This window comes from Microcaecilia unicolor, chromosome 1 (genome assembly GCF_901765095.1).
Source record: "Microcaecilia unicolor chromosome 1, aMicUni1.1, whole genome shotgun sequence".
Taxonomy (NCBI): Eukaryota; Metazoa; Chordata; class Amphibia; order Gymnophiona; family Siphonopidae; genus Microcaecilia; species Microcaecilia unicolor.
This window is the reverse complement of record NC_044031.1, coordinates 342,494,372-342,753,328: the sequence shown is the minus strand read 5'-3', so window position 1 is coordinate 342,753,328 and position 258,957 is coordinate 342,494,372. Positions and strand designations below refer to the sequence as shown.

Sequence of the window (258,957 nt, the reverse complement as noted above, 5' to 3'; positions counted from 1 at the left end):
TCTCCTGTTCTCAAAGAACAGGAGAGGAATAAAAACTAAATTTGGATAATTCTTGAACTGAAAAGACACCAGACTTTTAAAGCAAACCCAACAATGTTTATTTAAGTACAAAATGTGAACAAATAAAACTTGTAAATTCTTTTGTCCTATAATGGTACCATTTGTATTAATCAACTTTTCTAATTGTTAACATGTTAAGGTATTATCATTCTAGACAAAACACGACCTATAATATAGTAATTACCTTTCCCTTTGTTTACAGAACCTCCTTATCAGCAACGACTTTCACTAAAGATATCAGATAAGTATTAGATTTTTATCTATTTATTATAGTATACCCCAGATTCAATTTATAGAATTTTACTACTAAAAAAATGAATTGATTCTTTGTGTTTCCTTTTTATCTCTCTCAGGATTTCCAAGCGTTTCTGTCCCTGTTCAGGTAAGTATAAGTTCTTTCTTTTTATTTTATTTGTGTCCACTGTCACTTAGCTGAAGCTTCACTTCCAAATCGTTCCTCGTATTCTTTCTTGCGTCGGGGCCCTTAAACTCCTTCACCACCCACGGCTGTCCGAATTCTTCGCAGGTTTAACTTCTCCCTTCACCTCTCTTAATAAACATAAAAGGGAGCAAAACCCTAGCTGCCTGTCTGCGTTAAATTTCCCTTTTTCTTGGTGAGATTTTAATTATCACACTGTGGCCCAACACTAACTCAAAAGAAATAATTCAATCATCCTTTCTTTGAATCCTAATCTTTTATTTTGCATTCCCTGTGCTAATGAAGGAGTGCCTTCAGCGGTTCCCAGAACCCAACCACACAAGACACTTACACTCTTATTTCTATCCTTATTACTATTTTCTTATCTTTTAATAATATAATATAATCCCTTCCTTCCCCTCAACACCCACTAACACTACTCTCACCCCTTCTGAACCCAATTAATCACTAATGAAATTGTATCCCTATTTCTATTAACTAGTTAAAAAAACTTTATTCCTAAATAGTAACACAATCACTCTTCCCCTCTTTCATTCCTTACTTTATACTCCTTTCCAAAAAATCCTCCCTTATTCCCTATTGTCTCTCACTTATCCTCCTTTCTCTCCAATAGCACCAGCCTCTCCTACACCACATCCACACTCACCGCACTCCCAACTCCTTCTGATAACTGCCAGCGACTCCGTATCCTAGGTTACGGAACTTCCGCTGGCAGTTCCGAAGACCCTGAGCCAATCCGTCACCACTTCCAAGATTCCAAGACTCACTGCTGACCAACGGAATGTTGGCCAGCAGTGCTAAATCTCCATTTTGTTTAGTGAAATCCCATAGGAATTAATGGAAATTTCTTCCATTAATCTAAATCCCCTCTTAACCTTAATTAATTTACCCCAAAATTTCCACACTAATAAAACTTCCCGTCCCCTATCAAATCATGTTTTAAAATTTAAAAATACCCCTTTTTACTATCCGCCTACCCTTATTCCACTTAAATCCCCTTTTAAAAATCCAAATTCCATAAAAACCCGACCAAAAATTAAATTAACCCTTCCTTCACATACCCCGTCGAATAAATTAAATTAACCCTTTATTAACCCCTTCAAACTAGCACCCCTCCAAAATACCCCCTAAAAATATTTAAATTTAAAAACTAACCCACCCAAAAATCCAGAAAAATTCCCCGATCACGAATATGCAAACCAAATTTAAATAACTTAAACCCCTGATTTTTTAAAAATAAAAAACGCTATTTTCACATTTTAAAAATAAATAAATTAAAATTTTTAGTCAAACGACCCCTTACCTTAAAGAATGGATCGGGTGGATGTGAAGCGACTGTTCACGCTATCCCAAAAATACGAGGACTAGAGGGCATGAGTTGAAGCTACAGTGTGGTAAATTTAAAACGAATCGGAGAAAATTTTTCTTCACCCAACGTGTAATTAGACTCTGGAATTCGTTGCCGGAGAACGTGGTACGGGCGGTTAGCTTGACGGAGTTTAAAAAGGGGTTAGATAGATTCCTAAAGGACAAGTCCATAGACCGCTATTAAATGGACTTGGAAAAATTCCGCATTTTTAGGTATAACTTGTCTGGAATGTTTTTACGTTGGGGAGCGTGCCAGGTGCCCTTGACCTGGATTGGCCACTGTCGGTGACAGGATGCTGGGCTAGATGGACCTTTGGTCTTTCCCAGTATGGCACTACTTATGTACTTATGAAGATTTTCTGCTCTCTCGACCTCTCCCGTCATTTTCGGTCCAGCTTGTCTCCCGACGAAAACAGAGCCCAAAATAAAAATAACCCCAAAAACCGGCGAATCTTCCGAAGCTCCGGCAAAAAATCGAGGCCCAGGCTTCTAGGCCTCGCCGGAGCTCCTTTTTTTAAAAAAAACAAAACGGGCATGCGCAAGCAGGCGACGCATCCCAAACTCACCGCCCCTTCAACCTGCACTCCTCCTTCGCCGGAAGCGGCCCTGCTGCATCTTCGACTCCCGGGGACTCGATCCTTCGCCCCGGGAGTACAAACACTTCCACGCTGCCTTCAGCAGTGTCTCCAGCCACGGCACCGGCCCCGAAAGCATCTTCACTCCCGGGGACTTGCCGAATCGTCCCCGGGAGTCAGGAAATGAAAATGCTGCCTCAGGCAGCGTCCCCCTCGGCCCCAAAACTGAATTTTAAAAAAAAAACCCGCCGCTCCTGGCAGCCCTGCCATGGCCCCAAAGCTGCCACAGTTCACTCACCCTGGAGCAGCTCCCGGACCCTCCAGAGCCCCCCAGGTAAGTATTTTTTTTTATTTGTTTTCCTTCTTAACCCCTTGTTACATTATATTTAAAGCGGCAGAAAACAGGCACCACTGTGTTTTTTAGGTTTGCTAGGCGCATGCGCACAGGAGCTGCGTTTACTGCAAAACTCTACTGTACATGCGCCAAGCACGCTTCCCTTTGCTTTTAATGCACACATATAATTTGAATACCATGTCCTTGAGCACTGGCAAGCAAATTTCTGTGCTGTTCCAGTGGTATGGTTTCTGCGCTGTTGGCTTATCATGGGAGTTCTGAACATCAACCCAAAAAAGAGCTCTTGCACAATGACGTTGCACTTTGCTCCCTATGTGTAAATATAGGCAACTATAATATTAATGAGGTATTCCACTGGCATCATCCTTTCACTAAGGGCCCTGTTTACTAAAGCATGTTAGCCTTTTTAATGCACCTACAGTTAACAATGTGCGCTAATCATGTAAGCACCTATAGGGATATTGTAGGCACATACACGGTTAACGAGCGTTTAAAAATGCTAATGTGCCTATAACATGGCTTAGTAAACAGGGCCCTAAGAATGGAACACAAATCCCTGGATGAAAAGGAAACTGGAAGCTAGATTTCTATTTATGAAAAAAAAAATCTCCAGGAATAGTGTTTAGGCTCATTCTGTAAAATGTGTGCATATTGCTTCAGATATTAACTCAGTGCCTAATGGCTTATGATGGTTTGAATTGCAGGGCTAGCACTTGCCCTAATAACTTTACAATGCATTATGTGGAAGTGAGTAGGTGATGGCTTTTCCTACTGGAAATGGCCATAGGAGATTAGGTGATGTCATAGATGGGTATAAGAATCTCTAGGAAGCAAAATTGTCTTCTGCCCTCTGAGCACAGAAACCCACAGCCTCAAGTCTTGGAAGGGTTGGACCCTAAGTATAAAACAGTCATGGGGTCAAGGAAAAAGAGAACAGATTTAGTCTTTGTGCATTTTCTGTCAAGCACTCAAAGAGGGAATGTAGGGTTCCTGAGAGGCTGGATCCTGGGTTGTACCAAGGACCATGGACAAAGGAAAAGCAGTAGGGTGTTGCAGTTGCTGCCATCCTAAGACAGCTGGAGAGCTTGCAGAAGCCAGAGCTTCAGAACCTTGAAATATTGGGCGTCTGTAAATTGTTTCATTTATGGTAGTGAGGCCCAGGAAGAAGTTATATGTATTGGGAGATAAGAATTCCTAATTCTGAAAATCAGATTAGGGTCAGTAACTTAAGGGTTGAAGTGGCTAGAGTACTGGTAATCAAGCATTCTGACCAGCAGGACTGAAGAAGCTAGATGACTAGAGGCCCAGGGAAGTAGTAATCCAATTGCCCCATTGAGTTGGTGAGTCAGTGCCAAAATATGTGACTGGGATGATTTGGAAGTGTGCCTATTCAGAGCTCCCCCCATGAAGAAGAAGGTTTTTTGCCTTCTAAAAGCTAGTCAAAACATTTTGTTAGTCCAATAAAAAGTTGGTATTTCATTTTATTATTTTTTTTTTATTTCTATTTATTGTCCATGGGTAAAAGATATAAATACAAATAAATAAATAAAGTTGGTCTTTTTATCAGACTAACAATATATTTTTTGACTAGCTTTTGAAAGCATATCTTTTTCTTTTTTCAGAATGAGCAAATGATGACACATATTGTGAAACATAAAAGCATTCCAATGACAGCCTCACAGGGAAAGATAGAGGTAGGTGATGAGAAACAAGGAGAGATGGATAGGTGATCAGAGGGTGACAAAGCAGTATACCTTTATAGTTTATAATGTGATTGAAAACCCAGATCTTTGTTAAGACCTGTGGATGACTTTATGGTGACAACAGAAAGAGGAAATTTTAAAACAATCCAGGGACATACGACCTTTTGAAGTTAAAACCAGAAAGGTCTTAACAAAGATCTGGGCTTCCAATCACATTATAACCATGGGTCCAGCATTTCAGCTGACAGGGATCAACGTTTTGCTGACCACTGTTGGTATTATGGACTAGATTCTATAATGGTGATGAAAAAATCGTTGCTGAAAAATGTAAGCACTGACCTGTATTCTATAAAGGATCTATGCCCTTATAGAATAGTAGCTAAGCACATAAATGGAGCCTAACTTAAGGTGCCAGCAATTATGCCTGCTGAATTTACATGCTATAGAATTTATGTGTGGATCATTATAGAATACGATCTGTGTGTAAATCCCAATTAAGGCCAAGCAATGCCAATAATTGGTCATTAGCCACCAGTTATTGGAAACTGATTGCCTCATTAAGCAATTAAGTTGTGCATGCAAATGAACAATGTATATTGATTTGCGTGTACAACTTTAGTCGTCATATATAGAACTGGGGGGTATATCACAGAAATTCAGTGCTGGACTATGTCTTGGGCTCTGCTATTAAATTTCCGGGTATAAGGAGACAGCAAATTATAGCCAGTTTAAGTGCGATATTCGGCACTTAATCAGCTATAACTGGTTAAGTGCCGCTTGAAAATGTCCAGTTAGCCCCAGACAGCAATTTTAAATGACTAGGAGCTTCTCCGGCTGTTTAAATCATTTTGAATTAGGGTCCCATAAATTATACTGCTTTGTCACCTGATCACCCACCCCATCTCTCCCTGTTTCTTACCCCTAAACTCCACCCCTATTTTCCCTCTAGGACTGTCATTTGAATGCTTCTATGTTTATCTGCTTGATTAATATGTGTTGTGATCACATTGTTTCTATTATTCATACAGTATACAAGAGCACACAACCTACAGCACAAGAGGACAAGTAGACGCAAAAAACATTCTGGCAACAGATATACAGTAGCAATTGGACAGCACAAATGACTCCATATACTACTCCTAGAATGGGACAAAAAGTGCAAAAATACTAGATGAAATAGCACCCTTACGAGCACGAACCTCATGTAAGCTTAACTCGATACCAGGGTTCAACGATGATCTGACCAGCTAAAAAACACAAACCAGGAAAACTTGAACGAGCATGGAAAAAAAAACAAATGAACATACACTCAACACATGGAAACAAACCCAAAGGAAATACATATATGCAATAAGACAGACCAAAAGATCATACTATAAAACTAAATAGGGACAGATTCCAAAGACTCAAAGAAATTATACCACTCGTGACAAACACTCTACCTCAGGACAAACATCACATCGAAAACTTCCTTAATGGGTTACACCCTCCCTCTGGGAGAATACCCAGCTGATCGAACCTGGACAAACTTCGTTCTCCTTACCATCGAAACAGTTACTAGTCGATTAGTAGGTTCTCCAACACTCATGTCAACTAGATACCTGTCCCAGCTACCTAATAAAATCCACCCCTGACCGCTTCATTGCAGACCTCACATCCCACCTAAATTATATGCTTCAGCAAGGCCTCTTCCCTAAGGAAAATGGTAATATCCTACTCATGCCAATACCAAAAGATACCAAGAAAAAAACAAATGAAATCACTAACTACCATCCAGTAGCATCCATCCCGCTGGTAATCAAACTGATGGAAAGCTTAGTAACCAACAACTCACAGATTACATAACAAATTCTCAATACTACACACAATCACAATCAGGGTTTCCGCCCCTCCACAGCACTGAAACAGTACTAATCACTCTCCTAGCCAAATTCAAGCAGGAAATAGCAACAGGCAAAGGCATCCTTCTCCTCCAATTCGACATGTCTAGTACATTTGGCATGGTAAACCATAATATACTACTAAGACTAATAGACTACTACGGGATTGGTGGAAATATACTTAGCTGGATCAATGGTTTCCTAACCACGAGAACATATCAAGTGAAATCAAACTCAAACATATCACCGTGGAAAACAGACTGCAGAGTACCTCAAGGATCACCGTTATCATCAATCCTCTTCAATCTAATGATGACCCCACTAGCCAAGTCCTCATCCAACCAAGGCCTCAACCCTTTCATCTATGCAGACGATATCACAATATACATTCCTTATAAACACAAACTGACAGAAATCACCAACAAAATCAAGCTCAGTTTGAACATCATGGACTCATGGGCAAATGCATTTCAACTAAAGCTCAATAAAGAAAAAACACACTGCTCATCCTCCTCATCCCAATACAGCGCGGACAACCCCACAATTATCAACACCCCAGACTACACCCTCCCTATCTCAGACAGCCTGAAAATCCTCGGAGTTACACTGGACTGTAACTTAATACTAGAGAGCCAAGTTAAATCCACAACAAGAAAATGTTCCATTCAATGTGAAACTCAAATGCGTGAAACCATTCTTCCTGAGGGAAACTTTCACAACCTGATACAATCAATGGTACTAGCCACGTAGACTACTGTAATGGAATTTACGTGGGATGCAAAGAGCCAAATTTTAAAGAAGCTTCAAACAGCCCAAAACACAGCAGCCAGACTTATATTTGGAAAAACATGATTTGAAAGCGCAAAACCCCTCTGTGAAAAACTACACTGGCTCCCAATCAAAAAACGCATTGCCTTCAAAATCTGTACCTTGGTCCACAAAACTATTTATGGCAAAGCCCTGGGATACATGACAGACCTATTGACCCTACCAATCAGAAACACGTCCAGATCAACACAAACATATCTAAATCTGCACTACCCAAACTGCAAAGGTCTTAATACAAATCAACTTACGCATCCCAGCTTTTTCCTGCATAAGCATACAACTGTGGAACGCATTACCAAAAGCCTTGAAAACAGCGTACGACCACCTAAACTTCCGGAAATTACTAAAGACTAACCTGTTTGAAAAGGCATACCCTACTGATCCAACCTAAATGCCTGATCTCTGCAACACAACAAAAGTAAAATACGTAATGGCCATAACACATCTCTTTCGCTGACTGTTCCACATGAACTTTTTATTACCACATCACCACCTTGTATTTGTTCACACCGGAGTCTGCAAATGCCTCTCCGGTACTATGTAAGCCACATTGAGCCTTCAAATAGGTGGGAAAATACGGGATACAAATGTAACAAATAAATAAAATAAATAAATAAATTATCCTGTGTATCTTCTACTTACCTAACCCAAGAGAGGAAATAAAAATGTGGTCTAGTATTTCCTACTACCCTCCCTTCTTGCAATAACATTCACTATTTATTCCAGCACCAGTTCCTTGTCCGTACCTCCAGGGAAACCTTGCGTGATCATCTATAGTAACATCTTGGAGGGATAGTGAAGGATCTGGAACTGAAGTATGCTACTGGTGACCCTCTTTTCAGAGACGGGGAGTCTGTTCTGCCTGTCCTGCTCTGGTTGAAATGAAGGATGCATAAATATAGCCTTCCCTGCTGTAATAAGTATTTGTTAAGCCTTCATACACATATTTTGCAGGTCCTTTTGGCAGTGAGAGGGTTAATGCTGTGTAATTATTTTGTGTGTGCATTTGTGTTGTGTGCTCTGGGTTATTTATTTTAAGGTGCAGTGTGGTATGTTTCTTTATTTCTGCCTACTAATACTTAAGGAATGCATAAAACCATTTTGGAAAGGTAATAAATAAATGATCCTAATAAAACAAACTAGGAGAAAATGGCACAATTTCCTTTTGATCTTCACTCATGCAACACAACAGGTTTTTCATGAAACTAATAAAGAAAACCAATTTTAGCTGACAAAAGAACCTCAGGGCAGCTGGTAAAGAGGATACGGCAGGGATGTAGGCAAATTAGAGGAAAGCTCAGGGAGTAGGAAATGAGACGGATGAGCGAGATGGTGATTGGGATATTGTACAATGGACAGATAAAAGAGAGACAGATGATTGAGAAAGGAAAGACATAACATTCAGAGGGAGCAGTTGGGAAAGAGAAAAAGGTCAATGGCTGGAGAAGGGGGAATAAAACAGTAGGAGAGATCAATGAGGGAGAGAGACATGGAGGGGCATAATCAAACGGGGCCCCCAAGTTTTCCTGAGGACATCCTCGCAGGATGTCCTGGTGAAGGGGCGGGGAAACCCATATTATTGAGACAAGATGGGCGTCCATCTTTCGTTTCGATAATACGGTCGGGGGCACCCAAATCTCAACATTTAGGTCGACCTTAGAGATGGTCGTCCCCGGTTTTCGGCGATAATGGAAACCGAGGACTCCCATCTCAGAAACAATCAAATCCAAGTAATTTGGTCGTGGGAGGAGCCAGCATTCATAGTGCATTAGTCCCCCTCACATGCCAGGACACTAACCAGGCACCCTAGGGGGCACTGCAGTGGACTTCAGAAATTGCTCCCAGGTACATAGCTCCCTTACCTTGTGTGCTGAGCCCCCCAAAACCCACTCCCCACAACTGTACAACACTACCATAGCCCTAAGGGGTGAAGGGGGGTACCTACATGTGGGTACAGTAGGTTTGTGGTGGGTTTTGAAGGGCTCACATTACCACCACAAGTGTAACAGGTAGGGGGGGGGGGGGTTGGGCCTGGGTCCGCCTGACAAGTGCACTGCACCCACTAAAACTGCTCCAGGGACCTGCATACTGCTGTCAGGGAGCTGGATATGACATTTGAGGCTGGCATAGAGGTTGGATATTTTTTAAGTTGGTTTTTTTTTTGGGTGGGAGGGGGTTGGTGACCACTGGGGGAGTAAGGGGAGGTGATCCCCGATTCCCTCCGGTGGTCATCTGGTCAGTTCGGGCACCTTTTTGAGGCTTGGTCGCAAGAAAAAATGAACCAAGTAAAGTTGGCCAAGTGCTGGTCAGGGATGCCCTTCTTTTTTCCATTATTGGCTGAGGACGCCCATGTGTTAAGCACGCCCCAGTCCCGCCTTCGCTATGCTTCCGACACGCCCCCCAGGAACTTTGGTCATCCCCACGACGGAAAGCAGTTGAGGACCATAGGCGTAGTTTGACTGTTTCATTTGGGGGGGCCAAGGAAGGGGCGGGGCATATTCATTTGCATATATGTATATGCAAATTGTGCTAATATGGAGGAAGGAAGGAAAGGAGCAAGAGCTGGCTGTTTTTTGGGAATAACCATCATAGAAGGTGGGACCGGAAGAGCTGTCAGCGCTGCCATGCGGCGCTCTATGGCTCCGTACACAGTGCTCGTTTGCTGATGGATGGCCACTGAATCGGAGAGGCAGCGGGTTTGGCGGCAGGCAGTGGTGTGCTGGTAAATGTTTAACAACAGGCTCTCCCCCCGGTCCCCCTCTGCCCCCCCCCCAAATTGCAGAGCTGGCTATAGCCGGGGAGAGAGCCTGGGGGGGGGGGTATAAATAAGTAAATATAAACTTTTAATGTTGAGCACCTGATTCTCAAAGTGAACACATTCCAAACACTATAATGAAAATAAAATGATTTTTTTCTACCTTTGTTGTCTGGTGACAGTTTTTCTGATCATGCTGGCCCAGTATCCGATTCTGCTGCTATCTCTCCTCTTAACTCCATTTCCAGGGCTTCCTTTCCATTTATTTCTTTCCTTGCCTCCTTTCTTCTTCATTTCTGGTCCTCAGCTTCTGCCTATTTTCTTCATCCATGTGCAGTTTTTCTCCTCTCTTCCTTTTCCCTCATCTCATCTCCTTCCTCACTCTTCCCTCCCCTCCATCCATGTCCAGCATTTCTTCTCTCTCTCCTCCTCTCCCCTGCCCTCCATCCACCCATGTCCAGCGACCCTTCTCTCCCCCTGCCCTGCATGCACCCATACCCAGCGACCCTCCTCTCTCCTGCCCTGCATGCACCCATACCCAGCGACCCTCCTTTCCCCTGCCCTCCATCCACCCATGTCCAGCAATGACCCTCCTTTCCCCTGCCCTCCATCCACCCATGTCCAGCAGCGACCCTCCTTTCCCCTGCCCTGCATGCACCCATACCCAGCAACCCTCCTCTCCCCTGCCCTGCATGCACCCATACCCAGTGGCCCTCCTTTCCCCTGCCGTCCATCCACCCATGTCCAGCAGTGACCCTCCTCTCCCCTGCCCTGCATGCACCCATACCCAGCGACCCTTCTTTCCCCTCCATGATCCACCCATGCCCAGGGACTCCCTTCTCTCCCCTGCCACCCCTCCCGAGTTGTTCAGTGGCATCTTCTCCTCCTCCCTCCCTCCCTCCGGATCCGCCCCTCACCCTGTTCTTCAAATTCTTCGGGGCAGGCAGTCTTGCCTGCCCGCTGCCAGCGCTGACTCTCCCCTGCCGGTTCACGCTTCAAAATGGCCGCTGAGACTTCAGCAGAAGTCTCGCGAGGCTGCCTCTGGAAGTCTCGGTGGCCATTTTTAAAGTGCAAACCGGCAGCGGGGTAGAGTCAGCGCTGGCAGTGGGCAGGCAAGACTGCCTGCCCCGAAGAATTCAAAGGACAGGTCAGTGAGGGACGGATCCGGAGGGAGGGAGGAGTGAGGGAGGCGAGCTGGCTCGCGGGGGGGGGGGGAGAAGGAACGGGGAGCTCTGAGGCTGGGATGAAGGGAGAGCTGCCTGCCGTGCCAGCCCTGCGTTTGGGGGGGCATTGCCCCCCTCACCCCCCCAAACTACGCCCATGTTGAGGACGCCCAAAATTGGCTTTCGATTATGCCGATTTGGGTGACCCTGTGAGAATGATGCCCATCTCCCAATTTGTGTCGAAAAATGGGCGCCCTTCTCTTTCGAAAATAAGACTGATAGGGAGCTGATGAAAGCTTCTTTTGAGCCTCTGGATGCCTTCCATCTGAAGTTTTTGATCTGGAAAGTTGTATGTCTGGTGGCGGTCACTTCAGCTCACAGTCAGTAAGCTCCAAGCCCTAGTAGCTCACCCACCAGACATTAAGTTCTATCACAATAGAGTAGTCCTCTGCACACACACTCCAAGTTCCTTCCTAAGGTCATGTCGGAGTTCCATCTTAACCAGTCAAATGTTCTTCCAACATTTTTTCCCAGACCTCATGTCCATCCTGGCAAAAGTGTACTGTATACCTTAGACTGCAAGCAAGCCTTAGCCTTCTGTCTGGAGCAGACTAAAGCCCATAGACAGTCCACCCAGCTTTTAGTTTCTTTTGACCCCAATAGGTTGGGGGTGGCCATCGGCAAACACACACTTTCAAATTGGATAGCAGACTGCATCTCCTTTGCTTATGCCCATGCTGGGCTGTCTTTTGAGGGTCATGTCATGGCTCACAATGTCAGAGCCATGGCTGCATTGGTAGCCCACTTGAGATCAGCCTCCATAAAAGAGATTTGCAAGGCTGTAACGTGGTCTTCAGTCCACACATTCACATCCCACTACTATTTGGATCAGGACACATGATGCGATAGTTGGTTCGGACAGGCAGTTCTGCAGACTTTGTTCGGTGTCTAGAATCCAACTCCACCCTCCTGTTCCAGGCTGTGCCTACACCTAGTATATATACAGTTTCAGGTTGATTGAAGCTTTAGTCTTGTCTTTTCAATACTCTATTATGCTAGCTTTCTTGTTTTTGGTGAGCCTGGTAGCTAGGGATTCCCACATGTGGGAATAACACAGCCTGCTTGTCCTCGGAGAAAGCAAAGATACCTGTAGCTGGTGTTCTCCAAGGACAGCAGGCTGCTTATTCTCACACACCCTCCCATCTCCCTTAGGAGTTGTTTTTAGTTGTACCTTTTATGCTTTTCACCTGACTGAGGGACCTGCGCTCGCTCATAGGATGGGAAGGTACCAGCTCATGTAAGGTGGGATGCTGCTAGAATTTTCGTTATTACTAGCGATTCATCATTCACACCGGGACTCTGATGGATGACATCACCTGCATGTGAGAATAAGTGGCCTGCTGTCCTCAGATAACACCAGCTACAGGAAGCATCTTTGCCTTATTGGACTAACTAAATACATGTTTCTTTGCCATTTGCTTGTGTAACGTATACATTTCTCAAAGAAATACAAGTAAAATAGGTAGTAACAAATACTAATGAACTAAAACACAGAAAAGGAAACAAAAACTTTAACCACTAGCCCACATTTTGATTAGTTTTTGGAGGCCAAAACCTCATTCTTCATATCAGAATAGATGCTGCTGTTATGGTATTCAGTCTTAACATGAGGAAAGAGGTTTATATTCTTATCCGTCCCTTCATCAAAATTAATGGACTGTCTTCTCCAGTCTGGCTTAAGCAAGAGTTCTCAACTCAGTCTTGAGGACACACCTGGCCACTGTATGCAATTGCAAATCTATTTCATGCATATTCTTGATGGGCATCCTGAACCATGATTGGCTAGGTGTATCCTGAGGACTGGGATGAGAAACATTAGTCAAAAGGAAAGCAAACCAGTTTATTCCATTCTCAAGTACTTTGGTATTCATTCCCAGTCTTGGAGGGCTACCAAGAGGTCACATTTTCAAGATACCCTTCTGAATATGCATGAGAGAGATTTGCATGCAAATTGTTCTCCTGAATATTCATTAGGGGTATCCTTGGCGTGACTATCATGCTCTAGTATCTTGTTTTATGATATGTGTTCTTCACCTTAAGCTTCCTATTAAGTCATCTATACTGGTCTGGAATGTCAATGTGATTATATTTACAGAGTCCATAAATATTTGCTTCCTCAGGCATTTTATCTGAGAATTGATCACCTCAGTTTTAACCTTCACTTAATTCATAAAATTGACAATGCACTCCTGTTTGTCCTGCATGCTAAATTTTTGTGTATTCACTTAGTGGGGGAGGGGTGTCAATATTCAAACAAGTTATCCAGTTAATTTGCCTCTGAAATAAATCATCATTCTTGAACCAGTTACAAAGTAGTAGGGGCAGAATGTAGCCAAACCCCGGCACACTTTTAAGTAGATAATGTTTGTATTCAATGCTATCCAGTTAGCAATATTCAGGTAAGTTGGGCCACACAATAGCAGATACTAATATAGTCTAATAACTTGTCTGATTATGTTTATCCAACTACATTCAGCAGCATTAGCTTAATCAGTTATGTCAAAATATCCAGTTAACCTTAAACTGGACAAGACACCACTGAATATTGATCTGTTGCATTCTTGTTGTAACTATTAATTCTTTGAAATGCTTTAAAATGTAACAGTATATTCTCAGAATCGGCATATGCTCTAAAATGATTCATTCAATCAGTCTGTACATTTTATGATTCTGCTATCAGGTGACTAAACCTTAAGACATGATTGGGCTGTGAATAACGTGAGTCATTTATTACTGTTTTATTAAGATTTATTTACAACCTTTTTGAAGAAATTCACCCACGGCGGTGTACAGCAAGAATAAGCTGAACATTGGCAATAGACAGAGCAGTAAACGTATTCAAATAACAATACACATTATGGCATGGTATACTGCTTCTAATGTCAATACAATACACATTAAAACAGCTTGATAGCATGGGTGTAAGCAGCAGGGGCGTAGTCAAGCCACTTTTGCTCCAGGCCTGCCCACCCTAACTAGCCCCAACCCAACAACATCCCTCACTGCCTTTTCTCCTGCGGGTCTGGCCGTCCGGGAGTGTTGCCTGCCTGAAATTCTTCTCCTCCCCGCCGCTGCCTCAGTCCCTACAACATTCTTTTTTTCACCCATCGCCTGCAGCGCTGCGATTCACACAGGCAGCTCCGCTCCACCCTGCTGCATCCATCTGGCCCTACATAAACAGGAAGTGCATCAGAGAGGGCCGGATGTGAATCGCAGTGCTGCCGGCGATGGGCGAAAAAAGATTGCTGCAGGGACCGAGCAGTGGAAGACGCTGAAGCAGAAGTTCTTCAGGGAGGGAGACATGTTGCATGGAGAGGGGATAGGTGGTGAGAAAGGGAGACATGTTGAATATAGGGAAGGAGAGAGGGAGAAATGGTACATGAAGAGGGAGGGAGAAATGTTGGACATAGGGGTGGAGGAAAGGGATAAATGTTAGACAAAGGGTGGAGGGGAGGGAGACATGTTGGACATGATGGTAGAGGGGAGGAAAGAGATGCTGCATGGGAGGGGGAGAGAGATGTTGGACCCAGAACACAAGGGAGGGGGAGAGAGAGATGGTGGACAGTGGGAATGAGAGGGGGAGATGTTGGACATGGGGGTGGATGAGAGGGAGGGAGAGGTACATAGGAGGTGGAGAGGGGAGAAAAAGAGAAAAATGCTGGACTATGGGGGCAGGAAGGAAGATAGAAGGGACAGAGAAATGTCAGGCTATGAGGGTTGGGTGGGGAGGGGAGGAAGAGGGATCAGATGCTGGGCTAGAAGGGTGGATGGAGGAAGATAATGAGAATGGTAGAACCCTGTGGAAGAGGCCGGGGGGGTGGGGGGGGGGGGTGGCAAGGAAATGAATGAGAGGATAGTGATTACAGAGGGTAGAATTATGGTAATGAGTAGTAGATTAAAGATGAAAGTGAATGTAGGGCTGGGGAAGGAGTGAGATGGGGAATGGAAGAGCTAGTGAGTGAAAGAAGAAGATGGAAATTTGATAGGTAGTTGAAAAGAAAAAGGAGGAGAAGAAGAGCGAGAGAGAGGCAGAAAAGAGCTAAAAAGGAATGATCAATATGTCAGAGGCAGGTGTAGTGAGGGAAAAGACAGGAGACAGGAGAAAAAACATGGACTGCAGCCGCTTAAAGGAGAATTAGCAGACACACAGGAAAGCAGAGAAGAGAAATTGGAACCAGCAAGATGGAAAAATAAAAATGTCCAGACAACAAAGGTAGAAATAAAGCATTTTATTTTGAATGTTTTAAATGGAATGTGTTAGCTTTTGGAAATGTGCCTAGCAAATGTCTTTGCATTGTGTTCAGTAGAAAAGGAAATGCATTTCTGTTTTATGTCTCCAGTGTTGCATTAATGCGAAGTTTAACTTGTGGGGTTCCCATTTAAGTCTTGTCTAAAAATTTTTATTTCTAATTTGTGATCCCTTGTTCTGTATTTGGTGAGGGTCTGTTGGTGTGATAGTAATGGCAGGTGGGAAATCGGAGCGGAGGCAGAGAGGAGAGAGAATCGAGGAGGGGGGCCCTCCTTTATTTTCTGATCTGGGCTCAAGCAGGTCTAACACCAGTCCTGACCCTTGCTGTATAGCTGGTGAGGATCCCCAATTATCCCCAGCTAAGGACCTCCTCCAAAGACAGCCAGAACTCTCTTCTACCAAGCTCTGCATTTGGCAACAGCATCCTTGAACCATCAACAACTAAGCATGTGTGGAGTACAGGCATCAGTGGCTTACGGTCATTGCTGCTGCCTGCCACGCTTGGTAAAAGAGAGTTCTGGCCACCTTCAGAGAAGTCTTCAGCTGACAGAGCTTGGGAATCCTTATTAGCTAAAGTATATATATTTTGAGGTGGGAGTAGGGCGGGACAGAGAAAATTTTGTGCCCACCCACTTTGGGCTCAGGCCCACCAAAACTGGCAGTCTGGCTACGCCACTGGTAAATGGAGGTAGAACATATAGACAGATAAGAGAGTAACAGGAAAAATGATTTTGGCTAATGTAGGAGTGGCTAAGCAAGACCAGATACAGTATATGCAACTGGTGTTAATCCTTGTGTGTGACTAGATAATTGCTTCTTTCACTAAAAGCTTGAGAGAAAAGCCAAGCTTTTATCTGCTTCCTGAAGTGGAAATAGTCTCAAGACTTTCAGGGAGTGAATTCCAGAGTAGGGGGGGGGGGGGCTACACTAGAGAAGGCTCGTTGCTGGATGTCACATCGCATGATGTCCTTCGGAGAGGGTGTGATTAGAGATACTCGGTGACCTTGGAGGTATGTAGAGGGAGATCCTGTTCTTCCAATATTCTAGACCATTTCCTTTAAGGGCCCTGAAAATCAGACATAAGACTTTTAAATGTAGATCTGTGTTGTACTAGTAGCCGCAAAAGGTTTTCCAGAAATGGTGTGATGTCATCACATGATTGACTTCTATCAATGTTGCTGCAACATTCAGTATAAATTGCAGCTGGTGCAAACCTCTTATAGTCACACCAATGTAGAGGGCATTACAGTAATCTGTGACAAGACTTGCCTTCTCAATGCATAGAGAGAGACAGTGTAGAAAAGAAGCAGTAGATCTCAAAAAAACTCCAAAATGTTCAATTTATTCACCACTAAAATAATAAATGCATAATAATTAAAAACCCAACACAGCCATATTTCGCCCTCTCAAAGGGCTGTGTCAGGGGCTTGAAACAGAAGCATAAGGAGAGAGTAGTTTAAAACCAGTAGGTGAAGCATTCTGTCAACACCATTGGATTCTGTTTCAAACCCCTGATGCAGCCCTTTGAGAGGGCAAAATATGGCCATGTTGAGCTTTTGATTATTTAAGTATTTATTATTTCAATGGGAATAAATTGAACATTTTGGAGTTTTTGTTAGATCTACTGGATCTTGTAGATCAATTGCCTTTTTGTTTTCTTAGAGAAACCATATAGAACCTATTCTACAAAGAAAAGTTGATGCCTACTTTCCTTTTCAGAATACTAGCATAATTGGGTATATACATGTGTACATTTTAGGTCTTATCTAGCCATAGAGCCAGGATAAGATCACCTATGCTAGGATATACATGTGTAACTTGTATTCTCCGAGGACAAGCAGGCTGCTTGTTCTCACTGATGGGTGACGTCCACGGCAGCCCCTCCAATCGGAAACTTCACTAGCAAAGGCCTTTGCTAGTCCTCGCGCGCCCATGCGCACCAAGCATGCGCGGGCCGTCTTCCCGCCCGAACCGGCTCGTGTTCGTCAGTCTTCTTTTGTCCGCGCTCGGTACGGTCATGTTTTTCGCCGTGTCGTGCCCCGCAAAGTCGACCTCGCGCGTTCTTCGTGTGAATCTAAAAAAACAAAACAAAAAAAACCAACCCATTCTGTGTGGAAAGGGACCCTTCGGTCTTTTTTCCTCCCGCTATTTCCAGCTTTTTCACCCCGGTAAGTTTTATTTCGTCGTCGGGGTAGGCCGCTTTTAGGCCTCGGGTCGAAGTTTTCTTCCCCTTGTTTTTGTGGTGCCTTTTTCGCCATTTCGACTTTTGATCTTGCCGGCGTGATTTTTCCGCCCATGACATCGAAGTCTCCCAGCGGCTTCAAAAAGTGCACCCAGTGCGCCCGGGTCATCTCGCTCACTGACAGGCATGCGTCGTGTCTTCAGTGCTTGGGGGCTGGGCACCGCCCGCAGGCCTGTAGTCTGTGTTCCCTTTTACAAAAGCGGACTCAGGTAGCGAGATTGGCCCAGTGGAACGTTTTGTTCTCGAGCTCTTCGTCGGCATCGGCACCGGGGGTATCGAGTGCATCGACGTCTTCAGCGTCCAGACCTTCTTCCTCGGCCGCCGGTGCATCGAGTGCATCGAGGCATCGGCCCTCTGCATCGGCGCTGAGACATCGGACAGCTGCGTCGACGTCGGTGGTACCGGGACCTCGTCTGCTGATGTCGTCGGACGGTGGTGCTTCGTCTGGAGTGCAGGTGAGGGCTGTCCATTCCCCTGCTGGTGGCGGTGAGCCTTCGGGTGGGTCTCCCCCTACCCTGAGGGCTCCTGCGGTACAGCCCCCCCGAGACCGACCTCCTTCGGCCTCGGCCCCGAGGAAGCGACGGCTGGATTCTACGTCCTCCTCGTCGGTGCCGGGAAGCTCCGGTGACATGCTTCGTTCCAAGAAGTCGAAGAAGCATCATCACCGGTCTCCTTCCCGTGTCGGCACCGAGAGCTCTGGGTCGCCAAGGGAGTCGGCACCCAGTAGACATCGGCACCGAGAGGACCGCTCACCCTCTGTTCAGGAGGTGTCAATGCGCTCCACTCTGGACAGCCCGGAACAGCCTCCTCGCCCGGAACAGGTTCTGACGTCGACGCCTGCATCGACCTCCATGCCTTTCTCTGCAGCTGCTCTGAATGAGAGCCTCCGGGCCGTTCTCCCAGAGATTCTAGGGGAGCTGTTGCGCCCTACCCCTCCGGTACCGGCGGTGCTTGCGCCTCCGGTACCGTCGAGTGAGGCGCCGGCTGGCCCATCGCCCGGGGTGAGGTCTCCGGCATCGGTACCGCGTGTGGTACCGGCTGCCGTCGCCTCCCAGGAGGGCTCCCCGACTACGTCGGCGGAGGGAGCTTCGCCGATGCTGGCGAGGGAGTCTACCTCTCGACGCCCCCATCGTGGACGTGGTTCCACAGAGTCGAGTCGGGCACGGTTGCAGACACAGGTCCGTGAACTTGTGTCTGACACCGAGGGTGAGGCCTCGTGGGAAGAGGAAGAAGACATCAGATATTTCTCTGACGAGGAGTCTGAGGGTCTTCCTTCCGATCCCACTCCCTCTCCTGAGAGACAACTTTCTCCCCCCGAGAGTCTGTCTTTCGCTTCCTTTGTCCGGGAGATGTCTACGGCCATCCCCTTCCCGGTGGTTGTGGAGGACGAGCCCAGGGCTGAAATGTTTGAGCTCCTGGACTATCCTTCTCCACCTAAGGAAGCGTCCACTGTACCCATGCACCATGTCCTAAAAAAGACATTGCTGGCGAACTGGACCAAGCCTCTAACTAACCCCCACATTCCCAAGAAGATCGAGTCCCAGTACCGGATCCATGGGGACCCAGAGCTGATGCGCACCCAGTTGCCTCACGATTCTGGAGTTGTGGATTTGGCCCTAAAGAAGGCTAAGAGTTCTAGGGAGCATGCTTCGGCGCCCCCGGGCAAAGACTCTAGAACCTTAGACTCCTTTGGGAGGAAGGCCTACCATTCTTCTATGCTCGTGGCCAAAATTCAGTCTTACCAGCTCTACACGAGCATACACATGCGGAACAATGTGCGGCAGTTGGCGGGCTTGGTGGATGCGCTCCCCCCTGAGCAAGCCAAGCCATTTCAGGAGGTGGTCAAGCAGCTGAAGGCGTGCAGAAAATTCCTGGCCAGAGGGGTGTATGACACCTTTGATGTTGCGTCCAGGGCCGCTGCTCAAGGTGTGGTGATGCGCAGACTCTCATGGCTGCGTGCCTCCGACCTGGAGAATAGGATCCAGCAGCGGATTGCGGACTCGCCTTGCCGTGCGGATAACATTTTTGGAGAAAAAGTCGAACAGGTGGTAGAGCAGCTCCACCAGCGGGACACCGCATTCGACAAGTTCTCCCGCCGGCAGCCTTCAGCCTCTACCTCTACAGGTAGAAGATTTTTTTGGGGAAGGAAGACTGTTCCCTACTCTTCTGGTAAGCGTAGGTACAATCCTCCTTCTCATCAGCCTGCGGCCCAGGCTAAGCCCCAGCGCGCTCGCTCTCGTCAGCAGCGTGCGCCTCAGCAAGGCCCCTCGGCTCCCCAGCAAAAGCAAGGGGCGAGCTTTTGACTGGCTCCAGCAGAGCATAGCCGACATCCAAGTGTCAGTGCCGGGCGACCTGCCAGTCGGAGGGAGGTTGAAAGCTTTTCACCAAAGGTGGCCTCTCATAACCTCCGATCAGTGGGTTCTCCAAATAGTCCGGCAAGGATACACCCTCAATTTGGCCTCAAAACCTCCAAATTGCCCACCGGGAGCTCAGTCTTACAGCTTCCAGCACAAGCAGGTACTTGCAGAGGAACACTCCGCCCTTCTCAGCGCCAATGCGGTCGAGCCCGTGCCATCCGGGCAAGAAGGGCTGGGATTCTATTCCAGGTACTTCCTTGTGGAAAAGAAAACAGGGGGGATGCGTCCCATCCTAGACCTAAGGGCCCTGAACAAATATCTGGTCAAAGAAAAGTTCAGGATGCTTTCCCTGGGCACCCTTCTTCCCATGATTCAGGAAAACGACTGGCTATGCTCTCTGGACTTGAAGGATGCCTACACACACATCCCGATACTGCCAGCTCACAGACAGTATCTGCGATTTCAGCTGGGCACACGTCACTTCCAGTACTGTGTGCTACCCTTTGGGCTCGCCTCTGCGCCCAGGGTGTTCACAAAGTGCTTAGCTGTAGTAGCAGCGGCACTTCGCAGGCTGGGGGTGCACGTGTTCCCATATCTCGACGATTGGCTGGTGAAGAACACATCCGAGGCAGGAGGCCTGGAGTCCATGCAGATGACTATTCGCCTCCTGGAGCTACTGGGGTTTGTGATAAATTATCCAAAGTCCCATCTTCTCCCAGTGCAGAGACTAGAATTCATAGGAGCTCTGCTGGATTCTCGGACGGCTCGCGCCTATCTCCCAGAGACGAGAGCCAACAACTTGTTGTCCCTCGTCTCGCGGGTGCGAGCGTCCCAGCAGGTCACAGCTCGGCAGATGTTGAGATTGCTGGGCCACATGGCCTCCACAGTTCATGTGACTCCCATGGCCCACCTTCACATGAGATCTGCTCAATGGACCCTAGCTTCCCAGTGGTTTCAGGCTGCTGGGGATCTAGAAGACGTGATCCACCTGTCCACGAGTTTTCTCAAGTCCCTGTATTGGTGGACGATTTGGTCCAATTTGACTCTGGGACGTCCCTTCCAAATTCCTCAGCCGCAAAAAGTGCTGACCACGGATGCGTCTCTCCTGGGATGGGGAGCTCATGTCGATGGGCTTCACACCCAAGGAAGCTGGTCCCTCCAGGAACGCGATCTACAGATCAATCTCCTGGGGTTGCGAGCGATCTGGAACGCTCTGAAGGCTTTCAGAGATCGGCTGTCCCATCAAATTATCCAAATTCAGACAGACAACCAGGTTGCCATGTATTATGTCAACAAGCAGGGGGGCACCGGATCTCGCCCCCTGTGTCAGGAAGCCGTCAGCATGTGGCTCTGGGCTCGCCGTCACGGCATGGTGCTCCAAGCCACATATCTGGCAGGCGTAAACAACAGTCTGGCCGACAGGTTGAGCAGGATTATGCAACCTCACGAGTGGTCACTCAATTCCCGTGTAGTGCGACAGATCTTCCAGGTGTGGGGCACCCCCTTGGTAGATCTCTTCGCATCTCGAGCCAACCACAAAGTCCCTCAGTTCTGTTCCAGGCTTCAGGCCCACGGCAGACTGGCATCGGATGCCTTCCTCCTGGACTGGGGGGAGGGTCTGCTGTATGCTTATCCTCCCATACCTCTGGTGGGGAAGACTTTGTTGAAACTCAAGCAAGACCGAGGCACCGGCCGCGTCAGATCTGGTTCCCTCTTCTTCTGGAGTTGTCCTCCGAAGAACCGTGGAGATTGGAGTGTTTTCCGACCCTCATCACACAGGACGAAGGGGCGCTTCTGCATCCCAACCTCCGGTCCATGGCTCTCACGGCCTGGATGTTGAGAGCATAGACTTTGCCTCTTTGGGTCTGTCAGAGGGTGTCTCCCGCATCTTGCTTGCTTCCAGGAAAGATTCCACTAAGAGAAGTTACTTCTTTCTATGGAGGAGGTTTGCCATCTGGTGTGACAGCAAGGCCCTAGATCCTCGCTCTTGTCCTACACAGACCCTGCTTGAATACCTTCTGCACTTGTCTGAGTCGGGTCTCAAGACCAACTCTGTAAGGGTTCACCTTAGTGCAATCAGTGCATACCATTACCGTGTGGAAGGTAAGCCGATCTCAGGACAGCCTTTAGTTGTTCGCTTCATGAGAGGTTTGCTTTTGTCAAAGCCCCCTGTCAAGCCTCCTACAGTGTCATGGGATCTCAATGTCGTTCTCACCCAGCTGATGAAACCTCCTTTTGAGCCACTGAATTCCTGCCATCTGAAGTACTTGACCTGGAAGGTCATTTTCTTGGTGGCAGTTACTTCAGCTCGTAGAGTCAGTGAGCTTCAGGCCCTGGTAGCCCAGGCCCCTTACACCAAATTTCATCATAACAGAGTAGTCCTCCGCACTCACCCTAAGTTCTTGCCAAAGGTTGTGTCGGAGTTCCATCTGAACCAGTCAATTGTCTTGCCAACATTCTTTCCCCGTCCTCATTCCTGCCCTGCTGAACGTCAGCTGCACACATTGGACTGCAAGAGAGCATTGGCCTTCTATCTGGAGCGGACACAGCCCAACAGACAGTCCGCCCAATTGTTTGTTTCTTTTGATCCCAATAGGAGGGGAGTGGCTGTGGGGAAACGCACCATTTCTAATTGGCTAGCAGATTGCATTTCCTTCACTTACGCCCAGGCTGGGCTGGCTCTTGAGGGTCATGTCACGGCTCATAATGTTAGAGCCATAGCAGCGTCGGTGGCCCACTTGAAGTCAGCCACTATTGAAGAGATTTGCAAAGCTGCGACGTGGTCATCTGTCCACACATTCACATCTCATTACTGCCTGCAGCAGGATACCCGACGCGACAGTTGGTTCGGGCAGTCAGTGCTTCAGAACCTGTTTGGGCTTTAGGATCCAACTCCACCCCCCGAGGGCCCTGTTTGTTCTGTTCCAGGCTGCACTCTCAGTTAGTTGGTAAATTTTTTAGGTCAATCTCAGTTATGTCCTCGCCGTTGCGAGGCCCAATTGACCATGGTTGTTGTTTTGAGTGAGCCTGGGGGCTAGGGATACCCCATCAGTGAGAACAAGCAGCCTGCTTGTCCTCGGAGAAAGCGAATGCTACATACCTGTAGAAGGTATTCTCCGAGGACAGCAGGCTGATTGTTCTCACAAACCCGCCCGCCTCCTCTTTTGGAGTTGTGTCTTCCCTTGCTTTGTTTTGCTACATATGGGACTGACGAACACGAGCCGGTTCGGGCGGGAAGACGGCCGCGCATGCGCGGTGCGCATGGGCGCGCGAGGACTAGCAAAGGCCTTTGCTAGTGAAGTTTCCGATTGGAGGGGCTGCCGTGGACATCACCCATCAGTGAGAACAATCAGCCTGCTGTCCTCGGAGAATATCTTCTACAGGTATGTAGCATTCGCTTTCGATAACATGTATATAAATATGAGCCTACCCAGACTCCACCTATGTTAAATAGGCACTTAGGCAGCATTTTGCCATTTACCAATGTATATGCCATTATTGTATTCATTTACACATGTATTTGATATGTAAATGATAGCACCTACTTTATAGAATTATTCCCTAACTGTCGAGACCTCTCCCTTACCATTTTATCTTAAGAGATTAAGGTATAAGGAACTCTACCAGTGAGAAGGGCCATGTTAGTGTTATTGTCATGTGACTTCTACAGGTGAATACAGCAATGGCAGCTGGCAATAGAAGGGCTGACGCCAAGGCAGAGTAGCAGTAACAGGAGCAGTAGGCAGAGAGGACATAAACAGGGCATTTGGGGCCACAAGACTAACTCAAATCAAAGTGCATCTTCTGCTGGTCAATCAGGGTCATGTGGCATCCATTCCATGTTAGGGAATTTAATTGAGAATGCCAGAGGGAAATTTGAATGTGTGGCTGATTTAAATTGCATTAATCAGATATTTGTGGGTGTGGGGTTTTTCTGTGTAGATTTACACTCTATAAAGTATATATATATATATATATATATATATATAGCTACCAAAGTTAAAGGAGATTCTGCAAATCCTAAAGCATGAAAATCCCCATTTCTAACATAGAGAAAAAACAAGAATGATTGGTCTTTTATTTTTTTTGTTTGTAGATGTGGAGGAATTTATTCAGATATGTTCTTGTTCAATAACAGACTACTCTCTGTTATTAGCCTTGAATCAATATTTGCACTGCATATTTGTACTAACCTTATCAGCACCCTACTAATCTGGTGATTAGAGAACACTTATGTTTGTTTATGGTGGTGTTTACTTTTTTAAAAGCTTATTTATTGCATTTGTATCCCACATTTTCCCACTTTTTTGCGGGCTCAGTATGGCTTACAATATGATATGAATAATGGAAATACAATTTGTTACAACTTGGTTATGAATTACATTGTGCAGAGTTATGCGAGACAATCGAAGTATCGTTGAGGAATATAACAATGGAACACAAACCTTGAAACATAGGAAGGAGACAATGGGAAGCTTAAAGGGCAATATTAAGACACGAAGACATATGGTATACATATTCTGTGAGTGAAGGTATGAGTGATGTGAGATTATGTGTTAGGCGGTGAGAGTCTAATAGGTGCTGAGGGGGAGAGGGATCTTGGGGTGATAGTATCCGACAATCTGAAGGCGACGAAACAGTGTGACAAAGCGGTGGCCGTAGCGAGAAGGTTGCTAGGCTGTATAGAGAGAGGTGTGAGCAGCAGAAGAAAGGTTGATGCCTCTGTACAAGTCGTTGGTGAAGCCCCACCTGGAGTATTGTGTTCAGTTTTGGAGGCCGTACCTTGCGAAGGATGTTAAAAAAATGGAAGCACTGCAAAGAAAAGCTATGAGAATGGTATGGGATTTGCGTTCCAAGACGTATGAGCAGAGACTTGCTGACCTGAACATGTATACCCTGGAGGAAAGGCGGAACAGGGGTGATATGATACTATTCATCTTCTACCATATTTTGCCCCCCAAGTCGACAAGTAGCATATACACAGCAACTTGTAAAAATCTTCACATCTTTGTACATTTTTCACATTCTTTCTACAAAATACAATTCAACATGTATAAATTATCACACCCCATGACTCAATACTTGGTGGAAGCCTCCTTTGCAGCACTGACCACTATGAGTAGATTAGGATATATCTGTCAACTTTGCATAGCATGATTGTGCAGTTTTTTCCTGTTGTTGACAACACAGTTCAAACACTTTCAGGTTGGCTGAAGATTGTCTCTGGGCTTCAGTCATAGAGTCATGCCACAGATTTTCTAATTAGTCAGGTGTGGGCTTTGAATGGGCCGTTTCACTTTCTTCTTGCTGAGCCGCACCTGTTTTGCTTTGGTTTTGTGTGCTTTGGTTTTGTGCTTACAGTCATTGTCCTGCTGAAAGCTGAATCTTCTCTCCAGTCCTTGGTCTTTGGAATGCTGAATCAGGTTCTTCAGGATCTGTCTATACTTTTACACCATCCATCTTCCCCTTGTTCTCAAGCCTCTCTGTCTCTCCTACTGCAAAGCAACCCCATAACATAATGCTGCCACAACCATGCTTTACTGCAGGGATGGTGTTAGTGAGTGATGTGGTCTGTTTGTGTTATGCTGTCGGGTCACACACGTAATTGGTGCAAATAAAGTTACTTCAATCAACCCTTGTCTGGAGAGACTTCTTGGTCCACCCCTACTTCTTTGTTTTTACTGCCTTTAGCATTGAGACATGCAAGTTCCACTTTGGTATCTTGTCTTCTGACCACAAATCTTCATGCATGTATGCAGTGGCCTGTCTCTTTTCAAATTCCATGCAGAATACAATATGGCTTTTTTTTTATCAGTGGCTTCCTTCTTGTTAACCTTTTCATATAGACCATGTTTGTGGCATAATCTTGAAATTATTAAACAGTCAACATCTGCATTACCTATTGTGCGTGCAGCGCTTCTGACGAACTTTTTCAAATAGTCTTTCTAAAGACTACTACGCTATTTCTGAAGAATCAATCTTATTAGCATTCAGTAATTCTCCGTGTAAGAGACTTCTGCATAATCTTCAGAGGATTTCCATTGGCATTATCCTGCAGAACTCTGCATAGTAGACTCCTGATGCAGGCCTGATGGCCGAAACACGACGTGTCGAGTCTTCAAACCCTTAATAAAGTTTTATTTAAGAACATCTTCCAGTTTCTGGTATCCTTGGTCGTACTCCCACTCTTTATACATTTTTAACCTTTTCATATAGACCATGTTTGTGGCATAATCTTGAAATTATTAAACAGTCAACATTTTCCCCAGCTTCAGCCACAGATCTCTGTAATAAAAACATAGAAAATGATAACCAATAAAGAGCATATGGTCTATCCAGTCTATCCATCCAAACTACTAATTTTCACTATCCTTTCCTCTCCTTTAGAGATCCTCTGTGCCTGTTCCATGCTTTTTAAAATTCAGATACAGTCTTTGGGGCCGAAATTCAGACTGTGGGAGTTAGACCAGCTAACTCCCGTGGTCAGCACTGAGCCTGGATATTCAATGCTGGGCCGTTTCCGGTGACCAGCACTGAATATCCGGTTTATTTTTGGCCAATTTAAAGTTAACTGGCTAAGTCGATATTCAGACTTAGCTGGTTATCTTTAAACTGGTCAAAGATATCCCACCTTTTCACATGGCCATATATGACTGCTAAACCAGCTTTTAAAATACGTGGCTAGCTGCTAACCAGGGATATTCAGAGAGGGATAGTTGGTTATCCCCCACTGAATATCGGCGGATAGCTGGATAAGCACTATTTAACTGGTCAGCAGCCATTTTGGCCAGTTAAATAGCGCTGAATATTGGGTGGTTTGTCTCTACCACCTCCACCAGAAGGCCATTCAATGCTTCTACTACCCTCTCTGTAAAGAAGCATTCTCCAAGGACAAACAGGCCATAATTCTTACAAGTGGGTAACGTGACCTGCGATGCCCAGTCCGGAGCTTATTCCAAGCTTGAAAGAGCTTTCTGGAGCATGAGCCATGCTCCACTGCTCATTCGTGAGTGCCTTCATGCCTGCCGCGAAAGTATGGTACTCACAGTTGTTCTTTTACCACAGTGAGGAGTGGGTACCATTTTCATCTTCTACTCACTTTCTGAGTGCTTTTTTGGTGTTTTTACACAGCAGTTTTTCTTCTTTCCATATTCAGGTTTGCCCTTACTCCTTTCCTTTATATTTTTATGTTCTTTTTTCCCTGCTTTTAAGCTTCCTTTATTTTTCCGTGCCACTAAGCTGTATTTAAGCCTTGACTTTGGTCAGGTTCTCCCTTTCATTTTTCTGGTGCTGTGCCCACTTTTTCGGCACCATTGTGTGTTTGATTTGGCCACGGAAATTTTTCCTTCCATGTCCACAAAAGTTTCCAGTGGCTTTAAGCGCTGCTCCCAGTGCAATAGGACCGTCTCTAGTACAGACATTCATTCTTGGTGTCTTCAGTATTTGGGGCCTGATCATAGCCCTTCCAACTGTATCCTGTGTCTTCGTATGGACTTAGTTGGCCAGGAAGGCTCAACACGAAAAGATTTTTGGAGCCCGGTCTGAATCCTCAGCGTCAGCATCTATGGTGTTGGCATTGGCGTCAGATGTTGCATCAGGAACAGTGGTCCATATGGCTGCTAGACCTATTGACACTGGGAGCAGTTGTGCATCAAGTGGATCTCCATCTGCCTTGACGTCAACGGCTGTGTAGGGTCCTCGGGACCGACCTGCATCAGACCTGACCCTGAGGTCATGGGAGGATTCAACATTGTCCTCTGGCTCTGAGGAGCCTCAGTTACCGGCTTCAGGCAAAGACCAAGAAGCATCGGCATCGATCCCCCTCGATGCACAATTCTGGGAGCTCCGGGGTGCTGAGGGATTTAGCATCCGAGAAGCATCGGCTCTGGGAGAATCACTCCCCCTCCATACAAGAGGTGCCATGTGGATGTCTCCAACCAGTCAGGACTGCAGACTGTCTCTGAGTCGACGCCCCCAACCTTTCCCAGTGTTGGCCCTCGATGAGCACATCCAGGCCTTGTTCCCTGAGCTGCTGGCTGGCTTTATCCAACAGACTGCATCATCATCGAGAGTACTTGCATCTGCCATGCCTCTAGTTGCAGCCCCACTTGGCCCTCAGCCTGTGTTGAGGCCTCCGGTGTTGACTGCCGCCCAATACTTCTCGGAGGAGGAGTCCTATGGGGTCCCATCTGACCCCTCTCCTCCACAGGAAAGGAGAATCTCCCCCAGAGAACCATTCCTTCCCCTCTTTTGTTAAGGAAATGGCGGCTTCCATTCCATTTCCTTTAGAAGTGGAGGACAAGCCCATGGTCAAGATGCTCGAGATCCTGGACTACGAGTCCCCTCCTAGAGAGGCTGTAATGGTCCTGCTTCACAAGATCTTGCGGGATGTTCTTGTGCAGAATTGGAAGTCCCCTCTGTCTGTCCCGGTACTACCCAAAAAGATTGACACCATGTACCAGATTCAGAGTACTCCTCAGTTGGATAAGCCTCAGCTGTCTCATCATTCCCTGGTGGTTGAATCCACCCTCAAAAGGGCCAAGAGTTCTAGAAACTATGCTTTGGTGCCCCTGGGCAGGGAAGCTAAAACCTTGGACTTTTTTGGGCATAAGATGTTTCAGGCCTCTATGCTTGTGTCCCATATTCAATCTTACCAGATCTTCATGAACGTATACTTGCGGGTCTTGGTGCACAAGCTGCTAGATTTGGCAGACACTCTTCCTCCGAAGCAGGTTGAATCACTTCGCCAGTTGGCCAAGCAGCAGAAGGCATGTCATAAGTTCTTGGCCAGGGGCGCCTATGACACTTTTGATGTGGCTTCCAGGATCTCTGCCCAAGGTATAGTGATGCGCAGACTCTCATGGCTGCATGTCTCTGACTTGGAACCGGTGCTTCAGCAGAGGTTGGCGGATGCCACATGCCAAGGGGATAATTTTTTTTTGAGAGAAGATGGAGGTCACTGACCAAATCAAGAAACACACTGATACCATCCATTCTTTCTCTCGCTGGGTGCCTTCTGTATCTGCCTCCCCGTCTAGGAAGTATTTTGGCAAGTTGAGGAAGGGTGCCTACTACTACTTGCAGAGGCATAGGTACGATACTTCCTGTCGCCCGCCTCAGTAGGGTCAACTCCAGCGTGCTCTTTCCCATCAACAGCATACACCTAAGGCTCCCGTAGCTCCCCAGTTGAAGCAGGGGGTGAGCTTTTGACTGGCTCCAGCAGAGCATAGCCACAGTAACAGTGACCGTACTGGACAACTTGCCGGTCAGGCGGTTGCTGAAGTTTTTCCACAAAAGGTTACCCTTGTAACCTCCAACCGGTGTATTCTTCAAATAGTCCATCTCGGTTACACCCTGCATTGGTGAAAAAAAACACCAATTTGCCCACTAAGTGCTCAGTACTTCAGCTGTCAGCATGAACAGGTACTTGCAGAGGAACTCTCAACCTTTCTGAATGCCAATGCAGGTGAGCCTGTTCCACGAGGGGAAGAAGGGTGGGATTCTATTCCAGGTACTTCCTTGTGCAAAAAAAGACAGGGGGATGCGTCCCATCCTAGACCTAAGGGCCCTGAACAAATTCCTGGTCAAAAAAAAGTTCAGGATGGTTTCCCTGGGTACCCTTTTCCCCATGATTCAGGAAAATGATTGGCTATGCTCTCTGGAGCTGAAGGATGCTTATACTCGCATCCCAATACTTTTAGCTCACAGGAAGTATCTACGAGTTTGGCTGGAAACACAGCACTTCCAGTACCGTGTGTTACCCATTGGCCTCATGTCAGCTCCCAGGGTATTTACGAAATGTCTAGTGGTAGTTGCAGCATCACTACACAGAGTGGGAGTCCATGTGTTCCCTTACCTGGACAATTGGCTAGTAAAGAGCATGTTGGAGGATGGTGCTCAGGAGTCCATGTGGAGGACTATTCAGGTGCTCGAGCAACTAGAGTTCGTTTAAACTACCCCAAGTCCCCTCTCCACCCTGTCCAGCAGAAGGTTTGAGCCTTCCTCCCGGAGCTGAGAGCGGATGCTTTAGTTGCATTGGCTTCTCGTGTTCAATCATCTCAGCAGGTCACGGCTCGGTAGATGTTGAGGTTGTTGGGCCACATGGCGTCCACAGTTTATGTGATGCCTATGACACGTCTTCACATGAGAACTGTGCAATGGACCCCAGCTTCTCAGTGGTACCAAGCCACAGGGAATCTGGAAGATGGTATCTGGATGTCCCCGGAGCTAGCTTGCTCCCTGTTGTGGTGGACAATTTGATCCAATTTGACTCTGGGACTTTCATTCCAAATTTCTCAGTTGCAAAAAGTGCTGATGATGGATGCTTCTTGCCTGGGGTGGGGAGCTCATGTAGATGGGCTCTACACTCAAGGTGTTTGGTCCTCCAAGGAAACAGATCTCTAGATCAATCTCCTGGAGCTTCTGGCTATTTGGAACATTCTAAAGACTTTCAGGAATCAGCTGTTGGTACCAAATTGTACTCATTCAAACAGACAATCAGGTTGTGATGTATTACATCAACAAGCAAGGAGGCACTAGATCATGCCTGTGTGTCAGCAGACCATTTGGATGTGGCATTGGGCACACCAACATGGTATGCTTTTCTGCGCCACTTTTATCTGGCAGGCAAAAACAACAGCCTGGCCAACAAACTGAGCAGGGTCATGCAACCACAAGAGTGGTCTCTCAACATGGGCGTAACCTGGGAGATCTTCTAAGTGTGGGGCACCCCCTTGGTGGATCTCTTTGCCACTTACATCAATCACAAAGTCCCTCAGTTCTGTTCCAGGCTGTAGGCCCATGACAGACTAGCATCGAATGCCTTCCTTCTTCATTGGGGGACAAGACTCCTGTATGCATATCCTCTCATACCTCAGAAAACTTTGCTGAAACTCAAGCAAGACCATGATTCTGATTGCTCCTTACTGGCCCCAACAGATCTGGTTCCTTCTTCTGGAGTTATCCTCCAAAGAGTGGAGTTTGGAGTGTTTTCTGACCCTTATCACACAGAACGAGGCCTTGCTTCGACATCCCAACCTCCAGTCTCTGGCTTTCACGGCCTGTATGTTGAGAGCCTAGAATTTTCTTCCTTGACTTCTGCCTGAGGGTGTCTCCTGGGTCTTGCTGGCTTCCAGGAAAGATTTCATCAAGAGGTGTTACTCTTTTAAATGGAGGAGGTTTGCCGTCTGGTATGAGGGCAAGGCCTTAGATCCTATTTCATGCCCTACACACCCTGATTGAATACCTTCTGCACCTTTCAGAGTCTGGTCTTAAGACCAACTCTGTAAGGGTTCAATTCAGTGCCATTAGTGCATCTCTGAAGCTGCAGGTATTTAAAATCTTCCTCAGAACTGTGTCATCTGATCTTTGTGCTGGAAGTGCCTGGCGGTCTGTGTTTCCTGAATTGGTATGTTTCGCTGGGCATGGGAGAAAGCTCCACTTACCTTATTAGCATCTCTGAAGCCGCAGGTATTTAGCCACAGCATCTAGAGGTGTGGCGCTGCTTGACGCATTGCCTAAAGCGCAAGCTAAAGGCGCCTGGCATGGGTCTGGTGTGTGGATTTAATATTTCTTCCTCTCAAAGAGATTACAACAAATACATTTAGGAATCTTCAGGCTATTGACCCTTCTATTCTGTCCTCCAGTATTTCAAATCTCTTCTCAACCACTGTGCTATCCAAGTCTGTCAGTGAGGCTGTCTGTTCCTATAATATTACTCTCTCCTCTGCTCTGGATATTCTCGCTCCTCCCTTTCCCTGTTCTGTAAGGCGTACCAAACCCCAACCTTGGCTGACCTTTAGAATCCACTACCTACGTTCCTGTGCCTGCTCTGTCGAACGCCTTTGGATGAAATCCTGTGCCCATGCTGACTTCATACATTTCAAATTCTTGATGACCTCCTTCCAGTTTACTCTTTCACTTGCCAAACAGGACTACTGCATCCAGTTGACAAATTCTCTTGGCTCATACTCGACTTCTCTTTGTCACACTGAACTCTCTCCTCAAAGTGCCTTCACCTTCAACTCCCCCTTCATTTTCTCCCCCGACACTGGCTGAGTACTTTCATGATAAGGTTCACAAGATTTATTTCAAATTTGTTTTATTATTTTCCATTAGAAACATAACAGTATCCACACTATATCCTTGTACAGAGATTAGAATCTTTCAACTAACATGTTTCCAACTAATACCCTCCCTCCCCTATTATATTCCCCCCTCTTAGGTAGTTTTGTGACCAATTCTCTTTAGACTTGTCCATGTGACACATTGATCAGGAGTGTCCGAGAGGATAACCATTGTTCATAGGGATTCCACGTTTTATGGTACTGCGGAATACGGCCAGTGCGTAAAGCTGTCAACTTCGACATCAGATGAATATAGTCCAGCTTCTGCAACACTGACCGCAGTTCAGGAAGTGTGGGTTGCTTCCATGCCGCAGCCAGCACCAATTTGGCGGCCACAAATAGTTGTACGGCAAAGCGGTGTATGGAATTAGGAATTCCTGCAGGTCTAAAGTGGAGTAAGCAGTAGTCCATTCTCATCGGATAGTTCGCTCCTGTAACTTCACCCAGAAATTTCAATATCTCCCCCCAGTACTCCTGCGCATGCTTGCATGCCCACCACACATGAGTCATATCCCCCACTACCCCACATTGCCTCCAACACAGAGCTGACCCTGTTTTAAACATTTTAACCAAGCGATGGGGAGTATAGTACCAGCTATATAGTATTTTATGACCGTTTTCAATTAGGGCACTAGACACCGAGACTGCTAGCAGAGATCTAAGTGCCACTTTCCACTGAGGCTTTGTATAGGTTTCCCCCATGGCCTTCTCCCATCTTGATAGATATCGCTCCACTGGGTTAGCATGCAGAAGTAGTGCCCTATATATTCTTGAGATGCTACCCCTTCCTCCTCCCTTCATCAGCCCCTCCTCCAATTTAGTTTCCGGTAGTTTTAACTCGTCCTGCGCTCTATGAACTATAAAGTCCTTCACTTGATAGTACTGAAAAGCTTGCAGGGGAGAGAGGCCATGCTCCTGGCACAATTCCTGGAATGGCACCGTCTTATCCGTTTCCCACATTTGGCCTAATTCATAGAGCCCCATCTCCTCCCATCGCTGGAAAGCTATATCCTGCTTGCCCGGTCTGAACTGGGGAGCAAAGCGAAGGAACATATGCCTATAGTATATTCGCCCCGGGAAAAAGTGTCCCCTTATCTTACTCCACGTCAATAGAGGCCAGCGCATCATAGGTGGGCTTCCTTTGATTATTTCTCCTAAATCTTCCCGCGACAACCAGGGGATAGCTCGCAGTGGAAAAGGTCCCATCCATTTTTGCCTTCCCTGTATCCTGAAGCCATGTAGCTATCACTCTAAGGTGGGCTGCTTGTAAGTAATGTGTGAAGGAAGGAACTCCCATCCCTCCCCTCTCTTTCGATTGGTACATGACCTCTCTTTTCACCCTCGGGGGTCGTTTTCTCCAGATAAATGAGAATACCTTATTTTGGAGGCCTCGCAAAAAACTATCTGGGATGGATATGGGCAGGGCCATAAAAAGATATAGAATTCTAGGTAATATAACCATTTTAACTGCATTGATCCTCCCACTCCAAGACAGTGTCAATCCCTCCCATCGATGTAGTTCTGTAAAGAGCCTTTTTACCATTTCTGGGAAATTTGATTGGAATAGCTCATCCAAACTCCTCGGAATATTGACTCCCAGATATCTAATATGTCGTGCAGCCCATCGAAATGGGGAAGTAGCCTGCAACTGTGCTTTATGTGGCGCTGGGATATTTATATCTAACGCTTCTGACTTGTCTAGGTTAACCTTGAAGCCAGACACTCTCCCATAAGTCTGAAGCAGCTCTTGTATCTTCGGAACTGCGGGTCCTGGCTCCCGCAACATAAATAATATGTCATCCGCGAAGAGGAGCGCCCGTGTTTCCAGGCCCCCCACCCGTGGTCCCCTGATACCAGGGTGCGTACGTATCTGAATAGCCAGTGGCTCCATAACTATCGCGAAGAGCAGTGTTGATAGCGCACAACCCTGTCGGGTCCCCCTATGTAGTTGAAATGGCTTGGAGAGTCTCCCATTTACCCTTATCGACGCTAATGGTGCCTTATGGATCAGTTTAAGCCAGTGTATGAATCGTCCGGTGAAGCCCATCTTACCTAGGACTGTAAACAGGAAAGGCCAACTCACCCGGTCGAATGCCTTTTCTGCGTCAAGGGACAGCAGGCACATAGAAAGATTATGTTCCTGTGTGTGATGTATCATGTGGAGGGTCCTACGGATGTTATCAAAAGTCTGTCTCCCATGTACAAAACCCGTTTGGTCTTCATGAATTAGCGTTGGGAGGTATCTCTGGAGTCTGGTCGCTAAAATTTTTGTAAAGATCTTATAATCTACCCCCAACAGAGAAATCGGCCTGTATGATCCACATAGTTGCGGGTCTTTTCCCGGCTTAGGGATAACTGTAATGCTAGCCAAATTCCATGTGGGAGGGAGCTCCTGACTAAATTCAAGCGAGTTGAAGACCCTTAATAACAGGGGAGCCAACACCCCCCCAAACACCTTATAGAATTTGTTAGTGAATCCGTCGGGCCCTGGTGCCTTACCTATGGGAAGCTCCTTGAGAGCCCGCAGGAGCTCCTCTAGCTCAATTGGTTGTGACAGGGCTTGGTCTGCACTAACTGCTAATTTGGGGAGTTCTATGTCAGCAAAATAATTCTCCATTTCCTCCTCCGGTGCCTCCTCCCCTGCCATATATAGTGTTTTATAAAAGTCCCCGAATGCCACCTCAATATACTCGGGATCTACGTGTGCTATCCCTCCCTCATCTTTTAGACTCACCACCACACTCCGGGTTGTAGTTTGTTTAAGTTTATAAGCCACAAGCCAGCTGGCCTTATTGCCAAATTCAAAGTGGGACTGGCGGACCCGCTGAAGTTTTTCTGCCAAGTCTGCCAGCTCCAACTCATTTATCTGTTTTTGCAGTCTGTGGATTTGATCAATAACCTCCGCTGACGGCCTGGGCCCATCTCGATGAAGTGTGGTCTCCGCTTTCCCTAGTTGTCCCCGCAACTCGGTTTCTTTGGCTCTCTTCGTTCTCCCTATGTGGGTTTTTAATGCTATCAGATGTCCGCGCATGACTGCTTTAAAGCTCTCCCAGAGTACTATAGGAGTCACTTCCCCAGAATCATTAAACTGGACATATTCCTTAATATGTCGCTCTAGGCTAAGTATGTTAGCGGGCTCTTGGAGTAAAGTGTCATCTAGTCGCCAGCCCCCTTTTTCTCGTCGGGTCTTAGGGAGGATTAGTTGTAACACTATGGGGGAGTGATCTGTCCATGTGCGGGGTAAGATTTGCTGTGAACCTATAAGCCCCTGCATCGCAGCCTCTCCTAGCCAGAAGTCTATCCTCGATGAAGACTGGTGAACTGTCGAAAAATAGGAGTAGCTGCACTTGGTGTGGTTTGCCTGTCGCCAGAAATCGACCAGGTGCCAGCGCTCAATAAATTCTTGTAGCACCACCCTGTCCCTCTGGCCATATCCTGTGTGTCGTGAGGAGTTGTCTAAGTGGGGCTGCAGCGTTAGATTGAAATCCCCTCCTATCAGTAAGGAGCCCTCTAAGTGTTTTAAAATTATCTGGTCTAACTCACAAAAAAAAGATCCCTGATCTGCATTGGGTGCATAAATGTTAACTAATGTATATACCTGCTCTGCTAATGAAAAAATCACTAAGAGGTAACGTCCCCCTTTATCTTTAACAATTTTTTGTATCTTCCAGGGCTTGGCTCCGCTAAATGCTATTAATACCCCTTTATTTTTGACGTTATCCCCATTGGATGCAAAGTATATACCAGGAAATTTCTTATGTTGACATAAATGCTCATGCCTAGGTAGGAGATGTGTTTCCTGTACCAGGGCCACATCCGTCCGAAGGCGGAGTAGCTCCCTGAACAGGAGCTGCCGTTTTCTAGGAATATTCAACCCTCGTGCATTAAGCAGTAGAAAATTTATTTCAGTCATAAGTTATCTTAGACAATCGTATAAATTGCTTAGATTGAATGTCCCCTCCTGTGACTCTCTCCCTTGCTTTCGAGTCATGGTCACTGTCCTCATAGTGTTCGCTCTCTCCCTTTCGTTCCCTCTTCCCTCCCCCCACCCAACCATCCCATCCCTTCTTCTTCCCCTCCCTCCCTCCCCATCTCCCCCCCAAGAAACTATAGCTGCCCACGTTAAGTAACGTGGGTAGTGTAAGGAGAAAGTGGAAGGCGGATGGTGCCTCCCAAGTGTACCCACAGGGCCCATTATACTAATTAACAATCCTCGACTGACATTCTTTAACTATAACCCAACAATATTTATACACTGTCTCATTTTGTGTAACTCTATTAACTTTTGCAAAATATTTCAAACCTTTTTCCTGTCTTTACGTCAAGCAGTGTCCAGTGCCCAACAGTCTTTTAGTCATGTCTCTTAGTAGACTGATTAAGGGCAAAGTCAGGTTATCTTAGCAGCCGATTGCTGTCGCTGTAGGCGTCGTGGCCCCTTCCCTGCTCTCTGCCATTTTGGGGGAGCCACCGATCTTCTTTGTGGTGGTTTCAATGCCTTTAGTGACTCTCCCAAGTTTTCTTCTGGCAAAATCTCCTTGGCCTCCATCAAAGATCGGACTTGTTGCAACTTTCCCTCCTTGTAGAAGACCAGCGCGAAGGGGTGTCTCCATCTGTAGCGAATGCCCATCTCTTGCAATCGCTTGGTGACTGGTTTTAAATCCGCTCTGCGCTTTAGAGTGGCTGCCGCCAGATCTTGGTATATTTCTATTTCATACGAGTCCCATTTGAAATTTGAGGTCTGGCGCGCTACGTTTGCCACTTGCTCCTTCAGCTTATAGTCTTTGAAGCACACAATGATATCTTTGGGCAGATTCGCTCGCGGAGTTCCGAGCGCCCTGTGAGCCCGCTCTAGATGAATCGCTGACTGTTCCAGCTGGGTTCTGCTCGTCACCAGGAGGTCCCGTACTAGCCTCTGGATCGTGTCCTCACAATTTGAGTATGTTGGTGTCTCAGGCAGGCCTCTGAAGCGTAGATTACATCTCCGGCTGCGATTCTCCAAATCCTCCAGTTTGTCCAGGATTTGCTGTTGGGAGGTCTGCAAATCGTCCACTTGTTGGTCAAGCGTGCTCAGTGTTTCATCGTGGGAATCCAGCTGGGTCTCCGTATCCTCCAATCGGGCTCCCAGCTCTCGTATTTCCCCTCTAAGATCAGTACCTAAAGTTGCCAGATCGCCCCACATGGCCTTCAAGTCCGCTCTGATTTCTTGCAGCCATTGTTTCCAGTCAGGCCATTGGTCCTCCTCCTAGATTTCTGCATCCCTACCCTCCCTCTGGGGCTCTGCAGTCGATGTGCTTGCCGTTTGCTGTTCTTGGTTGTGCGCCGCGGTCGCCATTTTGTTCGCCGCTCTTGCTGTCCCCGCACCCGGGAAGGCGAATCGCGAAAGATCCACTTCTGCACTTCGCGATCAGCACAGCTGTTCGAGCCGCTAAAGTGAGCAGTGATGTTTAGCGCTGTTGCGGAGAATTTCAGCGCTCGTGCCGAGTATTATTTCTGATTTTCCCCCGTGGGTCACTCGGAGCTCTATCTTCAGGCAGCCATTCCGCTCGTGACGTCACTTCCTCCCCCAAGGTTCACAAGATTAAACTTGAATTCTTAACCAAGTCACCTCCACCTCTCCTTCCCTTAGTCCATTCTCTCAACTCTCCTTCAACCCCTGCTTCCTTTTCTGAAATCACTGAAGAGGAAACTGCACATTTTCTTTCCTCCTCCAAACTGACTACCTGTTCTTCTGATCCTATTCCTGCCCATCTACTTACCACTATCTCTCCTACTGTCATCCCTTCTATCTGTCATATCCTCAATCTTTCACTTTCCACTGCGATTGTTCCTGATGCCTTCAAACATGCCGTAGTCACACCACTCCTCAAAAAACCTTCATTGGACCCTACCAACTATCGCTGCACCTCCCTCCTCCCTTTCCTATCCAAGATACTTGAATGTGCTATTCACCGCCATTATCTTGACTTTCTTTCATCTCAAGCTATTCTTGATCCATTTCAATCTGACTTTCGCCCTTTTCATTCAAGTGAAATAGCACTTGCTAAAGTCTTCAATGACCTATTCCTGGCCAGATCTAAAGGTCTCTATTCTATCCTCATCATTCTCGATCTATCTGCTGTTTTTGACTCTGTTGATCACCGCCTACTCCTTGATACACTGTCCTCACTTGGATTTCAGGGCTCTGTTCTTTCCTGGTTTTCTTCTTATCTCTCCCATCGTACTTTTAGTGTATACTCTGGTAGATCCTCCTCCACTTCTATCCCACTATCAGGGATCTGACCTGGGACCTCTTCTTTTCTCCATCTATATGTCTTCACTTGGTACTCTGATCTCATCCCATGGTTTTCAGTATCATCTTTATGCTGATGACTCCCAGATCTACCTGTCCACACCAGAAATTTCAACAGGAATCCAGGCCAAAGTATCAGCCTGCCTGTCTGACATTGCTGCCTAGATGTCTCACCGCCATCTGAAACTAAACATGACCAAGACTGAGTTTCTTATCTTCCCCCTAAACCAACCTCTTCTCTTCCCCTATTCTTTATCCCTGTGGATAACACTCTCATCCTCCCTGTCTCATCAGCTTGTAACCTTGGGGTCATCTTCGACTCCTGTCTGTCCTCTGCACATATTAAACAGATGCTAAAACCCGTTGTTTCTTTCTCTATAATATTACCAACATTTGTCCTTTCCTTTCTGAGCACACTACTAGAACCCATATCCACACACTTATCACCTCTCGCTTAGACTATTGCAACTTGCTTCTCACAGGTTTCCCACTAAGCCATCTCTCTCCCCTTCAATCTGTTCAAAATTCTGCTGCACAACTTATATTCCACCAGTGTCGCTATGCTCATATTAGCCCTCTTCTCAAGTCACTTCATTGGCTCCCTATCTGTTTCCACATACAGTTCAATCTCCTCTTACTGACTTACAAGTGCATTCACTCTGCAGTTCCTCAGTACCTCTCCACTCTTATTTCTCCCTACTCTCCTCCCCGGGAATTCCGTTCACTGAGTAAATCTCTCTTATCTTCACTCTTTACCTCCACTGCTAACTCCAGACTCCATTCCTTTTATCTTGCTGCACCATATGCCTGGAATAGACTTCCTGAGCCGGTACGTCAAGCTCCAACTCTGGCCGTCTTCAAATCTAGGGCAAAAGTCCACCTTTTTTATGCTGCTTTTAACTCCTAACCCTTACTCACTTGTTCAGTACCCATGTTTTATCATTCCCACCTTAGTAATTCCCTTATCCCTTATTTGTCCTGTTTGTCTGTCTTAATTAGATTGTAAGGTCTGTCGAGCAGGGACTGTCTCTTCATGTCCAGTGTTCAGCGCTGCATACGTCTACTAGCACTATAGAAATGATAAGTAGTAGTAGTAGAATTTTTTCCATTATGAAGTTGCTGTTTTATTGCCTGCTATTTCTTATGTGCGTGAGTGGTTTGCAAACTGATATGGTCGAAACTTTGGGCCATCCTATTCCTGTTTTGTACTCTACTAGCCGTAAGCCTAAAATTAAGAAATGGCCAACATTTGGAAGACCGTGGTTAATTGACTGTGCCAGTTATGGATCCAGTTTTATTGAATATATAATTGGAAATAGACCTTCCAAATGTCGTGGTCATTTTCGATCTCAATAAATTTACACTTTATTGCTTATGATTATAAGTCATACTGTAATATTTCTACGGTGCCTGTGCCATGTTCTTATGTTGATCTGTAGTGAATACGCTTTTTTTTTACTCCATGATCTTATTGAAATTTCTTATTTTGGGTTTTTCTTTTTATCTGAAACATGGTTAACAGATTCTGTTTGTTCAGCAATTTCTCACTTATGCCCTTCTGGTTATAGTCTATTGCATTCTCCCAGGTTAGATAAATGAGGTGGTGGGTTGGCAATTTTTCATTTAATTTTAGCCAATTCAGCTGTTTTTTGGGTTAGAATATATATATAGGGGGAGGTGACGTGATGACGCGGAGCTGAGCGGAAGCCTCTGACACCGGCTCCGACTCGAGCGCGTAAAAATCTGCAAAATTACCTGCGATCTCCCCCCGAGGTGTTCCTCTGCTCTGTACCATCTGATGGCGGAAGGCGAGGGCTACAAAAGAATACCCCAGCTGAGAATAGCGCTGTAAGCGAAGGAGGGTATGCCCGCTAAGACCCCGCGGGGAAAGCAGAACTCCAGCGCGACGCAGGTTAAAATGGCGGCGGCCTCTGAGACGACGATGGCGGGAACGATTCCAGCAGAGGTAGTTCGAGACTTGGCGCAGCAGATCTCTGCGATGTTGGAAGAAAAATTATCAAAATTACAGTCTTCGGTAGACCAGATACGCGAGACGCTGGAACGACAAAGCGCCAGATTGCAACTCGTGGAGGAAAGAGTGTCGGGTTGTGAAGATGCAGCCGTAGGGGTGAACGAGCGCATGGCAGCGTTGGAGAGGAAATGTGAGCAGCTGACACAGAAGGCGGATGATCTTGAGAACCGCAGCAGGCGGAATAATCTTCGGATAGTGGGCATTCCAGAAGCAGTAAAAGCGACGGAGCTTCGAAAATTTGTAGAACAATGGCTACCTAAAGAACTGGGCCTGGACAGTAGCAAATATCCTTAGCAGGTGGAGAGAGTCCACAGAGTAGGAGCGGCACGTGCGAATGAAAGCAGGCCAAGGCAAGTACTGGCAAAACTGTTAAATTACATGGATAAGGAATCACTGCTGCAGGCATATAGAAGCAATCCAGGCCTTGCTTATGAGGGAGAGAAAATAATGCTTTTTCAAGACTATTCGGCCATAGTCTCGGACCAACGGAAAGCCATGGGCCGTCATTGTAAAAGGCTATATGACAAAGGAGTACGCTTTGCCTTACTGTACCCTGCGAAGGTGCGGGTACTGCATGAAAACAAAACTTTATTTTTCAATGAAGCAGCAGATCTAGAAAAGTTTGTGTCAACACTACCTTGAGAGAATGCAGCAGCAGAAAAGTCAGGCGATGGACACATTTAAAAATGGCGGAGCTAGATGGGACAGAGTTACATCTATGGAAAAACTTTGTTTTTTGGTAGCAGACAAGGCAAGATCAGAGATGAATCAACAATGATGAGTTCAAGTATCAACGTACTCAAGGATATTAGCAGATAAGCAGATTACCGGCTCATCATGTCAACATGAATGCGGAAAATCGAGAGAAGACACTGGACTATGAACTATTCAGCTACAGTTACAACAGGTTACAATGTTGGAGTATCACTTGAGCTCCTAGTTAAAATTTTTCTTCTTTTTTTAGGAGCATAAGGGCTCAATAACTAGACTATAATGTTCAGATATGTGTTGAGAGGAGAAGGAGAAAATTTGGGATAACACCAGGAGGGGGGAGGGTAGGAGAAGAGTGGGCGGAGTTCGGGAGAGTTGGTGGTGTAAAAGGGGAGTGTGAGTGTTGAGCACTGGCGTGCACAAGGGGTGTGTGTGCTCAGAGGGATAGAATTAAAGGGGTAACACAAGGGAAAGGAGGACTGGGCGGGGGAGGGGGAAGAATAGAGAAGGCAAGGGGAGGGAAGGGGGGAATGAGAGGTTCCTTACAAATACCTATGTGGAGTGTGTACAAACGAAGGGAGAGACCAGAGGGCAAGAGGAGAGGAAAGTTTGAAAAGCAACAGAGCTTGGGGCAGTATGTGTTGACTCTGAGGGCTCAGCTGGGAAGCCTTCAGATAGTATGGGGAACTATTGTGCAAGATGACAGGAGACATTATGTTATGTATGGCTTGTCCTAAGATTGTGTCGCTGAATGTGGACAGAGTACACTCTCCGGTAAAGAGAACTAAGATCCTGCAGGCTCTTAAGCGCCAGAAAGCTGACGTGGCCATGATTCAGGAAACCCACCTAAGTAAGCTAGAACACCTTAAGTTAAAGAAGGATTGGGTGGGAGATATATTCTTTGCATCATATAATGGAAGGCAGCGGGGGGTTGCCATACTGTTCCGGAAAAATGTGGCCTTTGACTTACATAATATGTACCAGGACCCAGATGGGCGATACTTGATAGTGACTGGTGAATTGCAAGGGAAAAGGGTGGGATTATGCAATGTCTATGCACCCAATGTTTATAGCCAAAAAATTTTCACTCTATTGAAAGCCAAGCTGGTAACATTAGATGATTATCAACTTATAGTTGGGGGGGGGGGGCTTTAACATCACTAGCGATCCCTCAATAGATTGCAAGCCACCACGGAGAGCAGGGAGAGATCATGAGGACAAGGGTGTGAACTTGCTGATGAGAGATTTAGATTTGGTGGACATATGGAGGCAACAACACATAACAGACACTGATTACACTTTCTTTTCTCACCCTCATGGGGTCCACTCTCGACTTGACTGTCTGCTTATATCACACTCAGTGTTACAGCAAATCGATCGGGAATTGTAGAGCCAGCTGTGTCAGACCATGCACTAGTGTGGGCAGAGTTGTCCTGGGGTAGAAGGGAAGGACCGGCCCGATGGCGGATGAACCCGGCGCTATATAGGAGCAGGAATTTCTGCTCCTATTTAAGGAAGTGCTGGTTGGATTACATAGCAGAGAATGATGCAGGGGAGGTGAGTCCTAGAATTTTCTGGGAGGCTGCAAAGGCAGTACTAAGAGGGAAAATTATCGCTTACGTTGCCTCCAAAAATAAAAAACGGGGGGAAAAAATAAAAGATCTCACAAAGAAATTGCGGGAGGTGCGTAGAGTACTTATGGGTCACTCCTCGGACGGTAATAGGAAGACATACATGGAGTGTAAGAAAGAAATACAGAATGTGCTGGAAGAGGAAGCGAGTTACAATGTTAAATTGTATAAATATAAACTACACCAATGGGGCAATAAAACGGGCAAAATGTTAGCATCTCTCGTGAGTCAGAGGACAACGAGAAAATTTATCAGAAAAATTAGAAATAAGCAAGGGAAAGTATGCGCGCAGTTAACTGATATTCAAGAGGAATTTCTTCGCTTTTTCTCATCCCTATATAAGGAGGGCTCCTTTCCAGAGGATAAATGCAGGGAATTTGTTGCAGGGATGGGTTTGGCCACTATCTCAGTAGAACAGCGGCAGATGTTAAATGCGCCAATACAGGGGGAGGAGGTTCAGAAGGTCATTAAGCGCTTAACCTTAGCAAAAGCACCGGGACCCGATGGGTTGGGAGTGGAATACTATAAAATCTTACAAGATATGATTATAGCTCCCTTTGTTGCTATGTGCGAGGACACAAGAGAAGCGGGCACTATGGGACCGGTGTTAAATCACGCACATATAGTTGTACTTCCAAAGCCTGGGAAGGACGGGGAGTTGGTGGGCTCATATAGGCCAATATCTCTGCTGAACCAGGATGTAAAGATTTTGGCAGCGGTGCTGGCGGATCGTTTGGGAAGGGTGGTCCCTTGCCTGGTGCATCTAGACCAGGTAGGCTTTGTTAAGGGCCGGTATCCGTCGGCCAACATCTTAAAAATATGCAGAGTGCTTCTGGAGGGGAAAGGGAGACCTGGGGATGCCATTCTAGCTAGCCTGGATGCCGAAAAAGCCTTCGATAAAGTGATCTGGAAATATATGTTTTGGATATTGAGGCGTTTCGGCATCCAGGGAGAATTTTTGAATTGGATTCAGGCACTGTATAGCTCCCCGACGGCTCAAATACTTGTGAACGACTCCCTGACGGATACATTCGCCCTGGGGAGGGGGACCAGGCAGGGGTGCCCGTTGTCGCCCTTATTGTTTATTTTGACACTGGAACCACTAGCAGCAAAAATTAGACAGGAGTCAAATTTGAAAGGGCTAAAAGTGGGAGGAGAGGAACATAAAATTAATCTGTTCGCAGACGACATGTTGTTGCTGATAGATGATGCGACTGAAACTCTGCCTCGGGTGATGCATACCATTCGAGAATTTGGAGAATTCTCGGGCCTCAGCATCAATTTTGAGAAATCAGAGGCGCTACCGGTCACTGCACCATGTCGCTGTAGAGAGTCGGCGACTTTTCCTCTGCGCTGGGCACCGGGAGGCATTAAATATCTGGGGGTATACCTTAGTGCAGATCAGGTCTGGACATATAAAAGAAACGTAATTGATCGTATAGAGGAGGTAAAAAAATTATGTAACCAATGGAAAGATCTACCATTAAACTTTATGGGCAGAATTGCATTAGTGAAAATGGTGTTATTACCCAAGCTCATGTATCCGCTACAAATGCTCCCGCTGTGGGTGAGAAAGGAGGAGGAGAAAAGGTATAGAAGTATTATAGGCACTTTTATCTGGCATTCAAAGCGCTCCAGGATTGCATTTACTAAATTGATTCATGGGAGAGCACAAGGAGGCCTCAGACTCCCAGACCTGAGGAGATATAACGTGGCGGCACTGATGCGGTGGATACATGAGCTGATCTCAGGGGAGGGGCATTATGCCCTCCAGGATTTTTGGGAGAGCTGGTGCAGTCCAAATGATCCTTTTACAGTATTAGAATCCTGGGCAGTGCAGGGAGCTAGGAAGATAGTGGAGAACCCATTTGTGGCGGCGCTACAGCGGGCGTGGAGGTGGTGGAGAGGACATGGAGAAGCAGGTAAGGGGGTCAGCCCATTCATGCCACTAGTAGGGAACTTGGCCTTCCCGGCAGGGCAGGGCGTGTCGGTATTTAGGAGCTGGCGGGAGAAGGGATGTCGGTTCATAGGTCAATTTAGGAAACGGGGATGACGCCTTTCCAACCTTTGATATGGTAAAGCAGGAACTGCAGATAGCTGGCTCTCAATTCTTTGCTTACTTACAGGCCCGAGACTATGTTCTGAGTGAAGAGCGCAGGACCCGGGCTATAGCTCATTTTACCAAATTGGACCTCCTGTTTATGCAGACTAATCCAATAAGCAATAGACTGACCAGGTGGCATCAAGCGATTAGAGATCATAAAAAAGCACCACACATGATACAATTGGCAGAGAAGTGGAGTGGGGATGTGGTAGAAGAAGTCACGGTGGATCGCCTAGGGGTAACATTTAGAAACCTGAGTAAGATAACCCCGAATGCAGCATTGCAAGACATCCAGTATAGGATTCTCTACAGGGTGCATATCACAAAAACAGGAGGGAAAGCATTGGGAATGTGGGAGGATGACATGTGTAATAAGTGTAAGAGGAGTGTGGGTTCATTCCTACATTCTTTTATGGAATGTCCATCATTGCACTCTCTCTGGGTGAATGCGTTGCGGTTGTTGGAAGACATTCTGCAACGCACAGTGGAGTGGCATTACTCTGTTACTCTGATGGGATGTGGGGAGGCACTGAAAGAACAGGGACTGGGTGCGGCCCAGATCCACTTTGTATTGCTGGCGTTGATAATTTTGAAGAAATGCATATTGCGGGAGTGGGTCAATGAGACACCCCCGGAGGTGGAATCATGGAAAAATAGTATGATAGAAATGGGCAGCTGGGTTAACATGACATATAAATTTGCTGTTGCTCTGAGTCTCCGTCAATACCGAGATCTGTGGTGCAAAGCCCAGACATTGCTTTCGCAACAGCACTCCAAATCCAAGTAGTAAAGAATGTGTATAGTTGGGGAACTTTCTACTCAGGGGGGGGGGGGGGGGGGAGGGGGGGAAGGGTGGGAGGTGGGGTGAGGGGGGTTAAAAAGAAACTGTCATGGAGTCCAATCAGATCAAAGGATATACTGTGTTTGTATCATGAACAATTTTATTCAGAATCTGTTACTTTTTGTTTTTGTTATAAGATGTATTAAGTCTGACTTCATACACCAATAAAAATATTAAAAAAAAAAAAAAAAGAATATATATATATATATTGTCATTTACAAGATGATCTATCTTCTATGGGTACTATAGAATTATTGCTGATTTATCGTCGTCATGGTTCGTGAGCTTCAGTTCATGATACTTAATGTGAGCTTCTGTGTTTTTATTCTCTTGGGCTCTTGTAATCTAATTTTAACACCTCAATATGTTACTCATGATAAAGGACATTCTTTAGATTGTATAATTTCCTCTTCTATTCAGATGATTTTTGATATAGGGCCCTGTTTACAAAGGTGAGCTAGTGTTTTTAGCGCACGCTAACCATATAGACACCCCTAGGAATATTATGGGCATGTACTACATTAGCGTGCACTAATTTTTAGCACGCACTAAAAAATGCTAGTGCACCTTTGTAAACAGGGCCCATGTCAGCTGTTCCCTGGTCTGATGGTTATAAAGCGGATTTTAATTTTAACATTTTATGACAGCTATTCCTAAAACACAGTTTCAGAGTGTAGTTAAATCTAGAGGAAAAATAGATGTTAATATATTCTGGCCTTTGGTTTCTAGTAAGCTTGATGCCTTAGAATGTGAACTGATTATTCAAATAACGTTGGAGCGGGCCCACAGAGTGGGGCAGATTGGATCCGTAGATAACAGACCGCGAGTGGTGCTGGCCAAGTTCCACCATTACACCCACAAGGCGTTGAGAGCTTACAAGTCCCGCACAGAGGATGTTACCAATGAAGGCAAAGTGATCTGGCTCTTTCAAGATTTTTCTACCACAGTCTTAGCACAGCGCAGAGCATTTTCAGGAGTGTGTTCACAACTGGTGGCAAAAACCATGTTTTACTCTACAATACCCGGCCACCCTGTGGATCTCACTTGCGGGGCAATGGAGATCTTTTCAGTCACAAGGCCCGGGACTGGCTCGACACACTGGATCAAGAGTTGTACTTCTTGATAGTGGTAATCTGTTGATTGTAAATCAAATGTTACATTCTCCAGAAATTGATGTTATACATAAGTGCATGTGTATGCTATGTGGGCCCTGTAAGTGCTTAGAGGGGCGACCCAACAATGCCTAGGCGTTCTCCCAAACTGAAACTGGGAGAAGGGGCACACACTATATGTATGATGATTTTTATTATTATATAAGTAGTAGGTGTGCCTGTGATAATTTGGCAACATATGGGACCCCCACTAGATCATGTTATTGGAACCAGGGAGCATGTGTAGCACCCAGGAATATGAGGTGGGTTTTTTTTTGTTACTAACAGTGGAAGATCCAGAATAGAGGGATAATTAAACCCCATAGGATTCTTCACATTTTGAAGATTAAAGGGAGGGGGGACTCCCATTATCGTTTACGTGACCAGTTCCTCACCCACGTAGTGGGATGGGAAGCTCGTTGTTTTGAGTAGGGTTTGGCGAGGTGAGGGGTGGAGTGGGAAGCAGTAGGGGGGTGAGTTTAGGCAAAGTTGGTTGTTGAAAATTTTTTGCTTCAAGTTGTAATGCATATGGTTCACTCCTCTCTTGTTGTATATGGGCATTCTGGAAATTCATCCTAGACTTATCCTGTGATCGTCTGGAGTCTCTGGTTTCTTCCCACATGTCACTGCTTGGGGTGAGGCTGGGCGCTCTGGGTCCCCAAATCAAACATTTTTGCATTATCTGAAATCTGGGTTTTCGATTATGGTTGACCCTGGGGCCCCCTTGCTTTGTCATTTGGAATGTGTCAGGGATAGGCTCTATGATTAAACATTCAAAACTTTTGGCTACCCTGAAGCGCCACAGGGTGTCGATTGCATGCCTTCAAGAGATAAAGCTTTCTGACAAGGACCATGCTAAGTTGCGCCAACAATGGGTGGGTGAATGTTTTTACTCCTCTTCTGGGAGCAGCCGTGGGGGCGTAGCAGTGCTTATCCAGAAGGGGCTGCTCTGCCAGGCCAAACTGATAGCCAAAGATGATGGGGGATGTTTCGTGCTTTTACATATACAGTGAAACCTCGGTTTTTGTTGACTTCGGATTTCGTCGGTTTCGGTTATCGTCGATTTTTTTCGAGAAATTTTCGTCTCAGTTTTCTCCGATCGCCTCAGATTTTGTCGGCGTGCCCACGCAGCTAATTTTGCGTTCTCACATGTCGTTCTTCTGGGGTGTTGTTTCCGATTGTGGGATCACACTGCTGCTGTTTTCGGACCCAAATTTCGTCGTTTTTCCACACTACTGCTGCTGCTGGTTGAGTGCCTGTATCAAAGTCCCTGCTGGTTTTTGGACCAAAATTTCTTCGTTTTGCCACACTACTACTACAGCTGTATCAAAGTCCCTGCTCTCATCATGGGACCCAAAAAAGTTTCTATGGGCAGCAGTCCTTCAAAGAAGAAGGACAGGAACACGATTGAGTTGAAGAAGGAAATCATTGAAAAATACGAGAGTGGCATTAAGATTGCTGAAATCGCCCGCATGTACGGGAAGTCACCATCCACGATAAGTTCAATCGTTGCAAAAAAGGAAACAATAAAGGAGGCAAAAGTAGCAAAAGGTGTGAATGTGATAACAAAACAGAGATCACAAACAATTGAAGATGTGGAACAGTTATTATTAATTTGGATCAATCAAAAACAGTTAGATGGCAATTCTGTTTCTGAGGCCATCATATGTGAAAAGGCCAGACTGCTGTATGCCGATCTCATAAAGAAAATGCCCAGGACGAATTCTATTCCACTAAGTGATTTTAAGGCCAGCAGAGGCTGGTTCAAAAAATTCAAGAGGCGCACTGGCAATACACAGTGTTACAAGAAGGGAAGTGACCCCCCCAGAAGCTGGTGCTAGTGGCAAAAGAAGGGAAGTGACCCCCCCCAGATAGTGTTCTTATGGAGGGGGATCCCCCTTCCAAACAATAATCTCTGCTCCTCTCTCTCCATCTTCCATACACCAAGAAGAGTCTTCAGAAAGGTAAATGCCATGTTAAATGTTCATTTATTCTATACACTAGTCTTTTTTATTCATTTAAAAGAAAAATTGCTTGTTGCCTCGGTTTTCGTTGGTTTCGGTTTTTGTCGATAGTTTTCGGACGAATTATCGATGAAAACCAAGGTTTCACTGTAAGTTACTTAGGCCTTTCTTTCTAGTTGTGTACAGTTTATGGTCCCAACAGCAATGACTTCCAGTTCTTTGTCCATCTGACAAGCTTAGGACTTAGATTTAGAGATGCACCATGTCTATGGATGGGAAACTTAAACCAAGCACTTGATTCCTCCCTCAATCGCTTGTCTTCTATCCATAGGGGAGAGGGGAGAGGCACCAGGGGATTTAATACATTTTGTACAACCCTTACCTTATTAGACCCATGGAGAACCCTGAATCCAACTGCTAGGGATTATACACATTTTTCCCGGGTCCAGCACACTTGGTCGCGTATTGTGAAGCTCCCGGCCACTGGGTGATTCTGAAATGCAGCCCTCTGCTGGCCGGGGTCTCACTTGCCAGTCTCTTCGGAGTTCCCTTGGCTCCCAAGCCAAGCTACATATTGCAATTGGCCAGGCAAACTGCTCAGCCACTGACAGTTCCCACCAAAATCCTCAGGGTAACTCCAGCAAGCACAGAAGCAAACAGTTCAACACAAAACAAAGGGGTTTTCTTTATCTTCCCCTCCTCAGGGTATTCCTGAACTAAGCCCGCTTGAGGCTCCGTGGTCCTTGGCTTCAGGACAGTCTGTAAAGACATGTGCCCTTTCTGCTCTCTACCTGGCCTCACTGGCCCCAGGCTCCTGCACAAAGTTGCCAGGTCGCAAAAAACTTTCCAGCCCAATCTCTGGCCAAAAGAAGCCCAAAAGGAGCCCAAAGTTAATATTCATGCGGAATCGTGAATAATCATGAAAAATCGTGAATATTCATGAGGAAATCATGAATATTAATGAGGAATTCGAGAATATATGTATATACTTTTCAAATTACATTTGTTAGTAGATTAATTTAAGCAAGAACTTAGCTTAAGTATCAAGAAGGTCCCGACAGGAAATGCTGAGGCAAGAGGACCAGGATACCAGCTGAGGCAGGAACAGAGCACCTGAAAAAAAAAATAGAAGCAGCACACCTGGAAACACAAGCAGCGCACCTGGAAGACACAAGCCACAATGCTGACTGAGGTAGGCCCAAGCCAGGAACAGAACACTGAGGCAGGCCCAGGAACAGGGTACACACTGAGGCCTGCCACAATCTTACTGTTCCTGGAACTGCCCTGGTGTTCCTGCTGATGGCTAGGAATAGGAACAGAAACAGTAGCAGGAACACCAAGGCATGCCCAGAGGTCCAGGAACAGGACCATCACCGTCCATCTCCAAGGCAGGAACAGGCACAGGAACACTGAAACAGAAAGAGAAAAAGAAACAGATTAGGATGGAACAGTTATAACTACACTGAGACAGATGAAAATGGAACTGTCTCACCCAATGGTCAGTCAGGCTACCCACACCCACCCCCTCCGAGCACAGTACTCACCGGGCTTTTACGGCCTGGAAACTCCGCTGCAGGAAGGTGCACAATCATCGTCGGGTATCGCGTCATCCTCCTTCTCCTCCTGGGCCTGGCTTGTAGTCACATAGATATCAGACGTGAATAAACTCAGCATCCGATCTGTTGGAACAAACTCATTGCAGCATATGCCTTTGCGCCCCATGTAGCTACGAATACGCAACAAGGCTTCCAGAGTGCCTTGTCGCATCCTGTTTCTCAGTTTGGTCTTGATAAGATTCATCTGAGAAAAGGTTCTTTCCACAGCTGCATTGCTGAAAGGCAAAGCCAACATACATAGGGCAAAATTCCCCAGCAGGAGGAAGTCATGATCTCCTGTAGCATCTGTATGATTTGCTACAGTCACCCAAAACTGCTCGATCTCATTGTCACTGTGGATTGGCCATAACACACTGCTGATCCGCAGCCACTGTTGCTCCAGATCTCCAATACGACCTTTATACAGAGGTAGAAATGACAACTTCGACAGCTGTGGTTTCAGGGCTCCAAGGACAACAGATGGCGAAAGATCAGACAGAGACTCTAGCAGGTGGACGTTTGACGGTAACCTCTGACGCATTTCCCTCAGAAGTTCAAATAGGTAATTTCTACAGTGTTCTTTAATGTGTTCTGCAGATGCGGGTTCAATTCCAGAGTCATGCAGCGCCAACTGGAATTCGATACCAAAATTCATCACTGCCAGCGGTAGATGCTTAGACCTGTCTTCCAAATCATACATGAGAGTTGCGCCCCACGATGTGAATGTGGTCGGTCTCACAAGCCGCAGCAGCATGGTGCGATACAATGTCATCAGCTCATCGAGCAAATGGACAGGGCTCGCTTTATCAGACTGAAACAGCTTGTTCACTCGGTTGACTTCCTGCAGTATGGGCCTCAAAAATGTCAAGTACAGCTTGTTTTGTGGTGTGTTGTACATCTGGTAGAGCTGGTCGGCAGTGTAGCAGTGTGCCTCATCCTTCGCTATCTGGAAGTGAAGCTTCAGTTCATCATATTGATCAAGCACACGCTGAACACAAGCAGCTATGGACAGCCAGCGAGTGTCTGACAACTTCAGGATCTTTAGTGGTTCTTGACCAACATTAATGCACTGATATATCTGTTTGTATTTCTGCTGGCGAACAGTACTATGGCAGAACCAGTTATAGGTCTCCGCAACCATGAATTCAATGTTCCTTTGCAGCACCATCAGCGCATGCGAAGAACTCAGCTGAATTGAATGGCAAATACACTTTATGTGTACAATGTTGGGGCACACTTCACGGAACCGTGTTATTACTGAATTATTTCTTCCACACATGGTACTACAGCCATCAGTTGCTAAGCCAATGCATTTGCCTATTTGAAGTTGATTTGATTGAAGAAAATTGGTTATGGCATTGAATATTCCTTCTGCAGTACCAGTCTCAAGGGCTAATATTCCTAGAAATGCAGTGGTAATACACTTCAAGGAACTGCTGTAGTAGCGCACCATCACACACAGCTGCTTCTGCAGGCCGATATCTGTGCTTTCATCGATGATCAAGGAATAAGATGTGTCATTTGTGCACAGGTCTGAAATCAATTCTTGGTGGACTGCAGGGCTAAGGACATTCTTGATGAGTGCAGAACATTTTGTGCGGTGTATAGCTATGTCTTTGCCCGAAATGTTCTTCATAACCTCGCCTAGGTGATCGATCGTTGCGATACTGGAATGGCACGCAACGTGTGCCGCCAACTTCAGCTCCGCTGTCTTGGTCGATTTGTCGATAGTGATAGACTGGCAGCCCATATCAAATAATGACCTAGCACTTGAAAATGGCGCTGCATTCCTCTTATGTTTGGCTGTATTGGCATGGTTCACTAAATCATGATGATGTGCACATATCTCAGCTTTGCAAAAACGACAATATGCTTTGTTGTCGTCTCCTGGCACACTCCTTATCCAGTCTTTTAAGAGTGCCTCTTTCTCCCAGCTCTTGCAGTATTTCTTGGTATAAGATGCCCACTTTCCCATTATAATATGAATATGAACGGTTGGGAAGTAGAAAACTATCAGCAGGGAGTGGGGACTGTCTTTTTGTCTATGGACGCTGCGTATGCCTTGTAGCGCTAAAAAAATTAAAAAAGGGAAGTGTGCGTTTTACAATATAGCAGCAGCACTGCAAATAGCAATCCACAATGCCCCCCCACCCTATTAAACCAGCCAAATCATCATGGACGGACGCACATAAATTGGCACAGCACGCGGCAATACCCAAGTTGCAAAGGACTAAAATACAAAATTATCATGTCTGTTCACTGGCCCTTTTATCAGGGGAAAACAAGAAAATTGTTTTCTCCTGATAAAAGGGACAGTAAAACAGATAAAAAAAAATCCACATGGTACCTAGGTGCCCCCCCACCTTATTAAACCAGCCTATTTCTAAAAGAAACTTTACTTACAGTTAGTAGCTGGATGGTGCTCTTCTCGGGTCCACACTTCTCTCCACGAGGCTCTTCTGCTGCAGCTGGCAGCTGCTGCTCTCCTCCTCCTGATCTCCTGCTCTTCTCTCTCTTTCCGGGGTCAGTCGCCGGGGAGTCCTCCTGAGTGATCTCCTCCTCTCTCTTCCGGGTCGGGTGGTGGTGGTGACGGTCGACGACGCTGTCGCTCTCTCTCGTCTCTCTCAGTCTCCACGTGGCGCGAGGCGGCTCTCTACTCTGCTTCTTCTCTCCTCCTCTCTCTTCTGGGATCGGATTCGAATGGGAAATCTTCCACTTGCGCATGCACATAAGAAGGGCCAGATTGGGCTGCTGATTGGTGGTTGCCGCAGCAACGCGGGGAAAACTACCCAATCACGCACCACCACGACTGCTGAAAACATCCAATTGCGCAACCCGCACAAATGGGAAATCCCCCGCAGCCGCATCCAAAAACCCACCCAATTGGGCGGGATTACCACAAACCTGGCATCTTTGCTCCTGCAAGCACCCACCTCTATATCTGGGGCTCCTGCCTTACTCAGGGTGACTGCTCAGGCATGCCTTCCTTCGGCTGGGAATCCTCCCCAGTCCTGTCCAGTGTGCCCCGGTCACCCCTCTGATCCATGGGCCGTGACCCCTCACACTCTCCTGGAACTTCAACTAGGATTCTCCAACCTTTACATACATGCAAATGAGACAGTCATCAACATGCAAATTCAATTTATTGAACTATACGGCAGTCTTGTGGAACCCACTTCTTTCCAGCCGTTAGTCATCTAGCACAAGTTCTCTCACTGAGCCCATCTACTGTGAGGAACCTGGGTCTCAGTGTCTAACAGCCTCCACCCCTGGATAGGATTTTCTTCATTCACCACAACTTTATAGTCCTATCCTCCACCCCACGGCTGTTAGTTCATTTTAAATAAGTCACAAGTCCATCACAACATGGTCTGGTTCACAAGTCCATCAACCTGGTCTGTGGTAAGTACCTTCCTAGACTTTTAGAGTCTCCTTTCCTCTCTCTTCCATCTTCCCAGTACTCCTCCTCCAGCAGGTTTTCCAGGCACTCATCTCGTTCCATCTCCCCCCTCCTTGGCTTAGAGGGTGCTTTATGTAGGGTGGCCAATAATCCACCTCACCTCTGTAGGCCTCTCCCCCCTACTTCCAGAAAGGTCCAGACCCAGAACTCTCTCCAACTTTCCAGCTTCTACTCTGAGAGTTCCCTCTGGTGGCCTCTTCAGGGAAGGACAGGTCCTATACCACGAGCACCTCCTAGCTGTCCCTTCAGGTCACTACACTGGTGTATCCCCTTTGGCTCCCTCTAGTGACCAGAATGGGCATATCCCAGGTTTTCAGGTGGAGAGCGCCCTCTGGCGGTCTCCTCAGGGTAGGGCGGTCACTGTGTTTATCACAGTATTGACTATATCTTACTGTACCCCCCTCTCTTTTTTCCCATGTAACAACAGTGGACATCGGGCCTGTGGAGGTCTCTGACCATGTGGATTTCGAATTCTCACCCAGAGATCGATGGCGATTTCCTTCCTATTTGGCCATGGATCGAAGGTTTCAGGATCACTTACTGCAAAAATGGGAACAATATGCTGAGTTCAACTTACAACATGTAGACTGTCCGATATTGTTCTGGGAAACATTGAAGGCAGTGTTGCGGGGCGAGGTTATTGCCTTTATGTGCGCCCGGGCCAAACGATTGTCTCAGGACATCTTGAATTTAGAATGCTCATACAAAGTAGCTAAATGAGCCTATCTATTAGACCCATCACAAATGAAGAGAGATGCTATGATGACATCCCTTGCAGCCCTGAACTCCCTTATCCATGAGAAAGTCAAAAGACGTTTATTCTTTCAGCAATACTAATTCCATTACTTTGGTAATAAAGCAGGTAAGCTAATAGCTCATCTGATGAGGGCCACTACCACATTTAAATTTATTCCCACTATTGTCAACAGAATAGGTACTCAGGTACACAAACTGGATGAAGTTGCACAGGTATTTTACGATTACTTCTCTGGGTTATATTCTACTTCATCAAATAGTCCAGACCCAAGGATCGGTGATTATCTATGAGATTCCGGTTTACCCCGCTTTTCCTCATCTGTACAGACAATGCTGAGCACTCCTTTACAGGCTCTGAAAATACAAAAAGCTATTGAGGCACTTCACTGGGAAAGGGCAACTGGCCCAGATGGTTTTTCAAGTGAATACTATCAAATACTCTCCCCACACATTTGTTCACCGTTGATCATTTACTATGATGTGGTGATTGCCTAAAGGGCTTTTCCTACCCATGCAAATGAGGCAGTGGTGTGCTGGTAAATTTTTAACAACAGGCTCTCTCCCCGGTCCACCTTGGCGCCCCCCCCATCTACCGCTGCGCCCACCCACCCACCTCTGCGCCCCCCCCCCCCCCCAAAATTGCAGAGCTGGCCATAGCCGGGGGAGGGGGCAATGCATTACTCTCTCCAAGAAAAAAAATTAAATGATCCCAGGTTCCAATCTAATTCATGTTTAATATGGGATAAAATGCCATAAATAAGTAAATAAATATAAACTTTTAACGTTCAGCACCTGATTCTCAAAGTGGACATATTCCAAACACTATAATGAAAATAAAATTATTTTTTTCTATCTTTGTTGTCTGGTGACTTTGTTTCTCTGATCATGCTGGTCCAGTATCTGATTCTGCTGCTCTCTATCTGTTCCCTTGACTCCATTTCCAGGGCTTCCTTTCCATTTCTTTCTTTTCTTTCCTCCTTTCTTCTTCATTTCTGATCCTCTGCAGACTTGACTGTCCAGTGGATCTAGCTTCTTCCTATTTTCTCCATCCATGTGCAGTTTCTCTCCTCAATTCCTTTTCCCTCATCTAATCTCCTTCCTCTATCTTCCCTCCATGTCCAGCATTTCTTCTCTCTCCCTTCTCTCCCCTCCATCCATGTCCAGAATTTCTCTTGCTCTCCCCTCCATCCATGCCCTGAAACTCTCCTCTCTCCCCTGCCCCCCTCTCCCCATCCATGCCCAGCAGGTCTCTCCCCATCCATGCCCAGCAAGTCTCTCCCCTGCCCCCTCACCCCATCCATGCCCAGCAAATCTCTCCCCTGCCCCCCTCTCCCCATCCATGCCCAGCAAGTCTCTCCCCTGCCCCCTCTCCCCATCCATGCCCAGCAAATCTCTCCCCTGCCCCCCCTCTCCCCATCCATGCCCAGCAGGTCTCTCCCCTGCCCCCTCTCCCCATCCATGCCCAGCAGGTCTCTCCCCTGCCCCCTCTCCCCATCCATGCTCAGCAAGTCTCTCCCCTGCCCCCCTCTCCCCATCCATGCCCAGCAAATCTCTCCCCTGCCCCCTTCTCCCCATCCATACCCAGTGATTCTCCTCCCTCCCCTGCCCTTCCCTCCCGCTCCCAAACATGTCCAGCGAACATGTCCTTCGCCCCCACCCTTCCCTCCCGCTCCCATCTGTCTTTTTAAATTACCTCCGTCGAAGCCCACGCTATTTAAAGCCCTGCTGCGTGCAGGCTGTCTCTCCAGGCTTCCCCTGCTTGCTTCGGTGATGTTCGTGCCCTTAGTCCCGCCTTCACGGAAAAAGGAAATGACATCAGAATGACGTCAGAAGGCGGGACTAAGGGCGCGAACGTCACCAAAGCAAGCAGGGGAATCCTGGAGAGACGGCCTGCATGCAGCAGGGCTTTAAATAGCGGTTTCGACGGAGGTAATTTAAAAAGTCAGATGGGAGCAGGAGGGGAGGGTGGGGGCGAAGGACATCGTTAGACATGCCTCGGAGCGGCAGGGGAGGTAAGCACGGCCTGTGATGGCGCCCTCCTGCCATGCTTACCTCCCCCAATGGAGCCGGCTCACCCCCAACAACAACCGGCTCGCAAGAGCTGTCAAAATTTAACAAGCACACCACTGAAATGAGGCCCTTATCTACTTGATACCAGACAAGCCGGCAGATCAGCCGGGGTCTTACTGGCCAATTTCATTACTAAATGTGGCTATAAAAATTCTGTCACGAAATCTTGGCTGATAGACTGGCTCCTCGTATGCCAACATTGGTAGGAGACCATCAAGCTGGTTTTGTGCATGGTTGACACACAGTTTTGAATGTACGGAAAGCGTTGTTTACTATTGCACACAGTAGGGCGACTGGGAATCCACTCTGATTGGTGAGCTTAGATGCCGAAAAAGCTTTTGATCATGTGAATTGGTCTTTTTTATTTGAGGTGCTCCACTATGTAGGATTAGACGTTGGCTGAACCAAGCAATACAGACTTTATATCATGTCCCTAGCACACGATTTCTGGTAAATGGTAGTAAAATGTCTGCTGGGGCATGCGCCAGGGTGTCCACTCTCGCCTCTCCTCTTTCTTTACCACTTTTTTATGTACTATTCATCTCGATCCATGGGGTGTCAGGTATCTCACTTCCGAATCTCACAGTTAAAGCCCTGGCATTTACTGATGATATCTTACTCACCCTGACGAATCCCCATCAAGCTATCCCGCAATTGCTCTTGATTCTAGATGAATTTCACTTTTTGGGTGGGTTTCGCTTAAATCTCATAAAATCCTTGGCACTTCCGATCCAACATTCCATTTGCAATCAGTGGCATAAGGACTTTCCATTCCAATGGGCATCAGACACATTAAAATATCTAGGGATATTGCTTTCCTTGGATCTCCATTTGCTTTACATAAAGAATATTGGCTCATTGCGAGTATCTACTCAGTGTTTGTTGTGGACCTGGAGGGGACTCTCACTTTTGTTAGCAGGTAGGGTGGCCCTCTATAATATGATTATTGTACCAAAATGTCTATACGTCCTCCAGGTTGCACCACTGTATTTAGCTTATAAGGATGATATCTTTCTACACAGGGTTTGTTCTTCCTTTTTTGTAGCAGGTGAATTGGGAAAGATGTACTTTGTCTCGTTTGCAGGTGCCTCGAACTTGGGGAGGGTTGGGCCTTCTTGATGTTAAATTGTTTTCAGTGGCTTCCTGTATGCATCACATAAGGGACTGGTTTTGCAGCTCCTCTTTCTTCTCTTGTACAGCTATGGAATGGGCTCTGCTCTACCCCCAACACTTTGGGTACTGGCTCCAGGTGGCCCCAGGAAGGATACGTGCACTGCCCCATTTTGCTACACTTTTTACACTGCATCGCAAGACCTGGTGGTGGTTTTGCAGATTGTTTTGGCTATCCAAGGAGGTGTCCTCCTTGTTACCAGTGTGGGCATTACTATTACCTTCTTCCAACAGATCCTGCTGGGCTGCGGACAGTTGCAGCTCGAGGGTTGTAGTGGCATGCCAGTTTGCATGCAGGGTGCTGTTTTCCTTCTTCCACCTAGGCACACCACAATTTGTGTGTGGGGTGTTGTTACGTCTTGGACGCTGTAGGAGTATTTACCTGCGATCTCACCTTTGCTGGTCCGGGGCCTATACAAGCCTGAACCATTCTGTTACAACAATATGGATACTACAGCCTGTGGCCTGAATACATCTTTAACCATCTGAAACCAGCTTTTCTACAAAGGAAAATTACTTCTGAGCTTACCAAGATGACTTCATCCAAGGACATAGTATTGAGAGACAGATGGCTTCAGGAGTATGGGATCCGGAAGGGAGGTTTGCATGCCATCTGATAACAGTTTCTTTGCTATAACAAAGGTCTCTCTTCATGACCATGAATCTGGCTGGACATTATTACACTGTCTGTGATTGGCCCACAGGTATCATCTGACCCTGGGATTCCAATGTTGGACTGAAGAAGGAAAACAGAAAGAGGAAGACCAGAAGACTTGCTGGAGGTTAGAAGGCTCTGTGAGAGAGAGAGACTGATTTTCTAAACACCAGTGATCTGCATACCTTGTAAGAAACTCACAAGGTTAGCTCAGCTACCATACACGGCCTTCCCCAAAAGACTGTGCTATCTGTATCCAGAGTACAGACCTTGGACTATTCCTGGACCGAGACTCGCTCAGGCTTCAACTTGAGTCTCCAAGGAGGAATCCGATTCTTCACCCTTGGAAGACTGCCACGGACCCAGGTAAATAACAGGATATACTATGGTTCTGGGTGTAGTTAGTCCACGGTTTTGTCTGTGACAGATTGGTTGGTTTTTAGGACTAGTGAATTTAGCTGCTAACAGTATTTTGCATAAGACATATTAGTTGAGTAAGTTTTCACAATCATCAGGATATCAGTATTCATTTAGATAGTCCGTTTGGATAATCATATATCATTATACTAGTAAAAAAGGCCCATTTCTGTTTGAAAGGAAACGGGCGCTAGCAAGGTTTTCCTCTGAGTGTGTATGTTTGAGAGAGTGACTGTGTGAGAGAGGCTTCTGTTCCTGCTGCTGTGCATTCCCCGTGTTGTGCTAATTCGCTGCTCCCTGTATCGTGGCTCCGCCCCTCTCCCTTCTACTGGCCAATCTGGTGTGGGTTGTGTGACATCACTATTATCTACTCCAACATGATCCACGGTTCCAGGCAGCCTCAGAATGTTGGAGGTGAGAATTATTATATAGGATATATTTTGGTGATAATCTATTTTTGGTAATGAATCTATTTTTGTAATTGCTTTGCATTTGCTATATTATTTTTCTTCCTAATAAATAATATATGTTCCATCTGTGGCATTGTTCCTTTCATTAGTACAGCTAGCTAGCTATAGGGCCAATTAGGTACAGTCATCCCTGTGCAAACGAGTCCAGAATAATTACTTTTGTGGTGATTATCTGATATAAAATGTACCTATATATATTAGGAGTTTATCCTTCTAATATATCCCTACAACACTGTGTCAGTGGCGTAGCCAGACTGCCAATTTTGGGTGGGCCTGAACCCAAAGTGGGTGGGCACAAAATTTTCTCTCTACCCCCCTCCCCCAGCAAAATTTAGTCACACTAATCAGATGCATTTGTCACACAGGGTAAAGTGCTGCTTTTCAGTGCATCAGATTTCAGACAATTTATTTAATAGCCTAACACCCTTTTCAATGAGCTTTCAGAGGCCAAAACCTCCTGCCTAAGGTCAGTATAATGCTGTTACGGTATCCTCTCCTGACCTAAGGAAGGAAGTATTGGTCTCTGAAACTTTATTAACAAAGGTACCATATTACTTTATCCTAAATTAAAAATAAATTTATTTTCTTTACCTTTGTTGTATGGCCATTTATTTTTTCTCATTGTGTTGCTCCCAGTCTCTAGATTCTGCTTTCCTTCGTTTTCACTTAACTCTTCTGCCACGGTTTCCTGGCCATTTCTCATTTTTCTCTCCTTTTTATTTGCTTTCTTCAATATTTTTCTGCCTCTCTCTCTCTCTGTCCAGATTTAATTCATTCTTACTATCCATTCTTTAATTTCCTTCATCTGCTTATGGCTTTTCATCTTTTTCTCACCCTTGTTCTCCCCATGCCCCTTCCTCTTATTCTCCAGGCTTTCACTACTCTCCTTTTCCATCCAGCAGCTCTCTTCTTTCTCTCCCCATCCTTCCAGTGTCTCCCCTCTCTCTCCCCATCCTTCCAGTAGTCTCCCCTCTTTCTTTCTGCATTCTTCCATCCAGCGTCACCTCTTTCTCCCTACCCTTCCATCCAGCGTCTTCCCTCTTTCTCCCTACCCTTCCATCCAGCGTCTCCCTCTTTCTCTCCCCATCCTTCCATCCATCTACCCTCTCTCCTGATCCTTCCATCTAATGTCTCTCTCTATCTCCTTCTAACGAGTGTCTCTCTATCTCTCTACCCTTTTCTGTTCAGTGTCCCTTCTCTCTCCACATCCTTCTAGTCTCTCCCCTTTCTCTCTGCATCCTTTCATCCATCTCCCCTCTTTCTCTCCCCATCCTTCCATCTGCTTTTTCCCTCTTTCTCTCCCCATCCTTCCATCTGCTTTTTCCCTCTCCCGATTCAGGCCCACCAGCGCCAGCCCTAGCTCCCATTACCGGCCACTGCTGCTTTTCCTATTGAGCAGCAGGGCCGGCGCTACAAAAAGAAGAAGCGCTCAGCTGACTGAGCTGAGCGCTAACAACAAAAAATATTGGGGAAAAAAAAAAGCGCAGCACCTCCGCAGGCAGCCTTGAGGCATTGGCTGCTGGCTCTGCAGCCTCCTCCCGTCTCTTACGTCACTGCCCCTGGAGCGACGCAGGGGCAGTGACGTAAGAGACGGGAGGAGCCTGCAGAGCCAGCAGCCAATGCCTCAAGGCTGCCTGCGGAGGTGCCGCGCTTTTTTTTTTCCAATATTTTTTGTTGTTAGCGCTCAGCTCAGTCAGCTGAGCGCTTCTTCTTTTTGTAGCGCCGGCCCTGCTGCTCAATAGGAAAAGCAGCAGTGGCCGGCAATGGGAGCTGGTGCTGGCGCGGGCTTGGAGGAAAAGTGGGCGGGCAGTGTCTGTGTGCTTGGGTGGGTGGGCCAGAACTGAAATTGGGTGGGCCTGGGCCCACCCAGGCCCACCCGTAGCTACGCCCCTGCTTGACTGTGTAGTCCCTATCTTTGTGCTTCTGGCTTTAGTTTGCAGCTGTATGTTTGGAACATGCTTCCTTTTTTTCTGTGGGTCTTGGCAATCCCTGTGTTTGGTCGAGTGGCATTCCTCCATCTCTCTGGGAGGTGCTCTTCTCTTGCTGTCATTCTGTGGTCTTCTTCCCTTCCTGAGTCCCTCGTTGCGGATGACAGGGCCCGTTCCTTTGGCCTTAGGGGGCCATCCAGATCTTTGGGCTGTAGCCCTCTCTGGGCACTGTTTTCTTTCTAGGATGGAGGCCATGAAGGGTGTTCGAGCATGATCAGCCACCCTGTTTGGGCAGTGAAATTTCTGGCACTGCTTAGCAGTGTAGTTTGTCGGCTGCAGTTGATGTTTGAGTTCGCTTCTTGAAATATGGTTGATATGTCATATTAATTCCTTCTTCAGCAGTTGACTTTTGGTGCTTTTGTCAATGGGAGCTTTAGATGTCCTATGCTCTCTTGCACTCCTCTGCATTATCCATGGGTTGGCACAGAATTTTTTTTTCTGGGAGATTCTCTTGTTCTTCTGGAACTCTTCAATGCTGTGGTTTCTTGCAGGAGTGCCTGGTTTTTGGGGTCCCGCCCGACAGGGTGCATTGCTTTGCTACATTGCATTGGTCTGAAATGGTCTGGTATAGATGATAAGGAATGTAAAATTATGTCTTACTGTTAGACCTGTGAGTTCTTGTACCAAGTAGAGCGCTGCCAAGCCCAGTACTTGGACCAGGTTATGCTTGGCAGCCGGACAACCCTGGGTTTCACCTGCGCTGACCGCCGTTCGCAAGAGGTTGAGCCCCTAGGTGGGGGCGGCCTTCAGGGCTTACGAGATGGAGCAAGAAGCAGGGTGATGAACGTGACGGCCAGACAGGCAGCAGGCAAGAGAGTGATCCAGGTACAGGCAGAGTCAGTAGGCAGGCAGCAGGTCAAGAGAGTAATCCAGGTACAGGCAGAGTCAGTAGGCAGGCAGCAGACACAATCCAGGTACAGGCAAGGTCAGGAGGCAGGCAGCAGACACAAGAGTAATCCAGGTACAGGCAGAGTCAGTAGGCAGGCAGCAGACACAAGAGTAATCCAGGTACAGGCAAGGTCAGGAGGCAGGCAGCAGACATAAGAGTAATCCAGGTACAGGCAGAGTCAGGAGGCAGACAGCAGACATGAGAGTAATCCAGGTACAGGCAGAGTCAGGATGCAGGCAGCAGACACGAGAGTAACCCCGGTACAGGCAGAGTCAGTAGGCAGGCAGCAGACACGAGAGTAATCCAGGTACAGGCAAGGTCAGGAGGCAGGCAGCAGACATGAGAGTAATCCAGGTACAGGCAGAATCAGGAGGCAGGCAGCAGACACGAGAGTAATCCAGCTACAGGCAGAGTCAGTAGGTAGGCAGCAGAAACAAGAGTAATCCAGGTACAGGTAGAGTCAGTATGCAGGCAGCAGACACGAGAGTAATCCAGGTACAGGCTAAGTCAGCAACGAAGAACAAAGTAGAGGAGAAGCATACTACTAAGCAAGTAACACCTACCAAAGTAGAAGTCAAAGCAAGGAATCTAGGGAGAGCTCAGTTGATGAATTGCTGCCATCTGACATCAGCAGGGAGAAGGGGCACAGCCATAGGACAAGAGCAGGGGAAGGAGGAACCAGAAGACCAATAGGAGAGAACAAGGGAAGCCAGGCAGAGGAAGAGCAGACCCAGGTGGGTGGAAGCAAAGCAATCTAGGAGCTTGGAAGCCAGGGAGAGAGAGAGAGAGAGAGAGAGCAGAGCAGAGCCAGGTGCATGGAAGCAAAGCAATCAAGGAGCCTGCAGCCAGAGAAGAACTACACACACATGGCTCAGGGCTGTGCCAGTCAAGTGTGTGTGTTGACGGGACCCTGCGCAGCCTGAGGATGCCGCTTGCATTGAGGTAGGGGACATGACACCTGATAATTTTCTTTCCTTTAGTTATACCAGACCAGTATCTTGGTACTGTCCCTATCTTGGTACTGTTGTTTTGTTTTTCTTTAGTTCTCCTAGATTCCATGCTTTGCCTCCTGCACAATAGAGTCCCATGGCTCCTGGTATAAGGTCCTTCCTGTTTGTCAGTTGAGTTTTGCCTCTTTTCCTGAATTGGTGGTTTTCTTTGCTATTACTGATTACAACTTATGGGCACCATTGCTTGGCTATTCGAAATACTGAACAATCCAGACTGCACAATGCCTTTAAGGGCAAAGTACTTGGAAATATTTGTTTTCTTTCTCCTTTCGCTGGTGGATGGACATAACCCTTTGGTCTTGACTGGTCTGGTATGACTAAAGGAAAGAAAATGATCAGGTAAGACATAATTTTCTGGACTGGTCTGGTATGACTAAAGGAAAGAAAATTATCAGGTAAGACATAATTTTACCATACTTATTTGTAGCAGGTAATCTCCGAGGTCAGTGGGCCTTATATTCTCACATTCCCCTCCACCTCCCCCTGGAGTTGTCTCCTGTTTCTAATTTTTTGTATGCTATAGTATTGTACTGCGGGTACCACGCTCTCATGGTGGGTGAAGACACTTGCGCAGGTGCAGTGGAGCATTCCTCGCACTTCACAAAGCTCTTTCAAGCTTGGAATAAGTTCTGGACTGGGCACCGCGAGTTGCATTGCCCACTTGTGAGAATATAAGGCCTGCTGTCCTTAGATTACTTCTGGGTGTATCTCCTTTTGCTTTCATCCTATGGCATCTTATTCCAGAATTTTCCTTTAATTGAAAGAGGCTGTTACAGATGTTAATTTATGCTGATGCCACCTAGTGAGTCATATCTCACTGTTTTCCTTCTTCTGTTTGCTGTCAGCTTTAAGCTTTAGTTATAATACAGCATGGTTCTTGTGCACAGCTACGTTTCATGAACCTTTATTTTTAACTCTGAAACATGGTGTCAGAAGTTTCTGAATATAGAGATAGCATGATAGATTATTTTCCTGATCGACTTAATGTGATATTTCACTAATTTTCTGTAAGGATGAGTTCCTTTACATGTAATTTAAAATTCAATTAAAAAAAAAAAAGTTTCTGAACCTGCATTGTTTTCCTGCCTATAACAGAGAGAGTTTCCAGTGCACAGCAAGGTTTGCAGTGGTATTGATCAGCCTAAGATTGCACATGCTCTTCCTGTGATTCAGAATCACAAAAAGCATTACAGCATCATGATAGCTACTAATTTTGTTACATTTGTACCCTGTGCTTTCCCACTCATGGCAGGCTCAATGCGGCAGGCAATGGAGGGTTAAGTGACTTGCCCAGAGTCACAAGGAGCTGCCTGTGCTAGGAATTGAACTCAGTTCCTCAGTTCCCCAGGACCAAAGTCCACCACCCTAACCACTAGGCCACTCCTCCACCCCCAGAGAACTTGAAGGTCAGTGGTAACTTCAATGCTGTTCTGTCTTCTCACTATGAGAAGACTTAGAACATCACTATGAGAAGACTCAGAACTCTTGAACCAGAATCTTCTTTAATCTGTCACTCATTCCACCCCCAGAGAACTTGAAGGTCAGTGGTAACTTCAATGCTGTTCTGTCTTCTCACTATGAGAAGACTTAGAACATCACTATGAGAAGACTCAGAACTCTTGAACCAGAATCTTCTTTAATCTGTCATTAAACAAGGTAAAATTAATTTACAGTTCAGATGTGCTGGGCACACATGTTTGTCTTGCAAACTAGGATTCTGTTCTCAACTAGTTCTCTCTCAATGCCAAAGAGGCAGGGAGAATGGCAGCAACATGTTATGTTATGTTACACTTTGCTTCTATTCCGCAACAACCTATCAAGTTCAGTGCGAATCACAAAATCCAAGAAATTGGACACAATAAGTCCAGGAATTACATGCTGAGTAGTGATGCTGTTTATACTTTTGCTCTGGTAAAATCTTGATAGAGTCACAGTAGCTTGAAGGGGTCATATAGCAAAATACAGCATAAGCAGTTTCAGTTCACGGAGGAGATATGCTGCAGACTAACTCTTATAGACCTGATGAAGAGAGAAAGGGGCAGGGCAACTAGCCCAGCATGCACAGAGAACAAGGCAAGCCAATAGAAAGAGTCCCATAAGTCACAGGGAGCTGGACACGTGCTGTGAAAGAGCCTATCACAGGGAACTACAGGATTGCAGGGATTTGTGTTTCAAGGGTACGACCCAATTCCCTGCCTCCATGCAAATGGGGGGCAGGCACTCTCCACCTGGTATCAGTAGATATCACTATTTAATTTACCAAACTATTGTATATTATGGGTACAGTTATGAACTATGAAATATGAACCATGGTTAAGACCTGTAAAAGCAGGCCTTGAGTGTCTCTTTTAGTTGACCTCGTTACTGAATCAGATCTCATGGTCTGCTAGCACCTAAGTAAACACTATAAACTTAGTTGTCCACCCTAAAGCGGAGTCAAAAGGGCCAAAGGCTATAAATCATGAGGCCCAGGGACTTATCATCTGATAAGACATTCCTATGTGTAAACGGGCCTGGGAAAGGTGCAATTATGGATGAACAGAAGAATGTGAGATTTAATGACGTGGGATAGATGGTGTGAATAGAAGACAGAATGATTTCTCAGGAAGATAAGTGCTAAAGCCTTGCTTAACACAAAAGGTATAAAAACAGCTGTATCAGAGCATTACATTGGGGAGAGGCAGAGCTAGACCACTTGTTTGGGTTCCCTGCGCTCCCCATGAGAAACTAGCATTTGTAATTGTAAATTACTCTTGGTAAATAATAAAAAGTATTGCCTTTCTCATTATCTTGTAGTTTTGGTTTCTTTTGCTCCTCCCAGTTGAGAATGACTGGTTTATGCTCATTCGGGAGGGGATACAAGCAGCCTAAAAACACTATCAACATTATAAGCATGCAAAGTCCATTAATAAAGTTGGATCTTGAAAGTTGACAATTCCTTGCTTGTCTCAAGTTTTATTTATACTTGATATACCACATCATAAGTATATACCATCTGAGCAGTTTACAATCATCAAAAATTTAATGGTAGAATGGAACTACAATGGTAATAGGAAAAAATTAGAGAAAATGAAGAACTAAGATGGGAGGTGGTGTTGTTCTGCAGCATCAAAGGCCATCACAGCCACACAGTCTACTAAACCGCAGGGCAGGGCTAAAGGTCAAAAGAGCTCAAACTCAAAAGCATCCTTAAACAGGAACATTTTAAGACCAGCTGAAATTTTCTAAGGTCAGTTTCCAAACCTAGGTGGAGTGGAAGGAGATTCCAAAGTTGAGGCCCAATTACATAAAAACTCTTGGAGTGGGTAGTAACAAAACAAACATGTATGAAGGAGGGAACAAGTAACACATTATGGGAAGAAGATCTCAAGCGTCTCAGTGGCACATAAGGTGTCAGCAGATGAGATAGATAAAGAGGTTATCTAGAGTGAAGCACCTTGAAAGTCAGAAGAGCCAACTTGTAAGTAACACGGAGAGAAATAGAGAGCCAGTGCTCACTATAGAGAAGGTGTAACATGGTCATACCTACAGGAATTTGTCAATAGCTTCACAGCCACATTTTGAACAAGTTGCTTCTCTTGGGCTCTGATGCCTTGAAGTAATGTATTACAATAATCGGTCTGGAAATGACCAAGGAATGAATAATAATGAGAAGTGCAGAAGTGGTGAAAAGGTGCCAAGTAAGATAAATCATGCAAAGTTTGAAGTAACTTGTTCAAAGTAATGTGTGTTATAAATGTCAGAGAACTATCAAAGGTGACACTCAGAACTTTGATGGCATCCACCACTGGGATAGTGATCCCTGAGAGCATAATTGGGGCAGAGAGGGATGGCATGCATGTGTGGCTGAATACTAGCAACTTAGACTTGAGTTTCAACTTGCTAGAGTGTAGTCAATCCATTATGTGTGCTAAGTTAAGACTAAGATCAGCTATTTCAGAAGTAGAGGGTAACATTGATAATATCTGTATGTCATTAGCATAAATGAATGGAATGAGGTCAAGTGATTGTATAAGAGTTAGTAGCGGGGACAGGTATATATTAAAAAGGGTAGAGGCAAGTATAGACCCCTATGGAACCCACAGTTGAAAGTATAAGGGTTAGAGGCTTGATCCTGCCATTGAACTACTGTATGTATTTCCTGTCATGAAAATAGGACAACAACCAATCAAGAACTGTATCTCTAAGGCAAATGGAATAAAGTTCTGCTGTTCAGGTGGCTTCTCTCTTGCATTCTCATGGGAGCTGAAATGAGAGACAGACAACACAAAAACAAAGAACACACAAAAAAAATAGAAAAAGTCTCTGGAGTGGACAGTGGTCTATGGAATTCATGTCTCTTTGTGGTGTATGCGGATCATTGGCTCAGTGATGGCTCTGCTAAAGAAGTTTTTTGTATTCCATGGCAGTCTGGTGTCAAAGTTCCCAGGTGTTGCCAAGTTGTCATTGATCATCTACAGTTTTCCATCTCTGATGACACTTTGGTGATAGGCGTCTGATCTTTCATCAGCTGATGATTGTGATGAAGATGCAATATGGATAAGGTGTGCTATGGCTCTTCTGAGTGTTACCCATCTTGAGAAATTAAAGTAATGATGAGCTACCAAGTTGCTTTTAGGCAAAATGTTAGTAGCAAGAATGGCCAGGATGAACAGATGGATGCAGAAATGTTAAAGGAAATTAGGGACGCAAACAGACTGGGCAACATAATAATAACACTGGTAAATGGCATTTTTGTTACAAAGAATGTGAATGGTGTTCTTAGCTAAGTCATGGGTGCTGAATTCGAAAATGAAATCAGTTTTTGCCTATCGGGCTCAGTTTTCTTTTGACACGCTACCCTTTTTATAAAAATCCTTGAAAACGCTGCATTTTGGTACCCTGCTGTGCAGGGCCACCGAGAGGGGGGGCGGGGGGACAAAATCCCCAGGGCCCGGGCCTTCAAGGGGGGCCCGGTGCCAGTCCCACCCGCCATCTGACCGTCTGCCACTGGGCTGGCCCCCTGTATTTAAATCACCGCGCAGTGCGACTCTCCCTCTCACCTCCCTGTGAGGCGGAACTCCTCCCTTCGGGTCTCCTTCCCTCCCTGTATCCCGCCCTCGGGGGAGCAGCAGCAGCGGCGACCTCGGAGGGGGGAGGGGAGCGGCGACCTCAGGGGCGGGGCTGCAGTGGGGGCGAGGCGGCCTTGTCCCAGGCCCGGCCAAGTTTCTCGGCGGCCCTGCTGCTGTGGATTAATTTAATTCAGCAGTTGTAATTGTTGGGAAAACAGTTGAAATATACTAGGAATTACAATACAAAACCCTTAGTTTAGAAAGCCACCACCAGGAAATAAGGGAGGTTTGGCAACATTGCCCATGAGTCATGCTCGAACATGTTCAAACACGTTCTGTTGCGTCAGTTGCCACCTGTTTCTCAGCATTGAGAGTTCAGTCAACAATTGCTGTTGGAAGTGACTGCTTGTAGTTCTACGTTTGTGAAGGTTTGTGTTTTGTGTCATTTCAGAAGAAATGCCTCGTACCTGTGCAAATAGCCGAAATTCTTTTTGTTATATCTGTGGAGAGTTTACTCTGAAATCGCAAAAACGAAAACTTAATCCTCTTGTAAAAAAGTGCTACAAACTATATTTCGGGTGTAAGGTTGGTGAACAGGACTGCAAATGGGCTCCCCACATTTGCTGTTTGATGTGTGTTACACTCCTGACAGGCTGGTTAAAAGGAAGACGTCGCATGCCCTTTGCTGTTACCATGATTTGGAGGGAACCAACGGATCACACAACAGACTGTTATTTCTGTCTGACAAAAATAGCAGGAATCACCTCAAAAACAAGGAAAACTGTGCAATATCCTAACTTACCATCTGCTATAAGACCTCTATGTCACAGTGAAGAATTGCCAGTACCAGTGCCTCCTGAGAATTTGATAGTGAGTGAAGATGAATACAGTGACGAACATGCAGAAGACAGAGAAGGGGATATGCATACCGACCCATCATTTCAGGACCTTTGTGAATCAAATGTGCCCCACTTTTTGACACAAGGGGATCTCAACGATCTTGTTCGTGATTTAAATTTGTCGAAGCAACAGGCTGAGCTTTTAGTTTCGAGATTAAAAGGATGGAATCTTCTTTCTTGCGATACGAAAGTGAGTGTTTTTCGTGACCGACATGCTATTTTTTCTGAATATTTCTCCAAGGAAGGTGACGTGGTCTTTTGTAATGATATCGAATCCGTTAGAACAGTTCCACCAGGACATTTCTCAAATGGAAAAGCGTTATCAAGGTAAATGGAATGCCGCAATGTTGTCCGACTACTGCTGGACCTTACAGAGAGACATTCCCGAGGCAAAGTATCACAGGAAATCAGGAAGGAAATCTTTTTAGGTATGTTTTTTCACTTCTCTTTATTCTTATGTTGCTTATATCTTTGATTTCTTTGTGAACTGACACAGTTTTTTTGGAACTCTTGTAGCAGAAGCATGTCGTTTTGCCAGATACATATAATAGCTACATACGCCGACACAAGCATTTTTACAAAAACCATTATCACATGAAAACTGAGGCTGATACAGAAATTCTGAAATGAGATCTGGATTCAGGGAAGAATTATCTTCCAGAAAATGTATGTTTTGTTCTTGTTACAGAAAAAAAGGGTTTTTTTGTAGACCAGTGTAATGGGTGATTTTGATTTTGACTGAGTAAATGTTACGTCAGGGCATGCTAGGGACGTAAAATTCCTTGACGAAATCAAGGACTGCTTTATGGAGCAGCTGGTACAGGAGCCGACAAGAGAAGGAATAATTCTAGACCTAGTCCTTAGTGGAGCGCATGATCTGGTGCGGGAGGTAATGGTGCTGGGGCCGCTTGATAACCGTGATCATAATATCATTTATTTATTTATTATACCGTTACTTCTTACATAGCAAATCAGAATGGTTTACATCTTTAAAATATAAATGACATATAATAATATCTTTAAAATACAAATAAAAATACAACAATATTCTAACATAAAAGAAATCCATTTATGATAGGACAGCTCTAACAAAACTTCCATACCAGAGAAAGCAAACCAATTACATATATCACTCATACATATCACATTCAAAGAATGCTGCTACCTTAACATAATATATTCCCTGTTCAAATAAAACATAATATATTCCTTGTTCAAATAAACCATATTTCATTTCCTGAGTGGTTTTCTCCAATAAATGACATTGAATTTCCCCTTACAAACAGCACTAAATATCAAAAGCTATTTGAAAGATGTAAGTTTTTAAAGCTTTACGAAAGAGCATAAATGATTCTTCTACCCTAATATATTGTGGGAGAGAATTCCACAATGATGGTGATAAGAAAAAGAAAGCTGAAGCTCGCGTTGGTTCCCACCTCGCTCTTGAAGGCGGTGGGATTACCAACCTATTATCAGTAAGTGAACGTAATGTTCGTGACGGTGTGTATGGAATAGTTAGATTTGCAAGATATGATGGTGTAGATAAATATAACACTTTGTAAGTTAGGATGAGAACCTTAAAAGAAATTCTCAAATGGATCAGAGTCCAATGTAGTTGATGTAATAAAGGCGTAGCCTTATCATATCTTGAAGCTCTACAAATTATACGAGCAGCTATGTTTTGAATAGTTTGTAAGCGTTTCAAGTTAAATTTTGTAATGCCCGCATAGCAGATGTTACAATAATGGAGCCGTGTCATAATGTATGCATAGGCCAAGATATGCAATGAGTTATTATCTATTGTATTTCTAATAGAGCGTAATTGCCTTAGATAATAAAAAGACTTTTTTACTACCTCTGATATCTGATCATTAAATGATAGAGTTGAATCTATGATCACACCTAAGTATTTGTCAGATTGTACTGGGACAATTGGCCTGTCAAACATAGTAGGAATTAAAGTCGGTATTGAACTATGACCTGTTATCCAACAAGCTATTGTCTTTTCAGGATTTACTAGTAGTTTATGCTCAAAGAGCCAGCTGGCAACCCTGCTGAGACAATCTTGTATAGGCTTTAAATCTAAGTTTATTGGATCTACATAGTAAATCAACAAGAAATCATCAGCATAAAAATATGAACTAATACCCAATGTTTGAATAAGCAACTCCAATGGACTGACAAATAAATTGAACAGCAACAGTGACAAAACTGAACCTCGTGGAACACCACAGGAAATATTATGAACTTTTGATCGGATTTGATATTAGCTTTGAAGTAAGTATACATAGGAAATCAAATACGTTAGCATTTAACTTTAAAAAAGGAGACTATGATAAAATGAGAACAACGGTGAAAAAAAACTTAGAGGAACGGCTGCGAGGGTCAAAAATTTACATCAGGCATGGATGCTGTTCAAAAACACCATCCTGGAAGCCCAGGCCAAATATATTCTGCGTATTAAAAAAGGAGGACAGAATACCAAACGGAGAATTGTTGGACATAGATGGAGGGGAGGGAAGGGAAGACAGAGGAAGGAGATGCAAATGGATGGAGGGGAAGGAAGAGAGAAGAAATGCTGGACATGGATGGAGGGAAGGGAAGAGTGAGGAAGGAGATGAGATGAGGGAAAAGGGAGAAAAACTGCACATGGATGAAGAAAATAGGCAGAAGCTGGATCCACTGGACAGTCAAGTCTGCGGAGTAGGACCCAGCTTTTACTTATGGATGTAGGGCAAGAAATGAAGAAGTAAGGCGGAAAGCAAAGAAATAAAGGGAAAGGAAGCCCTGGAAACGGAGTTAAGAGGACAGATAGCAGCAGAATCAGATACTGGGCCAGCATGATCAGAAAAACAGTCACCAGACAACAAAGGTAGAAAAAAATTATTTTATTTTCATTTTAGTGTGGAATATGTCCAATTTGAGAATTTACATCTGCTGTTACCTGTAACAGCTTACAGAAATTATTTATATTTTCAATGATGTCTGTTTATATGCGCCATGCCTGGTATAAGGTGTGTGGCTATAAGGGTGGAGCCATATGTGGTGACCCTGCCCACAATGAGTACCGGCACCTTTTTTTCTACAAAAAAAGCACTGGGCAGAACAAATACTATTCATTCAAACATCTCTTAATCACCAATACTGACAGCTCCATCCCTGTCACCTGTGATCAGTCATTGGGGCCAGTTCAAGAATTATTGGGCCTTAAGCACAAAAAATATCCAGGGCTTTTGTGCCATGTGCATTATGGTATCCTGTGAGGTTCAAAGTATGACCATGTCTAGACAGACAAAGAGCTTGCAGCCCTAGGTGCTGCACTTCAACTATTGTCCTTTTTCTTTTAAGAAGTTGAAATGCGCCAGGGCAGAGTGGGAAGAATGGAAAGGGGAAGTGCCACATGTATTAAGTGAGGACAGGCTTTTTTAACAGGTATATACTCTGCATTCTGAGGCTTCCTACATCAACTAGTCCAAAGTGCAAAAGTTGTCCCTATTCTCCTTTTCTCTTGACATGAAAACATCCTCCTGACCCATTGCTCCATCCTTCATTTATCTCTCAGTCAAAAAGCCATTTGGATCCCCTCTCACTCTTCTGGAATGCAAACTCACTTCCTGGCTAAGATTCCAAAGTCTTCCAGAACAGGAATGAGATCCAGTGATCTAGTAAATCGGTCCCTGAATCTATGGGTAAAGATCTTGATTCACAGCTCAGCTTCAAATATAGCAAACTGTTCCATTAGTACTTTTATAAATATACCAGTGGCGTAGCCACAGGTGGGCCTGGGTGGGCTGGGGCCCACCCACTTAGGGCTCAGGCCCACCCAACAGTAGCACATGTTTAGCGGTAGCTGGTGGGGATCCCAAGCTCTGCCAGCTGAAGACTTCTCCCTGATGGTAATGAAAACTCTACTCTCCATGATACCAGCACATGCACATGCTCAATTTTCAGCTCATGCCTGCTGCAGACTGCCAAGATGGAAAGAAGCGTTTTCCCACCAGCTGAGATATTTTTTGGGTGGTGGTTGGGGGAGGGAGAACACTTGGTGCCCACCCATTTCTTGCCTAGGCCCACCCAAAATCTGTTGTCTGGCTACGCCCCTGATATATACTAGTAAAAGAAGCCTGTTTCAGAGCAAATGAAACGGGCCCTAGCAAGGTTTTCGTCGCCAACACCCCCTCCTCCCTCCCTGGCCAACCCCTTGGTTGTTCTGCCATTGCTCCGCCCCCAACGTCATGACGTTTGATGCGAGGGCGGGGCCTGGAGCGATTTGCCACCCCCCCGCCTCCCTGCCTCCCTCCCTGCCAAACCCTTCATTGTTCTGCCATTGCTCCGCCCTCGAGGGCGGGGCCCGGAGCGATTTCCCACCCCCGCCTCCCTGCCTCCCTCCCTGCCAACCCCTTCGTTGTTCTGCCATTGCTCCGCCCTTGAGGGCGGGGCCTGGAGCAATTTTGGTGGCTTCACCACCACGAACCTTCGAACCTTTTTGAAGGAAGTCAGAGCTTGGCTTCACTGACGTCAGTGTCCTCAGAACGTTGAGGGTGAGTTTTATTATAGTAGATATTTTTAAATTATTTATTTATGCAATTTTAAACTTTCACAAGTATTAATCTTGTTACAAGAAATATTAGACATGTGTGAAACATATAGTACCAATGTACATCATAAAGAAAAGAAAAAAATATTAGCAATGAAAACACTTACTAATTCATTATCCAGCTTATAATCGAACGAGAATAACGCCCAAGTTCCGACCTAAATCGGGAGATGGGCGTTCTTCTCACAAAAACAAATAAAGCGGCATAATCGAAAGCCGACCTTTGGACGCTTTCAACTGCACTCCGTCGCGGATGCGGACAAAGTTGACGGGGGAGTGTCGGAGGCGTGGTGAAGGCGGAACTGGGGCGTGGTTATCACCCGAACAGAGATGGGCGCCCTTCGCCGATAATGGATGCGTTTGTAGCTAGAATTTAGGGCACTTTTCCTGGACCCTGTTTTTTGACGAATAAGGCCCCAAAAAGTGCCCTAAATGACCAGATGACCCCCAGAGGGAGTCGGGGATGACCTCCCCTGACTCCCCCAGTGGTCACTAACCCCCTCCCACCACAACAAATGATGTTTCACAACTTTTTACTTTCACCCTCAAATGTCATACCCTCCTCCCAAGCAGCAGTATGCAGGTCCCTGGAGCAGTTGTTAGAGGGTGCAGTGGACGTCAGGCAGGTGGACCCAGGCCCATCCCCCCCCTACCTGTTACAATTGTGCTGCTTAATGCTACTAGTCGTCCAACCCCCCCAAACCCCCTGTACCCACATGTAGGTGCCCCCCTTCACCCCTTAGGGCTATAGTACTGGTGTAGACTTGTGGGCAGTGGGTTTTGAGGGGGATTTGGGGGGCTCAACACCCAAGGGAAGGGTGCTATGCACCTGGGAGCTCTTTTACCTTTTTTTTTGTTTTTGTAAAAGTGCCCCCTAGGGTGCCCAGTTGGTGTCCTGGCATGTGAGGGGGACCAGTGCACTATGAATCCTGGCCCCTCCCACGAACAAATGCCTTGGATGTATTCGTTTTTGAGCTGGGCGATTTCATTTTCCATTATCGGTGAAAAGCAAAAACGCCCAGCTCACACCTTGGCGAATAAACCATGGGCGTCTATTTTTTTTTTTGAACATAAGGTTCACTCCGCCCCTTCACGGACCCGTTCTCGGAGATAAACGCCCATGGAGATAGGCGTTTCTGTTCGATTATGCCCCTCTATGTCTACCTTAGACCACAATGTTTAAGTGAGGGGGGGGGGGTACTCTATAATGATTCAGGGAATCTAAATTGAAACTTTCTAAGGAAAGGCCACCATCTCCATTTAAGTTATACTGGATTCATAGCTTAACAATCTTTTTCAGGTTTATGAACTCTCTTAATTGGTTTGGCACAAAAAACACATATTTTATACCTAGATATTTTATAATACACTTGCATGGGTAAGCGAGTAGGAATGTTGCGTCCAAAGACCTAGTTTCCTCTCTCATTTCCAGAAACTGTTTCCTTCTCTCCTGAGTAATCTTTGTTACGTCTGGAAAAATCCATATTTTCTGTCCACAAAACGTTTGCTGGATATTTTTAAAATACAATTTTAATACAGCATTAAAGTCTTGCTCAAATACAAAAGAAATTAGGAGAGTAGCTCTATCTGTTACCTCGGACAATGAGTCCTCCAGGATCAGTTAAATATCCTTCAAATCCTCAGCTTTTTCTTGATCTAAGTTAACAGGAGTCCCATCTTGATTTTTCTTAGTAGGTAAAAAGAAAATCTTGTTTATTGGCAGAATATTTTGAGAGGAAAACTTTAGATTTTACACGAGAAATTTTTTAAACATATCAAATGGTGAGATTCCTATTGGCTTTGGAAAATTAAGAATTCACATATTCAATCTTCTGTTATAGTTCTCAATTTGTTCAATCCTTTGATGCATATTTATATTCTCTTTTATTACTGCTGAAACATTTTCTTTTATTTTAACAGTTTCTTCCTGAGAGCACTTTTCCTGATCTTTTAACTCTTGCTTCAACTTTTCCATAGATTTGGAAAGTTGGTCAACAGTAATTGCAAGCTTTTTGGTTTCTTGTGTAGAGTTAATTATAAGAACTTGCATTTTCTCCGTTGCCTGCCAAAACGTGTCAAGCGTTACTACTCTGGGTGGGTCTCCCTGCGTTGGGATACTTTCTACTGCCTACTCCAGTTCCGAAGGGGGGCCCTCTCCGCTGGCCATAGCTTCTCCGACTTCCGGATTGCATGGTTCAGCTCTCCCCTCTCAAATTGTGGCAGGACAGAGTGGATTACCAGTATCTGGAGGAGACAGAGATATCTCACCCTCCAGTGATGCCTGGATCCCTGCCCCTGCGTCAAGCGGAGTTTCTCCTCCAGTCTCAATTGATGGGCGCCGAGTGGCGAAACTGTCAAGTGTTCGCTGCACCGGAGAGGACGTGCGAGCCTGGAAGGGTAAGGCTCTCACCGTCCCCTTTCTTTTAGTGTACGGCATCGTTGAAGGGGAAAAAAAAAGCAAACAAACAGCTTGCACTCTCCGGCGATTTCGCTACTCTCGGCGTGTTGGCGCCATCTTGACTCCTCCCCTCCGGAAGACTCAGTACTTTTATATTTTAAAACCAGCTACTCTTTATGAAAATAATGGTGTCTGTCCCAAATATTATAACAGGGGATGCTCAGCACTGGAAATGATGGTGCTGGCAGCGAGAGATATGGTGGTTTACATGGCTGGATCAGGCTGTTGGAGGAGGGCATATGTTCTGAGCTGATGTGAGTAGTTGTGTGCCAGGAAGGGCCAACATGGACCACAGACCCTGGCCCTCAAGGAATGCAGTGGCTCAGACACATGTAAGCAGGGTAATAGGCAGTGAAGGGTGTGGGGGGGGGGGGGGGGGGGAAGGTTGTAAATCATTCTCACTGCAACAGATCAGGCCTTTCACTAGACAGACATTATAGTATCGGGTTTGTGTTTCATTTGTGTGCTTCCTGTTTCATGTTAAAGACAAATAACAGAGCAATAACAAGTTAAAATACATTGAAAAATACTTTTCTTTCTGTTCTTCCATGAGTAAGGAGGAGAGTTATGTAGTCTTGTGCTCAACCTGTAGCATTCCACAGATATCCATGAACTCTTGTGTAAATGAATTGCCCTAGTTAACAATGGCTTCTAAAAATCTATTCTCGCCTCTGCAAACATTAGTCATAAAAGTTCTTCTTTAAGGGAGCTGCTGACATGGGTTGTTTAATTTAGCTGGGTGGCTACTGGACATGTCCAACCAGTTCCTTGTGCTGTGCTATTGACTGCTATTATACCAAGTTATCACTTTGTATTTATTTCTGTTGGTCGCCTGTCAAAATATTTGATGGATTGATTTACTGCAGTCATATTTCATCATGGTGGAATTACATTTTTCTTTAAAAATATACCATTCTTTCCTGTAACTCCCTGTTGCTAAATGTCACACCCTTGGTGGTGGCACATGCTACCACTCCAGGTCAGGATGTCAATAAAAGGAGGGTAGCTCCTTGTAAAAGAGCAGAGGCAGGGCTGCAGAACTGAACAGAAGGCAAAGTACAGATCAATCCACTGGTGAGTGCTGTAGCTTAATCACATTGTGTATGGCTTTTCCCTTAATGGTTACTGACTAGAAAGATTTTTAATCAATAAATTAAAAGAGCTTCAGGGTATGTACAAAGGAAACTCAATCTACTTCTGAGCTGGGAATTAGAGAACCAAAAAAGGATCATGCCAACTTTGAGCCAGGCAACTTAAGGTATCTAAGCACTAAAAAGCACTTCATATCACTTGTGTACGCATTTATTAACGGGCAATGTTAATGACTTGCCAATGACACCAGAAAGTAATGTATGTGTATGTGCTTCACTTATGAACTTTTATCACCCAAAATTGTACTGCACCACTCAAGTTGCAGTTAAATTTCTCACAATAACATGTTTACGAAGCAGTTTGTGTGTGTACCTCATTGATGGATGAGTAGGTAATGAGCTTTTGTTTAACTTTCCATCTCTTTACGTACTTAACATAATAATAATCATAATAATAAAAAGGCCTGTAACCCGCTCAAGTCTTGCTTTTTAGAGCGGTCAACAAAAATAAGAAACTGGTCAAAATCCAGGAATTTCAGTAATAAAACATCAACCTCCCTGTTTACTAAACTGCATTAGTGCCTGCCGTGCGCTAATGCTGACACAGCCCATTCACTTTGAATGGGCTGTATCGGCATTGCTGTGCGACTTAGTAAACAGGGGGGCAAGATTAACAGGACCTCATCAAACATAAAATTATGAAGAAGCTAAATCATACTTCTTAAACACAGTTTTAATATTTTGATGAAATTCCCCATATGAAGCAGACAGAATAATTTTAGGTGAGATTTCTTTCCCATATCTAGTGGCCTGAAAAGCCAATAGATATTCAAAATGTTTTGTCTTTTTTACACCGTTAGGTGATGGGAAGATGAAAAAAATATCATTCCCTTTCCTATATTTCTTCTTACCTTCCAATATCTTAAAATGAGCATAAAAATAAGATGGTACCAAACCATGTAAAACTGTATATAAAAAAACATGACAATTTAAATAAACTTTTCGCTTCCACCGGAAGCCAGTGTAGCCTAATGTAATACTGGGACAGTCTATCTAATTTTTTTCAAAGAAAAAAATCAAGCGAAGAGCAGTATTCTGAATGGTTTGGATCCTTTTTTTTTTTTTTTTAAATACTTTGTGCATCTTGTATAAGTAATATTACAATAATCTAGTTGACTCCAAAATTATGGACTGCACTAATATCTTAAACTGGTCTTCTTTAAAGTATTTGTGAATCTGCTGAAGTTTTCTGCAGAGCAGAAATGTTTTCCTAGCTAAAAAGTTTATTTGTTGTTCTAAGGATAGCCTACTATCCAAATAAAACCCCAGTATTTTAATAAGAGATGATAATGTGAAATCGTTCTGATTAATTGTAATCGTAATATTGTTTTTGCATGTAGACTCACAAAAGCAAATGCCTAGTTTATATATGCTAATTGTGCTTTTTACGCACACACTTGTGTTTGCGAATTTAAAAGCATTCTAGTACATTGCTGTAATAAAAACTGACCCCTGTTGTTTCTCAAGCTCTACCCCTTATGTAGAACCAGAATAAAGTTGCTCTTCAGTTTAGATACTTATGTGCCAAAAGTGGTAGATTAGCTAGGAGAAAACTTCCTGCCTGCTTCGTTCTGGATAAGCTTTGCCAAGCTAAGATGATTTACCATGGAATACATGATGATGTGTCTTAAAATTCTAGACAGAGTGCTTTAATAATTCGTAGTCAGAGTACTCAGATTATATTTGTGTCATGTTATAAGGATGTGAAAATATGAATACAAATCCAAGCCAGGAGGAAGGCTGGGTTACTGGTTCCTGATGGAGCAATACCTGCAATCAGACTCTACTATGTACAGTCAGATAATCATTAACCTGAAAATGGAGTGCAGATTCTCACAGGAGTTAACCATATCTTAATTCCCTCATAGCAAACAACAGTTTATTGCTGTTGAAGTATGTAAAAATGAATTATAAGGAAGCAGCTGGGGGTCATCGGGTTACTCACTGCAGATTTGCTCATGGTTTTTGACAGTAGCACTGTAAGAATAGCTGGAGAGTTGACATTGCTATTATAGATAGCTGATGACTCAGCTGTTTAGGAAGCCTAAAGTGGGATTGGGGGGGGGGGGGGGAATGAGTTAAAATCCTGGGGGTTTGTTCTGTGGTCTAACATTATGCAGAAATAAAGATCAGCAAAATAGTTGTAGGTAATACCTTTATTGCAATGCAGATATTACTAATGAATAAAATGGAAACAAAATTAAACCATAGGTACACAGTAAATTTCAGTATGCAACTATATTAAAACTGATTGAAAAAAGTGTGTTCATTGCTGATTATAGCTGATGTCTCTGTAGGAGAATGTATCTATGGGAGTATAGGTGGTTTTACTTAATAGCTTTAATACAACTGCTTAAGGGACCTATATCTACTATATATGAGATATTATAGGGGGGGGGTCTAATTAGCAAATTTTAAAAATGACAACTTCCAAAATGAAATACAATAAATTTGAAATACATTACAACAGAAATATAACCTCAAGTCTATGTCAAGAAGAAAAACTGAGGTCAATAAAACAACAAACTTCAAGTATATAATCAATGGAATTAACATTCACAACTTAAGCCCTAACTCTGTATCTTGATCTTGTTGTTTACTCCAGGGGGAATTCTGCACAAAAAATTGAGAATTCTGTGCAAAAAATTGAAAATTCTGCACACTTTATTTCTAATTTTTTTGTGCAGAATTCCTCTATTATAAGAGCTGGATTCTCCCCAGGCATGAAATACCCCTACCCCCACTGCATTTTCCCATGCACTTACATGCAGATCTCCATCTTATTCCTATGGCGTACACACACACCCCTCATCTACCTTTTTTCCAGCCCCCTCCCTACACTGAACCACCTCCTTGCACCGACACTCCAGCTCCCCTCCTTGCACCCACATTCCATCTACCTTTTTTCCAGGTCCCCCCTGCATACACACCTTCCATATTTTTATCCAGCTTGCATCCCTGTGCTCACACTCAATCCACATTTTTTTCCATCCCGCCTCCCTGCATCCACACCATCTACCTTTTTTCCAGCCCCCTCCCTGCATCCACACTCCACTTTTTCTCGAGCTGCCCTCCCTGCAGTCACCCTCCACCTACATTTTCCAGACCCCTCCCTCCCCTCCTGCACACTCACCAGTCCAGCGCGGTAGGAGGAGGAGGAGCTGCAGAGCTGCACATCAGGCTGCTTTTCTGTTCCTTTGAGCTGTGTAGGCCTCTGTATATCTGCGCAGCTTAAAGGAACCACCACAGCAAAGGAGGAAGTAGTCCAATCTAGGACTATGCGCTGAACCTGTGAGTATGTAGGAGGGGGTCACTTTCCGGCTGCCAGTATCTGTGCCATTCTGCCTGCAAAGGCAGACTGGACAGAATTCTGTGCAGGAAAGGAAGAATTCTGTGCAGTTTGTGGAGATGAATTCTGCACAAATTCTGCATTGCACAGTAGCGCAGAATTCCCCCAGGAGTATGTTCTTTTCTTGTTCCAAAACAAATCTCTCTAAATGCAAAATGACAAAGAAGAAAATACTGTTTCCCTTGCAGGTGAACAACATACCTGCAAGGGAAACGCAAGAAAAAAAGTAGCATTAATAACTATTACCCTAGATTTCAGAGCTAGGAACTGCTTCTTCTGCTCTTGAATTATTCTTGTCACATCAGGAAAAATCTATATTGGTTGCCCGCAAAAATTTTTTTTTATATTTCCTTTCTGGATTATACATGCTGTATTGTATATTAAAGTGTCAAGGATTCAGGATTGGTGAGTCCTTGGGCAGAAGCCGGAGCTGCGGCAGACAAGTCCCCTGGGCTGGCACAGGGCAGGTCAAGACAAGGCAAGGCTAGATAAGACAGGGCTAGAACAAATCAGATGAGACTAGACAAGGCTGGGCTAGGCTAGGCTAAAATAAGCAGGACAGAAGTAACAAGGTAAAGCAAACAAGGACCGGATCCAGATGAGGCAAGGAAAGCAAAGCAAAGGGCTAGAACCAGAAGCAGGGCAAAGGGCTAGAACTGGAACCCAGGCAGAACAAGGCAAGACTTGGAACTAGATTAAAACTGGGTCCAGAAAAGGCAAGACAAGGGCAAGGCAAGGACTGGATCTGGACAGGACTGGACAAGGCAAGGCTAGGCACAACCGGACAAAGCAGACAGGCAAGACAGACAGAAGCTGGATCCAGACAAGGCAAAGAGAGAAAAGCAACAGAGTTAAAACCTAACCCAGACAGGAACAAGGTATGACATAGAATCAAGGTTAGAACTGGGTTCAGACAAGGCAAGAGTAGGCAGGGCAAGAACTGAATTCAGACAAGAGAGAGAGCAAAACAAGGCAAGATATAGTAGACAAAGCAGGGCTGGTGCTAGGCAGAAACAGGGTAGGGCTGGATCTAGGCAACAGGAACAAACAAAAGACAAGGCAAGAACAGGGCTTAACTGCACAGGAACCAGGAACAGGGCTTGGCTGTAACAGAAACCAGGAACACAGGAACTAGGCTTCAGAAGCAAGACTCACAGGAACAAAGTTAGGCAGGGACAAGACTCATAGAGACAAGGCTTCAGGGACAAGACACAAAGGAACAAGACTAGGCAGGAAACAAGACAGGAACTCAGGAGCAAGGCTTTCAGGAATAAGGATTGCAGAAGCAAAGCTTTTAGTACAAGACTCACAGAAACACGGTTAGGCAGAATCAAAGTTACACAGAAGCAAGGCTTCAGGAACAAGGTTTGCAGGAGCAAGACTTTCAGGAACATGGTTCAGAAACAAGGAGCACAGCAACAAGGATTCAGGAACAAGCTAGGCAGGAAACAAGGCATACAAGAATAAGGCTTCAGGGACAAAGCTAGGCAGAAAACAAGGCATATAGGAATAAGGCTTCAGGGACAAGACACAGGAACAAAGCTAAGCAGGAACTGGATCCAAACAGGTAACACAAACACAAGGCTAAGAGACCTCTTGCAAAGGCAAAGCATGAAAGTCCCAGAGTTCCTTATAAAGGTCCTCTCTGATGATGTCAAAACCTCTGGTGCACTAGAATGAGGCTTGGATGCAAAAACACCAGAGTGAGGCTTGGATAGACTCTGACGTGAGTCTTGGATGCACTCTGAAGTGAGTCTTGGATGTAGGAATACCAGAGTAAGGCCTAGATAGACTGGAGTGGGGCTTGAATACAGGAACACCAGAATGAGGCTTGGATAACAGGGAAATAGTGCTGCGTACGTCTAGTAGCGCTATAGAAATGATAAGTAGTAGTAGTAGAAACAGGCAGCAGATGCATCAATGCAGGGACAAGGCCGTCTGGAGAATCCGCAGAGCCCGACCACTGGAAAAAGGTGAGTTTGGACGTGGGAGCACGGCTGTGACATAAAGTTGTAAATGAAAAAAAATACAGTAAAATCTTGATAAGCCAAGAAACAACCCCAACAAATTAGCTTAATACTATAATAAAATACAGCACTATCCATTGCTGGGAAGTGCATAAGTACATAAGTAATGCCATACTGGGAAAAGACCAAAGGCCCATCGAGCCCAGCATCCTGTCCCCAACAGCAGCCAATCCAGGTCAAGGGCACCTGGCAAGCTTCCCAAACGCACAAACATTCTATACATGTTATTCCCGAAATTGTGGATTTTTCCCAAGTCCATTTAGTAGCGGCTATGGACTTGTCCTTTAGGAAACTGTCCAAACCCTTTTTAAACTTTGCCAAGCTAACCGCCTTCACCATGCTCTCCAGCAATGAATTCCAGAGTTTAATTATGCGTTAGGTGAAGAAAAAGTTTCTCCTATTTGTTTTAAATGTACTACACTGTAGTTTCATCACATGCCCCTAGTCCTAGTATTTTTGGAAAGCATGAACAGACGCTTCACATCCACCTGTTCCACTCCACTCATTATTTTATATACCTCTATCATGTCTCCCCTCAGCCATCTCTTCTCCAAGCTGAAAAGCCCTAGCCTCCTTAGTCTTTCTTCATAGGGAAGTCGTCCCATCCCCGCTATCATTTTCGTTGCCCTTCGCTGCACCTTTTTCCAATTCCACTGTATCTTTCTTGAGATGCAGCAACCAGAATTGGACACAATACTGAAGGTGCGGTCGCACCATGGAGCGATACAATGGCATTATAACATCCTCACACCTGTTTTCTATACCTTTCCTAATAATAATAAAAACACAACCCGTAATAACTAAAATAATTGCTTGCTTTGCTTTAAATGCATGTACAGCTTCCTGCGGGGCTGGTGGTTGGGAGGCGGGGATAGGGCTGGGCAGACTTATACGGTCTGTGCCAGAGCCGGTGGTGGGAAGCAGGACTGGTGGTTGGGAGGCGGGGATAGTGCTGGACAGACTTGTATGGTCTGTGCCAGAGCCGGGGTTGGGAGGCAGGGCTGGGGAGGTGAGGATAGTGCTGGGCAGACTTATACGGTCTGTGCCTGTGCCAGAGCCGGTGGTTGGGAGGTGGGGCAGACTTATACGGTCTGTGCCCTGAAGAGCATAGGTACAATTAAAGTAAGGTATACACAAAAAGCAGCAAATATGAGTTATCTTGTTGGGCAGACTGGATGGACCGTGCAGGTCTTTTTCTGCCGTCATCTACTATGTTACTATGCTTAATTTAAAAGTCTATACTTTGCTTTGCTCGCTTTAATTGAAAGCTCTACTTTGCTTTGCTCGCTCTAATTGAAAGCTTTTACTGCATGCACCGCTTTCAACTTGGATTTAAAAGTTTATACTTTGCTTCACTGCTTTAAATAGCACCATTCCCTGTAAGGATTAATAAAGATGCTTTTAAATATCTTAAATATTATACACAGAAGGCAAATGAACTGCTCAGCCAAATATCGCTATTCCCTGTAATGATTTAATGCAATTGCCTTACTTTGCTTTAAAGACAAGGTAAGGAAATAGCTCTGTACTTGCACTGCTAACAACTTAATTTAAATGTAATTATCTCACTTGGCTTGTTCTGAACCAGACAAATGAGCCACCTTGTGCAATAAGATAATTAGATTAACATGTAACACTCACTATTATGCTCCAACAGTAAATGTAAGCTTTGCTTTGCTCTGATTATGAACCAAACATGATCAGTATGAAATGTTGCTAAGCTTAAATGCAAATGCAGGTTTTGCTTTGCTTTGAATGTAAACCAGCTAAATGTTTGCCTTATTATGCCTTATTATGCTCCAAATGTAAATACAGGTTTTGCTTTGCTCTGATTATGAGCCAAATATGATCAGTATGAAATGTCGCTAAGCTAAAACACAAATGCAAGTTTTGCTTCGCTTTGAATGTAAACCAGCTAAATGTTTGCCACAGCGCCTTAAACACAGATATGAATACCAGTAAAACACTCTTAACCATTCATTGTCTCACCCTACTCTTACACGCAAACATAATCCACAACCCAAACAATGACAACCCCATAACCCACATATCATAAAACACTCACATACACACAATGCCCACTCTAAAGAACATCCATAACAACCCACCAACATTACACCAACCCTATGTACGACCTACCAACAATTCACCAAACCAAAGTCACAACAACCAACCAAACGGAAAAATCTCCGGGTATGAACATCACCAACAAAAAGAGGAAAACAACAACAACAAATTCAACCACCGAAGAAACAGACAACTAATAAAAATAAACACATCAAACCTCCCCACAGAACCACACCGCTCAATACAACTAGGATATTGAGCGGTGCAAGATCAGCAGTAAGCAACTCAGTAGATATACTAGACTGGATCACCACAGATAATTTATTTATCACAGAAACCTGGTTCCACAGCCCCACTGACCCCGCCATCATAGAAACATGCCCACCAGAATACAAGATCACCCACTGGACAAGAAATGGTAAAAGAGGGGGCGGAATAGCCATAATTTACAAACCCGAATTCACCATCACAACCACGGGTGAATCTACCTCACCACAACTTGAAATTGCCTCGACAAGAATCAATCATCCAAACCTCATAGGACACCTTAACGCAATCCTATTCTACAGACCACCAGGAAAATGGCAAGACTCCCAAACACAACTCATGGACTTCATATCGAACACATGTGTATCTGCCTCAAACATACTTATAATAGGAGACATTAACCTACATCTTGAAGACGAAACCTCAACAGGCACACGAGAATGCAAAGAATTCTTAAAACTCTGGGACCTGCACGAACCCAACACACAGCCAACACACGAAAAAGGACACACACTAGATATCATAACACACAAATTTGACCCAGACTCAACTATCACACTTACTGACAAGATGGACACCTACATTATGGTCAGATCACCATAAAGCAAATGTCTCTCTCTACTGGCGTAAAACACACATGAACATAATCAATAAACATAAGCGAACAACATACACCACAAGAGGAAAAATAGACCCCACAACATTCTGGCAACAGATCTACCAGAACAAATGGTCAACAAATGCTGACACCATCCAATTCCTCCAAGAATGGGATGATATATATGTACAACAACACTAGACAAAATCGCCCCAATCCAAACCAGATCACCACACAGGAAAAAATCAAACCCATGGTTCACCGAAGAGCTGAAAAAACTTAAAACACAAGTCAGGAAACTGGAACGCGCATGGAACAAAAAGAAAGATGAACAAACACTAAATGACTGGAAACTACTTCGGAGGAAGTACAAATATGCCATAAAACAGACTAAAAGGCTACATTACAAAACAATAATAGGACCAAACTACAAAGACACACATAAACTCTTCTTCCTTGTGAACAAACTGTTAGACACCACACCAGTTACAAACAACAGCAAAGACATACCAGATGTTGACAACCTCGCAAAATACTTCAAAGAGAAAATTATACAACTACGACTTAAAATACCCACCAGCCCTACTGATTACGCCACACTACTAGACTGTCTAGACCCAGAAGACGGAACATACCCAGCAGACAGAACTTGGACCGAATTCGAACCACTATCAGAAGACCTCATTTCTGAATCACTTAAAAGATTTGCCAAATCCCACTGCAATCTAGACACATGCCCAAACAACCTTATGAAATCAGCTCCTCAACAATTCATAACAGACCTAATGAACCACGTAAACTTCATGCTACAAAACGGACTTTTCCCTAAAGAAAAAGGAAAAATTCTACTCACCCCAATAACCAAAGATACAAAGAAAAGCGCAAGTGAAATAACCAACTACAGACCGGTAGCATCCATACCACTAATAACCAAAATAACCCAAGGAATGGTAACTAGACAACTCACAAACTATCTAAACAAACACTCAATACTGCATGAGGCCCAATCAGGATTCCGGTCGAATCACAGCACAGAAACAGTATTAATCACCCTTATGACTAAATTTAAACAAATGATTGCAACCGGCAACAATATACTCCTCCTACAATTCGACATATCAAGTGCCTTCGACATGGTTGACCACGGAATCCTACTACACATACTTGAATATTTTGGCATTGGAGGAAATGTCCTAAACTGGTTCAAGGGGTTCCTAACCCAACGATCATATCAAGTCACATCAAATTCAATCACGTCTGCTGCATGGACACCTGAATGTGGAGTACCACAAGGATCACCCCTCTCACCAACCATTTTCAACCTAATGATGATCCCCTTGGCAAAACTCCTATCAAACCAAACCTCAACCTTTATATATACGCCGATGATGTAACAATATACATCCCTTTCAAACAAGACACTAAAGAAATCTTCAATGAAATCAACCAAAGTTTACACATCATGAACACCTGGGCAGATGCATTCCGCTTGAAACTAAATGCAGAAAAAACTCAATGCCTGATACTCACTTCCCAGTTCAACACGAATGAATTCACCGCTATAAACACACCAAAACTGAACCTTCCAATCTCAGAAACATTAAAAATCCTTGGAGTCACTATTGACCGCAATCTAACACTCGAAACTCATGCAAACAATACAACCAAAAAGATGTTCTACTGCATGTGGAAACTGAAAAGAATAAGACCATACTTCCCAAGATCCATCTTTCGCAGCTTAGTGCAATCCCTCGTACTCAGCCATCTGGATTATTGCAACTCACTATACGCAGGTTGCAAAAAGCAAATACTGAAGAAACTCCAAACGGCCCAGAATACTGTAGCCAGACTTATCTTCGGAAAACCAAAGTATGAAAGTGCAAGACCCTTACGAGAGATGCTGCACTGGCTCCCACTCAAGGAACGCATAACTTTTAAAGTATGCACATTAGTCCACAAAATCATTCACGGTGAAGCCCCAGCCTACATGTCCGATTTAATAGACTTACCACCCAGAAACGCCAAAAGATCATCCCGAACTTTCCTCAATCTCCACTTCCCCAACTGCAAGGGCTTGAAATACAAGGCGCTGCACGCATCAACCTTTTCTTACATGAGCACGCAGTTCTGGAATTCACTGCCGCGACACCTGAGAACGATCTACGAGCAAACCAACTTCTGCAAACTATTGAAGACCCATCTTTTTGAGAAAATTTACGGAACGAACCTAAACACACAAAACCCACACTCACAGTTCAGTAATGCATCAATACAGCCACTCTGAATTCTCATCCCCCGTAATCTCACCACACTCATACCTTTACTCATAGAAAATGTATACCAAATGCCTTCCTATTAGTATATATTGCCCTTTTAGTCTCCCGTTGTTTCCTTCCAAGGTCTCAATGCTCTTTACCATTGTATATTCCTTAATGATACTTTGACTTTGTCTCGCATAACTCCTCACAATGTAATCCATAACCGAGTTGTAACAATGTTTATTCCCATCATTCATAACGTATTGTAAGCCACACTGAGCCCGCAAAAAGGTGGGAAAATGTGGGATACAAATGCAATAAATAAATAAATAAATAAAAATAATACCCAACATTCTATTCGCTTTCCTAGCCGCAGCAGCACACTGAGCAGAAGGTTTCAGTGTATTATCAACTACGACACCCAGATCCCTTTCTTGGTCCGTAACTCCTAACGTGGAACCTTGTATGACGTAGCTATAATTCGGGTTCTTTTTTCCCACATGCATCACCTTGCACTTGCTCACATTAAACGTCATCTGCCATTTAGGAGAGAGAAAAATAAGCAATTTTACTTAGAGAAGAAATCAAAAAGGAAAAAGAAAAATACCTTTGTTGTGTGATTAATCACGATTACAAATTTTAATCAAATGCAGCCCTGATAAAATTAAATACTAAAGAGTAATGAAAAGATAAGAAGTGCAAAATACAAACTGAAAAATTACTAATTAAAGAATCTAAAACAGCATGCAGAACAGCTATAAACAACCTTACAGTTTTCACATCCTACTTCAGTAGAGGAGTGTGGTAGCCGTGTTAGTCCACTCTTAAGGTTATCAATAGAAATCAAACAAAATAAAACATGGAAAAGAAAATAAGATGATACCTTTTTATTGGACATAACTTAATACATTTCTTGATTAGCTTTCGAAGGTTGCCCTTCTTCGTCAGTCCGATCTGACGAAGAAGGGCAACCTTCGAAAACTAATCAAGAAATGTATTAAGTTATGTCCAATAAAAAAGGTACCATCTTTTTTTTCTTTTCCATGTTTTATTTTGTTTGATTTCTATTCACATCCTACTTCAGAAATGCAGTCCTACTTCACATTTATGCCTATATATATAAGACCCAACTTTGCCTGCTCCTACTACACTGATCATATCTTCCTATCCATTAAAACTTTTATATTTGTACAGGATCATAGAAAGTAAAATTAACATCTTGGAATTTTACCAGATACACAGGAAGATCAAAAAGAAAATAGTACCCAATGCAAGTACTCTTCCCCATGTTGCATGAACAAAAGGGGCAGGGGTGTGGCTCTTCTGGCTCCCTTCGCCTTCTTGTTGTTGGATATCTCTACTCAACTTCTTCCTTTCTACTTCGTCTCAATTCTTCCCATTTCCTTCCCTTTCTTCTTCTTTGTGTCCATCCCTCCCTCTGCAAATCCTGTTTTTCAAGATAGTCTCTTTCACTTCTTATCAGATGCAGTTACCCAGTTTGAAAATCTTCTTGTATTGGGCAATTTCAACATTCACCCTGATTTGCCTTCACCCCCATTTGATAAACTTTTGTCCCTTTTTTCTGAATTGAGCCTTACTCACTCAACTGGTCACACGCTCGACCTTGCCCTTTCTAGAGTCTCTGACCCTGTCATATTAAATAACCTTTGTGGCACTCCTGTTCCTTGGTCAGATCATGCCCTTTTATCCTTTTTATTTACTTTTAACAAACCTCTTTGCTATGCCCGTTCCTCTCTTAGGTATTCCACACCATACTACCCTGTCAATCCCAGTGCTTTCCCCCCACTCTTTTCTTCTCTCCCTGAGGATTTCCTTACCGCCCTCTTGCTGACCAAGCTACCATTTGGAGATCCTGTTTATTGGCTTTGCTCCGTAATTACTCAATGAAATCTTCTCATGCCCCATGGTAACTGCAGACCTCTTAAGAGACAGCTGCGCTTTGCAGATCGCCTTCACCAGTTGCTTTCCAGTCTTATACCAGTATCGGGCGCTCCTAAAACAGCTGCGCCATTCATGTTATTTGTCTTTTATTAAGAGATCAGTCAGTTGTCCAAAGATGCCCTTTACTGTGGTTTCTGATTTGTCAAGGCTTTCCTCCACCTCTTCACTCCCGACAGTATTTCAGCCACAAATATTTCTTCCTTCTTTGCTTCCAAAATACAAACTCTTCAAGCTTCATTCCCCTGCCACACCCTATCTGCCCCCTCGTTTTCTCTTCCATCATCCCCTATATCTCCCACCCTCTCTCCTCTTTGGTCTCCCCCATCTCCCCCCTTCTCTCCCGCCCTTGCTTCATCTTCATCTCTGTTTGCTGGCCTTTGGCTTAGTTCCAGCTTAATCTTATTTCCCTAACTGTGCTGTCCAATATCTTTGTTTGTCGAGGATGTTGGGCCACATGGCTTCTATTGTACTTGTTACACCCATGGCACGGATTCACATGAGAACTGCCCAGTGGACCCTAGCTTCCCAGTGGTGTCAGGCCACGGGCAACCTAGAGGATGTCATCTGAGTTCCGCCAGAGCTGGTTCAGTCCCTATTCTGGTGGACAAATCAAATCAATTTGTGGGATTCCCATTCCAAATTCTAAGGCTCATGAAGATGCTGACGACGGATGCATCCCACCTAAGGTGGAGAGCTCATTTAGACGGGCTTTGTACTTAAGGTGCTTGGTCAGCCCAGCAAACAGATCTCCAAATCAACCTTCTGGAACTCAGGGCAATCTGGAACGCTGTGAAGGCTTTCAGGGATTGGCTGAACAACCAAATTGTACTCATTCAAACAAGACGACAAGGTTGCCATGTACTACACGAACAAGCAGGGGGGCACTGGATCACACCCTCTGTGTCGGGAGGTCGCCCAGATGTGGCGTTGGGTGTGCCAGCTTGGGATGCTCCTCAAGGCCACTTACCTGGTGGAAAAACTCAACAGTTTGGCCAACGGACTGATCAGGGTCATGCAACCACATGAGTGGTTACTCAGCATGGGCGTTGCCCATGAGATCTTCCAAGTGTGGGGCACCCCCTTGGTGGATATCTTTGCCACTCAGTCCAATCACAAAGTCCTTCAGTTCTGTTCCAGGCTGTAGGCCCATGATAGACTATCATTGGATGCCATCCTCCTTCATTGGGAGACAGGACTTCTGTATGTGTATCCTCCCATTCCTCTTGTGGGGAAGACTTTGCTGAAACTCAAGCAAGACCACAGGACCATGATCTTGATCACTCCCTTCTGGCCTTGTCAGATCTGGTTTCCTCTTCTTCTGGAGTTATCCTCCGAAAAACCGTGGAGATTGGAGTGTTTTCCTGACCCTCATCATGCAGGACGAGAGATCTCTTCTGCATCCCAAAATTTTGTCTCTCGCCTTCACAGTCTGGATGTTGAGAGAAGAGCTTAGAATTTGCTTCCTTGCGTCTTCCAGAGGGTGTCTCCAGGGTCTTTCTGGCTTCCACGAAAGATTCCACTAAGAGATGTTACTCTTTCAAATGCAGTAGCTTTGCTGTCTGGTGTGAGGGCAAAGCCCTAGATCCTATTTCCTGCCCTACACGTACCCTGCTTGAATACCTTCTGCACCTCTTCGAGTCTTGTCACAAGACCTACTCCATAAAGGTTCACCTCAGTGCAACTTCTGCTTATCATCAATGTGTAGAGGGTAAGCCCATCTCTGGATAGCCTCTAGTTCACTTCATGCGAGGTTTGGTGTTGATAAAGCCCCCTGTCAAATCTCCACCTGTGTCGTGGAACCTCAATGTCATTCTCACCCAGCTGATGAAAGCTCCTTTTGAGCCACTTGATTCCTGTCATATGAAGTACTTGACCTGGAAGGTCATATTTTTGGTGGCTACTACTTCAGTTCACAGGGTCAGTGAGCTTCAGGCCTTAGTGGCAGATGCACTAAGGTTGTGTTGGAGTTCCATCCTAACCAGTCAGCTGTCTTGCCAACATTCTTCCCCCGATCTCCATGTCCATCCTGGCGAAAGCGCACTGAACACCTTGGACTGCAAATGAGCATTACTTGGAGCGGACTAGGCCCTAAAGACAGTCCACCAAAACTTTTAGTTTCTTTTGATCTCTTGGGGGTCATGTCAGGGCTCACAATGTCAGAGCCATAGCTTCATCTGTAGCCCACTTAAGGTCAGCCTTCGTTGAAGACATTTGCAAGGCTGCGACGTGGTCTTCAGTCCACACATTCACATCTCATTACTGCCTTGAGCAGGATATATGTGACAGTCAGTTTGGACAGACAGTTCTGCAGAATTTGTTTTGGGTCTACAGAGTCTAACTCCACCCTCCTAGGCCCATTTTGTTCTGCTTCATGCTGCACTCTCACTCAGTTTGCAGCCCGTTAGAGGAACACAAGGAATGCTTAAGGTCAATTCTCTCCAAACACATGACCTGCTCAGCTCTGTACTTATAACCATACTTCAGCAAACAAAGGAAATGAGCAACTCTATAACATGAGAGCTACACTGTGTCCTCTCACCCGATATAAACTCTCCCTACTGCTGCACATCTGACTTTGGAAGAATGGGAGCTTAAATGAGGAACCATACCTAATTACAGTAAGTCATAGAGTCATTTTGAAGTCTGCCACACTGACATATCCACACCTCCCCACCTTATGAGTTCCTGAGACACCATGACCTCTCCTCACCATCGGTAGCTTCTACCTTCAAGGAGAACTCAGTTCTGAAATCTTTAATAGCGCACATTTAAAACTGATAGAGCGCTAAACCCAACTGACTTAAACTAGCTCAAACAACTATCACCATGAAGTGGCTCACATGGGTTTGCTTAGCCCTCTTGAGCACATTGGGCGGAAACCTACCAGATAATTTAGTGCCTAATCCTATTCCCGTAATCTATAATCAGTCTAGAAAACCCTGTACTAAGAAACACCCTAATTGTATACCTGATACCTGCTAGACAATGACAGTATATTCCATCAGAATACTACTATGGTTACGGACCAGGACAAAATGGCTAAAAAAACACGATACCTTTTGCAATTAACCAAACAACTCTTCCCTTTGGAACACAAGTTTCAACTCACTCCTGTCCCAGCCATCTATATCAACACTAGATCTGTGGGAAACAAGGCTCTCTTATTCAGGGATCTGCTAGAATCTTCAGATCTGGACTTTCTGTTCAATCTCAGAAACATGGCTCACAGAAGTTGATAGTCTGATACTGCCCCACATCTATCCACCCGGTTCTGGTATTCTTCATTCTTCAAGACAGGGTGAAAAAGGAGGCGAACTTGCTTTTGTCTTTAAGAGTTTTTTCCATATGTCTTTAGTTAGTTCTGGGGTTTTCCCTGAACTGGAACACATGCTATGCAAATTCTGTGATGATTCAAAAGAGGCAGATCAAATCAACTTACTCCTCATTTACCATCCTCCGGGAGCATGGTCCAAGGCAGAACCACTACTTGTAGAGATTACTTCCTATGCCATGTCACAATTCTCAAGGATTATCTTCCTGGGAGACTTAAACCTACATTTGGAAAATGATGCAGACACCAATGTCATAAGTATATAAGTATTGCCATACTGGGACAGACCAAAGGTCCATCAAGCCCAGCATCCTGTTTCCAACAGTGGCCGGTCCAGATCACAAATACCTGGCAAGATCTCAAAAAAGTACAAAACATTTGCTTATCCCAGAAATAGTGGATTTTCCCCAAGTTCAATTTAATAATGGTCTATGGACTTTTCCTTTAGGAAACCGTCCAAATCTTTTTTAAAACTCTGCTAAGCTAACCACCTATTTACCACATTCTCTGGCAGCGAATTCCAGAGTTTAATTACAAGTTGAGTGAAGAAAAAGTTTCTCCAATTTGTTTTAAATGTACTACTTTGTAGCTTGATCACATGCCCCCTAGTCCTAGTATTTTTGGAAAGCGTAAACAGACGCTTCACATCTACCCATTCAACTCCACTCATTATTTTATAGTCCACAACTTCAAATCATTCCTGAAGGATTGCAAACTAGCTACATTGTCCAAGGGTGCAACTCATGAAAAAGGACAAATGTTAGACTTCATGACGTCCTATCCTAATAGCTTGGTTAGTTCATTCAAATGGAAGCCAGTACCATGGTCTGACCATTTCCAACTGGATTTCACCATTGATAAATCAGTATGTTAAGCTTAACCAGACACAAGTCATCCAAACTCATCTTCACCAGAGGTAAAATCAAAGAGGCCACTTTCTGGTTGGAACAAACAGATTCCCTCACTACCACATCTCCTACACATGGTTCGATCAAATCCCGCTGGGACACCATGGTGAAAGCCTAGGAGTGGCCTAGTGGTTAGGGTGGTGGACTTTGGTCCTGGGGAACTGAGGAACTGAGTTTGATTCCCACTTCAGGCATAGGCAGCTCCTTGTGATTCTGGGCAAGTCACTTAACCCTCCATTGTCCCAGGTACAAATAAGTACCTGTATACAATATGTAAGCCGCATTGAGCCTGCCATGAGTGGGAAAGCGCGGGGTACAAATGTAACAAAAAAAAATTTCAAGACATTCAGAAATTCGCCATGGTTTACAGAGGAACTATCCATCCTAAAAAAAGGAATGTCGATACCTTGAAAAGCAATGGAGAAAGAACAAAGATAATACTAATAAATCCAAATGGAAGTCAGCCTTTCGATGCTACAAAAAGAAGGTAGCGGACAAAAAAGCTCCTAATGGATACCAATGGGCAGGATAAAAACTATTATAGGCGCTGAAAAATATTTTAAAAATACACATACAACTGATGCAAACTTGAATTCTGAATAAAATGATATGTAATATTTTCCACCTTACATTTGGGCAGAAAGCTGGTCAGAGATGAGTTATCATTATTGCATGGGTGATGCAGGACTTTTGCACACCACTGTAATTTACAGGCATTTAAAAATGCTGTTTCTCTACCTTTTAATGAAGAATTTGAATGAAAGATACAAAGAACAAGGGACAACGGGAAAAGGGACAATAAAGAAAAGAGTAGACTATCAGGCTGTCTTGACTCGAGTCATCATCAGAAGGCCATGCAGACACAGAGTAATTGTATAAAGGAGCGCCTAGAAGACAAATATTTGGATCCTCCTCTGTAAAGGAAAGTAGGTGCTTACTTTTCTTCATAGTATACTACTAGTGTAATAGGACATTTTCCAAATATTTTATTAATTTTCAAAGAATACAAATAACAGGAAAACAATGATGGAAAAACCTAGGAAGCAAGAAACACAACAGGTGGGAAAGGAAAAAAAAAAAAAAAAAGAGAAAGGAAAGAAGAGAAAAAAGGAGGGGAAAGCATCCAGATGTTTAACAAATAAGTCATTTGTACTGGTTTAAGGTGTGGCCTGAATAGTTTGGAGGTAGTTGTCCAAAATAGACCAAATGTTTTTCTTAGATACTATCATCCGACTTTTCGCAGCCATGGCGAGCTCAAACTTCTGATGCTGCAGGACTGTATTCCACCAGAAATAAATATTCAGCAACTGTGCGTTTTTCCAGTTTTGCAAAATATGCCGTTGAGCAATAGTGAGGAGAATGTCCAATAGTTTTGATTGCGGGGAGGTCAAATCAAAAGTTGCATGAACGGACTTAAAAATTACAATTGAATAAGTCAGGTCATCAGTTATGGGCAAAAGTTTTTGTATAATATTCCAAACAGCCTTCCAGAATTGAAAGATCAGAGGACACTCATATAGCATATGAGAGAAAGTACCCACTTGCAGCAAACAGTGCCAACATTTGTCTGATGAGCTCAGGCCAGCAGTAGCAAGTTTGAGGAGTCCAATTGGTTTTATGATATAAAAAAAACATAGACTGCAAAACCGCTGCAGAGGAAAGAGGTTTCATAACTTTAGACCAGAAACAGAACCACATATTTTCATCTACCACAGACTCTGTATCAAGCTGCCAATTATGTTGAAGGGCAGTATTGAAGTTGTGTGTTGCGTTAATAAAAATTTTATAAATAGATGAAGCTGTGTGCCCAGCTAATACTAGTGTCTGGGCGTTGGCAAATAAAGAAGGCAGCTGAGATGACAATGATGCCAGCTCAACAGATGCCTTCACACTATGAGTAAGTTGCATCCATTGAAAGAACATAGTAGGAGGTAGAGAAAATTTGGATACCACCTCAGAAAAGGACCAAAAACTATTATCAGCATTAACAATATCAGACAGATAGAAGACTCCCTTATCTATCCACTCTTTCCAAAAGAATGGAGCTTTATTTATTAAGATATGCGGATTATACCAAAGTGACTGATGTGATGATTTACTGAGAGGTATTGCTTGAAATTTGTCGAGGTCCAATAAACATTTGACCGTGGAGACTATAATCTGATTAACTCTATGTGATGGAAATGAAGAAGCAGTAAGAAGAAGCGGTAAAGTGAGAGGAGCTACCATGGCCTCCTCCAATTGCAGCCACACGGGCTTGTATTCAGAAGTGCGGAAGAACCATCTGCACCCCTGCTGTGAAATGTAAGATTTATGATAAGTTAGGAAGTCGGGAAATAAAACTCCGCCTTTTTCCCTGGTGCATTTAAGTTTCCTCAAAGCAATCTTTGGAGGCTTATTTGACCATAGAAAGGAAGATAATAATTTGTCAACTTGTGAGTAGAATGGAAGGGGGAAGACGATTGGAAGCATGCTGTTATGATTGGGGTCTGAACCCCTCTCAAACTTACCTCTTTCCTGGGGGTCAGCTTCTTAGCTGGCTTCTGTTTCTTTTCTCTGTCCTTTCTGAGCTGGCTCTGTCTCTCTGTGCTGGCAGCTTCCAGCAGCAAGGCTCTAATTGTCTCTTCACTGCAGCTGTGGGTGTAGTCTGAGTTGCTCTAACTCTCTTTGGGTGTACTGGCTTCAAGTGTTTCACGGTTTTGCATTGGTGTGGGTTGGGCCTCTCTGGGTCAGTGTGCTTTTGCCTAGGTCTAGGGAGTGTAACATCATCAGGGAGGGCCTTGATAAGGAAGTGGGTTCTTTCCTTCAGGGCCTTTGCAACAGTGGTGTTTGCTGTAGGTAGGGTGGTGCAGTGTGCACTTCTGACGTTGTGTCTAGTTTCCCTGCTTGCTTTTGCTAAGGGCCAGGTTAGTGTTAGTGCAGTGTGTTTAGCTTTCCTGCTTTTCCCTTTTGGTTCCCTTCTGTTCCCTCTTGGTTTTGGTAGCATTGCTGTGTGTAGGGCTTTGGAAGCTCTGTTGTTGATAGAAGTACTTCAGGGTTTGGTGTTGTTAGGATCACTGCAGAGTTTGCTGTTAGAAGTACTTCTGGTGTTTGTGCTATTAGGAGCATTGCAGTCTTTGCTGTTGGTGTTTGGTGCTTTAGAAGCACTTTTGGCTTATGTGTTAGCTTCCCTCCTTGTGGCTCCCCTGTCTTCCCTTTTAGTGCTAGGAGCTCTTCTGGTTGCTTGCCAGAGTAGTGCTTAGGAAGCACCTTGTTAGTTGTATCTAGCTTGCTAGAGCAGTGCTTAGGTAGCTGGTTAGTTCTGTGTTCAGCTTATTAGTGTAAAGCTCTGCTTGTAGCTTGGTGCTTAGTAGCACCTGTGTTAGCTTTGTGTTTAGTTCCCTGCTCTGTTAGTTTAGGGCTTAGGAAGTTCCTTTCTTGAGCAGGGATTAGGAGCTCCTGTTTAGTATAGGGCTTAGGAAGTCCTTTTGTCAGTTTACTGTTAGGAACACTCCTGCTGGTTTAGGGATTGGGAGCACGTAGATCAGTTTAGGTTTAGGAGCACTTCTGTTTCCAGTCCTGGTCCCTATGTCATCCGGTATCCAGTAAGTCCTGTCGGCTACTCGAACCCAGAAGCTCAACTCCTGGGGGGCTTAGTAGCTAAGCACAGGTGAAGCTGTGCGGACCAGTCCAGTGTGCTCCAGTCCAGTGTGTTCCGGTCCAGTGTGTGTTCCAGTCTGGTGTGCTCCAGTCCAGTGTGTTCCGGTCCGGTGTGTGTTCCAGTCCTGTGTCCTCCAGTCCGGGGGATTCCAGTCCATGTGTTCCGGTTCGCTGGGCAGTGCCTGCAGTCCCTGCCGGTGTGCTTACCCAGTGTTGGTTGGTGGGTTTTGCCTGCTGCTGTCGCTCCTCGGCAGCAGCCCAAGGGCTCACGTTTGCTCCAGAGCCCGGCCCTGCGGGCTCTGAACCTGAGAACCTGACAGATTGCAAAGGCCATGAGCCCGGCAAGAACCCCTGCCCAGCTGACCCAGCTGGGGTCCAGCTCCATCGTTGTTCTTGATCCTTCTATGACTCTTCATCAGTATCGGAATAAACTGTTGTCTCATCCTGTTTTGAAGAAGACTCCTGAAGCGGCAGCTGAGAGAAAACGTGTCCGGTGGCTTGGAATCACTGAAAACCCAGTTTCAGATATGGACCCTTTCATCACGCTCTCAGAGTATCGCCGCAGCCTTGTCCTGAATCCAGCTTTGTGGGATACTCCGGAAGCTGTCGCTGAGAGGAGACGTCTTGGGAATTCCACGCTCTGGGCCCAGCAGCGGTCCAGTCCCGTTCAAGCAGTGCGCCCAGACAAGCCTCTGAATCCAGTCCGAGCAGCGCGTTCAGCCAAGCTTCAGAGTCCAGTCCGAGGGACGCTGCTGACCGAGCCTCCGATGCCAGTTCAAGTGGCGCTTCCACTCAAGCCTCCGAGTCCAGTCCGAGGGATGCTTCTGACCGAGCCTCCGAGTCCAGTCCAAGCAGCGCTTCTAGTCAAGTCTCTGCATCCAGTTCAAGTGGCACTGTCTACTGAGTCTCCTAGTACCAGTTTGGATCCCAGTTCCAACCCCATTTTTGATCTGGATCCGTTTCTGACACTCCAGGATTACCGGGTTGCACTTTTGTCTGATCCAGCCCTGAAGAATACTCCTGAAGCTGCAGTGGAAAGAAGGCGTGTCTCCTGGCTTGGGTTCGAAGAAAACCCAGTTTCTGCTATTGATCCCTCTACCAAGCTGTTCTTTTACCGCTTCCAACTCCTCTCGGAGCCAACCCTACGGGATACTCCTGAAGCCCAAGCTGAAAGAAGGTGGCTTCCTGATTTTTCCCGACAAACGTCTGAGTCCAGCCTGAAGGGCTTTGTCTGCCAAGCTTCTGAGTCCACACTGAGTTCCAGCCCAGTGCCTGAGTCTGTTTTGAGTTCCAGCCCAGATGCTGAGTCCGGAGCGAGTTGCAGCAGTGACAGCCAAGATGCTGAGTCCAGAGCGAGTTGCAGCAGTAGCAGCCAAGATGCTGAGTCCGGAGCGAGTTGCAGCAGTGGCAGTCAAGATGCGGAGTCTGGATCGAGTGCTAGTTCCAGCCAAGATGCTGAGTCTGGATTGAGTTGCAGTTCCAGTCAAGATGCTGAGTCTGGATCGAGTTGCAGTTCCAGTCAAGATGCTGAGTCTGGATCGAGTTGTAGTTCCAGTCAAGATGCTGAGAGTGGTAGTTCCAGTCAAGATGCTGAGTCTGGATCGAGTTGCAGTTCCAGTCAAGATGCTGAGTCTGGATTGAGTTGTAGTTCCAGTCAAGATGCTGAGTCTGGATCGAGTTGCAGTTCCAGTCAAGATGCTGAGTCTGGATTGAGTTGCAGTTCCAGTCAAGATGCTGGGTCTGCACTGAGTACAGAGTCCAGCCGAGACAATGAGTCCACAATGAGTGCTGAGTCTGCACTGAGTACAGAGTCCAGCCGAGATAATGAGTCCACGATGAGTGCTGAGTCTACACCGAGTGCAGAGCCCAGCCAAGATGACGAGTCCACGATGAGTGCTGAGTCTGCACCGAGTGCAGAGTTCAGCCGAGATGCCGAATCAGAATTGAGTTACAGCCCCGGGCAAGATGCTGAGTCCGGGTCAAGTTACAGTCCTGGCCAAGATGCTGAGTCCGGTGAGAGTTGCCGTCCTGGTCAAGATGCTGAGTCCAGGTCAAGTTGGAGTTCCAGTCCCAGGCAAGAGGCTGAGTCCGGGTCAAGTTACAGTCCCGGCCAAGATGCTGAGTCCGGGTCAAGTTGCACCTCCGGTCAAGATGTTGAGTCCGGTGAGAGTTGGCGTTCCAGTCCCAGGCAAGATGCTGAGTCTGGCTCAAGTTGCAGTCCTGGCCAAGATGCTGAGTCCGAGTCAAGTTGCAGTCCCGGCCAAGATGCTGAGGCCGGGTCAAGTTGGAGTTCCAGTCCCAGGCAAGATGCTGAGTCCGGGTCAAGTTGCAGTTCCGGCCAAGATGCTGAGTCCGGGTCAAGTTGGAGTTCCAGTTCCAGGCAAGATGCTGAGTCCGAGTCAAGTTGCAGTCCCGGCCAAGATGCTGAGTCTGGGTCAAGTTGGAGTTCCAGTTCCAGGCAAGATGCTGAGTCCGGGTCAAGTTGCAGTCCCGGTCAAGATGCTGAGTCCGGAGCAAGTCCCAGTGCCAGCCGAGATGCTGAGTCTACGTTGAGTACCGAGTCCAGCCAAGAGGCTGAGTCCGAATTGAGTGGCAGTTCCGGCCAAGATGCTGAGGCCGGACCAGGTTGCAGTCTCAGGCAAGATGCTGAGTCTACTCCGAGTTCCCACTTCAACCAAGACGTTGAACCCCTCCTGAGTTCCAGCTCCAGGCAAGAGGCAAGGTCCAGTCTGAAGTCCTGTTCGAGTTCCTGTCCGGCTTTAGATTCCAGGATGGGTGTGGGCTCTAGCCCAGGTCTGGCTGCTACAGTGGAGTGCCCGGAAGTCAAGGAAGTTGTGGACTCCTTCAGGAGATGGTTCCTGTTGAATAGAACTCCACTTGTTGCATCCAAGACTCTGATCCTGCCTAGCAGCCATTCTAAAGAGCCTCGTGGCGGCCAAAGCCATTCTGGTTTCCTAGTTCCAGATGTACTTGTCACGTCCTGCCCAGCCGCCCAGATTTATGTTGTGAAACCCATTGGGAGATTTCATCACAGCTACCCATGGAGACCTAAATTGTCTTTTGAGACCTGGAGCTCCCGTGGGGACACGGGAGCCTTGAGGGGGAGGTGCTGTTATGATTGGGGTCTGAACCCCTCTCAAACTTACCTCTTTCCTGGGGGTCAGCTTCTTAGCTGGCTTCTGTTTCTTTTCTCTGTCCTTTCTGAGCTGGCTCTGTCTCTCTGTGCTGGCAGCTTCCAGCAGCAAGGCTCTAATTGTCTCTTCACTGCAGCTGTGGGTGTAGTCTGAGTTGCTCTAACTCTCTTTGGGTGTACTGGCTTCAAGTGTTTCACGGTTTTGCATTGGTGTGGGTTGGGCCTCTCTGGGTCAGTGTGCTTTTGCCTAGGTCTAGGGAGTGTAACATCATCAGGGAGGGCCTTGATAAGGAAGTGGGTTCTTTCCTTCAGGGCCTTTGCAACAGTGGTGTTTGCTGTAGGTAGGGTGGTGCAGTGTGCACTTCTGACGTTGTGTCTAGTTTCCCTGCTTGCTTTTGCTAAGGGCCAGGTTAGTGTTAGTGCAGTGTGTTTAGCTTTCCTGCTTTTCCCTTTTGGTTCCCTTCTGTTCCCTCTTGGTTTTGGTAGCATTGCTGTGTGTAGGGCTTTGGAAGCTCTGTTGTTGATAGAAGTACTTCAGGGTTTGGTGTTGTTAGGATCACTGCAGAGTTTGCTGTTAGAAGTACTTCTGGTGTTTGTGCTATTAGGAGCATTGCAGTCTTTGCTGTTGGTGTTTGGTGCTTTAGAAGCACTTTTGGCTTATGTGTTAGCTTCCCTCCTTGTGGCTCCCCTGTCTTCCCTTTTAGTGCTAGGAGCTCTTCTGGTTGCTTGCCAGAGTAGTGCTTAGGAAGCACCTTGTTAGTTGTATCTAGCTTGCTAGAGCAGTGCTTAGGTAGCTGGTTAGTTCTGTGTTCAGCTTATTAGTGTAAAGCTCTGCTTGTAGCTTGGTGCTTAGTAGCACCTGTGTTAGCTTTGTGTTTAGTTCCCTGCTCTGTTAGTTTAGGGCTTAGGAAGTTCCTTTCTTGAGCAGGGATTAGGAGCTCCTGTTTAGTATAGGGCTTAGGAAGTCCTTTTGTCAGTTTACTGTTAGGAACACTCCTGCTGGTTTAGGGATTGGGAGCACGTAGATCAGTTTAGGTTTAGGAGCACTTCTGTTTCCAGTCCTGGTCCCTATGTCATCCGGTATCCAGTAAGTCCTGTCGGCTACTCGAACCCAGAAGCTCAACTCCTGGGGGGCTTAGTAGCTAAGCACAGGTGAAGCTGTGCGGACCAGTCCAGTGTGCTCCAGTCCAGTGTGTTCCGGTCCAGTGTGTGTTCCAGTCTGGTGTGCTCCAGTCCAGTGTGTTCCGGTCCGGTGTGTGTTCCAGTCCTGTGTCCTCCAGTCCGGGGGATTCCAGTCCATGTGTTCCGGTTCGCTGGGCAGTGCCTGCAGTCCCTGCCGGTGTGCTTACCCAGTGTTGGTTGGTGGGTTTTGCCTGCTGCTGTCGCTCCTCGGCAGCAGCCCAAGGGCTCACGTTTGCTCCAGAGCCCGGCCCTGCGGGCTCTGAACCTGAGAACCTGACACATACTGAGGATATAATTAATTTTTGGAGATATCATCATTTTAATAGTTTCAAGCCGGCCCCACCAGGACAAGTGTAGAGGATGCCAGGAATGCAGCAAAGCTTTAAGGGTTTTCAAGATTAAGTCGGAGTTATGATGAATAGAATCTATGGCGTTGGCGTGCAATTCTATTCCTAAGTATTTAATTTTTGGGGTGGCCCACACCAAGTTAAAAGACTGAGCTATATTCGGAAGCGCTAATGCATTGAGAGGAAATAATTCCGTCTTCTGCTGATTGATTTTGTAGCCCGAAAATTTGGAAAAGTGAGCGATTAGGTCCAGGAGCGCTGGGATAGACTGGTTCGGATCAGAAATATAAAGTAAGACATCATCTGCATAGGCAGAGTACTTAAATTCCAGATCTTTATAGACAATTCCATGTACACATGCATGAGATCTAATCGCAATTAGAAGCGGCTCTAATGCAATATTGAAGAGGTATGGGGATAATGGACAGCCTTGCCTGGTGCCACGGAGCAAAATGATGTTCTCTGACAAAAGGTTATTAGTGATTACCTTGGCTACTGGTTTTGCATAAAGAGACTGAACTTTAAGCACAAATTCAGAAGGGCAGCCGAACCAGGTTAGCACTTCAAAGAGAAAGTTCCATTCAACCCTGTCAAAGGCCTTTTCTGCATCCAATGATAAAGCCACAATTGGTTGGGGCTGGAAAGAGGCTATATGCGATAAATGAAGAAAAAGCCTTGCGTTATCGCTAATAAGTCGTCCAGGCATGAAACCTACTTGACAGGGATGAATAATTTTATGCACAACTTTTTTAAGACGGTTGGCTAGAATTTTAGCGTATAGTTTATAGTCCGCATTGAGTAAGGATATAGGCCGGTAATTAGACACCAAAAGAGGATCTCTATTCAGTTTAGGAATGACCGTTATGACTGCCTCTGCGAATCGACTGGTAGAGGTGGTTTCCGGAAACAGGTCATTGAATAAAAGTAAGAGAAAAGGAATGAGGTCAAATTTAAAGACTTTGTAAAACTCTATAGGGATCCCGTCTGGGCCTGGGGACTTCCCTAGAGGAGAGTCTTGGATGGCCACTCTAATTTCTTTTTCAGTGATGGGCTCCAGAAGGGGGATGACTTCCTGCTCTGTCCATTTAGGACATTGTAGGGGGGTTAAAAAGTTTTCCGTTAAGTGAAGTGATTGAGGGGCTTCTGACTGGTATAGTTCTGAATAAAAATGATGAAAAGCCCTGGAAATATCGGTTTGAGAGGTGACAGTGCTATGCTCAGATATTTTAATGGCAGAGATCTGCACCTTGGATCTTTTTCTTTTTAGATAATTAGCTAATAATCTACTGGATTTATCCTTTTCAGCATAATGTTTAGACTGAAAGTCAAAAATCTGCTGGCCGGCTTTAAAGCTTAATAGCTTGTTCATCTCAAATTTTAGGTGACATAGGTTATTAAGGAGGGTAGGATTAGAAGTTTGAAAACAGTTGTTTTCGATTTCTTTAATTTGTGATTCAAGCTTTAAGATTGAAGCCCTCTCTGCCCTAGCTTTATATGCAGCAATCGAAATAAGCTCACCTCTGAGGGTAGCTTTAAAGGCCTCCCAAACTGTGAGCATGCTACTTGTGAAAGAGGAATTGTCACTAAAGAAGTCTTTAATGAATGCTTTTAACCGCAATGAAATATCGTCATCAGCCAGAAGATTTAGAGGCATTCTCCATAAAGGAGATTGCCTACTATTGGTGCCGGACCAATTCAAATCTAATGAGACTGGCGCATGATCGGAGACAGTGATTGGAGAAATAGAGGAAGTAAGAATTGACTCCGTCAGAGTGTTGGAAATTAGAAAATAATCCAGCCTAGAGAAACTCTTATGAGGAGAGGAGTAAAAAGTAAATTCTTTAGCGGTCGGGTTATATAGTCTCCATGGGTCGACAAGATGCATGTGATCAATAAGAGAACACAGAGCGAGAGAAGATTTGGAGGGAGTAACCTTAGCCTGAGAATGTCTATCGAGATGATAATCTAAAGGTAAATTAAAGTTACCTGACAAAATTATGGGAAGGGGATCAAATGCCTGAATTAGCTGAAGGAGGTTAAGGAAAAACTCAGGAGCATCAGTGTTAGGAGCATATATATTAACAAGTAAAATTGAGGCATTATTACTAGATACCTTAACAATTATCCATCTACCTTGGAGATCCACCTTCTGTTCCAAAATAGTTGGATGCAAGTCTTTGTGGAATAAAATTGAAACGCCGTGCTTCCTGCCTACTGAGGGAGAGTCTATGGAAGATGAGATCCAGTTACTTTGTTTGATAAAAGCTGTCATGGAGACACAATGGGTCTCTTGTAGTAAGATCACCCCAGGTTTAAGTTTCTTAAGGTATATCAAAACCTTTTTCCTTTTAACAGGATGATGCAAACCATTAACATTCCAGGTCACAAATCTTATACGTAGGTGCGGCCATGCTAGACTGAGACATCAGAGATGAAAAGGAAAGTAAATGTGTTAATTGATGATCTTTTATTAGACAGACACCTGGGGAAATACCAAAAAGAGAAGGAAAGGGAAAGCTGGGTTAGAAGTAAGAAAAGCGGCATAAAGAACTAACAATTAGTTCAGCCTAAGAAAGTGTTATATAATAAGAGAGGTTGCGAGGAGAGATGAGAGAACACTTAAAGACAGCCCCTGCATGTTTCATATATATGCAAAAATGAAAAAGAGAAAACTTAACGCTTGTTAAACCTATACCTCATATTATAAAAAAGACATCTAAAGACAAGAACATCTTGAAGACTGCAATGTTGAGGTTCAAACATGAGGGTTATTACTGATTAGCAACTAAAACACCAGAATAAAAATAGACAGAAATGCTATACAATATCATTGAAAGACACAGCTACAGCAATAGTCCTCCATCATACAGAGAATGGCTGCTATCGGGAGAGCAGGAGCCATAGTTATTGGACACTAGAGAAGGTGTGTCATTACAAATGCAGCATAAGGGGCTAACCTGCAACCGTGGTCAAACCAAACTGCATAACTACTTTAAAAAGGAAAAACGCCTACACTGTATAGGAGAAATGCTGACTTAGTGCAGCCGAGTCAAGAGAATGGAGATACGTATCTTTAACACATTTACAGAAGAACCCTCATGTTTGAAGGATATGAGAGACTTATAGCAGACAGCATATAACAAACATATGTACAGATAGGCTATCACATAAGTGAACAGACCAGTTAGGGAGAAACATTCCCGTTACAAACAGGTGCACCAGTAACTATAAAGAAGTAAAGCTATACAGTTAACCTGAGATAACTTTCACAAACAAGGCATTTTGTGGTACAACAAAGCAACAAACTAAAACCGGAAGGAAGAGCAGGCTCAAGTATGTTTTGTATTAATTACTCTTCTCCCAAATTAGTTTGTTGCGTTTCTCTACCTTTTAATGAAGAATTTGAATGAAAGATACAAAGAACAAGGGACAACGGGAAAAGGGACAATGAAGAAAAGAGTAGAGTATCAGGCTGTCTTGACTCGAGTCATCATCAGAAGGCCATGCAGACACAGAGTAATTGTATAAAGGAGCGCCTAGAAGACAAATATTTGGATCCTCCTCTGTAAAGGAAAGTAGGTGCTTACTTTTCTTCATAGTATATTACTAGTGTAATAGGACAAATATATGCCTATATTTTAGGCATGAACTCTTACAGCAGCCATAGAGCGGGAATAAATGCTCATGCTTGCCTATGCTCCACCTATACTCTGCCCTCGTGAACACCTATCTGCAAACTACATACCATCGAAGATCAGCATGTACTTCCAGAATAGCACCTAGCCAGAATATTGTCATATGTGTCCACATATGCTCATCAACACCTTGGGTGAATTTCTTCATAAAGGCAGTCAATAAGTCCCAATCTTGCCCCCTAAATCTAAGTCAGTCACTCAGTCAGTCAACCAACCAGTAAGTCATTCACTGTGTCACTCAGTCACCAAGGCCCCCAGTCAGTCAAACATCCAGTCATTCACTCACCCCTGTCAGTCATCCAGTCACTCTTTCAATCACCCCGTCAGTCAGTCAGTTACCAAGTCCGTTGGTCTGTCATCCTGTCAGTCAGCCACCTAGTTATGCAGCCATTCACTCAGTCATCCAGTCAGTCACCTAGTCACCAGTTCAATCACCCAGTCAGTCAGAAAGTGACTCAATCGGCCACTGAGTGAGTCAATCACACAGTCAGTCACCCAGTGAGTCAGTCACGTAGTCACCCAGTGAATCAGTCACCCAGTCAGTCACCCAGTCATCCAGTAACCATAAAACCAGAAACAGAAACCTAAAGCAAATATGATAGGCCGGAGTAAGCCAATATAAGTCTGAAGACTCAAGGTAACATGGCCATATCTGGTATAACCCGTAAGCAAAGCAAATGGACAGCAATAGCTGGGAAGGCCACTTTACTACCAGCAGCCCCATGTAGATGGAATTACAGTAATCAAAGGAATGGAGAGGACAGTAGACTCAAGCTGGTGGCCGTGTGATGAACCAGTTCAGCATTCATTCATTCATTTATTGAACTTTTTATACCACCTGTACTGCCAATGCATCTAGGTGGTGTACAATATAACAGTCTAAACATCAAGTTGAAAGAACACCATTAATCCGGATAGTAAAGAAAACAAGAGCCACTGAAGACAACTCAAACAAACAAACAAAAAAAAAAAAGTAATGCCTGGACATCTAACCATTCAGTGAACAATTTTAAGTTCTATGAATAGAGAGGTGTGGTAGTCCACTTTTAAAGGTAATCAATAGAAATAAAAAACATAGAAAAGAAAATAAGATGATACCTTTTTTATTGGACATAACTTAATACTAATAATATTGTTATGTCCAATAAAAAAGGTATCATCTTATTTCTTTTCTATGTTTTATTTGGTTTTAACATAGTAACATAGTAGATGACGGCAGAAAAAGACCTGCACGGTCCATCTAGTCTGCCCAACAAGATAAACTCATATGTGCTACTTCTTGTGTATACCTTACCTTGATTTGTATCTGCCATTTTCAGGGCACAGACCATAGAAGTCTTGCCCAGCACTAGCCCCGCCTCCCAAACACCAGCCCCGCCTCCCAAACACCAGCCCCGCCTCCCAATCTTGGCTAAGCTTCTGAGGATCCATTCCTTCTGAACAGGATTCCTTTATGTTTATCCCACGCATGCTTGAATTCCGCTACCGTTTTCATCTCCACCACCTCCCGCGGGAGGGCATTCCAAGTATCTACCACTCTCTCCGTGAAAAAATACTTCCTGACATTTTTCTTGAGTCTGCCCCCCTTCAATCTCATATCATGTCCTCTAGTTCTACTGCCTTCCCATCTACGGAAAAGGTTCGTTTGCGGATTAATACCTTTCAAATATTTGAACGTCTATATCATATCACCAGACTGGTGGAGGGGTAGCATTGTATATTAACGAGAGCCTTGACTCAGATAGATTACAAATTTGAATCATTGTGGGTTGAAATTCCATGTATAAAAGGGAAAAAAATGGTGATAGGAGTGTACTACCGTCCGCCTCGCCAGGATGAGCAGGTAGACGCAGAAATGATAAAAGAAATCAGAGACGCGAACTAAATGGGCAATGTGATAATAATGGGTGACTTCAATTATCCAAATATAGACTGGGTAAATCTAGCATCGGGACACGCTACAGAGGTACAATTCCTTGATGAAATCAAGGACAGCTTTATGGAGCAGCTGGTGCAGGAGCTGACGAGAGAAGGAAAAATTCTAGACTTGGTCCTTAGTGGAGCGCATGATCTGGTGAGGGAGGTTATGGTACTGGGGCTGCTTGATAACAGTGATCATAATATGATCAGTTTTGATATCGACCTTGAAATAACTGTACACAGAAAGTCAAATACGTTAGCGTTTAACTTTAAAAAAGGAGACTATGATAAAATGAGAAGAACGGTAAAAAAAAACAACTTAGGGGGGCAACTGAGAGAGTAAAAACAGTACAACAGGCGTGGACGCTGTTCCAAAATACCATCCTGGAGGCCCAGGCCATACATATTCCGCGAATTAGAAAAGAAAGAAGGAAGTCCAAAAGACATCTGGCCTGGTTGAAAAGTGAGGTGAAGGAAGCTATTAGGGCTAAAAGAAACGCCTTCAGAAAATGGAAGAAGGAACCATCTGAAAATAACAAGAAGCAGCATAAGGAGTGTCAAAGCAAATGCAAGGCGTAGATAAAGAAGGCCAAGAGGGATTATGAAAAAAAGATAGCATTAGAGGCAAAAAAACATAGTAAAAATTTTTTTTGGTATATTAAAAGCAGGAAGCCGGCAAAAGAATCGGTTGGCCCACTGGATGACCGAGGGGTAAAAGGGGTGATCAAGGAAGACAAAGACGTAGCAGAGAGACTGAATGAATTCTTTGCTTCGGCCTTCACCGAGGAAGATTTGGGTGGGATACCGGTGTCGGAAATGGTATTTCAAGCGGACGAGTCGGAGAAACGTACTGACTTCACGGTAAACCTGGAGGACCTAATGGGGCAGTTCAGCAAACTGAAGAGTAGCAAATCTCCTGGACCGGATGGTATTCATCCTAGAATACTGATAGAACTGAAAAATGAGCTTGCGGAGCTACTGCTAGTGATATGCAACTTATCCTTAAAATCGAGCGTGGTACTGGAAGATTGGAGGGTGGCCAATGTAACACCGACTTTTAAAAAAGGCTCCAGGGGACATCCTGGAAATTATAGACTGGTGAGTCTGACGTCAGTGCCGGGGAAAATGGTAGAGGCTATTATTAAAAACAAAATTATAGAGCACATCCGAGGACATGGATTACTGAGACCAAGTCAGCACGGCTTTTGTGTGGGGAAATCTTGCCTGACCAATTTACTTCAATTCTTTGAAGGAGTAAACAAACATGTGGACAAAGGGGAACCGGTTGATATTGTGTATCTAGATTTTCAAAAGGCGTTTGACAAGGTACCTCATGAAAGGCTACAGAGGAAATTGGAGGGTCATGGGATAGGAGGAAATGTCCTATTGTGGATTAAAAACTGGTTGAAGGATAGGAAACAGAGAGTGGGGTTAAATGGGCAGTATTCACAATGGAGAAGGGTAGTTAGTGGGGTTCCTCAGGGGTCTGTGCTAGGACCGCTGCTTTTTAATATATTTTTAAATGATTTACAGAAGGGAGTAACTAGCAAGGTAATTAAATTTGCTGATGACACAAAGTTATTCAAAGTTGTTAAATCGCGACAGGATTGTGAAAAATTACAAGAGGACCTTACGAGACTGGGAGACTGGGTGGCTAAATGGCAAATGACGTTTAATGTGAGCAAGTGCAAGGTGATGCATGTGGGAAAAAAGAACCCGAATTATAGCTACGTCATGCAAGGTTCCACGTTAGGAGTTATGGACCAAGAAAGGGATCTGGGTGTCGTCGTCGATAATACACTGAAACCTTCTGCTCAGTGTGCTGCTGTGGCTAGGAAAGCGAATAGAATGTTGGGTGTTATTAGGAAAGGTATGGAAAACAGGTGTGAGGATGTTATAATGCCGTTGTATCACTCCATGGTGCGACCGCACCTTGAGTATTGTGTTCAATTCTGGTCGCCGCATCTCAAGAAAGATATAGTAGAATTGGAAAAGGTGCAGCGAAGGGCGACTAAAATGATAGCAGGGATGGGACGACTTCCCTATGAAGAAAGATTAAGGAGGCTAGGGCTATTCAGCTTGGAGAAGAGACGGCTGAGGGGAGACATGATAGAGGTATATAAAATAATGAGTGGAGTGGAACAGCTGGATGTGAAGTGTCTGTTCACGCTTTCCAAAAATACTAGGACTAGGGGGCATACGATGAAACTACAGTGTAGTAAATTTAAAACAAATCGGAGAAAATTTTTCTTCACCCAACGTATAATTAAACTCTGGAATTCGTTGCCGGAGAAAGTGGTGAAGGCGGTTAGCTTAGCAGAGTTTAGAAAGGGATTGGACGGTTTCCTAAAGGACAAGTCCATAAACCGCTACTAAATGGACTTGGGAAAAATCCACAATTCCAGGAATAACATGTATAGAATGTTTGTACATTTGGGAAGCTTGCCAGGTGCCCTTGGCCTGGATTGGCCACTGTCGTGGACAGGATGCTGGGCTCGATGGACCCTTGGTCTTTTCCCAGTATGGCATTACTTATGTACTTATGTTTCTCCTTTCCTCCAGGGTATACATGTTCAGGTGCGCAAGTCTCTCCTCATACGTCTTGTAACGCAAATCCCATACCATTCTCGTAGCTTTTCTTTGCACCGCTTCAATTCTTTTTACATCCTTAGCAAGGTACGGGCTCCAAAACTGAACACAATACTCCAGGTGGGGCCTCACCAATGACTTACAGTGGGGGAAATAAGTATTTGATCCCTTGCTGATTTTGTAAGTTTGCCCACTGACAAAGACATGAGCAGCCCATAATTGAAGGGTAGGTTATTAGTAACAGTGAGAGATAGCACATCACAAATTAAATCCGGAAAATCACATTGTGGAAAGTATATGAATTTATTTGCATTCTGCAGAGGGAAATAAGTATTTGATCCCTCTGGCAAACAAGACCTAATACTTGGTGGCAAAACCCTTGTTGGCAAGCACAGCGGTCAGACGTCTTCTGTAGTTGATGATGAGGTTTGCACACATGTCAGGAGGAATTTTGGTCCACTCCTCTTTGCAGATCATCTCTAAATCATTAAGAGTTCTGGGCTGTCGCTTGGCAACTCGCAGCTTCAGCTCCCTCCATAAGTTTTCAATGGGATTAAGGTCTGGTGACTGGCTAGGCCACTCCATGACCCTAATGTGCTTCTTCCTGAGCCACTCCTTTGTTGCCTTGGCTGTATGTTTTGGGTCATTGTCGTGCTGGAAGACCCAGCCACGACCCATTTTTAAGGCCCTGGCGGAGGGAAGGAGGTTGTCACTCAGAATTGTACGGTACATGGCCCCATCCATTCTCCCATTGATGCGGTGAAGTAGTCCTGTGCCCTTAGCAGAGAAACACCCCCAAAACATAACATTTCCACCTCCATGCTTGACAGTGGGGACGGTGTTCTTTGGGTCATAGGCAGCATTTCTCTTCCTCCAAACACGGCGAGTTGAGTTCATGCCAAAGAGCTCAATTTTTGTCTCATCTGACCACAGCACCTTCTCCCAATCACTCTCGGCATCATCCAGGTGTTCACTGGCAAACTTCAGACGGGCCGTCACATGTGCCTTCCGGAGCAGGGGGACCTTGCGGGCACTGCAGGATTGCAATCCGTTATGTCGTAATGTGTTACCAATGGTTTTCGTGGTGACAGTGGTCCCAGCTGCCTTGAGATCATTGACAAGTTCCCCCCTTGTAGTTGTAGGCTGATTTCTAACCTTCCTCATGATCAAGGATACCCCACGAGGTGAGATTTTGCGTGGAGCCCCATATCTTTGTCGATTGACAGTCATTTTGTACTTCTTCCATTTTCTTACTATGGCACCAACAGTTGTCTCCTTCTCGCCCAGGGTCTTACTGATGGTTTTGTAGCCCATTCCAGCCTTGTGCAGGTGTATGATCTTGTCCCTGACATCCTTAGACAGCTCCTTGCTCTTGGCCATTTTGTAGAGGTTAGAGTCTGACTGATTCACTGAGTCTGTGGACAGGTGTCTTTCATACAGGTGACCATTGCCGACAGCTGTCTGTCATGCAGGTAACGAGTTGATTTGGAGCATCTACCTGGTCTGTAGGGGCCAGATCTCTTACTGGTTGGTGGGGGATCAAATACTTATTTCCCTCTGCAGAATGCAAATAAATTCATATACTTTCCACAATGTGATTTTCCGGATTTAATTTGTGATGTGCTATCTCTCACTGTTACCAATAACCTACCCTTCAATTATGGGCTGCTCATGTCTTTGTCAGTGGGCAAACTTACAAAATCAGCAAGGGATCAAATACTTATTTCCCCCACTGTATACAGGGGCATTAAAACCTCTTTTTTTCTGCTGGTCACACCTCTCTCTATACAGCCTAGCAACCTTCTCACTATGGCCACCCACTTGTCACACTGTTTCGTCGCCTTCAGATCTTCAGATATTATCACCCCAAGATCCCTCTCCCCGTCGGTACCTATCAGACTCGCCCCGCCTAACACATAAGTCTAACACATAAGTCTCCTATGGATTTCTACTCCCTAAGTGCATCACTTTACATTTCTTCGCATTGAATTTTAATTGCCAAACCTTAGACCATTCTTCTAGCTTCCGCAGGTCCTTTTTCATGTTTTCCACTCCCTCCCTGGTGTCCACTCTGTTGCAAATCTTAGTATCGTCCACAAAAAGGCAAACTTTACCTTCTAACCCTTCGGCAATGTCACTCACAAATATATTGAACAGAATCGGCCCCAGCACCGATCCCTGAGGCACTCCACTACTCACCTTCCCCTCCGAGCAAATTCCATTAACCACCACCCTCTGGTTTCTGTCCGTCAACCAGTTCATAATCCAGTTAACCACTTCAGGTCCTATCTGCAGCCTGTCCAGTTTATTCAAGAGCCTCCTGTGGGGAACCATGTCAAAAGATTTGCTGAAATCTAAGTAGATTACGTCCATAGCACGTCCTTGATTCAATTCTCTGGTCACCCAGTCAAAGAATTCAATGAGATTTGTTTGACACGATTGCCCTTTGGTAAAACCATGTTGTTTCGTATCTTGCAACTTATTGGCTTCCAAGTTCTATGAAGAAATAGCCAAAGTGAAATAATGAGTTTTCAGCTAATTTTTAAATTTGGTGAATGACATTTCTCCACGTAATTGAAGAGAAAAGTCATTCCATAGTGTAGAAGCCAAAAAGAAAAACGCTAACTGATGAGTGGTCTTCTGCAATGCAAATTTTGGGCTAGGAAGGACTAATCTGTTGGAATCCATACAGTTTAATGAACTGATTGGAGTATAGAGAATAACCAAATAAGCTAAATATGCAGGTTCACCTGAATAATACATTTTGTGAGTTAAGATGAGAATTTTATACCAGATGCAATACATAATCAGCAGCCAGTAAATATGAATAAATAGAGTGATATGATCATATTTTTTCACTTTATAAAGTCAGTGGTATTGTGTAATGCTTTTAAACCACATATTTGTGATTTAGGCAAACCAGCATATATAACATTACAATAGTCAATGCGAGATGAGAGATCAAAAACTCATGACACGCAGTGTGAAGGGAAGAAAAATCCAGAAAACTACATAAATATTGAAGGATACGAAGGCTTGAGAACCCATTTTTAACTACTTCCAAAATATATTTTTTAAATGATGATTGTATGTCAAAAACCATACCCTAGATTTTTAAAAGAAACTAGCGTAATGGGGATCCCCAGACGTTGGGGCTAATATTTGCCTGTGATAAAGAGCCAGTGATCCAGCGCTTTACTATCTGGATTCAAAACTAGTCTATGAAATAACCAGTCTGCAATACTCAATAAATAATTTTATAATGGTGAAAGGGCAATATCAAATGGTGATGTAAGAAAAATAAGAACAATTTCATCCACATAAAAGAAAACTTTGATACCAAATGATTGAATGAAGAGTAGCAAGGGGGCTAACATTGATGTTGAAAACAACAGTAATAAAACAGAACCCAGTGGTACCCCACATGCAACGGAGTGCACATGAGAGACACCAAAGATGGTGTGAACTGGAAATGGTCTTGAAAGAAGGAGGTGAACCACTGAAGTGCTATTCTAGGAAGTCTAATATCTGCCAACAGTGAGAGAAGTATACAATGATCCACCCAATTAAATGCAGCCGAAAGATCAAGAGACATCTCCAGTGCAATGTTCCCTTTATCTAAGATTGCATGAAGGTCACTAAGAAGTGAAGCAGTGTTGTGAGCTTCTAAGTAGTTTTAACTCACAGAGAAACAGGACTGTCATCTAGTAGGCTCTCTCAGTTATTGCTGTTGCCTGATTGAAGCCTTTGACAATCTGCAATGGAGAGATGCAATGCCCGGAGTGAAGGCCACTGGGACTAGGAGCCAATGGATCGGCAGCCCAGCCTTAATGACCCCATGCCTGCAGCCTTGTATGGCTAGTTCTCCAATAGTGCGCAGCGTGTAGGGCTAGAGGAATCTCTGGCTGCTGCAGAGGAAGGAAGGCAGCCAAAGCTGAGTGCAACACCAGCTGAGATAGCTGCAGGACATCTAACTACTGCAGGAAGAATAAGGTTGTCTTGAGATGATGGGTAACTGCCCATGTGCTCTCTGGTGCCAAAGGAGAGGCAGAGGTAGGAGGTGTTTGAGCAATGTTGTAGAACATTTACCCAGACTTTGATTCATTACCCTCAAATATTTGGCTAAGACTTTTCTTCCCGTGGTTAGTGCTTTTTCTGCTCAGGTTAAAGTTATGGATGAAAAGGTTACTCTTCACAATATTGAAATTACTGCTGAATTTAAAAACTGTGAAACTTGCAACAATCTATTGCTCAGATATGGTCAGTACAATCACATTTGGTTAAAGATCTTTGTACTGTTTATTTCAAATTGGAAAACATAAAAATTTAATTAGAAGTGTGAATGTGAGATGTTTGAATTTTCCTCATGATTCTACGGTCTCTCCTAAAGATTTATTTAAGAACAATTTGGTGGAAATTTTACAAGTTCCTGTGAACTTTTTCTTCAGTACAGAAGGTTTATTATATACTGTAGCTGGATCACCCTTTCAGGACCCAGCCAGGCTTGACCCTGCTTAGCTTCCTTCTTCACACGTTGCCTTGCTCCACACCTCTTGGGTTGCTCTGGGACTCAGACCCCTGAGCTCACAGGGCTTCCTCCTCCCTCTATGCTTTCCACAGAGGCTCAATCAAGGCAAAACGTTTATTAAAAAAAACTTTATTTTCTTGCTTCCATTCAACATAAACAAAAAAGGAAAACACCTTACTTCCAGCTTGTTAAGATTTGCTGCCAAAGTCCCATTCAGGTTTAAACAGTCCATGTAATTTCACTCCTTTTACAAAAAAAAAAACTACTTCTCTTTGGAACAGAGCATAACCAGAAAGAAAACACAGTAGCTCTGTATTTTGTAGCCACAGCACTTTTCAGTATCAAACAGTTTAAACCGCTTCTCTTGCTTCAACTCACAGCACAGCTAAACAGTTCTTTTTCACCTTGTTCATGCTGGGGTTTGAGTTGTACTCAACCCCCGTCTCTCCCCTGAGGTCAGCACCTGTCCCCTCTTTAGCAGAGACCTCCCCCAGTGTCTCAGCCTCTCTCCTCCGGGCTTCCACCACTGTCTCCAAGGAGCTGCCAGCCACCCCCTCACAATACCTTTCCTGGTTTGGGCCAGAAGCCCAATCTCCATCTGTTCCTCCCCCAGTCCTTCAGTAACCTCCATTTTATCCTCATCCCTAGCTTCCTCCGCCCCTGCTCCCTCCAGCTGGCCCTCATTACCTTCCTCAGAAACCATTTCCCAATCTTCTATCTCCTCCCCTAGCTCCTGCACAGCTTGGTGGGGAAGCGAGGGATTCTGGGAATGGTAGTTCCTCCCCTTCTTCCTTAACCCTGCTAACCTCTCGGCCTCCAGTAACCCGACTTTCTGAATGCTGGAGTTTTGATTATGAAACCGGCCCTGCTGGGGTTCCCCTGCTCCCGGCAACCCCTTTCCTTGTGACTTTCCTGATCCCTTTTTACCTGCCTTCTCACAATACTTATAAAAAAATGGTTGAGAACTGAAGATACTACACTGGATTAATTAGATTTGCTACAAGAATCAGTGGTTAGTTCTGGAATCTCTTGTGCAACATTGATAGTAACTTTAGGTGGCAGTATTGATAGAGATTGTTTCCTAAAACTTTACTTTAGGAACAGGGAGAAGCCCTGTTTGGGTTTTAGAATGATGGGTGTTTGAAGATGTTTCTAGGGAGACCCAAAACTGGTGGAGGCAATTTTTTAGGAAAGGGATGGGATTTGATGTACTGCCTTTCTGTGGTTACAAAGTGGTATAAAAGTTTTGAAAATAAATATTATATACAAGTACTTATTTTGTACCTGGGGCAATGAAGGGTTAAGTAACCTGCCCAGAGTCACAAGGAGCTGCAGAGGGAATTGAACCCTGTTCCCTTGGTTTTTAGGCAGCTGCGCTGACCACTAGGTACTCCACTCAGTCTGGGATGCCTCCAGTTGGGAGTCTCCTTTTACCTAAAGTCTCCTTGTAAAGTATCATTAATTATCAATCTGCTAAGTATGCTTTTTACTTCTTAGCTTCTAAAAAGGTTTCTCAGGTAGCGCCCTCTTTTGGAACAACAGAGGGGTCTAGTGGGTTATATCTCTCCTTTTGGCCACATGTATTTTTTCCTAATTTTGCAAAATTGTATGCACAGGTTATAGAATATTGACACTTACGAATATAACTCAGGGCTAATTGGCACTAATTTGCAGTTATGCACGTAACTGTAATTAGTCGGTATTCCGTAACCTTAGTGGGTAATTTTTTCATGTGCAGCTGCTAGGGGGTTTGCACATGGGAGGGACATGGGCAGGTGTGCTTAAGACGTGCACTAGGGTTATAGAATGCTGTCAATTATGTACCTAACTGACAGCAGTTAGGTGCAAGTATTTACACCACCTATAAGCGCTTGCATCTAAAGTGCTTGCATCTAAAGTTAGTGCATAACTTCATGCTAGTGTTCTATAATGGAAATTATGTATGTAATTGCCATGGAGGGAGTGGAGGAGTAGCCTAGTGGTTAGTGCAGTGGACTTTGATCCTGGGGAACTGAGTTTGATTCCCACTGCAGCTCCTTGTGACTCTGGGCAAGTCACTTAACCCTCCATTGCCCCTGGTACAAAATAAGTACCTGAATATATGTAAACTGCTTTGAATGTAGTTGCAAAAACCTCAGAAAGGCGGTATATTTCCCTTTCCCGTTATAGCAGTGTTCTGTCCCATGACAGCTTGGCACTAGTTATAGTGTGACCCTAAAATGTGTTAATGCCTTCACTGCTAGGATATGTGTGTGAGCAATGCATTGTACGTAATGTAGTTCACAGACAATGCAACCCCACTTGCTTGTCTGTATAAGATCCGTTACTATTGGTTGTGATGCTGCTTAGATCACTCCTCTGTCTCAGCCAAACTTGGCTTCTTTGTTTACGTGCCAACACTTCCTGGCCATTCTTGCTATCTCTGTCCTGAGAGGTCAGCCAGGTATGACCTTTTCCTCCAATCAGGGGCTGCCCCCTAGAGCCGCCCTTGCCACTCGAGGGCAGGCTTTGTCCCTATTGGCCTTTCTACTCTTTCTTCTCTGAGTCTGTATGAGCTTCTAGCTCCGCCCCCCCCCCCCCCCCCCCCGTCCATGAGGAGGACAGTATCCATTTTGCTCCAGGACAAAGCAATGATCCTGTTGTAGCTCTGGAAAAGCACTAGTCTTTTCACCCTGAAAATACCCTCCTATAAGAGGGTACTGCACTCCCAAACACCTAACTCCAAGCTGCCTCTATCTGTGGAACTACTTTTCTTATCTCTGCAATGAGCTGATCCCACTTAAACTTCTACCTTCTCTTCACTGATACAGCTCATGAAACTACAGGGTTCCTTTGTGCTTATGAACATCTAACTGTGAGTAATCATCTATGTTATCCAATAAAGGAACTTCAGAAAAGAACAAGAGATTTAGGTGTGTTGATGTGCTAGGGGTTTATACTTCAAGATACACTTTAGCCAACCTTGTAAGATTCTACCCCCCCCCCCCCCCCCCCCATGTGTATGCTGCTGCTTCTCCTGTGTTCTGGTGGCCATCACTTGTTCATCTCTCCCTCCCTGCAATCCACTGTTGTAGATCCCCCCCCCCCCCCCCCGACCAGTTCCCTCACTTCCAGTTCTCTGTCTCCTTCCCTTTTGCTCAACTCCTTTTCCTTAACTGACTCCTGTGCCTCTATCATTCCACCCTCCCCCTTTTCATTTCTCACCTTCTCTCTTCCTACTCGCTCAAATACCCCTCCTCCTGCCATTTTCCCTACCCATGCCACTCTCATGTACCACATTCCTCATAGCTTCCATTTCACCATTCACCCACCTGATATGCTTCAGTACACACCCTGTTCTGGCACACTCCATGTTTACATCTGTTATACACACCCACTCTTTTCATAATCTAAAAACAAATCTGAACTAGAAACTGAACTAGAAAAAACTTGACAGACTATCAAACACTTTTCACACAATAGTTTGAACTCATTAAGACAAATAAAAGACTTAAGGCTGGGAAACAGAAAGGTTAAACGTGCAAGACAAGGGCATAGCAATCTGCGTGTGCAAATAACCACTAAACACCACCTCTTTCCTCTCTCAAATCTGAAATCCTACCATGCAAGCTTAAATCCACCACCACACAACACTGCAAAAACGCCCAGCTGACTGAGTTAATATTTTCTCCAGGAAGTGACAATGTAGTAACAGAAAAAAAGCAACATTTACTGCACTTTTTCATTTTACAACTGATTTTGCAATACCTCTCTGCTTTATTAGTGGTTTTGCTTCACCTCCTTACCAGGGGCAGAGCCAAGGTTTCTAAAACTGAAATCAGCATCCCTATCCACCTCCCCTTCCCTGGAGCTGATGCTACCACACAACCATAACCATCCTTCCTGCACCACAAGGCTTAAAGCTGAAGAGCCAAGCTGCATGAGGGGACAGGACTAGTGCAAGTGGTGGTCAGGGCAGGTTTTGATGTCTTGAAGGTCGATGCTTCCACTGTGATGTGTAGGCTCTGCTTTTCACTTTACTACCAATTTTACTGTTCTTCTTTGCATTGCTACTGTTTTTAGCACACCTTTTTTTACTTTACTACCACTTATCCTTTTAGCATGATTTTTTTTGTATTAACAAAGTCTTTGCATATAATTAGCTTACTTGATCATAAGTAAATTTGGTACAATAGTAAAGAAAATATGCACAGAATTTTGAATCATATTTTTTAACCAGTATTTTGTTTCTTTGGGCACACAGACCCCAGAAAAAATAGACTTCAGTATGCTAAAGTATGAGAGGAAACAAATGTTGGAGCTGTCTCTGTTAAAGGAAAGAAGGTTGTCCGACAACAAGCAGGCCTATAATTCTCACACTGCACATGCTCAAGTCTCTTCCCGCCCACTGCGAGAGCGTGGGACCAGCAGTTCTCTTTTTTCTGCGGTGAGAACACATGTTCGTTATCCACTCCTCACATCTGGTTCAGATTTGGTCTTTTTTGCCTTTTTCCACTTTTAAATACATCTTTCGGGGTTCATCTTATTTTATTCCTTTCCTGTATTTTTTTAGATTATTTTTGCCTTTTTTCTAAGTCTTCGTTGTTTTACCATGCTCGCTAGGCTGCGTTTAGGCCTGAACTCTGGTTCAGTTTTCCCTTTCTCTTTTTTGTTGCTCTTCCCTTTTTTTTTAGCACCATTGAGCAATGAGTCATTTGATTTGGCCAGAGAAGGTGGGAGGGTATGTGAGAATTATAGGCCTGCTTGTCCTCGGAGAAAGCAAAGATACTTACCTGTAGCAGGTATTCTCTGAGGACAGCAGGCCTTATATTCTCAAATACCCTCCCACCTCCCCTGGAGTTGTCTCCTTTTTTATTATGCTTTTTATTGTACTGCTGGTCCCGTGCTCTTGTGGCAGGCAGGAAGGCACTCACACATGTGCAGTGGAGCACATCTCGCATCAGAGACCTATTTTTATGCTTGTTACAAGCTCCGGACTGGCAATACGGACCCACGTTACCCATTTGTGAGAATATAAGGCCTGCTGTCCTTGGAAAATACCTGTTATAGTTAGTGGTGTAGCCAGATAGCCAATCTTGGGTGGGCCTGAGCCCAAATTGGATGGGTATGACATTTTTTCTACCTCTGCCGTACTCCCACATTTCACCCTTCCTCCAGCACCTCACAACTCAAAATATAAATACTTTAGCTCACGAAGATCCCCAAGCTCTGTCAGCAGAAGACTTCCTCTGAAGGTGACCAAAATTCCATTTTATCAAGTTTGGCAGGCAAAAGCAACATCCCTTAGTCACCGATGTCAGCACCCTATGCATGCGTAGTTGTGAGTGACTCAAGGATGCTGCTGCACTCTGCAGAGCTTTGTAGAAGGGAGTTCTGGTTGCCTTTGGAGGAGGTCCTCAGCTGGCCATGCTTGGAGATCCCCACTAGCTATAGAAAGGGTCAGAGCTGGTGTTAGACATGCTGGGGCCCAGGTCAGAAAATAAAGGAGGGGGCTCTCCTGATCCCTGCCTCCCCTCCAATCTCCCCACCTGCCATACCAACAGACCCTCACCAAATACAAAACAAGGGATTACAAAAATAGATCTGGGAACCCCAAGAAGTTAAACTTCGAATGTACTACAACACTAGAGAAACAAAAACAGATATGCACTATTCACATTTTCCAAAGCTAACATATTCCATTTAATAGATTCAAAATACATTTTTTTTGTACCTTTGTTGTCTGGATATACTTTTTCCTCCAAGTGGCTGCTGTCCATTTGTCTTTTCTCCTCTCTCCAGTCTTATTCCATTCCTTCACTACACCTACCTTTGACACATTGATATTTCTTTTTGCTAGCTCTTTCCTGTCTCTTTTGTTTCTTTACTGCCTCTCTGTTCACTCAGATTTCACCCTCGTTCTCATCCTTCTCCATTTTACTTTTCAGCTACCTATCAAATTCCATTTCCATCTCTCACCCACTAGCTGTCCCATTCCTCATTTCAGTCCTTCCCCCAGCCTTCCATTCCCTTTCTTCTTTAATCAACTCTCCATTACCATATTTCTGAGCCCCCCCCCCATAATCACTATCATTTGTTTCCTTGTCACCCCCACCCCCACCTTTGGCCTCTCCCAAATAGTTCCACCATTTACAGCATCTTCCTCCCTCCAACCTTCTAGCCCAGCACCTGCTCCCCCTTTTTCCCCTCCTCACCCTTGTACCATGATATCTCCCTGTCCCTTACACACACAACTCCCAGTATCTACCGGCCCCCTTCCCCTGTGGTCCAGCATTTATTCCTCTCTCTTCCCTCCCTCCAATTGTCCAGTATCTCTCCCTCACTCCCTTCTGTCCCTGGATCCACAATCTCCCTCTTTTTCTCTTCCCCCTCTAGTGCATATCTCTCCCTCCCTCTCCTCCACCCCATGTCCAACCTCTCCTTCCTCTCTTCCACTGTCCACATCACACTCGTTGTCTCCCTTCCTTGCACCCTGGGTCCAACATCTCTCTTTCTTCCTCCTCCTCCATACAGCATCTATCTCTCCCTTCTTCCCACTTCTATGTCCAACATTTCGTCTCTCTTCCTGTACATCTCTCCTCCTCCACATCCAGCATTTCTTCCTCTCTCTCTCCCCATGCATCTCTCCCTCCCTCCCCCCCACATCCAACATGTCTCCCTCTCTCTCCTCATGCATCTCTCCCGCCCCCTCCAACATTTTTCCCTCTCTCACCTCTACCCCCATGCAGTGTCTGTCCCCCCTACCTCATGTACAACAATTCTCCCTCCCCGTCTCCATGCAATCCATGCAGCAGCTCTTCCTCCCACCCCATCTTCAACAATTCTCTGTCTCCCCAAAAGCATGTAGCATTTCTCCCTCCCCTCCCCTGTCCAATTTTCTCCCTCACTCCCAACCCCCTATGCAGCATCTCTCCCTCCCACCCCAACTTCAATAATTCTCCCTCTCCCTCCAACCCATGCAGCAGCTCTCCCTCCCATCCCATCTCATCTCAAGTAATTCTTTTCTCTTCCCCTACACCCCATGTAGCATCTCTTCTTCTCTCACCTCCAAAAACTAACCTTCTCCCTTCCCTTCCCTATGTGTAGCACCTCTTTCCTCCACTCCATGCATTACTTTATCTGTGTGATCCTCCATCTGAATCTCCCCTCCCCTTTCACAAACAAAGCTCTGCAGCTTTGACAGTGCTGGCAGGTGAGGGAGCAAGCTGGGCTCTGGAGGCTTCTGTGGTCTTGCAGCTCCCTCCCTTCACAACTTTTCTTACATCAAAGGGTTGCCACTGGCAGTGGTAGCGATTCACATGCTCTACCCGTGGCTAACCCGGAAGCTTCCCCTCTGTTGCGTACCACTGCCCAGTCAAAAACAGGAAATTGCATTGAGTGGGAGATGTAGGACCGCTGGAGCCTCAGGAGCCCAGCTTACTCCCCACATGCCAGCACTGTCAAAGCTGCAGAGCTTCTGGGTGGGCCCGAGCCCAAATTGGGTGGACCCTTAAGTATCTTTGCAGTTGGAGGTTTTCTTGCTGAAAGCTAAGAAGAGTTGCACTTGGGATTCCAGTGAGAGAATCCCTGAAACTAGGATAAACTGAGCTAAATATGATCCTAAGTTGAAGTGAGCAGAGCTGTCTTAACCACTGGGCACACTAGGTAGTTGCCCAGGTCCACCCGTGGCTATGCCCTGCCCTAAGTATCTTTGCAGTTGGAGGTTCTCTTGCTTGTGGGAGGGGCATCTCTCCTCCTTTTTTGCTGGGTATCCCAGGCAAGCAAATTACTTCCTTACCTCTTGTTACTTCCCTGCCTTTGAAAACAAAGTGACTTTCAGGGAGAAGATGATATGTAAGGATCTTTCTGCTGTAGTAAATATGTATCAACAAAGTCTCCTGCACTGTAGGATTGTGAAGGAAGATGTCAACAGTTCAATGAGTAAAACTAATGTGGATAGCTTGTACTAACAGATGACCTGTGACTTTCTCTGGTTCTGTCTTTATGTTCTGTAACTCCTCATTGCTATAAATTACAGCAAATCACACTCCCACTGTCTAGGGCAGGAGTGTTCAACATCGGTCCTTGAGAGCTGCAACCCAAGGAATATGCATGAGATAGGAGGAGTGACCTAGTGGTTAAAGCATCGGTCTTGAAATTCAGAGGTGGTCGGTTCAAATCCCACTGCTGCTCCTTGTGATCTTGGGCAAATCACTTAACCCTCCATTGCCTCAGGTACAAAGTTAGATTGTGAGCCCTCCTGATACAGAGAAATATCCAGTGTACTTGAATGTAACTCACCTTGAGCTCCTGCTGAAAAAGGTGTGATCAAAAATCCAAAACAAATATTTGCATGCACTTCTCCACTGTATGGAAATAGATCTCATGCATATTCATTGTAGAAAACCTGGGCCGAGGTTGGACATCCCTGATTTAGAGTTTTATTTTACAGCATATATATAAAGTTCAGACTGCTTATCATCACCAAAGGGCATTAAGCAGAGTATCACTATGCCCTCTGAAATAAAGACAATTTGTAAATATTTTTTGTGACCAGTTGAACCAGGTGGATACATTTATATGTACCAAAGAAAAAGAGTAAAAAAATGAAAACAAAACAAAAATATTAAAGCCTTTTGTCATGCTTAGTTTGGCTACAATGGTTCTTTGCTACTGTTAAACGTTAGATAAAAATAAAAAAAAGATAAAGTAAAGTAACTCCTAATGCAGAAAAACAAGGCACTTAATATAGAAAAATAGAGAAAATATGTAGGACAGAAAGAAACAAAGCAGAAATGCTACAAAATAGAATGGGAACAAATGAACCTCAATGCAGCAAAGATGTGAAAAATGTTATGATGATTAAATGTTAAAACTTTCAGTGCACAATAGCAATTCCATAAAGGTCAACCAGATTTGGGCATCAAGATGCAGGGCGCTAAGCACAAATTCTAAAACAGCATCTGGGTGCCCAGATTCCATTATAAAATAGAGCGCAAGTCAGCATTTGAGTGCCAGCATTGAAGCACTGTCATTTACACCATGCCAATAGCAGGTGTAAATATTAGTATGTAAATGTTGCACTTTAGCATATCACTTATAGCATTCTATGTTACGCGCTTAAGTGTGGGACCTGCCCAAGCCCAGCCTATGCTTTGCCCATATGTATACCCTTTTGCAATTGTGTGCTATGCAGGTTCAGCACTAGGGGGTCCTTTTACCAAGCCGCGCTAAAAAGTGGCCAGCACTATTGTCAGTGCATGGGTTTTCCATGCACTGTAGCCACTTTTAGTGCAGCAGGAAAATGGCCGCCTTGCCATATTATTTTGTATTTAGGAGATGGTAAGGGCTCCCATGCTAATCAGGTAGCAAGCAGTAATGTGCCTGCACTACCTGATTATTTATTTATTTAATACATTTATACCCCACATTTTCCCACTAGTTGTAGGCTCAATGTGGCTTACAGAGAACCATAGGGTAGGCTGCAGTTCAAAAAAGCACAAACTAAACAAAGTAATAATAGGATAATAGGCATATATGTATCATATAAACAACAAAGAATAACAAGGGTAATACAAGGTAATAGGGTCCATGAATATTGCTGAATCCAGGAAGAAGTAAGATTAGATTGAGTCTGGAAAGTAAGCCTTCTTGAACAGGATGGTCTTCAATAATTTTCTGAAATTTAAATAGCACAGGCATACCTACTCTCTGCCCATGGGTATGCCTCCAATGCTGGAAAATAAAAAGATTTTTCCAGCGTAGGATTAGCGCGCACTAAGCAGAAAACTACCATGGGATATCCACAGACCACAGTAGTGCTTTTAGCGTGTAGTAGGCACACATTAGGCCTACTACGCTTTATTAAAAGGGCCCATAAGCTTGTAGAGTACCACTTAGTGCCCAACCACGTGAATTCCACTTTCACATACTTTAGTGCTAGTATTCTATAATCATAGTGTTCAAATGGGACTTATATTTAGGTGCTAAAATTGTAGAATTAGGGGATACGTGCATTCATGACCATTCTGTTTACAGTGTGTGCTGGATGTATCTAGTTTGTGTCATTGCAATAGACCAGGGGTGGATAAGGTATTCCTCAAGGGTAACCAACTAATCATGTTTCCCAGATAAATCTACGGTGCATTGATAGATTCACATGCATTGTGGCTGGTGTCTGAAGATTTATCTCATGCATATTCATTAGGTTTATCCTAGAAAACCTGACTAGTTGGTAACCCAGGCAGACCAGACTGTCTATTGCTGCTATAGATCTTGATCCAGGCAATAATTGTGGCCCTCACAATTTTTCTGGAACAGTAAAGACTCTTGGATTGATAAGTTGGACAAACCTGCCATAGGGCAAATGTGGTAGAGGGCTAAAACTTGAACAGCACAGTTGAATATGAGACATGGCGGGGAAATGAAAGTGGAAAAATTGAAGGTAGCGAATAAAGACCCTTTGAGTCCTCAGTTTCAAGTTTCTGTCAACACAGCTGGGGTTCACATTGAGCCAACTGGAGGCCTAAAAAGGAGAAGGAGGAGAAAAAGACAAGGGTTCCAGGCTAAACATGGCTTCTCTTTTCCCTCAGAGTTTAAAAATGGCTTTGAAAATTACTGAAGTTGACTTTCTTAAACAAGAGAACGCTCCATTACATCACACAGCAGGATATGATCACACAAGTCTGATTGTGAGAAGAGGACAGGAGTTTACTATTAAGCTTATTTGCTCAAGGGAGCTGAGAGACAATGAAACCATGACATTGCAGTTTGGTGTTGGTAAGAAACATTTTTGATATTTATAGAAATAAGAGTTAGCAAACAAGTTGTGGGTGATACCATTTATTTGATAATAACTCACTGTAAGCAAATGGCCGATATGGATGAATACTTTGTCCATCTTCTTCTGTTCCTCACTCTGAGTATTGTTAACTGTTTTTTGGGTTTTTTTTTCCCCAAAATATCTTTATTAAAGGCAAGGGGACATACAGAGTGCACATGACACCAGAAGGATGCAATAATACGATTGTAAAGGATAGCATAAGTGAAAAGAGAATACTATGGCTTACATCATGAATTCCACTCCAAATTGTGGGTAATTCTATCCCAGCAGTGTCATCTTACGAGCTTGATAAGGTTAAGTGCAGGTCCCCAGAACTCTCCAGGTTTTCCCTTTATATTCATATTTGTACCCTCACTCAACCATTCACACCAGACATTCTTCCACATGTACAACCAAAGACGGTCATCTTCATACATGCACTCTCACAAACACTCCAAACAGTGATCAGAACACAGGGTCATACGCTGAAGTAGCAAATGTGCCCAGTCATGGGGCCATCACGTTGCATCAGACAGGATGTGAAATGCAAGCCACAAGGATTTATAATATTCCCAGTCAGGAGTATATTTCATGGAGGTATCCCTGAGTTCATATATGCCAAGCTCATTCATTCTGTTCTGCCATTCCACAAAGCTAGGAGGGATCAAGTCCACCCAATGTCGTAAAATAACATGGAATACCAGTAGGATGGCTAAGTGTAAAAATTTAATACCCATGGGCTTTACCCCAGAATCCTTTAAGGTCGAGTCCCAGCCCAACATGAGAAAAGAGGAATTCCAGGCAATGGGGCCATCAATAGATTCCAAAGCATGCAAGGCTCTCTGCTAAAGTACGACATTATGGAAAACTATAAAGCCAAGTGCACTTCCCACATGTGTCATCCTGCCAAACCCCCAACTTCCTTCCCCTCTCCTTAGTGATATAGGATCTATGTAATAACTTAAATTGGATTTCTTGAAGGTCAACATTGGAAACCCCTGACCAAAGCTGGGAGAAGAGAGATTGAAGGGTCTCCGGAAGGATCCTCGCCCCCAAATTGTTAGACCACTCCAAAGCTAGTTGGTTAATGTAGTTTGAATTTACCTGGTCTCTAAGCAACCCATACCAATGGGAAAGTGTGTTTGTGTGAGATTTCCAAAAACGTTCTATCAGCTACTGTTCATATCAAAGGTGTATGATATAGCATTAAATGGTAAAATTATGTATCATACCTGATAATTTTCTTTCCATTAATCATAGCAGATCAATCCATAGACTGGTGGGTTGTGTCCATCTACCAGCAGGTGGAGATAGAGAGCAATCTTTTGCCTCCCTCTATGTGGTCATGTGCTGCCGGAAACTCCTCAGGATGGTCGATATCAAAGCTCCATCCGCAGGACTCACCAACATAGAGAATTACACCCACAAAGGGACACTCCTTCCAGCCCACCACTGCCGGAGCGGAGTGGCGGGGGGGGGGGGGGGGAAACATTCCAGCTCATCCCCGCCGAAGCGGGGGAGGGAAACCACACCCGCCGATGCGGGGGGATCTGGCTTATCCTGCTACCGCAACCGTGGGAGGAGCTGGATTACCCTAACACCGCCGAAGCGGGAGGGATACAAAGCTACCCTACTACCGCCCAAAGCGGGAGGGAGCGCCGGCATAATTTAGTTATCAATCCAGCCACCGTCGAAACGGGGGGAGAGGAAGCAGCAGCTCACTGTAACACAAAATTGTCTCAACTCAAGGAAAATCCAATTGGAAGAACTTGAACACAAAGTCCTCCTGAACAGGAACCGAAGACTAAACTTGAACCTGAAATATAACCAGAACACAAACAGTACAGATATCTGGGAGGGGCTATGGATTGATCTGCTATGATTAATGGAAAGAAAATTATCAGGTATGATACATAATTTTACCTTCTATATCATCAAGCAGATCAATCAATAGACTGGTGGGATGTACCGAAGCAGTACTCACCCAGGGCGGGACATGGAAATCCCAGAATGCAACACTGAAGCTCCAAACTGGGCCTCGGCCCGAGCAGCCACATCCAAGCGGTAATGTCGTGAGAAGGTATGAGCTGACGCCCAAGTTGCCGCTCTACAAATCTCTTCCAAGGAGACGGACCTGGACTCTGCCATCGAGGCCGCCTGTGCTCTAGTAGAGTGAGCCTTCAGCTGGATAGGTGACACCTTCCCTGCAGCCACATAAGCTGCCGCAATTGTCTCCTTGACCCAACGTGCCACAGTAGGCTTAGATGCCTGCAGACCCCTACGAGGGCCTGCGAACAGCACAAACAAGTGATCCGATTTCCGGAAATCATTGGTCATTTCCAAGTATCTGATGATGACTCGTCTAACATCCAGACATTTGAGAGCAGGGTACTCCTCTGGGTAATCCTCCCTATGAAAGGAGGGTAGACAAAGCTGCTGATTCACATGGAAGCGAGAAACAATCTTGGGCAAGAAGGAAGGCACTGGGTGAATCAACACTCCTGCCTCAGTGAACTGCAGGAACGGCTCTCTACACGAGAGCGCCTGGAGCTCGGAAACTCTTCTGGCTGAAGTGATAGCCACCAAAAAGACCGCTTTCAACGTTAGGTCCTTCAGCAACACCTTCGACAAGGGCTCAATGGGCGGCTTCTGCAAGGCCCGTAGCACCAGATTGAGATTCCACGTAGGCACTATCGAATGCAGAGGAGGGCGCAGGTGATTAACCCCTTTAAGAAAGCGCACCACATCAGGCTGTGAAGCCAGGGAAGCCCCCTTCAGTCGACTCCTGAAGCAAGCTAGAGCCGCTACCTGGACTTTAAGTGAACTGAGCGACAGGCCTTTCTCCAGACCTTCTTGCAGGAACGCCAACACTGAAGTAATGGGCACCGTGAAGGGTGACCTCGCACCAAGATGCAAAGGTACGCCAAACCCTGGTGTAAGTAGTAGAAGTAGAGCGCTTCCTTGCTCTCAGCATGGTGGCGATGACCTTGTCCGAGAAGCCCTTCTTCCTCAGCTGCTTCCGCTGAAGAGCCAGGCCGTAAGACCAAAGGGGGAGGGATCCTCCATCACCACGGGACCCTGATGCAATAGGCCCCGCTCCGCTGGCAGCCACAGAGGACTGTCCATGGAAAGCTGGATTAGGTCCGCATACCAAGGACATCTGGGCCAATCTGGACCCACCAGGACCACCCGGCCTGGATGCTTCGCCACCTGGCCGAGAACTCTGCCCATCATTGGCCAGGGCAGAAACACGTAGAGAAGCTCCTGTACTGGCCACTGCTGGAGAAGAGCATCGACCCCCAGAGATCGAGGGTCCTGTCTTCTGCTGAAGAACCGCGGCACTTGGCAATTGGCTGAGGTCGCCATCAGATCCAAGGTCGGCATGCCCCAGCGGTTCGTGATCTCCAAGAACGCTGGAGCAGACAGCTGCCACTCTCCGGGATCCAAGGTATGGCGACTGAGAAAGTCTGCCTTGACATTCAGGACTCCCGCAATGTGAGCCGCCGACAGCTGGTCCAGATTCGCTTCCGCCCACAGGCATAACTTCATGGCCTCCCTGGCTAGATGGGCGCTCCTGGTACCTCCCTGGTGATAGACATAGGCCACAGCCATGGCATTGTCTGACAGGACCCCGACTGGCCTCAGTGCCAGTACCTGACGAAACTCTAGAAGTGCCAACCGAATGGCTCGGAGTTCCAAGATGTTGATGGACCACTTCGCCTCCACCGGAGACCATAGCCCCTGCGCTGTCCTTCCCAGGCAGTGGGCTCCCCAGCTCGTCAAGCAGGCGTCCGTCGTGACGACAACCCACTCCGGGGTCGTAAGAGGCATTCCGGTGGACAGCTTGTCTGGCAGCAGCCACCAACTCAGTGCCTTGCGCACCGCTGGATCTAAGGGAAGGCGTATAGCGTAATCCTCCAAAACTGGAGACCAACGCCGCAGAAGAGCGTGCTGCAGTGGTCTCATATGGGCCCTGGCCCAGGGCACTACCTCCATCGTGGCCGTCATGGAGCCCAACAGTGCACATAATCCCAAGCCCGAGGAGCAGAGGTGGCTAAGAACCGGCCCACCTGGGCCCGAAGCTTGAGGCTACGGTTGTCTGGCAGGAAGACTCTGCCCACTTGGGTGTCGAACCGAACGCCCAGATACTCCAGGGACTGAGTCGGTCGCAGCTGACTTTTCTCCCGGTTGATGATCCATCCCAGGGAGCTCAGAAGAGCCATGACCCGCTCTGTAGCTCTCCCACACTCCACAAAGGAGGGGGCTCGAATCAGCCAGTCGTCCAGATAGGAATGGACTTGTACTCCTTCCTTGCGGAGATAAGCCGCGATGACCACCATTACTTTGGAGAAGGTCCGCGGAGCCGTAGCCAACCCAAACGGGAGGGCTCTGAACTGGAAGTGCCGACCCAGCACTGCAAAGCGCAGGAAGCGCTGATGAGGCGGCCAGATGGGAATGTGCAAATAAGCTTCCTTGATGTCCAAGGATGCCAGGAATTCTCCTTCTTGTACCGCAGCTATCACGGTGTGGGGAGTCTCCATTCTGAAATGCCGTACTCTCAAGGCCTGATTGACTCCCTTGAGGTCGAGGATAGGCCGAGAAGAACCTCCTATCTTTGGCACCACAAAGTAAATGGAGTAACGTCCCATGCCAAGCTGATCTACCGGCATTGGGACCACCGCCCCAAGGTGGAGCAAGTTGTCCAGAGTCTGCTGAACTGCCGCCGCCACTTTGATGGGAGACTTGCAGGGAGAGTTCACGAACCCGTCTCTCTGGGGCCGGCAGAACTCCAACTTGTAGCCGTCTCTGATGATTTCCAGAACCCAAGAGTCTGAAGTTACCCTGGTCTACTCGCCCAGAAAAGAGGACAGCCTTCCTCCTATCTGCTCTGGGCATGGACCAGGGCCCCGTCATTGGGTACGAGACCCTGGGGGAGGACTGGAGGAAGAACCTCCGGGACGGCGGTCTCTGCGAAAGGAATGCTGCTTCGGGGAGAATTTCTGCTTGAAGGCAGTGGAGAAAGAGGAGCCCGACTTGCCCGGGCGATACCAGCGGCTTCCTGAAACCGGGCTTTAGAGGAACCAGGGCGAGCACTGCCAGCCCGAGCCCTGACCTCCGGCAACCTCTTGCTTTAGAACTGCCGAGATCCGTCACGATCTTGTCCAGCTCGTCCCCAAAGAGCAGCTTGCCCTTAAAAGGCAACTTGGCTAGGCGAGCTTTAGAAGCATGGTCTGCTGACCAATGCTTAAGCCATAGCCACCGATGGGCAGAGACTGTTTGAGACGTACCTTTAGCTGAGGCTCTCAAGACATCATACAGCAAGTCTGCCAAGTAGGCCAAGCCCGACTCCAGGACCGGCCAATCCGCCCTCAAGGAAGGATCCGAGGGGGAGGCCCGCTGCAGAACGGTCAGGCAAGCCCTGGCCACATAGGAGCCGCAAACCGAAGCCTACAAACTCAGGGCGGCCGCCTCAAAGGCCAATTTTAAGGCCACCTCCAATTTCCTGTCCTGAGAATCCTTCAGGGCAGAGCCACGTTCCACTGGCAAGGCCATCTTCTTCGTCACCGCAGTGATCAGAGAATCCACTGCCGGCCAACGCAAGGCCTCTCGTTCACCCTCTGGCAGAGGGTACAGACGAGACATGGCCCTGGCTACCTTGAGGCTCGCTTCAGGAGAATCCCATTGAGCCGAGATCAAAGTTTGCATGGCTTCATGAATGTGGAAGGTTCTAGGAGGGCGCTTGGTTCCCAGCATAATAGCGGAACCGGCCGAGGCAGAGAGAGGGCCTTCCTCCGGAGAGGAAATGCTCAGGATGCCCATAGCCCAAACTAGCAGGTTGGGCAATTCCTCTGACTGAAAAAGTCGTGCTGCAGAGGGGTCATCAGCCTCCTCCAAAGAATCCCCGAAGGACCTTTGGGAAAATTCAGAAACGCTGCCCTCATCTACATCAGAGGAGACAGAGTCCCCTAAGGCCTGGAGATCCACCCGAGGGCGTTTGATCTGGGAGGCCTCCTCACCCAAATCTGACAGGGGAGCAGGAGCAGCGTTTTGCAGCAGAAAAGCCTGATGCAGCAGCAAAACAAACTCAGCAGAGAAACCCCCCTGAGTGTGCACCTCTGCAACCTGAGCCCCAGGCCTAGAGGAACTCTTCACCTCCACTCCATAGAGCGGGGGAGAGGCACGCTGCACATCCAACATGGCATCCATCGCGACACTCCGTGAAGGAGCCGCGCGGGAAGCATGGCGCTTAATTTTCGCCAACTTCTTACCGCCGCCCAAATCAAGGGTGGCCATCTTTTTGCTGTCTCCCAACTCAAGGGCGGCCCCAGCAGAAGCTGTCCGAGTCGCGTGGCCGGCCAACACCGGAAGGACAGAAATCGGGGGATGCGCGCCTAAGGCGGAACAAGCCACCGACACTCCAATGGAGAAAAAACCAGCCAAGTCCGGAAAGGCACCCAAAAAGGGCGTCTCTGCCTCCGATCCCCGCACCTCCCCGCTGGATGCGCGAACGTGGTCCGGGGAGCGCTTTTTCGCGACCTTTCCCTCCGATGCCATGAGGGGAACGTTTGGGGACCCCCTGCCCGCTAATAAAAGGTAAAATTACCTGCTTCTTGCTCCGAGCTGCGACGATTTGGGAGTCCCAGTGAGCAGCTGAAAATAAACGCCCTTCTTGAACGTTAAAAAAAATTTATTTTTTTTAAACGGAGCCAGTGGGAGGGGGAGAAAAGGAGGGACCTGGCACCACCAGGTTTGCACTTGTTCAGGAAGAGCCCTCAATCCCAGGTACTCAACAAAACCTAAATAAATAGGCTTGGAGACCTAGCCAGAGCTGCTGCTGTGTGACCACACACCTGCTGAGATAGAGAACATACTGGGGAGTTTCCAGCAGCACGTGACCACAAATAGGGATTCAAAAGATTGCTCTCTATCTCCACCTGCTGGTAGATGGACACAACCCACCAGTCTATGGATTGATCTGCTTGATGATATGGAAGTGCAATAATGTCTGACCTGTATATATTGTAAAAAATGAGAGTTGGGCAGGATCCAGTGGGACTTCACCTGATCAAAAGATGGCATCTGACCCTCATTCACCTGAAATCTCCCACAGCCGCACATCCCTTATTCTGCCATTCCTGGAATCTGGGAGAATCCAACCCAGGTGGAAACCCTGATTCCCCACAAACTGGAGGAATGGGGACATGCATGCGTTTCCTTCCATTTTTGTCCACCACCATCTCCAGGCACAACGCAGCACACGAAAGGGTTGGCATTGCTCCCCCCCCCCCCCACCAGGATGCGCCCATCTAAAAGATTGATAAAGGTAAATGGGCAACACCATCCCTCCACAAAGGCCGATGGTGCAAATTTGGAAGGCAGTCCCATTCCCTCACGAACCCATCTCAGGATAGCTGCAACATTATACATACAGAGGTCCGGGAGGCACAGGCCCCCTCCATCCCTGGACAGGATTAATTTAGCATGACTAATACGTGGACCGCGAGCCCGCCATATAAATTGGTGAATAATGCTTTTGTACTGGCACTTGTCCAAGGGTTTAATCCAGATTGGCAAAGTTTGAATAACATATAAGAGCTTTGGGAGGAGTACCATCTTCACAACTGCTACCTGCCCGAAAAGGGATAATGGGAGATCCTTCCATCGCTGGCAAAGGTCTTTAATGAGTTCTATTTTCTGGGCAATGTTTTTATAGTACATCACCTGAGGGTCTGGGCGTATGTGTATACCTAGGTATTTAATTGTGCCATGAGCCCAACCCAGAGGAAAGTCATGCCAGTGATTGGGATTGTATGTGTCATTCATGGCGAGGGTCTCAGATTTATCGTAGTTAATCTTTAACCCAGAAAAGCTACCAAAAGTCTCAAAATGATTTGTACAATTTTAGACATATTCTCTTGGGTGTTACTGACATAAAACAGCATGTCATCTGCATATATGCTGATGTGAATTTCCCGTCCTCCCACTATCACTCCCCGGATCTCTCGTGAAGCCCTGATTATAACCAACAGGGCTTTTCTGATTTTGCACAAAGTGATTCCCCAGTTCCAACACTGGCCTGTATTTTGAAAACTGCATCAGGGAAGTATGAGACAATGTATGCTTATACGTGACACGTTGCTTGTTCAAAAATAATTTCAGCATTCATTATCTTTGAACATGTATTTTCCCACACTTCCCTGATGCAGTTTTTGAAATGCAGGCCACCGTCGGAACTAGAGAATCAGTACAAAACACAGATACATTTTCTACTTATTTTGAATTTTGATAAACTTCATTGAAAGGAAAGTTTTTGCCCATGATTGAATTGCTGGAGCACATAAACATTTTGTTAGTGGTATCCAGATTGTTCTGAGGCTTTTTCCTTCCTGTTATAGTTTTACAGTCTTCGTATACTATAGGGCTGATTGTACGGTGAGTGTTGTTCTAGCACTATTCTTCTGTTAAGAGTCTACAGACCATGGCTCCCTCGAGAACCTGATATGAGTGCACTTTGGGTCTGGCTGCTAGGTGTCACTGTTGTGCGAAGGCTGGGGCTTCCTTAGTCTTCCCAGGGATTATGGACAACTTCAACTGCATCTTCTCTAGAGCCAACCAGCATGAAGAGCAGAATCTGTGCTTGAGAATTGAAAGTGCACACCATTGCCATTGATCCAATGGGTTAACTCTCTTTCCCTGTTTTACTTTAATACATTTCTCTTCATTTACACTTTTCTTTGTTGTCAATCTTTGCCTTTTTTTTCCCTAGAAAAATTTTTTTTTAAATCATTTGGAAAATAAGTTAATATGTTTTAAACATCTTTCTCTTGGATTCAGTTATGAATAAATAATACAGTAGCTTTTAAAGGTATGCAATAAATAGCTGCTATTATTTAATTTCTGGTTTAATTCAACATGAATTAACTTTTTCATTACTGTGTGTTGGAACGTTGGCAGGAGAAAAGCCAAGCCTGGCCAATGAATCCCTTGTAGGAATTGAATTGAAGTCTGCCTCAGATTCAAACCGCTGGAAAGCTGTCATCTCTAAGAAAAGCGGGAATGAGGTAATCCTTACATGTGAACTTGAAAGAGAAAGTAAAAAAAGGTTTAGGTCATTGTTTCCCTGGTCAATTTATAGAACACAGCAGTTTGGAGTCTTAACTACTGATCTTTTGAGTTACAATATCCTCTCTGCGCGACTGTATTTTTCATCTATGGAAACTTCCCCCTCTTGTGGCTCCTTTGTAGACTGCAGTTCTGTATTTCCTATGAATTTCAGTTCAGTACTGTCCAACACAGTGGCGTAGCTATGTGGGGCCTGGGGGGCCTGGGCCCTGGCCCCCCTGCCGACGACCCACTCAACTCCCCTCCCGCCGCCAACCCGCCTACCTTTGCTGGCGGGGGACCCCAACCCCCCCCGCCAGCCGAGGTCCTCCTCGCAAAAGGCTTCCTATTCTTTCTGTTTCTGACGTCCTGCACGTTGTATGTGCAGGACGTCAGACTCACAGAACGAAGCCTTGCAGATCAGCTGAGGGCAACGTTGTTAAGAGTGTGCCGTCTTTATAAATAGTGCACACAATGAAAAACACAAAATATGATTTTTTTTTTGCTCATTTTCATTTGTTAAGAACATGCAACAACAAACGATATGATGTTGAAATTTTCTATGTCCATGCATAGGACAGCCCATCCTTAACTAATGCTCAGAAGCAAACGCGGGTGCTGGAAGCCATTAGTGCCAGACTAGCGCCTATATTAGTGAACGCAGAATGCTCAGAGGCTCTAACGTGGGAAACAATGAGCATATCAAAGATTAGCACAAATAGCATGCTAATGCAGTCAAATGGTGTAAATGAGGTCATTTCCTATTCCCTCCCAATGTTCAGAGAACAGCACACAAAACAAAGCCGCCTTACCACTGTAAAAAGTAACGTCAGTTCGGAGGAGGAGTTAGGGGGTTTGAAGAGAGGATTTCTCATGATTCTTTCTTTAAAATCTGCCTTTTTTTATTTAATTTGGAAACAGAAGGAAGTGCTGGTAGTGAGAAATGAATGTACGCGAGTCAGAGCAAACCCAAAAATGAAAGCACACCAAAATTGGCACCTGTTTTCTGCTTTTAATATATAAGCCTTCCAAATAAAAAAAAATTTGAAATGCTTATATTAAAGGCGCAGAAAACAGATGACAGCATGTGCTTTGCTTTCAGGTTTTGCCAGGCACATGTGCACAAGAGATACGGTCACCACAAAACTCTGCACATATGCCAAGCCATATCCCCCTCCTTGCTTTCACTTTAACAGCGCACATATGAATTGCATACCATTTCCTTTGAGCATTGGCGAGCTAGTTTTCTGCACTGTTCTGGCAGTATAGTTTCTGCGCTATTGGCTTACTGCAGGAGTTTTGAGCATCAGCCTGCAAGTGAATAGAGATGGAGAGGTAAGAGGATAGAGAGAAAGAGGAAAGTTGAAATGCTGGGAGTTGGAGAAAAAATTAGGAGTATATTGACTGCTGCATTGTTATTCACATTTCAGTTTTCAAAGATGCATTTCTCTGATACTTAGCATTTTTCTGATTCCTGTAGTGCTTTATTAGGGTGAAAAGCCCAGCGGATGCCATCGTGGGAAGATACTGCCTTTCTGTGATAACACAGGATAATAAGTGTTACACGCCTGAAAACAATGCCTTCTACATTCTGTTCAATCCATGGTGTGCAGGTACTTCATGTTCACAGAAAGATGTTTGTTGATCAGTACACTAAGGGGTAAATTCTATAAACAAAGTGCTAACACTTTACACACCAATTATGTATGTAAATGAGTAGAATACTGGCATACTGTGTATTTGAAGGTGGGTGTATACATGGGGGGGGGGGGGCTGGGTGGATCATATTTGGGACTCACCTGCGCACAACGTACAGAAGGTGCCTACTTTCCTTTATAGGATAGGTGCTATATGGACACCCTCTAGGCACCTAAATATAGGCCTCTGGTTACAGTATTGTCCTGTAAGGGGGTAATTTTATAACAGGATGCTTATGTGAGAAGTACAAACAGGTGCCTATTTTGTAATACCTTATCAGCGGTGGCAAAACAAAAACTATCTGTGGAAATCGATCTACTCAACTGAAACCTATATGAAGATTTCCAGCTAATTAGTTACTGTATGCCTCAGCAGTACAACTCATTATTCAAATCTTTGAAAATAGCAAGAATAACAGCACGAACCTTGTCATTGGCTACACAGATGATTATCTTCTAACAATGTCTGTTATTAATTCATAAACTTTTAAATGTAAATAAACTTTAGGTATTTTAAAATACTCATCTTAAATCTTTATTTCAATTCAAATTCATAATTACTGCTGGTAGGGACTAAAGATCTGACATGTCTGCTCAAATTTAGCTTAAACGAGCTATTTCAATGGTCCCCTATTCAAAGAATTCACCAGCTTTACTGGTCAGTATTGGTGATCTCGGCAGCCATGTTGGATCTTTAGTCCTGAACCGGCAGTGATTATGAAATTTGAGTTGAAAGAAAGATTTAAGATGAATATTTTAAAATACCTTAAGTTTATCTACATTTAAAAGTTTATAAACTGGTAAAAGTTATTGTTAGAAAATAATTATCCTTGTAGCCAATGATGAGGTTGATGCTGTAATTCTCGCTATTTTCAAAGTTTTGTATAGTGAGTTGTACCACTGAGGCACACAGTAACTAATTAGTTGGAAATCTTCATATGAGTTTTATTTTATAATACCAACTTAATCACTTATGCGCCTTTATAAAATAGGCTCCCAGAACCTGCCCCAACAGTGTACAAATGCTGACACAGATATTATCTGCTGCACAGTATATGTAAATGTGTGCATGTACTCTATGGGATCCATATTCAAAATGATTTATCTGGCCAGAAACGGCCGCTGACCAGTTAAATTGCTTGTTCAGGGCTATTCACTAATTTTCAGTGGCACTAAACCGGTTATCAGTACTGAAAATTATTGGTTAGCACCTAAGTGGAAACTGGCTATGCTGGGGGTGTTCTGGGAGCAGAGTCAGCACTTGGCAGGTTAACTGCTGATATTCAGAACTTTAACCGGACAGACTAACTGCATAAATGGGACCGCATAAAAATCAGTCCTACCTGTATGCGGTAACCTATAGTCAGTTAAGTGCTGAATATCGACTTAACTGGCTGTGCAAAAACTGGAAATTCAATGCTGAAGCCCGGGCATGGCCTAGCATTGAATATCTAGGAATAACGCTGGCAGCGGACAGTAAAATGCTCACTGCCACTGGCTGAAAAAGCCCAGACAACAAAGGAGGAGAGAAGGGAATATAGTGGGCATAGAGGCATGAGGTGACAGAATGGAGATGCTGAATTGGGATGGGGGGATGAGAGGGGAAATACTGTAATGGGATAGGAGAAGTTGCTGGCTTGAAGAGAGGAAAAAGGGATATTGGAAGATGCTGGACATGGGGTGAGTAGGAAGACAGGGGGATGCTGGACATGGAGGGATAATAAAACAATGGGGATGGGGACGGAGAGGAGATATTTGGACATGCGAGGAGTAGGGAGATAAGGGAAATGGACATGGAGGAATGTTGAATAAGAGGGGGAGTAGGGTGACAGGGACAGAGGGGGTGAGAGAAAGAGAGATATGATACTGGTCAGAGGAGTGAAAATAGAGGGTGCTGTACAGAAGGGAAGAAAGAGATAGAGAAGATGCTGGAAGAAAGGGGAGAGAGTTAGTAAAAAAAACTAGGGAATAATAGGAAGAAGAGTGGGAGGGCTAGGGTGAGGGAGATGAATGAAGTAGAACAGATAAAAGTTAATCGATTTTTCACTCTTTCAAAAAGTACAAAGACAAGGGGACACTCAATGAAATTACATGGAAATACTTTTAAACAAATAGGAGGAAATATTTTTTCACTCAAAGAATAATTAAGCTCTGAAACTCATTGCTGGAGGATATAGTAACAGTGATTAATGTATGTGGGTTTAAAAAAGATTTGGACAAGTTCCTGGAGGAAAAGTCTATAGTCTGTTATTGAGATGGACATGGGGGAAGCCACTGCTTGCCCTGGGATTGATAGCATGGAATGTTGCTACTAATTGGATTTCTGTCAGGTACTTGTGACCTGGATTGGCCACTGCTGGAAGCAGAATACTGGACTAGATGGACCATTGTTCTGAATGTTAGGAGAAGTTATGAGACTCAGATTATGGAATCCACTTTGCCAGTGGCTCTATGTGTTTGGCAAGATTCTAAGCCCGATTTTCAAAGCTAATGTTTGGGTAGCAGGCATTGCTACCTGGATAACTAGTACATACTGGGGCCAGTCAGTGATTTTCAGTGGCATTGTCTAGGACAATCCATGGGCGGAGTCAAGGCAGAGCTAGAAAATAACAGTGCTGATCACTAAATTCAAACTCATAGTGGTTATTTGGAGATGTCAGGTGCAGGCACCATTTTGTAATGTCAAGTTCCCTGAAATACAACTCCTGAGTCAACGGAAAGTGAAACAAGGGTCCCTTGTCGGGTGGAATTTTGGAGACTTCAGCTTTGTGTGAATTGGAGGGAGTTTCAATAAGTGCTCCATTGTTTAGTTCGTATGTTGAAGTGTTTTTGATGTTTGTAAGAGCTGATGTCTGCCAAGGTGGTGACTTCTTTTTTTTCTGAAGGGGACTGAGATGTTTCAGACTTTTGCAGCTGGGAGATCTTTGAACTAAGTGAAATGGAAGTGGAGTTTTTGTACAGTGTTTGGCTGAATTGTAATTGGCTTTTGAAGCTTTGGAACCAATGATTGTACAGCTGTAGCCTCCAGCTTGGAACATTTTGCTCTGTGGGGTGTGTTTAGCACTGAGGTTCTGCTTCAAGCCAAAACTTTAGATAAAAGCTTCAGAACCCCCCCCCCCCCCCATACTTGCAAGGATTTTGTTGTGTATTTGGTGATTACCTGCTACATTAAGTGTGAGTGTGTTGTGAATATATTAGTGGAGACCTTTCAGTAGAGGCCCACAGTCAAGTGCTGCTGCATCCCGCCTTCCCCTTGATGCATTTCCTGTTGAGGGGAGTTGGGACATGGCTGTGCTTGAATGTGGGCTTCTAGTGAAAGGTCCCGTGTTAGTGCTGAGTACCTTTGGAGCAGCCAAGAAGATGTATAATAACAGTGACAGGGGAAAAGGAAGGGGAGATGCTGGACATTGGACCAGGGTAGAGAAGGGGTGATGAGATGCTGGATCTGGGGGGAGGGGCTAGGGAGATTCTGGACAGGGGTTGGTTAGGGAGGGGGAAAAGGAAATGCTGGCCTGTGGGGGGAAAGGAGATTCTGGTCTATGGGGGAGGTAGGCCTTGACCATCCCTGAAGGTGGGGGAGTGGCACATGGCTGAAGATTTGCCTAGGGCATCAGATACCCTTGTATTGGCCCTGCACATGATACAGCTATCCCAGTGGTGGTACCAGCAGCAAGATTTTTTGTAAGATGAGGAATAATAAGAAAAAAGGGTGGAGATCTGGTTTGTTGAGATAGGGGACAGGTTGATAGGAACTGAGACTGGCTAAGATAAGTTGAGAGAGAGTGTATGTTGGGGAGAATGTTTTCAGGGGAGTGTTTGTTGGGGGATACAAGATGGCCTCAGGGAGAGAGCAAGGCTGAGGAATCAGAATTCATTTTTGTTACACATTGATCTAAGTGTGCTTGAATAGCCAGGCTGAATTGATTGTTGTGGGGAGACCTCCTTTTGTTTCATTGCCTAGGACACTGGGCACCAGCCACTTTATTTGGTAGTGGTTCTGGATTTCATACTGACATCTTTTGCCAATGTGGCCCCTCCTTGAAAAATAGTGAAAATCACTGCATTTGTATATTGCAGACCTCTGTGAAACTGCAAATCCCCATGGCCAGCAACACTGCAATACTTGAAGTCACCCACAAATTCCTGCAGAAATCTTCAGCTGTTTAGTGGTGTACACTCAATACCAGGACAGGAAGGGTGAGCAGAGCACCTGCCCTGATGTTACACATCACACTTACCCAGTAGCTGCAGCACCATCAGTAGCAGCAGGAAACAAAATTAGTATGGGGCTTAAACACGCTCACATAAGTACATAAGCACCGCCATACTGGGAAAAGACCAAGGGTCAATCAAGCCCAGCATCCAGGCTTCAAGAACCCAGCAAACCCCCCCCCCCCAAAAAAAAAAAAAAAAATTTTTTTTTTTATAATGTTCAATGGACTTTTCCCCTCAGGAATCTGTCCAAACCCCCTTTAAATTCCTTAAGGCCAGCTGCTGTCACTACATTCTCCGGCAACGAGTTCCAGAGTCTAACTACATGCTGAGTAAAGAAAAACTTTCTCCTATTTGTTTTAAATCTACCATATTCTAGCTTCATCTTGTGTCCCCTGGTTTTGTTATTGTTTGAAAGTGTAAACAAACGCTTCACATCTAGTCCGCTCATTATCTTGTAGACGTCTATCATATCACCCCTCAGCCTCCTTTTCTCCAAGCTGAAGAGCCCTAACCTTCTCAGCCTTTCCTCATAGGGAAGTCGTTCCATTCCCGGTATCATTTTTGTCGCCCTTCTGTGCACCTTTTCTAATTCCTTTATATCTTTTTTGCGATACGGCAACCAGAATTGGGCACAATACTCGAGGTGCGGTCGCACCATGGAGCGATACAACGGCATTATAACATCCTCGTGTTTGTTTTCCATCCCTTTCCTAATAATACTCAACATTCTGTGCAATATCTTAGCCGCCGCAGCACACTGAGCAGAAGTTTTTAACGTCTTATCCACGATGACTCCCAGATCCCTTTCTAGGTCCGTAACTCCTAACGCGGAACCTTGCATGACATAGCTGTAATTCGGGTTCCTCTTACCCACATGCATCACTTTGCACTTGTCAACATTGAACTTCATCTGCCACTTGCACGCCCAATCTCCTAGTCTCGCGAGGTCCTCTTGTAATCTTTCACACTCCTCCTGCGAAGTGACGCCCCTGAATAATTTTGTGTCATCTGCGAATGTAATTACCTCACTAGTTACTCCCATCACAGATCCTGCAGCAGTTCTACAACTCAGAAGGAGTTCCTTGATAGCAGAAAACCTGTGCCATATGAAGGGGCCTGGCTGAGCCTGTGAATGTGTACTGACTCACAGACCCTACAACAATTTTATTTCCTGGTGGTGTTACTAGTATCATGGCGGTATGACTTGAAGATCTTTAGCAAACCCCAGAATATACAACCAACCTTGAAAAATAAGTACATAAGTAATGCCACACTGGGAAAAGACCAATGGTCCATCAAGCCCAGCATCCTGTCCACGACAGCGGCCAATCCAGGCCAAGGGCACCTGGCAAGCTTCCCAAACGTACAAACATTCTATACATGTTATTCCTGGAATTGTGGTTTTTTTCCCAAGTCCATTTAGTAGCGGTTTATGGACTTGTTTTTTAGGAAACCGTCTAACCCCTTTTTAAACTCTGCCAAGCTAACCGCCTTCACCACGTTCTCTGGCAACGAATTCCAGTTTAATTACACGTTGGGTGAAGAAACATTTTCTCCGATTTGTTTTAAATTTACTACAATATAGTTTCATCGCATGCCCCCTAGTCCTAGTATTTTTGGAAAGCGTGAACAGACGCTTCACATCCACCTGTTCCATTCCACTCATTATTTTATATACCTCTATCATGTCTCCCCTCATCTGTCTCTTCTCCAAGCTGAAAAGCCCTAGCCTCCTTAGTCTTTCTTCATAGGGAAGTCGTCTCATCCCCGCTATCATTTTAGTCGCCCTTCGCTGCACCTTTTCCAATTCCACTATATCTTTCTTGAGATGCGGCGACCAGAATTGAACACAATACTCAAGGTGCGGTCGTACCATGGAGCAATATTACGGCATTATAACATCCTCACACCTGTTTTCCATACCTTTCCTAATAATACCCAACATTCTATTCGCTTTCCTAGCCGCAGCAGCACACTGAGCAGAAGGTTTCAGTGTATTATCGACGACGACACCCAGATCCCTTTCTTGGTCCGTAACTCCTAATGTGGAACCTTGCATGACGTAGCTATAATTCGGATTCTTTTTTCCCTCATGCATCACCTTGCACTTGCTCACATTAAAAGTCATCTGCCATCTAGCCGCCCAGTCTCCCAGTCTCGTAAGTTCCTTCTGTAATTTTTCACAATCCTGTCGCAAGTTAACGACTTTGAATAACTTTGTGTCATCCGCAAATTTAATTACCTCGCTAGTTACTCCCATCTCTAAATCATTTATAAATATATTAAAAAGCAGCGGTCCTAGTACAGACTCCTGAGGAACCCCACTAACTACCCTTCTCCATTTTGAATACTGCCCATTTAACCCCACTCTCTGTTTCCTATCCTTCAACCAGTTTTTAAACCACAATAGGACATTTCCTCCTATCCCATGACCCTCCAATTTCCTCTGTAGCCTTTCATGAGGTACCTTGTCAAACGCCTTTTGAAAATCCAGATATACAATATCAACTGTCTCCCCTTTGTCCACATGTTTGTTTACTCCTTCAAAGAATTGAAGTAAATTGGTCAGGCAAGATTTCCCCACACAAAAGCCGTGCTGACTCAGTCTCAGTAATCCATGTCCTCGGATGTGCTCTGTAATTTTTTTTTTGTTTTGTTACATTTGTATCCCGTGCTTTCCCACTCATGGCAGGCTCAATGCGGCTTACATGGGGCAATGGAGGGTTAAGTGACTTGCCCAGAGTCACAAGGAGCTGCCTGTGCCTGAAGTGGGAATTGAACTCAGTTCCTCAGTTCCCCAGGACCAAAGTCCACCACCCTAACCACTAGGCCACTTCTCCACTGTTTTTAATAATAGCCTCTACCATTTTCCCCGGCACCGACTTCAGACTCACCGATCTATAATTTCCTGGATCTCCCCTGGAACCTTTTTTAAAAATGGGCGTTACATTGGCCACCCTGCAATCTTCTGGTACCACGCTCGATTTTAAGGATAAATTGCATATCACTAGCAGTAGCTCCGCAAGCTCATTTTTCAGTTCTATCAGTACTCTAGGATGAATACCATCCGGTCCAGGAGATTTGCTACTCTTCAGTTTGCTGAACTGCCCCATTACGTCCTCCAGGTTTACCGTGAAGTCAGTAAGTTTCTCTGACTCGTTCGCTTGAAATATTGTTTCCGACACCAGTATCCCACCCAAATCTTCCTCGGTGAAGACCGAAGCAAAGAATTCATTCAATCTCTCCGCTATGTCTTTGTCTTCCTTGATCGCCCCTTTTACCCCTTGGTCATCCAGCGGCCCAACCGATTCTTTTGCCGGCTTCCTGCTTTTAATATACCGAAAAAAATTTTACTATGTTTTTTTGCCTCTAATGCTATCTTTTTTTCGTAATCTTTCTTGGCCTTCTTTATCTGCGCCTTGCATTTGCTTTGACACTCCTTATGCTGCTTCTTGTTATTTTCAGACGGTTCCTTCTTCCATTTTCTGAAGGCATTTCTTTTAGCCCTAATAGCTTCTTTCACCTCACTTTTCAACCAGGCTAGCTGTCTTTTGGAGTTCCGTCTTTCTTTTCTAATTAGTGGAATATGTTTGGCCTGGGCCTCCAAGATGGTATTTTTGAACAGCGTCCATGCCTGTTGTACAGTTTTTACCCTCTCAGTTGTCCCCCTAAGTTTTTTTTCCACCGTTCTTCTCATTTTATCATAGTCTCCTTTTTTAAAGTTAAACGCTAACATATTTGACTTCCTGTGTATAGTTACTTCAAGGTTGATATTAAAACTGATCATATTATGATCACTGTTATCAAGCGGCCCCAGTACCATAATGTCCCTCACCAGATCATGTGCTCCACTAAGGACCAAATGGAGCAGACACTGTGAGTGTGCTGATCTCACAATGCATATCCATGCATTATTTATACAGCTGGCTAAAACAAGCCATCATCTATGGAATATTTGCTTTCTTAATTTTCAACTGTTTATTGCAAATAAGTGAAACAGATAACTTACCGCATGCTGATAGTGAAAAACAAGAGTTATACCCAGGCAGGGTGAGTCCTTGAAGCTGGATGCCAATCAAGTGGACTGCCAGACCGACTAAGTGGTTGTTGAGTGACAGCGAGATGGATTCTGAATTATTGCCGAGGTGGAAGTTGAACTTTATTGGAAAACAGACATGTTGACTAGATAGAGGCAGGGCTCAATACAAGGAGTATGTGTTTTTTTTGCCTTTTTTTTATTTTGAAATATGTTTATTAAGCCTTGATATAGCAAATTTACAGTAATGCAAATTCTGAGGTGAACACAGTAGTTTTTGTAACTTCGACACTTCTTTCAAGTAAAACATTGGATTACTCTCTATCTAAACAAGAAAATGTCATCTACAAGCTCCACTATCTAATACAGCGTAACAAAACCTAACTGTACATCGGATATTGGTTTTAGTAAAAGGACAATGGTTTAATTGCAGAGGATAATGGCCACTTTGGAGAGAGAGGGACAGAGAGCTGAGGATAGCTTGCTCTTGAGCCCAAGATGGAGATTTCTATCCATAAGAGTAGAGGCTGAAGTCAATGACCAATAAAATCAGAGCATGTGCTTGGGGGGGGGGGGGGGGGGGGGGCGGGGGGAATGAAGCATGTACCTGACAGGTCTCTACGTGACTGGAGGAAATGGGTCACATGCAACTGGCAACCTATGAAAACAGAGGTTACAAGTCCTATCAGGAAGCTGATGCTAGCTTGAACTATATAATATGAATACAAATAAATGTAAACATGCATACAAAACTGTTCAGGCAGAGCAGAGAAAAGATCAAACAGAATGATACTGTTGAGGGGGAAATGTGCAGAGCACAGACAAAAAGAAGCTTCTGGACAGGGGAAGAAAATGAAGGGATGCTGTGCAGGGGGTCAAGATAAAGAGAAGGGGATGCTAAGCAGGAGGTCGAGGGGGGGGGGGGGGGGGGTTGGGATTCTAGCATTTAAGAGCCATTTTTCTTCCTATCTCTGAATTTTAATTCTAATGTAATTATTAGAATGCTTTCAGCTGCTGCTGTGGTGCATAAAAATAAACTACTGAATGTGATAAAAAATGAAGTTTTGTTTCTGGATTTCCTTTAGATGACACTGTTTTCATGCCCAATGAGTCTGAAAGATGGGAATATATTTTAAATGACACTGGATACATTTATGTCGGTTCAGAAAATCACATCTCTGGAAGACCGTGGAACTATGGGCAGGTAAACTATGAGCAGGAAGAAATCAAATTATAAAGTATAAATATATTTGGGTTGGGAGAAGTTGTGGTGTCTCAGCTGAATATGTTGTAACCCCGGGCACACCTCCGGCTCAGCTCCACTCCAGGGTTTTGTTCCAACCTCACCTGAGTCTGGGGTCACACAGAATACTTCTGCCACACAGAGCTCCCACTGGCAGGATCACTCAAGCTGGGCGCAGGCCAGGGCCGGAATTACTCCAGTAGGCCGAAGGTACTCTTTCTCTGTGCACTCTTTCATTCTCTTGCACACCAGTCAGCAGTCCCAGTTGCAGGAAAATTCAACTTGTTTTACTAACAGCAACCTGAAAAGCAGTTCATAAATTTGATAACTTGAACTGTATAGTCTTTTAGGTGGTCAGCATGTCAGAAAACAAGTTCTTCAACGATATCAGGACATACAAATCACAGTTCAGTTCTATTTTACTTATCAATCTCTTCTGTTTACTGCCAGGTATCAGCACATAGTAATCTCCGTACTGGTTCCCTTCAGTTGCACTCTATCCCATCCTGGAACAAGGGCAGTGGTGTGCTGGAGCAGGCTCTCACAGGCTCGCAAGAGCCAGTTGTTAAGTTTTTAAGAATTTTGGGAGCCGGTTGTTAAAGTAGGGTCTTCCATGGCTACTTTAACAACTGGCTCCCAAAATGTGGGCTTGGGCCCCCTGCTGAATTCTCTTTTACTTTGCTGGTGGGGATGCTGAGCCCTGCCAGCCAAGTAAATAGACTGCTGCTGCTCCCCGCTCCTTGTTTCCAGCTCTGAGCAGCAGGCTGGGACTTCTCCAGCATGTGTGACAAGTTTCAGCATGCTGCTCAGAGCAAGTCGTTGGGAGTGGTGGCAGTCCATTTATTGGCTGCCAGCAAAGGTATGCCTAGCATGCCCGCACGAAGGGAGGGAGGAGAGAGAGGCAAGTGTTGCTCCCCCTCATCCCGGCCACCCCTAGCCCTTTCAACTGCAGAGCTGGCTACGTCCGGAGAAAGAGCCTGTTGTTAAAAATTTACCAGCACACCCCTGAACAGGGGTCATTCACGCAAGCAATGAAGGTCCTGCCAGAAGTGAGGCACACCCACTCCCACTTCTCCTACCTGAGGTGTATTGTCCCCCACATAGGAGCCAACTTTTATAAATGATTGGGGTTGCTTAACTTGGTACAAATTACCAAGTCCATATAAAGGAAATTAAAGCAGTTCAGGCTGTCTTTAAATGAAGAGCCCAGCAGGTGGCACACACACAGGGAGGACGTGGGTAAAAGAAATGCTAGAGATAGTGTAACCCTAAGGAGTTAAAATAATCTTAACTAGGCTCCTCCAGAGGGAAAAAAATAATGGTTCTATAGTGACATCACAATGGGACAACAGCTGAGCAAGCTGAGTCCTGGTTGCCTTGGCAACAGCTTGCTAGTCAGTTGAGAGTGGAGCAGAAGCAGGTGAAAGTATATGTATTTTTGAGTGTGAGAGTGGCCAGAAGGAGCTGAAGTAAGGGAGTGAGAAGGCTGAAGACTGACAGGCAGATGATCAAAAGCAAACGCTGGCACTAGAGGCTGCTAGCGCCATACTAGCGCCGGCGTTTGCTAGTGCCCCATGATCAGAGCCCTCGAGCGCATGAAACAACGCGCTCAAGGGCTCTTTGCGCAAGTAGCATGCTAATGCATGCTAAACAGGGCTTAGCGCATTCATCGCCAATGATCAGTGGTCAGCGCGCCAAAATTTGAGTCGCTGGCTGCGGCAAACCCTACGCCAGCTCCGAGCTGGCATTAGGGTTTGCAGATCATTGGGGAGGAATGGTGAGCCCTGTACAGCATGCAGTTGCATGCTGGCAGGCCCCCGTTCCCCCCAAAGCAAAACTGCCAACTGGGGGCTGGAGGTCCGGCAGACCTCCGATGCCCCCCCCAATGACGCCCCCGACGATGACCCCCCTCCCCAGGTTCAGGGAGGGCTGGAGATCCGGTGGGTCTCCAGCCCCCCCAAACCCCCAGAAAATGGTCCCTGGTGGTCCAGTGGCCGCCGGCCAAACCTCCCTCCCAGCAACGGGGGGGCTAGAGGTCTGGCAGACCTCCAGCCCACCCCAACTCCCCCCCCCCCCAGCGTTGTCGATGGAATCCCTGGTGGTCCAGCGTAAAAAAGAACCCCCTCACAGCCCCCCTACCTTTGTTGGAGGAGGGAGGTAGCCTGCCTCCCTCCTCTTCCTTGGGTTGACGCCGCCGCCCAGCCCCACCCAGTGCATCCTGGGACCATGGAAAAAACCAAAAGTCAACATGGATTTAGTGAAGGGAAATCTTGCCTCACCAATCTACTACATTTCTTTGAAGGGGTGAACAAACTTGTGGATAAAGGTGAGCCGGTTGATATTGTATATCTGGATTTTCAGAAGGCGTTTGACAAAGTACCTCATGAAAGACTCCAGAGGAAATTGGAGAGTCATGGGATAGGAGGTAGTGTTCTATTGTGGATTAAAAACTGGTTAAAAGATAGAAAACAGAGAGTAGGGTTAAACGGTCATTATTCTCAATGGAGAAGGGTAGTTAGTGGGGTTCCCCAGGGGTCTGTGCTTGGACCACTGCTTTTCAACATATTTATAAATGACCTAGAGATGGGAGTAACTAGTGAGGTAATTAAATTTGCTGTTGACACAAAGTTATTCAAAGTTGTTAAATCGTGGGAGGATTGTGAAAAATTACAAGAGGACCTTACGAGACTGGGAGACTGGGCGTCTAAATGGCAGATGACGTTTAATGTGAGGAAGTGCAAAGTGATGCATTTGGGAAAGAGGAACCCGAATTATAGCTACGTCATGCAAGGTTCCAAGTTAGGAGTCACGGACCAAGAAAGGGATCTAGATGTCGTTGTTGATGATACGTGCTCAGTGTGCTGCTGCAGCTAAGAAAGCAAATAGAATGTTAGGAATTATTAGGAAAGGAATGGAAAACAAAAATGAGGATGTTATAATGCCTTTATATTGCCCATGGTGCGACCGCACCTCGAATATTGTGTTCCAATTCTGGTCGTCGTATCTCAAAAAAGATATAGTGGAATTAGAAAAGGTGCAGAGAAGGGCGACGAAAATGATAAAGGGGATGGGACAACTTCCCTATGAGGAAAGGCTAAAGTGGTTAGGGCTCTTCAGCGTGGAGAAAAGGCGGCTGAGGGGAGATATGATAGAGGTCTATAAAATAATGAGTGGAGTTGAACGGGTAGATGTGAATGTTCACGCTTTCCAAAAATACTAGGACTAGAAGGCATGCGATGAAGCTACAGTGTAGTAAATTTAAAACAAATTGGAGAAACTTTTTCTTCACTCAACGTGTAATTAAACTCTGGAATTCGTTGCCAGAGAATGTGGTAAAGGCGGTTAGCTTAGCAGAGTTTAAAAAATGTTTGGATGACTTGCTAAAGGAAAAGTCCATAGACTGTTATTAAATGGAGTTGGGGAAAATCCACTATTTCTGGGATAAGCAGTATAAAATGTTTTGTACTTTTTTGGGATCTTGCCAGGTATTTGTGATGTGGATTGGCCAATGTTGGAAACAGGATGCTGGGCTTGATTGACCTTTGGTCTTTCCCAGTATGGCAATACTTATGTACTTATGTAATTAAAACAAGAGTCATCTCATCCCCACCTGGAGTTTCTGGAGTGTGCTTCAATACACAGGTGGGGAAGATTTTCCTGCCTGAGCATCATCAGCTCAAGCTCAAACAGCAAATTCTCAGGCTTCTCTCTCTTCCCTTCCCCTGGGTGTGGTATTAAGCTCAGGTTCTTGGTTCTATCTCGGCAACCTTGGATGTTCTGCCTTGGGCAAAATTCCACATGCGGCCCCTACATTCATCCCTGTTGAGCCAGTAGTCTTCGTTCTCGGGGACTTATTTACTTGTATTTATTTATTTGTAACACTTATACCCCATACTTTCTCACTTATTAGCAGATTCAATGCGGCTTACATAGTATAACAGGTTTACAAAGTAACATAGAATGGATAACAATTGTAATATTGTGTATGAAGAGGTGGTCAGTTAGATGTGGGTAAATAAGATGGGTAAGAGAGGAGGGTGGTAGAGGTAGGGAAGTGGGAGGAGGGTGTGTATTGGGAAAGCGTGTTGTTAATTATGGAAGAATGTATAGTGAGGGGTTGGAAGAGGGATGAATTTAGAAAGGATTAAGTAGGGGAGCATATTCCAGGTTCTGTCTTTATGGTCTGATTCGGGTAGTGCAGATGGACTCCTAATTTAAGTCAGGTCATTTGAGTAGGCTTGCTTGAAGAGGTAAGCTTTTAGCAGCTTCCGGAAGGGTAAGTGGTCATTGACTGTTCGAATAGCTCTTGGTAAGGCGTTCCAGAGTTGGTTGCCTATGACGGAGAAGTTGGATGCATAATATGTTTTGTACTTAAGTCCTTTACAGTTGGGAAGATGTAAGTTTAGATAAGTTCGAGAAGATTTAGAGCCGTTTCTGGATGGAAGGTCAATCAGATTGTACATGTAGCCTGGGGATTCTCCTTATATAATCTTATGAATCATTGTGTGGACTTTGAAATTTATTTGTTCAGTAATAGGGAGCCAATGAAATTTTACACGGAGAGGTGTTGCGCTCTCAAACCGTGACTTACCAAAAATACGTCTGGCTGCCATGTTTTGGGCGGTTCGACATTTTTTCAGCATTTGGACCTTGCATCCAATGAAAATACTATTGCAGTAATCAACTTATGACCAGCTGGTGCCATGGATGCCTCAAGCCAGACAAAGTCTGACTTGGTGGCTTCTCCCTGTGCACACTCAGGCGGGATTGCCCTTACCAACTCCAAGTTGGTGTGTTCTCACCTCCAATGCCAGCCTTTTTGGATTGGGAGCCCATTATCTCCACCACTCTGCACAGGGCTGCTGGTTGAGAGTGGAGGCTTCCTGGTCCATCAACAAATTGGAACATATCTCAAATGTTTCTTTTCCAAGCCGAAGAGCTCTAACCTCTTTAGCCCTTCCTCATATTAGAGGAGTTCCATCCCCTTTATCATTTTGGTTGTTTTTCTTTGAACCTTTTCTAAATCTGCTATATCTTTTTTGAGATATGACTACCAGAACTAAACGCAGTACTCAAGGTGAGGTTGCACCACGGAGAGAGATACAAAGGCATTATAGTATTCTCGGTCTTATTTACCATTCCTTTCCTAATAATTCCTAGCATCCTATTTGCGGTTTTGGCCATCAACAGCAGATGAATTCATTAACTGATGGGTTGTATCCGCCTACCAGCAGGTGGAGATAGAGAACACTGAAAGCACATGGTGTTCCTGGACGCCCAGCCCCCTCTGCCTTCAGTATATCTATCTCCCAGCAGGTGTGGACGTCGCTTTCTCAGCTCCTGGATTTCTGCCTGGGGTGGCTCCTGTGCTTTGCCAGTAGAGCGGGGGGTGTTGTGGCTGGTGGTGCCCACTTTAAAGGCATACTTGGTTTTCCCTGTCCCTGCCTTACCCCATTCCCCCTCCTCCCAGAGTTCCTCTGTGGCTGCCTGCCTCTAACTTTCCTCACAGTAAAAAAAAAAAAAAGAGAGAGAGACTTTCTCCAGCGTTCCTGGTTCGATGCAACTTGACCGAAGCTTGTTTGACTCGGTCTCCTGAGGTGAGAGTGGTGCCCAGCTCCTCCGGGGAGGTTCCCGCTGACAGCTCTCTGTGCAGGGTAAGTTTTGGCGCGAAGGCGCCATTATGTTTTCTGTATTTGATGGCTGCTGAAGGAGTTAAGCAATGCTCCCACTGTGGGAAACGCAGATCAGCAGCAGGGCTTTGCAGCACATACTGCCTTGATGTTAATGCTGGCACGAGCATGGCAGGCGATGATTCTTCCCGCCCAATGGAGTTGGCAGCGGGAGCCATCTTGGAGGCGCTGCGTGACTCAACCCTTGTGCTTGCGGAGGGGTCTGACTGCAGGGGGACGCCTCGTTTTGAGGTTTCTAGAGGAGCTATTGCCTCCGCTTCCCCCAATGTGGGGACGGATGCACAGGGTGAGTTTTTCTGCCCTGAATTTGCGCTGCTGATGCATAAGGCTTTTATGTTAAAAAGTGCACTGCCTGAGGCTCCTGACAATTCCTTTTGGACTGGGTTGCCTCCAGTTCTTGATAGCCCAGCGTCTGCTGGAGACTTTATTTCTTCCCCCGAGCTTTTGGCTGATGCTAAGTGTAGACAAGTGCATACCCCGTCTGAGGGGGACTGTTCACCCTGGTCTCCCCTGTGGTCTAGTTTCTGATGCCTTACAAGCCCTTTGTATTGAAGATCCTGATGAAGGCGCTGCCTCTTCTTTTAATCCTCGGATGGCTAGTACTAAGAAGCCTTCTCGGGCTTTTCCCATGCATGCTTCCATCGAAGAGCTTATTTCAGCTCAGTGGTGTGACCCTGATGGTCCCTTGAAGATGGCCAGGGCTGTGTGTCACCTTTATCCTCTGAGTGAAAGTCAGTTGGCCCTCTTTGGGATGCCTAAAGTGGATGCGTTAGTCACGGCTGTGACTAAAAAGACTACTCTCCTGGTGGAGGGAGGGGTCCCTTTGAAAGATATGCAGGACCGGCAGCTGGAATCCGCACTGAAGTGGTCCTTTGAAATCTCGGGCCTGTCCTTACGGGCGGCTATTTGCAGTTCCTATGCAGCCCAGGCCTGCCTTTCCTGGTTGCAGCAGGCGGTTGGTCAGAGCTTCGGCTTAGCAGATGTCGGTGGCAGTTGCTGCCCACCACCTTCTTTGGCTCCAGCATTGGGCGGCTGACATGGCCTCTAAACAAAGGCTGGTGAGGTTACCCTTTCAGGGCCTTCTTTTATTTGGGGAGGATTTGGAGAAGATTGTTAAGGACCTAGGGGACTCTAAGTCCCAACTGTTGCCTAAGGATAGGCTGAGGCCTTCTTCCAAAAGTCCTTCTTTTCCCTCATTTCCAGGCCATGTTTTCTCGAAGCTCGCAGGTATCGCCTGGGGCGCTCTGCGGGGCTTGGTCAATGTACCCGTTTCCAGCAGAGGAACTCCTTTCGTTCGGACAAATGCGTTGCGGCGTCCGGGCAACGTCCAGGAATTCAGGGGTGTCCTCCACAATGATGGGGCTCCTGTCCACTTGTCGGTTCCCGCAGTAGGGGGTCATCTCTCCCTCTTTCTCGAGGAGTGGACCAAGATTACTTCGGATCAGTGGGTTCTGGACCTGATCAGAGAAGGTAACCAACTAGAATTCGCTGCCCTGGTGGGAGACACGTTTTTTGGAGTCCATATGCGGCACTGCCGTCAAGCAGGCAGCGGTAAATGAGATCTTGCAGGTGTTGCTAAAGCTCGGAGCGGTGGTTTCGGTTCCTCCCGCCGAATGCAGCTGCGGTCGCTACTCCATCTATTTTGTGGTGCCTAGAAAAGGCAGGTCATTCAGACCTGTCCTCAACTTACGCAGAGTCGAGGCCTTAGGAGTGCGACACTTCCGTCTGGAAACCCTGCGCTCCATCATTGCGGCGGTACAGCCAGGAGAGTTTCTCACGTCTCTGGACCTCAAGGAAGCTTATTTGCATATTCCCATCTGGCCACCGCATCAGCGGTTTCTCCGGTTTGCGGTATTGATCCAGCATTTCCAGTTTCACACCTTGCTGTTTGGCCTGGCAACTGCCCCTGGGACTTTTTCCAAGGTGATGGTAGTGGTGCCTGCCTTTCTCAGAGTTCACCCTTATCTCGACAACTGGCTCATCAGAGCGGATTCGGCAGACGAAAGCTGACTTGCCAGCCAGAGTTGTTTTAGTTCTTCAGACTCTGGGCTGGGTAGTCAATATGCCCAAAAGTCACCTGACCCTCTCTCACTCTTGAGTATTTGGGGGTCCGGTTCGACACGGCTTTGGGGTTAATTTTTCTTCCTGACAGCAGGCGTCTCAAGCTTCAGAATCAGGTTCGCCTGCTCCTGCGGATGCCTCGCCCTCAAGCTTGGGACTTTGTTCAGCTCCTGGGATCGATGACGGCCACCATAGAGGTGGTTCCCTGGGTGAGAGCTCACATGAGGCCACTGCAGCTTGCTCTGCTTCAGCAATGGTCTCCGATTTCCCAGGTATACCAACGCAGACTAAGGTGGCTTCCTGCGGCCCAGCGCAGTATGGATTGGTGGCTTTCCGACAGCATGCTGCGGCAGGGGATGCCACTGGCTCTTCCTTTTTGGTGTCTGATGATAACGGATGCCAGCCTTTCGGGCTGGGGAGCTCATTGCCTGGGACGCTATGCTCAGGGTCTGTGGTCCACCGCGGAAGCGGGATGGTCCATCAATCGCTTAGAAATGAGAGCGATATTCTAGGCTCTTCTAGCCTTCCATAGGACGCTGAAGGGTCTTCCTGTCCAAGTTCTGTCAGACAACACGACAGCAGTGGCCTACATCAATCGTCAGGGCGGCATTCAGTGCAGGACCCTGGCTGCGGAGGCATCTCAGATCTGCGTCTGCGCTGAGCGCCACCTAGAGCTGCTGTCCACGGCTCACATAGCCAGTCAGAGCAACGTACAAGCCGATTTCCTCAGCAGACATCAGATCGACTCGGCAGAATGGGAACTAGCAGAAGAAGTTTTTCTTCAGATTTGTGCCAAATGGGGGACTCCAGGCTGGGACCTCATGGTGTCAAGCGTAAACGCCAAAGTCCCTCACTTTTTCAGCAGAAGGAGAGATCCTCGCTCGGCGGGGTTGGATGCCCTGGCTCAACCTTGACCCTTGGGCCTCCTGTATGTGTTCCCTCCTTGGCCCTTGATAGGGCAAGTACTACTTCAGATTCGCCTGCACCGATTGGTGATTCTCATTGCCCCGGATTGGCCAAGGCATCCGTGGTATGTGGATCTCCGGCGGATGCTGGTGGATGCGCCTCTTCCTTTGCCTCGGGTTCCAAACTTGTTAGTTCAGGGTCCGGTGACTATGGAAGATCCTTGCCGCTTTGGTCTTACAGCCTGGCTCTTGAGAGGGCACAATTGAGGGACAAGGGCTATTCTAATAGGTTATTGCCACACTCTTGCAGGATCGCACGCGGTCTACTTCTGCGACTTATGCTCGGACCTGGCGCACTTTTGAGGCATGGTGTACTCCAAAGTCTATCTCGCCGATTCTGGCGACAGTCTCACTTTTGCTGGACATTTTGCAGGACGGGCTACAAAAGGGCCTGGCCTACAATTCCCTTCGAGGTCAACGTGTAGCGTTGGCCTGCTTCTGGGGGGAAGTCTCCGGCTTGTCCCTTGCTGCTCATCTAGATATTGTCCGATTTCTCAGAGAGGCGCTTCATCTCCATCCTCCTTTGTGGTCGCCCTGTCTGGCTTGGAACCTGGGGCTCATGTTGTAGGCACTCCAGCGATCTCCGTTTGAGCCTCTTAAATGGGCTTCTGAGAAGGATGTCTCTCAAGACAGTTTTTTTTAGAGGCAATGACGTCGGCAAGAAGAGTGTCTGAGCTTCAGGCTCTTTCCTGTCGGGATCCTTTTCTACAGTTTTCGGTGTCCGGGGTAACTGTTCGTACGGTGCCTTCCTTTCTGCCTAAGGTGGTTTCAGCTTTTCACCTGAACCAGCCCATTTTTCTTCCTTCCTTTTGTAAGGAGGAGTTTCCGGATTCCTTTGGGCAATTGCGCCTTTTGGATGTCCGCAGGGCTCTGTGGCAGTATCTGCAGATGTCAAATGAGTTTATTTGTTCTGTTGGCAGGTCCCTGACGGGGGGTTCCGGTATCTAAGGCCACTATAGCCTGCTGGCTTAAGGAACTCATTTTTTCTGCTTATCTGCTTTCAGGGCGGTCGCCACCTGAAGCTTGTAAAGCGCACTCTACGAGGGCAATGTCCTCTTTGTGGGCTGAAACAGGTGTCTTTTCTCTTCAAGAGATCTATCGTGCGGCGACCTGGGCTTCTCAGCTCTCTTTTATGCGGCATTACAGGCTGGATGTGGCAGTGCGACAGAATGCGCATTTTGGAGCGCAAGTGCTTGCTCGCGGAGTTGCCTGTTCCCACCCTACTTAGGGAGTGCTTTGGTACATCCCATCAGTTAATGGATTCATCTGCTGTTCATGACAAGGAAGGGAAAATTAGGTTCTTACCTTGATAATTTTCTTTCCTTTAGTCATAGCAGATGAATCCATGATCCCTCCCTGTCTGACTTAAGTTTTTGTACAGATGTTGCATACAGACACTGTGCCTCATCAGGAGTACTTGAAGACAAGCTATCAGAGTTACTACATGCTGTTTTTTATTGCAGGAGGTTGATAACGTCCCTCCTTTGTTTGGTTATTGCTCTGGTTCAGGGGCGTTTCTTGTCTGTGAGGAAAGTTTATGTTATTTTGCCTTTCTTATTCACTCTGCTTTGGAAATTTCATATACTGAAGGCAGAGGGGGCTGGGCGTCCAGGAACATCTTGTGCTTTCAGTGTTCTCTATCTCCACCTGCTGGTAGGCGGATACAACCCATCAGTTAATGGATTTATCTGCTGTGACTAAAGGAAAGAAAATTATCAAGGTAAGAACCTAATTTTTGCCATCTTTTTCTTGGGTGCTGACCCCCAAGGTGGACCCTAGCATCAGGTAACTATGATTTGGATTGTTCTTGCATGGATGCGCATGAAGATCATTTCCCTGGTGAAATGATCTTGATATTTGTCTTTAAGGCTGGAAATGATATAGGCCCTCAATTATCTATGAGAAAGCGAGGGCCTATATCATTTCCAGCCTTAAAGACAAACTTTCTCATAGATAATTGAGTCCATATACCACAAATCATCTTCTTCAGTTATCCCATGGCAAATGTCTTAGCATTCCACCAGTATCACAGGTAAGCTTGGTGTGTACTAGGGCTTTCTCCGTGCCTGTATATCTTTTTAATAGCTTTTTTAAACTGTGGACTCTGAGGAGTCTGTTTTATGTGAATGTGTGAGGGCTGAATGTTGTTTAAATGTTGTGATTGTTCTTATGAAAATTAGTGTTTTATTAATTGTTGTTCATCAAGTGGGCAACATTTTTGATACTATGATTTTTATACAGTATGTTTAGAGAAATAAATACATAAAAAGGAATAGAAAAGGAATCAGGACATAGAAAAGCAAAAGGAGAAGAGAAAATGAAACAGGAAAAGAGGATGGGAAAGGTGGTAGTATAGTATTAAGCAGTGGCTGTATGATATGTGGAAAATAGGGGGGTTATAGAAAACTTGCAGGGAGAAAGCTGGCAAAACACAATGAAAAAAAGTGAAGAAATAGAGGGGGTGTCACTGAGAACCAGAGCAAGGAGAAATCCTGAATTTTTGTAGTCTGTATCAATGTTTTGTTATAAAAAAGATCACTGGACATCAGTGGCCACCAATTTTCTTATGAAGTGGTCTCACAACCAGCAAGAAAGAAATGGGGTAAATATCCAGCTGGCATGGTCAGCAAGTTTTTTTCACCACCACTGGCTTTATTCCCAGATATTCAGTGCTGGGCCTATCCAGGTATGTGTGGACAGACAGAAGTTATCTGATATTCAGCTCTTAACTGGATAGTTGCACTGGGCAAAGATAGGACTGTATTTTATGCAGTCCAATTTGTCCGGTTAACATATCTAGTTAAGTGCTGGATATCGGCACTTTACAGGATAGGTGTCAACTCCACCCTTTCTCCTCCCCCAGATCACCCACATAATAGCCGGTTTCAGCTTAATTGGTTAGAAGGGATATTCAGTGGCACTGTCTGGTTAAGTGCTGCTAAATATTCCCTGATAGCCTTGCACAGGTGATTTAACTAGCAAGAGTGGTTTAAACGCTTAGAATATTTACTCCAAATGTGTTTTCTGCTGCCCTGCCTGTGTCTAACCAGCTCACAGAAAATAGCCTCTAACTCACTATAAGGCATCCTTTTAAATGTATATCTGAGTGAGCAGAAGTTTTACAAATACTCTGCAAGACTGTGTAATCATGTGGCCTGTATGAGTGGCTTAGTGGTTAGAGCACTGGTCTTGACATCCAGAGGTAGCTGGTTAAAATCCCAGTGCTCCTTGTGATCTTGGGCAAGTGTACCTGAATGTATTTCACCATGAGCTACTATTGAAAAGGTATGAGCAAAATGTGAAAAATAAACATTGTCAGTGCTTTAAGAATTACTGAATAAAAATGTTGCAACTTATTGTTACCATTCTGCTTTCACCAAACCAGTTTGAGGAAAATGTCTTGGACGCATGTATGTTTCTGTTGGATAAGAAGAAACTCAAAGCAAGTGCCAGAAAGGATCCTGTGATTGTGTCCAGGGCCATGTCTGCTATGGTATGTCAGAAGGAATGGATTGATCTCATTCATCATCTTTCATTAGAGAAACAATCATTCTTTTCCCCCAGGGCTGCCAGTTTCAGAAGGGAGCTTTTGGTATTTGAGTTTCCTGATTCTATTCACTCAGATCTGTGCTGCACCACGGGGTTGTCAGTAATCTAGGACAGACCTATAATCTCCCTCTTGGAACGAAGTAATTTAGCAGCTCTATTTCTTTTCTCTCCTTTCTGTTACTTTCTGTTAAAACAATGTCTGAAGTTTTCTGTTATGAGCAAAAAGGTTGAATATGCTTTTCTAATAAACACTCATAATTCATTTACCTCAAAAATACCAATGTGAAATGTGTAAGTAATCCTTTCATTCTCCCACCTGATGCCTGCAGTGTTAAAGGCTGGACATACTGGCTCCGAGTCCTTTAAGGGTTTAAGTTATTGAAGTAACCATAGGGAATGGAGCTATGTAGAGGAATGTGATATTCTTGGGGGGTATTGAGGAGAGGGTGGGGGATTTGGTGAAAAGTACATTTTGTTAAAGTAGCTAGGGTTTTCCCTATCATAGCTGGCGCTGCTTTGTCCTTCTCCCAGGGACTTTGAGTCTTCATGCCACTGCTAATGACGTTTGTCCTTATTTTTGTACTATGGGTCATCCTGGCATTCTTGATACCTAGAAGTGCTGTAGCCTCTGTGGCAAATGCTTGGCAGCAAATCTTAGCAAGTGTGATTAAAAACAGATAGTACATCCCACTGCTGGAGTGCAGAATTGCTTGCTCCACTGGCTTGAATGGAGATAAGTGATCTGAGTAATTCAAAATCCGACCCCCCCACAAAAATGGTGGCTGATCCAAAAATAAACCATTCTGAAGGGTTTTTCCTGTGCACAATCCTATAAACTACATCTAACTGTGTTTTCAGACAAACCTTTGTGCACATATATTGGACATGTGAGAACAGACTCACAGATTATCTCATGTTTGAAACTTTTCATCATTAGGATCAATGGTCCAAGTTTCAACTTTACCTATGCTAGTAAGAGCTTCTGGAAATAACTTTGTATTGTTATTTGAATATTTTTACTGCTGTAATTGTCTATTGCCAATAAAGGTTTGGTTTTTTTTTTCTTGGATAGTTGCTTGTGTGGGATCTCCTTTCATAGACTCCCAGAGCGGTTACATTTGTTGACTTCTCTACTCTTTTTGTTGTTTTTGGATCTCCGTAGAGGTAGGGGCGTAGCCAGACGGCCAATTTTGGGTGGGCCTGAGCCCAAGGTGGGTGGACATGGAATTCGTCCTCCCAGCCCTCTCCAGTTTGCTCCTCTCTCCACCCTTCCCTGCCCACAAACCCCAAATATTAAATACTTGAACTGGCGGGGATCCCCAAACCCTGCCAGCTGAAGATTTCCTCCTCTTCCTCGAGCAGCCAGCACTCTTCCAAACAGCAGCCGACAGCACTTGCCTCAAACTGATGCTACTGCCAGCAGGCCGTGCATGCTCAGTGCTTTTGCATGTGCGAAAACTGAGCAAGTGTGGAAGGGCCGGTCTCAGCATCAGCTCAAGGCAAGTGCTGCTGGCTGACATTTGGAAGGAAAGAAAATCTTCAGCTGGCGAGGTTTAGGTATCCCCACCAGCCACAGCAAGAGTGTCACAATTTTGGGTGGGCCTGAGTCAAAAGTGGGTGGGCCCTGGCCCACCCAGGCCCACCTGTGGCTACGCCACTGTGTAGAGGTGTTCTTTTGTTTTTTGATTTATTCTTACTGTACACCGCCTTGAGTGAATTCTTTCAAAAAGGTGGTAAATAAATACTAATAAATAAATAAATCTGCTAAATTATAGAGCATTGACTAGATCTAAGGGCTTGTAGATGCAGAATGTTGAATGTCTTTTTATTAGTGAAGTCCTTGGATCCAGTTCAGTAAGTTGTCCATTGTTATATCCATATGTCAGAAGACAGAGTTGGAAAAAAAATCAAGAAAACAAAGTAGTATGGTAAAATGTCTTTGCTTGTGCCTGCTTCAGGAGCATATGCTGTTACTATAATATAAATCACACAAAAAATACATAATTAAAATAGTTCAGACATGACATCTTACATGAATAAAACATTTGCCACATTTTATAAGGAATACCATATTGCATTGAAGGCCTACTCTTACAAATTAATAAGCTAAAAACAAAACAAAAAAATTAATAGAATGATATGATCAAATACTGTTACATATTTGAACAGCACTTTTCCAAAACTGACCGTATTAGGCAAGTGACTTTTGTACCAGCAAATGAACTGAACATTTTTAAAGACGTCTTACCATATTGTTTTGTTTTTTTGATTTTTAAAACTCTCTCTTCTGACTGTGGACTGACTTTTGTTTTGTTTTTGCCTCTCTTTGACATTTTTTTTAAATATATTGTAATACAGAGCATAGCCAGCAGACTATTTTTGGGAGGGCCCTGGGGCAGACAGAGGGGCACTAGTTCCTCTCTGCTCTCTCCCCCCCCCACCCCCGGTTAAAAATTTTATCTTTGCTGGTGGAGATGCACAAGCCCTGCCAGCAGAAGATCTCCACAGCCCAAATTTCCCCAAGTCGGTGGCGTGCTTTCCAGTCACTGATGGTGGCACTCCTCACGCATACTCAGTATATGCACATGAGCTGAGCATGTGGGAGGAAGGCTAGCGTCGGCGGCTGGAGAGCACATCACTGACTTCCTCACACCGGGGAGGTTCAGGTCGCAGAGTTCTTCAGCTGGCAGGGTTTGGGCATCCCCACCAGCCATTCAGGGCACTGCAGTTTGGGGGAGGGGCAAGAATTATATGGTTTTAAAGAGGTAAGGGTTGAGGCATTCAGGAGGTGGTGCCAGTTATATGTATAATGTATAAATGTAAGTGGCAACATTCAACTGTTAAAAATATATATTAGATATATACAAAAACAGGTATGTGAAACATTTATTTTGAAGTTCCACTTTTATTTGTCTATTCAACAGTGCTGCCCTAAACAGATATTGCTACTGAATGTATATATAATTTGAAATTATCTAAATTGAATGTTTCAAATTATATACTGCACTTTCTGCTGTGTCACTAACATGCACATCTGTGAAGACCGATATTTGCACATCTGCTGTACCTAAGTAAACTTAGCTGAAATCCTGTAAAGAGAATAAAGTTTCTGTTCTAGGTTAATTCCAATGATGATGCAGGAGTTCTCACTGGAAATTGGGCAGGCAAGTATGTTAATGGTACTTCGCCTTTGAGCTGGACAGGAAGCGCGACCATTTTACAGAAGTACTACAAAACCCAGAAGCCTGTCAACTATGGTCAGTGTTGGGTTTTCTCAGGACTTCTTACTACAGGTAAGCATAAAACATAGTAACTTAGTAAATGTCTGCCCAACAACCACACTCTTTATCAATTCATGATTTTTTTTTGTTACATTTGTACCCCGCGCTTTCCCACTCATGGCAGGCTCAATGCGGCTTAGGTACTTATTTGTACCTGGGGCAATGGAGGGTTAAATGACTTGCCCAGAGTCACAAGGAGCTGCCTGTGCCTGAAGTGGGAATTGAACTCAGTTCCTCAAGACCAAAGTCCACCACCCTAACCACTAGGCCACTCCTCCACAAAAAGGAATGTAATATAAAATACTTGATCATGGTCTTCCTTTGGCATTTCTGGGACATAGACTGTAGCAGTCCGCCCAGCACTGTCCTTGCGTTTCAACTACTGGAGTTGCTGTTAAAGTCCACTCCAGCCTATCTGAATCCATCTTGTCATTTGCAGGACACAGAATATAAAAGTCTGCCCAGCATTGTCCTCATGTTCCAACTACTGGAGTTGCCATCGAAGCCCTCTCCAGCCCATCCCTAACCAGATTGCTATATATGGGACACAGACCATACATGTCTGCCCAGCACCCTTAACAACCATAGCAAGAAATAAGAGAGAATCTGCCAGTCAAATACAATGTTCCCTCTAAGGATTCACAGCTTGTGTACAACATTTTCATCTCATATGTAAAAACAATCTGTCAAGGCCTCTTTAAGACTTAATATCTGTAAAGCCTCAATTCTGGTCACCGCATCTCAAAAGGGTACAGTGGAATTAGAAAAGGTACAGGGAAGGGCAATGAAAATGATAAAGGGGATGGGATGACTTCCCTATGAGGAAAGGCTAGAGCAGCTGGGGTTCTTCAGCTTGGAGAAAAGACGGCTGAGGGGAGATATGATAGAGGTCTATAAAATAATGAATGGAGTGGAATGGGTAGACGTGAAGCGTCTGTTTACGCTTTCCAAAAGTATTAGGACTAGGGGGCATGTGATGAAGCTACAAAGTAGTAAATTTAAAACGAATTGGAGAAAATATTTCTTCACTCAATGTGTAATTCAACTCTGGAATTCGTTGCCAGAAAATGTGGTAAAGGCAGTTAACTTAGCAGAGTTTTCAAAAGGTTTGGACGGCTTCCTAAAGGAAAAGTCCATAGACCATTATTAAATTGGACTTGGGGAAAATCCACTATTTCTGGGATAAGCAGCATAAAATGTGTTGTATTTTTGGGGGGATCTTTCCAGGTATTTGTGACCTGGATTGACCACTGTTGGAAACAGGATGCTGGGCTTGATGGACCTTTGGTCTGTCCCAGTATGGCAATACTTACGTAATATCCTGAAGTATAACCTCAGCACACCAGCACACATGTGAAGCCTCTTTATTTTCTGAAATTTCCTATATTGAATAAATATAGATAGTTTACTCACAGTCAGATGTTCAGAAGTATTGCCCCAAGGCAACAGATACTCCATAATTCTGAGAACTGTATCAGTGGTTAGAGATAAAAATCTGAAGAAAGGCAGCTTTATTGCAGAGGTGGGAAAATAGTTAAACAGATGCAAGTAGTTCAGAGCTGGGTGGCTAGAAAGAATTATCAAGGTAAATAATGAGTTGTTATGAGGGGTTTAGCAGGACAAGTGCTGTCTGAAGCAAGATGGAGAATGCCTCATGGAGAAGGAGAGGCCAAGAAGGGGCTCACACAGGCTCAGGGAGGAGAAGGAAAAAGGACCAATAAGGACAGGTAGCAGGGGTGGTCCCAGAGGGCAGTCCTCAAATAGAGGGAAAGGTCATACCTAGCTGACCTCTCAGGACAGAGATAGTAAGACTGACCGGGAAATAATAGCAGGTAGACAAAACAGCCAAGCTTGGCTGAGAAAGAGTGGAGGTCTTTGCAGGATAAACCACTGGTAAGATTTTATACAAACAAGCAGGGGTGACTGCATTACATGTGAAACTACATTACACACAATGCATTGTTTATATATCTTTGCAGTGAGGACTGCAGCAGTAAAAATCCTTAGAAGTGAGAATAACAGTAAAGGTATTAAATACATTTTAGGGTCCACTATGAACTAGTGTAAGGCTGTCAAAGGACAGAACAACGTATGCTGACCAAATTTGTGTGTAACTGTGTGATGTGGAACTATTGATTACCATCACCATGATAACAACATGACTAAATTAGGGAAATTATTAAGGGGTCGATATTTAAAAGAATCTACTAAGAAGAGGCTCCTGCCTGGTTAAACCATGCTGACCACTGAACATTTGCTCTGACCACATGGCACTATCTGGTTAGTAGGAACGTCCAGAAGATAAAACAATGGTCTGCAAGCAACACAAAGCAGTCCACAAAAGCAGAACACGTCTTCTGTTCTAAAAAGATTTTTACTTCCACCATTTCAAAGTCCAACAATGCCCAACGTGGCCACATTTCACCTTCTTAAAGGCTGTGTCAGAGGCTACAACTATATGGCAAAACATATAACAATGTCAGTATCTTAAAAATAGTAAATGAATAGATATAGATTTAAAATATTCAATCGGAGAAAATTTTTCTTCACTCAATGTGTAATTAAACTCTGGAATTTCTTGCCACAGAATGTGGTAAAGGCAGTTAGCTTAGCGGAGTTTAAAAAGGGTTTGGACAGCTTTCTAAAGGAAAAGTCCATAGACCATTATTAAATTGACTTGGGGAAAATCCACTGCTTATTTCTGGGATAAGCAGCATAAAATGTATTGAGCTTTTTGCGATCTTGCCAGGTATTTGTGACCTGGATTGGCCACTGTTGGAAACAGGATGCTGGGCTTGATGAACCTTTGGTCTGTCCCAGTGTGGCAATAGTTATGTACTTATGTACATAACAAACTCTAGCTAAAATCGTTAATAGCAGAAGTGTTAGTGCAAAAAAAAAAAAAAAAAACACCTCATAGCACATATAAATTCAAAAAGTTTGGTTACCAGGTGGGAAATGATTTTACAGCCCAACCTATGCCCAAAAAAGAGCCCAAAGATAGCCCAAGCTGCCCAATGGGCTATCTGAGAAGTGGTGGTGGTGGTGGGGGGGGGGGGGCGGCGCACCCACGCTACCTCTGCTGCCTGCTCTTCCCATGTGGCTTCTGTGCTTTGCCTCCATCATTTCGTGGGGGCTACGTGCTCGCTCTCGCCTCCTCTTGCTGTGGCTGCTCCTTAGTGAGTGCGAGCGGGCCTGCCTATGTGCTGTATGAGAGGACAGCATATAGGCTGTCCAATAGCTTTGTTTCTGTTCTCCAGGGCTCCAGCATCCAGCTGCATGAGTGTAAGAAAATAGCCCAAATACCGCAGCCTGTGACAGGTCAAAATTTCCTGCAGATGCATTGAAAAACCCGCCCAATTGGGTGGGCAAACTGCGGAGTTGGCAGCCTGTGTAAATATATATATATATATATATACACACACACACTAGGAGTTTTATATTTTTTTGCACTAACACTTCTACTATTAATGATTTTAATATAGCTCTATTCATTTACTATTTTTAATATACTGATATTGTTATATGTTTTGCAGTAAAGTTGTAGCCCTTGATGCAGCCTCTAGGAAGGTGAAACTTGACCACATTGGGCATTATTTGACATTGACCTGGTGAAAATAAAAATCTTTTTAGTACATAAGTACATAAGTATTGCCATACTGGGAAAGACCAAAGGTCCATCAAGCCCAGCATCCTGTTTCCAACAGTGGCCAATCCAGGTCACAAATACCTGGCAAGATCCCAAAAAAGTACAAAAACATTCTATACTGCTTATCCCAGTAATAGTAGATTTTCCCCAAATCCATTTAATAATGGTCTATGGACTTTTCCTTTAGGAAGCCGTCTAAACCTTTTTAAAACTCCGCTAAGCTAACCGTCTTTACCAAATTCTCTGGCAACGAATTCCAGAGTTTAATTACACGTTGAGTAAAGAAATATTTTCTCTGATTCATTTAAATTTACTACATTATAGCTTCATTGCATGCCCCCTAGTCCTAGTATTTTTGGAAAGCATGAACAGACGCTTCACATCTACCCATTCAACTCCACTCATTATTTTATAGACCTCTATCATATCTCCCCTCAGCCACCTTTTCTCCAAGCTGAAGAGCCATAGCCACTTTAGCCTTTCCTCATAGGGAAGTTGTCCCATCCCATTTATCACTTTCATTGCCCTTCTCTGCACCTTTTCTAATTCCACTATATCTTTTTTGAGATACGGCGACCAGAATTGAACACAATATTCAAGGTGCGGTCGCACCATGGAGCGATACAAAGGCATTATAACATCCTCATTTTTGTTTTCCATTCCTTTCCTAATAATACCTAACATTCTATTTGCTTTCTTAGCCACAGTAGCACACTGAGCAGAAGGTTTCAACGTATCAACGACACCTAGATCCCTTTCTTGGTCCGTGACTCCTAATGCGGAATCTTGCATGACGTAGCTATAATTTGGGTTCCTCTTTCCCACACGCATCACTTTGCACTTGCTCACATTAAACGTCATCAGCCATTTAGACGCCCAGTCTCCCAGTCTCGTAAGGTCCTCTTGTAATTTTTCACAATCCTCCCGCGATTTAACGACTTTGAATAACTTTGTGTCATCAGCAAATTTAATTACCTCACTAGTTACTCCCATCTCTAGGTCATTTATAAATATGTTAAAAAGCAGCAGTCCGAGCACTGACCCCTGGGGAACCCCACTAACTACCCTTCTCCATTGAGAATAATGACCATTTAACCCTACTCTCTCTTTTCTAACTTTTAACCAGTTTTTAATCCACAGTAGAACACTACCTCCTATCCCATGACTCTCCAATTTCCTCTGGAGTCTTTCATGAGGTACTTTGTCAAATGCCTTCTGAAAATCCAGATACACAATATCAACCGGCTCACCTTTATCCACATGTTTGTTCACCCCTTCAAAGAAATGTAGTAGATTGGTGAGGCAAGATTTCCCTTCACTAAATCCATGTTGACTTTGTCTCATTAATCCATGCTTTTGAATATGCTCTGTAATTTTGTTCTTAATAATAGTTTCTACCAGTTTGGCCGGCACCGACGTCAGACTCACCGGTCTATAATTTCCCGGATCTCCTCTGGAATCTTTTTTAAAAATCGGCGTTACATTGGCCACCCTCCAGTCTTCCGGTACCACACTCGATTTTAAGGATAAATTACATATTTCTAACAATAGCTCTGCAAGCTCATTTTTCAGTTCTGTCAGTACTCTGGGATGAATACCATCCGGTCCAGGAGATTTGTTACTCTTCAGTTTGTAGAACTGCCCCATTACATCCTCCAGGTTTACAGAGAATTCATTAAGTTTCTCCGACTTGTCAGCTTCGAATACCATTTCCGGCACCGGTATCACTCCCAAATCTTCCTTGGTGAAGGCCGAAGCAAAGAATTCATTTAATCTCTCCGCTATGGCTTTGTCTTCCCTGATTGCCCCTTTTACTCCTCGGTCATCTAGCAGTCAAACCGATTCTTTTGCCGGCTTCCTGCTTTTAATTTGCCTAAAAACAAATTTACTATCTGTTTTTGCCTCTAATGCAGTCTTTTTAGAACAGAAGATGTGTGTTCTGCTTTTGTGGACTACTATCTGGTGGTCCTGAGGCAGAGGCAGGATAGATCCAGAACTTATCCAGGTACTACTGATATTCAATGCCGGTGCCTGGATAGCTAACCAGGCATGTCGGACAGCACAAAAATTTTCAGTCTCAGTGCCCAGATGGGGGATTGGCACTGAATATCTAAGGCTAGTTTCGCCGGTAGCGTTTAAAGAAATGGTGACTGCTGCCGGATGAATATTGCCTGTTCTCAGTTAAATTGTTTTGAATATCGAACCCTAAGAGCTTAGCACTTATTTTCAGCACTAGTCTCAGAAATTAGGCACATAAGTCTAGGCAAATGAATGGAAGTCTTATATTTATAAGAATACTGGTAAGGGCATAAAGGGGCCCTTTCACTACTTTGGAGCCTTCCTGCATATTTAACCTAGATGACCTGTTATAAAATTAACCCAGAGCCAGGGCCCAGCTAGTGGCAATTTTCAGCAGATATCTGAATAAGATATATCTATATCTATATATCTATATTTATAAATATATATATACTAGTAAAAAAGGCCCATTTCTGACACAAATGAAACGGGCGCTAGCAAGGTTTTCCTCGGAGTGTGTATGTTTGAGAGAGTGTGTGTGAGAGTGACTGTGTGAGAGAGAGTGAATGTGGTGTGTGTGACAGAGAGTGAGACTGGGTGCGTGTGTGTCTGTGAGAGAGAGAGTGTGTGTGTGAGAATGAGAGTGTGTGTGACTGCATATCTGAGACACAGTGAGTGAGAGAGAGAGAAAGTGTGTTTCACACAGATACAGTGTGTGTGAGAGAGAGAATGTGTGTGTGAGGTAGAGTGTGAGAGAGTATGTGTGCGATACACAGACTCTCTGTGAGCAGCCACCCATGTCCAGCGACACTCCTCTTTCCCCTGCCCCCTCCAGCCACCCATGTCCAGCGACCCTCCTCTCTGCCCTGCCCCCCTCCAGCCACCCTCCTCTGTCCCCTGCCCCCCTCCAGCCACCCATGTCCAGCGACTCTCCTCTCTCCCCTGCCCCCCTCCAGCCACCCAGGTTGTCCAGCGAAGTCTTTGGGGCAGGCAGGAAAGATTCCCAGTCTTGCCTGCCCACTGCCGGCGCTGACCCTCCTCCATTGCCGGATCGCTCTTCAAAATGGCCGTCGAGACTTCTGCTGGGCAGAGGAGAGAGGAGGGTCGCTGGACATGGGTGGCTGGAGGGGATTGCAATGCAGGGGGCCCGGCCGGGTGGCGGACAGAGGGGGGGAGCGGCGGTGACCTCGGGAGGGGGGTGGAGGGGTGACCTCGGGGGAGGGGGAGTGGTGGTGACCTTAGGGGGGTTGAGGGGTGAGCGGCGGTGACCTGGGGGGGCGTGGCAGTGAGGGCAGCAGGGGCGGGGCCTCATGCTGCTATCGTGCGGTCAGTGCTACGTGTGATGTCAGCCTGATGTACGAAGCCTAGCAGACCAACTCCGAAGAAAGCCACGGACACAGGCAGCAAGAATAGAACGTTGGAGGTGAGAATTATTATATAGGATAACACATATTCAGTGCTGCTCACTATGCACATGGGGTAAATTCAAGAAAGGGCGCCAAAAGTTAGGTGCAAAAATATTGAGTGTTAAGCAAGTATTTTATAATGGCAAAGATGGGCACTGAATCCGTTATAGAACGCTAGCATAAATTGTTATTTGAGCATCTAACTTTAGGCGCGTACATTTATGCCATGTCAAAGGCTGGAATAAATGCTCACGCCTAAATGCTGCCAGTTTATTTCAATCTCTTCTATACCGCTCAGTCCAGCAGTTCGTGGCAGTTTACACTTTCACATACACAATGTACAACTTACCAACATAAAAACATACTAAAAACCTAAAAACGTTTTAACTAGCTGCCATCATATTCTGTAAACTTTACAAGTAAATGCCTGACATGCCCCTGACCTGCACATGCCCCTCCCATGTTAACATCCCTTTTACAGTTACACACTATAGAACTTAGCTGCTAAGTTTATAGAATAGTGCAGTTATATGTGTAACTGTAAACTGGTGTCAATTAACACTGTTTAACAGTAATTGGCAGTTAAACCAATTAGTGCCCACTTAAATAATTAAGTTAGGTGCTATTCTATAACTTGCATGCTCAATTTTGTGCACTATTTGCAAAATTGTGCGCCCAAGTTTCTAGAATTAGAGGGATACTCCCTAATTTAAGAATTTAACCCTGGATTTTCTGTAGCGTGCCTAGAGATCCATGCCAAAATTGGTGTGGATTCTATAACAATGTGTGTAACTTAACAAGTTAATGAGTGCTGATAGCACTTAGCAAGCAATAATGAGCACTAATTGGCACTGATTAGAATTTAGACGCACAACTTGCTAAGCATATTCTGTAACAATGTGCACTGAACTTCTAACACGCAGAGGCAAAAAGGGGCATGGTTATGGATGGGGAAATGGGCATTTTGTGGGCATTTCAAAATTTACATTCCTAGTTATAGAATATGGCCCAGTGCGCCCAAATGTATTAACTGGGATTTACGCCTCATTTTCATTGATGTGAATAGATGCGCATAGATTTAGATGCTGAAATATCAACTAAGTAAATTCTATAATCGGTGCCTAAATCTAGGCACCGATTATTGAATATGCTTAGGCAGCACTGATTTCAGCGCCAATTTTTTTAGGCGCCATATAGAATCTCCCCCATAAAGTGTAGCACGCAAAGTTGTGTGTGCACATTATAGAATACTGTCAGGTATGCGCATAACTGAATTGCATAATTGGCTGCTAATTGGCTTTAACAATGAAAATGGGCTATAATATAGATACGCATCAATACACTCTCTTCTGAATTCTCTTCCCCCATATCTTCACCACTCTTAAAACTCTACCCACAGACAAAATTGTAGACCTTTATGTTCCCTGATACTGTTTTATCGCCCTCTCAATTCCCCACTGTTATACTCCATTGTTCTATTCCCTAATGATGTTCTATTCCTAAATGATATCCTGACTTTACTCTGTCTTCCCATAACTCTTCACAATGTAACCCATAATCGTACTGCAACAAATTGTAATTCCATCATTCACAATGTATTGTAAGCCACACTGAGCCCGCAAATAGATGGGAAAATGTGGGATACAAATGCAAATAAATAAATAAATAAAATAATTGGTGTTAAGTGGTGCAAAGAGGATGTAGATTTGGGAGGGGCCTAGCAGTTATGTGTGTAGGTTATAGATTACTGTCAATTATGCACCTAACTGACAGCACTTAAGGAGAGCATTTACACAGGCCATTGAGCTAATGTTAGTGCTCGCACCTAAAGTTAGGTGCATAACTGCAGACTTATGCTAGTGTTCTATAATGACAATTACATATGCACTTGCCAATATAGAATTTGTGCTTAGCACGCAGCATCCTAGCACCTGACTCTAGGAGACCTATAGAGAATTACTCCCTTAGAGGAACTGACTGCACATATTAATTTAAATGTTGCATCATTTTTAAGCACTTTGCTGCTGCCACTGAAAATTACCCCTATAGTGATGTAATAGTGACATTTTAAATTACTACTTGTCACATGTACATTTGAAATATTGAAGAGTCCTCTGAGACAACAACTTTCTGTACCAATGTTATCTTTTCTGTTTTAGTCATGCGGTGCCTGGGGATCCCAGCCAGGAGTATAACCAACTTTGCCTCAGCTCATGACACTGAGGAAAATTTAAAAGTCGACGTTTACCTGAATGAAAAGGGAGAACAACTAAATGACTGGACATCAGATTCCGTTTGGTAACTATCCTAAAATTTCACTTCATTGATACTTTTTTGCTTCAATCAAATTTTCTGAAAGAGCCGAGGATGTGGTTCTTCTGTGTCTTGCATCAGTAATTAATAATTAGAAATACAGGTTTCAAAGCTCTCTACATCCATATTTTCCCTTTGAATCTTGGTTATAAAAGGTCCAATATTCAAAATGATTTAAACAGCCAGGAGAGGCTCCTGGCCATTTAAATCACCTTTCCAGGGCCAACTGGGCACATTCTACATCACTTAACAGGATAGTGCTGCTGAAAATACCTGGTTAATGCCTAAGCCGATACCAGCTACTTTGAGGGTGTTCCAGGGGCGGAGTCGGCACTTACCAAGTGTAGTGCGATACTTGGCACATAAGTTAAAATTAACCACATAAATAGGACCACATAAAAAGCAGTTCTATCTTTGTGTGCTGTTCCTTATAACTGGTTAATTACTGAATATCGCAGTTAACCAGGCTATAATTTGTCTGGCTCTGTATACCCGGAAATTCAGTGCCAGAGCCTGGACATGGCCTGGAATTGAATTTCTGGGTATAATGCCAGCAGCAGTCAGCAAAACACTGATTGCCACTGGCTGAATATTGGACCCAAAATGCGTGGGCTAGTGCAGTTGGCTTACATGTAGGAAGCTGGAAAATTACCCCATAAGAGAATTTGCGAAATGGAATGGATATCCTGTATAAATATGTCACAGCCTAGATCAGGGCTTCTCAAACTGTGGGCCCTCCGTAAAGATTTATTGTCCTGTGCCTCCAGGGTGTTGTTTACTTTCTGTGGCCACACGAATGAGATTGCAGCCACAGAAAGATTGATAAGTGCAAGCCTAGACAGTCCCAGAACCTTGGTACTGGTATGTTATGGATTTCTTTCTGCTGTAGTCTATTCTGATCTGGATACTCTTCAGAGATTTTATTAGCATTGACAATCAGAACAAATAAATAAAAATAATAAATGAAATAAATACTGCCATATCAACCTAGGGACAATTTTACAATTGCTGCAAATTAGGCAGGTTCATTCAGTGCATGTGTAGTACTTTAGGAAATCTTTCAAATGTACTTTAAAATGCTTACAGCACTCAAATATGGTAACAATCCAACCGATATTCAGCCAGCAGTGGCCACTATATTTATAAACGTTGACCATCACCGGCTAGATTAGCTCCAGATATTTATTGCCGGGCCTAATTGGTTAATTTGTTGGCTGTCAGAGCTTATGCGGGTCCCGGCTAATATTCAACTGGGGATCACATAAGGCAGTTATGCAGGTCCCGGCTGAATATCAGGCACCATGACGAGAAGAGACTATTTCCCTAGACAATCTTTCTGAATACTGGTCCAATCAACCATACTATTGCAGCTTGACGACTGCAATGCAGCATACGTAGGGTGCAAGGAAAACACACTAAAATCAATGCAAATAGTCCAAAACATGGCAGCAAGACTGATTTTCAAGAAATCAAAATATGAAAGAGCAACCCCCCTGCTTGAAACACCACATTGGCTACTAGTCAAGGCAAGAATATTTTTCAAAGCGAGCACCCTAATTTTCAAGATACTATTCGGAACGGCACCCGAATATATGTTTAATGTGATTGAACTATCCTCAAGAAATGAATAATGTGGAGGGGCATTATCGAACGTCGCCGGCCAAATAGATCGCCAGCGATCTATGTTGGCGGCGGTGCTACAGCTGGCCGGAACCGTATTATCGAAAAAGATGGCCGGCCATCTTTTTGTTCGATAATACGGTTTAGCCCGGCTAAATGCCTTGGATTTCGCCGGGTTTGAGATGGCCGGTTTTGTTTTTCAGCAATAATGGAAAAAAATGCCGGCCATCTCCAACCCGGCGACATCCAAGGCATTTGGTCGTGGGAGGAGCCAGCATTTGTAGTGCACTGGTCCCCCTCACATGCCAGGACACCAACTGAGCACCCTAGGGGTCAGTGCGGTGGACATCAGAAAAATCTCCCACATGCATAGCTCCCTTACTTTGGGTGCTGAGCCCCCCAACCCCACTACCCACAAATGCACAACAATACCGTAGCTCTTAGGGGTGAAGGGGGCAACTACATGTGGGTACAGTGGGTTTTGGAGGGCTCCCATTACCAGCACAAGTGTTACAGGTGGGGGGGGATGGGCCTGGGTCCGCCTGCCTTAAATGCACTGCGGTACCCACTAAAAGGGCTCCAGGGACCTGCATACACACAGGCCTCTAGGACTTGTTGCTGCTGTATAACCTTGGCACACCAGTTGACACCTGAAGACTAATCTCTTTGAAAAAGTCCTTTATTTGAATATGCACGTTTACTCACAGTTAACTGCAGATCAGAGGTTGTGCCCCACTGGCAAAGAGTCTCCCTGGTACTGAGATTAGCAGTAGGTCAGAGCTGGCAGAATGGTGTACAATGCCCTCTTTCAGCCACATTCAAGGTAAGAACTAAGTTCTCTAACGTGGGTAACACATGAAAGGGATCTAAAACTGGCTTACAAAAATGGCAAATACCTCATGGACTACCAGAAGCAAAACAGGGCACACTCTGACCCAGTTAGCAGGGGGAAAAGCACCATGGGAGCAGAGCCCACTACCCTACACCCACCACAATGCATTGCTGATGTGACTCTGCAGTGCACCTAACAGAAAAGGTGTCACACTCACCCGAGAGTCAAATCACAACCACGGAAAGGCTGTCAGAGGATAGAACATATTCTGCTGTCATGGAGGTGGGTACGGCATTTGAGGCAGGCAAAAAAGGTTTTTATTTTTATTTTTTTAGTATGGGAGGGGGTTGGTGACCACTGGGGGGGTATGGGGAGGTCATCCCCCATTCCCTCCTGTGGTCATCTGGTCAGTTGGGGCACCTTTTTGAGGCTTGGTCATGAAAATAAAAGGACCAAGTAAACTCGGTGAAATACTGCTTAACGCCGGGTGTTTTTTCCATTATCCGCAAACTCCGGCCATCTGGTAGCCACGCCCATGCCCGCCAATGTCCCGCCTTTGCTTCGCCGCCGACACGCCCCTTTGAACTTTCGCTGGCTCGGCGACGGGAAAGCGGCGATGGTGTCAAAAAAGCAGCTTTCGATTATACCGATTTTGCCACTTTTCCGAGATCGCCGGCCATCTCCCGATTTGTGTTGGGAAATGGCCGGCGACCACTTTTGAAAATAAGCTGGATAGTAACATAGTAGATGACGGCAGAAAAAGACTTGCACGGTCCATCCAGTCTGCCCAACAAGATAAACTCATATGTACTACTTTTTGTGTGTACCTTACCTTGATTTGTATCTGCCATTTTCAGGGCACAGACCGTAGAAGTCTTGCCCAGCACTAGCCCTGCCTCCTCCCACTGGCTTTGCCACCCAATCTCGGCAAAGCTTCTGAGGATCCATTCCTTCTGAACAGGATTCCTTTATGTTTATCCCATGCATGTTTAAATTCCGTTACCATTTTCATCTCCACCACCTCTCATTCCAAGTATCCACCACTCTCTCTGTGAAAAAATATTTCCTGACATTTTTCTTGAGTCTGCCCCCCTTCAATCTCATTTCATGCCCTCTAGTTCTACCGCCTTCACATCTCCGGAAAAGGTTCGTTTGCGGATTAATACCGTTCAAATATTTGAACGTCTGTATCATATACTACTACTACTACTACTATTTAGCATTTCTATAGCGCTACAAGGCGTACGCAGCGCTGCACAAACATAGAAGAAAGACAGTCCCTACTCAAAGAGCTTACAATCTAATAGACAAAAAATAAATAAAGTAAGCAAATCAAATCAATTAATGTGAACGGGAAGGAAGAGAGGAGGGTAGGTGGAGGCGAGTGGTTACGAGTCAAAAGCAATGTTAAAGAGGTGGGCTTTCAGTCTAGATTTAAAGGTGGCCAAGGATGGGGCAAGACGTAGGGGCTCAGGAAGTTTATTCCAGGCGTAGGGAGCAGCGAGACAGAAGGCGCGAAGTCTGGAGTTGGCAGTAGTGGAGAATGGAACAGATAAGAAGGATTTATCCATGGAGCGGAGTGCACGGGAAGGGGTGTAGGGAAGGACGAGTGTGGAGAGATACTGGGGAGCAGCAGAGTGAGTACATTTATATGTTAGTAGAAGAAGTTTGAACAGGATGCGAAAACGGATAGAAGCCAGTGAAGGGTCTTGAGGAGAGGGGTAGTATGAGTAAATCGACCCTGGCGGAAGATGAGACGGGCAGCAGAGTTTTGAACCGACTGGAGAGGGGAGAGGTGACTAAGTGGGAGGCCAGCAAGAACAGGTATCATATCACCTCTGTTTCTCCTTTCCTCCAGGGTATACGTGTTCAGGTCCGCAAGTCTCTCCTCATACGTCTTGTAACGCAAATCCCATACCATTTTTGTTGCTTTCCTTTGTACTGCTTCAATTTTTTTTTACATCCATCGCAAGATACGGCCTCCAAAACTGACCAATAAATATCACCAAAACTCTACAACTGAACACAAAAGCTACTACTACCTTTTTCACTTTAAATCTGTCTCTTCAAAAGCTCTATGAATAACTACACGAACTGTAGATGCCCTCTCAACATTGCACAACACTATTGTAACTCCACCAAAATGTAAACTGTAAGCCACTTTGAACCAAAACTTGTTTTTAGATAATAGTGGGATGCAAGAATGCATAAAGAAATAAAGAAATAAAATAACCAGTTTTTAGCTTTCTAAGCCCCTCGATCCCCCTCCCAGCCCCCCAAATCCCCCATCCTTCCTACCCAGCCCCCAAATCTCCCATCCTTCCTTCCCCTCCCCCAAGCCTGCATGAGACACAATCCCCCTCCTCTTGGAATGGCCCTCCCCCCACCCACCCTGGACCAGATAGGTCACCCAGGCCTACCTGATATTTCTGGTGGTCTAAGCAGGGGCGATGGGGGCAGAAGTAAAGCCTATTCACTCCTGCCCCCTTGTGGCTGCCAGAGGAAGATAGCTGCCACAACCTCTCACAGCAGCTTATGATACTTGTGAATTACCACCAGGTTGTTGCAAAAGATTATAACAGCCATTTTCCTATGGCTGACTCAAGAGGCAGGAGCGAGTGGGTTTTGGTCTTGCCCCCATCACCCCCACTTGGACCACCAGGGATATCAGGCAGGCCCGGTAGGGTTGGAGTTTGGGGGGCCCATTCTGGGGGAGGGAGAAGGAAGGAGGGGAGATTATTTGGGGTCAGGAGAAGGATTGGGGGGGGGGGCTTCAAAAATAAAAAAGGTTATGGAGGTCCCAGCTGATATTCAGTGCCAGGACCCACATACCTAACCTGGCCAAGTTAGGACAGTTTTTCAGGTGTCCCAACTTGCCTGGGGGTTAGCTATGCAGGTCCTGGCACTGAATATTGCTGGCACCCGTATAACCAACGGCTCCTCCCCAGTGCCACCCCTTGCACTGCCCCTGACCTGCCCACTTTAAACATGGCGGTCAGAGAAGATATTCAGTGGCACTGCCTGGTTTAGTGCCACTGAATATTGGCGGTTGGGGGCTCAGTGTGATTTAAGCTGCTGGAGCCTCTCCTGACTGCAAAAATCTCTCTGAATATCGGGCCCAGTCTTTCTATGTAGCAAATAATCAAACATATACAATACATAATGGATTAAAAAATTGTGCAGGCAACAATCACAAATAAAATCCTATAAAATATATTATAAAATACCCTGAAAATACATAAAACACTAAGTAAAAGCTTCCTGAAAAAAGAGCATTTCTGAGAGCTCCCAGAACTTCAAATAATTACCCTCTAACCACAAGAAAGCTGGTAAGGAATTCAATAACTTTAACCCAGCTACTGAAAATGCAGCAATCTGAGTACTAGTAAGTTTGGTCACCTTAAGTGATGAAATTGAAACTAAAGTAACAAAGAAAAAATATAATATATATATGTGTACGTTCATAGCTGACAAAGAAAATCTCTTAGATAACCGGGACTCATTTATAACACTCGGAAAATCAGAGTACAGATTTGAAATGTAATATGCTGCTAAACTGAAAGCCAATGAAAGAATTTGAATAGCAGAGCGTTATGATTTCTGAAGTCAGCAGCATTCTGTACTATTTGTAAGGCACACACCAGACCCACTAGAAGACCTAAACAGATTGCATTTGCGTAATCCATAGCCTGAACAATTGATTTAAAATCCTGAGATCATAGCACATACTGAAATATATTTACTAATTGTAGCCTATAAAAAAACTAAGGCGTAGCCTAATGGTTAGTGTTGTAGCCTAAGAACCAGGGAAACCTAGTTCAATTCCTGCTACAGCTCTTTGTGACTGTGGGCAAGTCACTTAACCCTCCTTTGCCCTAGATACAAAAATAAATACCTGTATATAATATGTAAACCACTTTATAACCACAGAAAGGTGGTATATCAAATCCCATTCACTTGGTCTTTCAGTGAAAGCTCACCATCAGACAAAATCTCCAGATTATGTACCACAGTGGAGACTTAAAAAGTATTAACAACCTGTGATGATGCAGGGGAAAAAGAGGAAGAGGATCCACTAGCCCACAAAAACTCACTTTTACCCAGGGCTTTTTTTGAGGGGGTACTTGGGGTTACTGAGTACCGGCACCTTTTCCACTGTCTGCTAAAATTGACCCATGGACCCAAGTTTTAATGAAAGAGCTCAGGCTCTACACACCAATTCTGCCTTGTCATAGATTCCGTGACTGGTTGCAGAGGGCCTGGCTATTGTGAGATGGGTCCATCAGTGATCACCTCACCCCTGAAGGGTGGCCTTAGCATTTGAATATCGACACCTTTTTTGCTAGTAAAAACACTTCTTTTACCTAAATGAAGAACCAGTTTCTAGGAGGTCACCCATTCATTTGCAAGTGAAAGGCAATATGGAACAACTGAGCCATGTGTTCCAATCAAATGCAGGGATTAATAGCTGTATATCATCTGCAAAAATTCAAATTTGATAGGTCTAGCTCCAAGAGTATTAATAGAACTGAAAAATGAACTTGTAGAGCTACTGTTAGTAATATGCAATCTATCCCTAAAATCAGGTGAGGTACTGGAAGACTGGAGGGTGGCCAATGTAACGCCAATTTTTAAAAAAGGTTCCAGAGGAGATCCGGGAAATTATAGACCGGTGAGTCTGACGTTGGTGCCGGGCAAAATGGTAGAAGCTATTATTAAGAATAAAATTATAGAGCACATACAAAAACATGGGCTTGTGAGACTAAAGTCAGCACGGATTTAGTGAAGGGAGGTCTTGCCTCACCAATCTACTGCATTTTTTTGAGGGGGTGAACAAACATGTGGCCAACGGGGAGCCGGTTGATATTGTGTATCTGGATTTTCAGAAGGCGTTTGACAAAGTGCCTCATGAAAGACTCCAGAGGAAACTGGAGAGTCATGGGATCGGAGGTAGGATATTATTGTGGATTAAGAGCTGGTTGAAAGATAGAAAGCAGAGAGTAGGGTTGAATGGTCATTATTCTCAATGTAGAAGGGTAGTTAGTGGGGTCCCTCAGGGGTCTGTGCTGGGACCGCTGCTTTTAATATATTTATAAATGATCTAGAGATGGGAGTAACTAGTGAGGTAATTAAATTCGCAGATGACACAAAGTTATTCAGGGTCGTCAAATTGCAGGAGGAGTGTGAAAGATTACAGGAGGACCTCGCGAGACTAGGAGATTGGGCGTCCAAATGGCAGATGAAGTTCAGTGTTGACAAGTGCAAAGTGATGCATGTGGGTAAGAGGAACCCGAACTAAAGCTATGTCATGCAAGGTTCCGCGTTAGGAGTTACGGACCTAGAAAGGGATCTGGGAGTCATCGTGGATAAGACGTTGAAAACTTCTGCTCAGTGTGCTGCGGCGGCTAAGAAGGCGCACAGAATGTTGAGTATTATTAGGAAAGGGATGGAAAACAAACATGAGGATGTTATAATGCCGTTGTATCGCTCCATGGTGAAACCGCACCTCGAGTATTGTGTTCAGTTCTGGGCACCGCACCTCAAAAAAGATATAAAGGAATTGGAGAAGGTGCAGAGAAGGGCGACGAAAATGGTAAAAGGGATGGGAGGACTTCCCTATGAGGAAAGGCTAAGACGGTTAGGGCTTTTCAGCTTGGAGAAGAGGCGGCTGAGGGGTGATATGATAGAAGTCTACAAGATAATGAGTGGAATGGAGCGGACAGATGTGAAGCATTTGTTTACACTTTCTAACAATAATAGAACCAGGGGACATAAGATGAAGATGGTGGATTTAAAACAAATAGGAGAAAGTTTTTCTTTACTCAGCGCGTAGTTAGACTCTGGAACTCGTTGCTGGAGAATGTAGTGACAGCAGTTGGCCTTGCTGAGTTTAAAAGGGGTTGGACAGATTCCTGAAGGAAAAGTCCATTGAACATTATTAATGTAAATTTTTGGGTTTTTGCCGGGTTCTTGTGGCCTGGATTGGCCACTGTCTGAGACAGGATGCTGGGCTTGATGGACCCTTGGTCTTTTCCCAGTATGGCGGTGCTTATGTTCTTAAGTACCAACAAGCATACACTAGATTACATGTATGATAGGGTCAAATCCTGTGTGACCCTGTTCTACTTTCTAGTGTGATTACTGAGATATCAGCTATACCAAACAAGAACTCAATCTCTGAAGACCACCGGATTTCATCTAGACAACAAAATAGAATGGTCCACTGTGTTGAACATTGCCAAAACACTGAACAACATTGTTCCTCTGTTAATCAAATGTATCCAAGTAGTGTCACGCATAGAAACCCATAGCATCTCTGTATTTTGACCTTTTCAAAATGTGTATTGAATTTGATCTAGGGAATATACCTGAAGGTATTCTTCCATGTGACATAAAACACATTTTCAACCACTTTGCCCAGAGAGGGAGCATTTGAAATTGGTCTCTAATTGACCAGTTGCATAATAGGCCAAGAAGGTTTTTTAAATTGAAGAACGAACATACAGCCTGCTTCCAAACTTTCCAGTGGCACACCATAATCTAAGGAAATATTCACTGTGGCAGCAATCCAGGGGGCAAAGTTGACGGAAGCTGCACAAACCATCAATATTGGACAGGGATCTAGAACACTTCCCTTAATGCTGTACCCCGACAACAATGAAGCTACCTCTTCAACTGACACCTTACTAAACGAGTCCCACTTTGAACAACATACATTAAGCACAGTTTCATGTGACAATCTGATGAGTCTCAAGATGGCATCATATTCAAATGTAATTCACTAATCTTTTTAAACAAAAATGTTCAATAAGTCATCAGCTGTGTGGGCATCTGAGGCTTTATCCAATTTAGAATGACATTTTATTATGGAAAAAAATTCCTTAGGGCAGTTCAAAGAGGAGCAAATCTTGGTAGTAAAATACATTCTTTTCTTTGCATAGATTTTACCCTATAAGACAAGAACATACAATAGATAGTCTTATCATAAAGGGGAAAGACCCTTCTTTAATAACGCTCTGCCCTTTGAATTTTCCTTTTAAATTGAACTAGCTCTAAAGAGAATCAAGAAGCAGACTCTGTTCTATGAATTAACTTAATAACCACCGTGAGAACAGTCAGATCATTCAATGAATATTTGGAAGAAGAATTTCATATCCATGAGTACTGGATTTTCAGGATTAACTATTTCTAAAGCCACTATCCAGTTGGAAAGAAAATTCGCAACTTCTGCATGATTCCTTTTAGGAGTATTTTTTACCATAAGGGCATTAGTAATCCTGAGAACTGTGTGGCTGCTAAACATCAACATGTTATGTGTCCAGGAAACTGGAATTTTACTCATCTAAGTCAATTCTAATTGCTTGTAAAAAGAAGCTTTAAAAAAAGTCAAAGGTATGCCTTGCTATGTGGGTACAATCCACAACTGCTGAGCAAATCCTAAATTCACCATGGTATATAAGAAGTCTCAATCAAAGGAAAGATCAGGCTATTAACTTACCGACTATGATAAGAGACTCCAAAGACATGGGCAAAGTGGCAAGAGTTTCAGCCAGTAGCTGAAAATAATGGGGGGAGGTGTGAGAGCCGTAGATTAAAAATACAGTACAGTAATTAAGAAAATCATCAAACCCTCACATATTTCCTCAAGATGCAGTTTGACCCCAGAGCCCTTCACACTATTCTTTGCTGCCAAATTACCAATACCATCTTCTCTTCTTTTATCTTGCTGTGGTTGTTGTTCATACCATAAGTGACTGGAAACAACTGGATTTAAAGCATAAGGTCTGCAGGACTATGCCATGATTTAGTAGTTTAGTTTAGTTTATTGGCATTTGCTATACTGCCTTTGCTGATTTAGCAGATCAAAGCGGATTACATTATTTATTTATTTATTTATTTGTAACACTTATACCCCGCGCTTTCCCACTTATTAGCAGGTTCAATGCGGCTTACATAATATAACAGGTTACATAGAGGGGCATAATCGAACGTGAACGCCCATCTCCATGGGCGTCTATGTCCGAGAACGGGTACGTGAAGGGGTGGGACACACCATATTTTCGAAAAAAATGGGCGTCCATCTTTTGTTTTGAAAATACGGTTTGTACGGACCAAAATGCCATGGATTTAGTTGTTTGTGCCTGGGCGTTTGCTTTTTTTTTTTAGCGATAATGTAAAACAAGAACGCCCAGCTCAGAAACGTCCTAATCCAAGCCATTTGGTCATGGGAGGGGCCAGGATTTGTAGTACACTTGCCCCCCTGACATGCCAGGACACCAACTGGACACCCTAGAGGTGGACTTCAGAAAAGGCTCCCACATGCATAGCTCCCTTGCCACGGGTGCTGAGCCCCCAGCCCCCCTCCTCCAAAACCCACTACCCACAAATGTACAACACTACCATAGCTCTTAGGGGTGAATGGGGCACCTACATGTGGGTACAGTGGGTTTTGGAGGCCTCCCATTTACCAGCACAAGTGTTAAAGGTAGGGGGGATGGGCCTGGGTCTGCCTGCCTGATGTGCACTGTGGTACCCACTAAAAGTGCTCCAGGGACCTGCATACATGCAGGCCTCTAGGACTTGTTGCTGCTGTATAACCTTGGCACACCAGTTGATACCTGAAGACTAATCTCTTTGAAAAAGTCCTTTATTTGAATAAGCACGTTTACTCACAGTTAACTGCAGATCAGAGGTTGTGCCCCATTGGCAAAGAGTCTCCCTGGTACTGAGATTAGCAGTAGGTCAGAGCTGGCAGAATGGTGTACAATGCCCTCTTTCAGCAACATTCAAGGGAAGAACTAAGTGCTGTAACGTGGCTAACACATGAAAGGGATCTAAAACTGTGTTACAAAAATGGCCACTACCTCATGGACTACCGGAAACAAAACAGGGCACACTCTGACCCAGTAAGCAGGGGGAAAAGCACCATAGGAGTAGAGCCTACCAACTATCAACATCATGAGCAGTTAACACAAGCTACTGGAATCACGGAGCCCAATACCCTATATCCACCACAATGCATTGCTGATGTGACTCTGCAGTGTGCATAACAGAATAGGTGTCACACTCACCCGAGAGCCACATCAGAATCAAGGAAAGGCTGTCACAGGATAGAACACATTCTGCTGTCATGGATGTGGGTAAGACATTTGAGACTGGCATACAGGCTGGAAAACAAAGTTTTTAAAGTGGTTTTTTTTTGGTGGGAGGGGGTTAGTGACCACTGGGGGAGTCAGGGGAGGTGATCCCCGATTCCCTCCGGTGGTCATCTGGTCAGTTGGGGCACTTTTTTGGGACTTGGACCTGAAAAAAAAGGGTCCAAATAAATCGGACCAAATTCTCGTCAAAAACGCCCTTCTTGTTTCGATTATCAGCTAAAGATGCCCATCTCTCCTCAGCCGATAACTACGCCCACCCCGCCTTTGCCACACCTATGACATGCCCCCGTCAGCTTTGTTCGTTCCTGCGACGGAATGCAGTTGAAGACGACCAAAATCGGCTTTCGATTATACCGATTTGGTCACACACGGGAGAAAGACGCCCATCTCCCGATTTGGGTCGAAATATGGGCGTCTTTCTCTTTCGAAAATAAGCTGGATAGTATAACAGGTTTACAAGATAACACAGATTGGATAACAGCTGTAATATACTGTATGAAGAGGAGGACAACAAAATGTGGATGAGTATGATGGGTAAGGGAGGAAGATGGTAGAGGTAGGGAGTGGGAAGAGGGTGTATATTGGGATAGTGTGTCATTGATTAAGGAAAGATAAGATACATAAGATTAAAACCAGAAAAAAATGGAAAAGAACTACAATATTTGAAAAGGAAAAAATTAAAACATTCATACAAGATAAGTCAGAATTAGAAACATGACCTACAGCATGGGGAAAGGGGCAGAGGAGGGAAAGAAACAAGGAGGGGGGTGAGGTAAGGTACTCCTGAAATGTGAAGGTCCAAAAGACACCCATTAAGAGGGACTGAAAGCTAACGTGAAGAGCCAAGTTTTTAGAGTTGCTTTAAATTGATCAAAGAATAGCTCACCTGAATCTCCTTCAGAAGTGAATTCCAGCTAGAAGGGGCTGCAAAAAAGAAGGCACAATGATGTATGGATTCCATACTGGCATTTTTTGGACTGGAGAGAATTAGCCGATGGTCATTTATTGAACGCAGGGTATGTGCAGGAGAGTAAGGAATGGTATGAGCCAGGAAGACCCAACCGAAAAGCCCTAAAGGTAAGTGTGAGAAGTTTGAATTGAGTTCTTTATTTGACTGGAAGCCAATGATAACTTTTTAGCAAAGGCAAGGAATGATCAGAATGACGAGCATGGCAGAGGAGACATATAGCTGTATTTTGCAGTGAATGTAGCTTTTTTTAACTGGAAGCGAGGGCAACCAAGGTAGATAATATTGCAATAGTCAAGTCTCGTGATTAACAGAGCCAATATGAGAGAATGAAAGGACTGAATGTTGAAATATCGATGAACAGACCATAACTGATGCAGAATGAAGAAACCCATTTTACAGATTCTGGAAATATGTTGCTCAAGGAAAGTCGGGAATCACCCCTAAATAATGGAAAGATGTGACTGGTGTAATATCTGTTTGTATGAGACAGAAGGGTGAAGTAGGAATGGACGTCTTTAGCTGATAATCAAAACAAGAAGGGCGTTTTTGACAAGAATTTGGTCTGATTTATTTGGACCCTTTTTTTTCAGGTCCAAGTCCCAAAAAAGTACCCCAACTGACCAGATGACCACCGGAGGGAATCGGGGATCACCTCCCCTGACTCCCCCAGTGGTCACTAACCCCCTCCCACCATCTTTCCCCTTGGCCCGCCAGGACTTTCGCCGTTCATCTTGGCCTCCCTTTGCCTCCATTATTTTTTTCCCTTCTTTCCTTCTTTTCCCTCTCTAATTATTAAAATGTAACTTTAATGTATTTATTTTAATTGGTTCATTGTAAGCCACTTTGGGGCCGCATCACTATGGCAAAAGGCGGGGTATAAATGTACTGAAATAAATAAATAAATAAACCAGCAGGCTACTGTTTTTTGATGGTTAAGGACCATTTTATTTTCAGACTGCTAGTTGGCGATCGATGTAAGACATTTCTGAAGAGGAGCAATAGACGGGGAATGCGGGTTTTGTAGGAAAGAGAAGTAGGATGTCATCTGCATAGAAATAACTGGACATTCACATGGATTGGATGAGTAGCGAGGGGACTGAAGAAGAGGTTGAAAAGAAGAGGGGATAATATAGAACCCTGAGGAACACCACAGGGAAGAGAACAGGAAGAAGATATGGAAGAGTTAGTAAAAACCTGATATGAGTGGTCTGAGAGAAGTAAAAATCACCTCTTTGTTTCTAATCAAACAAGCATTCAAATACATCAATTTGAGCACATTACAGCAAGAAACTACCCTACCAGAAACTACCTACCAAATAGTGGCAATAGGAAAGTGTACTATAATGTGAGACCTTAAACCATCAAAAATGCTAAGATTTGTACTATCTTTCCTATAAGTGCCCTGACCCATTACTAGAGGGATTGGTGCTCCTTCTAGTAAAGTAGATGCTGCTCGACTTATGCCCATTATAATTACACAACACAATAACTCTTCAAATTAGGAAAATCAACAGATGGCAAGGTAAAAACAGACCCAAACAAAACTCATGAAGGGCAGTTCTATAACCTAGGCACTCACATTTACAAGTGCATTGTATTCATAGATGTGTAAGAATACTGGCGCTTAAGCACATTTTATTTCTTTGTTAGGATTTATATACTGCATTTTTGAAAAACTTCACCCAAGGTAGTGTACAGCAAGAATAAGTTAAACATTGGTAACAATTACAGCAGTAAAAAGTATTTAAAAAACAGAACGTGGAGGGGCATAATCGAACGTAAACGCCTATCTCCATGGGCGTTTATCTCCGAGAACGGGTCCGTGAAGGGGCGGGCCGAACCGTATTTTCGAAAAAATGGATGTTTTTGAGCTGGGCGTTTGTTTTTTTTTTAGCGATAATGGAAACTAAAAACGCCCAGCTCAAAAAAGTCCTAATCCGAGCCATTTGGTCGTGGGAGGGGCCAGGATTCGTAGTACACTGGCCCCCCTGATATGCCAGGACACCAACTGGGCACCCTAGGTCAGTGCGGTGGACTTCAGAAAAAGCTCCCACATGCATAGCTCCCTTACCAAGGGTGCTGAACACCCAACCCCCCTCCCCCAAAACCCACAAATGTACAACACTACCATAGCTCTTAGGGGTGAAGGGGGCACCTACATGTGGGTACAGTGGGTTTTGGAGGCCTCCCATTTACCAGCACAAGTGTTACAGGTGGGGGGGGGGGATGGGCCTGGGGCTACCTGGCTGAAGTGCACTGCGGTACCCACTAAAAGTGCTCCAGGGACCTGCATACACGCAGGCCTCTAGGACTGGTTGCTGCTATATAACCTTGGCACACCAGTTGACACCTGAAGACTAATCTCTACGAAAACGTCCTTTATTGGAATAACCGCCTTTACTCACAGTTAACTGCAGATCAGAGGTTGTGCCCCACTGGCAACGAGTCTCCCTGGTACTGAGATGAGCAGTAGGTCAGAGCTGGCGGAATGCAGTACAATGCCCTCATTCAGCCACATTCAAGGGAAGAACTAAGTTCTCTAACGTGGCTAACACAGGAAAGGGAACTAAAACTGGCTTACAAAAATGGCCACTACCGCATGGACTACAACAGGAAACACAACAAGGCACACTCTGACCCAGTAGGCAGGGGGAAAAGCACCATAGGAGAAGAGCCTACCAACTACTAACATTGTGAGACTGTAACACAAGCTAATGAAATCACGGAGCCCAATACCCTACACCCACCACAATGCAATGCTGATGTGACCCTGTACTGCACCCGAGAGCCACATCTGACCCAGGGAAAGTCTGTGACAGGATCGAACACATTCTGCTGTCATGGAGGTGGGTACGGCATTTGAGGCTGGCATACAAGCTGGGAAAAAAGTTTTTAAAGTGGGTTTTTTTTTGGTGGGAGGGGTTAGTGACCACTGGGGGAGTCTGGGGAGGTCATCCCCGATTCCCTCCAGTGGTCATCTGGGCAGTTGGGGCACTTTTTTGAGACTTGTTTGTGAAAAAAAAAGGGTCCAAAAAAAGTGACCCAAAATCACGGTAAAAACACCTTTTTTTTTTTTCGATTATCAGCTAAAGATGCCCATCTCTCCTCAGCTGATAACCATGCCCCAGTTCCGCCTCCACCACACCTCCGACACGCCCCATCAACTTTATTCGTTTCCGCGACAGAGTGCAGTTGGAAACGCCCAAAATCGGCTTTCAATTATACCAATTTGGGCGCCTTTGCGAGACAAACGTCTATCTCCTGATTTAGGTCGCACTATAGGCGTTTTTCTCTTTCGAAAATAAGCTGGATAGTATACTACTTAAATTATCAAAACAATACTTGATAAAACTTTTTAATAGACAGCATCGGGTATAAACAAAGATGGACCATACAGTATAGATAGTAAGATAGAGTAACAGAAGTTAGAAAATAAGGGGACTAATTTCCTTTCACACTATCACCTTTTCACTCTTGAAGGTGTGTCACTTATCTCCAAACCTCCTACCCTATCCTTTTCTCCATTTATCCATCCCATCAACCTCATAATCCCTTTGCAGCCTCTCATCCTCTCTCTCAACCAACCTACCTTGCTACCCTCATAAATGCCCACCTCCTTCTGCCTCTTCTCTCTTCCTCCCTCAGTCTTCCCATCATTTTTACCCCTTCTCTTTCCTGCACAACAGTTATCTTATCTATTGCGGTTCTGGACGACTGCTTCCTCTCCCTTACTACAGGGTTTATATATTGTGAGACAGGTCGCTAAAGTATAGGAGGAAAATAGCAGTTGCTGGGTTAAGCTCAGAAGCAGACTCTAGGGCAGAGCAGAAATGTCCTCGTTTGACGGGTCTTTAAAGTTGACGATGAGAATTGCAGCGAGTGGAGAGAAGCAGTTCCATTGCTGACATGGTCATGGCTCCTGAAAAGAAGATGTGACTCAAAGACAAGAAAGAGGAAGGGACAGAGTAGGGATGGCATGTTCATTTTACTGAGATTTCATGGTCAGGGATAAATTCTGCAAAAGTTGCTGCCACATCAAACAGGGCTATGGTTACATTCATGGTTTATCTGCATTACTGTGGTGCCATGTGCACATACCTACCCAAGTAATAGCAGGATGCCTAAGAGCTATTCTGCAAATACCTGCTTGACTTACTTACTGCATTATTTGCAATCAGGGCATACACAGGGGCAGAGTATGTGTGGGACATAGACAGGCTCCCACTTTCACGTGTAACTTTCAGAATACTGTATGTTACAAACTCCCTGGCACATTTAGGCACTCAAACTTATGCCATCTTTATGGCTAATGTAACTACCGGCACAGTGTAACAGTTAGGCATAGTGATATTGGGCCACGCTAGTATTTTATAATGGGATATACTTATGTTCCATTATAGAATGGAGGCACCCAGTTAAAGAACTGCCTCCTTAAAACTTCTTAAGGCAGCAATTCCAGCTACATATATACAGTGAAGTATGACTCATGCATATTAAGCAATAAAATAACATGTATCCAAACTTTACCAAAAATGATCAATGCTTTCAGTTGCTTGCCTTCATGATTATTCTCTGATCCTTCTCCTCCAATCCGCAAAACTAAGAAGAGAGCTGCAATCACAGATCAACTGCACTCTACAGTATTCTTTTCTGGCTAAACATATCTCGAGATCAATTCGTAGACACTGGCATATCCTTGAAGGCTTGGACTGTTTCAGAAATAAATCATTAGTCATCGCATACTCCAGGATCAAAAACCTCAAAGAATACTTAGTTCCCTCAACCCTATCTGAGCTTCCAATAACGACATGCACTCCACCTTTGGGACATAGCGTCTGTAATTTGTGCCTTGAAGCCAACATGTTTACTCATCCCATCACAAACAAATCTTTTCCTCTAAAACACACATCAGACTGTAATACCACTTCTGTTATCTATATTATCCAATGTCCATGCCCCCTACTGTATGTTGGGAAGACCATTATAGCGATCAAAACACGCATTATAGAACACAGGAGCTGCATCAACAGAAGAATTGAGTCTGCACCTCTTGTCCAGCACTGGAATTCAGCTAATCATACTGCATCAGATTTACGATTCATTGTCCTCAAGACCTTTACTAAAAAGTGGAGAGGAGGCAATCTTGACAAACTCCTACTCCAGGAAGAACAAAGACAGATTTTTCAATTAAACACACTCATTCCCCATGGCCTTAATAATGAATTTGATTTCCGTCCTTTTCTTTAGAAGCTAATTTGTTTTAGCATTTCTGTCACATGCATATACATATGTCTTCTTTTATAATGGATTTATTTATATATTCTTCATTAATTTTGTTGGGCTCATGGGCTCATGAAAACATTATACATGTATTTGGTCATTACTTCAGGTTCATTATATTTATTTCTGTCCTTTTTATAAAATTTTTTTTTTGTTTACTCACTATATTAAATATGTCTGGTTATATTACTATCTATATGACAGGATTTGGCATTTAATTATTATTATATACTTTCAATACATTCGATAGGTTTTTATTGTTGGTTTTTTCTTTTAATGTTGGAATTCTGTATACTACAGTACATGGCATGTATCTGTACAGTTGACTCATTCCATGATTTCACTGATATTTTTAGTAACACTTTTAAAGGAATATTACTTTTTTTATACAGTTTTTTCACATAATGTATCAGTACACCTTTTTAAAGTTGTTCTATAGAATTATTACCATTACACACCCTGCTAAACTAACTGCTTTTACCACATTCTCTGGCAACGAATTCCAGAGTTTAATTACACATTGAGTGAAGAAATATTTTCTCTGGTTTGTTTTAAATTTACAGTAGAGAATCCACAAACGTGGAGAACTCAACGAAGTCCCACGGATAATCACAATAACACAAGGCAGTGGGTAAAGAACCCGGAGTCCCAGAGTAAAGATGAACCAAACTATTAATCAATAGATTGACTCCACACAACGTTGTGTTTCAGCCAAAGGGCCTACATCAGGAGTCTAAAAATAAAAACAATATATAAAAATAATATGAACAGAATATATAAAAACAGATAATGTTTAAAAACAAAAATAGAACAAAATACATCTATAATTTGGAATGTAAAATGAAGACCAAAACAGCAAAAACATACACATTGTAATGGTCACTAAACTCTTAAAACATGTATATGAGAAATTAATTTAAAAAAAAAAAAAAATATATATATATATATATTATTGATAATAGTCCACACAGAATCTGAATTGAAATGATCAAAACAATCATAATAGTTAATGATATCTGAAACATATATATCAAAAGTTACTGTATCAAAAATATAAAAAATGATGATAGATATGAAAAGGAGGAACATTAATATGAATAAACACTTGCAACTTTTAGAATATACACAGAAACAAAAAATAATAATTCAGAGCAAAGAAAGAACAAACCTAAATGCTTGAATGGAAAATGATAGCGATGATCCTGATTTAGGCAATGCTGGAAATTGAAGTCTGTTTTGCAGTGGTCTGCAAGAAAGGCATACTATAGTAACTGAACAGAACGAAATAACATTGTAATGTGAAGTACTGCCTAAAGTAACTAAACAGAATGAAATAACATTATAATGTAGAGTACTGCCTACAGAAGAATACCTATTGTAGGCAGTTAGAAACAAAACTAAATCTAATTGGGAATAGGGAATGGAATGAAATAAGAACTGAAAGACAGGTAAGAAAAAACTTTTGTATGCGTGAATTAAGCTGGAAAGCTAACTTCCAGCACTGACAAGAAAAAACTGTATGTCGATTGACAAGAGGGGAAGTCAAAAGAAATGAGTTAAAGTTAATTAGTCCATAGGGAGATAAAAGTGAAACGTAACATCAATAATATTGTATCAGTCCACTGTGATCTAAAGCACGCATAAGAAACTGCAACATCGTCTGATACAATGTATTAAACAGATCCTGAGCTGTTATAAAACTTAATAAGCTAGATGCTATCAAAAAACTATGCCACGGATAAGAAAAAGAGGAACGTGAAGAATATGCACAAATTAAAAACATGTACCTTGAAAAAGACCTTTATTCTAAAAAGATAGCCGGATCACTCGCGTGAGCGTCTTGGCTGTGAAACTGAAGAAACAGCTGATGTTGAAAAATAGACCTTTTGTACTGGAGCAAAAAGGGGGAAAAACGTGGGAAAAGCGGTTGAAATCACCTGATTGGTGACGTGTGTTGCGATGGTTGGAGGACCAGCTGATAGTGAATGACAGTCCCAATGTAAAAAGTATGCAATGCAGACGGTAGAAACCACCTGATAGATGACATGTGCTATAGGAGAAAACGAAACTAAAGAATAAATTTGATTCAAAAGAGATAAACGAAATAAAAAGCAAAAGTAGAAATTAAAAAATGCATAATGAAAAGGTCATGCATAATAAAAGAAAAACGTATTTACACATGTGACGTCACCGGATACTAAAAACGGCAGATGAAACAGAGCCCATAGAACTAGTGCCATACGTGACACGTAATAATTTGCGATACAAAAGATAAATGAAATGAAAATTAAAATCCAAATGAAAATCAGATAATACATAATAGAAGGGAAGCGTATTTTCGTATGTGAAGTCACTGAGTCCTAACAGCGGCAGATGTAACAGAACCACTGTAACCAATATCATATTTGACACATATGACTTGCGCATGATACGATGAAAATGAAAACTAAAACTACTGGCAAAAGATACACGCTACAGGTGAAAATTAAAATTAACAAAGGAAAAAAATCATACGCAGCACTGTTAAACAATGACAATGACACTAGATCCTTTTCCTGAGTGGTGACTCCTATTGTGGAACCTTGCATCACGTAGCTACAGTTTGGGTTCCTCTTTATTTTATTTTATTTTTTGTTACATTTGTACCCCACGCTTTCCCACTCATGGCAGACTCAATGCGGTTTACATGGGGCAATGGAGGGTTAAGTGACTTGCCCAGAGTCACAAGGAGCTGCCTGTGCCTGAAGTGGGAATCAAACTCAGTTCCTCAGTTCCCCAGGACCAAAGTCCACCACATGCATCACTTTTCACTTGCTCACATTTAATGTCATCCGTCATTTGGATGCCCAGTATTTCAGTCTTGTAAGGTCCTCTCGTAATTTCTCACAATTCTCTTGTGATTTAACAACTTTGAGCAATTTTGGGCTTCTTTTACAAAGCAGTGCTCATGATTCCAGCACGCCAAATGAGAAGTAGCCCATTAAATTTCTATGGGCTTTGTCTCATGTGCCGTGTGGAAATTGCTAGTGTAGCTTTGTAAAAGAAGCTGTTTGTGTGAAGTTTAATTATTTCATTAGTTATTCCCATCTCTAGATCATTTATAAATATGTTAAAAAGCAATGATCCTAGCACAGACCCATGGGGAACCCCACTATCTACTCTTCTCCATTGAGAATACTGACCATTTAACTCTACTCTCTGTTTTCTATCTTTTAACCACTATTTAATCCACAATAGAACACTACCTCCTATCCCATGACTTTCTGATTTCCTCAGGAGTCTTTCATGAGGTACTTCGTCAAATGCCTTTTGAAATCCAGATACACAATATCAACTGGCTCACCTTTATCCACATGTTTATTCACCCCTTCAAAGAAATGTAGTAGATTGGTGATTCAAAATTTCCCTTGACTAAATCCATGTTGGCTTTGAGGTTCATTTTTGAAAGAGAAAACCATCTAAAAAGTGGCATAAAGCAGCATGTTGACGTTTTTCTCACCAAAACGGCCACATTGGTATTTTTGAAACCTATTTTCCAGGCATTTTTCTATGCAGTTTGTCTGCAGAGCATCCAAATCTCAAGGGAGTGTTTTGGGGCGTGTTAAAGGTGGGACGTTTTTCAGTCATAATGGAACAAAATGAAAACGTCCAGGACTAGAACCAAGACATTTTGAGCTAGACCTGTTTTAATATTGACTAAGCTCCTCAAAAAGTGCCCTAAATGACCAGATAACCACTGGAGGAATAAAGGAATGACTCTTTCTTACTCTCCCAGTGGTCACTGACCACTTCCCACCCCACAAAATGTTAAAAAACAGTACATACCAGCCTCTATGGCAGCCTCAGATGTTACAGCCATTCCTATTAGAGCAGCAAGCAGGTTCCTGGCGTAGCCTAGTGGTCGGTGCAGTGCACTGTAGAGAAGCGGACCCAGGCCTATATCTCACTATACCTGTTACACTTGTGGTGGAAAGTATGAGCCCTCCAAATCCCTCCCAAAAAACGTACTATACCCACATGTAGGTGATACCTGCAGCCTTAAGGGCTATTGTAGTGGTGTACAGTTGGGTGCAATAGGTTTTTGCAGGGCCGCCGAGGGGAGAGGGCAGGGGGAGCAAAATTCCCTGGGCTTGTCGCCGGCAAGCTTCTTCCTGCCTGCTTCCGGGTCTGTCCTCTCCTGCTCTTGCACGCTGTCCAGGACCTGCATGATTGCATTAATGTGATATCGCGTTAATAAAGTCATCCAGGTCCTGGCATGGACAGGAGCAGCACAGGAAAGGACAGAGCATGAGAGTAGACAGAAAGATGCGGGGAGTGGTGGTGGCCCGAGTATGGGAGAGTGGGAGCACAGCAGCGGCAGCCCAGGTGGGGGGAGGGAGCATACACGATGGTCCAGTCCTGCCCCTGGCCCGCCTGTGTCTCTCGGCAGCCCTGGGTCTTTGGTGGGTTTTGAAGGGCTCCCCATACAATATAAGGGAGCAACAGTGCCCCACTGCTCTGCCGGGATGTCTGTGTGGCCATTCTAGTAAGAATTTTAGCTCCTCCTACATCCCAATGGCTTGATTTTGTGTGTTTTTCACTTGGACTTTTTTTTTAAATAGATCAAAAAGATAAACACACAGAGCGCAAAAACATCTAGCAAGTGGCCATTAAAAATAAAAAAAGATAGATGTTTTGCTGTTGTGAAAATGGCAATATGTGCTATTCGGATTCTGGATGTTTTGAGCAAATACATCCAAAGTCATACTTAGACGTCATATCGAAAATGCCCCTCCACGTCTCATTAATCCATGCATATGTATATGCTCTGTAATTTTGTTCTTTATTATAGTCTCTACCATATTGCCTGGCACTAACATCAGGCTCACTGGTGTATGATTGCCCGGATCACCTCTGGAACTCTTTTTAAAAATTGGCGTTACATAGGCCACCCTCCAATCTTCCGGTACCATGCTTGATTTTAAAGAAAAATTACATATTAGGATTAGATAGTCCACAGTAGGAAGAGATACAGCAAAGACGTGGATGCCAGATTCTTTTCAAGGACATTTACAGTCACATAGTTCATAAAACACACCTCCCAAAAGCTTTGTAATGCCACAAGATGACATTTTGTCATTATTCTATAACTGAATGATCTCTTTCAAAATCTGTGAATGAAACAGATTCAGCTTTTGACATAATTGTACTAAATATTCCATTGACCACTGTAAGACATGCAAGTTTTTCTGTACACAGGGGGATATCGTGGATCAAAAGGTTTTTTTTCTATCAAAGTCTGGTCCATGTAATTTGAATTTCAATTATAAGCTGGAGCAGTGAGTTGAGTGATGATTGCCCTTAGGATACATCGGTACGTCTCGGCACAGCCCTCAGGACACAGCCAGCCAGTCAGTCAGGTTTTCAGGATATCCACAATGAATATGCATGAGAGATTTGGATACCAAGGTGGCAGTGCAAGCAAATCTACCTCATGCATATTCCTTATGGATATCCTGAAAACCTGAACAGTTGGGTATGGCCTAAGGTCTGGGTTGAGAACCAGTGGGATAGATCAATGCACAATGGAATCTGTTAGGTCCTTTACTTGAAAATCAACTTTTTTTTTTCTGGGTGCTATAAAATCTATTCAGGAATTTCCATGTTTGGAACGATGTATGGATGAAAAGACCAGATTTGCCCTCTGGTTTCGATGGTTGGCAAGCAATTGATGCCACACCACAGGAACAAAGTCAAGGTAAGACACGCAGTATGCAGAAACATAGACACTTGCAACATCTGGGTGGTTAGCGATAACATGCATGTGAAAGGTGATGGATTGCTAACCCTATTTTTACATCTGTATGAAAAATAAAATAGGTACAATGCAAGCAGCACTACTGTGAACATCTTTATACTAGTCCAATGTGCCTTTCCACCCCTAATACGTACCAAACTAGTAAAACACCCCTCAATGTACTTCAGATCACTAATGTATCCATTCTATCCCTCCCTTCATAAACGTTGTACCACAGCCATAGTCAATTTCCTTAGCAGCAACTGTGGTTAGTCTAGACCAGTGGTTCCCAAACTTGTCCTCCACTGTTTGCAAATCTCATGAATATTCATTGTAGATATCTTGAAACCTGACTGACTGGAGGTTCCCACAGGACAGATTTGGGAACCACGAGTTTAAACTATTTATTGAGTAAACATAGCTGCTGCTGAGTTAATTGTTTAACGATTCTAGTAACTGAACTGCAGCTAAGTTTCTTTAAACCTGTAAGTTCTTAAGTAAGCACACTTTTGGCTCAATTAATGGAAATCAGTAGACAGTCATTGGGGATATTGGCAGGGGCTGGGGTTGGGATTAGGGGACTGATACATTAATAGGATGCATTGCTGGTTGAGGGAATAGGGAGACCTTAGTGAGTTGAGATGTCAGAGAGGTATATTAGTAGGTACCAGGAATTGGGGTGCCTTGGAGGTTCTGAAGCATAGACTTCCTTCTTCAACTATCCCAGAGAGCCTCCGATGCATGGTTAGAGGTGTTAGTTAAATTTAATGTTGCAATGGAAGTAAAGTTAACTTTACTCCCATCTTAGTACAATTTTTTACTTCTCATTTAGCATACAGTTGTAGCTACTGTATACCCATGCATCACGTTATTACTCCTGAAGTAAAATTTAAAAAATTAATGTGAAAGTTAAAAAAATTCAGCATTAAAAATGTAACAGCTCCTTCGATAGAGCATGGAGCCAGTTTTCCCATCATCATTGCTAAATAATATTATTGTTCCTTTACAGGTTGGAATATGGAAGGATCCTGCTATTAAGGGAGTCCAATAGAGTTTCAAACCAATATTCAAAAGCATAGTGCCGCTGAAAATCAATACAACCTTGGTCGTCATTCCCAGTCCTCGAGGGCTGCCCACGGGCCAGGTTTTCAGGATATCCCTAATGAATATGCATGAGAGAATAGCATGACTTCTAATTTAATTGTATGCAGATATCTCTTATGCATATTCATTAGGGGTATCCTGAAAACCTGGCCCATTGGCTGCCGTCAAGGACTGGGAGTGAAGACCAAGGCATTGCAGACTGGGATGGAGCAAGAGTGGAGAGAGAAATTATTTGAATATCAGCAATATTAAACACTAGTATCTGGACAACTTAATACAGAATAAATTGCTGTCCTACATTGTCCAGAGAGTTATCCAGATAGTGGTGCGAAGATCGCCATTAAATAGATAACTTGGGGGAGATGTGGTTAAGGGTCAACAGCCTATGCTCATATTCAGCACCACTATCCAGAGAGTGTTTAAATGAAATGCCAACCACGGAGTTGAGATTGATCCATTGGTGTCTGCTTTGAATAAACGAAAGTGATGAGGTCAAGAGTATCCTAACAGTTGCCTATGTGCCTTTATAAAATAGGCTCCCAGACCAGCTCCAATAGCATTCACATGCTGATGTACAGTAGAGGGTGTAAATGTCTCCACCTCTTTTCTACCTAAGCTGCCCCCTCACCTTGATAATGACTACATGCAGATCACATAAAAATAGGCATTTACTTTCCATACTTTTTTATGTTCATATAATAATAATCATCATAATAATATTTCTAACCCACTATATCTCAAGCAATTTAAGTGAGGAACAAAAGACATTCGTAATAAAATTCAAATCAATAAACAGTAAATAATAATAAAACAACATAATACATGATTACTAACTAATACAAATTTATCCAGTACTATAAAACAAAACAGTATCATTCATATGATAATCCATATGCTTGAGTAAACAAATAGGCTTTAGGTCTTTCTTAAATCGAGCAATTTCTTGCACTGATGGAAGTTCCATGGTCACATAGTTTTATGAAAGACAACCATTTCTACAATTACCCCCACAATCAAACTACTGTATTGGAAATGTGGGCAAGTGAAAATAATACCAACTGCTCGGCCATTGCAGGTATTTTTCAGTGTGGACCTTCGCCTCTGAAAGCTATCAAGACGGGGCATGTTCATCTGCCCCACGACTCCAAGTTTATATTTGCTGAGGTAAATGCTGATCGAATCTACTGGTTAGTGAAGACTGAGCAGGGGCAGGAAAAAGTGGTGCTAGTGAAAGAAGAGAAATCATGCATCGGGAAATGCATCAGCACCAAAACAGTCGGAATGAACACGAGAGAAGATATCACCTGCCAGTACAAGTTTGAGGAAGGTGAGTCACTGAGCCTGTATCTGATACTTATTAGTACAAATACTATTTTCATTCTTGCCCGCTGTTCAAACGACCAAATTAACATCACCGCCTTCTGCATGTCATTAAGCAGCAGGACTGGCAAGTAGGATGTATTGTTCTGCTGGCTCCAGCATAGGTTGGTGCACAGGCTTGTTGCAAACTATGCAGGTGACTTTTATCACATTTACTGGCATTTTCAAAGAAGAATTACATGTGTAGTTTTTCTTTTAAAACAAAATAAGTGCAAAGTGTGTGCGTTAGAGGCATTAATGTACTGTGCAGCTGATATTTCCAGAGGCTGCAACAGGAAGGAGATTAGTACATGTATATTTGAAAACGGAATATTTTATTTATTATATTTTATACATTTCTATACCACACAATCTACCATTCTAGGCGGTGTACAATAACATACAAAATCATTGATTACATAAAATAACCATATAAATTCACACATAAAACAACATCTACTCCCTTCTATTACAGTTCTGAGTATCTCATGACCAATGTAGCTGAAACAAGATGGCATATTCTTCATTCTCATTAAATATTTAAACAGTCTGTAAAAGCACACTGAAACAGATGAGTCTTTAGCATTCTTTTCCACTGATTCAAAGATTTAAGCATTCTCATTGTTGGGGGTAGCTTATTCCACAACATAGGTCCCATAATATAAAGAATTGAGTCTGTATTGCTGCAAATGCACTATCCGAAAGGAAGGCACATCAAATAAATTAGATGCAACAGGTATCAAAGATCTTACTGGCTGATACAAGTGCAGGCTAGCAGAGATGACAAATGGTACAGCATTAGTTACAAAAACAGCGGAGGTGACAGAAGACGTCAAAAAGCGCTATAGATGCTAAAAAGTTCTTTATTAATTATAATGAATCTAGCTTCATTATAATAAAGGACTTTTTAGCACCTATAGCGCTTTATGGCATCTTCTGTCATCTCTGCTGTTTTTGTTACTCTAGTTTGAGTTTGTGGAAGACTGTTTTTCTGTTCCTATTTAGCATATTAGTTACTACTTTAAACACTAGTAACAATAATTTGTACTGAATCCGGAATATATGTACACTGTTTTACACCTCTGGCCCCATCCCCACCCTGCCCCCAAATGCCTCCTTTCCCTGTAGCTTAAAAGTATATGGACAAAAATAAAAAGTGTAAACCTGCCAAATTTCAATTGCATTTTAGGAGATGAGATTTAGTCAGCCACGTTACCCAAACAAATGCCTATTTGCTTGGGTACATGGCTTCAAGAACTGTCTTGTAAAATATACAGAGGATACTGGATGTTTAGTGATCTTTGAACAGTCACATCATTTTTTGTGCATAGTTTCCTTTTGATGTTTTGATGTAATTGTTTTCAAAGGTGGTTTATGCATTAATAAATTACTCTTATTATTGCTATTAATATTCTTATATCCTCATGTGTGGCACTAGGAGCATCCAGAGCTGGATTTGCATCCTGTGTGACATGCCATCTAGCATACTCGCTCTGCACACTGTGCTGCAGGTCACTGCAGGGGAGACAATGGACAGGGAGCAATTTTTGCGCACCCACCTCCCTTATTCCTGTGCGGCGGTACCGCAGGGGTGTAGCCACAGGTGGGCCTGGATGGGCCGAGGCCCAGCCACTTTTGCTCCAGGCCTGCCCACCCTAACTAGCTCCAACCCAACAACATCCCTTGCTGCCTTTTCTCCTGCGGGTCCGGCCGTCCGGGAGCGTTGCCTGCCTGAAATTCTTCTCCTCCCCGCCGCCTGAAATTCTTCTCCTCCTATGTACCTCTCCCTTCTTCTCATCCACCCCCATGTCCAACATTTCCCCCTCTCATTCCCACTGTCCACCATCTCTCTCTCCCCCTCCCTTGTGTTCTGGGTCCAACATCTCTCTCCCCCTCCCATGCAGCATCTCTTTCCTCCCCTCTACCATCATGCCCAAAATGTCTCCCCCCCTCCACCCTTTGTCTAACATTTGTCCCTTTCCTCCACCTCTATATCCAACATTTCTCCCTCCCTCCTCATGTACCATTTCTCCCTCGTCTCCTCCCCTATATTCAACATTTCTCCCTTTCTCACCACCTATCCCCTGCAGCGCTGCGATTCACACAGGCAGCTCCGCTCCCCCCTGCCGCATCCATCTGGCCCTACATAAACAGGAAGTGCATCAGAGAGGGCCGGATGTGAATCGCAGCGCTGCCGGCGATGGGCGAAAAAAAGAATGCTGCAGGGACCGAGCAGTGGAAGACGCTGAAGCAGAAGTTCTTCAGGGAGGGAGACATGCTGCATGGAGAGGGGATAGGTGGTGAGAAAGGGAGAAATGTTGAATATAGGGAAGGCGAGAGGGAGAAATGGTACATGAGGAGGGAGGGAGAAATGTTGGACATAGGGGTGGAGGAAAGGGATAAATGTTAGACAAAGGGTGGAGGGGAGGGAGACATGTTGGACATGATGGTAGAGGGGAGGAAAGAGATGCTGCATGGGAGGGGGAGAGAGATGTTGGACCCAGAACACAAGGGAGGGGGAGAGAGAGATGGTGGACAGTGGGGATGAGAGGGGGAGATGTTGGACATGGGGGTGGATGAGAGGGAGGGAGAGGTACATAGGAGGTGGAGAGGGGAGAAAAAGAGAAAAATGCTGGACTATGGGGGCAGGAAGGAAGATAGAAGGGACATAGAAATGTCAGGCTATGAGGGTTGGGTGGGGAGGGGAGGGGAGGAAGAGGGATCAGATGCTGGGCTAGAAGGGCGGATGGAGGAAGATGATGAGAATGGTAGAACCCTGTGGAAGAGGCCAGGAGGGGGTGGCAAGGAAATGAATGAGAGGATAGTGATTACAGAGGGTAGAAATATGGTAATGGGTAGTAGATTAAAGATGAAAGGGAAGGTAGGGCTGGGGAAGGAGTGAGATGGGGAATGGAAGAGCTAGTGGGTGAAAGAAGAAGATGGAAATTTGATAGGTAGTTGAAAAGAAAAAGGAGGAGAAGAAGAGTGAGAGAGAGAGGCAGAAAAGAGCTAAAAAGGAATGATCAATATGTCAGAGGCAGGTATAGTGAGGGAAAAGACAGGAGAGAGGTGAAAAACCATGGACTGCAGGAAAACAGAAGAGAAATTGGAACCAGCAAGATGGAAAAATAAAATGTCCAGACAACAAAGGTAGAAACAAAGCATTTTATTTTGAATGTTTTAAATGGAATGTGTTAGCTTTTGGAAATGTGCCTAGCAAATGTCTTTGTACTGTGTTCAGTAGAAAAGGAAATGCATTTCTATTTTATGTCTCCAGTGTTGCATTAATGCCAAGTTTAACTTGTGGGGTTCCCATTCAAGTCTTGTCTAAAAATTTTTATTTCTAATTTGTGATCCCTTGTTCTGTTTTTGGTGAGGCAAATCAAAAGAAAAAAAGCAGATCAAAAAAGACAAAAAAATAGAACAGGAGGGTAACAGAAGAAGTGGTTTATTACAAGTTACCTGACGTGGCCACGTTTCACCCTCAGGCTGCGTCAGGGGTAAAAAAACTACAAAATAAAAATACATAATGAGTAAAACATAAACTTCACCATTGTATATTTGATAATAAAACATATCTAAAAACACTATCACATCATATAAAATAAAAACAGATCAAATCTAAAAACATAATACAATAAAATATAATATCAAATCAATATCAGTTAAAAACATTCAAATTAAATATGCATACAATAAAATAAAATAATAATTTTAATACAAGACATGATATCAACACAAAATATAATAATATCAACACTAAATGTATATCAATAGAACTACATCGGACAGATAGGTGGAGATATACAACACTAAAATAACTGAATGACACTATATACTAAATATCACCTACCTAATAGGGGTAAAAAGCAAAGAGAACCCCTAAAAGTAGTCATACAACCACCTAAAAAATACAAAATAAAATAAATAAATAAAATCTCACAATGCTTGGCCTCAATTGCCGTCTTTTATGCACATTCAATGATCTAAAAATATTGAAATTAATATTCACTTTGTTAAAAAGTGAGAATCAGTGGGTTTCCATGTTCTAATAAATAGCAACTCAAATCAATAGAAATTGATACAAAGTACCTAAAAACATCATACTGTTCTATGACAATCACATGTATCCTGAAGTTTGCTGAGTAAGCTTGGGAAGCACTTATGTAAGGTAAGATATAAGATACTCCATATGGAATTTAGAAGGTGGTGTGTATTGTTTAAACAGTTTGGCTTGCTTTAAATATGTTTTGTCAGGGCAAATTCTAAGTCAGTTATTTTTTCTAAGCCAGTTGCTTGTTGCTCCATGTCTGTTTTATTGAAGTTTGTGTAATCTGATCAGTTTAGTGCTGTTAGCTTCAATACTTAGAGGGGGTTTAGGATGTTGCCACAGTTATGATTGAAACAGATGATTGTATATCTACCTATTCAAGTATCAGTAAAGAGCACTGCATTACATGCCAGTTGTGCTGAGTGGGATTGCTAAATTCTTTCTAATGATAAAATCATTAGGGTTTATATATGGATATCCACCCATTTAAATAGCACTGGATTGCCTGTGAGATTGGCTGAGCGCCTCTGAATCAGTATTGCGACATCCATTACAAAGTTTTTTCTAATCAGACAAGTATCAGGGTAAGTACGTTTGGTGCATTGCAACAGCACAATTTCAATTGATATTTGTACATTCAAACAGCAATGAGTGCTGGATTGCCTGTGAGTTGTAATCAGTTTTTTTCATGGCCACTGTGGAGTTCTTTTGAATGATATCATCATCAGGATACATGTGATTGTCATAGAACAGTATGATGTTTTTAGGTACTTTGTATCAATTTCTATTGATTTGAGTTGCTATTTATTAGAACATGGCCAGTATTCTCGGTGGAGGAGGGTAGTTAGTGGGGTCCCGCAGGGGTCTGTGCTGGGTCCGTTGCTTTTTAATGTATTTATAAATGACCTAGAGATGGGAATAACTAGTGAGGTAATTAAATTCGCCGATGACACAAAATTATTCAGGGTCGTCAAGTCGCAGGAGGAATGTGAACGATTACAGGAGGACCTTGCGAGACTGGGAGATTGGGCGTGCAAGTGGCAGATGAAGTTCAATGTTGACAAGTGCAAAGTGATGCATGTGGGTAAGAGGAACCCGAATTATAGCTACGTCTTGCAAGGTTCCGCGTTAGGAGTTACGGATCAAGAAAGGGATCTGGGTGTCGTCGTCGATGATACGCTGAAACCTTCTGCTCAGTGTGCTGCTGCGGCTAGGAAAGCGAATAGAATGTTGGGTGTTATTAGGAAGGGTATGGAGTCCAGGTGTGCGGATGTTATAATGCCATTGTATCGCTCCATGGTGCGACCGCACCTGGAGTATTGTGTTCAGTACTGGTCTCCGTATCTCAAAAAAGATATAGTAGAATTGGAAAAGGTACAGCGAAGGGCGACGAAAATGATAGTGGGGATGGGACGACTTTCCTATGAAGAGAGGCTGAGAAGGCTAGGGCTTTTTAGCTTGGAGAAGAGACGGCTGAGGGGAGATATGATAGAAGTGTATAAAATAATGAGTGGAATGGATCGGGTGGATGTGAAGCGACTGTTCACGCTATCCAAAAATACTAGGACTAGAGGGCATGAGTTGAAGCTACAGTGTGGTAAATTTAAAACGAATCGGAGAAAATTTTTCTTCACCCAACGTGTAATTAGACTCTGGAATTCGTTGCCGGAGAACGTGGTACGGGCGGTTAGCTTGACGGAGTTTAAAAAGGGGTTAGATAGATTCCTAAAGGACAAGTCCATAGACCGCTATTAAATGGACTTGGAAAAATTCCGCATTTTTAGGTATAACTTGTCTGGAATGTTTTTACGTTTGGGGAGCGTGCCAGGTGCCCTTGACCTGGATTGGCCACTGTCGGTGACAGGATGCTGGGCTAGATGGACCTTTGGTCTTTCCCAGTATGGCACTACTTATGTACTTATGTACTTATGCACTGATTCTCACTTTTTAACAAAGTGAATATTAATTTCAATATTTTTAGATCATTGAATGTGCATAAAAGACGGCAATTGAGGCCAAGCATTGTGAGATTTTATTTATTTATTTTAATTTGTATTTTTTAGGTGGTTGTATGACTACTTTTAGGGGTTCACTTTGCTTTTTACCCCTATTAGGTAGGTGATATTTAGTATATATGGGGGCATATTTTCAAAGCACTTTGGGAGGCTAAGTTCCATAGTTTTCTATGGAACTTTGGGAGGCTAAGTGCTTTGAAAATGAGCTTGATGGTCATTCAGTTATTTTAGTGTTGTATATCTCCACCTATCTGTCCGATGTAGTTCTATTGATATACATTTAGTGTTGATATTATTATATTTTGTGTTGATATCATGTCTTGTATTAAAATTATTATTTTATTTTATTGTATGCATATTTAATTTGAATGTTTTTAACTGATATTGATTTGATATTATATTTTATTGTATTATGTTTTTAGATTTGATCTGTTTTTATTTTATATGATATGATAGTGTTTTTAGATATGTTTTATTATCAAATATACAATGGTGAAGTTTATGTTTTACTCATTATGTATTTTTATTTTGTAGTTTTTTTACCCCTGACGCAGCCTGAGGGCGAAACGTGGCCACGTCGGGTAACTTGTAATAAACCACTTCTTCTGTTACCCTCCTGTTCTATTTTTTTGTCTTTTTTGATCTGCTTTTTTTCTTTTGATTTGCCATTTCTGTGGCAGATCTTTGCCTTTTTTTTGTTTCTGTCTGTATTTGGTGAGGGTCTGTTGGTGTGATAGTAATGGCAGGTGGGAAATCGGAGTGGAGGCAGAGAGGAGAGGGAATCGAGGAGGGGGGCCCTCCTTTATTTTCTGATCTGGGCTCAAGAGGTGTAACACCAGTCCTAACCCTTGCTGTATAGCTGGTGAGGATCCCCAGCTAAGGACATCCTCCAAAGACAGCCAGAACTCTCTTCTGCCAAGCTCTGCAGTTGGCAACAGCATCCTTGAACCATCGACAACTAAGCATGTGTGGGGTACAGGCATCGGTGGCTTTGGGTCATTGCTGCTGCCTGCCATGCTTGGTAAAAGAGCGTTCTGGCCACCTTCAGAGAAAGTCTTCAGCTGACAGAGCTTGGGGATCCTTATTAGCTAAAGTATATATATTTTGAGGTGGGAGTGGGGCAGGGCAGAGAAAATGTTGTGCCCACCCACTTTGGTCTCAGGCTCACCCAAAACTGGCAGTCTGGCTACGCCACTGACCACCTGCACAGCCCTTGGGACAGTCCTGTGTGGCACATCACTGCCAGCACTGACTGATTTGAACAGAAGAAAAATAATCACCTAAGAATCATAGAGGTATTGACGCAAAGCATCAGATTCTATAAATGGAGCTCAGAATTGCGCATGCAACTATGGGCGTGCACCCAATTTGCGTAAGCTATTTAATTGAGTAACGAGTTGATAACTAGCAATTATTGGATGCTAACAACTAATTTTCAGAGGACAAGCAGGCCTATCCTCATTGATGGGTAACGTGATCCCATGTTGCCTGGTCCAGCACTTGTAACAAGATTTTAAGAGCTTTGTGGAGCTCAAGCCATGCTTCACTGCACATGCACAAGTGCCTTTCCACTCGTCACAAGAGTGCGGTTACTGCAGTTGTTTTTCTACCACGGTGAGGGGTGGTTGACCTTTTGTCCTGCTCTTCACAGCTCGGTCAATTTTTGCATGTTTTTTTTTGTGCCTGCTTATGGGTACCCTTATTTTCCTTCCCTTATTGTTTTAGTTTTCTTTTCCCGCACTGTAAGTTTCCTTTCTTTTTCCACATTTGTAGGCCTTGATTGTTTGCATTCTCCCTGGTTTTTCTCTGGTGCCTTGCCCCTTCTTGTGGGCTTTTAAGTACTGTACCCAGTGCAATCAGACCATCTCTTGCAAAGTCGAGAAGGGGTGCCTACTACTCTCAGAAGCATATGTACACCACCTCCTCTCACCTTCCTGCTCAGGCTCAGCCCCAGCACGCTTATTCCCGTTAACAGCATGCTGCTCCCCAGTCAAAGTAGGGGATGAGCTTTTGACTGGCTCCAGCAGAGCATAGCCGCTGTCAAAGTGTCTATCCCAGTTGACTTGCCTGTCGGGAGGAGGCTCTTCCATGAAAGTGGCCCCTTATAACTTCCAACTGGTGGGTTCTCCAAATAGTCTGTCTTGGATACACCCTTAATTGGCATCAAAAACCTCCAAATTGCCCACTGAGAGTTTATTACTTTAGCTCTCAGCACGAGCAGGTACTTGTAGAGCAACATCTCAGTCCTTCTGAAGGCCTATGTGGTCAAGCCCATTCCACCAGGGGAGGAAGGGCAGAGATTCTATTCCAGGTACTTCCTTGTGCAAAAGAAAGACAGGGGGATGTGTCTCATCCTAGCCTTAAGGGCCCTGAGCAAATTCCTGGTCAGAGAAAAGTTCAGGATGGTTTCCCTGGGCACCCTTCTCCCCATGATTCAGGAAAACGATTGGCTATACTCTCTGCACTTGAAGTATGCATACACACACATCCCAATACTTCCAACCCATTGGAAGTATCTCCGATTTCGGCTGGGGACACAGCACTACCATTACCACGTGTTGCCCTTTGGCCTCGTGTCATCTCCCAGGGTGTTTACCAAATGTCTAGTGATAGTTGAAGTGTTGCTACACAGACTGGGTGTCCATTTGTTCCCTTATCTCGATGATTGGCTGGTGAAGAGCACGTTGGAGGACGGTGCTCAGGAGTCCATTCAGAGGACTATTCGGGTGCTCGAGCTACTAGGGTTTGTTTTAAACTACCTCAAGTCCTATCTATGCCCTGCCCAGAAATTGGAATTCCTTGGAGCCCCGCCTGATAAACAGAAGGTTCGAGCCTTCCTCCTGGTGCTGAGGGCAGACCCTCTAGTCACACTGGCTTCTCGGGTTCAAACTTCTCAGCAGCTCACAGCTCAGCAGATGTTGAGGTTGTTAGGCCACATGGCTTCCACAGTTTATGTGACACCCAACACGTCTTCATATGAGGACTGCCCAATGGACCCTAGCTTATCAGTGGTGTCAAGCCACAAGGAATCTAGAAGATGTCATCTGAATGTCCCCGGAGCTTGCTCGTTCCCTGTTGTGATGGACCATTCAATCCAATTTGACTGGGATTTACATTCCAAATTCCTCAGCCGCAGAAAGTGCTGACAACAGAAGTGTCACTCCTGGGTTGGGGAGCTCATGTAGCTGGGCTTTACACTCAAGGTGCTTGGTCCGCCCAGGAAGCAGATCTCCAAATCAATCTCCTGGAACTTCAGTCAATATGGAATGCTCTAAAGTCTTTCAGAGATCGGCTGTCTCACCAAATTGTACTCATTCAAATGGACAATCAGGTTGCCATGTTTTACACCAATAAGCAGCGGGGCACTGGATCACACCCTCAGTTTCAGGAGGCTGCCAGAGGCGGTGTTGGGCTCGCCAGCATGTCATGCTCCTTTGAGCCACTTATCTGGTGGGCAAAAACAACAGCTTGGCCAACAGACTAAGGAGGGTTATCCAACCACATGAGTGGTCTCTCAACATGGGCATTTCTAAGGAGAATATCCACCCTCAGTGGATCTCTTTGCCACTCAACTCAATCACAAGGTCCCTCGGTTTTGTTCCAGGCTCCAAGCTCACATTGGATGCCTTCCTTGTTCATTGGGGGGCCAGTCTTCTGTAGGCATATCCTCCCATACTTCTTGTGAGGAAGGCTTTCAGTTGATTTACATCCTTGCATTCAATTGTTGTAAGCCACATTGAGCCTGCCAGAGGTGGGAAATTGTGGGATATAAGCACAGTAAAATAAATAAATAAAATAAATAAAATAAATAATTCTGATTGCATCTTATTGGCCTTGTTAGATCTGGTTCCCTCTACTTCTGGAATTATCTTCCGAAGAACCGTGGAAATTGAAGTGCTTTCCGACCATCATCACGCAGAACGAGGGATCTCTTCTGCATCCCATTCTTCAGTCTCTGGCCCTTACAGCCTGGATATTGAGAGCCTAGAATTTGCTTCCTTAGGTCTCTCCAGAGGGTGTCTCCTGGGTCTTGCTGGCTTCCAGGAAAGATTCCACTAATAGGTATTACTCTTTCAAGTAGAGGAGATTTTCCATCTGGTGTGACGGCAAGGCCCTAGATCCCCTTTTCATGCCCTACAAAGTCCCAGCTTGAATATCTTCTACACCTCTCCAAGTCTGGTCTCAAGACCAACTCCATAAGGGTTCACCTTGGTGCAATTAGTGCTTATCAATGTGTAGAGGGTAAGCCCATCTCTGGGCACCCTCTAGTTGTTCGCTTCATGAGAGGTTTGCTTTTCTCAATGCCCCCTGTCACACCTTCGCCAGTGTCATGCAACCTCAACCTTGTTCTCACCCAGCTGATGAAAGCTCCTTTTGAGCCACTGGATTGCTGCCAACTGAAGTACTTGACCTGGAAGGTCATTTTCTTGGTGGCTGTCACTTCAGCTTTTAGGGTCAGTGAGCGGCAGGCCTTATTAATGGATACACCTTATACAAATTTTCATCACAACAGAGTAGTCCTCCGCATGTACCCTAAGTTTGTGACATTTGTGAGCCTTTGGCCCAGAGGTGGCCACGTGAGGATCACTCAACCACCTCTGGGTAGACAGAGCCCCATAGAGTCAAGAGTATCTCAAAGAACTGGACTGGATTGCCGATGGAGGTGAACTAAGGTAGCTTTATTGGCAGCAACAGAAACACAAGTCAAAAGGGTGAATAAAATGGCACAGAAAAATGTGAGAGGAGAAAGGGAAGGGAAATGATATACCACCTTTCTGTGGTTTTTGCAACTACATTCAAAGTGGTTTACATAGTATATTCAGGTACTTGTACCAGGGGCAATGGAGGGATTAAGTGACGCCCAGAGTCACAAGGAGCTGTAGTGGGAATTGAACTCAGCTCCCCAGGATCTAAGTCCACTGCACTAACCACTAGGCTACTCCTCCACAACAGCGAAAGAACAACAAGCAGCCTAGCTGCACATCCTAACACTAACTAAAGAAAAGCAAAACATCAGGCATACAATAATGGCAAACAGAAGGACAGCCTAGGGCAGTGATGGCGAACCTTTCAGAGACCGAGTGCTGAAACAGCAACCCAAAATCTAATTATTTATTGCAAAGTGCCATTCCCCCCTCCCCCCTCCCTCGTCCCCCCTCCACCTCCCTCCGAGTTCCAGGCCCCCGCCCTCCCCCCGAGTTCCAGGGTCCTCCCTCCCTCCTGCCTACCTCCCAGTTCTAGGGTCCTCCCTCTGCCTCCTCCCTCCCTCTCCCTCCCAGTTCCACAGGGTCCCCCCTCCCCTCTCCCTTCCCTCTCCCTCCCTCCCTCCCTCCGAGTTCCAGAGCCATCGTCCCTCCCTTCCTCCCTCCCTCCCTCCCTCTGAATTTTAAGTCATTTCTTGACTTACCTCATCGGGGACGGGTTACGGCGGCCGGCAGCAGTGCTAAAATGCGTGCAGGCTCAGCCCTTCTCTCTCTCTCTGAGCTCGAGTTCAGAGAGAGAGAGAAGGGCCGAGCCTGTACACATTTTAGCGCTGCTGCCAGCCGCCGTAACCCGTCCCCGATGAGGTAAGTCAAGAAATGACTTTTAAAATTCGGAGGGAGGGACGACGACTCTGGAACTCAGGAGGGGGGACCCTGGAACTCGGAGGCGACTCTGGCTGAGGCGACGGCTCACATGCCAACAGAGAGGGCTCTGCGTGCCCTCTCTGGCACGCGTGCCACAGGTTCGCCATCACTGGCCTAGGGACTAAGCAAAGGCCCGCCCCGGCGGGACAACAGAAAGCAGAAGGCACTTAGCTGGAAGCCGAAAAACCACTGGCAGTCAGATAAAGTTTATTCTGTCATGACTCTCATTTAAGCTGCGGGACCTCTGCGGCAAGTACTCTCGGATGCAGGAAATGAGCAGCAGCAAAGCAAGAAAAAGGAACTTAAAATAGTCTCTTGTAGACCCGTATCGCGGGTAGGGAATTGAGCAGACCACTCCGCTCGCTGGAGGCAAAGAATAGCACAAAAGAAAAGTAAACAGTCTCTGAGGTGCCTGGGCCAAATGCTCCCAGGGCAAACAGGTCAAAACAGTCTCTGAGGTGCCTGAGCCGAAGGCTCCCAGGGCAAAAGACACACAGGCACAGTGCAGCAAAACTGGAACAGCCCACGCAGATCCCTCTGCACTCTGAGCACAGCTGCCTCGTCCAGAGGTATGATGAGACACGGCCACAGCCGCAGGACTTACTGCACTCCACGCCATCCCAGCACACACAGTCCAAAAATAAGGTCTGCTGTCCTCAGAAACTACCAGCTACAGGTAAGTATCTTCTCTTTTTTGTAGTTAATTGGCTTCAATTAGAGTTTGGGCACACATTTTGCTAAGCATTATTCTATAAAGATGAGCAAGCAAATCTTTTAGCATGCAACTACTACTACTACTACTACTACTTAACATTTCTAAAGCGCTACTAGCTGAAAAGGGGCACTGCCATGGAAGGGGCATTCAGTAACAATGCATGCAATATTATAGAATTTGGGGGATCTGCATCTTATGCACAAGGATTTACACCAGATTTCAGTTGATTTACATCCTTGCATCCAAAGTTGGGCTCAGATCCCGGTGCTACGTGGTATTCTATAAATAGCACCCAACTCATAAGTACATAAGTGTTGCCATAAGGGGACAGACTGAAGGTCCATCAAGCCCAGTATCCTGTTTTCAACAGTGGACAATCCAGGTCACAAGTACCTGGCAAGATCCCGGAACAGTACAATACATTTTATGCTGCTTATCCTAGAAATAAGCAGTGGATTTTCCCCAAGACAATTTAATAATTGCTTATAGACTTTTCTTCTATGAAGCTATCCAAACCTTTGTTAAACCCTGCTAACTGCTTTTACCACATTCTCTAGCATCCCCTTTATCATTTTCATTGCCCTTCTGTGTACCTTTTCTAATTCCACTATATCTTTTTTGAGATGCGGTGACCAGAATTGAACACAGTATTCAAGGTGTGGTCACCCATGGAGCAATACAAAGGCATTATAACATCCTCGTTTTTATTTTCCATTCCTTTCCTATCATTCTATTTCCTTTCTTTGCCACTGCAGCACACTGAGCAGAGGGTTTCAAAGTATCATCAACGATGACTCCTAGATCCTTTTCCTGGTCAGTGACTCCTAACATGGAACCTTGCATTACATAGCTATAGTTTGGGTTCCTCTTTCCTACTTGCATCACTTTGCACTTGCTCACATTAAACATCATCTGCCATTTGGATGCCCAGTCTCCCAGTCTTGTAAGGTCGGAGCACCACATTTTTTTGGCACCCAAATTTTTGCCGAAAATATATATTGTTCCAAGTAGAGCAGTTCTTTTTGTTTTGTCCCCCCCCCCCCCCAAATTGTATCTTTTAATCTTAAACTTTCCAATTATTTTAGAAGTCCAATCAATATTGTTCCGAGTTCCAATCACAACTGGTATTACAACTGATTTTTTTCCTCCAAAGTCTCTCCACTTCAATTTGTAAATTATGGTATTTTGTTATTTTTTCCAACTGTTTTTCATCAGTTCACTGGGCATTGCCACATCTATACACCTTATATTTTTCTGATCTATAACCAAGATGTCTGGAGTATGGTGCTCCAAGTGCCTGTCAATTTGATTTTTAAGGTCCCAAAAAATACCTGCTCATTTTATATAATTTTTTCAATAGTATGATCCACATTTTTGTACAGATTCCAGTGGATTAATTTAGCCACTCGATCATAGCGTTGTATTTAGTCAGTGTAGGCTATTTTGCTTCAGGCACTGATTAGATGGGCATAATGAGCATTTGCTGACATTTGAAAAATTTTCAATCTTAGCTTTCATAACCTTAGTTTGTAATGCTTGTTTTTTGGCTGCTAAGATAATTCCTTCAGTTCCTTAAGCACTCTATTTTTCAGTCATTGCAATAATATGTATTTATCACATTTTCCATCAATATACTTTATGAATTTGTCACACAGTGGCTTGCTTTTCAGTTGTTGAACCTGTGTTCTATTTCCTTTATATTCTTTTTTCGATTCTGATATTTTCAACAATTTTTCTTCACAAACTTCAATTTACATGCAGTTGGCTGTACTTTAGTCATTCAGGCCATGCTTTTCTTCATCTACAAGTTTACTTTTGTAACAGGCCTCTCTCTTCCTTAGATTTTTGGTATAGAGAGAGCAAAATTTTAGAAAAAACTTTCAAATCAGGACTTTCAGTTTAGGTCACGTGATGCTGTGAGCAGAGGAGGACGTGTGGAGAAAGAGCTGCTCAGGGGACTCCCTTTTAGCTACATAACCCGTATTTTGCAAAGCCAAACAAGCACGCCACAGAATCTGCCGGGGCCCAGGAGTGAATGGACAAATTTGTGTCTAACTCTGACTGGCAAATGTCAACTAAAACACCAAGAAGGGGACCAGATAGATCGTGCCCAAGCGAGGAAAAAATGGTGGCCTCCCCTACGCCCTCGCAGCCCTCGATGGACTTCATCCCGGAACTCACCGAGGTGGTGATGAAGGCCCTAGACTCGAGATTTGTTCAATTATCTGAGCAGATCGCGGTCATGATCCAAGCCACAGCGGATTTAACATGCAGGACAGGAGAACTGGAGTGCAGAGTGACTGACGCGGAAGACACGTTGCAAGAGCAGTCTGAATCCTTGGAGTCTTTGAAGGCCCTGACTAACGCTCAGGAACTAAAGATCGAGGACTTAGAGAATCGGGCAAGACGGGAGAATCTGCGGTTTGTGGGCTTCCCCGAATCGCTCAAAGAATCTACCCTACTCACAAAGCTAGAGTCCTGGCTATTGGAAAACTTTCCATCGGCAGGGGAACGAGGCCCGATTCACCTGGATAGAGCTCACTGGATCGGACCCGCACGTACAGTAGTGGATTGTCCGAGAATTGTTGTAGCAAAATTCCATGACTACTCACAAAAGGCACAGATCCTGCGTCTATATAAAAGCACTCCGGAAGAAGTTCTGTTTGAGGGCCATCCGGTCCAAATCTTCCAAGACTACTCGGCAGCGCTGTCCCTGAAAAGAAGAGCTTACTCCACGATCTGTTCCCAGCTAGTGAAAAATCACACGCGCTTTATGCTGCAATACCCAGAGACGCTGAAGATACAGCACAACAACAAATGGTACTCTTTTAGCTCCCCAGAGGAGGCTAGTGCTTAGGTTGGATCTGCAGAAGGACCTGGACATTTAACATGACTATCTTAACGTAACAGTTGGCTAAGTATTTTGCATTTTATATTTTCTGGAGGTTAGCCACATAGTACTGCCCGTAATCTGTTCTTATGGGAATGCTATTTTCAGTTTAACGTTTAACATAAGGGGGAGAAGTCCCTAAAATGGCATCTAAATGACCTGCGCCACGCTTCCCGGTTGGGAGCGGGACGCAGTTCGAGTGAATGGGGAAATAGTGGAGGGGGGAGGGGAAGGGGGAGAGGGGGGAAGTAGGTGAGGGGACTGGAACGAGAGAAAGTGTGCATTGGAAAAATGGGAATTTGGGTAGAATGGAGCCCTGGGGGGGGGGGGGGGGGAACTCCTTGCTCTGATGATCATGGGTGTATCTCTGGGGGAGGCTGGGCTTCCAGAGAACTCCTTCTTGGGTCAAGTTGGTAAGGTGAGGGAATCAATGGAGCCCAAGGGGGATGGGTAAATCCAATCTTAGAATACTTTCTTGGAACATGTCCGAGATCTCATCCCCAGTAAAACGTTGTAAAATACTGGCACAGCTAAATCGACACGGAGCCTCGATAGCCTGCCTACAAGAAACTAAGCTGTCAGACAGCGAACACGCGAAGTTGCGGCAGCAGTGGGTTAGGGAGTGCTACTATTCTTCATCTGGAAATCGCAGGAGTGGGGTAATCATGTTATTGAAAAAAGGTATCCCCTGCCAATCAAAGATGGTGTACAAAGATGCTGAAGGAAGGGTGGTATTGATACATTTAAATTACCAAGGGCAGACTGATGGTCAAAGAAAGTGCCACCCAGAAGCTCGATAACTATTGTGCAAGGTGGGGCCCGTTTTTAGACTCTTTGCACCCGAGAGCTCGGAGCCAACTGCTGAATTTGTGACTTGGTTAGTTCAGTGACCCTTACACTCTGCTAGCATTGAAACACTTGAAGAGAGAAGGGGGAGGGGGAAGGGGGGGGGGGGAAATTGTATAATAAAGTTTGTACCGTGGTCCACAAAATCGTTCACGGAGAAGCTCCGACATACATGTCAGACCTTATAAACTTGCCTATTAGGAATGCAAAAAGATCATCACGCACCTTCCTCAATCTCCACTATCCTAACTGCAAAGGGCTAAAATATAAATCCACATACGCGACCAGTTTCTCATACATCTGCATGAAGCTATGGAACGCATTACCGAAGACCATAAAAACAACGCAAGATCTAACCAGCTTCCGAAGGCTATTGAAAACAGATCTTTTCACGATAAATAAAAGACAACAACACTACACACGATCTATGCAAAACCGAATTCTTACCAAATGACTGATTAACCTCTTTGATATTAATGATCAAACAAGACCACTTTAAACCGTAAGTTGAACTAGGTCTCTCTATAGTCGATGACCTAATGCATATTATAATCCAATTTATTACTCATGAACCTCAGGCAATACCATAATCTATTCTTCCTTACCATGTAACATAACATAGTAACATAGTAGATGACGGCAGAAAAAGACCTGCACGGTCCATCCAGTCTGCCCAAGAAGATAAATTCATATGTGCTACTTTTTTATTTGTACTGTCCTCTTCAGTGCACAGACCGTATAAGTCTGGCCAGCCCTATCCCCGCCTCCCAACCACCAACCCCGCCTCCCAACCACCAGCTCTGGCACAGACCCTATAAGTCTGCCCAGCACTATCCCTGCCTCCCACCACCGGCTCTGGCACAGACCGTATAAGTCTGCCCAGCACTATCCCCGCTGCCCAACCACCAGCCCCGGCACAAACCGTATAAGTCTGCCCAGCACTAGTCCCGCCTCCCACCTCCAGCTCTGGCACAGACCGTATAAGTCTGCCCAGCACTATCCCCGCCGCCCAACCACTAGCCCCGGTACAGACTGTATAAGTCTGCCCAGCACTAGTTCCGCCTCCCAACCACCAGCTCTGTATGTATGTATGCACATGGAGTCTATATATACTATGATCTGTTCTGTTAATGTTAATCTATAGTTGATGACCTAATGTATGTTACAATCCAATTTATTACTCAGGAACCTTCATGCAACACCATAATCTATTCTTCCTTGCCATGTATGTATGCACATGGTGTTTATATATATCATGATCTGTCCAGTTAACGTTATGTGCCATATTTGTTACCATATATGTATGCACCTTAACGCAATACCATTTGTATTCTATTACCCGGAAATGGCAACCGCCATTACGGCAAATGTAAGCCACATTGAGCCTGCAAATTGGTGGGAAAATGTGGGATACAAATGCTACAAATAAATAAATAAAAATGTAAACTGCTATAGCGGAGTTCGTGATATGTTACGTTGAAATTTCTATGAAGAATTGTAAGCGCTAATGTTTGCTATTGTTTAATAAAAAAGATTTAAATATAAATTACCAAGGGCAAAAGTTTTATCTGTGCGCACTCTATGGTCCCAACACTTATTGCCCAGCCTTTTTTCAGTCGCTTGCTGCACTGGGTCTGAAACACGTAGACGCACCATGGGTATGGACGGGTGATTTCAATCAAGTGATGGAACCATCCTTAGATAGGTCCTCCCACAGAACGCTTACAGCAGTGGGCAAGGGAAGAGGCCTACCAGCATTGTGTAAATCTCTCCATCTGGTGGATCCCTGGCGCTTGCTACACCCCACGACTCGGGACTACACTCACCAATCTAAGGTACATCAATCATGGTCACGCATAGACTATGTTCTCATAGCACACTCATGGTTCTTCAGAGTTAGTAGCACTTTTATAGGCCCAACTGAGATCTCTGATCATACAGTAATAGGGATAGATTTAGAGTTTAGTGCTGGGGAGGAGCCAGCCAGATTTTGGCGTTTCCCTTCTTACCTATTCCAAGACAGATCCTTTGTAGATCATATCAAAGCGCGATGGGCCTTTTACACAGAAACTAATGCAGAATCGTGTACTTCGCCTATTATATTCTAGGAGGCCTTGAAGGCAGTTTTAAGGGGAGAGGTAATAGCATTTCTGAGCGCACGGGCCAAACGACTGGCGGCGGGCATAGTATGCTTGGAAAGGGACTACAAAACAGCTAAAAAAGCACACATAAATAATCCATCCAAGGAAAACAGAGAGAATGTGGCTGCTGCACTAGCAGCTTTAAATTCCCTAATACACGAGCAAACCAAGAGACACCTATTCGCAAGGCGGTTGTATTTTCAACGGTTTGGTAACAAATCGGATAGGTTGCTGGCCCAGGTAGCTAGGGCAAAAATGCCACACCACTTTGTTACCTGTCCAATGGGATGCAGCTCAACAAACCCGAAGAGATAACGGACACATTTTATACTTTTTTTTAAAAAGTTTATTCTGCAAAGAAGGGGGACCAGGGTCCTTTTCTGATGGATTACTTGGTTGATGCGGGTATGCCCTGTTTGGAGCAGAGCGCTAGGGAGAAGTTGTCTTCCCCCATGGGTGCTCAAGAAATACAGCGCGTTATAAAATCTCTCCCAGCGAAATCGGCGCCAGGCCCGGACGGTTTTTCAAATGAATACTATAAAATCATAGGTCATGAACTGGTGGGACCATTAATTTCCTACTACAATTCGGTAATAGAGCGGGGGGTTTTCTCACCCAGGGAGAACGAAGCGCTGATAACTCTTATTCCAAAACCCGGAAAACCCCAAGATCAGGTAGAGTCTTACAGGCCTATTTCTTTGTTGAATGTCGACATTAAAATCCTAGCGCGGGTATTGGCAGATAGACTGGTGCAGTATATCCCTCAACTCGTTGGTGACCACCAGGCAGGTTTTGTGAGAGGCCGTCAAGCCACTTTGAATGTGCGAAAAGTTCTCCTTTCTATAGCGCATAGCCAAGCCATCAAAGACCCACTATTGTTGGTAAGCCTGGATGCCAAAAAGAAGTTTGATAAAGTACAATGGGACTACCTACTTCAAGTCCTGACATATGTTGGACTGGGGGGGTGGTTCATGGAGGCCATTGCAGCGTTATACCATTCCCCCTCTGCGCGTATAGTGATAAATGGGATCCAGTCTACTGCATTTGAAGTGCAGAGGGGAACCAGGCAGGGTTGCCCCCTCTCTCCTGCACTATTTCTTCTGTGCTTAGAGCCGTTCTTGAGAACCATATTAGCAGACCCAGGCATTGTAGGGATATCCCTACCCTCACAGACAGTGAAAGTCTTGGCTTTCGCTGATGACATTCTGTTGACTCTCACTCACCCAGTACCGTTGGTGAAGCAGTTGTTGGAGGCTCTGGATGAATTTGGGTTCCTCATAGGGTTTTGTCTAAACTTTCAAAAATCAGTTGCCCTACCTGTTCAACCTGAAATCCGGTCAACCTGGATAGGCAATTTCCCTTTTCAGTGGGAGAAGTCGAAAATAAAATACCTGGGGGTTTACATAACTTCAGACTTAACCCAGCTCTATGGTGTAAACGTGGGACTGTTGAAGCAGCAGGCGACTGAAGTCTTGCAAGGGTGGCAGGCACTCCCAATCACACTCTCAGGTCACATTGCATTATACAATATGATATTATTCCCAAAATGGACCTATATATATTTCAAATGTTACCCATATGGTGGCGTGCCAGGGAGGATCAGTAGTAGCTGCAGAAGAAACTTAATTTTTTCTTGTGGCAGGGTAGAAGGGCCCAAATGCCTTTGGCTAAAGTAATGCTTTCCCGTCTCAAGGGAGGGCTGGGTTTACTGGACTTGCGCTTGTTCTCTATAGCCAGTAACCTGAGACACATATCTGATTGGTTCCGCTCCAAAGAATTTTTTTCTTGCACCCCCACTGAAACTTCGATCCTTGGCTCTCTACATTTTGCATATTGGTTACAGGCCCCCATGGAAAAATTACCAAATTTAGGGCCTTATATTTTTTCATCATTAAGAGCCACAGGGAGGTGGGTGTTCAAGCACTATCAGAGGAAGTTTCCCTGCTGTTACCAATCCAGGGAAACTTGGCGTTCCCGGCAGGGAGCACCTCGGTCACCTTTCAGAGATGGGCCTCCTCTGGGGTCCACTATTTATATTATGTGGTATCAGAGCAAGGAGTTATCAAATCTTTTGAGGAACTGTGTGATGAATATGGTTTGGGAAACCAGGATGTATTCACATACTATCAGATTCGCCACTATGTCAAATCTTTACCTCCAGCCGCACTAACCCAGGACTCTTGGGATGAGCTCAATGAACTGCTGGGCTTAGATGCACAACAGAGGGTACCACTAAGTTACTTTCACAGAATTTTAAGAGACTCATTACAAGAACTCAACCACTCTCTGGCGACCCAAGCTTGGAACCAAGAATTGCACACCAGCCTGCAGCCAGAACAACTTGCGATGTGCCTCCGGTCTATTCACAGGCTGACAGAGAATGTGGCCTGGTGTGAAATTCAGTACAAATTTCTGTTAAGACTGCACATCTCTCCCCATAGAGCATTCCGGGCCACTCTCCGAGAAACGGACTCTTGCCCTAAATGCGGGAACAGTAACGCCGACCTGGGCCACATGTATTGGAATTGCCTCAGAATTCAAGACTTTTGGGGGGCACTTCGTACTCATGTTTCACAAATGTGGTCATGCCGTTGGTGCCCATCTCCGAAACAGCTATTCGATATATACAGGACACAACTACCAATGCCGGTGGGATACAAGTCATTCTTGAAGATCTACCTTGATGGCAAAACGAACAATTCTGCAGTTGTGGCTGGACACAGAAGGCCCAAGTGGCACACTGGAGGTCGGCGATGATACATTGTTGCTCACTAGAGAAGAAAGGAATTATGGATCTGGCCTCAAAGAGAGGCGACATGTTTTGTAAATCCTGGTCTCCATTCTGGGATTCTCCAGTTGCAAGGAGCAGGATTTTGAACTGTTAGAATAAAAAGGGTTAGATAAGGGTGAGGTGGTGGAAGGAGGTGGGAAGAGAGGGGGGGAGTAGAGGGGGGGAAGGGGGGAGTAGGAGAAGAATTGTATAAGAAATATAGTCACCCGGAATAATTTTAATTGTACCTCTTATTTTGCAATTGTAATGTTATAATTGTTCTGGATGCAAATAAACAAGATTTGGAAAAAAAAAACTTTCAAATCAGAATTTAAGTAAAGAGGTGTGGTAGCCGTGTTAGTCCACTCTTAAAGGTTATCAATAGAAATCAAACAAAATAAAACATGGAAAAGAAAATAAGATGATACCTTTTTTATTGGACATAACTTAATACATTTCTTGATTAGCTTTCGAAGGTTGCCCTTCCGATCTGACGAAGAAGGGCAACCTTCGAAAGCTAATCAAGAAATGTATTAAGTTATGTCCAATAAAAAAGGTATCATCTTATTTTCTTTTCCATGTTTTATTTTGTTTGATTTCTATTGACAAATCAGAATTTAGATGTTGTGAGAAATAAGAGGCTGTCCTAGCCGGGGCAGGCCCCTAGATGGCACTGTTCCCCTCAAAATGTCCAGGATGTCCGGGGTAGGCCACTAGAGGGCGCTAGGAGAATAGGTGGAGGTCACTAGGACTGGGGAGAGTCCTGGGATAGCTACAGGTGCAGGCGGTTATGGGCTATTAACCACTTTATACCCCACCTGAGTTGTGAAAGGAAGAGGAGGAGAGCTGGTAGGGGAAGAAAGAGAATCCCCCGGGAAAGAACTGGCTAAACCCTATGGACTTGTGGTGGACTGTGTGCTCAAGGAAGAAAAACAGGCTGGGGTAAGAAGTCCCTAAAGCATTAGTGTTGGACTGTGTAGCCTCAGTACTTAGAGGAACTGTGTGTTCAAAGAAAGGACTGGGTGTCCAAGGAAGGAAGGACTGGGTGTCCAAAGAAGAAGTAGGGCTGTGTGTCCCAGTACTGAGAAGCAGGCTGCAAAGCCTGGGGTTAGAAGTCCCCAAAGTATTGAGGTTAGTGCTGAGCCCAGGAATCTGTGTGGGGAGGCTCAGTGAGAAGATATGTAAATGTATAAAGTATTTAAGCTAGAATAACTGTGCCCAGGGGCTGGAATAAAGAATTGCCTGAATATGCTGTTGGTAAGACCTGTTTAATTTTGCCTCTGGAGAACCAGCTCACCCTTGTACAATTACAATAGTATATCTGATGACTGGAATTGCCAAAGTATGTTTTATTTACATTACCTCCCCTTAATTTTGACTTTAGAATTTTCCAAACACGTTTGATATAATTTGAGCTAGTGTTCATTTTGATCTGCTTATGTGGTGGGAGGCGGGGCTGGTGGTTGGGAGGCGGGGATAGTGCTGGGCAGACTTATACGGTCTGTGCCCTGAAATGGACAGGTACAAATCAAGGTAAGGTATACACAAAAAGTAGCACATATGAGTTTATCTTGTTGGGCAGACTGGATGGACCGTGCAGGTCTTTTTCTGCCGTCATCTACTATATGTATGTAAATCTGGTGCCAATTGTTTAATGAGACTTGCATTCATGAACTGTAAACTTATGATTTTGCCTCTCTCATTATTTTCATTATTACTGCCATTAACTCCAGTTGATTTCTGGTAATTAACATTAGACACACAACTTCAGAACTAATTGTGCAAGTGCATGCCTTATAGCCCATGCATCTGTATGATATTATATCAGTACATTTGTCTCATGTATGTTACATTTGTCTTTGCTGTGATTCAGGCTCCCCTGAAGAAAGGAATGCTATGGCCACAGCTTGCTCCTATCTAAAGTCAGAAGGCTGTTTCTCAAATGCCACACCTCTTCCCTTTGTGTCCTCACCAGCCATTAAAGTGGAGATTTTGGGTGACAAGACTTTATGGCCAGGAAACCCTATCACTCTGAATATTGCTATAAACAATAGTTCTACCCAGGCTCAGACCGTTAACCTCATTGCCATTTGTGAGATGGTAACCTACACTGGGAAAATCATGGCCAACTTGGCATCCATCACACAGACCATTGAAGTAGGATGCCAGCAAGGTAAGGTGATTTTCTGTGATATTCTCTGTACTTTCTACTGATATATGACAATGGAAAATCCACAGAGTAACTCTGGAGCAACTTGGATCTCAAAGTACAGCAGCAAAGGCTTACTTTTCCCCAGCCAAAGTTTTCATCCCCAAAATGTGTGTGTGTATGTGTCTGTCTGTCTATATAATATAAATAAATAAACATATTTGCAAACAGTGGCTCTTTTAAAAGTTATATATTTTAGCAGGTAAATATAATAATATGGAATATGTTTGAAGGCAAGAAGAGGATTGTGGAAAAATGTATTCCCCTGTTCCATGTTAAAAGCTGATCAGACAATCCAGCTTGAATTTTCCTTTATACCAATATATTGTGCTCTTCAAAATCTGCTTCCAACTCCTAAAAATTGTTCAAACTCTATAAGCACCAAAAAAGGTTTGGGTGAAGGATCCAATTTTATATCCCAAAGCTTGGAATATGGGAGAAATCATTATGCACTTTCTTATCTGATACAGCTTGGTAAAAGGGTTCCTACATTTCTTGAACTTTTAAACTTATTTAAATAATTGGAAGGATAAGCTTCACATTGAGTTTACCACCTAGTAGAACATTGTTTGTGTCACATATAAATACTAATATATTGCAGGCAAAACAATGCAATTGTATTTTCATAAAGCTTGGACTTTTGTCAACGATTTTATTTCTCAATAGGTGATATGGCTTTCTCCGAGGACAAGCAGGCTTTATTTCCACGTGTAGGTGATGTCATCCGACGGAGCCCCGGTGCGGATGCTGAATCGCTTGCACCGGAGAAAGTTCTAGCAGCATCTTACCATGCGTGCGCTGTTGCCATCCTGCCTGATGCTCTAGTGTGTGGAGCTGAGATGATGTGTTCGTGTAGTCTTATCCTCACGCTGCACTTTTCAAAACATTTTTTCGCTATCATAATTGCCTTCCCCTGAGGGTAATCATCTCCTTTTTTTAATTGTTCAAGACTGAGGTTTCGGGAACTCAGACGCGACTTCCTCTCAAATTGCCATCTTGCCTCGGTTAGCCTTCAGGGGATGCCTTCCTCAGGGCTCTCCAGCTCCCATTCCATTCTCGGAAGGCTTACTTTTTATCATCACAGATGGCCCCTTATAACCTTCGACCAGTGGGTGCTTCAAATAGTTCATTGCAGGTACGCTTTAAGTTGGCGTCAGCGACTTCCAGATTGCCCACCGAGAGCATCTTATGTCATCTCTCAGCACAAGCAAGTACTTGTACAGGAAATTTCCACCCGTATCACCAGGAGAAGAAGGGAAAAGATTCTATAGCAGGTACTCTCTTGTGATCAAGAAAATGGGGGGGCCCTGATCAAATTTCTAGTGAAAGAAAAGTTCAGGATGATTTCCATGGGCACCCTACTTCCTCTCATTCAGGAAAAAGATTGGCTGTGCTCTCTGGACTTAAAGGATGCCTATACCCACATTTCGATACTTCCCAGTCACAGGAAGTATCTCAGATTTTGAGTAGGGAAATGCCACTTCCAGTATCGTGCTCTGCCATTTGGCCTAGCGTCTGCTCTCAGGGTTTTCACCAAGTGCCTGGTGGTAGTCACATCATATCTATGCAGACTAGGTGTATATGTGTTTCCTTACCTGGACAATTGGCTGGTCAAGAACACAACATAGGAGGGAGAACTCAAGTCAATGCAGTTGACTATTCAGGTGCTAGAGCTACTGTGGTTTGTCATAAATTATCCCAAGACCCATCTCCATCCACTACGACAACTGGAGTACATAGGAGCCTTTCTAGACACAATGCAGGCTCGGGCCCTCCTTCCTCTAGAGAGAGCGGATACCTTGGTAGCGCTTGCCTCGCAGGTCCTCAGCAGCCAGCAGGTTTGAGACTAATAGGCTACATGGCCTCTGTCACTCCCATGGCACAGCTCCATTTGAGAGCTGCCCAGTGGACCTTAGCATCCCAGTGGTCTCAAGCCATGGGGAACCTAACGAATGTCATTTGTGTACTGCCGGAGTTGCTTCACGCCCTTCTCTGCTGGACAATCTGGTCCAATTAAACTCTGGGACTTCTATTCCAAATTCAACCACATTAAAAGGTGTTGACAATGGATTGATCCAATCTAGATTGGGGGAGCTCATGTGGATAGGCTTCACACTCAAGTTCAGTGGTCTGCTCAGAAGATGCATCTTCAAATTGATCTCCTCAAGCTAAGGGCTATTTGGAATGCTTTAAAGGCTTTTAGAGATCTACTCCAAAACCACATTATCCAAATTCAGACAGACAACCAGGTTGTTGTATGTTTTATGTCAACAAGCAGGGAGGTACATGATCCTATCCCTTGTGTGAGGAAGTGGTAGATATGTGGCAATGGGCTCTCCTTCACGGGATGATCCTCCGTGCCGTATTCCTTCTGGGCAAAAACAACTGCCTGACAGACTCAGCAGGATATTGCAGCTGCATGAGTGGTCACTCAACATGGAGATCTTCCGAGTTGGGGCAGCTCCTGAGTGGATCTTTTCACCACTCATTTCAACAACAAAGTCCCTCAGTTCTGCTCCAGGCTCGGATAACACAGCAGACTAGCGTCAGATGCAATTCTCCTACATTGGAGAAGAGGACTTCTGTATGCATATCCTCCTATACCTCGATAGAAAAGACCTTGCTGAAGCTCAGGCAAGACCAAGGCACCATGATGCTGATTGCTGCTCATTGGCTGCAACAGATATGATTCCCTCTTCTTCTGGAATTGTCTTCAGAAGATTATTATTACTGTTACTATTTATTGGATTTATGTCCCACAATCATTCAACTTGAGAACTCAGTTCTATGTGGCTTACATAAAACGCAGATATACAAAACAGGTTAGGGATGCATGATATGGCAGTGAGTAATATAATTGTGGTTGCAAGAATAGGGGGAAGATCTAGTGGAGGGTAGGCTGCTCTTTGGTAACAGGCACAAAGCCCATAAGGAAGTGAAAAGGTCCAGGGTGGGAGAGGGTAGAGTACATGATCAAGCTTTGGTTATTGGGTATGCCTTGTAACTCTGTTCTAAGTCACATCTATCAACAGAAATTTCATGTATAAAAATGTTTTCAGTTTTTTACAAAAGCTTTCATAGGTGGTGTCATGTCATATGTCTTTGTGCAATACATTCCATCATTTGGCCGCTTTATATGGAAGGTTGGCAATATGGGCCGATTTGTAGACTACCCCTTTATAGCTGGGGAAGTGGACGATTAGGTGGTCTCTCAGTTTCTTCTTAAGGTTTGGTAGTGATATTTCTACTAATGACATCATATAGCTGGGTGCAGTGCCATAGATTTCAAAATTTGTGTGTTCATATACAAGGTAAACTGCTCTCACTTTTATTGGCAGGCAGTGCAGGGATTGCAGCAGTGGTGTGGCATGGTCATATCTGGATGTGCCGCAGATCAGACATGCAGAAATGTTTTGTATTGTTTGTAGTTTTTTGAAGATGTATTCTCTGCATCCCGCATAGACCACATTATAGCAGTCTATCTGGGACAGAACAATACTTTGGACCCAGATGCAGAAGGCGTTTTTTGAAAAGTAGGCTCTTAGTCGTCGTGTTGCCATAGCGATCTAAATACTTTAGAAGTTAGGGATGACACTTGCGGTTCTAGTGTTAGGTGCTGGTCAATTATTATTCCCAGCACTTTGATGTTGGTGTCTAGAAAGTATTCTGTTCGATTGATAGAGAATTTATTGCTTACTATTGGTTTGAATGGGCTGGTGTTTGGACTGTTTTCTGACCCTCATCATGCAGAACGAGGGATCCCTTCTTCATCCCAACCTCCAATCTCTGGCCCTCACAGTTTGGATGTTGAGAACGTAGAACTCGAATCCCTCAGGTTGCCTGAGGGTTTCTCCTGTATCTTGCAGGCTTCCAGGAAAGACTCCACTAAGAGGTGTTACTCTTTTAAATGGAGAATGTTTGCCGTCTGGTATGAAGGCAAGGTCTTAGATCCCTTCTCTTGCCCTACACAAAAACTGCATGAGTACCTCCTTCACCTCTCTGAGTCTGGTTTGAAAACCAACTCTGTAAGAGTTCATCTTACTGCAATTGGTGCTTATCAGTGTGTAGGAGGTGAGTCCATCTCTGTACAACCTTTAGTTGTTTGCTTCATGAAAGGTTTATTGTTGACAAAGCCCACTACCAAACCTTCAGTTATGTCATGGGATCTCAACATAGTCCGTACCCAGCTGTTGAAAGCTCGTTTTGAGCCTCTGGCTACCTGCTATCTGAAGTTTTTGACCTGGAAAGTTGTATTTCTGGTGGTGGTCACTTCAGCTCGCAGAGTCAGTGAGCTCCAAGCCCTAGTAACTCACCCACCATACATTAAATTTCATCACAAGAGAGTAGTCCTCCACACACTCCCCAAGTTCCTTCCTAAGATTATGTCAGATTTCCAACATTTTTCCCCAGACCTCATGCCCATCCTGGTGAAAATGTACTTCATATTTTATACTGCAGGCGAGCCTTAGCCTTCTATCTGAAGCGGAATAAAGCCAATGGACAGTCCACCCAGCTTTTAGTTTCTTTTGACTCCAACAGGTTGGGGGTGGCCATTGGGCAAATGCAGACTTTCAAATTGGATAGCAGACTACATCCCCTACGCCAAGCCCCCTCGCTATCCATCTTCAAATCCTTGCTTAAAACTCACCTCTTCAATGCTGCTTTTGGAACCTAACTTTTTGAACATATAGACTGCCCCAATCTGCCTGACCTATCAGATTGACTGTACACTTGTCTCCTAGATTGTAAGCTCTTTGAGCAGGGACTGTCCTTCCATGTTAAATTGTACAGCGCTGCGTAACCCTAGTAGCGCTTTAGAAATGTTAAGTAGTAGTAGTACTTTGCTTATGTCCAGGCTGAGCTGACATTTGAGGGACATGTCATCACTCACAATATCAGAGCCATGGCTGCATCAGTATCCTAGTTGAGATCAGCCTCCATAGAGGAGATTTGCAAGGCTGCAACGTAGTTTCAATCCATACATTCACATCCCACTACTGTTTGGATCAGGACAACCAATGCGACATTCGGTTTGGAGAGGCAGTTCTGCAGAATTTGTTCAGTGTCTAGAATCGAACTGCACCCTCCTAGGCCCTGTTTTATTTTGTTCCAGGCTGCACCTACATCTAGTATGTATATAGTTTCAGGTTGCTTGAAGTTTTAATCTCAGCATTTCGAGACTCCATTATCCTAGCTTTCTTGTTTTCGGTGAGCCTGGTAGCTAGTGATTCCCACATGTGGGAATAACACGGCCTACTTGTCCTCAGGGAAAGCAAAGATACTTAGCTGTAGCTGATGTTCTCCAAGGACAGCAGGCCACTTATTCTCACATACCCTCCCACCTCCCCTAGGAGTTGTTTTTGGTTGTACTCTTTCACCTAAGGGACCCGTACTCAAGTGTCAGGCAGGAAGGCCCCAGTGCATGTGCGGTGGGATAGTGCTAGAACTTTCTCTAGTGGTAGCGATTCAGCATCCACACCGGGGCTCTGTTGAATGATGTCACCCACATGTGAAAATAAGCAGCCTGCTGTCCTCAGAGAACACCAGCTACAGGTAAATATCTTTGCTGAACCGTTAAAGAATAGATGCTTTATATATATGTATTTATATTTTTGTGTATATCTGACTCAATATTCAATAGAAGTTATACATTTATTGGTGGCCGGTGAACTTATACCCCCTAATTCTATAAAAGTTGCCAAAAATTGCGTGTGCAAATTTGGGCATGTGCTCAATTTGTGTGTGCAATTTAATTGACTAATGAGCTAATTAGCGCCAATGATTGGCTTTTTAACAATTGACACTAATTTTATTTAATTGGTATTTACATGTTTAAAATTAGGTGTTATAAGGCATGTTATAATATCAGAAAACATTACCAGATAGCAATCCTCTGTACTCGTGTCTAGGAGGTGTACCTCTATAGCCCATATGACAAGCTAGCTGTGTGAGAAAAGGAACAATGCCACGGATGAAATATATATATTAATTTATTAAGTAAAGAAAAATATATATAAATAGTTCTGAAGCAAAGTGCCAAGCAAAATACAAAAATAACTTGCTATAAAAAATAGATTATCACCAGAATAGATTACCATCTGATTATCCTAATAATCCTATAAGAATTTATTACACGTCTTAGGCAAAACACAGTGATCAGCTGACTACACAGACCAGAAGTCGTGAAGTAAACCTATCTGTCCCAGACAAAAACTAAGGACTAATTATCCCTGACTATAGGTAATAAATCCTGATATCTCACCTTGCCGTCTGTCATAGACTCCCAATGGTAGAGAAGCGGATTTTTACTCTCAGAGTCTCTAGCTGACAACCTCAGCGAGCCTCCCAGTCCAGGAATGGGTCCAAGAATTGTATCTCTGAATGTAGATTACACAGTCTTCAGTACAGGCCCACCCATCCAAATCCTGTTTAGTAGGGCCGGATAGACGCAGCAGAGAGGAGCGGAGCTGCCTGTTTGAATAGCAGCGCAGCGCGATGAGCGAAGAAAGGAGCGGGGCAAAGCGAAGCCTGGGGAGAAGAGAAGCACAATTTCAGGGCAGGCACTGACAGGTAACGCTGATCGCTGCCTCCCGGAAGCCACGGGAGAAAAGGCAGCGACAGCGATGAAGGATTTGGATGGCGGGCCTGGAACAGTAAGTGCTGGATTTGTGGTTGGTTGGGGGGGAGGGGGGAAGGGATACTTTTGCCAGGGACAGACGTAGGAGGAAGGGGATTAGAGGGAACTGGGAAGGAAGAGAGCTGCTGGAGGTGGGAGGAAAAGGAGGAGGGGATCAGGATAGAAGGGAGAGAGCTGCTGGACATGGGAGGAAGGGGCTGGAAAGCTTCTGGAAGAGGGAGGGAAGGGAGAGAGCTGCTGGACATGGGAGGAAGGGGCTGGAAAGCTTCTGGAAGAGGGAGGGAAGGGAGAGAGCTGCTGGACATGGGAGGAAGAGGAGGAGGAGACTGAATGGAAGGGAGAGAGCTGCTGGACAAGGGAGAAAGAGGAGGAAGGGACTGGAGGGAAGGGAGAGAGCTGCTGTACATGGGAGGAAGAGAAGGAGGGGACGATGGAAGGGAGAGAGCCCCTGAAGGAAGGGGAGGAGGGGACTGAATGGAAGGGAGAGAGCTGCTGGACATGGGAGGAAGAGGAGGAAGGGGCTGGATGGAAGGGAGAGAGCTGCTGGACAAGCTAGGAAGAGGAAGAAGGGACTGGAGGAAAGGGGGAGAGTTCCTGGACATGGGAGGAACAGGAGGAGGGGACTGGATGGAAGGGAGAGAGCTGCTGGACATGGGAGGGAGAGGAGGAAGGGGTTGGAGAGCTGCTGAGCAAGGGAGGAAGGGACTGGAGGGAAGGGAAAGAGCTGCTGGACATGGGAGGAAGAGAAGGAGGGGACGATGGAAGGGAGAGAGCTGCTGAAGGAAGAGGAGGAGGGGATCTGGGTGGAAGGGAGAGAGCTGTGGGAGGAAGAGGAGGAGGGGATCTGGATGGAAGGGAGAGAGCTGCTGGACATGGGAGGAGAACTGGAGGGAAGGGAGAGAACTGCTGGTACAGCACAAGGAGGGAGGGAAGGGAAACAGAGATACCAGACCAAGGAGATGAAGGAAAAGGGAATATTAAACCTACAGCTTGAGGGAGGGAGGCAGGAAATCAAGCAACCAAACCAGATGCTGGAAAGAGGAGGGAGTGAGAGGGAGAGAAGCTGGATGGGGTAGGGTCAGAGAGGGTAGAGATATATTGGCACTGGGGACAAAGAGAGGGAAGAAGATGGACAGAGTAATATAGGGACACAGAGAAAAGGAGATACTAAACATGGAGGAAGATAGAGGTACAGAGATGGAAGAAGATGGAAGGATGGCAGAGAAAGAGGGAAAACAGATGGAAGGATGGCAGAGAAAGAGGGAAAACGGATGGATGGAGAGAGAGACACTGGATGGAAGGATGCAGAGAGAAAGGGGAGAGACTGGAAGGATGTGGAGAGAGAAGGGACACTGAACAGAAAAGGGTAGAGAGATAGACACTGGTTAGAAGGAGGGAGAGAAACATTAGATGGAAGGATCAGGAGAGAGGGTAGATGGGTAGAAGGATGGGGAGAGAAAGAGGGAAGACGCTGGATGGAAGGATGCAGAAAGAAAGAGGGGAGACTATTGGAAGGATGGGGAGAGAGAGGGGAGACACTGGAAGGATGGGGAGAGAAAGAGGAGAGCTGCTGCATAGAAAGGGGTAGTAGTGAAAGATTGGAGAATAAGAGGAAGGGGCATGGGGAGAACAAGGGTGAGAAAAAGATGAAAAGCCATAAGTAGATGAAGGAAATTAAAGAATGGTAGTAAGAATGAATTAAATCTGGACACAGAGAGAGGCAGAAAAATATTGAAGAAAGCAAAGAAAAAGGAGAGAAAAATGACAAATGGCCAGGAAACCCTGGCAGAAGAGTTAAGCGAAAACGAAGGAAAGCAGAATCTAGAGACTGGGAGCAACACAATGAGAAAAAGTAAATGGCCATACAAGAAAGGTAAAGAAAATAATTTTATTTTTAATTTAGGATAAAGTAATATGGTGTTAATAAAGTTTCAGAGACCAATACTTCCTTCCTTAGGTCAGGAGAGGATACCGTAACAGCATTATACAGACCTGAGGCAGGAGGTTTTGGTCTCTGAAAGCTCACTGAAAAGGATTAGGCTATTAAATAAATTGTCTGAAATCGGATGCACTGAAAAGCAGCACTTTACCCTGTGTGACAAATGTATCTGAGTGTGACTAAATTTTGCTGGGGGGGGGGGGGGGGGGGGGTACAGAGAAAATTTTGTGCCCACCCACTTTGGGTTCAGGCCCACCCAAAATTGTCAGTCTGGCTACGCCACTGCTTCAGTAGGGCCTTGTGGTAGCTGAGCTAACCTTGTCAGTTGGTTACAAGGCACACAGTTCACTGGTATAAGGAAAATCAGTCTCTGGCTCTCACGAGCGTTCTGTTCACCTGCCTAACCTCTGGTGTTTCTTTCTACTCTTCTTCTTCTTGTTCTCCTTCTCCTTTCTTTTTCTCTAGTTCTTTTTCCAACTGAACTTTCTTCAGTCCAAATCTTTGGTATCCAAGCGTCGGATGATACCTGTGGACCAATCACAGGAGGACATAATGTCCAGCCAGATTCATAGTCATAAAGAAGCCTTTGTTATAGCCATGACGCGGTTATCAATGGTGTGCAAACTCCTTGTCTGATTCCATTCTTTTGGAGCCCTGGGTGATTTTCTCCTCCAAGCTTCCCAGGAAAATAACGGGGGCCAGTTTGCAACAAAGGATATGTCCTTGGATGAAGTAATCTTGCAATGCTCAGCAGTAACTTTCCTTTGCAAAAAAGCTGGATTCTGATAGTTACAGATGTATTCAGGACTCAGGCTGTAGAATCCATATTGTTATAAGAGTGGTTCAGGCTTGTATAGGCCAAGACCAGCAAAGGTGAGATCTCGGGGTAAATACCCCTACAGTGTGAGATCCATGCCTAAAATTTATGCACAATCTGAAAAGGGGATGCAGAATTGGAAGGGTCATGGGTGTAAAATTAGCGCACATTGTTATAGAATAAAGGAGATAGATACCTAATGTAGGCACATATATTTGCACCAGATATCAGTGCCTAAAGTTAGGTGCAATTCCCAGGCGTAAGCGCTATTCTATAAATCATGCCTAACTTTAAGTGTGGCTTTTAGAATAGCGCTGATTTTTTTGTAGTATCTAGCCCATAACTTCACTAGGGGTAGATTTTAAAAACTTTTACAGATAATATCAAGCTTAAAATTTGGAGTCATTTTTCAAATAAGCGTATTGGAAGCACTTAGTCCCCTGATGAAGCTTTACATTGAGGGAAATGGAGAGCCTTGTTGAGAAACTAAGGGGGTCTTTTACTAAGGCGCGCTCACGATTTTAGCACTTTCTAAAATTGTGGGCGCACTAAACGTTAGAGACGCAAATGCATTCCTTTGGGTGTCTCTAATATTTAGCGCACGAACAATTTTAGTGCGCGCTAAAATTGTGAGTGCACCTTAGTAAAAGATGCCCTAAAAGCTAAGTGCTTTCATTTACGCTTATACATCTGTTTAATACATGATGGTTGGAATATAAATACAGTGGTGGTTTGTTTTGAAAAGTAAGAAGATGAAGAATTTGCATATACAAAATGAACAATAAATAGCACTTACATTTGTTCGATTGAATCAAGACTTTTGGAGGATTTTTGACCAATGATAAGACTGGAGTTTATATTATGCTGGCACTAAGAGACTCACTTGCTGCCGAGCCAACTTTTGAGGTCTTTTCCCTCCATTTTTCAATTGAACATTTGATTGTGATGTTTTATGGTCTACAGTGGGTATCATAAATATTAAGTGATTACCTCAGCTTCAGAAGTTGTTGCCATTAGGGCATAGCCATTAAAAAATTAGCATGTGAGCATTTACCAACACCTATTTTATAGGTGGTAAGGGCTCACGCACTAATCCTGTGCTATTCACCAACATCAGTAATGTAGCTGTGCTAATTGATCAGCGCAGAAACGCCTACTCTCTGCCCCCTGATGCGCTCCCTCTGTGAAAAATATTTTTTAAAATTTTTAGCGGGCAGTTTGCACACACAAATCTCAAACTTACCACAGGACACCTGAGCACATCCTCCAGTAAGCTCTTTTAAGCTGCAATTAGTGCACACTAGTGCTTACCTTGGCTAAGAAAAAGGAGCCCTTAGTTATCACTATGTTACAGTAATTCAAGTCATTTTAGAGCCCTTCAACAAGCATTAAGGGGCAAATAACACAACATAAAGCCCTAATGCAGCTTGATAACTTCTCCCCTAAATGGATTTAAAAAATTGTCCTCCAAAAACAGATTAGATGTAAATACTGTGGCCTTTGTGCTTGAGCTGTGCATATGATTGCAAATCAGAAGATACAAGACTTGCAGCAGATTTTTCTTTCCTCTCTACAGTTTTTGGATTTTTGAGTCAGCTCAGGGGCTATTTTGGCCTTATTTGCTCCAGTGCATGAGTTTTTGCACACCTCTGAATTTTGCAGAATATGAGACCTTCTCAAATATACTCTGGGGAAAGCTATGAAAATCTGAATATATGAAAGTTGATTTGATGTTAAGACTTTGACCAGTTATCTAAAGGCAGATTATGGCATTATTAAGCTTATCAGGAGGTGTTACATTTACTTGTGCCATGATTTTACTCCAGTTCTGTAGGATACATTGATTACATGTGTCTTCTTTTGGTCAAAATGTCCACCAAAAATTACCAGAGCTTGAGCCTTGACATAGAAGTCAGCTGGATAAAATATTAGATGAAGCATAGAAAGACTACAATACTTGTTATGCATCTCATTGTTTGATTTACCTGACCTTGACAACTCCTTTGTCTGTTGTCTTTGCTGGTGCAGCCACAGCGGTCCCTCTGAACATAGCAGCAGATGCTTACCTGAAGACTATGATGTCTGTGGAGGATGAGCTTCAGATCAGGGTCCATGCCATTTCCGAAACAGTGGGCACTGAGGAGAAATTCAGTGAGTCCACCATGATATTATTTGAATATCCACCAATCAAGGTTGAGGTAAGAAACAAGTTGTACTACCAAAGCAGATACCTCGAGGTAGGTTCCATATAGTCCAACTGATATTTCTTGTTCAATTTACTTTGTGTGTGTGTATATATATATAGTATATTTAATAAAGATTTGTATTTTAATTGCAACGGTTGCTTATTGGAAGTAGTGATTACAGTTCAACCAATATTTAGTACTGAACCTAGAATAGAATTGTGTATATATATTCTCAGCAGTTGACAATCAACACAAGAAATCACCAACACAATGTACATTATGCTATAATGTGTATTGTTATTTAAATACACATTCTGTACACCACCTTGGGTGAATTTCTTCAAAAAAGTGTAAATAAATCTTAATAAATAAATATTTAAAACATACAAATAACACTATAAAACTAATACAAAGAGTAAAAAGCTCCTGCTAATAAAAAAAGAAGTAAAATATATCAAAACCCAGTCTAAGGAGTTTGTTTACTAAAAAATGTCAACACGTAACTTAGGACATGTTAATTGCTAGCACAGAAGCATGTTAACTGCTTTTGCATTATTGTAACAATTAACACATTTAGGGGTCCTTTTACTAAGCTGTGGTAAAAAGTGGCCTGCGGTAGTGCGAGTGCGTCTTTTGGGCTCGCTGGGCCATTTTTTTACTGTGCCTAGGAAAAAGGGCCTTTTTTAAGGGGCCGGAAAATGGACGTGCACTAAAATTGAAACCAGTGCGCATCAATTTTTGGCCATAGACCTTGCTGCCACCCATTGACCTAGCTGTAAGATCTTACATGCTTACCCGTGCGGTAAGCATGCAGCGCATGCCAACTACTGTTTACTGCCATGTAAGCTGCCCACGGTAGAAAATAGAAAATTATTTTCTACCGTGGGATTCAGCGCATTCCAAATTTGGAATTACTGCCCGTCTCATATGCTAGCTGGGCAGTAGTGCCTATTTGGCATGCACCGTACATGCGTAGGCCCTTTCACAGCTTAGTAAAAAAGCCCCCTACTGCATTTTATGTTAGGGAGCAGTAACTGGGTAGAGAATGGGCGAGAACGGGTGTGATATAGTTAATGTCGAATGCATCATACTATGCGCTAACTGAGAAATATACTGTTAGGGCTAGATTCAGTAAATGGCGCTCAAAAATTGGCGCTCAATGCTACTCAGAGATGTGTGCCCTTTATAGAATTAGTGTTGAGTGACGATTTTGGCATCCAAATTAGCATCAAAACTTACACCTGCTGAAACCAAATGTAATTGCTGGCGCCCAATTTGGGCGCAGATCCCCAGTATTTTATAACACTGTGTAACCTGTTCCGGGGCAGACTCAGAGGGAGCAGTGAACACATGTGAATTGCGAACTCGGACTGAGACAGGGCAACAGGCGTGCGCCGCGGCACCCCCCCCCCCAGCAGCGTGCACCCGGGGCGGACTGCCCCCCCTTGGTACGCCACTGAAGCTAACCACCTTTACTACATTCTCTGGCAGCAAATTCCAGAGTTTAATTACACGTTGAGTGAAGAAAACTTTTCTCCGATTCGTTTTAAATTTACTACTTTGTAGCTTCATCACAAGCCCCCTGGTCCTAGTATTTTTGGAAAGTGTAAATAGACGCTTCACATCTACCCATTCCACTCCACTCATTATTTTATAGACCTCTATCATATCTCCCCTCATCCGTCTTTTCTTCAAGCTGAAGAGCCCTAGCCACTTTAGCCTTTCTTCATAGGGAAGTCGTCCCATCCCCTTTATCATTTTCATTGCCCTTCTCTGCACCTTTTCTATTTCCACTATTGGGCTATTTTCGAAAGAGAAGGGCGCCCATCTTCCGACACAAATTGGGAGATGGGCGTCCTTCTCTCAGGGCCGCCCAAATCGGCATAATCGAAAGCTGATTTTGGCCGGCCCCAACTGATTTCCGTCGCGGGGACGACCAAAGTTCAAGGGGGCGTGTCGGCAGTGTACCGAAGGCGGGACGTGGCGTGGTTAAGAGTTGGCCATCCTTGGCCGATAATGGAAAAAAAGAAGGGCGTCCCTGACTAGCATTTGGCCGGCTTTACTTGGTCCCTTTTTGTTCTTGACCAAGCCTTGAAAAGGTGCCCAAACTGACCAGATGACCACCGGAGGGAATCATGGATCACCTCCCCTTACTCCCCCAGTGGTCACCAACCCCCTCCCACCCCCCCCTCAAAAAAAAATTTAAAAACATTTTTTTCCCAGCCTCTATGCCAGCCTCAAATGTCATACCCAGCTCCATCACAGCAGTATGCAGATCCCTGGAGCAGTTTTTAGTGAGTACTGCAGTGCACTTCAGGCAGGTGGACCCAGGCCCATCCCCACCCTACCTCTTACACTTGTGGTGGTAAATGGGAGCCCTCCAAAACCCATCCGAAACCCACTGTACCCACATCTAGGTGCCCCCCGTTACCCTGTAAGGGCTATGGTAGTGTTGTACAGTTGTGGGTAGTGGGGTTTGTGGGGGGTTTGGGGGGTTGAGCACCCAAGGTAAGGGAGCTATGCACATGGGAGCAATTTGTGAAGTTCACGGCAGTGCCCCCTAAGGTGCCCGGTTGGTGTCCTGGCATGTGAGAGGGGACGTGCACTAGAAATGCTGGCTCCTCCCACAACCAAATGGCTTGGATTTGGTCATTTTTGAGATGGCCGTCCTCGGTTTCCATTATAGGCGAAAACCGAGGTCGGCCATCTCTAAGGTCGGCAATCTCAACATTTCGGTTGACCTAAATGTTGATATTTGGCTGTCCCCGACCGCATTATCGGAACGAAAGATGGACGTCCATCTTGTTGCGATAATACGGGATGCCCCGCCCCTTTGCTGGGACACCCATAAAGATTGTCACCCTTAAAGATGGGTGCCCAGTTCGATTATGCCCCTCTATATCTTTTTTAAGATGCAGCAACCAGAATTGAACACAATATTCGAGGTGTGGTTGCACCATGGAGCGATACAAAGGCATTATAATGTCCTCATTTTTGTTTTCCATTCCTTTCCTAATAATACCTAACATTCTATTTGCTTTCTTAGCCACAGCAGCACACTGAGCAGAAGGTTTCAACGTATCATCAACGATGATACCTAGATCCCTTCTTGGTCAGTGACTCCTAACATGGAACCTTGCATGACATAACTATTAAACGTCATCTGCCATTTAGATGCCCAGTCTCCCAGTCTCGTAAGGTCCTCTTGTAATTTTTCACAATCCTTCCGTGATTTAACGACTTTGAATAACTTTGTGTCAACAGCAAATTTAATTACCTCACTAGTTACTCCCATCTCTACGTCATTTATAAATATGTTAAAAAGCAGCGGTCCCAGCACAGACCCCTGGGGAACCCTACTAACTACCCTTCTCCATTGAGAACACTGACCATTCAACCCTACTCTCTGTTTTCTATCTTTTAACCAGTTTTTAATCCACAATAGGACAGTACCTCCTCTCCCATGACTCTCCAATTTCCTCTGGAGTGTCTCATGAGGTACTTTGTCAATCGCCTTCTGAAAATCCAGATACACAATATGGTGTGCAAACACATAGCACCTCTTAAATAGAAAGACACTAACCCAAATTTGGGTGTGGATTCCAGATCTGCATGCAAACTAATGAGCCGTTAACAATTAATTAGATTGGGAGCCCCTTAGGGACAGAAAGTACCTGCAAAACAATAATATGTGTAAACCACTTTGACTATATCTACTGAAAGGCAGTATATTAAGTGTGGAATAAACATATTGACGTTGATTGGCACTAATTAGGATTTGCACACAGATCTGCCTATTCTATAACATTGCGTGCCTAGATTGCCTCGTGTGCAATTCAAAAGGTGGCATGGACATAGGAGGGGCATGGGCAGGTCATGGGCATTCTCAAAATGTAGGCACAGTGTTGTAGAATAGGGTCATTTACATGCCCAACTACCATTAGTTGGGCACCAGGATTTACACCAGGATTCAGCAGGCATAAGTCCTTGTGCCCAAAGTGGAGAGCAGAATCTGTGCTAATCGCTATTTTATAAAGGCCTAACTTTGAGTACCATTTATAGAATTTCCCCAATTGCATATGCTTTACATAACATAAGAGTAGCCATACTGGGTCAGACCAATGGTCCATCTAGCCCAGTATCCTGTTTTTCAAACAGTGGCCAAGCCAGGTCACAAGTACCTGGCAGAAACCCAAATCGTGGCAACACTCCATACTACAAGTCCTAGGGCAAGCAGTTGCTTCCCATGTTTGTCTCAATAGCAGACTATGGACCTTTCCTCCAGGAATTTGGCCAAACCTTTTTTAAACCCAGATACACTAACCTCTGTTACCACATCCTCCTGCAAAGAGTTCCAGAGCTTAACTATTCGTTGAGTGAAAAAATATTTCCTCCTATTTGTTTTAAAAGTATTTCCATGTAACTTCCTTGAGTGTCCCCTAGTCTTTGTACTTTTGGAATGAGTAAAAAAATCGATTTACTTCTACTCGTTCTACACAACTCAGGATTTTGTAGATCTCAATCATATATCTCCCCTCATCTGTCTCTTTTCCAAGCTGAAGAGCTTTTAGAGAAATACGCAATAGAATGTAAGTGTGCTGTTTTTAACAGAGTGATTTTCATATGAGAATAAGAAATTATGTAAAAATGATAAGAAATATGTTTTGAAAAATTAAAGGATAGAGGAGATTTTTTTTTGGCTAATGATAGAAACATTGTCTATGAAGTATTGCATACCACAAACATCTGAGGCCTTTTCCTCTCTTTTAGTTTAGTAAGTGTTTCACTTAGTATTCTATACTGTCCACTATTTTGGGTTGGGTATTAAAATATCAAGTTTTGGTGGACAAGCCTTTTGCTTGAAGTGTTCCAGATTATTACTACTACTACTATTTAACACTAGTAAAAAAGGCCCGTTTCTGACACAAATGAAACGGGCGCTAGCAAGGTTTTCCTCGGAGTGTGTATGTTTGGGAGAGTGTATGTGAGAGTGACTGTTTGAGAGTCAGAGTGAAAGTGTGAGTGTGTGTGAGAGAGAGTGAGTCTGGGTGTGAGTGTGTTTGTGAGAGAGTGTGTGTGTGAGAATGAGAGTGTGTGCAAGTGTGTATGTGAGACACAGTGTGAGAGAGAGTGTGTGTGTGTGGGCGAGAGAGAGAGTGTGTGTGAGACACAGATTCTCTGTTTGAGTGAGTGTATGAGACCAAGCGAGTGTGTGAGTGACTGTGTGGCACATAGAGAGTGAATGTGATACAGTGTGAGACAGAGTGTGTGAGAGTGAGAGTCAGAAAGACATTGTATATCAGAGAGAGAGTGTGAGCCGTGCCCTCCCAATCCATGGCCATCTGTCCCCTGGCCCCTCCATTCATCCTTTTCCAGCAATTCCCCTCTCTCCCTGAGCCCTGCCCTCCCAATCAATGCCCATCCATGCTCCTCTGTCCCCTGCCCCCTCCATTCATCCCTTTCCAGCAATTCCCCTCTCTCCCTGAGCCCTGCCCTCCCAATCCATGCCCATCCATGTTTCTCTGTCACCTGCCCCCTCCATTCATCCCTATCCAGCATTTTCCCTCTCTGCCTGAGGCCTGTCCTGCAATCCATATCCATCCATGCCCATCTGTTCCCTCCATTCATCCCTATCCAGCATTTCCCCTCTCCCTGAGTCCTGCCCTTCCAATCCATGCCCATCCATGCTCCTTTGTCACCTGGCCCCTCCATTCATCCCTATCCAGCAATTGCCCTCTCTCCCTGAGGCCTGCCCTGCAATCCATATCCATCCATGCCCATCTGTCTCCTCTATTCATCCCTAGCCAGCAATTTCCCTCTCTCCCTGAGTCCTGCCCTCCCAATCCATGCTCCTCTGTCCCCTGCCCCCTCCATTCATCCATTTCCAGCAATTCCCCTCTCTCCCTGAGCCCTGCCCTCGCAATCCATGCCCATCCATGCTCCTCTGTCCCCTGCCGCCTCCATTCATCCTTTTCCAGCAAGTCCCCTCTCTCCCTTCCATGACCCCCCCCCCCCTCGCATCCATGCTCCTCTCTATCCCATGTCCCAGCCTGGCCCGCCCTCTTCTCCTCCCCCCCTTCGCATCCATGTCCCCCCTTCGCATCCATGCATCGTTTTGTTTTTTTTTTTCTTCTTTTTCAATTTACCTCCGTGGCGTTTCCGGCAGCGAAGCGTCAGGGAAGGAGGCGGCGCTCCCGACGTGTAGCTTTCCCTTCGCTGTGTTCCGCCTTATTTTGAAGGCGGAACACAGCGAAGGGAAGGCTAGACGTCGGGAGCGCCGCCTCCTTCCCTGACGTTTCGCTTCCGGATTTGTTTGTTTTGTCGCGAGGGCGGGGCAGAGACGGCTGGCTGGCTGGCTTGAAGGGAGGCTTCACACCACGAATCCACGAACCCTACAGCTTCAGTGACGTCAGATGGCTTCAGGGCATGGCTTCAGGGCTTCACAGAACGTTGTCCTCATTAGAACGTTCACGGTGCGTTTTATTATATTAGATTTCTAAAGCGCTGTACAATTAACAAAGGACAGTCCCTGCTCAAAGGTTGCCTGGGCAGCAGGCTGCTGATATCTGGTGGGGTTTTACAAAATGTGTGGAACTTTTATTACTAGCTTTTACAAAACACCTGTTCAGGGGTGGGCAACCTGCAGCCTGCCTTTGAATTTATGTGGCCTGTGAGACCAGGGAAAGTATACACAGAAAATGATCCATATTACCATCATTAACCTAAACCTGGTGTAATGCTGGTGGCCAAGTGAGGAGTGCTTACCCAGTATTCTATAACTACGAGCTTAACTTTTCAGAACACCCTGACACACCCAAGCCCCTCCCATGCCCACGTCCTCTTTTGCAATGTGCACTATGGGAATCAGGTGCCCTGCCTTATAGAATAGCGTGCATCCAGATGTGTGTGCATATTTTATTGAATGCCAATTAACATCAATAATTGGTTGCTAGCTCCCAATTATTGATGGTTAAGAGCTTGTTAGCCAATTAATTTGCATGCACATCTTAGCAGCATTCCCAAATTTGGGCACCATACATAGAATCTGGGGGATAAAGGGCAGTTATGTAACAGGGTACCTACATTTGTGTGCCACAGCAGAACAACTAAGTGCTATTCTGTCGTGTAAGTGGCTTAGCACATAAATGTAAGAGGGGGCAATCACATAGGTGAAGCATGGGAGAAGCACGGCTGGGGCTGCCACTTACCTGTACAACCTACAGAAAGCTGTGATTATGCATGACCTTGAAGCCTTTACATGACTGCAGTTATGTTAGGTCTATGGCTGCTCTAACTTTGGTTGTGTACATATAGGTGCACCGATGCCAGGTTATGATGGTATTCTATAATGGAGAGGTTCTCAACCCAGTCGTCGGGACACACCTGCCAGTCAGATTTTCAGAATACCCCCAATGAATATGCATAGATTTGCATAGAATGGAGGTAGCACTTGCAAATCTATCTCATGGATATTCATTGTGGGTATCCTGAAAACCTGACTTGCTAGGTGGTTTGAGAACCCCTGCTTTAGTGGAATCCAGATCCCCAGCTGTCATTGTACAATAGGCCCTCACCACGTAGCATTGGGGTGCTTAAAATGAGGCACCCGCTAATGGAATTACCCCCATATTGTTTGTTGCAATTTGACAATATTGTAAATTTAGTATGAAAATCTTCTATTCTGTTTGATCTGTGACCAGCAAGATTAATTTAAGGTCACAGGTTCAAAGTTAAAAACTTGGGGTAATTATTAACTCACCCTTGACAGAGGAATATCTTTATATTAATTTGAAATTTCAGCTGTGAGGATAGTCTTCAAGAAACCAACTTTGTAGGTAGAAGGTGATAATAGCTATAGGCCTGTACCCAATATCCCGTAAAGTTATCAAAAAGGAATTCTTGGGAGACGGTTCTATTTTGCTAACTTTTAACAGGAATGGGCACTAGGCACCCTGTTTCCATTTCCCTCTCTCTCCCCAATCCTCCACTGAGCTCACGATGTCAGTGTCAGCAACTCAAACTGACTGCCATGTTGTTCCAATTCAGGGTGGGCTCTGCATTTCTTCAGGTGGCAGGGCTTAGGGATCTTGCCACGGACAGGAATGGTGTGCCCAGCTGCTGAGTGGGTCTGAAGCACAAGCCCACAGAAGCAACAAAAAATTGGGTGTGGAATCACAAAAGTCTCTAAAGATAAACAAAAACAAAGTAATCCACTCAATATAATCATATAATGTTTATGTAAAAAAGGAAGGAAAAGCCTCAAAGAGCTCCAGATCTAAAGATTTATAGAGCTGAAATGATCCAACGATCTACTCTTCATCTCTGGCAAAAATCTTCCAATAATTTCAAAATTCAATGTTCATTATAAAAAAAAAAATAACACTACGAATAGCAGTCAGCCGAGCAGCTTTATTTAGTATCAATAATTCACCTATAGAGAGCAAGCCAAAACCTCTATGTTGTTGATTCAAATATCAAAAGTATTTATCTTTGAAAGACACTTGTCTTTAAGAGGCAAAAATAAAGCCGAGTTCTTTCAGCTTTCCGCTAGCCCCCGGACCAACGATGGGTAGCATTTCGCTTAGCTGCTTCAGGGTCCCAGATGAAGGGGCATTTCTAAAGAAAAACAAGAAGAATCAAATTTAGCTCTCCAAACTGCATATGTGATTGCAATTCACTCACAGTCTCATACTTAAATGGACAACACTTCTATTCCTCTCAGCTGTCTCAGTCTTGCAAGGTTTGCTGACTGCTATTTGTAGTATTATTTTTGTATAATGAATATTGAAGTTTGAAAGACTGAAAAATAATATATAAAAAAAATGACATGAAATATATTATATTGAAAGGTTTTTGTCAGTGATGAAGAGTAGATCATTGGATCATTTCAGCTCTATAAATCTTTGGATTTGGAGCACTTTGAGGCTTTTCCTTCCATTTTTATATAAACACTAGTGAAAAAGGCCCGTTTCTGTCAGAAATGAAACGGGCACTAGCAAGGTTTTCCTCAGAGTGTGTATGTTTGAGAGAGTGTACTGTATGTGAGATTGATTGTGTGAGAGAGAGTGAATGTGTGAGTGTGTGTGTGTGTGACAGAGAGAGATTGAGACTGGGTGCGAGTGTGTCCATGAGAGAGAGAGAGAGTGTGTGTGTGAGAATCAGAGTGTGTGCCAGGGGCCCCTCCCTCCTCCGTCCCAGTTCTAGGGTCCCCCCTCCATCCCTCTATCCATCCCTCTGAGTTCCAGGGTCATCCCCCCCTCTGAGTTCCAGGGTCATCCCCCCTCCCTCCGAGTTCCAGGGTCCCTTCCAGTTTCAGGGTCCCCACCCTCCCAGTTCCAGGGTCACCTTCCCTCCCTCCATCCAGTTCCAGGGTCCCCCTACCAGTTCAAGGGTCCCTCCCTCTCCCTCCCAGTGCCATGGTCCTGTCCCCTCCCTTCCTCCCTCCCTTCGAGGTGCTTGGTGGGGGGGGGGGGGGGTTGCTATTTGCTGTCAACCTAAGGAGACACTGCTTCTGGCGTCCAGTAGCTAAGTCCTGTCCTGACCCACAGGCAGCTGGAGCTCCCTCATACTCTTTCAGTGACACACATTGACAGGCAACGGCTTGATAAAGTGTTTGCAGTGCTGTAGCGAGGGCTAATGGCACCCGGGGCGGGTTGCCGCTGCGCACCCCCCGGGTGCGGCACGACGTGACCCTCCCCCCTGGAGCGCAACCCCCCCCCCCCCCGGACCGCATTCTTACCTGCAGGAGGGCCGATCCACCCCGGAGTAACCTGTTCCGGGACAGAGAGAGCAGGGAACCAGCGGGGCCGGCACCCCCCGAGCGCGTGCACCCGGGGCGGACCACCCCTCCCGCCCCCCCCTTCCTACACCACTGAGTGTTTGAGTGATATTTAGTTTAGATTTCATGATATTCATATGTACAGATGTGTAGCTTTCAAATAAATTAAAAAGGTGTGCAGTAAGAAACCAAAAAGAAAAACCTTTTGTCCTTTACCTGTAAAGACGCAGTTTATCCAGTAGAAACAGCTTTAGACGTGTTTCAGATGGAAGAAGGGAAAAAAACGACAATGTGTATCAGCAGCTCGTAGGTGTGCTTGGTTTTGATTGTATGGGAATGACGGCTGTGTTGGGGAGTGGAAATAGAGATTAACCAATGGGGTTCCTTGCTTACATTGTAGTTGATTGGGTCAGTTCCACTCGTGTGTAGTAATGGTCCTGCTGCATGGCCAAAGTCGGAGAGGAGAGGGGGGTGCGGCGGAACGGTGAGCGAGAGGCTGGGGGAGGGTGGTTAAGGGGGAGTGTGGGCGCGGGGACGGGGTGCAGTGGCGATTTTGTTTGGTTTTGAGTGAAAACGACAATGTGTATCAGCAGCTCGTAGGTAGGTGTGCTTGGTTTTGAGTGTATGGGAATGACGGCTGTTTTGGGGAGTGGAAATAGAGATTAACCAATGGGGCTCCTTGCTTACATTGTAGTTGATTGGGTCAGTTCCACTCGTGTGTAGTAATGGTCCTGCTGCATGGCCAGAGTCGGAGAGGAGAGGGGGGTGCGGCGGAACGGTGAGCGAGCGGCTGTGGGAGGGTGGTTGAGGGGGAGTGTGGCGGGGGGACAAGGTGCAGTGGCGATTTTGTTTGGTTGTGATTGAAAACGACAATATGTATCAGCAGCTCGTAGGTGTGCTTGGTGTTGAGTGTATGGGAATGACGGCTGTGTTGGGGAGTGGAAATAGAGATTAACCAATGAGGCTCCTTGCTTACATTGTAGTTGATTGGGTCAGTTCCACTCGTGTGTAGTAATCATCCTGGTGCATGGCCAGAATGGGAGAGGAGAGGGCGGTACAGCGGAACGGTGAGCGAGCGGCTGCGGGAGGGTGGGTGAGGGGCAGTGTGGGCGGGGGGACGGGGTGCAGTGGCGATTTTGTTTGGTTTTGAGTGTATGGGAATGACGGCTGCGTTGGGGAGTGGAAACATAGATTAACCAATGGGCTTCCTTGATTCGTTGAGTGTCTTTGCTCTGCCCTTGACGTCATCACATTGTGACGCGAGGGCGGGGCAGACACTCATGGCCAAACCGGATATCTCGCCTGCCTCAAGTTTCCGGCTTGAGGCTTCATTCGAACATTGGAGGTGCCTTTTATATATAGAGATTATATGATTATATTGAGTGGATTACTTTGTTTTTGTTAGTCTTACCACAGAACCAGGAGTGCCCAGAAAGAGAAATAATACAATGTAATCTGAAGAGAACAAGAGAACATGTCCTTGCTTGCACGTTCCCAGTTTTATAAAGCACAGATACTTTCCACCACTCTATAAAATAACAATCCTATTTTGTTTTTTAGATGCCAGAAACTGCAAAACTCAATAAGGACTTCACCTGTACATTTACTTTCAAGAACACTTTGAAAATTCCTTTGGAGAGCTGCAAATTACACGTGGAAGGGTTGGGCTTATTTAAGCTGGAAACCTTTGATGAAGGGTGAGGCAAAAACTTACATAGTGCTGTACTGAACTTGTGACACGAGAATGTAGAGAACATTTTTTCCTCTAGATTCTAGGTGGCTTGAGAATTGTGCCTTAAATATATTCGTTACTGGTTCTTTATGGAACTCGGTGAAACCTCCAAGACAGTGCCTCTCAATCCTCATGTGGAGACATACTTGGTCAGTCAGGGTTTCAGGATTATCACAATGAATGTGAATGAGATAGATCTGTATACACTGGTTCTCCAGCATATGCAAATGTATCTCATCATAGTAATCTTGAAAACCATACTGGCTAGGTAGGCCTCCAGGAGAGGGTTGGGAAGCACTGCAGTGCTGTAGGAAGCCCCTACAGATTGTTACTTCATTGCAAGGAGTAAAAACATGAAACACAAGCACAGGACTGAAATCCAGTCATTTAACATTCAGTTCACACACTTTGAAAACATGACATCGCATATAGTGATAATTCTGAAAAGGTAACTAATATTTAGGTGCTAGTCTGCTGTGTGCTACGCACAAATTCTTTATCAGAATACTATCGTAAGTGGGTGCTTACGTGCCAACATTTAGAGTGCAGCTTTGTTCGCCATGTCAATGGCTAGTGTAGGTGACCGTGACTAAATGTTGCAGTTTGGCACATAACTGACAATATTCTAGAATCTTAGGATGTAAGTGTTGGGCATGCCCCTGACACCCCTATGCCCCTCCCATGCACGCCCCCATTTCAGTCACGCGATTTACATTTTCCATGCTGTTTCTAGTATATCTACTAAGTGCAGTTATGTAACTGCAAATTAGTACAAATTAGCACCAATTAACTCCATTTATTGGTGATTATTGGTTTAGTGCTAATTAGCTGCTAATTAGCCAATTAACTTATGCACGTAACTGGCACTATTCTATAACCTGCGTACACAATTGCACACACTAAGAGCGAAAATGCATGTGCAAGATTATAGAATGAGGGGGACAGTATCTATAATATTTTCCCCCGGATTCCATATAGCATGCCTAGAGTTCTGCGATGAAATCCAGGCCGATTCTATAACAGCGTGCGTAACTTAATTGACTTAATAAGCTAATCAGTATTGTTAACAGCACTTAAGCAATAATGAGCAGTAATTGGCAATAATTATAATTTATGTACACAAATCCCTAAGCGTATTCTGTAAAGCACTGTTCCTAAATTCTAACATGCGCAAGCAAAAGTGGGTATGGTTATAGGCTGGGAAATGGGCATTTTGTGGGCATTCCAAAAGTTACGTGCACTATTATAGAATATGGCTTAATGCACCCTAATCTATGTATGGAGAGTTATGCCACTTTTTCGTTGGTATAAATGGATGTGTGTAGTTTTAGGTGTTGAGAATTCCACCTAAGCGTATTCTATATACCATGCCTAAATTTAGGCATCACTTTTATAATTAAGCCTAGGCGGAAATGTTTACTGCATAGATTTTTTAGGCACCATATATAGAACCTGGCCCTTTATGTTGAGAGGGTAGGCAAGAGTTACAGATATACACATTCCTTCCATACTCTTGCAAAATCATAAGTAAGGGTGTGCACTCAAGCAAGTGAATTTACAGAGTGTAAGTCCTCAGTCTGTGAGACAATACTGTATATCTTACTGAATGAGTAACCCAAAGCCCAGTGTCATCAGGGAGCTGAAAGATCGGTTCGTTATGAAAACTAATCTCTCGCCTTGGTCATAGGGTTTGTGCCTTGGCAATAGACCAAGGTACATTGGTAGGGCAATGTTAGGAAGCTGTCAATTCCCTGGCCAATAACATTCCTGACCATTTAAATTGTGTTCAGGGGGCTGGCCACTGATATTCAGTGCTTCTGGGCAGTGCCGCTGAATATCAGCACTAATTAGCCATAGTCTGGGCAGGAGATGGGCATTACGGGGGGTGGAGTCCTCAGTTAAGCAGGTGCCAACAATATTCAGTGCTGGTGCCCACATAGCTAACCAGGCATATAGGATTGCACAAAAAGCAGTCTTAAATTTGCCCAATTAGCTATGTGAGTGCCGGTACTAAATACTGACCAGCACCCATATAACTTCTGAATACCAAAATGCAGACTGGAGATGACCTCCCGGCCCCCCCCCCCCTCAACCATCTCCAATCCCTCCTCCTGCCCCTAACCATCTACAATCCCCTCCAACAAGATCTGATCCCATCTCTCGCCCCCCAACCAGCTGCAATCCCCCCTCCTACTCACCCCCAAGTAGCAGCAGGCCCCACTGGGACTACCTTTACTGACCTGGCAGTTTAGTGGTTAGTAGAGGCAAGAACAAACCCCTCTCACTCCTGTAATTCAAGGCCTCTGAGTAAAAATAGCCACCACGGTATTAATGCTAGGGATCAGCCTCTAGCAACAGTACCATGAGACTACCATTAGAGGTCATAACAGCCATTTATAGAGGTAGTACCATGAGACTACCACTAGAGGTGGACATTTTCACTGAAGAGCTGTGAGGGACAGGAAGAAGTGGTGTGACTTGAGGGTGGGCAGAAGGGGAGATCAGAGCTGCTCGATGGAGTTAAGGGGGTTGGAGCTGGCTGGGGTGGGCAGGAGGGGGATCAGAGTTGATTGGGTGGGCAAGAAGGGGGATCAAAGATTTTTGAGGGGAGCAGAAATGAGGATCAGAGCTTTTGGGAGGTGGGAAAGGAGAAATGTAAATTCCCCAGAGAAGCTCAGAGAGAAAAGATTTTTGGAGCTAGGTTCGAAGACTCGACATTGGTGTCAGCATCGCTGTCTTCAGCATCAGGTGTGTTGGTCCATATAGCTGTGAGACCCATGCACACTGGGAGTTACCATACATCGAGTAGGTCTCTACCTGTCTCGATGCCAGCCGCTATACAGGCCTCCCCTGGACCGATCGGTGTCAGACCCAACCCTGAGGTAACAAGAGGGCTCAACATCGTCCTCTTCAGCACCAGGGAGCATCGATGCCAGGCATCGGAAGAAGCATCTGCATCGATCCCCCTCGACCCATGGTCCCGGGAGCTCTGGAAGGACTGCTCCCCTTCCATACAGGAGGTGCCAATCTGTGAGTCTCCACACAGCCAGGACCAGTCACCTACTTTGAACCTGCAGATTCAGCAGCCTGCTTCTACACCGGCATGCCAGCCTTTCCCAATGTCAGCCTTTGGTGAGCGCCTCTGGGCCTTGCTCCCTGAGCTTTTAGCGGGATTCTTGCAGAGTGCATCGGCATCTGGGGTGCTTGCACCAACCAATCCTCTTGCTGCAGTCCCGCATCGCCATCAGCCTGCAGTGAGGTTTCCAATACGAATGTCGCGGTCTCGGCATCGACTGTCACCCTGTTGGTACACCCTCAATATTGGTGGTGGAAGCTTCGCTAGAGTCAAGTTCAGAGCCGACACCTTGACGCCCCTGTAAATTCTTCTGCCCTCCCCAACCCAATAGAATGTTCCACACAGTTAAGGAGAGAAGAAGTGAAGGCCACCCAAAGATGAGAAAATATTCTTTTTATTATTTACCAAACAAGAAATTAGACTACAATTCTTTTCTCATGGGAGAGTTACAACAAAGCTGCACATAGGTGCTTTCTCTGAGTACTTCTCTCTAAATAAGTCCTGTCATCTATCACATTTTATACTCTTCTATAATTACATAGCTCAAGCAGCTCATTAGCATTATCTCCGATCACAATGTAGATAATTAAGTTCAGACTGCCCTGATCAAGATTATTGGAAAGGTCTAAGGCAACATCATTACTGATTAGCATGTTCCACTTGCAGCATCATAGTGATTAGCATGTTCCATTTCGTCAGCAAACATTTATCTATGTTTCCAGGCCTGATAACTGCAAAAAGCCCATGGACTACATTCTTTCATAAACACCTTGTTTGGAATATTGCTTCATGTTCCTCTTTCTGCCAGTCTGTCAGCAAGAGCTCATGAGTCTCTGGGTCACACAGAGGGTATGATTTTTAGGTCTGGCTGACAGATTCAGGCCTCAGGACTTGGTTCAGGGAAGGCCCAGACAGGTTCATTATTTACACCCCTCTCAGGGTCATGGTACCTCTACATCGAGGTGGGCTTGATCTCAGCCCTCCCATGAGGAAATCTTGGCTAACACTGATCAAGAGCGCTCATGTGACTCAGAAGAGGATCCACAGTACTTCTCAGAGGAGGAGTCCTATGGCATCCCATCTGATACCTCCCCCTCACAGGAAAGGAGGAAGTCCTTTTGCCTCCTTTTCTCCCTGCCGCTCTGGGCCGGCGTCCATCTGGCCGGTGACCCTGGAAGTGCGGGCAGGCTCCGAGGTCAGGAAGGGCAGCGCTGAGTTCCCAAAGCAGTGATGAGCTGTGTTCGGCGCTTTGCAACCCGTCCGGGGAGAGTCCGGGGAGATCGGGATGGCCTGGTTCGTCAATCAGGCTACTCTGCATTCCAGGGGGGAGGGGTGAAGCCGCGATCAGTTTACGGCGGCCCTTGGCAGCCCACCAGAGAGGATGGTCGTTCGCTCCTCAAGGTGAGACCCTCAATCCGGGCTAGTGCGGCTGTTCATCGGTCTGCCAACCTCCGGTCCGCTTTGGGTTCACTTAGGGTTCGGTTGGCCCGTTCCCTGCCGAATATCAGCTAGGGTCGACGGAGCCAGCTGCCCTAATGACCTCTATGTTCAATCATTTTTATGTTCAATCATTTTTATGTTCAATCATACCAGATTTAAATGACAACGTCCCTTTTGTGAACCGAGTTGGATGTTCATATTTTGGGCCCTCCTAAGTCCCATCCAGAATACGCCCAGATGATGCTATGGACATGCTACAGTGTTAGATGCCCATATTGTGCCTTTGTAAAATTGGGATTTGGTTGTCCATGCAATATTGACATCTATATGCCAGTTTTTAGCCATCCAAAACAAGAATAGAGCTTCTAAAATAAGTACCATTGGGGGTCTTTTACAAAGGCACGCTAGCATTTGTAGTGTGTGTTAAACATTAGAGACACTCACAGGCACATATGGGCATCTCTTGCATTTAGCACATGCTTATTTTTAGCATTCACTAAAAACGCTAGCACACCTTTGTAAAAGAACCCCATTGTTTCCTGAAAAATATTTAAAAATCCAGATTAAGGTCTATCACAATTTAACTCAAACATTTAGTGTTGTTTATGCTTAAACGTGACTGAGACCAAGTTGTTGATAGGCATATACTATAAATATGCATTGTACAGAGCAGTGTGCATATTAATAGCTTCATCTTTCCCTGTGCTAAACTGCTTAATGTGAATGACACTATTAGTCCAGGAAAACCCTTATCTGTCCCTTTTCACAAATTAGAGCTGTTCCAGCAACCACCACCCCCCCCCCCCCCCCCACCCTCAATATGTCTGACTTCAGTCAGTGTTGGTTTCTGGCCAAGCTGCTATATCCTAAACCAACAAGAGATGTATTGTAAAATGCCCCCTAAGCTTCTGTATGATATTGAAATATTATAACAAAGGTATGTTACTTTCTCATTTCAAAGTGAAAAAACAATTAGCAGGTATTCATTTAACTAGTAGAAATAATTTTAAAAATTGAAAGCCACAGAGAATAGTCTTGAGCTAACTGTGTGGGATATAATGTTGAAAAATAAATAGATACATACATACCGTGAAAATAATTGTTAACATTTTTTCTTTCTCTCTTTTCCCTCTCCTTCAGGGATCTTGAGCCAGGCAAGATCTTCAGATCTAAGATAATATGTGCTCCTACTAAAACTGGAGAAAAGAAAATTGTGGCCAAACTCAATTCCAAACAGGCCAAAGGGATGTCAGTGGAGAAAATGATAACCATTTCATAGTGGCATTTTACAAATCGTAAAACTGGTGGTTAAATTCCAACTAATCTTATATACCCCCCCCCCCCCCCCCCCCAATATTTAAAACCATTTAACTGCTTGGCACCATGATTTTTGGTGCTAATTTCATGGTACTCCATTAAGTGCCCTTTACTGAATTACCCCCATAGTGAATTGTTGCCTGCTTCTACTCCTATACAGAACTTATGCTCATCTCCGTAGGAATATTTGTTATTGACAGCTTTCTGTTATTTGTCTAGAGTGCACAAGACCTGCAGTTTTTATGTATCATGCTCCCTGTCTTTGGAATAATTCACCTGTTTAATTTCATTTGGAATTAAATTATAAAGATTTAGGAAAAAAAATGAAATTGTGGTTGTTTGTAACCTATGGTTAGAAGTGCAATTTGGGAATAATACTGGTAGGGCAAGAATAAAACAGGAGAACAGTTGTTTTAGAAATGTTGTAATGTTTGTATTTGTGTGTGGATTTCATTATAAAATTTGCTTGGAGATTGTATTTGAAATGTAAGCAAAAACATTACATTGAATAATAAACAACTAAACTCACAAAGCCTAGCACACCTTACTAGAAGCCAGTCCCATCGCTCATGATGTTTACTACTCCAAGTGGTTCCAAAATCTGGTTTTCCAGAAATGAATATTCATGACGGACTTTTGTATATGTTTGCTCTTAGAATCCTCTTAATTGACATATTGCAGTTATACAACCAGAGCTATTGTAAGTTCAATAACAAGATTTGTAAATCACTGCAGTATTGTGAATACATGTATACATACAGTGGACTCCTTTTATTATGAACTGCTTTCCATTAAGCAATACCTGCCTGTCTCAGAAGATTCATTATTTTAGGAGAAAGCAGCTTCCTCACTGATACCTATCAGCAGGGAATAAAAATTCCTAATCAAGCAGCTCTACTATCTCTATCTGATTGTCATAAGAGGAAGCTAGGAATCCTGTGCCTTTGGCATTTTTGAACTAGAAAGACACAAAGTGATGTGTCTACTCTAATTGCATACTTCACTCCGTACTTTTTCACTGCCACTCTGTTAGTTTTGTTCCACTGACGTATCCCGGTAGAAAACAGGACATCCTGCAAAACTCATTATTTCAGTGGCTAGTGGAATCCAGAATAAGTGGTGAGATAGGGTAAGGTCTCCCTCACCTTCACTTCCTCCCACAGTCTGTCTTCCATTACCTTCAGCGCAGCTGATAGGTGCTTCAGTGTCCCCAATATTGAGGAAACTCCTTCACTGTGTCCAGGAACACCCTGTGTGTGTGTATAATTTCTGATAAAACTAGCTCTTAAAAATGTAAGGGGCCTTTCTAATAAAATATGTAAAGTTTTGGGTTAATACTCTATTACTGAATTGTAATGTGCTGCAAACGCAAAACTAACATTGCATCAAGAAAAAGTATTCCTAGTATTTTTTATTGCAGGTCATGCATTAACATTCAGATTAAAGCTCAATATCTGCTCCAGGTTAACATGGAAACATTTAGAGCAGTGGTTCCAAACCTGGTCCTGAATGTAGCCCAGCCAGTCAGGTTTTCAGGATATCTATAATGAATATTCATGAGAGAGATTTGCATACACTGCCTACACTACATGCAAATCTCTTTCATGAATATTCATTGTGGATATCCTGAACACCTGACTGGCTGGGCTGCCTCCTGGGCCAGGTTTGGGAACCACTGACTTAAAGCCTCCTATTTAGGAATCAGTAAGTTGTCTTGCATTAACTCTACGTTAACCAGTTAGCATGCAGTAAGTGTAACACGCTAGCTGGATAATGTTTCCACCCCCACTCTCTGCCCATGCCATGCTCCCGTACAAAAATCCTGAAAAATTCAGTAAACTGAGTTTCAAGGAGCAGAAACAGGCAAACTACTACAAAATTGAAACTCTAAAACACAGCTTCACACACGCTGTGTATTACAGTGGATACAAGACCAACTCTACACCAAGCAGTATCAGTAATTGTTCTTTTTTCGTTTTATCTTTTTATCTCTTTAATTTTTTAAAAGTAGAGAAAAAAGGCTTCAGTATCGCCACCCAGCCAGCCAGAACTCAACCGACTATACGGCATGGGCCCGGCGCGCCATCATTTCGCCCAAAAAAACTCCACAATCATCAATGCATACAAAAGATACTGCTGAATGTTTCTTGTATCCACAGCCCACAGGATTAATGACCATATATTCCTTTACAATTAAATGTTAAGTGGTTACTGCCAGTTACTTAACTTAAATTTTCCTCAGACTGGCCCTGTCACATCCGGATGTGTCATAATTTAGGCTCTACACCCTTTCTGATGTTTTGGTGCCACCTCACTAAGGCCAACACACAATCTCTCCACTGCAAAACACTCCTTAATGGACTGTCGCATATGGAAGGATGTGTCTACATTTATCTCGACCTTTCAAATCTCTAATTCCCTTCTATCTACTCCTTCAGACTTTGTCGCCCTCTGTCTCAATATTGCAACTGGTAAGAAGAAGGCATCTCTCCTATATAAAAAACTTCAGGATTTGTATGCTGATGCTGTTGCTCCATTACTACTGTCTTGGGAAAAGGATCTAAGTTTTGATACATCTGACTTTGACTGGTACACCTTTTGGGTTCATTCGCTGCATCCTACTAAATCCGCAGCGATATCCCAATCCTCATATTTTCTTTTCCACCGAGCCTACTGGACCCCTGCTAGAGTAGCACGGATCACTAAGAGTGTTGACTTTGCTGGTCCTGTCAGGAAAAGGATGGATCCTTAGCGCATATGGTCTTTTTCTGTAAGAACGTTAGCGTGTATTGGCGACTCATTTGGGCTAAAATGTGTCTTATTTTTCATTTGCCTGAATCTACAGTGCTCTCTTACGAAGCTGTGATTTTGCGAGCCTCTTCTCCTAACATCTTTATCCTAGAATCCGATAAGAAATTGTTCAATATATTGTTAGCTGTTGCTTTACACTTAATTGTTTCAAACTGGAAAAATAATGTGAATCTAAATTATAATGAATGGTGGAGTTATGTGTGTGTGATTAGAAAATATGAAACAATTCTGGCCCATAAACACCGGAGAGTTAACATAGAGGGGCATAATCGAACAGAAACGCCTATCTCCATGGGCGTTTATCTCCGAGAACGGGTCCGTGAAGGGGCGGGGCGGATCGTATTTTTTAAAAGAAAAAGACGCCCATGTTTTATTCGTCAAGGTGTGAGCTGGGCGTTTTTGCTTTTCAGCGATAATGGAAAATGAAATCGCCCAGCTCAAAAACGAATAAATCCAAGACATTTATTCGTGGGAGGGGCCAGGATTCATAGTGCACTGGTCCCCCTCACATGGCAGGACACCAACCGGGCACTCTAGGGGGCACTTTTACAAAACCAAAAAAACAGGTAAAAGAGCTCCCAGGTGCATAGCACCCTTCCCTTGGGTGTTGAGCCCCCCAAATCCCCCTCAAAACCCACTGCCCACAAGTCTACACCATTACTATAGCCCTAAGAGGTGAAGGGGGGCACCTACATGTGGGTACAGTGGGTTTGGGGGGGTTGGACGACTAGTAGCATTAAGCAGCACAATTGTAACAGGTAGGGGGGGGGATGGGCCTGGGTCCACCTGCCTGACGTCCACTGCACCCCCTAACAACTGCTCCAGGGACCTGCATACTGCTGCTTGGGAGGAGGGTATGACATTTGAGGGTGAAAGTAAAAAGTTGTGAAACATCATTTGTTGTGGTGGGAGGGGGTTAGTGACCACTGGGGGAGTCAGGGGAGGTCATCCCCGACTCCCTCTGGGGGTCATCTGGTCATTTAGGGCACTTTTGGGGGCCTTATTCGTCAAAAAACAGGGTCCAGGAAAAGTGCCCTAAATTCTAGCTCAAAACTGTTCCATTATCGGCAAAGGGCGCCCATCTCTGTTCGCCCGATAACCACGCCCCAGTTCCGCCTTCACCACGCCTCCGACACGCCCCCGTCAACTTTGTCCGCACCCGCGACGGAGTGCAGTTGAAAGCGTCCAAAGTTCGGCTTTCGATTATACCGCTTTATTTGTTTTTGTGAGAAGAACGCCCATCTCCCGATTTAGGTCGGAACTTGGGCGTTATTCTCGTTCGATTATAAGCTGGATAGTAACATAGTAACATAGTAGATGACGGCAGAAAAAGACCTGCACGGTCCATCCAGTCTGCCCAACAAGATAAACTCACATGTGCCATTTTTTGTGTATACCTTACCTTGATTTGTACCTGTCTTTTTCAGGGCACAGACCGTATAAGTCTGTCCAGCACTATCCCCGCCCCGCCTCCCACCACCGGCTCTGGCACAGACCGTATAAGTTTGCCCAGCACTAGCCCCGCCTCCCAACCACCAGCCCCGCCTCCCACCACCGGCTAAGCTTCTGGGGATCCCTTCCTTCTGAGCAGGATTCCTTTATGTTTATCCCACACATGTTTGAATTCCGTTACCGTTTTCCTCTCCACCACCTCCCGCGGGAGGACATTCCAAGCATCCTGACATTTTTCTTGAGTCTGCCCCCTTCAATCTTATTTCATGGCCTCTAGTTCTACCGCCTTCCCATCTCCGGAAAAGGTTCGTTTGCGGATTAATACCTTTCAAATATTTGAACGTCTGTATCATATAGTGGTGTATTGGAGCCAGCTCGCTCCGGCTCGCAAGATCCGGTTGTTAAATTTTGGCCGGACTTGCGAGCCGGTTGTTGGAAAGGGCGAGCCGGCTCTCCCTCCCTCCGCCCTCCGGATCCGGTCCCTCACCGATCCTACCTTGACTATTGAATTCTTCGGGGCAGGCAGTGTTGCCTGCCCGCTGCTATCGCTGACTTTCCTCCGCCGCCTGTTTGTACTTTAAAAATGGCCGCCGAGACTTCCAGAGGCGGCCTCGCGAGACTTCTGTAAGTCTCGGTGGCCATTTTGAAGCGTGATCGGGCGGCGGAGGAAAGTCAGCGATGGCAGCGGGCAGGCAACACTGCCTGCCCCGAAGAATTTGATGGCCAAGGTAGGGTCGGTGAGGGACTGGATCGGGAGTGAGGGAGGGAGGAAGCAGGAGAATTTGCGGAACAAGTCGGGAGGGGGTGGCAGGGGAGAGAAGGGAGCTGCTGGCCATGGGTGGATGGAGGGCAGGGGAGAAAAGGGTCGCTGGCCATGGGTGGATGGAGGGCAGGGGAGAGAAGGGTCGCTGGCCATGGGTGCATGCAGGGCAGGGGAGAGGAGGGTCACTGCTGGACATGGGTGGATGGAGGGCAGGGAGAGAAGGGTCACTGGCCATGGGTGCATGCAGGGCAGGGGAGAGAAGGGTCGCTGGCCATGGGTGCATGCAGGGCAGGGGAGAGGAGGGTCACTGCTGGACATGGGTGGATGGAGGGCAGGGGAGAGAAGGGTCGCTGGCCATGGGTGGATGGAGGGCAGGGGGAGAGGAGGGGAGAGAGAATAAATGCTGGACATGGATGGAGGGGAGGGAAGAGTGAGGAAGGAGATAAGATAAGGGAAAAGGAAGAGAGGAGAAAAACTGCACATGGATGAAGAAAATAGGCAGAAGCTGAGGACCAGAAATGAAGAAGAAAGGAGAAAAGGAAAGAAATAAATGGAAAGGAAGCCCTGGAAACGGAGTTAAGAGGACAGATAGCAGCAGAATCGGATACTGGGCTAGCATGATCAGAAAAACAGTTACCAGACAACAAAGGTAGAAAAAATCATTTTATTTTCATTATAGTGTTTGGAATATGTTCCCTTTGAGAATCAGGTGGTCAACATTAAAAGTTTATATTTATTTACTTATTTATGGTATTTTATCCCACATTAAACATGAATTAGATTGGAACCTCGGATCATTTAATTTTTTTTTTCCTGGAGAGAGTAATGCATTGCCCCCCCCCCCCCCCCACCCACTGGCTATAGCCAGCTCTGCAATTTTGGGGGGCGCAGAGGTGGATGGGGGGGCGCAGATGTGGACGGGGGGGGGGCGCAGTGGTGGACGGTGGGGCGCAGTGGTGGACGGGGGGGGGGGGGGGGGGGCGCCGAGGTGGACCGGGGAGAGAGCCTGTTGTTAAAAATTTACCAGCACACCACTGCTTTCGCTTTACCTTATATGATTGAGTTTTGAATGCAGAGATGTTCTGCATGAAACTGTAAAGAAAACTCCTAATCCACAATCATAAATCCTGCTCATAAGGTCACTGCATTCTTAATAAGAGTGGAAGATTAGCCTAATGGTTAGTGTACTGGGCCTTGATCTGTGTGACCTGGGTTTAACTCTTACTGCAGCTCCTTTTGACCTTGGGCAAATCACTTAACTCTCCATTGCCCCAGGTACAAAAACTTAGATTGTGAGCCCCCTGATTCTATGAATGGTGACTAAAGTTTTGCAGGCAAATCAGCACCTGTATTTTGTGTGCAGAACATAATTAACAAGCCACTCAGCACCAATAATTACACGTTAAGCAATTGTCAGTACTGATTGGCACTAATTAGGGTTTACATGCATAGCTCACTAAGAATATTCTATAAAGTGATGTGCATAAATCAGACCATGCAGATCTCAAAAGGGGCTGTTGGCATTCCTTAAAATATGCACTCAGTGTTATCAAATATGCCCGACCGATCTGTGCCTAAATTAGTTGTGTGCTTGTATACCAGGTTTTAGTTAGTGTAAATGGCCATGACTAAATTTTGTCACAGGAATAGGCGCTACATGTATTCTATAAACTGCATTTAACTTTAGGTGAGATGAGCCTGCAAATAGGTGGGAAAATGTGGGGTACAAATGCAACAAATAAATAAATAACTAAATTTACAGAATAGTGCTAAGCGTGGTTTTTCTCAACACTGATTTTTGTTAGGCACCATATATAGAATCTTAGTACATAATCCGCCTCATAATCGAAAGTGAAAGACGCCCATATTTCGACCCAAATCGGGAGATGGGCGTCCATTTCCCATGGGCGCCCAAATTGGTATAATCGAAAGCCGATTTTGGGCGACTTCAACTGCACTCCGTCACAGAAACGGCCAAAGTTGACGGGGCGTATCGGAGGCGTGGTGAAGGTGGGGCTGGGCGTGGTTATCGGCTGAGGAGAGATGGGCGCCTTCGGCCTATAATCGAAAAAAGAAAGGCGTTTTAGCATGAATTTAGGTCACTTTTTCTGGACCCTTTTTTTCCACGAACGTCCCAAAAAAGTGGCCCACCTGACCACATGACCACCGGAGGGAATCGGGGATCACCTCCCCTGACTCCCCCAGTGGTCACTAACCCCCTCCCACCAAAAAAACCCCACTGTAAAAACTTTGTTTCCCAGTCTCTATGCCAGCCTCCAATGCTGTACCCACCTCCATGACAGCAGAATGTGTTCTATCCTCTGACAGCCTTCCCCTGGTTCTGATGTGGCTCTCGGGTGTGTGTGACATTTTTTCTGTTATGGGCACTGCAGAGTTACATCAGCAATGCATTGTGGTGGGTGTAGGGCAGTGGTGTGCTGGTAAATTTTTAACAACAGGCTCTCTCCCCGGTCCACCTCGGCACCCCCCCCCCCCCCGTCCACCACTGCACCCCCCGTCCACCTCTGCGCCCCCCATCCACCTCTGCGCCCCCCAAAATTGCAGAGCTGGCTATAGCCAGTGGGTGGAGGGGAGGGGGCAATGCATTACTCTCTCCAGGAAAAAAAAATTAAATGATCCCAGGTTCCAATCTAATTCATGTTTAATGTGGGATAAAATAACATAAATAAATAAATAAATATAAACTTTTAATGTTGACCACCTGATTCTCAAAGGGAACATATTCCAAACACTATAATAAAAATAAAATGATTTTTTTCTACCTTTGTTGTCTGGTGACTGTTTTTCTGATCATGCTAGCCCAGTATCCGATTCTGCTGCTATCTGTCCTCTTAACTCCGTTTCCAGGGCTTCCTTTCCATTTATTTCTTTCCTTTCCTCCTTTCTTCTTCATTTCTGGTCCTCAGCTTCTGCCTATTTTCTTCATTCATGTGCAGTTTTTCTCCTCTCTTCCTTTTCCCTTATCTTATCTCCTTCCTCACTCTTCCCTCCCCTCCATCCATGTCCAGCATTTATTCTCTCTCCCCTCCTCTCCCCCTGCCCTCCATCCACCCATGGCCAGCGACCCTTCTCTCCCCTGCCCTCCATCCACCCATGTCCAGCAGTGACCCTCCTCTCCCCTGCCCTGCATGCACCCATGGCCAGCGACCCTTCTCTCCCCTGCCCTGCATCCACCCATGGCCAGCGACCCTTCTCTCCCCTGCCCTCCATCCACCCATGGCCAGCAGCTCCCTTCTTTCCTCTGCCACCCCCTCCCGACTTGTTCCGCAAATTCTCCTGCTTCCTCCCTCCCTCCCTCCCTCCCTCCCTCCCTCACAATCCGGTCCCTCACCGACCCTACCTTGGCCATCAAATTCTTCAGGGCAGGCAGTGTTGCCTGCCCGCTGCCATCGCTGACTTTCCTCTGCCGCCCGATCATGCTTCAAAATGGCCACCGAGACTTACAGAAGTCTCGCGAGGCCGCCTCTGGAAGTCTCGGCGGCCATTTTTAAAGCGCAAACAGGCGGCGGAGGAAAGTCAGTGATAGCAGCAGGCAAGCAACACTGCCTGCCCCGAAGAATTCGATAGTCAAGGTAGGATCGGTGAGGGACTGGATCCGGAGGGCGGAGGGAGGGAGAGCCGGCTCGCCCTTTCCAACAACCGGCTCGCAAGTCCGGCCAAAATTTAACAACCGGATCTTGCGAACCGGAGTGAGCCGGCTCCAGCACACCACTGGTATTGGGCTCTGTGATTCCACCAGCTTGTGTTAAATGCTCACGATGTTGGTAGTTGGTAGGCTCTACTCCCATGGTGCTTTTCCCCCTGCTTCCTGGGTCAGAGTGTGCCCTGTTGTGTTTCCGGTAGTCCATGAGGTAGTGGCAATTTTTGTAAGACAGTTTTAGATCCCTTTCATGTGTTACCCACGTTACTGAAAGAGGGCATTGTACACCATTCTGCCAGCTCTGACCTACTGCTAATCTCAGTACCAGGGAGACTCGTTGCCAGTGGGGCACAACCTGTGATCTGCACTTAACTGTGAGTAAACGTGGTTATTCAAATAAAGGATGTTTTCAGAGAGATTAGTCTTCAGGTGTCAACTGGTGTGCCAAGGTTATACAGCAGCAACAAGTCCTTTCCCTGGAGCACTTTTAGTGGTACTGCAGTGCACTTCAGGCAGGCAGGCAGGCAGACCCAGGCCCATCCTCTCCTCCCTGTAACACTTATGGTGGTAAATGGGAGGCCTCTAAAACCCACATGTAGTTGCCCCCTTCACCCCTAAGAGCTATGGTCCTGTTGTACAG

The 258,957-nt window shown here is 44.7% G+C and overlaps 1 protein-coding gene across 1 annotated transcript; it reads left to right on the top strand.

Annotated features, from left to right (window-relative positions):
• Positions 1–77,368: 77,368 nt before the first annotated feature.
• TGM4 (transglutaminase 4) lies at positions 77,369–250,046 on the top strand. The gene is made up of 14 exons (XM_030209285.1): positions 77,369–77,441; positions 125,890–126,076; positions 135,075–135,181; positions 136,702–136,834; positions 146,255–146,373; positions 158,514–158,621; positions 161,796–161,970; positions 171,192–171,330; positions 194,839–194,942; positions 197,161–197,412; positions 220,373–220,672; positions 232,130–232,299; positions 243,626–243,762; positions 249,454–250,046. Exons 2-14 carry the CDS (start codon positions 125,899–125,901, stop codon positions 249,590–249,592), a joined length of 2,061 nt encoding a protein of 686 aa, XP_030065145.1. The 5' UTR covers positions 77,369–77,441; positions 125,890–125,898; the 3' UTR covers positions 249,593–250,046.
• The last annotated feature ends 8,911 nt before the right edge of the window (positions 250,047–258,957 follow it).

Excerpts from the sequence above, each read along its gene's own strand:
- TGM4 (XM_030209285.1), top strand. The coding sequence starts at position 125,899 with ATGGCTTTGAAAATTACTGAAGTTGACTTTCTTAAACAAGAGAACGCT. Across the intron at positions 126,077-135,074 it reads GACATTGCAGTTTGGTGTTG|GAGAAAAGCCAAGCCTGGCC; the intron begins GTAAGAAACATT and ends GAACGTTGGCAG. Across the intron at positions 136,835-146,254 it reads GTTCAATCCATGGTGTGCAG|ATGACACTGTTTTCATGCCC; the intron begins GTACTTCATGTT and ends GATTTCCTTTAG.